Source organism: Ahaetulla prasina, chromosome 5, assembly GCF_028640845.1.
Source record: "Ahaetulla prasina isolate Xishuangbanna chromosome 5, ASM2864084v1, whole genome shotgun sequence".
Classification (NCBI taxonomy): domain Eukaryota; kingdom Metazoa; phylum Chordata; class Lepidosauria; order Squamata; family Colubridae; genus Ahaetulla; species Ahaetulla prasina.
The window spans coordinates 117079910-117368267 of record NC_080543.1 but is presented as its reverse complement, the minus strand read 5'-3'; the positions used below and the strand labels follow the sequence as shown (position 1 = coordinate 117368267).

The 288358-nt window shown below is 39.7% G+C and overlaps 1 protein-coding gene across 1 annotated transcript; it reads right to left on the bottom strand.

Annotated features, from left to right (window-relative positions):
* Positions 1-28862: 28862 nt before the first annotated feature.
* Positions 28863-41603, bottom strand: LOC131199976 (uncharacterized protein K02A2.6-like; the record flags this gene model as incomplete). The annotated part of the gene is made up of 3 exons (XM_058186263.1): positions 41433-41603; positions 29636-31308; positions 28863-29457 (listed from the first exon to the last, which is right to left on the bottom strand). Coding segments are annotated over exons 1-3 (2439 nt in total), but the record flags the coding sequence as incomplete, so codon positions are not given.
* Between the last annotated feature and the right edge of the window lie 246755 nt (positions 41604-288358).

Sequence of the window (288358 nt, the reverse complement as noted above, 5' to 3'; positions counted from 1 at the left end):
TGACAAATATATTGAACATTTTTTCTGAAATCAGTCAAGGCATAAATTTTATAGATATTTTCTTAACTTACAGTTTTGGTAGTCTTGGCCTATGTCAATAACATTACTTTTTTAAATCATGATACGTATTAAAAAGTAGAACATATTGTATACAAATAGAATGCTTCTCCTACACTAATGCCATGTTCAGCCAATTAATTATATGGATTAAGTAATACAGTAATAGGTAACATCACCTATTTATTCCTGCTGTGTCTCTGTTATGAATTTAACACCAATTTGTCTAGAAACTTTGGCATTGATAAAAATACTGAGAAAAATAGGAAGTAAAATGTTTCATGATATTATTATATAGTTATCCTCAGCAGTGGAAATAAGAAAAAGATTAAAGCCAATTTAGTGGTTACAATAATGTGACTGAAGCCCCAGCATTGGTAAGTGGGTACGATATCAACATAAAGCCCAGTGGTGGGTTGCTATTGGTTTGGTCTGGATCTTGCGAACTGGTAGTAGTGGCGACAGGAGGCTCTGCCCACTCGGCCGGACATCATCATGGACACTATAAAGGTAAAGGTTCCCCTCGCACATACATGCTAGTCGTTTCCGACTCTAGGGGGTGCGGTGCTCATCAGCTGAAGAGCCAGCGCTGTCCAAAAACATCTCCGTGGTCATGTGGCCGGCATGACTCAATGCCAAAGGCACACAGAACACTGTTACCTTCCCACCAAAGGTGGTCCCTATTTTTCTACTTTCATTTTTTACGTGCTTTTGAATGGCTAGGTTGGCAGAAGCTGGGACAAGTAATGGGAGCTCACTCTGCTACGTGGCACTAGGGATTCGAACCGCTGAACTGCCAACCTTTCGATCGACAAGCTCAGCATCTTACCCACTAAGCCACCACATCCCTTATGGACACTATGTGCATGTGCAAAAGCTTCTGTGCATGTGCAGACATTCCACACATGAGCGAAACAAACGTGCGTGCTCCTGTTAAGAACTGGTAGTGAAGGTAAATGGAACCCACCCCTGATACAGCTAAAAGTAGTAGGGCTCAGGATAGTCAATTGCCATTTTGACTTTTTAAAGCATTCTCCACTCTTGGACAACCTGACTATTTCTTTCTTTCTTTGTTGATTTACCTGGCCACCAACAGTCAAAATGTAGCTCTAGGAAACGTATAGCAATAGCACTTAAACTTATATACCGCTTCATAGTGCTTTACAGCCCCCTCTAAACAGTTTACAGAGTCAGCATCTTGCCCCCAACAATTTGGGTCCTCATTTTACCCACCTCGGAAGGATGGAAGGTTGAGTCAACCTTGAGCCTGGTGAGATTTGAACTGCCAAACTGCAGGCAGCCGGGAGGCAGCAGAAATAGCCTGCAGTACTGCACTCTAAGCACTGTGCCACCATGGCTCATATGGTAATAAAAGCAGAATCATAATGTTCCCATTGATGAAAATAGCCCCAAATTAGGAAGCACAACAAAACACAGAAGATAACAGATTATACGCATCTCTCAGGATAAGCTTATTTAAGATTCTGGCCCCACCTCTGGTGGGAACAGATGGGTCCTCAGTTATCCCTTTATTGAAGGTATATTTTTAATGTTTTGAGAAATGCAGAATACAGAGTAATAGAGTTGGAAGGGACTCAGGACAGGGGCAGGTTCCAAATCCCATCGCTACCAGTTTGCTCGTGCATACTCATGTACTCGCTCATGCTGTGCTTCTGTCAGTGGTAGGATTCAAATAATTTAACAACTGGTTCTCTGCCCTAATGACCAGCTGAGTAGGTGTGGCTCGGTGGTCATGTGATGATGTGGGCGTGGCCAACTCAATGTCACTCACACCGATGGGCACTTCGCCTTAGCTGTTACAATGTAATAGGGGCTAACCAGAGAGGCAGTTTCTGTAAGCAGGGCAATAAAGATTAGACTGAAAACACCACCAGAATGTTTCCTTCCTGCCTTCCTTACAGGATTAGCCCTGTAAAGTGGAAAATAAAATAAAATAAGATTTCTTCCAACAACCGGTTCTCCAAACTGCTTAGAAAGTTAACAACCAGTTCTCCCGAATAGGTGCGAACTGGCTGAATCCCACCACTGGCTTCTGTGAATGCACAGAAGCATCCAAATGGGTGTGCAGAACATCCCGCCACTGCTATTACTGGTTCGCCCAATCTGGTGTGAACCAGTAGCAACCCATCACTGACTTAAGAGGTCTTCTAGTCCAACCCACTGCTCAAGCAGGAGACTCTATATGATTCCAGACAAGTGGCTGTCCAGCCTCTTCTTAGAAGCCTCCAGTGATGAAGCACACACAACATCTGTCATTCCAAGTCATTCCACTGGTTAATTGTTCTCACAGTTAGGTAGTTTCTCCTTAATTCCAGGTTGCTTCTCTCCTTGAGTAGTTTCCATCTGGTCATCCAGGTTATCCAGGTCATGGTTCTCCCAAAGTTGTTTTTTTCAAAAAGCAGTTCTTTGTTTTTCCTTGAAGACCTTTCACTTCTCATCCAAGTTTCTTCAGTTCAGCTGAAGCTTCTTGGATAAGAAGCAAAACGTCTTCAAGGAAAAACGAAGGAAGTCCAGTTGCCTTTTAAAAAAGCACCTTTGGAATTTCAGTGACTAGCAATTTTATTTAATTATAGATCTAACCTACAATTCCAGGTAGTCACAAAATGCAGTGTTCATAAAAACAATGTCTCTACTGTTTAGGTTTCTATTTAAAATTAAAACAAAGCCTATACATCAGAGGTGGGATTCATTTACCTTCCCTACCGGTTCGCAAATGTGAGTATGCTTGCGTGCTCGCTTTGCTTACACATACCACCTCTGCGCATGCGCACAGCCTTCTGAGCATGCGCAGTAGCCACGCATTACATCAGGGCACAACAAAACACAGAAGAGCCTCCCTAAGTCGCTGCTACTGGTTTGTGTGATCAGGACAGAACCAGCTGAATCCCACCACTGCTATAAATGCGTATTTCAAGGAATTAAATGGTCACTAAACATTCTCAATAGGTACTGCCCTCCATTGCTTTAATAAATGTGGAAACTACCAATTTTCCACAGGAGGCATTTTAATGATATTTAAGATGCAGAAACATAAAAAGTTTAATCTTTAATACTACTTTCTGATCTTAAACTTGACAAGATATAGTATAGCTATTCTCAAAACAATATTTTCACATAACTAGACTCTACCAAGCCAATAGACAGTTTAGTCTAACAATAAATGCATCTATATGCATGTCATTTGCATCTATATGCCAAAAGCTTCATTTTCTTTATTTGAGAGACTATGAATAACCAGTTGCAATAAAAATGAACCAGTTGAAGGAATCTATTTAAACTGAAGAAGAAATTTCTAATTAAACTTAATATCTACCCTTTTTTAATTAATTGAACAAAAGGTTTGATATTAGATGTGTGGCATCACAATATTTTAGTTGCTCATTTTCTTCTCTTAGATAATAGTATATGTCTAAATATTTGCAAACACGATCAAAGAGGGAAAACAATACCAAAAAAGGCAGTGGTGAAATCCAAATTTTTTTACTACCATCTGTGGCCGTGGCTTGGTGGGTGTGATGTGGCTTGGTGGGCGTGGCAGGGAAAGGATACTGCAAAATCCCCATTCCACCCCACTCCATGGGAAGGATACTGCAAAATCCCCATTCCCACCCCCACTCTGGGGCCAGTCAGAGATGGCATTTGCCAGTTCGCCGAACAGCTCAAAATTTCCGCTACTGGTTCTTCAGAACCTGTTAGAACCTGCTGGATTTCACCCCTGCAAAAAGGCATGCAAAATGAAAACAAAAAATAAAAAAAATAGTATAAACCACGGGTGTCAAACTTGCCACATCTCGTTGCCATCACATGATGTTTCATGACATTTTTCCCATTCATGGAGCTGGGATAGGTGTGGCCTGCACATCACACATTTGGCCTTTGGGCCTCCAGTTTCATTCCCCTGCTATAAACTAAAGAAAAAAGAAGTTTACAAGCAGCATAAGACTGATTTTTCTTTTTTTTAAAAAAAATCTAAATTATATTATTGCTGCATATTAATGTGTCTTCTATCAAATCAAAAATTCAGTACATTATCAATATATAATCAATAGTTAATAGTATATGTATAGTATATATGCTATAGTTCATATAGTATATAGTTCATATACTATAACAATATAGTATATGAAACCTAGATAAAAATAAGAAAAAACTCCTGGGTTTAGAATATTGCCACCAAATGTGAAATAATGATCCAATCTGATTATTAAATTTCCAACGTTTGGGGGGAAATGAGTTAACTATTTTAACAATTAGCATTGGAATAATATTTCAATGTTACACATATCTTGTACCAGGTTTCTCTAAGAGTGATATTCCGTATAACTGTAATATTTGTCTTCTGCTGATATTCCCATTGTTTAAATTCTGCACCCAATTCACAATTATCAAATTATTAAATTGACATGGCCAGTTTTTGAATCATATTTCACTAACAGTTTCTAAATAAGCCCCACCAAATGTTTGAATTTTGTGTTATAAGTTTTCAAACTTAGTAAAATCTTAAATTTTTTTTTTTGTAATTCAAATACAATTATGCTTTTTATTGGGATATACCAAAGGTGCTTTAAAGTTGTGAATGTATGTAGTACGTCTGTTTCCAGTCTTTTAAAATTCAAATTCATTTCCATTTTGTCTATATTCAATCAATAATATTTTTTATTCTGTTCTTGCATCCATTTCTGAGTGAAATCTCTCATTTTTTTTGCATTAACTTTTTTTTTCTAATACAGCTTTTTGTATGTATTTTTCCTCTATGGATTTTTGTACATAGTATGCTCCGAGGATATCTATTTCGGTATGCAATTTTTGAGATAAATGATTATATATCAGAACTCCTCAAAATCGCAATTTGAATGATAACAGAAACATTCTGAATGGCATATTAATTTAGGAAGAGATAGATTGCTTGGTTCATTTGAAATGCTCAGCATTGTCTGAACCTTTCCAGGGGAAAAAAAATGCATTTGTTTTAAGAAGCTGCAAATAGTTGCAGCTATGCTTGAGTGCACTCTAAATCACATTTTTTTCCCGTTCAGCCCAAAATGTTGCATAGTCCTGGTAGATAAGAACAGATTGACTTCCCTCCTGCTGGCCTCATCATAAAGTCAAATCATGATGCCTTCATATTAACACTGGCCGTAAGAGGACTTTTGTGTATTCTTTAATACATGATGATATTTATCTCCGTGCTACAAAAGGACATCATTCATATTCATTAAAGCCATCTTCCTAGCAAATGCTTGCAGATATAGCTGCAGTAGTCAAATGGCTTCAGGATACTGACCTGTGCAACTGAGACTTTGAATTGCAGATTCATTCAATCAGATCATGGGAAGATCTCTGAAGAGCCAGAAAACAGGGAAGCAGAGGAATATCTGGAAGCAGAGAAAAGCATCTCATACACATACCATCTATTTCAAAGCAACCTGGAGCAAGAATGAAGAAATTATCAGCACTAGCCGAATTCATATGCAGGCCGAGAACTTTGTCTATTTCAAATTTTATCTGAGTTCAGTCTGTTTTTGTAATTTATGCTCCAACAACAGACCAACCATGTTCATGGTCTACTTTTTTTTAAGGTGTGCCAGTTTTAAGCAAACAATTCATGCTGTATCTGCTTGTTGACATTAGTATTATTTATTTATATTCCAGTCTAGATTTGTGATTAGAATAGAATAGAATAGAATAGAATAGAACAGACCAAAATTGGTCTAGACCAAAATTGCGACGATTCAGATGAGGCGTCTGAGGGTGGTCTTGGTGACATTTTCTGGGATGAGTTTGACCCTGTGGCTCCCGAGGACATGGACAGGTTGTTGGGTAGGCTGAATGCCACCACGTGTTTACTGGACCCGTGCCCCTCCTGGCTGGTGCTGGCCACTCAGGAGGTGACACGAGGCTGGCTCCAGGCGATTATGAGTGCCTCCTTGTTGGAGGGAGTCTTTCCGGCCGCCTTGAAAGAGGCGGTGGTGAGGCCCCTCCTCAAGAAGCCCTCCCTGGACCCGGCTGTCTTAGGTAATTATCGTCCGGTCTCCAACCTTCGCTTCGCGGCGAAGGTTGTAGAGAGTATGGTGGCATATCAGTTTCCCCTGCACCTGGATGAAACTGTCTATCTAGACCCGTTCCAGTCCGGTTTCCGGCCCGGCTACAGCACGGAGACGGCTTTGGTCGCGTTGGTGGATGATCTCTGGAGGGCCAGGGATAGGGGTTGTTCCTCTGTCCTGGTCCTATTAGACCTCTCAGCGGCTTTCGATACCATCGACCATGGTATCCTGCTGCGCCGGTTGGAGGGATTGGGAGTGGGAGGCACCGTTTATCGGTGGTTCTCCTCCTATCTCTCCGACCGGTCGCAGACGGTGTTGACAGGGGGGCAGAGGTCGGCCCGGGCGCCTCACTTGTGGGGTGCTGCAGGGTCGATTCTCGCCTTCTGTTCAACATCTATATGAAGCCGCTGGGTGAGATAATCAGTGGCTTCGGTGTGAGGTACCAGCTGTACGCTGATGACACCCAGCTGTACTTTTCCACACCGGGCCACCCCAATGAAGCTATCGAAGTGCTGTCCCGGTGTTTGGAAGCCGTACGGGTCTGGATGGGGAGAAACAGGCTCAAGCTCAATCCTTCCAAGACAGAGTGGCTGTGGATGCCGGCATCCCGGTACAGTCAGCTGAGTCCTCGGCTGACTGTTGGGGGCGAGTCACTGGCCCCGATGGAGAGGGTGCGCAATCTGGGCGTTCTCCTGGATGAACGGCTGTCTTTTGAAGACCATTTGACGGCCGTCTCCAGGAGAGCTTTCCACCAGGTTCGCCTGGTGCGCCAGTTGCGCCCCTTTCTAGACCGGGATGCCTTATGCACGGTCACTCACGCCCTCGTGACGTCTCGCCTGGATTACTGCAATGCTCTCTACATGGGGCTCCCCTTGAGGGGCATCCGGAGGCTTCAGTTAGTCCAGAATGCGGCTGCGCGGGTGATAGAGGGAGCCCCTCGTGGCTCCCGTGTTACACCTATCCTGCGCAGACTGCACTGGCTACCTGTGGCCTTCCGGGTGCGCTTCAAGGTGTTGGTGACAATCTTTAAAGCGCTCCATGGCATAGGGCCGGGCTATTTACGGGACCGCCTACTGCTGCAAATACCTCTCACCGACCCGTGCGCTCTCACAGAGGGACCCCTCAGGGTGCCGTCGGCTAGGCAGTGCCGTCTGGCGACACCCAGGGGAAGGGCCTTCTCTGTGGGGGCTCCCACCCTCTGGAACGAACTCCCTCCAGGACTTCGTCAACTTCCGGACCTCCGAACCTTTCGTCGCGAGCTTAAAACACACTTATTCATCTGCGCTGGACTGGATTAGATTTTAAAGTTATGGGTTTTAAGGGTTTTTTATTATTTATACTATTTTTAAATTTGGCAATAGAATAAGTTTTTTAATTGTCGTTTTTAATCTGTATTTATATGTATTTTAACTGCCTGTGAACCGCCCTGAGTCCTTAGGGAGATAGGGCGGTATATAAATTTGAAAAATAAATAAATAAATAAATAGAATAGAATAGAATTCTTTATCACATTGGCCAAGTGTGATTGACACACAAGGAATTTGTATTTGGTGCATATGCTCTCAGTGTACATAAGGAGAATAAAATACATTCATCAAGAATAAAAAAATTGTACTAGGAAACAAATAAAAACAATATAAATTGAAAGATAGAAGCGAAATGGTTATAGCAATAAGTGGGAAGAGATAAATGTTAGTAAGGAAGAGAAGAATAATAGTAAGTTATTAGTCTTAGTAAGTTATTTGACAGTGTTGTGGGAATTAGTTGTTAAGCAGAGTGATGGCATTCGGGAAAAAATTGTGTCTAGTTGTTCTGGTGTGCAGTGCTCTATAGCGTCGTTTTGAGGGTAGGAGTTGAAACAGTTTATGTCCAGGATGTGAGGGGTCTGTAGATATTTTCACAGCCCTCTTTTTGACTCATGCAGTATACAGGTCCTTGTTTTTTCTGCAGTTCATTATCCATTGAAGTCTGTGTTTTTCTTGTTGGGTTGCAGAGCCAAACCAGACAGTTATGGAGGTGCAGATGACAGACTCAATAATTTACAAACAAGTTACAAACTGTTGCATAGCAGAGTTAAAATCAGAAAATAATAATAACAATAAAATGGTACAGATGACTTAGTTTAGTTAGTTTAGTTTATTCGTATTTGTATACCGCCCAATCTCCCGAAGGACTCAGGGCGGTTCACAGGCAGATAAAAACATTTATGTACAAATTAAAATAACCATTAAAAAACTTATTCTAAAAGCCAAATTCTTAAAAAATAATATAAATATTAAAACCAATTTAAAACCCCTATAAATTTAAAATCTAGTCCAGTCCTGCACAGATAAAAAGATGTGTTTTAAGCTCGCGACGGAAGGTTCGGAGGTCCGGAAGTTGACGGAGTCCTGGGGGGAGTTCGTTCCAGAGGGTGGGAGCCCCCACAGAGAAGGCCCTTCCCCTGGGCGACTTCCACTTCAATCATCTCCAAATGCTCTCCTGAGGATCCACATATTCACATTTGTTCAAAATTATCCAGAATTGGACATCCCAAAGAAACCTTTGTTCTTTGTTCATTCAGATAATGAATGCTGCCTTTGCCTGGTGTATTTTGGTAGGAACTATTCTCTCTTTAAAGTTGTATGGGGCTTCTGACTATCTTTGCCTTGCAATTACCAATTAATTGGATCCAGCTTGCAAATGGAGGGACAGAGAATTGATACCTAATTTGAAAGTGTCTTGTCTAAAGTCATTTATACAAAATAATGAGAATCACAGTATGGAGAAATTATTTGCCTTGATCCAGAATTCATTCAGTGTCCATACATTCCTTAAAATTCTGACTTCTGAAACTAATATGTAGATCAGAAAGCATTTATTTCTGGAGTGTCATTTCGTTGTGATTTTTATATAACATCACATGAAATAAGGCGTTTTGAACCATTCACAGTAAAGTTGGGGACAAGTGATCTTTCAAAATTCAACACTAAATCTGTTAACAGATAATTGAATAACTTCTCTATTTAATTGTGCCTAAGAAAATATTTTGTAGACTTCTGATTGAAAGAGTACAAAATGTGATAATGAAGAAAATTTGAAAAGTGCATTGGGCAGACGGTGTGTGGATCAGATGTTCATTGACAACTGCTTATTGACAAGTGGATAAACACTTAAAAGAAAGTGTATTTCATATTTGTGGATTTAGAAAAAAAATATTTGAAACTGAAACAAACGGGTTGATATATGGAACATTTTCTATGAATGTGGTGTTGAGGATGGGTTGCTAATTGTAATCATTGTGTTACAAAGGTAAAGGTTTCCCTGACAGTTGTGTTCAACTCTAGGGCATGATGCTCATTTCTGTTTCTTGGCTGAGAGAGCCAGTGTTGTGACAATTTTTGTGGTCATGTGGCCAGCATGGCTATATGCCAAAGATGCATGGAATGCTTTTACCTTCCCAGTGAAGTGGTACCTATTAATCTACTAACATTTCCACATTTTTCAAACTACTAGGTTGGCAAGAGCTGCAGCAAGGGGCAGGAGCTCACCCCATTGTGCAGAGCTCGGATCTCAAACCTAGGCTGTCAGCAGTCCAGCTGAAAAGCTTAGTGCTTTTAACCACTGAGCCATTACGCCTCCACCCCCTTCATTATATGAATGGGGCAGGGGCGTATATGTATATATGACATATACCTATATACGTACAATACATGTGTGGGTGAGTATATACACAGACACACACAGACACATGTGCACACACACATATGTATAAATACAGTATATGCAATGTATATGTGTATACATATACACATTGTGCTATATCACAGCAATAAAACAGTGAAAAACTGAATGCTAGTTGAATGGTTCAACAATCAACAGGGCATTAGAGAAGGATATATCTATATCTTATTATTCTTTATGAATGTATTTCTTTATGTACACTGAGAGCTTATGCACCAAAGACAAATTCTTTGTGTGTTCAATCACACTTGGCCAATAAAAAATAATGAAAGAATATCATGCCCTCTTGAATGTCTATGTATTTTGAAATGGATAAATGAGCAATGAATTCTTGTAGTGACATATAAGAGCTGTTCTTAGTAATGGCATACCAGGACTGGAAAGTGCTACTACCATTACTAACTAGAACATTGTTAAATAACATCACAACCTTGAACTACTGCAAGTACTGCAATGGGGCTGCTTCCTGAAGAACTTTCAAAAACTTCAACTGGTGCAGAAGGCGGCTGCCTGGGTAGTAAAAATGGTACCCAGACATGTAGCAGAACTACTGTGAAAGCTGCATTGGTTACTAGCATGCATTCAAGTGCAATTCAAGTTGCTGGTTGTCACCTTCAAAGCCTTACATGACTTGGGATCTGGTTACATGAGAGACCTCTTTTTCTTCCAAGAATCTCTACCCCTCCAACTTGATCTAGCAGATTGGTCATATTGTAGATAGAGCAATATATAACGTCATTCCATTTGTATTAATATGGATGGGAAACTTTTTAAAAATGCATTGAAATGCTGGTAGTAAGATAGGAAGATAAAAGATAAAAGATAAAATGTTATTTTAATTTGTTGTTTTAATATTGTAGATTGTATATTTTAATTTGGCTGTACACCGCCCTGAGTCCTTCGGGAGAAGGGCGGTATAAAAGTCTAAATAATAAATAAATAAAATAATCTGCAATGAATGAATTATTGTCAAAAGAGGCAAAAAAAATTGTACTGGTGCTTTTATCTACTTAGTATATGCAAGTGGAAGTTGGGTATGTCAGAAAAAACTTAAGTATTAGTTGAATGATGCCTTTATGGGAGCAGGAAGAGATAAGGTCAAGAATGAAGGGGGGCTGAATAACAGTAGATTCAATACAAATGTGTATGACCATTATGAAAGAAATATATTAAGGTGGTTGGTCACAGGGAGAGAATGAACGACTAGATCACAAAACAAATGTAAAAAAAGGAAAAGTGAGCAGTTTGGGAAGAGTCACAACCTTAAACATGTATTTAGGTGAACTAATAATGCATTTTAACTTTCTTGTCTCAAAAAAGAGGGTGTTGTGACTCTAGCCATGAAACACATAAATAAATAACCATCTGTTACTTGAGAGAAATATGAAAAAGAAATCCAGATAAAATATTGATGTGCAGAAACATCCCAATGATAACAAGGTATGTAATCAGAGGTGGGTTTCAGCAGGTTCTGACCAGTTCTGGAGAACTGGTAGTGGAAATTTTGAGTAGTTTGGAGAACTGGTAGTAAAAATTCTCACTGGCCCCACCTCCATCTATTCTCCCAATTGATCGGGAGGAAATGGGGATTTTGCAGTATCCTTCCCCTGCCATGCCCACCAAGCCACGTCCACCAAGCCATGCCATGCCATGCCATGCCATGCCACGCCCACCAAGCCACACCCACAGAACCAGTAGTATAAATTTTCGAAACCCACCACTGTACGTAATTATAAGGCTAGACTTTTCCAAGCAAGTAGAAATGCCAGCATTACACAGAGAAGACCTAGCTCAGAAAATTTCAGGGACCCTAAAGAATACACAGTGTAATTTAGTATCCTGTCAGCAGATTCATTTTTATTGAATCGTAGACGCACATACTATAGAATTGAAAGAGACCCACAAGACAGCCATTGTTTATGTTTTCTACTAACGAACTGGAAGGTTTTTCCTTCTAGTTAATTCTATTTCCTCTCTCTTCGGATTCTTTTTCTCCCTGAAATGTGCTAGAAATGTTTCAAAACAAGTTGCTATCAATTAAAAACAAAACCACATTAAAAACAAAACAAAGGACACCAACTACAGTCAGTATCAGCGTAGAACAAAACCACATAGAATGAGAAGAATTACTTACTTATCGATGAAATATGTCTTGTCTTTATAATTATCTATGAAACTCATGTACGAATTACTTATCCATGAAATTGATGGCTTTTCAAGATTACAGTACCAATGAGCCAAAGCTAAGAATAAGAGAATGTAGGCGAGAAGAAAACAGGAGGTATATTTTAATTATTTCAATTTTAACTAGAAGTATGTTGACTCCAGACGTCAATTACATCCTTGGGTACCTGAAGTGTCTAGGATTTACAGGGTTTTTAGTTGTTTATTCTCTGTGGTTAGCATAAAAATTCCCTAGGTACTTCACGATTGGTAAACTATAATGAAATGCTGCCGAGCTACTAAACATCCATGTCGTGGAAACAAATTGACTTGCAAGATTAAACTCCAGGAGATAGCTCAGAGTAGCAAATGTGCCTGCTTAATATAAACAGAGCCCTAAACACAGCCTCGTGAGCTTATGTAATTTGTATATCGTCTCTTTTAAGGAAAAAAGTCTATCTGACAATAAGGGAAAATGGTTGTGTGTAGTAGTGTTACTTCTCTCCATAGGGCAGGGGTGTCAAACTCGATTTAACTGAGGGCCACATCAGGGTTAGGTTTCACCTTGGGGAGGCGGACATGGTGGGCGTAGCCAGCTCGATGTCACTCATGCCAGAGGCATCTGTGGAGGGCTGAGCACTTTGCCAGCAAAAAGATGCTCCTGAGCTCCATTTTCGGCTGCAATGGCCTCCTGCAACTCTCTGCCAGAGAAAACAGAGTTTGGGAGAGCTTCATGCAGCCCTCCTGAGCTCCATTTTCACTAGCAGAGGCACTGTGGGCTGGTCCTTCACTGTTTCCAGGGCAGATCCATGGGCCAGATCTAAGCATCCCATGGGTTAAATCCAGCACTCGGGCCTTGAGTTTGACACTCCTGCCATAGGGTATGTTAAGAAAGACATAAAATTTAAATGCAGTAGAAAGGGGGGGAAAAGATAGGGACAGAACTGTTATGGTTTTTTTCTAATATTTACTTCATGTTTTATTCCTTTTTATAGAATAGAATAGAATAGAATAGAATAGAATAGAATAGAATAGAATAGAATAGAATAGAATAGAATAGAATTTTTTTATTGGCCAATAAATTTTTTTATTGGCCAAGTGTGATTGGACACACAAGGACTTTGTCTTGGTGCATATGCTCTCAGTGCACATAAAAGAAAAGATACGTTCATCAAGAATCATAAGGTACAACACTTAATGATAATCACAGGGTACAAATAAGCAATCAGGAAACAATATCAGTATAAATCCTAAGGATACAAGCAACAAAGTTACAGCCATACAATGGAAGGAGATGGGTAATGGGAATGATGAGAAGATTAATAGTGGTGCAGATTTAGATTTTATGTTTCTATTATATGTTTACATTTTTTTATCTACACATTTTAGTTTTTAAAATGTTTTCTAACTTTGTATACTGTATATATTTTATAGCTTTAAAAAAGATTAGGGTTTTTTGTTGTTGTTGTTGTTGTTGTTTTGGTGGTGGTGTTGTTTCACCCTTCCCAGACTAGTCTATAGCTGTAATAAAGGTGGAATTTCTCTGAGGTGGGGACAGAAATGAATAGGTAATTGGTAAATGTTGACTGGATGTACTCTTCATAATTTGGTGAAATGTTATTATACTGGTTCAGCCAAAAAATATGTTTGCCTTTCTCCAGCCATGCTTAGTTCATATTCAATTTCTCCCAGGGGTGAAATTCAGCAGGCTCTGACAGGTTCTGGAGAATTGGTAGCAGAAATTTTGAGTAATTCAGAGAACCGGCATATACCACCTCTGTATGGCCCCAGAGTGGGGTGGGAATGGAGATTTTGCAATATCTTCCCCTAGAGTGGAGTGGGAATGGAGATTTTGCAGTATCCTTCCCCTGCCACGCCCACCAAGCCACACTACGCCCACCCAGCCACGCCCACAGAACTGGTAGTAAAAATATTTGGATTTCACCACTGAATTCTCCCCAATTGTATTCCTAAGAATCTTTTTCACACATTACTAGTGTCAAAACAGGTATTCCTCATCTGTGCATTATCTGTGCGTACAAGTATTCCTCATCTGTGCGTTATAATGAAAGAGTTTACGTTGGTTTGTATAACATTTTCTCTGCAAATGTATTTTTAGCCTAGGCAAGTTTGTTCAAAGTTCAAATGTGTGTCCTAGATATGTGTAGATTGGTAGTTAGCAATTCTGCTATACTTATCATATCTTTTCCGATGTTCATCTGATCCTTTGTTCCCCAGGCCTCAAAAATATTTCAGGGGGAAACGTTTTGCCAAAGGCAAAATTCTTTTGGTAATTCCCAATAATTCTGTTGTTGTTTCTTCTGCAGTAGCCGAATGCTTGTCTATTCAACCATTCTATACTTAGAACAAAGTACTTTGAGCAGCCCTTATGACTATCTAATGTACTTACATAATCAAAAGGAAACTTGTTGTTGCATACACAACAGATACTTTTTTTTTTCTAGAACTGTGCAAAGCTTCAAAGAGGTATTTCCGTTCAGTGACACTTTGATCAAATTGTCTCAGGGAAAAGCAGCTTTGCAAATCAAAGTGGGGACCTCACCTGTTTCAAAGCTGTGAGTTGGATCAAATGTCTTCAAAGTATTTTATGGTTGTTGCTGTTTTTTTCTTCAAAATGATTCATAGATCACAGTTTTGTGCTGCTTTTTGAATTGTAATATACAATTTAAAAGATATAACCCTGTGTCCATAGGTAGAGAACATTGAGCTCTCTGGGGCTCTCTGTTATTGACAGAACTAGACAACCAACGAGTTTTATCATCTCATTAAACCTTCTGCCTAACAGTGTTGTTTTTCTGAGTCAGGGATTTAATATTCCTGTTCTTTTCATCCTATTGTGACATCTCCTCCCTTTACCAAAAACCTCTGCAGATATTTTGGTGCAGTCTCATTACAATTATTGATGATTTTTAAAAATTACCAATTGAATTAAACTACTGAACCCCATTATCTCAGATCGTAGATATAGACTGAAACATGCTCAATTTTAGTCTCAGATCTTTAATTAAAAATGAATTAGGCATGAGTCACAAATATTTAATGTTTTTTTTTGAAGCAATTTATTGCCTTTTGTGATCCTCTTTCTTCTCTTAGCAATTTTATCAGCAGTCAGCTCTGAAAAGAAATTGTCTATTTAAAATTAATTATATTAAAACTATCCATATGTAACTGTAACAATTCATCATCACCAAGATTAATAACAATGTGAACATGATTCTTTTTACTTAACCCACTTTGAGAGTTCCAAAGTATTAGTATATTTCTACATTTATATTTTTTAAAAAATACAGATATTATTATTATCTGTTAATATTATGAGCCACAGTGGCGCAGTGGTTAGATTGCAGTACTGCAGGCTACTTCTGTTGACTGCCAGCTGCCTGCAATTTGGCAGTTCAAATCTCACCAGACTCAGCCTTCCATCCTTCCAAGGTGGATAAAATGAGGACCCAAATTGTTGAGAGGCAATATGCTGACTCTGTAAACCACTGAGAAAGCACTGTAAAGTGGTATGTAAGCTTAAGTGATATTGCTATTACTACTGCTACCTCAATGAGCAGAGAAGTAGGCAGAATCAGATACTACAATATTTTCTTTGAAAACCCATCATTTCAATTCAGGCTTTGGATCCAATGCTATAGCAACTGCTGACAAAAATCCACTTGAAAAGTATAGTTAAGAATAATACAGCCTTTGTTTTCACTTTGAGCACATTATCTGGTCTGAATATATGATGAACACATAGATTTTGCTTAATAATGCAGAGCTTGATCTGTTTAATAAAAAGAAACAAACATTGATCTACTTTAAGTTTTATTAGCTGATGTGCAATATGTTATCTGGGCTCTGTATCTACTTAAGACCTGATATAGATTTTAATAACAAAAAAGAACAGGCTGTGACTCAAATCTAGCCAAATGGAGTGGCTTTAGGTTTATTGGCTCTCTCAAGCCAGAGATTCTTTATCTTCAACACTTAACAGGGAAGCATAGCTCTGGAAAAACTTCATGCACAATATGGTAGTCATCCTGGACTCATAGGTCCTTAAAGAGCAACTGGAAAATGTAATCCGGGCATAGTTTTGCATTGATCTATCTTATGTGCCAGATATGACCATTCCTAGGCCAAGAGGCCATGCTGGCTGTCACTCATACTGTAGACGCTGAGAGAATTACTGCAATGTATTTTACAGGAGGTAATGTCAGGGTTCCAAGTAACATACCCATGGCAAACAAAATTCTGAGGCATGTAGATTCCTCAAAGAATAAGCTTATTGGATATGTCATATTGGCACGGGATGGTGAAAACCAACTCTGATTATTCCAGCAGTTTTCACCTAATCAAAAGTAAAAGTTTGTGACTTCCGGTGGTGCCACTTTCCTCGCTGGGCACCTAATTGAGGCGCTCCGCGCTGAATTTCGTAAAAACCAGCGAAACAGCGAAGAACAGCTGTTCGCCGGTTTCAATTTCTCTCCCTGGGAGAAAGGGAGAGGATAGAGCGGCAGGTGAGTGGGTAGATCTCCCCAGGGGCTTGGCTTTGTGAAGTCTGGGGGCGAGGGGGAAGGGAGGTGTGAAGGGAAGGGGGAGGGGGGAAGGGGGGAAAGGGGGAAAAAGTTTTGTAAAACTTTTTCAATAAATTTTTTTTTAAAAAGTAAAAGTTTGTCACTTTCTTAAAGCAGTCACATGGTCCAATCAGGATGCTGTCCAGTTGCTAGGTGACTCCAGTCCCCTCCTTCCGAGTGAAGCAGGACCCCAATGCTTTATAATACAAGTGCTTTATGTTTATTTGTTAGAGATAGAAGTCAACGTGTCACATAAAAGCGGAAGTATATTGCTTGGCAGAGGTATGGTGTTGCAAGCTTTCTGTAAAGCACAGGAATATTTCTACATGCTGTTCTTTGTAACCTGTTCCAGTAACTATATGTGGTAAGAAAGGGGCATCGATAGCAACATATGCATCAACATATGTATCTGGATGGTGTATGATAATGGTAGTCCATATATGGGCTTTTGTCTGTGACAACTAATTAGGATAACTTCTTCTTTTTCTTATGTGATATCTGTAACCAAAGGTATAAAAGATTATGCTTGAGCCTTGCTCGAGGCTCAGACCTTTGTTTTCCACTTGAGTGGGGGTCTGTGTCCTATTTGCGCAAATAATAAATAAATTCTTGTTTTTCAAATCCTTTGTGGTCTTGCCTCCTCACTTAAGACGAAATTTTTCTATTACATGAGCACCTGCAGGAATGTCCTTGGTTCCCAAGAGAAAGTATTTTGTTTTGACTACAAACCCCAACTATCTCTATTCCCCACTCCCTGTCCCTCTTCTGCCGTGTGTCAGCACTGAAGTCTCAAATGGCCTCAGTCAGGCCAGCTTCAGAGCTGACAGGTTGTTCTTTTTTTAAAAAAAAAGACATTTAGAGATTTCAGTTTATTCAGAAAGCTATGACACACATAGTTTTAAATGTACCAAGGTTTGCCAGGTTACACTGCTGTTGCACAATCTGCAGGGCATGAGGTGGATTCTAAGGGGTGACTATTACCTTCTCTTCTTGGTCACCCCAAAGAAAAAGAATAGCCCCCCCTTTATCTGTGAACTGTTGTCAGGTTTTACTTACACTCTTAGGAAACATGACTAACACAATCAGTTTACATGCTTGTAAAATAAGTTCATACTAATTACTTAGGTCAATGTGTTCTTTAGGTAACTGTTTTCTGCTAGTTTTCAATCCACTTTTCTCCTCTCCTTCTTCTCCTAGCGTCTCTCTTGTCTTCAAATAGCTTTCTGAGCTGCTTTTTTGCAGAGGAACCTCAAGCTCTTCACATCACATTGATTTAATATCAACCATTCTTCTGGTATTCAGGCACTGCAAATTCAAGCCTTCCTTTTCTCATTTATTGAGCATGAACAAGCCTTTCAGCTTGATGGATCTTTAGCAGAGGTGGTATTCAACAGGTTCAGACCGGTTCAGGCAAACCAGTAGCTCCGATGATCAGCTGGCCCTGCCCCCACCCTATCCTGTCCTTTATTTCCTGCTTTCTAGCTCATCTCAATCATGTGGTACAGCTGATTCCCCTCCCCCTCACTGTTCTACTTACCATTGCTGACTTGGAAGGTAAGCAGCTGAGTTTCTAAATGCTCCATTTTCAGCACTGCGTGCAAGCACTTTAGGCACGCATTCACCGAACCGGTTGTTCAACCAGCAGCATCCCACCACTGATCTTTAGGCTGGGGCCTCAGCATATTTCTCACGGAAATCTTCTTCTTTCTTCCCCAAATATGTTCTTTTGTTTACCTATCTTCCCATTTTAGAAGCTTCTGCTTCCCGTATCTTACAATCCCAGCTATTTACTCTACAGCTTTAGCATTTTCCATCTTCCTTGCAAAGCACCAGGTTGCGCCTGTTAACAATAAATTTACTAGGTAGGCTTAACTCTCATCTTTAGATCACACCTGAATAATAAAGATGACTTCCTTGATAAGGATCCTGTAAGGCTGATGATAAACCTGTAAATCTAAAAAGTCCTGCATCCAAACAGATAAGTCTGTCTTGTAGGAAAGCACCAACCATATAATCTTATCTGCCAAGCTTAATACAAATGATTTCTTGCCATATCCCTTTTTTTGTGAGCTCTAAAAAGGAATGTCAAAAAGCTGATTTAGGAAGCCACTAATAAGTTCTGCCTGACATTCAGTTTGATGGATCACAAACACATGTCTATATTAAAAATTTAACAGATGAAATAACATGTCCTCATTTTACATCTGCCCACCTCCCTTCTGGTGGAAAGGCAGCGGAAACCAAATGGTTGTACAAGACTTCTGAAACATTTCTGAAATCTGAGAGGTAGAAATTCCACTTCTGAAACAAAAGTAAACACTGGCTTTGCCAGAAAAGAAGCTGAACCCTGGTATGGAAGTACCACAGTGAGTTTAAGTTAGAAGAAGAACAAGGAAAGAAACAATGATAGCATCGGCAAAAAACTTTGGTTACAAAGATACAGTTAGATAAATGGCAGCAATTATGAGATAGAAATTATAAATTAACAATGTCAACTGCATACAAGGAAAATTTGTACAACAGGTTTTATATATTGCATTTGCCACCAGAAAGATTGGCAAAAGTGTTTAAAGAAAAATCAGCTAGATGTTGAGAATGCCATCAGATCCTGGGGTCATATGTGGTTGACGCAAAAAAACATATTGGGCAAAAATTCATATATGGTTGGAGAAGATGACACAACAACATATTGATCTCAAACCTGAATTATTCTTGTTGGGGATTCTACCAGAAACTTATAGTAAAGAAAATATATATTTGATTATTCATGTAATAATTGCAATTAGAATTGTATTTGCACAAAATTGGAAAAGTGAAGAGATCCCTATGGATGAAAATATAATTAAGAAAATATTAGAATGTGCAGAAATGAATAGATTAACACTTGCAATTAAAGGAAAGGAAGAATCGGACTATTATAGTATATGGGAGTTATTTTATCAATGGTTAGAGAATAAATATGAAAATTAGAAATAAAAGCAGAGGAGTGAAATATTGAAAATGTGTTACAAAGTCAAATAAGCTAAGAAGAGAAATATTACAATAATATCTTAATAATAATAATAATAATAATAATAATAATAATAATAATGATAATAATGATGATGATAATAATAATAATAATAATAATAATAATAATAATAATAATAATAATAATAATAATAATAATAATAATAATATCAGAGTTGGAAGGGACCTTGGAGGTCTTCTAGTACAACCCCCTGCCCAGGCAGGAAACCCTACACCATTTCAGACAAATGCTATCCAACATTTTCTTTAAAATTTCCAGTGTTGGAGCATTTACAACTTCTGCAGGCAAGTTGTTCCACTGATTAATTGTTCTAACTGTCAGGAAATTTCTCCTTAGTTCTAGGTTGCTTCTCTCCTTGATTAGTTTCTACCCATTGCTTCTTGTTCTACCCTCAGGTGCTTTGGAGAATAGTTTGACTCCCTCTTCTTTGTGGCAACCCCTGAGATATTGGAACACTGCTGTATTAGTATTATGTATTAGTATTAATCCAAGAATAGATATAAATAATGAACATGGTTGATTTTTAATGGTTAAATCAATGTTAATGGTTATGGCACAAAAAAATTGTACCCAGACGACATACTGTTTAATGAAAGATGAAATATTTGTATTAAAAGAAAATTGTGTGTGTGTGTGTGTATGTATATGTATATGCATATGCATATGCATATGCATATGTATATGTATATGTATATGTATATGTCCACCCCTAAAACAAAAGTAAACACTGGCTATGCCAAAAAAGAAGCTGTGAGAACTGAACCCTGGTATGGAAGTATCATAGTGAGTCTAAGAATGTACCATCTCAGAAGTGAGGGGGGAGTCAAGCAATATCTGGGGCGTGGCATATAATTTTGCTTGGCTTACTTCGAAGACTCTAATATGGGGGAAATAATTGAAACTAGATCAATTGCTTAATTGAAATACATGCTGTAGGATTTGTCTGTGTCTGGGAATGCAGCAAAGCTGAAAAAATGTTAATGCGTAGAGCAGTCCGGCTAGTTAATTTTGAGAAATCTAACAATTTATATAGTGTAAAGAGCTCGATCAAATTAATGATTAGCCAGGCATCCAATTTAGGAATAATGAAATGAAGTATTCACCCCACTTTAGAAAAATCTCAAGATTTTCTGGAACAAAGGTTGCATGAGATTCAGAAAATCAGGACATTGCAGAGTAAAAATCACTTTTGCAGCTTTGTCCTGCATTTTAGATCTCTACAAGATCTATAGAGATCAAAAATCCTTTATTTTTGATTACTTTAAAAATAATCTAGCCGAGGTTAAGCAGTGACAGGTGCTATTGATTATATCACCAAAGGATTAAACAATGATTAGAAAACTATTCATTCTAAGGCTTGACTTTTCTCCCAATATTGAAGCATCAAAATAATACTGAAAAGATTTTTTTTTAAAAAAAATACAATGTTAGTTTTTTATTTAAGTGCACTAAACATCTCATAGGCTAAATCACAGAGTTGGAGTGGTATCAAAATGTCGTTTTGAATGGCAGAAAGGGACTGCAGTGCAAGTTCAAATCCAACTTTAGCCAAAGGCGGTCAGTTGAGTCAGTCAATCTCATATTTCGTGTCGCCATGGTGGTCAGTGATCCCCTTGTATTCATAGAAGAAAGGCAGGATATTATAGTTGCTTGCATACTATTCAGCCAGAGATTCATTCTAGTTTGGCATTTTTATCTAGTTATTTAGTCTTTCCCAAAAAAGTGGGATAGGCAGATGCGGATGATTGATAGTGTTAAAGGTATTGTCACAAGATGTAACCCACAGGTGTCAAACTCACTGTGTCACATTGCCATCATGGGATGTTTCACGACATCTTTCCCCTTCACGGCGCTGGGGTGGGCGTGGTCAGTGTACGTGATGCATCCAGCCCTCAGGCCTCCAGGTTGACACCCCGATGTAACCCGTTTCAAGTAAAGCTGCCTTTTGAAAATGACTGATTGTGATTTTATCAATGCTGATGGTGTTCAAATCGTGCTCCAAAGGTTTCGGGATTGCCTCAAAGCACCTATTACTATTGGTACTATTCTTGCTATCCAATAATATAAGAAGGAGGAATTTCAGGGATGATAAATGTTTCGATCTACAGCAGTGGTATCAAATTGGATTTCTTTGAGGGTCAGATCAGCATTGTAGTTATCCTCCATGGGCCGGCTGGGGGAGGGGTGTAAGAGTTTTGGCCAGCAGGGTGCTGCAGGAAGCCATCCAGGCCAAAAATGGGGTGCACACCAGGGGTGAAATGCTCCCAGTTCAGACCGGATTGTGTGATCCGGTAATGATGGGTAGTTCGGAGAACTGGTAGCAAAAATCCCTGCCCCCCGCCACCGCCCATGCCCACCCAATCGCCCGGTCCCCACATGCCCACTTGGCAGCTTGCTTTGGCTGCTGCAATCAAATTCATCAGCTAGCAATCTGCCTGCCTGCAATCCATCTCTTCAATGAGCAACTCAATCTGCCTGCCTTGTGCCTGAAATTGGGTAAGTAACTGGGTTGTTTTGGGGGGAGAGATTTAAAAAAATAGTTAATTGGGGTTTTTTTTAGGAGTTTTATTTTTTTTAGACATAGCAATTTAAAGTTAAGGAAGTTTTAAATTTAGCTGCTTTTATCTAAAAATATAAATAAAATAAAATAATAAAATAAAATATTTGTGCAGCTTTCTGAGATTTGGTGTGTTTTTGTAGTGTTTCACTCTAACTACACACACAAAATCTCACAAAACTGTATGTGGCATTTTGTGTGTGTGTGTGTGAAGCAGTTGCGTGGTGTTGTATGTCTGTAAAGTGTGAAAGTTGGTTTTTGAGCTTTTTGTGGCTGTGTGAGGTTCCTGCTTGTTGCAGGGGTCATTTTGGGTGAAGTGCAGCTGTTTTTACATTGTGTGTGAGTCAGTTGTGTTGTGTTGTGTGTCTGTAAAGTGTGAATGTTGGTTTTTGGTACCTTATTGTTTTGTGTACTTTGTTTATTATTTTTATTTATTGTTATTGGCCAGGCCCACCCGGTCACCTGACCACCAAGCCATGCCCACCAATTAAGCCATGCCCACCAATTAAGCCACGCCCACAGAACTGGAAGAAAATTTTTTTAGATTTCACCCCTGGTGCACGCCCCCCCTCCCATGCCCCATTTTCACTACCAGAGGCATCATGGGCTGGTCCTTTGCTATTTTCTGGGTGGGCTGGATCCGGCCCATGGGCCTTGAATTTGAAACCCCTGAATTAGAGGATGTGGGACCAGAACATGCTATAAAATGCTTGGAGTGAAGATAGTTTATTTGCCTCTAATTGGAAGAAATGGAAGAATATTAAAAGCAAACTAACCCTCAAACACAAAGTTGTAAAGAGTAAAAAAAAATACATTTTCCCAAGCATAGTGATATTATGTCTAGTAGTATGAAATCGATAGACCTTGATCACAATTTCCTGTACACATGTGTGTGCACATATACTCATAAATTGACCTACCTTTTGTTTTTTAAATGCAATTGCAAGAAGGAAAGATTCTTGTGTGAGAATCTTGCAAACCACAGGATAGAAAAATGGGAAAGGAAAGGGAAAAAAATAATAATCTGGTCCTTGAAGGAATTGTCATCAGCAGCTCAGAGGGCTTACTAGGGAAAAAAAATGACTTTCCATTATAGTCATGCTATGTGATTTTATTCCCAATGCTGAATATCCTCTTTGGTAGAAAGTCAGGAGACACATTTAAGGAAAAATAGCTTTCTCTCTCCCTCCACACCCGCCTCTCTTCCTCCCTCTCCCTCTCCCTCTCTCTCTGTTTGTGTATCTATGAATATCTATAAAAAATTTTACACTTTTTTTTCTTTCCCCTCCTTCATATTTTGCCTGTCATCTTACTTCCCACCCCCTCCAGTTCCATCACACTACTATTGGGGGTGAATCATTGGCCCCAGTGGAAAGGGTGCGCAACTTGGGCGTCCTCCTGGATGGACGGTTGTCTTTCGAAGATCATTTGACGACCGTCGCCAGGAAGGCTTTTTACCAGGTTCGCCTGGTTCGCCAGTTGCGCCCCTTCCTCGACCAGAATGCCTTATGCACGGTCACTCATGCTCTGGTTACCTCTTGCTTGGACTACTGTAACGCTCTCTACATGGGGCTCCCCTTGAAGGAGGCTCCAGTTGGTTCAGAACGCAGCTGCGCGGGTGATAGTGGGAGCCACACGTTGCTCCCATGTAACACCTCTCCTGCGCAGTCTGCACTGGCTACCTGTGGTTTTTTGGGTGCACTTCAAGGTGTTGGTGACTACCTTTAAAGCGCTCCATGGCTTAGGGCCAGGGTACTTACGGGACCGCCTGCTGTTACCGAATGCCTCCCACTGACCTGTACGCTCGCACAGAGAGGGACTCCTTAGGGTGCCGTCCGCCAAGCAATGTCGGCTGGCGGCCCCCAGGGGGAGGGCCTTCTCTGTGGGGGCTCCCACCCTTTGGAACGAACTTCCCCCTGGACTTCGGCAACTGCCTGACCTTCGGACTTTCCGCTGAGAACTGAAGACCTATTTGTTTGTTCGCGCAGGACTGGCATAGGATTTTAATAGGATTTTAATTAGTCTCAATGTTTTAACATTTTAAAATTTGGGTTTTATTCTAAATGTTTTAATTCGGCCATTTGTAAAATAAGTTTTTTAAATTATGATTTTATGTGTATCCTGTTGTTGTTTTTATCATGGCTGTAAACCGCCCTGAGTCCTTCGGGAGAAGGGCGGTATAAAAATTTAATGAATAATAATAATAATAATAATAATAATAATACACTGGTGGCCTTTTAAATATTGCCAAACTTCAGGACTCAATTTACAGAGGCAGCTTTTAGTGGTGCTGGAAATGGTGTTTCAGAAGGCTCTGAAAGTTTTTAATTTCTCCACTCCAGCATTAGAGGAATTTAAATCAAAGATCATGAGATGGTGGGGAAATAGGGCCTTGAGAGTTGTAAAGGTTTCTAACCTTACATTTGCAAACTATTATTTTCTGGACCATAGTATTCACCTAGCAGTGTTTCCAGCTTCCTTATTAAGCTGAAGATGGAGAAAGATATTTCCACCAAAATGGCAATAAGAGAAATGACTCCATTATTCCCATCAGCAACAAGAGTTCTTGTAGTGAAGTGAAATGGATCTGCCACTGAATGCCGGTAACAGCTGGATTGCTGCTTTTAAATTAGAATCCAGCTGAGAGGGACACTTTTATTCCATTTAGGAGACCAGAAAATGCTCTATGCAGTGGATCAGTAGAAGCAAAAAAAAAAAAGAGTATTTTAATGCCAGGCCCAGCAAATGAGGTTGCACATGGATGCCTTAAAGCTATCACGTCAGCCAAGTGCTCAAATGGCTCACATACTATGGGATAATTTCATCAAAATCAGATCCTATTCTGAAATAATTGTCCTGTAATATTTTGGTTCCAAATAGGATAGTAACTAGAAAGCCAAACAGGCATAGCACTCTCTCTGTCTCTGTCTCTGCCTCTCTGTCTCTCTCTCTGTCTCCCTCTCTGTGTGTCTATCTGTCTCTCTGTCTCTGTCTCTCTCTCTCTCTCTCTCTCTCTCTCTCTCTGTGTGTATGTGTCTGTCTCTCTCTCTGTGTGTGTCTCTCTCTGTCTCGCTCTCTGTCTCTCTCTATGTGTCTGTCTCTCTCTCTCTCTCTCTCTCTTATGACCACACAACCACGCTGTCTCCCCTCCCTCCCTCTCTTTTTCTCTGTGTTTGTATTTATCTCTCTGTGTGTATATTATGGCCACATAACCACCCTCTCTAGCTCTCTTTCCCATGCACAATGGGAAAAGAACAACAAATGACCCTTATTGACAGAAGATTGATGAATGGCAATGTTAACTAGCTGTCAAAATTTGTGACCCATATAGTTAGGGCCAGCTGTGGAGTTGATGCACTCTTTGTAGTTTATTTCTTGTTTGAATCACATGCCAATAGCAAAAATCAGAGTGGTTTATCAACTCACTGAAAATCGACAGCATATGGCAAGTTGGCAGCTTTTAAGCAAATACCAAATAAAACAAGGTAGGCTTCAGAATCCATAATTGTCTAAGGGGCCAATAGAAAACACCTCTGAAACTAAAATTCTACCTGGATTCCATTGTTTCACTAATAATATTCAAAATGCATTACACAATGTTACAGATCAATCAGCCCCTTCCCCCCCAAAAACGACTCTCTGTTATAAAAAGTCTCTGCAAATTATGCTGATTATGTTGTTTGTACTTGAGAATGACGATTTCTGCAGCAACCATTAATTTGATAAATCAAGTAATAGAGATATGTTCATCAACTAGGCTGTGATTTATCTGGATTATTATACCTTATGTAATTGTCCAGAAACTATTCATCAGCCTTAATTACCTCAATAAGTTTTTTTAAAAAAAATAAACTAATACTACCTTGAGGTTTTGGAATTGCATAACACAAGACCATTGTCAAAAAACAAAGAAAACAAGATACAAATAGTTAAAAATTAATGGTAAACTATTAAACATACTAAAATAGCATGAAATAAAAAGTCAGCAAATCAGAGGGGTTTCTGAAATTTATTGCACAATATATCAAATATTTATCTATGTGCTTTGCACACCAATTACAGGTTTAGCTGTATGCAATAAACCCTTGATTCTCAGGAAATAAATCCATTTCTTTGAAACTACAATAATTACAGCATACTGGAAAATCTTATTCAGAGAGATACATAGACAAAACCTTCCAGGATGTGATACCTTCATTATATTTCTATGGTAACAGCTGCCAGATTTAGGGTCTTGGGGAAGGAATTCATCATTCAGAGGTTTCTTCAATCCTTGGATACTGAATCCACATATTTTTCATACTGAGCATACTTCTATGGGAAGGTGGAAAGTTTTGGTTGAGAGTAATTTGCTGTTGGAAAAAAGTAGGATCTGTATTGGGCATCCATCTATTATGCATCCCATGGACTGCAAAAAAAATTGCAAACAAATATGTTCTAGAGTGAACCTCACCAAAAATATCACTCGAAGCCAAGATCACCAAACAAAGGCTATCATACTTTGTCCGTGTCATGTGAGCTGACTCGCTCAAAAAGTCAATCATGCTGGGAATGATCAGCAGAAAAATGAGAAGGGCCTTCCCTAGTATCCATTGGCTGGACATTATAAAGTATGACACCAGGATGATCATGGCAGATCAGAAGGAGGTGGGACATGGAGAGTGCTGATTCATAGAATGGCCGATGGTCAGATACAACTGAATGACTAACAACAATTGGGCGTATAAATCCTGTGAGACTGTTGTGGCCTGTTGGCTGCTGGCCCCTCCTGCAGCTGAATCAGATGAAGAGGCAGCGTAGGAGTCAGGGTCAGCATCAAGGCAACCTGAGAGCTCTAAGGGAGAAGAGGGAATGGAGCTGTCAGAGATACAGAGGCAGAGCCTGGGCTGTCCATCAGCCCTCAGATGGAGAGTCAACAGCCCCCAGGTCTGGAGATGGTTGATGAGGAAGAGGAGGAACAGTTGGGTCCAGTGCCTGAAGCTCGGATGCACAGAAGGCAGAGGAGAGGAGAGCAGTGGAAATATATGGGCCAATCCTTGTGACGGAAGAGCCACCGCTGCTAGTGAAGCCCCACCTTAGCTCTGGGGATAAAAGGCAGGTGGTAGAGGTGAATAGGTGTGGCAGGCAACTATTCATCTCCCTGCAGGACAGACTTGTTAGTCTGTTGTGTGTGAGAGAGAGAGAGTTTTTGCCAGGGCTGCTGGTGCTCCTAATAAAGGGAACATTTGTTTAACTACAGAGGGTTTGTTGTGTTGGGGAGCTGAGTCAGAACAGAGAGATATTCTATGTGGTAAAAAGCTGGAAGCTGGCTGGTGGTTCATAACATGATCAAAAAGTGGCTGAACAATACTTGAACATTGATCTCTAAAGGAATGCTCAAAGATGCTGGCAGGAGTTGGTTTGGAAGTATGCAGAGCTTCCAAAAATACCATAAAAGACAAGGTCAACATTCTAAATGGATGAATGGGCAGACATAAAGGCAAGTCAAGATCTATGAAAAAGTTAGCACCAACATCTGAAAAATCATGTGGTCAGGAGGTGCCTCTATATCAGTGTTGGTGGCATTCTGGAGGCCATAAAGATTCCTCCTGGGCCTCAGATTAAGGTGACTAGAGCTGGGACAGTAAGGGGAAGAAAGTGATGAAACATGTCTTGTAACCTTGCAACACAAACTCTATATTTTACATACTTGGAGCAAGGTTACAGTGCAGGAATAAGAAGGTGGAACTCGTCCTCTCTGTTAGATTCGGGCAATAAAGAGGCAGGAGACCAGTGAGTGACAACAGCTCTTTAGTTTATAGTGAACCCAGCGAAAGACATCCGGCAAAACCCCTCTTTATATACAGTTTTGGCTGAGGCTTCAACCAATCAGCAACGTGCATGTTCCCGCCCAAATTTCCCTCCAAAAACTTTAAAGATACATTACACTCCTTCCCTCCCAGAACGCATTGTACCCATATTTACATAAAATTAGCATCTTATTTCTCTACATAGTCACGCAGGTAGACAGGGCGTCTCCTAACTCTTTCAGACCTGCGCAATTCATTTTCTGGGAGTGAGTCGAGCTGGCCGGAGGGACTGTTAGTTCCTCCCAGCTCCTCCTCTGGGCCATCCGGCCCTGGATTATTGTGAGAGTCATCCCTGCTGTCTTCAGGAGGAACCGGTTGGTGTCGCTGGACTTCATCGGACTCAGATAAGTCCCCCGTTCGCCCCGGGTTTGAGTCAGCTGTGAATTCAAACATTTGGTAGTCAGGGCCTGGCTGATTTGTTCCTGTTTTACTTGATATTCATTTTCTTATTTGGTCTATGTGGCGCCTCCAAACCCGGCCATCCTCCATATCTACTAGATATGATTTCGGCCCGGTTATTCCAATAATTGTCCCTTTTAACCATGTTGGGCCCTCGCTATAGTTGTGCGCCCACACTGGGTCGCCCACTGTCATTTCCCTAGTTTTACTGTGTGCCCCCTTGTACCCATCTGGGGTGTAGGTTGGGTTTAGTCAGTCTAACGGGCACCTGAGCTTCCTACCCATCAATAGTTCCGCCGGGCTGCGGCCAGTTGTCACACAGGGGGTTCTATGTTGGACTGCTAAGAAGGTATCGATTTTTGTTTGCCAATCGCCTGGCCTTATCCTAGATAGCGCTTCTTTGGCGCTCCGAACGAAACGCTCTGCAAGTCCGTTCGTCGCCGGGTGGAAAGGCGCCGAGAGGACATGTCTGATGCCCTCCTCCGCCAAGTACCCCTCAAACTGGGTTGCCGTGAATTGCGGGCCATTGTCGGAAACTAGGGTGTCGGGCAAACCATGGGTTACAAATAGGTGCCTCAAGACTGAGATAACTGCCTCTGCCGTCGTGGTTCTCATGAGGATGATTTCTAACCATTTTGAGTAGGCATCTACTACAATTAAAAAGGTTTGCCCATGGAATGGCCCGGCAAAATCTATGTGAATCCTAGACCATGGCCCCTGGGGTTTCTTCCATTCTCTAATTGGGGCCGTAGGGGGTAGTGGCCTTGATTCTTGGCAGGATTGGCATTTCCCTACCCTGTCGCTAATTTCCTTGTCCATCAAGGGCCACCACACATAACTCCTCGCTAAACTCTTCATTCTCACGATCCCCGGGTGGCCCACATGCAAAAGTTCCAATACATTTTTTCGTAATTTTTCCGGGACAACCACCCTATCCCCCCATAACAGACACCCCCCTTGAACCGATAGTTCCTCTCGTTTTTTTGCAAAGTCTTTGAAACGCTCGCCCGGCGCAGCGGGCCATCCCCTTTGTACCCAACCAATTACAGTCCTTATTGTAATGTCCTTGTAAGATGCCCTAGCCACTTCCTTGGATGTGACTGGGCCCGAGTCCAAAGAGTCAATTAGCAGGACGGGTGTCCCCGTCCGACGGGTGTCCGGTGTCCGTTGGGTCTTCGATAGTCTCTGGTAACGGGCATCTACTCAGAGCGTCCGCATGCCCCAGTTCTTTTCCAGGGCGGTGGAGCAATCTGTAAGAATATGCCGCCAGGAAGATAGTCCATCGGGTCAGCCTGGGTGACAGTGCAACGGGTGTTGGGCGGTCGCCCGGTAAGAGTCCCAGTAGGGGTCTATGGTCCGTTACTATCTCGAAATCTCGTCCGAATACGTATTCGTGAAATTTCTTTATCCCTGAGACTATAGCCAATGCCTCCCTATCCAGCTGGCTGTAATTCCTTTCGGCCGAGGACATTGTTCGGGAGTAATACGCTATAGGGGCTTCTGTTCCATTCGGTAACCTATGGCTGAGCACAGCCCCCACCCCGTAGGGAGATGCATCACAGACTAATACCAATGGCAACGTACCATTGTATTGAATAAGGAGGCTATCACTGGACAAAAGGTTTTTTACCCCTTCAAATGCCTTAGTTTCCACTTTCCCCCAGGACCACACAGTTTTCTTTGCTAGTAATTTGTGTAGCGGTTCGGCTATTGTTGCCTTGTTCTTTAAGAATACCGCATAGAAGTTGACAAGACCTAAGAACGCCTGTAACTCCGTTTTATTTTTGGGAGCAGGGGCCTTCCTGATGGCCCGTACCTTGCTCTCAGTGGGGTGAATCCCTTCCCTGTCTATTCGGTAGCCCAGGAATTCTACGGATCCTACCCCGATTTGGCATTTGTTCAGCTTAACTTTAAGCCCGGCAGACCTGAAAATGCCCAAAACCTTCCTTAGTCTTACCCCCAGTTCCTCTAAATTTTCAGCTGATACCAATACATCGTCAAAATATGGTACCACCCCGGGTAGACCCTGCAATAGCCGCTCCATTAGGTTCTGAAATAACCCCGGAGCCACACTAACTCCGAACTGTAGCCGGGTGCATTTAAAAGCACCCCGGTGTGTGACAATTGTCTGCGCCTCGGCTGTGCTGCTATCTACGGGCAACTGCTGATAGGCTTGAGCCAAATCGAGTTTGGCGAAAACCTGCCCTTGTCCTAACGAGCGCAGCAAGTGTTGCACTACTGGGACGGGGTATGCACTCTTCTGCAATGCTTTGTTGAGCGTTGCCTTGTAGTCAGCGCAAATCCGGACCGATCCGTCCGTTTTGACTGGGGTGACTATAGGTGTCTCCCATTTTGCATGGTCAACTGGCACTAGTATTCCCTGGCTTACTAGTTTGTCCAATTCCCGGTCAATCTTGGGCTTTAGGGCGAATGGAACCCTCCTAGCCTTTAACCTGATCGGGGCAACTTGTGGGTCTAGATTGAAAGAAATAGGGGTCCCCTCGTACTTGCCCAGGCAATCTTTGAAAACGTCCTCGAACTCCTTCAGTAGTTCACCCTTGAGGTCGACTTCATTTCTGAAGACCCCGGTCACTCCCATGCCCAAAGCTCGGAACCAGTCCAGTCCTAGCAAATTCGGTAAGGTTCCATCTACTATGGTGATTGGCAGGGTTTTCTTGAACTGTCCATATTTGACTTGGACTGACGTTACCCCTCGAACAGGGATTCGATTTCCTTGGTAGTCTTGCACTTGCAGCTTCTGGGTTTGTAGCTGGCGCTTCGCGATGGCTGGCAAGTCTCTCACGAGGGTGTCCCAGGACATAATTGTGATTGATGAGCCGGTATCCACTTCCATTTTGCATGGCACCCCTTCGATGTATGTCTTAGTAAAAATCTTTTTTTCTAGTCGCGTCGATGCGAGGCCCACTCTCACAGTGGTCTGGTTTAACTTCGCGCCCTTTTTGAATGGACCAATCCCGGGCCGCTTCACTGTTCCCACGCTCTGATTGGTCGGTTTGAATTTTTGGCGGGAAGGTTGGGGGGCTCGACAGGCCTGCGCTATGTGACCCTTCTTTTCGCACCGCCGACAAATTGCGTCCTTAAACTTGCAGTGTTGTCGTTGGTGTTGGCCCCCGCAACTCACGCATTCGCTCCGGTCCCCTCTCTCCGGCCTCCCGGTGTGGAAAACCTCTTCCTCTTCGTCACCTTCCGACTCGGCCTGGACTTTCTCATTGTGGACCGATGTTGTTTTCGCTCCGGCCCCTGGTGCGTTCGGCTTTTGCAAGGTTTCGGCCGCTTTGGTAGATATCTCGTGAGCCCTGGCCTCGTCCAAGGCTATTGCCAAAGTCAGGTTGCTTTTAGACAGCAGCCGCCTTTGCAATCGGATGTCCCTGACCCCACAAATGAGTTGTTCGAGTAAGGAGTCCTCCAAATCTCTGTACTCACAGTGGTTCGGCTTTAGCAAGGTTTCGGCCGCTTTGGTAGATATCTCGTGAGCCCTGGCCTCGTCCAAGGCTATTGCCAAAGTCAGGTTGCTTTTAGACAGCAGCCGCCTTTGCAATCGGATGTCCCTGACCCCACAAATGAGTTGTTCGAGTAAGGAGTCCTCCAAATCTCTGTACTCACAGTGGTTTGTGGCTTTTCTCAACGCCGCCATGTACACACTTATTGATTCGCCCTCACGCTGTACCCGCTGCCTCAACTCGAACCGTTGGACGAACTTTGAGGGTACCGGTGCATAGTGCGCTCGAAGTGCCGTTTGTAGTGTTTGCCACGGTACCGACTGTACCGGCGTTGGCTCTGAAAGTGACTCCGCGGTATCGAAAACCTCTGGACCGCAGTGGCTCAGGAAGTACGCTCGCTTCCTGTTATCCGAAACCCCTTGTAGTTCGTTTGCTTCGAGGAAACACTCAAAACGAGCCATGTACGACCCCCATTTCTCCTTGGCTGGGTCGAATGGCGCTGGCGGCGTGTAGCTGGACATCGCTGACTATCCGCCCTCGAGACTGGCTGGGTTCGCGCCTTCTTTTTCCGATCTCACTACCTCAATATCCCACCTTCGTCGCCAATGTTAGATTCGGGCAATAAAGAGGCAGGAGACCAGTGAGTGACAACAGCTCTTTAGTTTATAGTGAACCCAGCGAAAGACATACGGCAAAACCCCTCTTTATATACAGTTTTGGCTGAGGCTTCAACCAATCAGCAACGTGCATGTTCCCGCCTAAATTTCCCTCCAAAAACTTTAAAGATACATTACACTCTCTTTTTGTCTTTCTGCCAGCAATATCATTAGGAATGGATGTCTATGACTGGGCAAATGGTCAATCAGATGGAGAGTGCATTTCAATTTAAGTAAGCGTAAAGAGCACATTAATGGGCCAAAGAAACCTAACCTTATGCAGTATATATTCTGAAGCCTCTAAGTCAGGGATCACCAATCTTTCGAACCACAGGGACCACTAAATTCATAATTTTAAATCCCGCGGACCACTAATATGATCTGCCTAATGACCAGCTGGGTGGGCATGGCAAGGTGGCCATGTGACTGGGTGGGTGTGGCCAACTTGATGTCACTCATGAGATGAGGCCACTCCTCACCTCCCTGCCTGGGCTCCTTAGAGCCCCAACAGGAAGCAGTTGCTGGAGCTAAACAGCCACCATGAGAAAGTGTTGGCAAAACAGTTCAGTTCAAATTGGATCTGACCGAGATGGACACTCAGCAGAAGCACCTCACTAAGGACTATGAACATAGGCTTTCCAAGCAGAGGGAAGACCTGCAGGAGTGCAAGGCCAGTTATCGGCGCCTGGAGGCTCAGTGGGCTAAGATGGTCAGCCAGTTCCAGGACATGATGCAATCCCACTGGAACGAGGCCCTCTGGCTCCTTGCCACCAGCGGTGCTTCTCCCCAGCCTTCGCCCAAAGCCCCTCACCAGGAGGCTGAAGCAGACCCCAAGTTGGAATTTCTGCCCCACTCCAACCTGCACAAAAAGACCCCAAAGGGGGAAACTCTCTGCAGCAACACAAATGTCCATTGCACATATCCGGCCCAGGGGCTGTAGTTTGAGGACCCCTGATTTAGTGCAATATAAAAAATGCAAATAATTTTTCTGGGGACCACCAAAAATTTTTCATGGACCACCAGTGGTCCACGGACCACCAGTTGGTGATCGCTGCTCTAAGTTGCCTGTAATCAATCCGAGAAAAAAAGAGATGTTGGGGTCAATAGCTCAAGGAATATGTTGACTCTGTGTGTAATAGCTGTAAAAAGGTGATTCCATGCTATAAATGTGACTGAAGAGGAATCATGTGATGTGTATAAAATCATGCATGGCATGGGAAAATAGACCTTGAGAAGCTTTTCTCCATTATGTATGGGATTGGATGGGGGAGGTAAGATGTCATCCAATGAAACTGGAAGATATTTCAAACTGACCAAAAAAAAAAAAAGGAACAGTTTCCCCAGGGCATATTTATCTGGTGGCATTCCATATCACCTGTCACCAACTTAGGTGGCTTGAAAAGGGGATTAAATAAATTTGTCAAGATACTGTGGAAGGGTGACCTACCTGCCTTGAAACAACAAAGTGCTATATGCAACTGCCAAAGTCAATGCTATTTTCTCTGTGCTGTCTGACTGGCAGCTGCCCAGCTTAGTCACGTAGGCACTCACAGAGAGAGAGAGAGAGAGAGAGAGAGAGAGAGAGAGAGAGAGAGAAGAAAAGGTTGAAAACCTCTTAGAAGCACCTGCAAGCATTCAGAAGAGAGGAGTATAAAGGAAACCAGAGCAGACAGACAGCAGGAGGGAGTTTTCCTCCAGGTTTGGCAGTCAGTACTGCTGGAATGGACAAGGCATGGAGGAGTGGAGGCAATGCCTGAGAAAGCCAGAAATCAAAGGACATTCAGCCAGGGAAAGAGCTAGGAAGGTGCCTGAATCCTAGCTGAGTGAACTCCAATGGTTCAGGTACTAGAAAACTGGGCAAGATAATATTATGGAGAAGAGCTGTTAGTGTTTATACCTCAGCCCATGGACAAGTAAGCCAATGGTGGGTTTCAATTTTTTTTACTACTGGTTCTTTGGGTGTGGCTTGGTGGGTGTGGTGTGGATTGGCTTGGTGGGCGAAAGATACTGTAAAATCTCCATTCCCACCCCATTCCAGGGGAAGGTTACTGCAAAATCCCCATTTCCTCCAGATCAGCTGGGACTTGGGAGGCAGAGAATAGATGGGGGTGAGGTCAGTCAGAATTTTTACTACCAGTTCTCCGAACTGCTTAAAATTTCCACTACCGGTTCTCTAGAACTGGTCAGAACCTGCTGAAACCCACCTCTGAAGTAAGCATGGGAGGAAACGGTAGCAAAGCATTTTTGTGTTATACCCAAAGTAGTAAAATATTAATTCGTTTAGTTAAGTTCTATGCATTACATAGGTAATGGGTATTAGAATTTTGTTGTTGTTAGTTGCAAAGTCGTTTTTGACCCATTGCGACCCCATGGACTATGGATATATCATTTACCCATCTTAAAAAATAAAAACAGAGGACATATGGATATATCATTGGTTCAGGTTTTCTTAGGCCTCACAGCCGGGAGAACTTGATTTGACCTTTTTCAGTGCTACATGACAGACATGATTTATAGTACCCATAGCATTGCTCCTTAAGTTTCTAGTTTTGCTTTCCCTGAGTCAGGTCCCTATTCCGCTGAACTTTCCCTGAGTTAGTTTTGCTTTCCCTGAGTTAGGTTTCTATTCAGGTAAAATGTATGATTTCCTGAAAACCATGTGGTATTTTGCTAATACGTATACTCTAAACGCTCGCTGATTGGTATTGGTAACTTTCTATATGCTAATTCCCTCCTTGCTGTAGTTACCCCTCCCTGCTAAAACTGCATAATAAAAGAGACTGTTGCGATCTAAAGGGGATTCTTTTTTAACAACCCCTTTCTTCGTGCTCTCTCATCTTGAAAAACTTCTGGTGTGGTGTCTTTTATTCGGCTTCTTTCGTCCTTGCGAGGACCTCCTAAATTGTCTCAGCGAGGGCTGAGACTCGTTCCCGGTCAGGGAACCCAGGACAACATCAACAGGGAACCTAGGACAACAAATACGTGTTGCAGACCAACAGCAACAATGGACAATATTCCTCCAGGACTTCCTGTCCTCTACCATCCTCTGGAGTCCATTTAAGCTCACACTTACTGCTTCAGTGACTCCATCCAGCCACCTCATTCTCTGTCGTCCCCTTCTTCTTTTGCCTTCAATTGTTCCCAGCATTAGGCTCTTTTCCAGTGGGTCCTTCCTTCTCATTAGGTCGCCAAAGTATTTGAATTTCATCTTCGGGATCTGGCCTTCTAAAGAGCAGTCAGGGTTGGTCTCCTCTAGGACTGACCGGTTTGATTGCCTTGCAGTCCAAAGGACTTGCAGGAGTCTTTCATTTTATTTATTAAATTCATGCTTATACTTATATATATTATCTAATACATACTCAACAAATAAATAAATAATTTATGTAGTTTTAAATATTGTAAAATAAAATAAGTACAGTTAAATTGAAAACCACAGCCAGATCAAATCAATGAAATTAATATGTATTTATTTATTCAGCTTATCATAGTTTACAATTTGAATAAAATGAACTCTATCAACTCTTTTTCTCCTTTATCCTATTGATTGCTAACAGTATTAAGAATAGGAATGAGGATAGCGAACTAGGGACTCCCTATGTTTTTCTCTTTATCTCTACTCTCCTTTCTATTGTTTTGAAAACACTCGTGCCTTCTTTGTTTCATACATGAAGAACTGAATAATTTCTCATCCCTGCTATGAAAACAGAAAGTTAGCAGGCTTTCTTTTGGATCAGGAAAACATTTTCAAAAATGCCAATTATCTATTGGACTTTAAGCATTTGTTACCGTACATCAGAGTTTCTCAACTTTTCTGGTTTTGAAGTATGGTTATTCTTTCAATGAAAGCCATATACTGAACACTCCAAGATATCATATAATAAGGTAAAGGTAACATTGAATCTGTGGGCTGTAATAGAGGACCTTGGTGTTCTTCCAAAAAATAATGACATAAGGATGGAACATTTTATCACATGTGGTGGCAATGCGCCAAAGCAAAAAAATATTGGGAACAGATAAGGAGATGGCTGCAGGAGATAACAGGAGAACAAATTGAATTTAAAATTGAACTATTTTTATTAGAAATGATTAACCAAAAGATCAGGAAGCAACTCCAATACATTATTTTACACATAGTAACAGCAGCGAGAATTGTCTATGTTCAGTGCTGGAAACTAGAAAATACACCAGCCAATGAGATGATTATATACAAGATACTAGAATGTGCTGAGATGCATAGGCTCGCGTTAGAAATCAAAGGCAAGGAAGAAGCAGAATTTTATGAGGTGTGGGATAAGTGGTATAACTGATTAGAACAGAAGAAAATGTATAGGAATAAATGTAAATACCTGTAAGAGATACATGACACAGTACTGTTAAAAAATGTTTAATGTTATATAAAGTGAAAATTAAAAAAATTAAAATTAAAAAAATGAATTATTTGAAGGCAATAATAATAATAATAATAATAATAATAATAATAATAATAATAATAATAATAATAATAATAATAATAATAATAATAATAATAATAATAATGGCTCTAAGAGTATACAAGTGCATTATTGCCAAGTTTCTAAGTACCACTCAGTTCAGTAAATGAACCGAAGAAGCTTTGAGCTTGTGTTTATGAGCAAGCAGTGTATAATGGTACTTAAGAAGGTATTTTGGAGGAGATTAGCTTGAAGTAGCTTTTGGGTAGAAAGAAGAGGTTAGTGATCGATTAAAAAAGAACTCAGTGTTCATACCCAATTTTTTTTGGGGGGGATACTTCCAAGACTGCTAATTTTGATCATAGATGAAATTTTGATTATATATATTTTAAATGAAAAAAGTTGTTCAAACATTTCTTACATTTTACAAATATATAAGCATACTTCATTTATAAATAAACCCACAACCCCTGTGTGCAAACCACCTCTGAGTATATGGGGCCATTTCCCCCCTATTTCTATTCCCTACCGTTTCTGTTCAGTAAAACATTTAGTTGGCCTGTAAGGAGAAGAATGGGAGTTCTGTGTTCACAGAAAGGGAAATAAGAAGTTCAAGTCATCTTCTGAAGCCACAATCTGAAAATATGAGTGCTGGAATAATCTGCATAATATTTAGTCTTTTGATTTATACCCTGCCTTTTATTATATAGACACCATAAAACGCTGCTCTGATTTGATCTATTCAGTCAATCCAGTGACAAGTTAGAAAGGCCTCCTGGGGACAGCTAGTTAAGATTTCTTGTGATATATTTACTTATTCCCTTGATGCTGGGAAATCATACCTGTAAAATTATTCTTCCTGATAGGTATTTTAGAGTGCATGAAAAAAAAACCCTGAAATATATCAAGGACATCCTGAAATGTGCAAAATATATTCAGCATGGTCCATTTGTTTTGGTACCTTTAAAGCAATTCCTGGGGTTTCTGTCTTAATCCAAGGTCAAGGAGATAAAAGGGGTATTCACTGTGAGAACTTCCTGATTGCCCCTCGATATGAGAACAAAGAAGGAAGCAGGCAGGTGCTATTTATTAAAACATAAGTTGTTCAGATAGGGACGCGGTGACTCAGGGGCTAGGACGCTGAGCTTGTTGATCGAAAGGTCGGCAGTTCAGTGGTTCGAATCCCTAGTGCTGCCCTGTAATGGGGTGAGCTCCCGTTACTTGTCCCAGCTTCTGCCAACCTAGCAGTTCGAAAGCACATAAAAAATGCAAGTAGAAAAAATAGGGACCACCTTTGGTGGGAAGGTAACAGTGTTCTGTGCGCCTTTGGCGTTGAGTCATGCCGGCCACATGACCACGGAGACGTCTTCGGACAGCGCTGGCTCTTCGGCTTTGAAACGGAGATGAGCACTGCCCCCTAGAGTCGGGAACGACTAGTACGTATGTGCGAGGGGAACCTTTACCTTTACCTAAGTTGTTCAGTGCTAGCTTCTGCTCTTTCTAGAGAAACTGTTTTGCCCTTTTCAGAAAAGGCAGGAGAAAGAAAGAGTGAAAAGACATTTTCTTATCCAAAGTAATCATATCGATTTATCCATTTCTTCAGCCTCCATTATGGTTACTTTTCCTCTTCCAAACTGAGAACTCGGTATGAATTCTTCCCAATGGGTTTGCAGCTGCAGTGTTTGACTAAATTCAGGCTGTCACTGGTTATATGATGTCATTGATGTTGTTGTTGTTGTTAGTTGCGAAGTCGTGTCCGACCCATCGCGACCCCATGGACAACGTTCCTCCAGGCCTTCCTGTCCTCTACCATCCTCTGGAGTCCATTTAAACTCATGCCTACTGCTTCAGTGACTCCATCCAGCCACCTCGTTCTCTGTCGTCCCCTTCTTCTTTTGCCCTCAATCTTTCCCAGCATTAGGCTCTTCTCCAGTGAGTCCTTCTTTCTCATTAGGTGGCCGAAGGATTTCAGTTTCACCTTCAGGATCTGGCCTTCTAAAGAGCAGCCAGGATTGATCTTCTCTAGAACTGACTTGTTTGTTCGTCTTGCAGTCCAAGGGACTCGCAGGAGTCTTCTCCCACACCACAAGTCTTAAATCATGAAATAGATGCTGAATGCATGTCTTTTTTTTATTTATTTTTTACAAATGGGGAAGTCCATTGTCAAGCAACATTTGCTTACAAAAATGGGAGTGGTATGTAGCAGCTTTGTGTTGCACTGGATAGTCTGCATGGCCATTTGTGTGGAATCTTTGCTTCCCTATTTTCTAGTTCCTTGAAATCCATGTTTTTAAACATGGTTTATAAGTGTCATAAGTGTCATAAGTGACATTTTAGGGTTTATTTATTTATTTATTTATTTTGTCAATCGTATATAAGAACAGGTAAAACTATAAACATAATTTGGATACATGAAAAGAATAAGTAAAAAGGAATATTAGGACAGGGACGGTAGGCACGCAGGTGCACTTATGCACGCCCCTTAATAGCAAAAGGGGCAAAAGTTGACTAAGAGAAAGAAGGATCCTGTTTTCTGTCGGTTTTATGGACTCACACGGAAGCAAACCTGTTTATTCCTAAAGCATCCTAATTAACTACCGTATTTTTTTGAGTATAAGACGCACCTTAGTTTTTGGGGAGGAAAATAAGAAAAAAGCTGATTGGCAGGTAGATCGGCCTCCCAGAATACCCCCCAATCAGCTGTTTCCAGAGGTGAATTTTAGCAACAGGTTCCTTGGTTGTGAGCTCTGTGCCTTGCTTTTTTTTTTTTTCCCTGCCTCTGAAAGCGTTCGAAACAGAGCTTCAGGAAAAAAGCCTCTGAAGCTCTGTTTGGGGGCTTCTTTTCTGAAGCTTCGTTTTTGATGCTTTTTTCAGTCTCTGAAACCTCCATTTGAGAAACTGGGAGGGGCTACATTCGGAGTATAAGATGCACCCAGATTTTCACCCTCTTTTTGTGGGGAAAAAGATGTGTCTTATATTCCAAAAAATATGGTAATAGTCAGATCAACCTATGCAGTCCAGGTTCTTTTAAAATAATCCAATCCAAAGAAAAACTGGAAAGTCAGTCTGGAGAGTGTCCAGTAATCATTTATCCAGTAAAATAATAATCCTGTACTACTGCATAGCTGTCAATCTGACTCCCTATGAAGTAAGCAACACGATGGAGTCTTATGACTCAGACATATGAATTAAAAATTAATATCTCTGCACAAAACAGGCAAATGAGTGACATCTTAGGGTTTTTTTGCGTGAAACCATGCCAAAGAACATCCAAATTCCATATGACTTCAGACACCATCAGCTGACATGACAGGAGTTTCCAGCAGAGGTGGGATTTAGCCAGTTCTGTCTGGTTCGGGCGAAACGATAGTGGTGACTGTGGGAGGCTCCGCCCACCCGCCTGGATGTAATGCGCGAGCACTGCCTCTGGTGGCTCAACAGGCTAATGCAGTCTGTTATTAACACAGCTGCTTGCAGTTACTGCAGGTTCTAGTCTCACCAGGCCCAAGGTTGACTCAGCCTTCCATCCTTTATAAGGTAGGTAAAATGAGGACCCAGATTGTTGGGGGCAATAAGTTGACTTTGTATAAATATACAAATAGGATGAAGACTATTGCTAACATAGTGTAAGCCGCCCTGAGTCTTCGGAGAAGGGCGGGATATAAATGCAAATAAATAAAATAAATAAATAAATAAATGTTCAGAAGTCCGTGCCCATGTGCAGAGGAGGTGTGTGAGAGCAAAGCGAATGCGCATGTGTGCTCACATTTGCCAACTGGTAGGGAAGGTAAGTGAATCCCACCTCTGGTCTCCAGATAAAATAATCAACCAAATATCCACAAGGTTGTGAGAGGTAACAAGTAAATTGGGGAGATCCTTCTTTTTAACTGCCAGGTCTCTAACTTCGTAAACCAGCTCTGCATGACTGGAAATCTGGTGGATTAAAGTATGGAATCCCTCCTTCTGTCACCTCTCCTAGCCTTGACAGCTGAACCCAGGTTAAAGTATGGAGAACTAGTTCTTTGCTAGCTTTGTCAATCCCATTGATACAATTTATTTTTTTCTACTGCTGGTTTACCAATCGGTAAAATATGTAAAAAACTTGGCATGATGACTTTTGATGTGTGCTTTAACCTTCTAGTTTAGCCATTTGTCTAATCTCACTTCCTTCCTAGCAACAGCCTCATGTCCAAGAGGCTTTGTTTTCCAGAAACTGGTGGTATTTGGTGGGGTGGAAAGGCACAATGCCTTCCCTTAATCCTTAACCACAGACGTACTATTTTGGCTAGGCTATTACAGACATGAGGTCATAATGACCGCTCTAGCAGCTGGCCGTAGTCCAGGCAATTGCACTACATTATTGTGACTAGCGGTTCTGGATCTATTGCTTCCAAAAGGTGCAGAAGACCATTTGAATTTGTTCTTGCCATATAAATTATTGCATGACGTAGATTGTACCTGGTCATCAATTTCATCAGGAGCTTCATCATTGCTGATGTCAAAATTTTTGTTGCAATCTGATTCCACTTCACTCAGATCACTCTCTGCTTCTTCATACCATGTCTGAACCGTTTCTTCGAAGTTTGGATCATCAAATCGCACTCTTTTCGGCAGATGTGGCCCCAACATTATAAAAAATATATACGTTAACAAAGATCTGCGGTCAAAATGACTGCAATGCAAATTCAAATGCTGCTACAGAAAACACTTACTTACGTAAGCCCGATGCTGCATACTTATTGGTGGGAAAACAAAAGCTCTTCGCAATCAGAATGATCCATTTCTAAAAATAGGGGTGTTCCAAACATTTTGGAAAACTATTGCAGTCACTCTGACCGCAGATCTGTCGTTATGGGTTAACTTTCTCTAGAGCAGGGGTTTCCAACCTTGGCAACTTTAAGACTTGTGGACTTCAACTCCCAGAGTTCCTCAGCCAACTTTGCTTTGCTTTGCTGGCTGAGGAACTCTGGGAGTTGAAATCCACAAGTCTTAAAGTTGCAAAGATTGGAGACCCCTGCTCTAGACATCTGGTGGCTTACTTTATGTGGCAGGATAATGGATCTAGGAGGAAAGACAGCAAATGTTGTGCTATCATATGGTGTGTGGTTTTTTTCCTGAATTAAGGACTGGTGAGTGGTACACTGGCCTGTGAGAAAAACCTTGTAATGGATTATCAAAACTGATCTGGAAACAAAGAAATATTGGATCTTCTTTTCCCTCTGAGATCTAGCTCACAGAAACAAGTTCTGTGGAAAGAAGTAGCTATGACTGCAAGAATTAGTGAATCAGTCCCATGCATAATTTTTACTATGTAGTTGCAAATGAGTACAAACTGGTCTAAACGAAAGATAACACAACTTTTTAAAAAAAAAATTATTTTTTTTAAATTTGAATTTATATCCCGCCCTTCTCCGAAGACTCAGGGCGGCTTACATTGTGTTAAGCTATAGTCTCATCCATTTGTATATTATATACAAAGTCAACTTTTATTGCCCCCAACAATCTGGGTCCTCATTTTACCTACCTTATAAAGGATGGAAGGCTGAGTCAACCTTGGGCCTGGTGGGACTTGGACTTGCAGTAATTGCAAGCAGCTGTGTTAATAACAGACTGCATTAGTCTGTTGAGCCACCAGAGGCCCTTTAAATATTTTTCTTCATTCCACAATCTTTTTCCATTGCAAATCTGCATTTCTCATGATGAGCAGAAGCCTGCATGGTTTTCAGTCCTACCCCAGGAGAAGAAAACATATACCCATTATTACTGTGTAATGGGTATGTATTTTATTTATTTTTTACTATCGGTTCTGTGGCCGTGGCTTGGTGGGTGTGGTGTGGTGGGCATGGCAAGGCGTGGCTTGATGGGCATGGCAGAGGAAGGATACTGCAAAATCCCCATTCCCTCCCCACTCCTGGGGGAAGGATATTGCAAAATCTCCATTCCCACTCCAGTTTGGGACCAGCCAGAGGTGGTATTTGCTGGTTCTCTGAATTGCTCAAAATTTCCACTACCAGTTCTCCAGTACCTGTCAGAACCTGCTGGATTTCACCCCTGCCATTACGTATAAAAGTTGGAAAATGTACTTAGTTGCACTTGGCAAGGACAAATGAAAAGAAATGTATCTTTGCATTATAGATAAATGATCTGAATAGATACATCAGACATTGAAATCAGTAAAACAAGAACTGAAATATTCAGTACATTATTTATTTGATCGTTTCTATTTTATTTTTGTCTGGAAGGTAAAATGGAGTTCAGTGTGAGAAAGGTTAGAGAAATAGGAATCAAAAGCAGTGGTTTGATAGGCCATTATTCATAATATCACATAGCTTCTCTTACAGCCAGTAGAATCCATAAATGCTTTACTGAAGGAAATATAAATGCTTCATTTATATATAGATTTTGCCAATGTCACTGAACATGTTCTTTCCTACTGAAATTATATGCTTTATTTTATAGATTCCACTGGAGGAAATATAGTTTAGGACTACATTTCCATATATAGTACATTATTTACATGCATTATATGTACACACACACATACATACGCACATATGTAGTTTCACTTAGAAAATTAAAAAATATGATAAAAACTGATAAAAACAAAAAGAAAACAAGAAAAAGAAAGAAATCAAAGACAAAGCTAAAAGTGGAGGAAAGGAAACAAGTAAAGAAAAATATAAAAAAGAAAAAAATACTTCTGATTAGCATTAAAATTAATCAGTAGTAGATTATGTTCCATATTTGTATTTATATTTATATTTATTTATTTATTTATTTATTTTTTAAATTTATTATATATTTATATTTATATTTAAATATTTATAAATATTTATAGCTCAGGATTGAAATGAAGAGTCCTTGATGCTCTCTTGGTTGTTTTCTTGCAGACTTTTCATTACCCCAACTAGTAACATCATTGGTTCTTTGATGATGTTACCTAGTTTGGGTCCTGAAACATCTGCAAAAAAACAAAGCTCAAAGCGCACCAAAGACTCCTTAGGTCATGTCCTTCTAACTCCCACGAACAGGAAGTGGGTTGCAAAACCTGTTGCTACCGGTTTGCTCATGCGTGTGCACGCAATGCTTCTGCATATGCACAGAAGCGTCCGGCGTGGGTGGGTGGAGCCTTCCAGCACCGCCGCTACAAGTTCGTCGATCTGGGTAGAACCGGTAGCAACCCACTACTGCCAAGGACCTTCTATATGTCAGCTGTACTCTGTTGTGTCTTGCCCGCCCTCAGAGCAGCCGAGGCCTTCTTATCTGCTCCCGAACACGGAGGAATGTATGCCTCCCGGCCCCAGTCCTGGCTCCATGCCCAGACAAACTGCAGAAGAAGGAGCACCTCCCGGCCCCAGCCCTGACTCCATGCCCAGGCAAACGGAGCAGCTAGACCCCTCCCCCTCCTCCTGAGCCTGAGGAGGGTTTATTACCAACAGCTGATTGGAGTGACCAATCAGAAGATTGGATAGGCAGAGGCAACAGAAGGAAGGGAGGGGCAGGCCTTAATGAGTGCTGAGTCATGGAGCCACACCCCATGGCCTATATAAAGGATCTGCTTTCTGGCAGTCTCTGAGTCAGGCAAAGTCGAACTTATCTTGCTGAAGTCACTTACTGGTCTCCTGCCTGCTCTGAGGACTTTGCTAGGACTTTGGGCAGAGCTGCAGAGGCAAGCCTGATTCGGATTTCCCTGACCCGGCCGTCAGCGGAGGAGTGGGACACGACATACTCACTTTTTCATTCAACGCAAAAAGCAAGCTGGAAAAAAACAATTTCAAATCAGACAGACCCGGTCCTCTTTTTCCCTTTGCATCTTGTAACACCTTTTATTTAATTTGTGAGTTTTTTCCTCTTGCCATACAAATTTAGATACAGCCATCTGCCGCTGTTTAAGTGGTGCACCAGTTGTCAGAACCAGTATTGTTTGAAACAAAAAATATCATTCTAGGTGATACTTTCATTTTTAATCACAGACATTCTCCCCAGCAATGACAGTTGTAATTTCTGCCATCTTAACGTAACGTTTTAAAAATTTCATTCTATGTCTTAACATCACTATTTTGAAATAATATATGATTCATATTTATCCTAATGATACCCAGATATTTTATTTTCTTCTCAATCTTAAAAGCCACTTCATTTATTAAGTCTGTTTGATCCTTCTATTGATTTTGCGAAAATCTTTGTCTTCTGTTTATTTATCGTAAAACCTGCTAATGCAATCAAATTCTTTTAATTTACCCATTAATGTTTCAATTCTCTTTATGGGATCTTCAAAAACCAACATCAAATCATCTGCAAAAGCTATTTATTTATAAGTCTCTTCTAATTTTGACTACTGTAATCCTCTTGTCTTGTCTTATAACTCTGTTCAAAATAATCAAGAACCAAAAAAAATCAGAATAGGGGACCATGCACAGTCTTGTCTTGTTCCTGTTTGCATATTGCAAGATTTTATTAGATTTCTATTAACAATTATTTGTGCTTTCCTGTGAAATGTAAATTGATCTTCCCCATTTTATAATTTTCTCTCCAAAATTCATATCTTCCAAGATCTTGAACAAGAAAGCTCAGTTCAAATTAGATTCTCCGCATCTAAGAGAGTCAGCGTGGCTTGTTTTTCATTTGTTGTTGTTATTGTTAGTTGCGAAGTCATGTCCAACCCATCATGACCCCATGGACTGCGTTCCTCCAGGCCTTCCTGTTCTCTACCATCCTCTGGAGTCCATTTAAGCTCACACCTACTGCTTCAATGACTCCATCCAGCCACCTCATTCTCTGTTGTCCCTTTCTTCTTTTGCCCTCAGTCTTTCCCAGCATTAGGCTCTTCTCCAGTGAGTCCTGCCTTCTCACTAGGTGTCTTTCATTATATAGTTCCAAATATTCCAAAATGTTCAGCGAAGTTCTAAAATTGTCTTTTAATGTTTGTGTTTAGGTAAAAGCACACATTAGTCCTTACGAAGAAATAATTCTTAAAAATTATTTTCATTTTATCAGAAATTTTGCCAGACTAAATCACTTACTGCCATAACTGGCCAATTTGGCACTGTTCATTAATGATATTGGCTTATAGTTTCATATTAAAGTTTAGGACTGTAATTTCAAGTCCACTGTTATTGGCCAGCCATGCAGAGACCCATTGCAACCTAAAAATTTTGGAGGGCTCCAAGCTGAAAACACCTGCATTAATTTTTCCTTTGGATATTTTTATAGTGGTAATTGTTTTATTTAACTTGCATTGAATATTCTGTTTTCAGAAGATGGCATATGAATATTAATAATTAACATTTAGCCGCATATAAAATTCACAGAATTTAGTGAAAAAAACAAGCATAGTAAAGTGTTTCTTTCAAAGAAGTTTTGATTTATCACTATGGTACTGTCAACCTAAGGAAACAGGAACACAAGGAGTTGATTCAGAGTAGTTTCTTCATTGTTACTTATTGGTAGACAGAAATCTTGCCAGACTAAGTATTTATCTGCATAAGTACTAAATATACCCTATGAACTGCTGAAGCAGTCTGCCTTTGCTCTCTTTCTGCATACCAAATATTCTAAAGTAAATGCAATTAAAATAAGATGATTAATTGTTTAAAAGTCAGGAAGTCAAATCAATTCAATCAGCAGACAATTGAAAGTAATTGCTCAAAAATACAGGAATTCAAAGTTGTAGGAAATTCAGTGGTATGCTGAATTCATTTTGCCATGCCATCAACCTAGGACTCAATGAGTGGTGCCAGCAAGGAAGACCAAAGGACAAAACGTGAATCATAATACTGTAACCCAACCTGTTCCTTAAGTTGTAATGTGGAACTTAAAGAAAGGGTAGAACTTGTATCATAACATTACGGACACATTTTGACAAAATCTCAGCTGGCTTCCAGCGGCCTTATCTAGTTCAGACTTGAAGGCGAGATCAATATGTGAAAATAACAACCACAAAGCTAACACTTGTTTATTTGTAGTTTTATTGGGGAAAGCACCATTGCTGCTTAGATCTTCTAATAGTCTTTCTGCATCAAGATTCTCTTCTGAATACTCTCTGCACAGCACAGAGGATGCTGGGTGGGCAACCTTTATCACCAGCTCCCTGTAGCTATATACACTTTTGCTGTGTCCCCTAGAGTTTTCTTCACATGCTGTTGAAAATTGGTTATCAAATTTCAGAGACAAGCTGTTGGCTGCTGATAACCAGCAATGCCACTGCAGTTTGGCAGTAAAGCCAATTGGGAAGCAAAACAGCATTCTGTTAGACTACGGGGTCATCCATGCAGCAGTGGCAATACACTTTCTTCCCATCCTTGGGCTGGGTAAAATGTATGCCAATAGGAAAACTTCTGTCTCCACAGTCTATCTTTCACTTTGTTCACTTGCAGTAATAAAGCCAGAGGAGTTACTGCCCTTACATAATTCAAGGTAGATATGGTTCCAGGGCAGCGACTGGTTACACATACAGATTTCCATGTTTTTTCCTGCAGAAAGGAACTACACAAAGGAAAGAGGGGAATGAGGCTGAGACTGAAATACCAGCTGTCCACGTTTATTTATTTATCTCTTCTTCTGCTTCTCCAGGTTATGCCCTAAACAGTTAAAAGGTGCTGTGCATAAGTTATCTCTCCCCTTCCACCTCTTGGCTAAACAATACTTCTTCCTTTGGTTTTTTTCATGGTTCTTCAGTCTTTTCAAACTCAATTATTTTTGATACCAGGTCAAGTCTCTTACATATCCCTAGCCTGATCTGCATGCCTTCCATTGCATGATCAATGCCTTCCATTGAGGACCTGTATACTGCACAAGTCAAAAAGAGGGCTGTGAAAACATTTACAGACCCCTCACATCCTGGACATAAACTGTTTAAACTCCTACCCTCAAAACGACGCTGTAGAGCACTGCACACCAGAACAACTAGACACAAGGACAGTTTTTTCCCGAATGCTAACACTCTGCTAAACAAATAATTCTCTCAACATTGACAAACTATTACTAAGTCTGCACTAAACTCACTGGAGAAGAACCTAATGCTGGGAAATATTGAGGGCAAAAGAAGAAGGGGACAGAGAATGAGGTGGCTGGATGGAGTCACTGAGCAGTAGGTGTGAGCTTAAATGGACTCCAGAGGATGGTAGAGGATAGGAAGGCCTGGAGGAACGTTGTCCATGGGGTCGCGATATGTCAGACACAACTTCGCAACTAACAACAACAACTGTTAATCTTCTCATAGTTCCTATCACCCATCTCCTCCCACTTATGACTGTAACCTTGTTGCTTGTATCCTTACAATTTATATTGACTGTTTTCTAATATGATTTGATTGCTTATTGGTACCCTATGAGTATCATCAAGTGTTGTACCTTATGATTCTTGATGAATGTATCTTTTCTTTTATGTACACTGAGAGCATATGCACCAAAACAAATTCCTTGTGTGTCCAATCATACTTGGTCAATAAAGAATTCTATTCTATTCTATTCTATTCTATTCTATTCTATTCTATTCTATTCTATTCTATTCTATTCTATTCTATTCTGTTAATTCAAGACCATATTGCAAGGTTTCTAGCCAAGAGTTGGCCTCAGATTTGACTATTTTCTCCTTCGGGTCTAATTTAATTCTCATCAGCAATAGTTAGCCTGACCACAATATAGTGCAATGAAGAACATAGCTATGTGAAGTTGGAATGTAAGATAGTTGGCTGCTTGGGCAAAGAATGATGAAGAGGTGCTTAATATGCCAATGCCAAGAGCTGCTTTCTCTCTTTCTCTCCACCATTATAACATGTATGACTGCTTATCTTAAAGCACAACTCTGGGCAGCCTGCATCAACAATAAAACCATACACACACAAAAAAAGCATAAGAGCAAGGGTGAAATCTACTTACCTTCCTTACTAGTTCGGGAGTGCTTGTACAGGTGTGTCACATGCGCACAGAGACCTTCTGTGCATGCGCAAAAACTTCTGTGCATGCGCAGAAGGTAAAAAGCACATTACTTCCTGTTTAAAACCAGGAAGTAATGATATCCGGGCAGGTGGGCGGAGCTTTGCTTCGCCATCAGTACCGGATCTCCGAACCACTGGCCATGATTGCTACCGTATTGCAAGATCTGGTCAGAACCAGAAGCATATCATCCCTGCATAAGAGCCATAAAACAAAAACTAAGTCATTCTCCAGGGATACTCCAACAACCAATCATAGATGCCATCACTTGGTAAACAACCAGGTCTTGATGGGAGTCTTCCATAAGACTAAAAGGATGGGGGTTTGCCATAATGCAGGGGGAAGGCATTCTACAAGGTAGAGTCATTTATGGAAAAGGCACACAAAGTTCTGCTAAATAGCAACATTTTGTAAAAGAGACCTGGAGCATGTCTATCCTATCTTAGCTGACGTGAACTGCAGATATTTTCTGGCTTTATTAGTTTTGAGCCCCAGCTACTACCTCTACTTTGAAAAGATACTTTACGGCAGGGGTATTCAGCGATTCTGACAGGTTCTGGAGAATTGGTAGCGGAAATTTTGAGTAGTTCGGAGAACTGGCAAATACCATCTCTGGCTGCCCAAAGTGGGGTGGGAATGGAGATTTTTCAATATCCTTCCCCCAGGAGTGGGGAGGGAATGGGGATTTTGCACTATCCTTCCCCTCAAGTGGGATGAGAATAGAGATTTTGCAGCATCCTTCTCCTACCATGCCCACTAAGCCATGCCCACCAAGCCACACCATGTCCACCAAGCCACACCCACAGAACCAATAGTAAAAAAGTTGAATTCCACCACTGCCTTATAATATCTTCCTGAAAGGGAAATATTGGTCTATAACTGTTCCTCTCCGTTCCTCAAGTTGGGAGAAAAAAGATTTGCATTTTGTTTATCAATAGGAATAGCAATGTTCTGACCAAGCCACCTATCTACCCATCTACCCTGAAGACACAGAGAAAATAACTCTGTAAGGAACGTTCATCTTCTCTGGTAGCCACAGCACAAATAGACATGGAAGCAAAAGGAAAAACCACAGTGGGCAAACATAAGAAGGTGGCCCTATAGCAGGCCAATCAAAGCCCAGTAGATCTCCTACACCTTCCTCCATTCAACCCATATTGTTCATACCACATTTCCTTGAAAATAAGACCAGGTCTTATTTTCTTTTGACCTCCGAAATAAGCAACAGGGCTTATTTTCAGGGGATGTCTTTTCTCTTTCTTTCTTTCTTTCTTTCTTTCTTTCTTTCTTTCTTTCTTTCTTTCTTTCTTTCTTTCTTTCTTTTTTTGCCTTACCCTTTAGGGGCAGCTCAGTTTCTTAGAGAAGCCAAAAATGATGCTTCAGCTCTGGCTTCTGCCACCACAACAGGCATTGCTGGTACTCGCTGAATATGCTTGAGGTGCTTACCTCCAGCGAGCAGGCACAGTTGGAACCACAGCTGCAGCTTTTTCCTACTTTAGCTGTGCCCTCAAGTCGGGAGCAGGGTGGTTCATGGTGAAATCGTAGGTGAATTCACTTGCGAGGTATTCCTTAAGCCTCAGCAGGAGGGGAAGGCTGAGAAAGTGGGGTTAATACACAAGGTGTTGGTACGGGTTGAGCTTGGCATTTCACTTTCCTACCTTTTGCAAACTTTTGGCTGCACGCAAGGAAAGCAGATGCAGCCTGCAGATGCACCCTGGCTTGTTTCTCTCCCCCAAACTCCACCAGAAATGGATCTCCACGGCGCCTGTCATACTGGTGCAACCATTCATGGCAAGTTGACACAAGGGTTGTTGTACCGTTGAGCACGTGAGCAGCAGCAATGCTCAGGAGAAGTAACCAGCCTTTGAGCTGGAGAAAGGAGGCTGGGTAGATGAACCCTAAATATATCAACTTTAAGACTGTGCAGAGCTAATAAGACTGAGAGTACACTTTCAGAGAAGGGCATATTCTTAACATGTAGCTCTAAAACCAGTGCAACGGCATAGCAAAATATCACTGTTTTGGTGAATAAGCCAATTTTACTCAAAGCTTCCTTTTCTTGCTCTTATTGTAAATTGGGGTGGTTGCCCAATGGATTGGATCAAGTGCTAAGGGATAAGTACTGTAGACTTGCCAAGTGCAGTTAAGTGTAATAAAGCTTGCCTCTCCGTACGAACGTTTCCATGCCCTTATTTCTGCTATCACAGTTTTTATTTAGCAGTTGCATAAATATTGAGTTTGATTTTATGAAATAGCAATGTAATCCAGGTCATGGAACATTACCCTCAGATATGTGAAATCCACTGTCGAGTGTGTATCTTAATTGCATATGCTCTCCATGGCCGTTTGCTGCATGTTGAAATAAGGAAAACTCTTCCCATGCTAATTTTGTAGCTGAATTCCAAAAGACCAATTGTAATCTAATAGAATGGAAAAACAGTGTGCTTAGGCTAGGCTAAGGACTACACAAAGCATAAATGCCTTTAATAACAAACAGACAATAAGAAGGTTGCACAAGTAGCTTTCCTCATTGTATCCCAGTGCTATTGGAACCTGCCAAATGTCTTCTTGCCATCTTGCTGTTGAAGGTACAACAACTCCCCTAGCAGTGCTTGCCCTGTATTGGTAGCCCTTCCTCACAAATTCACAGCAGTTTCAGAAAATGATGCAACAACATATTGATTTCAAACCTGAATTACTCTTGTTGGGGATTTTACCAGAAACTTACAGTAAAGTAAATGTATATCTGATTATTCGTGTAATAACTACAGCTAGAATTGTATTTGCACAAAATTTGGAAAAGTGAAGAGATCCCTATGGATGACACTGTGATTAAGAAAATATTAGAATGTGCAGAAATGGATAGATTAACAATTGCAATTAAAGAAAAGGAAGATTCTGATTATTATAGTATAGGGGAGTTATTCTATCAATGGTTAGAGAACAAATATGAAAATTAGAAAGGAAAGCAGAGAAGTAAAATATGGAAAATGTTTTAATAAAGTTAAATAAGCTAAGCTAAGCAGGGGATTGTTATAACAAGTAGGTATGTTAGTATTAGTATTAAGTTGAGAATAGACAAAACATTAAATATGGCTGTAAATCTTGTTATTGCATGAAATATTTGTACCCAGACGACACACTGTGTAATGAAAGATGAAATGTTTGTATTAAAATAAAATTATACACACACACACACACACACACACACACACACACACACACACACACACTGTATATTCACAGCAGTTTCCTTTGGAAGACAGAATGTGTCTCAAGTGCTGGAAAATGTGTGGGGAAGAACATTTGAGGTCTTTGATGTTTGTGTGCATGCTTGTTTATTAATTTATTTAGCAGATTAACCCAGCTACCTTTCTTAAGTACATTTTGGTGGCTTGCTAATACCTGACATTACATGCTGCAAGTAGAGTTATTTATTGTAAGTTTTCAGAAACACACACACACAAAAGCTCACCTAAGTTAATGCCCACTAAAGGGAAACGAATATGATGCTATAATTAATTCCACCCTTATAATTGCTTGTTTGCAAATGCACACACATTCCTACTGTTTTAACATTAGCTATAACTTACTTTTCTATATAACTTTCGAAATAATGACATTGCATTCCATGTTTCTCTCAGCAATACTATTGCTGAGAGCAATATTATTCAGTGGTTGATTCTCACAAGATTAGACTGGAAAAAAGTTAGGTAGTTCAGTATGTTAATTGAGATCCTTCCCCTTTAGTTTATGCCTGAATGGGGCCACCAAGTTAAGTCATAATATTTGTATGTATGTATGTATGTATATATGTATGTATGTACAGCATGTGTGTATGTGTTCACCTGCAAACCTGGATTAGTAAAACACAGTTGCTGTGTGAACATGCAATGCTGTCTCTCTCCCACACACAACAACTGTTTTACTGTAATCCAGGTTTACAGGTGAACATGTATGTGGTTTCTCTATCAAAGGTAAGGACAGAGGGAGTAGAAAATACTCTTACAATCCCCATCATGTACAGATAAAGACACGGAGCGGTGGATGTTTTTTGTTGGCATGGTGGAAAATAACCAATCTTAGTGATGGGGAAATGAAGCAGAGAAGATGGTGATCCAGTAGAAGTGGTAATTATTATCCAGACTGGATATTGATCTAAGCTAGAATAGAATTTCAAAGCCTCTGAATTTCATCTTTCATTAGAGATGGGCTTTTATTAAGCTTCCAAAGTGAGTTTCTTATCTTGCCTTGGACATTTTTCATCAGCATCCCACGTCTCTAGTAAGAATTAATTGCTGATCGGGGAGCTTAACTGTTCTTTGTACTTCAGATCCTAAAGCCTCTGAAATCAGCTGTGCTTTCTAATCAAAACTATAATACAAATAATCAGCAATAATGAAGTCAAGAACTGCAAACAGCAACTTGGAGCAAGACTTGAAGGTTAGTTTTGTGACATTTCACTTTCTATTTAAAGCAGATGTGTGAAATGGTCAGGATTAAACAACAGATGGTCTAAAGAACACTGGTTACAAACACTTGTGTGCTTTTGTATACACTGTATAAATGACCTGTAAAATAGTGACAGTTTTAAAATGTAGAACTGGAATATAATTTTGGTAATAACGTGGGAACAAAATAGTGGGAAGATAAAAAAAATGCAAGGAAACATTGTGGGAAGAAATGACTTAATAACAATGGAAGCATACTTGTCCTTATTTACATTTCAGTATTTTTGTTTTTTTACTATTAGTGATAATTGCATAGTAGCATGCCATATTCTCTTTTTTTAACATGCGTCACTAGAACACATGCATTTACACCAGATTTGAGCATTTTACATACCTGGCCCACATTTAGCCCTTTGACTGTCCCTGTCCAGCCCTTATCAGATCAGCCAGAAATTAGAAATCAAATATAAATAAGTGCACACTGTACATGCAATATACTGCATTGTTTTTATTTTGAAGGCGACTGCTATTTTTTTTTTAAAAAATACATATATGTAAATCTTCACAACTCTATTGGTTTGGCCCTCTACAACAGACCCAGTTTCTCATGTGGACCCTTGGGAAAATTAATTGCCCTCCCCAGATTTACATGCATCTGATTGTCACATGCATATTGTAGTAATAATAACAAAATGATAGTTGTATTTTGCACTGCAACAAGATACTGAGAATAGAGAGAAAGCACTGAATCAAGAAAATCTAAAGGGCACACAGAGCTGCATAACCTTCTGGCCACTTGACTCAACAGTAACAAGCTTAAAAGGGCATCCCAACTGTAGCATTTCTATTGAAAATGGGAAAATGCAATGCTTCACTATTGGCTAAGTCAGAGAACTCTTCACAAGACAAGGTAAGCAGCCAATGTACCATGGACAGCTCCAGGAGAATTTGGCAGGGCAGGCATGGAGCCAGAACCAAAACTGACAGATCAAGGAAAATTAAGTATGGCCTCATGTTGACAGAAATATACCAGAAGCCAAAGTAGTTTGCTGAACCAGGCAACTGTCCCAGGGAAAGATGAGAGGGACGGCCTTAAAATGTGTTCAAGTATGTGTGAATCATCACAGAAATAACATTCCAGATAATTGCCTATCATCTGTTTTGCAACGGAGCCAGCTAATACATTCAGCTTCTAAATTGTTGAGTATAGAGCAATCAAGTGTAGAATTAAACTGATACCTATACTTATTTAAAGAAGCCTATGATAATTGGCTACTGAATATGCAAATTCATCAAGCTAAAGCATATGATATTTAAAGGCACTTTATGGGTTTCAAACACTTCCTTTTACTCATTCAAAGAATATATAGGAGAATAAAGGGATTAGAGAAGTTTAACTGCCACATAAAGTCATTCTTCCATTGAGAAGTGCCTATTTTATGGATATTTTCACTCATATAGACAACTAAGTGTGTGTGTGTGTGTGTGTGTGTGTGTGTGTGTGTGTGTGTGTGTGTGTATTCTTTAGGGATGGGGAAGCATGTTTCAGGGAGCATGACTCACTTGGCTGTCACTGGTACACATATCAGATATAAACTCTTTAAATGGAGACAGTTGTAAAGATTATTTACTTCCTGAAGTTAACATTTTTATTTTGTTATATATGAGTTTGGAATTGTTTTTAAAAAATGAAAAGCAGGATTGAAAAGTTGTGAATAAAATAATCTTAAACTGGAGCTGTTAGAAACAATGGGTGGAAGCAATGGGTGGAAACTAATCAAGGAGAGAAGCAACTTAGAACTAAGGAGAAATTTCCTGACAAAAAATATCAGTGGAGCAACTTGCCTCCAGAAGTTGTGAGTGCTCCAACACTGGAAATTTTTAAGATGTTGGATAACCATTTGTCTGAAGTGTTGTAGGGTTTCCTGCCTAAGCAGGGGTTGGACTAGAAGACCGCTAAGGTCCCTTCCAATTCTGTTATTTTATTCTATTCTATTCTATTCTATTCTAGTCTAGTCTAGTCTAGTCTAGTCTAGTCTAGTCTAGTCTAGTCTAGTCTAGTCTAGTCTATTTAAATACAGAAATGAGTTGCATACCATGATCATAATTGTAATGAACATGGGTAGATAAATATGATACAAAGAAGATATAAATTATAATAGGTTTTTCTGAAAGACCATGTTAAATACAGTATTAGTCAAGGAGGAGGAGGAGGATAGTCATTGCATATACAAAGATGTATTGAGTCTATAAAACATTATTGATACATGGACTACAAATATAGTGACATTTAGAAGTGAACTGCATTCTTTCAGCAGTGAAATTGATGATTTCCTTCATTTCCTATTTTGGTCTCATAAAGAAAGAATGAGAAGAGAAAAAAGACAATACAGTTATTTCTCTTGAAACAGCCTACAATCTGTGATCTTGGTGCTATTATACATTTGCCAGTACTATACTGAATCCAAAATTCTATTTCTGCATCTCCAACAAATAGGTTCTTCTACAATCCCTGGAAACTCTCTACTTCATTCTTTGCTTGCACAGTGTTTTTGCTTCAGGGAAAGAGAAAAGGTAATAATGGGCCAAGAATTTTTCCAAAACTTTTTTTTGCAATAAGCTATGAGTGAACAAAGGGCCTCTGGTGACTCAACAGATTAATGCAGTCTGTTATTAACAGCAGCTTGCTTGCAATTACTGCAGGTTCAAGTCCCACCAGGCCCAAGGTTGACTCAGCCTTCCATCCTTTATAAGGTAGGTAAAATGAGAACCCAGATTGTTGGGGGCAATAAGTTGACCTTGTATATAATATACAAATGGAAGAAGACTATTGCTTGACATAGTGTAAGCTGCCCTGAGTCTTCGGAGAAGGGCGGGATATAAATGCAAATTTAAAAAAAGGGTTATAATAGCAGGGAAAATTGCACATTTTTCTATATATGGGCAATGGTGAAACAAGAAATGTGACAGGCTGCTAGGGGGGTGGGAACGCCGCACCCACACGCCCCATTTTGGGCCTAGTAGGACTTCTTGGAGCCAAAATGGGCTGTGAGGGGACTCCTGGAAGGGGTATGGCTGAGAGGGGCAGGGCCAGCCAGCAATTTAACTACTGGCTCACCCAAACCGGCTGAATCCCACTACTGCAATGGAAGTATCTAAAATATCAGTAATTTCCTAGGAAGCAAAATAGAAAGCAAATTTGTAATGCCAGACAAATGTCTAGCAAGGCTGTTTTAGTGAGCAAGGATTGATTGAAGCCTCAGTGGCCTGAATGACCTTTATTCCACATTATGACATTCTAATTTTATGAGTCAGTGCAACTCAACAACTATTGGAGATGATCTACTCAATTTAATGGGTATGCATCTGATTTGTTTCTCAGCACCCACTTGCAGTATATAATGATAAACATAGGCATTTTTGTTCTCATCTAAATGTTTCGTTTTGGTCAATTGTGTTTTATTTTGAGTTTCTTTTTGCTCCACTGAAGGAAGCTGTTGTGATTTACAGTTAATTAATTTTGCATAGAATTGTGCTTGCGTTACATGGACATGAAAGCCAGATGTACTTCTTTGAGACAAGGAAAAAGTCAGCTTTCCTTCCTGTATTTTTATAATACTGGTTGCACCAGCGCAACCATGATTTTATCTTTTGTTTGTGTACAGGTGGTCCTCGCTTAGCAACCACTTGTTCAGTGACTGTTTGAAATTATGATGGTGCTGTACAAATAGTCCTCACTACCATCCACAAACTTCTTACTGTTGTGGCCTCCCCATGGTCAGAAGATAGCCACTTGAAACTTTCTTCTCCAGCCTTCTACAAGCAAAGTCAATGGAGAAGCTGGCAGAGGATTGCAAATGGCAACCACTTAATATCCTTACTTACAACATGTGGTGATTTGCTTAATGATGGCAATTGGAAATGCCAGAATCGCTGTCACTAAGTGGTCACCTAATGTTGTGCTTAATGATCGCATCCTTCGTGAAGGCAACTCTTGTCCCAGTTGCTATCATTACCCAAAGATCCTCTGTATGTCCTCATGAAAGTGGCTCAGCTTCTTAACTGAAGGGACTAAACAGTGATGGCTAACCTTTTTGCCATTGTGTGCCACAATATGGAGGGGGAGAATTTTGTGCGCACATGTACCCACACCCATAATTCTATGTGCCCTGCCTTGCGCATGCACGCACAACCCCCCTCCCCCTGCTCCTGGCACATGATGGCTTGGTAGGCCCGTTTTTCTTTCTCACCTGGCTCCAGATGCTCTCTATGCATTTGGGAGGGTGAAAACAGCCTTCCCCACCCCCTCAGAGGTCCTCGGGAGGCCCAAAATGGCCCATTTCCCAACTTCCAGTTGGACAGGAAGTGCCTTTTTTGCTGTCCCCAGCCTCCAGAGCCTCTCTATGAGTTTCTGGAGGCTGGGAACAGCAAAAAATGTCACTTCCTCTCCAACTGGAAGTTGGGAAATGGGCCATTTTGGGCCTCCACAGGGCCTGGGGAAGGCTTCTTTTCGTCCTCCCTAGATGCATAGAGAGGATCTAAAGCCAGATGAGAAAGAAAAACGGACCTTCCCTACCCACCACAGGCCCTCCGGAGGCAGGAAACAGTCTGTTTCTCTACTTCTGGTGGGCCCAGAAGGCCCAAATATCAGCTGGCTGACATGCGCATGCATGTTGGAGCTAAGCTGGTGTGCCCACTGATATGGCTACACGTGCCACCTGTGGCACTCGTGCCATAGGTTCACCATCACAGGACTAGAACATCTCACTCTCCAAAAATGGGAAAACAAATGAAAATTCAGAATAAATACTTCAAAGACCTATTCTTATGAATGGCTAATTCAATTACAACATCACTAAATATCCTTCTAAAGCAAATGTCCTCAAAAACAAGGCACTGATTTTTTTTGTTCTCTGTCTTTTGTACTGCAAGTAGCAGAACTCGTGTGTGTGTGTGTGTATGTACATACGTGCATGTGTGTGTGCATGTGTGTAAAACACAATTATCAGTATCTCATCATTCTCACCACTATTTTCATTCCTTGGTGAAGTATTTGTCTTTTTACTATTGGATGACAGTAGAGCAATATCAATAATAAATTACCTAACTGGGTCAACTCACAAAAAAGAAAAATTCTCCATAAGGACATTTCTTTTTTCCTAAATTGGGAGCAAAAGCTGCTAATAATGTAGAAAGGAAGGAAAATAAATTGTCGTGGGATGTATAATGGGTTCTCGAATCCAGCGCTATTGCACTGAACATTATGTGCATGTGTGCCTGTATGTGTGTATATGCACTGGTGTATGTTTTCATGTCTCAAAATTAGAATTGATAACATATATGCTGTCCTGAATAGAATATATTTCAGATATGTCATCTTTTTAATTATAACACTGTTGACATTCTGTTTTAACAGTCAGAAACTGGGATTGTTCCTGGCAGATTGGTCCCAGTTGTACACATATCAGGGTGCATCAGCTTCTTGCATCAGCTTCTTTCTCTTTTCTAGGACAAACTTATGCCTGAAGCAGAGTTCTTTGAATAGTCAATTAGAGTAGCTAGTTGTGCATAAATGAATGACATCTTTAAAGAATGGATGCCCTGAATTAATACAGAATTCTATTAAAGATAACATAGCTTCTATCGACTATAACCAACCCTTTTTCTCTCAGATGTTTATCTTGGCAAAGCCGTCATTTATTTCCCTATAAATTGACCATTTGGAATTGGCAGCAAAAATCTGCTCAAAACATGATTTAGAGCAAAACAGGAGACATTTTCTCACAATGCTACAAGAATTTTCAAAAGATTAGTGAAATTTCTGTGGCAAATTTGACATAGCTAAACCTCACAGTGTAGTTAAAAATGAATATCAGAGATTTGGAAGGTAGAAGATTTAAGTGAATTATGAGAGAAATCAAACCACTGTCAGCTCCAGCGCACCTGGCGGTCCGGGGTTGCCATTCAGGTGGGGAAGGCTGCGAACCACCACCCATCTGGGACTGCTGCCCAATGGGCTCATGGACATACCAGCCATCTGGGACTGACCTGCAGCCACCCACTGGGTCCATGTACACCACAACGAACATGCCGCAGCTGAGAAGTGCCTGCAGCAACAGCTGATGGGCAGCAATGGCGGCAACAGCTGAGAGGCGCGGCAGCAATAGTGGAAGGCGGCAATGGCAGCAAGCCATTATCTAAACTTTTATCTAAATAACAACCCTATTTTCATTATGACTTCTATATTGATCATGCATTACATACATCAACACATTGCTATTAAAAACTTCAAAAAAAATCTACAAAACATCCTAATAACCTAATAACCTTTTAAAGATATGGAATTGTAATGGTTGAACAATTCTACTGATAATTTATTCTTTTGTGCTAAAGGATTTAAATCTATACTCCTTGTCTGATTCCAGTTATATGAAATTTGAGGTTGAGCATAGACTGTAAACCCTGGGTTGAATATTTACCCAGCTCTCCAGATTTTCTTTAGATATGACCCAAGAAGACTTGTTGCACTATTTATGTCCTCTCCAGATTACTTCTTTTTTTGCAGAAACAACATGGTGCTACCCATTAGCTGATAAAGATTTCTAGAGTCATACTGTCAAGGTTCCAACCAATGCCCTAGTAAAATTAAGAGTCTCAAACCATTTATCAAGAAAAATCCAGTTGTTTATTAGGAGCACCATGTTGGCATGACCTAAGTGAAGCCAGCTTTGACTTCACCCAATTCGTGTCTTGCCTCTGACCCTGTTTCCCTCTCCCCCCAGAGTGTCTCACCAGTCACATTCCCCAACGAAGCAATTTCACAGGTCATAGAAGTCACTCCCTTCAGCTGTTGTGGGTCTCCATGGAGATGGCCTTGACTTCGGGGGGCTAGGCTATGTCTTGTTTTGACTGAAATGTGAATTCCTTAGTGCAGCTGCAAGGCATGCTTCTCATCCCCCTGCCTATGGCAACTCGGGAGCAGGTCAGGAAAGCTTTGCAAACTGACACATACATTAGGAGGTTGCTATGGACACCTCACAATACATCACTCCAGGGCTGTTTGGTGCAGTATCAGTTATGTGTCTTAATTACAATAAAGCAGTTCCAGGTCAACAAGCAGCTTATACTTGGAAGGTGGAGAATAGATGGAGGAGGGGCCAGTCAGAATTTTTACTACTGGTTCTCCGAACTACTCAAAATTTCCACTACCAGTTCTCCAGAACTGGTCAGAACCTGCTGAAACCACCTCTGCTATTATGTTTTACATGGGTATTTCTATTTTAACAACAATAACCTTATGAGGAAATCTGGACTGAATCTGGAAAATATATGACCTACACTTACTCAAGGATTCCCCAGTACTGAGAATGGGTTTTGGCCTGGGTCTCATAAGTCTTTTTCAACATCTTAACCATTACATGAGGGTTGGTTCATTTATCTACTCAATGGGTTAGTCATGATTTGGTTGATTTAGTCTTGAAAGAACCAGGCATAGCAGGTACATGTAAGGTAGGCAGGTAGATATTTGCAGTAGAACACCTGGATATGCGTCATTATTAAATAATATGACAGGTTTTTTTGTAAAGTTAGCTCTATAGCTACACCTTGGCCTATCGAAATGATATCATCAAACTGTTTTCCTAGTATTTGGTTATGGTTATTGGAAAGAGCATGAACAATTTTGCAGAACGGAGAGGACATGGATTTATGGCCTGCAAGGGTGGCACATTTGTGAAGGCAGTGTTGGAAACCAAACAAAGGAGACACAAAGAGTGGTGGATGATCTGTAGACTTGCTTCTGCCCACTCAGTCTTTGACAAAAAAAAGGCAATCTCTTCTGATGAATAGGTGAGCCAAACCGGTGCAAGAAAGAAAGAAAGAACTCATTATTTACTCATTACTTACTCATTAGCAAACATTATCATGAGGGTTGGTTCATTTATCTACTCAATGGGTTAGTCATGATTTGGTTGATTTAGTCTTGAAAGAACCAGGCATAGCAGGTACATGTAAGGTAGGCAGGTAGATATTTGCAGTAGAATACCTGGATATGCGTCATTATTAAATAATATGACAGGTTTTTTTGTAAAGTTAGCTCTATAGCTAATTGATAAGGAGAAGAATGAATTAACAGATATGATTAGAGTTTGCTAGCTTTTTAGTAGTTACAGGCTGATTAGTCATAGTGTCATTAAATTCCTAGGAATTTTTATCTGTGGGTAGATAAGGAAAAATTCTAAACAGATTCATCTATTCAAGTTCTCACTTGTAGAATACAGTACCACATATGTAGTTGTTGGACAAGAGATTTAATTTTCTTTCTTTACAATCCCAGGCAAAAAAAAAGTACAAATACATACAAGAAAATTAAATCTTGAAAATTTAGTAATGAAAGACAGGCACTTACTGATTCTGCAAGCCTTCATTGTTCCCAAAACTCAATGACTTTTTTGATTGGAAAGCAGGCAAATGGTTAGATTTTATTACAACTTAGATTAATAAAGTTATGTTCAGTTAACCCAGCCTTTATTTCTTGCCTTTATTCCAAGAATTGATTGTCTAATTCAATTATTAAATATCTTGTTCTGATATGCCTTATAATCTTATTGGAGTGTTTTATCTGAAAGGTGGATTGTCCAATGAAACATGTCAAGATATCAGTACTCACAGATGCTTTCTGAATATTTTGTATACTTTTTATTGGGTCTCCAAAAAAGGGACTGCTGTGTTGTTCCCAGATGATGAAAATCTGTGTTCTGTATTCTCTGCTTTTTGAATATAGTTAAAATATTTCAAAGATTTTAGTATCTATGTTTTAATTACTTTGACTTTAATTTGTGTTTGCTTGTTTGCTTTAGGATATAAGATGTCTTGACTCTCAATGTCAGTGGAATAGCAGAACAAAATCTGATACACAAATGCGTTATGATTAACCCATTAGACATATGTACAGAATCAGAATGCAAAGGACGGTGAATAAAAACAACATAACATCCAGATGTATAATTTCATCGTTCAGTTTGTTTTCCTTATGACTCAGGGCCATAGATAATACTGCAGCTTTATACTTTTGATGATTTTCAACTTTGCATCAGTGTCAAGAAGAAACAAAAAAATATGAGATGGTTAGAAATACACATTAGAGAAGTGATGGCGAACCTTTTCGGCACCAAGTGCTGAAAAGATTGCGTGGAAATGTCATGCACGCAAACACACGCTCATCAGGGCTGCACTCTGGAAAAGCCAAACTTCTGGATTCTAGCGCACATGCATGCTCAATGATCATCTGGCCCAGTGGTGGGTTTCAAAATTTGTTACTACCAGTTCTGTAGGTGTGGCTTGGTGAGCATGGCATGGCTTGGTGGGCATTGCTTGGTGGGCAGAGGAAGGATACTGTAAAAACTCCATTCCCTCCCCACTCCAGGGAAGGTTACTGCAAAATCCCCATTTCCTCCCAATCAGCTGGGACTCAGGAGGCAGAGATTAAGGACCAGTCAGAGGTGGTATTTACCAGTTCTCCGAACTACTTAAAATTTCCACTACCGGTTCTCCAGAATTGGTCAGAACCTGCTGAAACCCACCTCTGATCTGGCTGGCGTGCACGTGCACATTGGTTTTTGGCACTGCTGCTGCGCAAAGGACAGCTGATTGTCACACACGCATGCATGCCGGAAATCCAGAAGACAAACAGGCAAGGCTGCCCATGATGGGCAACATGGCCTGCATTCCACTTTGGGCATGCATGCCATAGGTTCGCCATCATGGCAACAGATGAAGCAACTGTTTGTATTAACAGAAAATGGTACTAATAACCTAAAAAACCTATTGGTAAACTAAGCATCGAAATGGAAAACCAAAGAAGATTCATGTTTACTGAAAGGCTCATCAGTGTACTTACGAAATGCTCAGCTGTGTTAAGTGGCTCGGTTAAATCTATTAAGATTCAATCTTTCTGCTTGACAAGACGTTGTGGTATATAGTCAACGTAGAAATCACATGCAAGGTTTTTGCATGTAAACACAGTGCTCGGAATATATCGGGACCTATGCATTTATCACTTCAGATTCCAAGCTCTTGTACTAGAACTGACTTAGAATAACAACAATGAATCTGACTGCTTCACTACAAGTATTGCTGTGCAAGTTCATATTTAATAGGAAAATCAGCCCAGGTACTCACAGGTGAAAGGCGTTTTTATTATTTTATTTTAAAATGAAAGGCACTTTGTCAAGGAAAATTCCCCTAAAAATATAAGACATACCATGGCAGAAGGATTCAGAGTCTTTAGTAACCATTTGAAATGCCAAAGAAGCTTTTTGGAAGTTGCTTTTTGGGATAAAGATTCATATTTCAACTTGTATGTTCAACTGAAACTTCTCCATAGTATCAGTAGAGGTCTGGAGAACCTAAAGAGTCTACAGAAATTGATGTACTAAAATTCCCAGCATACTCGATCATCGGGTTGGGTTTCACTTACCTTTACCACCAGTTTGCTGCATACATACACACGTTCACTTCATGCGCGTGCTGTCTGTGCATGCACCTGGCCTTTCATGCATGCGCTTTGCTCACTCGTTCACCTTCCACGCATGTGCCTGGCCTCGAAAACATACCTAAATAGCACAACTTGGAGCCTGGGTGGGTGGGCAGGTGGATCGCCACTACCGGTTCACCCAAATCAGTCCAAACCGGCTGAATGTCACCTCTGTCTACCAGAGTGGTGATGATAAAGATTGTTGGGTTCAGAAACATCTGGACACCACAGCTTCCTCACTCCATACTGTGCAGCTACCAACAATGTGGTAAATAGTCAATTTAATGGACCAGTAGATCCATTGAAATCAAATCTTTTTGAAATTGAAGGTTTGTTCTAAGCTTAGCAACAGCTGCGATATCCAAAAAGGCTATCAAGTGAAGAAAGTTTGGTTCATGTTACCTCCTCTCATCCTTCTCGACACAATATATCCCAACAATCTTTCCATTCCTTGATATTCCGGGCATATCTCTTTCTTCCTTTTCTCAACTTCTGTCACTTCCAAATGTCCCTTGTAAGTAGATTTTGTCTAGCAATCTCAGACGGCTAAACCAAGTTCAGTTAGTTTATTCTAGATCAGGGGGTGTCAAACTCAATTTCATTGAGGGCTGCATCAGGGTTGTGTTTGACCTCAGGATGGCCAGGTGGGCTACTCAAAGTCATTCTTGTTGGAGGCACCTGTGGTGGCCCGAGCACTCTGCCAATGAAAACCGAGCTCTGTTTCCACTGGCAGAGAGTTGCAGGAGGCCATCATAGCTAAAAACAGAGCTTAGGATGCCTGCACACAGCCCTCCCGAGCTCCATTTTTGCTGGCAGAAGCACTGCGGGCTTGTCCTTCTCTGTTTCCAGGGAGGCCCTGTGGGCCAGTTCTAAGCACTCCGTGGGCCAGATCTGGTCGCCAAGCAGGGGCGGTTCCGAATCCTGTTTTTACTGATTCACTCGTATGCACTTCTGCGCGTGTACAGAAGTGTCCTGGTGGGTGGGCGGTGCCTCCTGCCACCACCGCTACTAGTTCACCCAATCCAGTGCAAACCAGTAGCAACCCACCACTGCCCCCAATCCTTGAGTTTGACAACCCTGTTCTAGATCATCTATCCATCCTTTGTTTTATCAAGTACTTTGGCTTATGAGCTGTGTCATTTTCTCGAGTGGATTGCAAATTTTAAAAATTAAAACTCAACAACATAACAATACAGCAAGAAGACCCTGATGTGACACCATTCAAGTGGCAAGACCTTTGATTATCCCCAAATGTTCTTTTAAGATAAATGTTCAGTGACATGCCAGGTTCCAAATACTAAGTGTGCAGACTAATTAAAATAGCTGCCATAATTTATAATGGAAATATAATCATAGCTCTGGTAGACACTCTCCCTTTCCCAATTTTAGTTTCATAACTTTATTCTGGAAAATTACCAAAACACTATTACAGACTATCAAATAAACAGGGAGCCTCACTTTTAGATATTGAAAATTTTAATAACATACAAACGAAGCTCTTTAAATAGCTGCTCTATATTTAAACTACTTCAACAAAAACAAGAACAATAATATACTGTACTGTATATAATATATAATCTACTGAGATTGAAGTTAATAGACTAAATCTGTTTTGGTTGAGTATTTGCTATATAATGAACAATAATTTTCATTCTGCCAGGACCTTCTAAGAGAGAAAAGTGAATGCACAGTAATTGTGAAGTAAGTCTAACTTGCAGAATATTATTTTTAGCAACCTAGCAAATATTAAGATGTCTTATTTAGGCCTAGATTATACAACTAATCAGTTTATTGAATTTCTCTAGGTCTGAAAACTACTAAATAAGATTTAGAAGAAGGTTGGATTCTTTTCCCTGATCTTCTGCTGATCTCTCTACGCCCCCTCTCATCTCTCTCTGTCATCTCTCTCTCTCTCTTTCTCTTTCACCATCTGCTGATATATATTTTGCTCGTGTGCTCATGCACGCACATGCTGTTAAGGGTAATCTGTGCATGCACAGAAACTTTTGCACATGCGCAGATGCTCCATGATGATGTCCGGGTGGGTGGGTGGAGCCTCCCACTGCTCTTACTACCTTGCAAGAACCATACCGAACCGGGAGCAACCCACCACTGCCTTACTCCTGTATTCAATGCACGGATGGTAATAATTTATTAATAAATATTATTTGCATTTCCAAAATTAATACTGAACTGGAATACCATTTTCCTTCAATAATTGTTTTCAAATTTTGACATGCAATTCTCTAATTAAAAATGTCTGCAAAATGGACACATTTTGGGGAAAAGCATATACTTGGAATAAAAGGCTTGAAAAACATGTGCTGTATTAGAGAAAGAAAAGGCATCCAGATGTTCATGATTAACATGATCATTTGTATGAATGTCCACGTAAAAGAAAAAAAAATTACTTGAATGATGGAATGAATTGTAATGTTTAAAGGTCTTTTCTGAAGATGCCAATCATCTTTCAGGATCTAAACTGGAGGGGATCCTAATACCAGCCTTTGTAATCTGCCTTAGAATAAAATAAATTATTTCTTCATATTTCACTCCCTGCTCAGTACAATGGCTGCTGGATCATGTTATTACAGCACCTGAAAAAATCTAACACCTAAGTTCAAATAATTGCTTATTCTAGTTCCCATCATCCCATGACTGAAGAATATCATAAGCCTCTTTGCATGTGCCTAGAATATTAAGTAGACTACATTATGCCATCTTCAATCTATTCCAAAGGCTTGGAGCTGTAGGAATGGATTCATTTGACACTTAACTAAAACTTTTTCAAATGTTGCTAGAGGTTCACAACATTCTTAGAAGTGACCTTACTTGACCAGAATGTTCATGCTTCAGAATTGTCTGAATCTTTTACTATGGATAGCTCTAGTAAGTTAAAAACAAAATTGTGCAGATCCCGTTAGTGGAAAAAGCAAATAAGGGTAAGTGTCAGCGTTCCAGAAAACCCTTCCTGCAGAAAAGACTCCGAAGCAAACATCTTTCAAAGTTATTTTACTAGCATAGGTAAACTGGCACAGTGTTGTGGCTCCCACCCCCGAACCTGGCCCCATGCCTGAAAGTGCCTTGGAGCCAGGCCTGCTGTCAGAAAGTGATTTGGACAGTGAGGGCCATCAGGACTTACCTCGGAAGCACCGGCCTCCCTGGATCAGCTCCAGGAGCAGAAGCAGGCCAAGCGAAAGGGATAACGAGGCCTCCTTCTCCTGACTCTTTCCCCCCCAGGCCACGCCTGCAGACCCAGCTGACAGCAATCAGGCTTGGCTCAATCCCAGGTTTCGTAGGCAGGAGAGAAGAGAACAACAGAAACAGGGAAGGGGCAGGCCTAGGAAGTGCTGAGTCAGGGAGCCACACCTCACAGGCTATAAAAGGCAACAAGAGCTGGTGTGTCTCTTTGTATCAGGCAAATCCATGGATTGACTAGAGCTGAAGGTTGTGACTCACCAGCATCTTGGCAGCTATCGAGGGCTCTTGGCAGACGCTGATTCTTTTGCTGCCAGAGCTGATAAGAGCCGGCTAATTAAGCCATCGTTCGGATGGAGGCGAGGACACAACACACAGTTGGATAAAATCCGAATCTGGGGATCCGGGTTTCTCCCTTAGTAATACAAACTCCAAAATCCCCACCCTCATGACCCCTCTGCCGATCACATGCTCCAATCTCCAACCGTCCCATCTCAAGACATCATTCCAGCCACTCCTTCTCCAGATGTGGGCTCAGCCTGACCTTGACTGGCAGGAAAAATGTTATTATGTCTAATAGCCCCTTGTACCACTACCCCACTTCTCCTACTTTCCCACACAGGAGAAAATGGCAGCGTGTGGAAGCCTTCGGCCTAGTACGGCTTCCAAAGCTGACAATAAGTAAATTTCATCTACATATATAAAATGGAGAGGAAATATATATATATATTTCACACACTGGTGAAATATATATACATACACACACACACACACACACACAAACACACACACACACGTTTTATCCTCCAGGGACAATGTTTTCTTTTCTATTTCTGAAGCACCTCACAGATTGCTTAATGTTCCAATTTCACAGGAAGCAAACAAAAAAATGAGCATCTGTGAACAGTAAATAAACGAGAAAACCTTTTGACTTATAAGTCTAGAGTTATGATAGAACTTATATCAAATTGCTATAGTTTTAAAAATATCTGAAATATTATTCAGCTATTACCACCAACAGAGTTCAGAGCCAAGAGGAAGTGAAAATAACCAAAATAACCAGTATTCCTAAAAAAGTTCAATCAAAATTCAATCTGGAAACTGGGTTTTTTTTCCTGTGTGGAGAAATGATTCTGCAATTGCAGCCCAGAAAGCTGTTGTTTGTTTAAATTCAAAATTCAGTTTATGCCAAGTAGAAATAAGATAAAATATATGAAACAAATGCATTGCAACCCATTTTATATAACGTGTATTCTATGAGACACAATAACAAATTTGATTTATTCTATATTAGAAACTACCCTAGAACTAGGAAAGCCACTGGTCTATCTTGCATTCTGCTCTGATATATTTTGATGGGTAGGTTTAAAGCTGCTTGCCTAAAAACCAGGAGACAGTGAGTTCTAGTGCTACTTTAGGCATGAAAGCAAGTTGGATGATCTTGGGCCAGTCATTCTTTCTCAGCTCAACCCACCTCACAGGGTGGTTGTTGTGGGGAAAATAGGAAGAAGAAGGGATGTCAGGTACGTTCATCTCCTTAAGTTATTATTATTATTGTTATAATTAATAATGATGATGATGATGGCAGGGTAAAACTCTAATAAAGAAATATTAAATATTTGATTATACATAGAAAAGTACTATTGAATTTAGAAAAAGTTTAGAAACTCTTTGAAAAAGAAAGTCAAGAATCTGCAAATAGATGGATTTTTGTTTTTATATACTTCCAATTGCTTATAAAGCCAGACTTCCATGTTAAATAGCAAACAGTGTGTGTGGGGTAGTGGTAGTAATGCAGACACTTATAAATTCATAGAGCTGGAAGGGACCTTGGAGGTCTTCTAATCTGGTTTCCTGTTCAAGCAGGAATGCTGTGATGGCTAACCTTTTCTGGACTGAGTGCCCAAAGTGTGCTCCTGAATGCCCAAAATGCAATGTGTGCACACCCCACATGTGTCCCACCCCAAGCATGCATGTGTGCCCCCATGCATGCATGCCCTCCCATGCATGTACAAATGCCCCCCCACCACATGTCCAGCCCTCCACGCATGCGCAGCAGAGACCCAATGGCCAGCTTGCTGGTGGGAGATGTGTGCAAATGCCCGGTGGAGTTGAACTGAACTGGAGAGATGGCTCATGTGCCCACAGAGAGAGTACTACATGCCACCTGTGGCATGCATGCCATAGGTTCGCCATCACGGACCTATATCATTTCAGACAACTAACTGTCTAGTCTCTTCTTAAAAACCTTCAGTGAGAATATCTGACATACCTTGATGTAGAAATGGCTATGTGAAAACAGTTGCATTGATTTTGGCCATGCCTTTGAAGATGTAGAAGAGGTCATATGGTATAACAATGATTGGCTCATAGCTTAGAAAACTGCAACAGATTTGTCTTCATTTAGCACTGTGTTGCTGGAAGTGAACACAAATGAATTCTCAGACCTTCTTACCTTTTCAGTTCAAAGAACTGGGTTTCAAGAAAGAAAGACTGAATTTATTAAAAAAAACAACATCATAATGGGGAGATGCGACACTCATTAATGGTTCTATAACTTATATTCATTAGGATAAAATTATTGAGAATCTATAGTATGCTAGATTAACATTACATGTAAACTCCCTTTCTAGAAATTGTGAGTTTGCATGGTAAAAACGTCTATGAATCATTACAGTTATCATCTTCTTCACCATCATCACTTTAAATACAATTCAGTTCTTCATGGTTTTAACCAGACCAATCTCAAGTATAGCAACATGTATGCATACACACACACACATACACACACACACACACACAGAGAGAGAGAGAGAGAGAGAGAGAGAGAGAGAGAGAGAGAAAGAGATGTGTATTTGTGTGTATGGTTTTATATTTCTGTCTTACCACTCCAGATATAAAGATAGAACTTGCTACTCTTTCGATTTAATTTTTATTGACAATTTAGCATGATGCATGTGGTCTCTGTATTTGCTTTGAATATGATAGATTTACTGGTAGTTTGAAAGGTAAATAAAAAGAAGAGAAGACAATACTTATCCATATGACTATAAGGAAATTTTTTGGATAATTTGATTCTAATAACAAGGAGTACATAAATCTCTTAAAAACAAGGTAGTTGCCTAGCAAACTTGCATGGCAAATAGAAAGCTAATGACTAACTGAGACTGAAGCCTAATAAACTCTAACATGGCAAAAATAAAGAGTTTAAGAAAATTTATTAAAGAATATTTTTATCTTCTCCAAGTTATTAGTATATTATTCAGAGTTTCATATAATACAATTTACCCAGATAGACCAAGAACAATATTATGACCTAATCTCACAGGAGATAGATAGAATAGATAGAATTTTTATTGGCCAAGTGTGATTGGACACACAAGGAATTTGTCTTGGTGCATATGCTCTCAGTGTACATAAAAGAAAAGATACATTCATCAAGGTACTTAATATTAGGAGCTTAATATTACTGCTTTCATGACATATGCAATCTTGTGACCAGATATTTTGGACTGTAACTCAAATTATTACTTATTTGTGGCCATTCTGGTGGAGTCAATAGGAGCATATATACAAAATATGAATGGTTCTTGAGAACCATTTCCTGTTCACATTCCCTCTCCAATGGGTGCTAATGAGCAAGTCAATAGCTACAACAATACTGAATTTTCAAGCAGCTGCAAATAAACTGAACAAATGTTCAAAAACTGCTGGGCTCAGGCATAGGAGTGAGTATGTCACTGTCAGTTCAAGAAGCTCTTTTCTGTTTACAAAGGAAGGAGAACCCAGGTGCACTAGGATATTATAATGATTCAGAAGAAAAACATAGCAAAGGCTGCATATTTCAAAGGAGCAATTAGATGTCATTGCCTGCCTGACTGATTGATTGAGTGCCGTCAAGTTAGTTTCAAATCCTAATAGAGATGGATGGATGGATGGATAGATAGATAGATAGATAGATAGATAGATAGATAGATAGATAGATAGATAGATAGATAGATAGATAGATAGGGATGGACAGACAGATAGCTGTCCCAATATGCTAGCCAGCAAACTCCAGAGACTTAAAGACTATACGTTACTGAAAAGCCATGTGGGTACAGAAGTGGAAAAGCCAGTTCTAACATTTCATGCACAAAAAGCATAAGATAAATTCCCCTTCCCTCCCTGTCCATCCTCCCATTGTCCTTTGTCCATCGATCAGATGCACTTGGGTTGTTTTGAGAACAATCTGCTCCGGATTTTCTCAAAGTTGGTGACCTTGGGGTGGAACTGTCTCAGGTTTCCAGATGGCACACTTGCATTTCAGAGTTTCTCTCCCAAACCACCCTCACATTCCAATGCCTGCCTTCCTTCCTCTCCTCCCATTATTGTAGTCTGGTTGTGAGCAAGTTGCGTAGCAAGTCAGCCATGATAGGTAGATGATAGATAGATAGATAGATAGATAGATAGATAGATAGATAGATAGATAGATAGATAGATAGATAGATAGATAGATAGATAGACAGACAGACAGACAGACAGACAGACAGACAGACAGACAGACAGACAGATAGATAGGCAGGCACATAGGGAGATGCCAAAAAACTGCTAATCCAGCCACTTCCCAACTGTGATGAACACAGCCATGGAACAGCTTACAAAATAATGGATAGTGTAGAGATAAAGTAAGATGTCTCCCAGCTTCAGAATCCCAGCATGTATGGTTTTTCAGAAGACCGAACATGAGCTTCTGAACGTGTCACAGAATGGAGTATTCCTTGCATTCAGCCACGGCCTCTTCCAGGAAACCCCGTGCTGAACCTTTTAATTCTATAACAGCTTTCAGGAGCATATGGGCAGATGAATTTGGGTGAAGAGTATGAGGTGAACTGGAACTCAGTTAGACCTCTTGGCATTAATTAAACCTTCATGCAAATTATGTTCTACATACTGCTTGCCAGAGTAGCATGGTGATTGCATTTAACAGGCCTATTTAAAAAAAAAAAAGACCCATGGGAATGGTCTAGGAAGCATAGAGAAACAGTGAAGGACAGTTGTAATAATAATAATAATAATAAAACATAGTAAAACATTCCTGTTGGTTCTTTCAGAAGCACCCCAGAAAACTTTGGTTTGTGTGCTTGAGTGTGTATGCCTAATTTGCACATGGTGCCAGTGGTGGCAGATTTTCAAAGTGATCGTCAGCACTCAAGTTTGCTTGTGGTGGAAAAACGCTGAAAATGGCCAAGTTTCATTTGTACAACTTCCAGTATTTGAATTGCTCAGAAGCATGCAGAGAAGCTTGGAAATGTACCTGAGCCATCTGAGTCATGCTGTTTCTCCTATTAGCCTGTCATTTAGTAAAGCCCCTGCACTTTTTGAAGCAAAAAAAAAAATCACAAATGAAAAGATCCTTAGTGAACCAAATTGATCATCTGTGATCTGTAAATTAAATTATGTTCTTATTCATGCTAGCATATGGTAGGCTGTGAATAACTAGATAATAGCTAGGATGCTAGCAATAAGAGTTTTAACAGAATAACAGAGTCGGAAGGGATCTTAGAGGTGTTCTAATCCAAGCCCCCTGCTCAAGCAGGGGACCCTATACCATTTTAGACAAACGGCTATCCAGTCCCTTCTTAAAAGCCTCCAGTGTTAGAGCACCCACAAATCCTGAAGGCAAGTTGTTCCATTGGTTGATTGTTCTTACTGCCAATAAATTTCTCCTTAGTTCTATGTTGCTTTTCTCTTTGTTCAGATTTAACAGATTAACAGAGTTGGAAGGGACCCAATAGGTCAGCTAGTCCAATCCCCTGCTCAAGCAGGAGACCCTATACCATGTCTGACAAATGGCAGTCCAATCTTTTCTTGAAAGTCTCAAGTGATGAAGCTCCCACAACTTCCGAAGGCAAACTGTTCCATTGGTTGGTTGTTCCCACTGTCAGAAAGTTCTTCCTCATTTTTAGGTTGAATCTCTCCTTGGTTAGTTTCCATCCATGTCTGGCCTTCAGGTGCTTTGGAAAACAGCTTGACCCCCTCCTCAATGTGGCAGCCCCTCAAGTATTGGAAGATGGCTATCATGTCTCCCCTGGTCCTTCTCTTCATTAGACTAGCCATGCCCAGTTCTTGTAACTGTTCTTCATATGTTTTAGTCTCCAGTCCCCTAATCATCCTGGTTGCTTTCCTCTGCACTTTTTCTAGAGTCTAAACATCTTTTTTATAGAAAAGAATAGAATAGAATAGAATAGAATTTTATTGGCCGAGTGTGATTGGACACACAAGGAATTTGTCTTGGTGCATATGCTCTCAGTGTACATAAAATAAAAGATACCTTCATCAAGGTACAACATTTACAACACAATTGATGGTCAATATATCAATATAAATCATAAGGATTGCCAGCAACAAGTTATAGTCATACAGTCATAAGTGGAAAGAGATTGGTGATGGCAACTATGAGACGATTAATAGTAGTGCAGATTCAGTACATAGTTTGACAGTGTTGATGGAATTATTTGTTTAGCAGAGTGATGGCCTTCGGGAAAAAACTGTTCTTGTGTCTAGTTGTTCTGGTGTGCAGTGCTCTATAGCATCGTTTTGAGGGTAGGAGTTGAAACAGTTTATGTCCAGGATGTGAGGGGTCTGTAAATATTTTCACGGCCCTCTTCTTGATTCGTGCAGTATACAGGTCCTCAATGGAAGCAGGTTGGTAGCAATTATTTTTTCTGCAGTTCTAATTATCCTCTGAAGTCTGTGTTTTTCTTGTTGGGTTGCAGAACCGAACCAGACAGTTATAGAGGTGCAAATGACAGACTCAATAATTCCTCTGTAGAACTGAATCAGCAGCTCCTTGGGCAGTTTGAGCTTACTGAGTTGGCGCAGAAAGAACATTCTTTGTTGTCCTTTTTTAATGATGTTTTTGATGTTAGCTGTCCATTTTAGATCTTGCGATATGATAGAACCTAGACATTTGAAGGTTTATAGTGTGGTGACCAAAACTGGATGCAGTACTCTAGGTGTGGTCTTACTAGGGCTTTATAGAGTGATATTAGCACCTCACTTGATCTTGATTTTAATGCAATTTAGGATTGTGTTGGCTTTTTTGGCTGCCGCTGCACACTGCTGGTTCATATTTAGCTGATTGTCCACTAAGACTCCAAGGTCCCTCTCACAGTCACTGCTATTAAGCCTGGTTTCCCCCAGTTTATATGTGTGCTTTTGGTTTTTCTTACCTAAGTGTACCTTCAGTTTCCATCCATTGCTTCTTGTCTTGTCTTCTGGTGCTTTGGAAAATAAGCTGACTTCTTCTTTGTGGCAGTCCAACAGAGTCATTAACACTTGGAACACACTACCTGACTCTGTGGTCTCTTCTCAAAATCCCAAAATCTTTAACCAAAAACTATCTACTTTACCCCATTCCGAAGAGGACTGTAAGGGGTGTGCATAAGAGCACAAAAGTGCCTACCGTTCCTGTCCTATTGTTTCTTTTCATTATATCCAATTAATATAATTATTACATACTTATGCTCATATATATGCTTATATATTATATAGCTATTTCATTTCATGTTAATGCCTATATATACTGATATGACAAAATAAAAAAAAATATTGGAACACTGCTATCATGTCATTCCTAGTTCTTTTTTTCACTAGACTAGACAAATCCAATTCCTGAAAACGTTCTTAATTTGTTCTAGCATTTAGCCCCCACAATCATCTTTGTCACTGTTCTCTACACTCTTTCCAGAGTCTAAACATCTTTTTTTAAATTGTGGAGACCAGAATCAGATGCAATATTCTAAGTGTGGTTTTACTATAGTGGTAGTATCACTTCTCATGATCTTGATTCTATCCCTCTGTTAATGCCGCTTTTTTTGTGTCTTTGTGTTGTCACTTATTTATTATATTTCTCAACTTTATATATCTCCTTTTGTTTGGGGACTTAAGGAGCTATATAGTGCATATATCTTCCTATATCAGGGATACAAAATTGGTTTCCATAAGCTACTTGTAACAACCCCACTAGTGGGGCACTAATGAATTAGGGGAAACTTGTGATTGTATTGCACTTAAGATATCAGTGTACATGTTCACATTTTACATTGTTTTAATATGCAAAAGAAGAGAGAGGGAGGCAAGAAGAATCAGAAAAGGACAGAAACAGCAAAAGATATTATGTTATGAAAAGAACATTCAAGATAGTTTCGAAATTGATCATTAAGCTCTGACCACTCAGAAAACATTAATAAGTCTTTCTGTTATACTGACATAAAATTTGCAAAAAGAAAGCAGACATATAACTTAATACAGATATCTAATATTATAAATCTGGAGTCACACTAATTTACAACCCTGAAGAGTGATAAAAGGTAAAGATTCCCCTCGCACATATGTGCTAGTTGTTCCCAATTCTAGGGGACAGTGCTCATCTCCGTTTTAAAGCCAAAAGAGCCAGTGCTGTCCGAAGACGTCTCCATGGTCATGTGGCCGGCATGACTGAAGGCCAAAGGCGCATGGAACGCTGTTACCTTCCCACCAAAGGTGGTCCCTATTTTTCTACTTGCATTTTTAATGTGCTTTCGAACTGCTAGGTTGGCAGAAGCTGGGACAAGTAACAGGAGCTCACCCCATTACACGGCACTAGGGATTTGAACTGCTGAACTGCTGACCTTTCAATCGACAAGCTCAGCATTTTACCCACTGAGCCACCATGTCCCTAATTGAAGAGTGATAGAAAAAAGTAAATACGACAAATTTGCACTACATTCTAGCTTTTTTTTTTTTTTTTAGAAAAGGTACATCATAGGACAACATTTTTTTTGACCAAGGTATCTCAAATGAACTAACTGAAGCATATCTCCAGAATTTAGGACCTATGGCTCCCAAGAGAATAAAATTTGGAAATGTCATCTGTTCAGTGCGACTGATTGTTAATGCACTGTTGGACAGCTACTAGAGTTGTGCAGTCTTCATTTTCAATGTTCCATGACAATTTTTCAGCCAGTCTTGAATCCTTTGCTTTCCCCTCTATGCAACAATATTGCTAAATATCAGCATAGTTAACAACTGGAGCTTATTATTCCAGAAATATTAATTCTGCTGTTGTTCCATGATTCTTTAGCCTAATGTTTTGGTAAGCTCTAGCACCGTTTTTTTTAAATTTATTTATTACAATATGTTCTCCTGTGCACAAACACAGAGAATCTGATGTGATATAAAATGATAATGTCATCATAAAATAGGCAAAATGTTTAAGTAAGCTGATTAAAGCCAACACAAGTTATAAAGAACTTAATGTTTTAGAAGGAAATGATTTGTTTTGTTTTTGGAATCTTTAAATAAAGTATAGTGTTCATTCCACTTTCAGACAGAATGAAAGCAGGATATTGTATGAGTAAACTCAGCTTAAATTTATTTAGGGAAGCAGATAGTTATGCAGCAAGGCTTCAAATAGCCCTATGCCACAGTTAACCTGTCTTTATGTCACTAAGAATGTAAGGATAAATTGCTATTTTATTCCTGTGGATTCCCTGCCAATTATTATTTCCAGTGTGTTAGAATTAAAGTCCAGATTTACTTTAAATGATTAAGTGAAACAGAATAAATAAAACAAAACAAAATAAAATAAAAAATATAAAATACAGTTAGTCCTTAACTTACAACCTCACTTGAGCCCAACATTTCTGTTGCTAAGTGAGAAATTTGTTAAGTGATTTTTACCCCATTTTACGACTTTTCTCGCCACATTTTGACAAGAGAATTATTACAGTTGTTAAATAAATAACATGGTTGTTAAGTGAGTCTGATTTTTTTTTGTCCAAAGGTTACAATAGGTGATCACATTACCCCGAGACACTGCAACCATCCTAAATATGAAGCAGTTGCCAAGGGCCTGAATTTTGATCATGTGATCATGAGGATGCTGAATAGAATAGAATAGAATAGAATTTTTTATTGGCCAAGTGTGATTGGACACACAAGGAATTTGTCTTGGTGCATATGCTCCCAGGGTACATAAAAGAAAAGATACCTTCATCAAGTTACAACATTTACAACACAATTGATGATCAATATATCAATATAAATCATAAGGATTTCCAGCAACAAGTTATAGTCATACAGTCATAAGTGGAAAGAGATTGATGATGGGAACTATGAAACGATTAATAGTAGTGCAGATTCAATAAATAGTCTGACAGTGTTGAGGGAATTATTTGTTTAGCAGAGTGATGGCCTTCGGGAAAAAACTGTTCTTGTGTCTAGTTGTTCTGGTGTGCAGTGCTCTATAGCGTCGTTTTGAGGGTAGGAGTTGAAACAGTTTATGTCCAGGATGCGAGGGATCTGCAAATATTTTCACGGCCCTCTTCTTGATTCGTGCAGTATACAGGTCCTCAATGGAAGGCAAGTTGAAGTAGTCATAAGTATGAAAAATGGTCACAAGTCACTTTTTTCGGTGCTGTTATAATTTTGAACAGTCACTAAATGAACTGTTTTAAGTTAAGGACTACATAAAATGATAAAACAAAACAAAACCCTTTGACCCATCATCCATCATGGTATGCTAGCGGGTCTTCAGGTTTTATTTAGAACTACCGTATTTCCCCGAAAAAAAAAGACCTCTCCGGATAATAAGCCCAATCGGGCTTTTGAGTGCCCCCCAAAAATAAGCCCTCCCCAAAAATATTAAAACGCATGCGCAGCTGGTCCCTACCATTTCTTCTGGGTAGGGTTAGGGAGACAGAGCTGGAAATCAGGTAAGACAGCAAGAGGAGCCCCATCTTGCTCCATGCGCCCCAAAATAATAAGACCTCCCCGAAAATAAGACCAAGAGCTTATTTCAGGGTTAAAAAAAATATAAGACACGGTCTTATTTTTGGGGAAACACATTATTCAACATGTTTCTTTGCTAATTTCTCTTTTTTCTTTTTCATTGCTACAAGGGAACAAAATCCATATAAAATATTCATAATAGAACTGGATGCCTATAGTAGGGGTGAATGTAGTTATTCTCCATGTAATTTCCAGTGGCACAATACCAAATGAACAGTGTTAAATAGCTTTTTTTTAATGGCAAGATGAAGAGCAAATAGCTGTGCTAAGCTTTAGAAAAAGTGTGTTGCACGCCTTTGCAGAGGAGTTCAAAAACAGAAACGGCCAACAGCATTTCCCCCCCCCCCCGTTCATTCTGTGTTAGTGAAAAGCATTCCCACATGATTGAACAATGCTAGGGCTAATGTTGACTTAATTCATCTTGGCTTTATACTGAGGAAATTACTGTGGCTTTAATCCAAATGCCTGTGGGATTCTATAATTAACAACCAGTTCTGTTGAATGCATACATTCTTCATTCTTTACTGTTAGTTTGTTCAACCCACTGATCTTAAAGACTACACCACAATGATAGCTGCACGCAAGAGCAAGTTACGGAAGTTGCATGAGACAAAATCTCATTCAATGAGTCATCTCACATCTGAAAATAAGCAGATGCCAATGAGATTGATGTGTTTTGTCCTTTGGGTCCCTATCTGGAATAGCATAGCATAGAATAACTTTAAATAGACGCTAATCGGCATACATTGAAATGAAATTTTGTTGCATACAGCTCTCTGTCGTGAAAAAAATCCAATCAAAGAAACGGAAGACCGCAACACAAATCAATAATTCTTACTTTGAGATTTAGAAGTATATTTCACTAATAATTTGGAACATGAACAGCCATCAAAACATCAGAACATCAGAACATCACTTACATTAATAATCCATTGCAATGAGGTCCACTGACATAGCAGGTCCAGGAGGGAAAGCTACAGGCCAGTGGCCCCGAACTCATCTCAAACCACACTTTTTATACTTTTCTGCACACATTTCACAACTTATTACCTTGTTCTGTCTTACTGACAATCAGTTTCCACTTATAACCATGTATAAGTGTCTTTACACTTATATCTTTTATATATATATATATAAATTTATTATATTTATATTTATATATATAAATATATAAATGTAGGTCTTTGGTTGTTCGGGTTATCTCCCATGTAAAATTAGAAGTGTCTTGGCGACGTTTCGATGAAGTCTCATTCGTCATCTTCAGGCTTGAGCTTCAGCTTGAGCTTCAGCTTCAGGCTTCAGGCTTCAGCTTGAGCTCACCAGCTCAAATCCCCCTGCAACTCAGACTAATTTGAGCACAACCAAACTCCCACCCAAACAGGACACACCCCCAGCCAATCAGAGCACAAAAAAAACTCCATCCAATCAGAGCACAGCCAAGCTCCCACCCAATCAGTTCAAACCCCCACTAGCAGTTAAAAAGGAAGAAACAGCTGCAATCACACATTGCTCCCAGAAGCACGAAGCTGAAGCCTGAAGATGACGAATGAGACTTCGTCGAAACGTCGCCAAGACACTTCTAATTTTACACGGGAGATAACCCGAACAACCAAAGACCTACATACAAACACTCGTGAAAACCTCAGAAAACAAATATATAAATACTTATATTTACATCTGTCTTTACACAAAAGGAAAAAACAATCCAACCTATCAAAAACAGCACCACAAAAAACAGATTAGAAACACAAGTAAAAATAAGGAAGAAAATGGTAAGTGAACACTTGTCTACACTAGACAAGTTCAAATCACCAGGACCAGATGGATTACACCCCAGGGTTCTGAAGGAACTGGCAGACGAAATCTCAGAACCACTGAACTATATCTTTCAAAGATCCTGGAGCACAGGGGAGCTGCCAGAGGACTGGAAAAGAGCTGATGTAGTTCCCATCTTCAAAAAAGGGAAAAAAACAGATCCAGGAAACTACAGATCTATCAGCCTGACCTCAATACCGGGGAAGATTCTGGAAAAGATAATCAAGCAACGAATCACCGAACACCTAGAAGCAAAAAAAGTAATGACCAAAAGCCAACATGGGTTTGTCAGAAACAGATCATGCCAGACTAATCTTATTGCATTCTTTGACAAAGTGACAAAATTAGTAGACCAGAGGAATGCTGTCGATATAATTTACTTGGACTTCAGTAAAGCATTTGATAAAGTAGATCATAACCTACTACTAGATAAAGTAGAAAAATGTGGGTTAGACAGCACCACCACCAGATGGATCCATAACTGGCTGACCAACCGCACTCAACGTGTAGTCCTCAACGGAACTACATCCACATGGAGGGAAGTATGCAGTGGAGTACCCCAAGGCTCTGTTTTAGGCCCAGTACTCTTCAACATCTTCATCAATGACTTGGACGAGGGGATAGATGGGGAACTCATCAAATTTGCAGATGACACCAAGCTGGCAGGAATAGCCAACACTCCAGAAGATAGGCTCAAATTACAGAAAGATCTTGACAGACTTGAACATTGGGCGCTATCTAACAAAATGAAATTCAACAGTGAAAAAAGTAAGGTTCTACATTTAGACAAAAAAAACCAAAATGCACAGGTACCGTATATGTGGTACCTTGCTCAATAGTAGTACCTGTGAGAGGGATCTTGGAGTCCTAGTGGACTACCATTTAGATATGAGCCAGCAGTGTGCAGCTGCTGCTAAAAAAGCCAACACAGTTCTGGGCTGCATAAACAGAGGGATAGAATCAAGATCACATGAAGTATTAGTGCCACTTTATAATGCCTTGGTAAGGCCACATTTGGAATACTGCATTCAGTTTTGGTCGCCACGATGTAAAAAAGATGCTGAGACTCTAGAAAGAGTGCAGAGAAGAGCAACAAAGATGATTAGGGGACTGGAGGCTAAAACATATGAAGAACGATTGCAGGAACTGGGTATGTCTAGTTTAATGAAAAGAAGGACTAGGGGAGACATGATAGCAGTGTTCCAATATCTCGGGGCTGCCACAGAGAAGTGGGAGTTTGGCTGTTCTCCAAAGCACCTGAGGGTAGAACAAGAAGCAATGGGTGGAAACTGATCAAGGAAAGAAGCAACTTAGAACTAAGGAGAAATTTCCTGACAGTTAGAACAATTAATAAGTGGAACGACTTGCCTGCAGAAGTTGTGAATGCTCCAACACTGGAAATTTTTAAGAAAATGTTGAATAACCATCTGTCTGAGATGATGTAGGGTTTCCTGCCTGGGCAGGGGGTTGGACTAGAAGGCCTCCAAGGTCCCTTCCAACTCTGTTGTTGTTATTACATCTAAAACCTTCATCTATGTGCTACTTTCAGCTCCTTATTTCTCATGGTTTCATCCTTCTTATTCCAAATATACTCATGAAACTATATACTTTGCATAAATTGCAACTGTTCATTAGTTTACAAATATTTCTGGTACATTTTGAAATCATCCTAGCTAAAACTTTGGTTCACATCACTTTCCCGGGGCCTGCTATTTTCCACTTAGGCCCCATCAAATCCAATAGATAAATAGGCTATATTTTCATTTCCCACATCTCAAAGGTTCACCACCTCCAATATATACTACATAACCATGACAGAATACATAAATACAAAATTATGCATATAACCACATATATTATATGATGCAGAGGAACAGCCGAGTCTAGTTCAGATGTATACATGTACATGGTGAGAAAAACTGAAAATAGAGAAAAATCCATGTGCACATTGCAAAATCTGTGGCAATTAATATCAACTGAATATGAGAGGGATAGTGCTGGATGGTAATCTTGCTCCTATTACTTTCACAGTATCATAATTCTGTGCACACTTGGCATTATTCAGGCAGTCTCCATTGGTTAAGTCACCAAATGCTTGGGAAGGGTTGATGAATGTTACCATTCAGCTTGCTTTCAAATGTTTTAGGTTTTGTACTTTTGAGAGTCAGTGTTTGAACTTGGCAACTTTTCTTCATGAGAATTTGGAAGCAGTTTGCCATTCCCTGCTTTTTAGGGCAGAGAAAGAAGAACTGGCCCAAGGTCACCCCATATTGACTTTATGCATCAGAACAAATTTAGAATTCACATTCTCCTGGTCTCTAGCCCGATGCCTTAACCAGTTCACCAAACTGGTTCTTACCTCCAGTGGGTTACCTTTTATTTCCCATCGTCCCTTTCCTCCTTCCACGTGTCAACTTATTCTTATATTTATTTCTCAGTGCAAATAAATAAGGTTATATTACACCCAGTTGCCTCAAACGAATAAATAGATATTCTCATATTCTGATATTGTGATCTGAAGCTGCTGCCCAAGAGTAAGTGCCATGTTAGACAGCTAACAATTTGCTGGCCAGGGTTTTCCAGTATGTCATGCTCCCCTTGGAGGAGAGGCAGAAGGTTCCAGAGAGAAATACTGTCTGCCTATCAGCTTTCTTGGCTTTTGAGAAGATGCATCGGTGAATACAGAATACCAAGACAGCATAGCTGGGATGTATTTTTAAATGTTCAGTTCCTGGCAGGTAAAGATGCTCTTTTAGGAACTCTGATCACCTCTATGGTTACTACGTTCCCCCTGACTTCTGCAGCTTTGAAATAATTAGTTGCTCAAGAATTGAAACATGCACAAGCTGATCACAGCTGGCTGTGAGCGGATTTGTTCTTACCTGAATCCTTCTCATTAGCTGTCAAACATGATCTCTTATTAAGCAAATAGCACTGCTTCAATGTATCTTGAGATGAGGAAGTCAAATGCCTTGACCAATCTACAATCTAATTCTACAGTCTTCGGTTAAAAGGATTTGTCCCTATATACTGAAGAGAATGGCTATTGTAGTCCAACAGATATTGGAAATGCATATTAGGGGATGGAAGAAAGCTAACAGCATGCCAAATGGAAGTGTTTGTTATTGTTTTAAGATACTTTTCAGCTTTATCAAATGTAGTATTCTCTAGCAGATGGGCTAGCAATCCATTCTGGCCAGAAGCCAGATCTCAAATTTGCTTTATTATCTGACTCTCGAAAAAAAAAGATTCTTAGGGCTGACCCCATTTCAACAATTGCTGTGATTGATTCATGGTGGTTGAACTAGTTTTGAATACTAATACTAGATTTAAAAAAAATGTCATACAGTCCAGTTGGAGTGCTTGATGTGATATCAAGAAGATTCATTAAATATTTACTCTAGAAATTTTGAACTTACTGGCTTTGATATTGCTAAGACTGCTGTATTTGAAAGAACATACTTTTTTTTTCCCAGTAATATTTCCAAGATTTTTGGATCCTTGGTTAGGGATCATATTATTTAAGTCAACATCCATTCAATCAGTGATATCCATTGGGACAAATAGAATAATAAAGACATGTGTCACTGAAAAGGAAGGTCTGAAATTCCGCTTACATTTGTGGTGGTAAATTTGGAAAGCTACATTTGACAAGAAACTATCTTTAATCATTCTATGATCACTAAGAGTCTATACTGACTTGTTAGCTCATAATAAATCAATCATCATTAACCTTGATAGAAGAGACTTCATAAATTTCTCAGTTCTTGACATAGTTGTACTACTCAAGTTAGCACACATGTATATTTCCTTCCCTTTCATCATAAGTATTCTAACAAAAATATGAAAATTTTATGTGGTTGGATGGGTGAAAATGGAACAGATGTGATTTACAAATGCTTACATTAACCAATAACTAAGACAACCAAGAGTGGATTTTTATTTAAATTGTACATTTCTCCTGTCAAAAATCAACTTGATAGAATGTTAGCTTTTGTAGACAATTATGATCAATAAAGATGGTGGCAAGAAAAGTAGAGTTTACTCTAAAAAAGATGAACCAAGCTAAGATGTATGAACATTCTACTGTCTGTATGTAATGTCAAAAGCCAAAATGTATATGTATTATATATTAAAACTCTGGCCCAACAAATAATCTGAGCACAATTTTAATAAAATTTAATTTTAATTTAAGTAAGCAGACATGTCTGAGAAAACTTTGATTACACAAATTCAGTTAGTAAACACTTAAAATTGTTCCAAATATTAATTTTTGAAGTTAACAAAAATGCACACTTAGTCCTTGGAGTGATGACTAAGAAGGAGGACTGGGAATAAAAATGAATAAATATTAAGGGCCACCTGGGGGTTTAATTAAATGTGGGGTTTAATTAAATGTAGACCTATTATCTATGCCACTTTAATTTCAAGGCAAACGAGTATGTACAAGTTTCTCCTAAATGGATTTTACTTGTTCCCAATGGTGATTGTTTGCTTTGAAATGACCATAGTTCATATTCATTTTTTTTGCTCTTTTCTGAAATCATATGAAGCTACTCAATTAATAATTCAAAGCTTTCATCCTAGTTAAAAAAAACAACCTATAGTCAATTATTTTAGCACTTTCTCCTTCTTCATTTCTCTATTCCTTATTTACTGAGAGAACAATGCTTCGTTCACATGTTCTTTGAAAATGTAAACGGAAATATAGCAAACTGAAGGATGGATGAGTTACTTTGATGGTGCTTCAATGGATGCATCCATTGAAATGCTTCAATGATGTGCAGCATTCATGCTTCAAGGCATTGGAGCAGAACAGTCTCCAATGTCTCAAACAATTGTTTTACTTTAATGAACAGAATTCAGTGTAGAAGCCTAGTTTGGTGGAGGGAGGCAGCCAACTATGATGGAGCAGCCTTTCTTCAACATTTGTAATGAAACATTTTATGATAGAATGCTCTGCTCCTCCCTCTTGCAGGTCTGCATACAGTTTCATTCCTACTTCCCTTTGCATTGGTTAGACACAACGTAAGTTTAACAATTGCAAAATAACCAATCCAACCACAAGAATGTTAAGATAGATGCTGTTGCATCAAAACTGGTTTATTGACAACATGCCCCCACATAAACAAACAAACAAAAAAGTTAAATTTCTTATTGAATTAATGCCTGGCAATAAAAATCACTACAATCATTTTGAGTTGTGGACTTTGCCTTCTCCCCTTATTGCATCGATCGGTGTTTTGGGTTGATCAGGAAGGGAAGTAATTGACTAATTAAGGCAATTGTGGACAATTCAATAGGCCTAGCCTTTCATTTGAAGGGGCAACAAAAACCTCTTTTCCCAACCTTTTCAGAGATATTGGATTGCAATTCCCATCATTTTCAAGTAACCAACATACCTGGAAGATGCTAACACAACCATAGTCTCTATTTTTCATAAATAAACTTATTGTGGCAGTGTTTCTTTCCCACATTTTTTTCTCTTATTTTGCAGGCAGACCAGGTTTCTGTGAAAGAATATATTAGGCATTAGTGATGCACCCAATGGCCTCTCACTTGATGTACTTGTTTTGCTTCTAATGATGGAGCTGATCCACAACTGTCAGCTCTTTTGCAGGATGTGATGATGCTTGGTGGATCTACCCGCTGTGTCAAAACTCAAGTACAAACAGAAAGAAGACCACATTGAGAAGAGATGACAGAGGGCCTGAAAGAAGGGAAGGAGTTCTATTTGTTGTTTCATGTCTTTGTGTTGTCAGCTAATAATACAGGAGGAATGCCATAGAAACCTTCTTGGAAGAGAATTTTGAGGTCTTCTTCTTCAACATGATCAGAAAAATTAGCAGTGAGAAGTTTAACTGGCTTTGTCTCATTAATTATCTAATTTTCCCCAGCTGGTTTCTCCCCCACCCTTTCTTTCCGTTTCTTCCAAAATCAATGCATTCATGGAGTGCTGCTGATTAAAGTAGTTCTGGGAGTAACTTTCAATTCCTGAGTGAAATATCTGAGAACTGACCAAATTTGAAATGTATTTTTCATTAGCTGAAAAACACAGCTCTAAAACACACCATGTTTTTCAGAATGGACTGCCTTCTGAGTCTCTTGTTTGCTTCCCTAAAACCCCAGATCAGTAGTGGGTTTAAATTTCAGCCGCTACCGGTTTGGTCTTGGGCATTTGCACGCTAGCGTGGTGTTGCTGTGCATGCACAGAGACATCCGGGCAAGTGGGTGGAGCCTCCTGCCTCTGCTACCAGTTCGCCACTCCATGATGAACCGGTAGCAACCCACCACTGCCCCAGATGATAATACATGCATATACACCTACAGAAACATATCTATAGGAATTCCTAGTCTTCAAAATCTAGTCCTTTCCTTCTTCTCTTGCATATAACATGAACATTAAAAAAAAATTGACAGGCTTAAGAGGGCTCCTGAATTTCAGCATAAAGCCTCACCAAATGAGGTTGCAGTACTTATTCTCAATGTTTTCTATTATAGCCGAGCCATGGAAAAAAAATGAAGAAGTCCCATCTTATCCCCCTTTTTATACATATACATTACTTTAGACCAGGGGTCACCAACCTTTCAGTCCTCAGGGACCACTAAATTCATAATTTTAAATCCCGTGGACCATTAATATGATCTGCCTAATGACCGGCTGGGTAAGCGTGGCAAGGTGGTCATGTGACTGGGTGGGCGTGACCAACTCAATGTCACTCATGTCAAGGGGCACCTTGCCAACCTCTACTCGCTACTCCTTGCCTGCCCGCCTGGGCTCCTTAGGGCCCCAACGGGAAGCAGTTGCTGGAGCTAAGCAGCCACCACAAGAAAGAGTTGGCAAAACACCTGGATCAGACCGAGAAGGAGGCTCAGCAGAAGCACTTCACTGAGGACTAGGAGCATAGGCTTTCCAAGCAGAGCGAAGACCTGTGGGAGGGCAAGGCCAGGTACAGGCACCTGGAGGCTCAGCGGGCTGAGATGGTCAGCCAGTTCCAGGCCATGATGCAATCCCACTGGAATGAGGCTCTCCAACTCTTCGCTACCAGCGGCACTTCCCTCCAGCCTTTGCCCAAAGCCCCACACCAGGAGGCTGAAGCAGACCCCAAGTCAGAATTTTTGCCCCCCTCCGACCCACACAAAAGACCCTGAAGTGGGAGACTCTCTCAGCAACACAAACATTCATTGCACATATCTGTCCCAGGGGCCATAGTTTGAGGATCCCTGATTTAGTGCAATATAAAAAATGCAAATAATTTTTCTGTTGATCACCAAATTTTCTCATGGACCACCAGTGACAACATGGACAACCAGTTGGTGGCTGCTGCTTTAGACACATCCATCTATCCATCCTGACCTTTCAAACAAACATCCCTTTAAAACTGAGTTCTGAACACAGCTGCAGTAAATTGACCTATCTGAAGGTGGAAATGACAAAGAGAAGAACCTACCATGAGAGAAAAGAGTCTCAAACATTGCACTGTATATGAAAGCAGCAAAATAAAGTAAATGGCTGCCTTTGAACACATTTCCTGCCTGCATAGGGGCAGCTCTTTAAAAATTAAGTGAAGGTGAGCCCAAACAAGACTAGGAAAAGCAGTACATTTGATTTAATAAAATTGAAACTAAATAACGTGAAATTCAATTAATATAATCCTTCACATATTTAAATTCTTCTTTTGTGACATGACAAATTACAGTATGATGACAATTTCTGGAAGAGCTATGAGACTGTACCCAAGAAATGGCAACGCCACGGCCTCTGATGTGCCAGTTGCTATTGGATCACAGGCTACAAAGACAGTTTTTCCCTGAATGCCATCACTCTGCTAAACAACTAATTCCCATAACACTGTCAAATTATTTACTAAGACTGCATTACTATTATTTTTCTCATCCTTCCTAATACCGATCTCTTCCCACTTATGGCTATAACTATGTTGCTTGTATCTTTACAATTTATGTTGTTTTTATTGTTTCCTAGTATGATTTGATTGCTTATTAGTATCCTATGACTATCACTAAGTGTTGTATCTTATGATTCTTGATGAATATATTTTATTTTTTCTTTATGTACCCTGAGAGCCTATGCACCAAAGACAAATTCCTTGTGTATCCAATCACGCTTGGCCAATAAAGAATTATCTTCTCTTCTATTTTAATTTCTTTCTGATTTTCCACCGATTCAGTTATAATTTGACACAGAGTGGGAAAGATATAAACCACATTAAGGAGGATCACCAGAAATGTAACCAATCCATCTGCCGTAGAAGCACACAATCTCAAATGGTATTGTAATAATAAGACCCTTAGGTCTACCAATTCTTGATTACAGAAATCCAAGCATCAGTAAGAAGATAGAGAAAAATATAACTTTCTGCTGCTGTTTGATAGTGATATGGAGTTTGCAGTCATTTTAGAAATAAATAAATAAATAAATAAATAAATAAATAAATAAATAAATAAATCCATTCTCACCTCTGTAAAGCTACAAGATTTCCAGTGTTTTTAGGGGAAAATTCCATTTCAACACGTGTTAAATGATATACATCCAGTAAATTACCTCTGAGCTGAGAGAAAACAAATGTTATAGAAAAAAGGAAAATAAAGGAAGCTTAATGGTGATCTACTGAAGAATTTTAAAGGGATGTTTTATTTTGATAAAGTTATTTTTAAGAGCACAGTTTCCAAACTAATTCATGAAAGAGTTGCCATACCACAGTTATCCATTCAATTTTGGTCCACTTTACACTAACACGTCTTTTCATTTGAAGTAGGTATAAAAATTAGACGGAGAAAATCTCAGTTGGCAACATGAAAAACTGGAGAAAACCAAATTTGTTCCATTTCTCCACTTGTCATGTACTCAAAAACCTAATTAAATGATCTGCAAGAGGACTTTCCCTTCCAGGTTAAAGAACAAAATTTTCTCTTTGCTTGGATGGTTTATGATGATGTGTAATAATATGATGAGTGGTAAATGAAGATAGAATGGATGTTGGAATTTTATTTGAAAAACTCCAAAGTTAATTTCCTTCTTTGCTTAAATTAGAAAAAGGAGTAACTGCATCTTATTTATTTATTTATTTATTTATTTATTTATTTATTTATTCGATTTGTATACTGCCCTTCTCCCGAAGGACTCAGGGCGGTTCACAGCCAATAAAAATACAAAAAATACATATAACACAGGTTAAAAACGATATAAAAAACTAATTCAATATATGGCCTAAAAATTGGAATAAAATTAAAAACTCCATTTAAGAACCCCATTTAAAAACAACTTTTAAGCTAACCCTGCGCACTGAAACAAAAGCGTCTTCAGCTCGTGGCGAAAGGTCCGGAGGTCGGGGAGTTGACAAAGCCCCGGAGGCAGCTCATTCCAGAGGGCAGGAGCCCCCACAAAGAAGGCCCTCCCCCTGGGGGTCGCCAGCCGACATTGTTTGGCCTATGGTACCCGGAGGAGGCACTCTCTGTGGGAGCGCACAGGTCGATGGGAGGCTACTGGTGGCAGTAGGTGGTCCCATAAGTAACCCGGTCCTATGCCATGGAGCGCTTTAAAGGTGGTGACCAACACCTTGAATTGGACCTGGAAGACCACTGGGAGCCAGTGCAGGCTGCACATGGGAGCCGCAAGGTGGTCCCTCTATCACCCGTGCAGCCGCATTCTGGACCAGTTGGAGCTTCCGGGTGCCCTTCAGGGGGAGCCCATGTAGAGAGCATTGCAGTAGTCCAGGCGGGATGTAACAAGGGCATGAGTGACCATGCAAAAAGAAACCCGGTCCAGAAAGGGACGCAACTGCCGTATCAGGCGAACCTGATAAAAAGCTCCCCTGGCGACGGCCGTCATATGTTCTTCTAAAGACAGCCGTGCATCCAGGAGGACGCCCAGATTGTGAACCCTCTCCATGGGGACCAACGACTCACCCCCAACAGTCAGCGATGGAATCAGCTGACTATACCGGGCTGCCGGCATCCACAGCCACTCAGTCTTGGAGGGATTGAGTTGGAGCCTGTTTCTCCCCATCCAGACCCGTACAGCCTCCAGACACTGGGACATCACTTCGACAGCCTCGTTGAGGTGATTAGGGCTGGAGATGTACAGCTGAGTGTCATCAGTGTACAGATGACAACTCACCCCAAAACCACGGATGATCTCACCCAGCGGCTTCATATAGCTGTTGAACAGAAGAGGCGAGAGAACCGACCCTTGCGGCACCCCACACAAGAGGCACCTCGGGGCCGATCTCTGCCCTCCTGCCAACACCGTCTGCGACCGGTTGGAGAGGTAGGAGGAGAACCACCGATAAACGGTGCCCCCCACTCCAAGTCCCCCGAGCCACCGCAGCAGGATACCATGGTTGATGGTATCAAAAGCCTGGAAGTCATGGTCAGAAGTGGGTTTCACATAATTTTACCACCGGTTTGCCACGCCCCGAAAATGTCAGCCTGCGTGCATGCTCACTTAGCCTTCCGCACATGTGCGCAGCCTTCTATGAATGCGCTTTGCTCGCATGCGTGGCTTGCATGCATGCACATGGCTTAGAAAACATGGCTAAATAGGACAGCATAGCGCTGGGGCAGGTGACAGGGTGGGTGGGCCCACCCCACAGGTCACCACTACCAGTCAAAAGCAGCTGAATACAACCACTGGTCATGGTTACTTACGGGACCGCCTGCTGTTACCTTATGCCTCCCACCGACCCGTACGCTCACACAGAGAGGGTCTTCTCAGGGTGCCGTCCGCCAAACAATGTCGGCTGGCGGCCCGCAGGGGTAGGGCCTTCTCTGCTGGAGCTCCTTGGAACGAACTTCCCCCTGGTTTACGCCAATTGCCTGATCTTCGGACCTTTCGCCGTGAGCTGAAAACGCATTTATTTATTCAAGCGGGACTGGCTTAAAAGTTTTATTAAATTTTAATTGGGGCTATTTATGAATTTTAGGGTTTTAAATTGATTGTTTTAAATTTCGGCCATTTATGTAATATGCTTGGTTTTAAGTTTCTGTTTTAATGTGTATATTGTGTGGTTTTATTATTTGGCTGTACACCGCCCTGAGTCCTTCGGGAGAAGGGCAGTATAAAAATCTAATAAAATAAAATAAATAAATAAATAAATAAATGGTGCCTGTGGAGGAAGTAGTTGATGTGATGAACTACTGTAAAATGGCAGTGTCTTAGAAAAGTGGAATAACATTCAAGAAAGGCTGCACAGCTCAAGCTGGATAGAAAGAGACTGAGAGTTAGATTAATCATTCTTCCAGGGTATTATAGTGGAAGTAGCGAATGTTTAATCTGTCTATGGTGTGTAAGCAAATAAAGAACTGAGCTTTGGATGGATTGCTGGATATCATTCTTGGGCCTAGGTTGTCACAGACTAGTATTAAGTATGAGTGAAATACTTACCTGGCAGGGGAGATACATTGATCATGATTGATATCTATACTCAGGCTATAAATAAAAATGGCCTAGGTGAGCCGATTTTTGTTTGTTTGTTTATAAGTGCTAATTTTCAAAATACTGAAGTAAATTTATATTTTTTTTACACAGTACAGGTAGTCCTCAACTTACAACCGTTCATTTTAGTGACCGGTTAAAATTACAACGGCACCGAAAAAGTGACTTATGACCGTTTTTCACAGTTACCACCTTTGCAGCATCACGTGATCAAAATTCAGATGCTTGGCAACTGGTTCATACTTAAGGTCATTTCTGTGTCCCAAGGTCATGTGATCACTTTTTGTGACCTGACAAGCAAACTCAATGGGGAAGTCAGATTCACTTAACAACTGTGTTACTAACTTATTGTTGTGTCTCGTCTGCTTTCACCACAGCCGGGGCCTTCTTATCTGCTTCCGAACGCTGAGGAATGTCCTAGTATGCCTCCTGGCCCCAGCCCTGGCTCCATGCCCAGACAGGCTGAGGAGGAAGAAGTACCTCCAACCCCCAGCTCTGGCTCCATGCCCAGGCAAACGGAGCAACTAGACCCCTACCCCTACCCCACAGCATGTGAGCCTGAGGAAGGTCAATTACCAACAGCTGCAGACTGGAGTGACCCTCGCTTCAGAAGAATTGATAGACGGAGGCAACAGAAGGAAGGGAGGGGCAGGCCTGGATAAGTGCTGAGTCATGGAGCCACACCCCATGGCCTATATAAAAGATCTGCTTTCTGGCATTCTCTGAGTCAGGCAAAGTCTAACATATCTTGCTGAAGTCACTTTCTGGTCTCCTGCCTGCCTTGAGAACTTTGCTAGGACTTTGGCAGAGCTGCAGAGGCACGCCTGATTCGGATTTCCCTCACCCGGTCATCAGCGGAGGAGTGGGACACGACACTTATCAACTGCGGTGATTCCCTTAACAACAGTGGCAAGATAAGTCATAAAATGGGGCAAAACTCACTTAACAAATGTTTCACTTAACAACATAAATTTTGGGCTCAATTGTGATCATAAGCCTAGAACTACCTGTATTCTGTTTAATATACAGGTAAATCAGTGGTGGCTTGCTACCGGTTCACCCCGGATCGGATGAACCAGTAGTGGTGGCGGTGGAAGGCTCTGCCCACCTGCCCAGATGCTTCTGTGCATGTGCAGAAGTATTGCGTGTGTGTGCAAGTGTGCACACACACACAGCAGTGAACTAGTAGCAATGGGTTTTGAAACCCACTACTGAGGTAAATGTATTTATTAGAATATTCTTTGTATGTATAAAAGATAGAATGAGTTAAACACTTTGATCTAAAGCTTCTTTTGAAGTCCCACCTGTATCAAGAATCCTCAAATTCCATACCTTTGAGCAGATATAAATGAGCTACTCCAATGTAAGCAGTTGAAAGACTGCAGTAAGAAGCTTGCCTTCATTAGATGCATTTGCATATAAATAGTAGGCTGTGCAAATATGATTAGATATGATTTGAAGGCAATCCAGCTAAGTAATATATTTGAACATAGTTTTTGAATTAATCAATGTATCAAATTAAATATGATTCTACCATTCGGTATGCATTGCACCTCAACTTGTTTGTTCATACCCACCTTTTATAAAACCATTAAATTTGTTTTTACAATTGGGTTCAATGCAACGAATTGAATCAAAGTGATTTCCACACCCCTAAAAAACAGCAATTCTTAACTTTGACTTTCTATATAAAGATGATAATCCGTTAGATAACGATAAACTCAAATGTCTGATTTAAAGTACACTTATAATGTCAAGCATAGAGAGAACTTAAAGGAGTAACAGTAGCACAGATTTTATAAGCATGCCATGATAAGAATTGGCAAACTTCACATTACATGTCATTAGGGGCTATTAAGATTAATGATTATGACAGATAGCAATTTGACAGAAGGATTATATCATTAAATCCATGTTTTACTATGGAATTTCAACACTTTATCCCCAAAATCTAATAATGCATCCTAATAATGCAGTAAAAAAATAAATAAATCTGGTTTACATAACAGATTCTGGAAGATGGAGAATAATGTGTGTCTGTGCGTGTGTTGGTATTCTGTCAGTTCTAAAAGGTTCGGGCAAGCTGATAGCGGCGGAGGCAGGAGGCTCCACCTTTCATCGTGTCCCATTTTTGATGCTCTGCTCGTGCATAGAAGGTCTTGCATTTGCATGGAAGTGGCGTGTGCACTCACATTTGCGAACCAGTAGCGAAGGTAAGTGAATACCACCACTGAGATATATACATGTATTGTGTGTGTGTGTGTGTGTGTGTGTGTGTGTGTATTTGTTTTCGTAGGTTTTCATAGGTATGTAGGTCTTGGCATATTCTGGTCTTTTCCTGAGTAAGGTTGAAAGTATCTTGGTGACGTTTCGATGAGGTCTCACTCGTCATCTTCAGGGTTCACCTACCAATCAAGATGCAACCACACAGCCAACCAACCCACTTACAGCAACAAAGCCAACACTCCATACCTCCCCACCAGTATTTATAGAGAGACAGCAGCTCCGACCATGCTTTGCTCGCACAAGCACAAAGCCGTAAGCACCAGCCTGAAGATGACAAGTGAGACCTCGTCGAAACGTCGCCAAGATACTCTCAACCTTACACAGGAAAAGACCTGAATATGTCAAGACCTACACAGAAACACACACACACACACACACACACACACACATATATAAAATGGACATATTGTATGTGTATACACTAGCTGGATACACATGCTTCGCTATGAAACTATGTGATGGGGCTTGATAAATTGACATTTAAATCTTGAAAATTAATGAGTAGTTAAAAAAGTGACTGTATTATTTCATCAGACACGGTAAAGTAAGTTTCTGTTACAGATGAAGACAGTATTGTATGTGTAACAACAATGAAATAGATGGGTTTAAACCCTTTAATCCCAGCAGCAACTGTGGCTGTTTTGTCTTTGTACCCAGGCTAATAAGTTTCAATTATAATAATAATTGAAATAGACTTTCAATTCATCCCTCAGATGAATTGCTCAGGACCTCCCTGTAAACAACATTCCTGGTTTTGCTGTCTGGCTTGGGGAGACCAGGCTGTCAGGTGAACTGGCTCTGGAGCATGCCACATACAACTGGCCATGGGAGAAACAGTCACTTGTCAGATGCATACCAGCCACTTTCAAAGTCTGTCCTTGTGCCTTATTGATGTTGATGGGGTAGCAAACCTTAATGGGAAATTGTAGACGTTTAAACTCGAAGTGGTAGTCTGATAGGATCAGAGGAATTCAGAGTATGAAAATGGCTTCTCCCTGATTGATGCCTGTGAAAATTGTGGCTTTGATTACATGTTTGTACAGAGTCTTCACCTGAAGCCTGGTGCCATTGCACTATTTCGGAAGGGTTAGATTGTGTAACAGCATGATTGGAGCACCAACCTTGAGGTCGAGGACATGAGGAGGTAATCCTGGTGGGTCGAGAGTGTACAAGAACTCCACAGGGTAATGTACAGCATCGCTGATCTCCATTACTGAGTCCACAGATTCATACTTCATATGCTCAGTGGACAACTTTTCCAGCAGAAAATTGTTGATGCTGTTGGCTAAGTCATTTGTTGGAGTGAACAGCAATCCACTCCAGCCTGATGAATGTTGGGGTATATTCTGTCAGTCAAGCTGATCAGATCTGTCAAAACATTGCAAAGGTTACTCGGAATAGTTATTCCTCCCTCCTCTTCCAAAATCTTGCCATCACCAATATCAAGTAATAATTTAAAAAACTCTTCTGCCCTCAAATCGTGTTGAAGGTGGACACGCATGTTAACTTTCAAGGTCAGGACTTTGACTTTAGGCCATAAGATGGATGACTTAAGACAGGCCTTGACTTTATCTGCACATGTCCCTCATGGCACAACAGGCAAGTCTGTCTGAAGTCACCAGCCAAAAGCGTTGTAACAACCTTGTCCCTTGAGTAATTAATCTGAGGTTCATATTTAAAACCAGACAAATACTTATTAGTCCAAGGCACTGATCTCATTTGTGACTGATGAATGTAGGGGTTATTAGATGTATACATTTTTGCAGCCTGTCTGCTGACTTGGGGCTGAGTTTGATGATACTTGTGTACAGCTTCCCTTACTTGTCTTTTCCTAATCACCTGTGAGAAATAAACCTCTCATATACAGATGCAGAGACCATGAATAAAGAGCATATTTATTTAAAAGATATATCATAAGCTTTTTCAAAAGGGTTCTCCGAGCAAAGTTTTACAATATGAATACATGGCTTAAGTACATTTTCAAACAGGCAGCAAAATAATGAAATGCCCCCACCTATTTAACTCCACAATACTTTTCCCAAAGTAGAAATGCCCTATGGAGCTACTCTCATCATATGTCTTCATAACAATACAATTAATCTGAACATGACAGTTTCTTTCCTTCTGCTCTTAAAATAGCCACAGTCAGCCTGACCTGGCTTAGAATGTACTATTCAAGTATATTGTGTTAATTGTCACGAAAAGCTTCATACATAGATTCTTATCTTAATATCATATCCAGCTGGTCAGCTAAGGTTAGTTGAGATTATGAAAAGTGCAAATATGGAGTCACTAAGGCTCTTATTCTTTACAGGAATAATTCTATTTCTCTCAGCATCCGTAAATCTTTTTCTGCGTTTTCTGCCTTTTTTCTCTTTAACTGGTGTTACAGTAGAAGGAACAAATTCATCTGAACTGAGGAAGAACGTAAGGGAGAAGGGGAGGGAAATCTGCTTCTGCCTATCAGCATCCATCGGTATTCATCTGGCTAGCATCCTGTCTGTGTGTGAGAGAGTTGAGGGGTGTTTGGAAACTCAAACAGTATTGCTTCTAGGTGTTCGGTGATCAAGCAACTAGAAGCAAACAAAGTAATAACCAAAAGCCAACATGGGTTTGTCAGAAACAGATCATGCCAGACTAATCTTATCGCATTCTTTGACAAAGTGACAAAATTAGTAGACCAGAGGAATGCTGTCGATATAATTTACTTGGACTTCAGTAAAGCATTTGATAAAGTAGACCATAACCTAATACTAGATAAAGTAGAAAAATGTGGGTTAGACAGCACTACCACCAGATGGATTCGTAACTGGCTGACCAACCGCACTCAACATGTAGTCCTCAATGGAACTACATCCACATGGAGGGAAGTATGCAGTGGAGTACCCCAAGGCTCTGTTTTAGGCCCAGTACTCTTCAACATCTTCATCAATGACTTGGACGAGGGGATAGATGGGGAACTCATCAAATTTGCAGATGACACCAAGCTGGCAGGAATAGCCAACACTCCAGAAGATAGGCCCAAGTTACAGAAAGATCTTGACAGACTTGAACATTGGGCGCTATTTAACAAAATGAAATTCAACAGTGAAAAAAGTAAGGTTCTACATTTAGGCAAAAAAACCCAAAATACACAGGTACCGTATATGTGGTACCTTGATCAATAGTAGTACCTATGAGAGGGATCTTGAAGTTCTAGTGGACAACCATTTAGATATGAGCCAGCAGTGTGCAGCAGTTGCTAAAAAAGCCAACATGGTTCTGGGCTGCATAAACAGGAATAGAATCAAGATCACGTGAAGTGTTAGTGCCACTTTATAATGCCTTGGTAAGGCCACACTTGGAATATTGCATCCAGTTTTGGTCGCCACGATGTAAAAAAGATGTTGAGACTCTAGAAAGAGTGCAGAGAAGAGCAACAAAGATGATTAGGGGACTGGAGGCTAAAACATATGAAGAACGGTTGCAGGAACTGGGTATGTCTAGTTTAATAAAAAGAAGGACTAGGGGAGACATGATAGCAGTGTTCCAATATCTCAGGGGTTGCCACAAAGAAGAGGGAGTCGGGCTGTTCTCCAAAGCACCTGAGGGTAGAACAAGAAGCAATGGGTGGAAACTGATCAAAGAAAGAAGCAACTTAGAACTAAGGAGAAATTTCCTGACAGTTAGAACAATTAATAAGTGGAACGACTTGCCTGCAGAAGTTGTGAATGCTCCAACACTGGAAATTTTTAAGAAAATGTTGGATAACCATCTGACTGAGATGGTGTAGGGTTTCCTGCCTGGGCAGAGGGTTGGACTAGAAGGCCTCCAAGGTCCCTTCCAACTCTGTTGTTATATTATATTATATGTTATTTGCTGTATGAGCAAGAAGGAGACAGGAAGGAAAGGAGGTTGGGTGTGGCTTAGCTCAACTGTTATATATATATATATATATATATATATATATATATATATATATATATATATATATATATATATATATATATATATATATATATATATATATATATTTCTGAGGTTTTTGCGGGTGTTTGTATGTAAGTCTTTGGTTATTCGGGTTTCTCCCATGTAAAATTGGAAGTGTCTTGGCGACGTTTCGACGAAGTCTCATTCGTCATCTTCAAGCTTCAGCTTCTGCTTCTGGTCAGAAGCACGAAGCTGAAGCCTGAAGATAACGAATTTGTTATCTTGCCTGAAGATAACGAATGAGACTTCCAATTTTACGCGGGAGAAAACCCGAATAACCAAAGATCTACATACAAACACCCGCGAAAACCTCAGAAAACAAATATATATATATATATATATATACATACACACACATACACATACATATCCATTTTATATATTTATCCAAGTGTTTTGATGTATGCAGCTGAAGCAACATGAAATTACAGTCAAAGGAATGTCCTCATCCAGAGTAAAGTTTGCATGCTAAGAGTTCTATGGAGTTTTGCTTTCTCCACCAACTATTTTATATCCATTATAGCTGGACTGATACTCTGAAATCAAGTGCATTCTGCTAATTTATAAAATCTTACGCAACCTGAGTTCAATGTCTATAAAATTACCTAGTATCTTATATTTCAGATCAGCCATAAACATTCACATCATCTAAATTCTGTAGAAGTGTTTCAAGAAATCATTCACAAACAGTTCTGCAAATAGACTATTTTCCATAGGCTCCACTAAGTGAATCATTACATTCACCCTGCGTTTACTTTTTAGGCCACTAACTATGCCAATTCCACTTATCATTCTAACTGTCTTTTCCTAATGGCCACCATTAATTAGCTGGCTTGCAGTAACTGATCAGGGGCAAATGTCTATGGAGATTCTCAGTCATCCAGGTCATGGCTTTTCAGAGCTGAAGAAGCTTCTTCTTCTTCTTCTTCTTTTTTTTATTTGCATTTATATTCCGCCCTTCTCCGAAGACTCAGGGCGGCTTACACTATGTTAAGCAATAGTCTTCATCCATTTGTATATTATATACAAAGTCAACTTATTTCCCCCAACAATCTGGGCCCTCATTTTACCTACCTTATAAAGGATGGAAGGCTGAGTCAACCTTGGGCCTGGTGGGACTTGAACCTGCAGTAATTGCAAGCAGCTGCTGTTAATAACAGACTGTCTTAGCAGTCTGAGTCACCAGAGGCCCTTGGATGAGAAGCGAAACATCTTCAAAGAAAAACCAGAAAGCCCAGTTGCCTCTTGAAAGGGTGATTGAGGGAGCAGCTCGAAGCTCCCATATAACACCTATCCTGCGCAGGCTGCACTGGCTTCCGGTTACCTTCCGGGTGCAATTCAAGGTGTTGGTTCTCACCTTTAAAGCACTCCATGGCTTAGGACCGGGTTACTTACGGGACCGCCTGCTGCTACCGGTGGCCTCCCATCGACCAGTGCGCTCCCACAGAGAGGGTCTCCTCAGGGTGCCATCGGCCAGACAATGTCAACTGGTGACCCCCAGGGGGAGGGCCTTCTTTGCGGGGGCTCCAGCTCTCTGGAACGAGCTACCCCCAGGGATATACCAACTCCCTGACCTCCAGATCTTCCGGCGTGAGTTGAAGACTCTTTTATTTCATCGTGCAGGACTGGCCTAATAGTTTTTTAATGGGGTTTTTTAATAGTTTTTAGAATTTTCAGCCTATTTAAATTAATCTTTTAAATTTGTTTTTAATTTTTGTATTTGTTGTTCTTAGTTGGCTGTTAACCGCCCTGAATCCTTCGGGAGAAGGGCAATATAGAAATTGAAATAATAAAATAAATAAATAAATAAATAAAAAAGCACCTTTGGGATGATCAATGGTAAGAATTGATACACTAGAGCATTCAAGTCATAATACAAGGAGCAAGGTTCTGAATATGAGTCCATATGTCATCTTGCGATCCAGAGAGAAATATGAGAATAAGAAATATGAAGATGACTAAAAATTAGTTAGTTAGGTATAGTACAGTGATGGCAAGTCTTTTCGGCACCAAGTGCCCAAACCAGAACGTGTGTGCCGGAGCGCCGGAAACTGGAAGATCAGCTGGCGACCAGCTGCCCACAGAGAGGGCTCTGCATGCCATCTCTGGCATGCATGTCATAGATTTACCATCACGGGTATGGTGTATATAGCAGGGGTCTCCAACCTTGGCAACTTTAAGACTTGTGGACTTCAACTCCCAGAGTTCCTCAGCCAGCAGAGCTGGCTGAGGAATTCTGGGAGTTGAAGTCCACAAGCCTTAAAGTTGCCAAGGTTGGAGACCCCTGGTATATAGTATATGAAATACATCTAGTAGTGAATAAATACTTCCAATTTGGATTTTAAAATGCCATAATTTAAAAGGACTTTGAAATGAAATCTTTTTTTGAAATATGCAAATGTCAATGTATTTATTAAAATTATTAAATTCTGATCCCATCCATCTACTCTATAAGGTGACTCTGTGTGGCTTACAGATTATAAAAAGACAAATAGAAAAGTATTTAAATATTCAAATTAAACTACACAAAAAAACAATATAGTCATCTTCTCAGAAAAATGTGCAATCCATACTGTTGTAGGCAAAATCTGAAGAGAGTTACATTGATTATGCTGTGATATAAATATAATTAAAAATAAGTTTTTATAAGTTCTTCAGAGTTTTCTATTGTTATTGGGACCTTAGGCCATATATCCTTTAACAATGATTTGGGAGTATGCACAGTACTTCTTTGCTATTCATTAAAGCATCTCAGACACCTGACTTTTTAAAGCAGTTATTCATCCATCCATCCATTTCAGGAATGAGCAAAATCCTACAAAAAAGAATGTATGTTTGAATGAGCTGTAGAAAAGAGCTGCACTCATATAAATTCAAACTCCCCCCCCAAAAAAATCCTTTTCCAACTCATTTTTAAAACATGCACAGCCAACTAAGCCAAAAGAATTACATATTTATTTGTTTTGAATTCTGTACAGAACAGAATTGTTCACTTTCATTTTCTGCACATTGAATACTGTTGGCTCTTCTGAAAAAGGAGTCGCATGATAGGTATCCGCTGTTTCTAGCTGGTTTACACACACACACACACACACACACACACACACACACACACACACATATATACACATACATGCATATATATACACATACATACATATATACATATCTAAAGTATTTTGCTCATCTGGCCAATTAGTGGGACCCTTATCCTGAAAACTATGTCGTATCTCAAGGTTGGAGTCTGGTATTTTTAGGTAATCCAAATGTTGAAGTCAAAAAACCATTGCTTTGTGTAAAAGATGCAATATATTTTATTTGTCTATACAGCTGGGATTTGCTGATTGTTTTAACTGGGGAGTATCACTTAGCAAAAACAACTGAATAACCAAAAACCCTAAGTTTCTCAGCATTTTAAATGTGATGTTGTTTTGTATTTTCCTGGGGTTTTCCAAAGATGTATGTGTCTTTGAGTATAAGGGAAAGCAGCCCAGAAACCGGGGTGAAATCCAGCAGGTTCTGACAGGTTTTGCAGAACCGGTAGCGGAAATTTTGAGTAGTTCGGAGAACCAGCAAATATCACCTCTGACCGGCCCCAGAGTGGGGTCGGAATGAAGATTTTGCAATATCCTTTCCCCAGGAGGGGGGAGGGAATGGGGATTTTGCAGTATCCTTCCCCTGCCATGCTCACCAAGCCACTCCCACCAAGCCATGCCCACAGAACCTGTAGTAAAAAAATTTAGATTTCACTACTGCCTGAAACCATGAATAGCTGAGTCTTAATACTCCTTCAGTTTACGATTGGGTGCTCCATGGAAGCTTAAAGTTCAAACCCAAAAGCTAATTTAGCACCTTTCTAACAAACAGTAAACAAAAGAAAAAGAAAAAGGGTAGTTAGTGTAATTCTTTCACTATTCTTAACTGCAGAAATATTTTGAAGAAAATCTTCAGACATTCCCTAGATATTAGACTTAGTTCACTTAAATGGACATTCAGATATCCTCTGGCAGTTCTCAGAACATTTCATCAAGGGAGATGTTTACTTATGATAGAACCAAAAAGCTTTCTTGGTGTTAGATAAACGGCACTCCATTTCTACTTTCAAAAGAGCTTTTATGAAAGAGACTTTGGGATAGATGTGTCTGTAGCTTACGATGCACTTTAAAGTGACTTAGCTTCAGTGATAGATATTGATTTCAAAGAAGGGGAATCGTCTATATGTTTCAAACAAGGAAAGTATAACTGAAGCACAACTCGGAGCTATCGATGGAACAACATCCAAAAATGGATGACCTTGAGAAGAAAAAAATAATAGTACAAACACAAAGCTTTAAGAGTGGCCCTTTTCAGTTAGAAAAGTGGTAAGAATCAATGTGCAGGGTGGATCATCTAAGTTTCTCCAATTGCAGAATTACACAGATCTCGGAATTTGAGTGACTCATCAACCAAAGTGTTCCAAGTTTACCAAAGAAAAGACAGCAAATCCTGTTGGTTAAAATGTTGTGCTGACCATATACATCAGAACTGTTTTAATCAGCACCAATAACTTAACTCAGTTGTTATTTGTAGGAGTTTTTTTTCGACAGATGTGTATACTGGTACCTTGGTACTCAACTGCTTTGAAACACATCAAAATTGGTATTCCACACATTTTGATGCAAAAATTGTGTCCCAATACTCATTGTTTGTTTGGTACTCAATGCAGAAGTTAAAACTTGTTGGTTTTCGCTGTTTTACATTATTCCTTATGGGAAAAAATTGTCTGGTGCTCATCATTTTTGGTACCCATTGCGTCTCCTAGAACCAATTAACAATGAGTACCAAGGTATCACTGTATTATGATTTATAACATAAGCTTGATATTTAGCTTAAAGAAACTGATAAAAAATAACTAATTGATTTTTTTTTACTACTGAGGGAAAAACAAAAGAGCAAAGGTGCAATTTAATTTTGTTTCATATAATATCCTTGTTTATCCAGCAATGAGAAATGAATGAAAATGTTTGCTTAAGCTTTTACGTTAAAAGTAGGTGTATGCTCACAGCTTGCATGCTTATAAATTTATAGAGGTATAAGAAACATCTGGCAATCTTAATAAGAATTCTTTAAAATGCCATAATTTAAAATGCCATAATTCAAAAGCTCTGAAAATATTTCTAGGTTATTTTTCTTTCCTATAGCCTTATATCTTATATTATATTGATATCTTCCTGTGGATAATGATAATTGTGACCATTTTGGATTGGCATTATTATTGTTATTGTTGTTGTTTAGATTATAAAGTGGTCATCATCCAGATGCCCATGAATGAATGAAAATAGTGACTTTTGTCGAATATTGACCTAGAAAAAGTCTGTTTTGAATTCAAAGTCTATTCATACATATTTATTATAAACAAATGTCTATAACTCAGCAACATAATTTACTGTTGCTAGATTTGGAGAAGATGGAGAGATGTGTGAAGGAGAATCACATAGGTCTTGAAGTTCAACCCTCTACTCAGGCAGGAAACCTTATATAATTTCAGAAAAATGGTTGTCCAATCTCTTCTTAAAAACTTCTAGAGTTGCATTCACTCTAGAATTGCAAACTTCTGGAAGCAAGTTGTCCTACTGATTAATTGTTCTAACTGTCAGGAAATTTCTCCTTAGTTCTAAGTTGCTTCTCTCCTTGATTAGTTTCCACCCGTTGCTTCTTGTCCTGCCTTCAGGTGCTTTGGAGAATAGCTCGACCCTCTCTTCTTTGCAGCAACCCTGTGATAATAGTGATTCTGAAACACTATTATCATGTCATCTCCAGTCTTTCTTTTCACTAAACTAGACATACCCAGTTCCTGCAGCCATTCTTCATATGGTTTAGCCTCCAGTCCCCAAACATCTTTATTGCTCTTCTCTGCACTCTTTCTAGAGTCTCCATGTCTTTCTTACATCATGGCAACCAAAACTGGATGCAATATTCCAAGTGTGTTCTTACCAAGAACATTATAAAGTGGAATTAACTTCATATGATCTTGATTCTATCCCTCTGTTAATGCAGCCTAGAACTGTGTTGGCTTTTTGGCAGCTGCCGTACACTGCTGGCTCCTATTTAAGTGATTGTCCACTAGGACTCCAAGATTCCTCTCACAGTTGCTTTTTCGGCACTGAGTGCTGAAACCAGAGTGAGCGCATGCATGCCGGAGCACCAGAACCTGGAAGAGAGCAGCTGGCCGGTGCGCATGGGTGCAGTGGCCAGCTACTCTTCTGGGTTCCATTGCACACATGCCAGCTGGACAGTGCACATGCACTAGTGGTGAAATCCATTTTTTTTTTTTGCTACTGGTTCTGTGGGTGTGACTTGGTGGGCACGGTGTGACTTGGTGGGGATGGCTTGGTGGGTGTGGCAGGGGAAGGATACCACAAAATCTCCATTCCCTCTTCACTCTGCTGGTTCTCTGAACTACTCAAAATTTCTGCTACCGGTTCTCCAGAACCTGCTGGATTTCACCCCTGGTATGCACACGCCGGAACTTGGAAGAGAGCAGCTGGTCAGTGCATATGCATGCTGGACCAACTTTCCGGCATGCATATGCGTGACAGAACCTGGAAGAGCAGCTGGCAATGGCATGGGTGGCCACAGAGAGGGCTCTGCATGCCACCTCTGGCATGCATGCCGTAGGTTCGCCATCGTGGACCTATACTATACCTGTTGTTGTTGTTAGTTGCGAAGTCATGTCCGACACATTGTGATTCCATGGACAACGTTCCTCCAGGCCTTCCTATCTTCTACCATCCTCTGAAGTCTATTTAAACTCATGCTTACTGCTTCAGTGACTCCATCCAGCCACCTCGTTCTCTGTCGTCCTCTTCTTCTTTTGCCCTCAATTTTTCCAAGCATTAGGCTGTACCTGTGCATTTGCCTAAATGAAGAACCTTATTTTTTTCATGATTTTGTTAGATAGTACCCAAAATTCATGTCTGTCAAGATCCTTTTGTGTTTTAAGCCTATCTTCTGGAGTGTTGGCTATTCCTGCCAGCTTGGTGTCATCTGCAAATTTGATTAATTCCCCATCTTCGTACGTGTATATGTCTATGTATACATGCACATGCCCACATACAATGTCCGATTAATACATTTTGGAAAGCCGGTACACTTAAATTACCTGACAGACATCTCCCAGTTTTATTTTGGGTTGTTGATGCAATTCTTCTCTCCTTGACTTCATTAGGCATAAAGCAAGCACTAACTTAGTAAGGAACAATTAATAATCAATTATGATAAATCTAATATTTTAGGTTTTCTTCCAGTAAAAGACAAAAAACAGAGATAGATAATTTATTCTCATGAATTAGAGCACACCAAATGTTTTAAATACCTGGGCATAATATTTCAGCCCTCTGGGAAATTAGCAGCCCAGGTAAATTATGCTTCTTTTACTGCACAAAAGAACTCACAAGCAATAACTAGCTTTTATAGACAACAGCATTCCAGCAGCAATTAAACTCTTTATGGCTAAAACAATTGCCCGATTCCTATATGGAATACAACTTGGCCCATACATTAACCTAAGGGAGTATGAAACTATTCAATCAAGTTTCCTGAAGACTTTGTTTGGTACCCTAAATGCACCCATAATGCTGTTTTAAGGCTTAAAGCTAATATGCCAAATGTTAAGGACTAGTCTTGATCCAAGATTCTAATTTCAGGACTTGAATAATTTTTGACTCCCTGTGCCATTGTCAGTCAGTTACTAATCTCACTGCCACCCAGGGATGAAATCCAGCAGGTTCTGATAGGTTCTGGAGAACTGGTAGGGAAAATTTTGAGTAGGTCAGAGAACCGGTAGCAGACATTTTGAGTAGTTTGCAGAACCGGCCAATACCACCTCTGGCTGGCCCCAGAGTGGGATCGGAATGGAGATTGTGCAATATCCTTCTCCCAGGAGTGGGGAGGAAATGGGGATTTTGCAGCATCCTTCCCCTCGAGTAGGATGAGAATGGAGATTTTGCAGTATCCTTCCCCTGCCACACCCACCAAGCCACACCCATCAAGCCACGGCCAAAGAACCAGTAGTAAAAAAAAAATTGCATTTCACCGCTGCCTCCACCATATATGTAATCTTGGCCCCTCTCCTGAATATTTAGGCCTATTATTAACCCTTGAAAAGGCCGAAACAATAGTAAAAGAAATAATTAGAGACACTGATCATCAAAATGATATCACCATAGTTCCTGAATTCTATTGCCCATCATTAGGCAGATGGATGCCCCCTACTGCAGAGTATGTATAAATGTAACCATAAGGAAATATAGATGAGCCTTTTCCAGAGCCTGCTTTGGTGCCCTACCATCAGCTTTACTGGAAAAAAAATATTTCATGGGACTTTTTATTTGCAAAGAATTTGCCCTTGTAGATACAGGGAGATGGAACTGCTTATGTCCCCATACAGTGTCCTTTTTATGAAGCCCCAAGATGGGCTCTACTTTATCCCACCATATTTGAATTTGAGGGTCATAATGATGTCTATTACATGTCTATTACCCGGTCACATACCCACATATTAAATTACCTTGGGTAGATGGATGGATGGATGGATGGAGGGATGGATGCAGTGATGGGTTTCTACTGGTTTGCCCCTGTTCGGGCGAATCGGTAGTGGCAGTGGTGGGAGGCTCCGCCCACCCACCTGGACATTATCATGGATGTTCTGCGCGTGTGCAGAAGGTTCTGCACATGCACAGAAGTTCCACACGTGCTCACAGTTCCGAACCGTTAGCAAAGGGCCTCTGGTGCTCAGACTGCTAAGACAGTCTGTTATTAACACAGCTGCTTGCAATTATTGCAGGTTAAAGTCCCACCAGGCCCAAGGTTGACTCAGCCTTCCATCCTTTATAAGGTAGGTAAAATGAGGACCCAGATTGTTGGGGGCAATAAGTTGACTTTGTATATAATATACAAATGGATGAAGACTATTGCTTGACATAGTGTAAACAGCCCTGAGTCTTCGGAGAAGGGCGGGATATAAATGTAAATTAAAAAAATGTAAATGAAACCCATTACTGGATGGATGGATGGATGAAAAGGAGAGGGGAAGGATGGAGGAAGGATGGGAGAGAGCAAGACAGAGATGAGAGAGAGAGAGAGAGATTAGAACAAGGTAAATGATGATGAAAAATATCTACTATTTATTTCCGAATGGACCAAAACATAGAACTGAGGTATACTGTTTGAAGCACTTCCTTCAGATTTGTTTTGCTCTTTGTTTTTACACACAAGGTTAAGAAAAAAAAACATTCCCACCCACCTCATTACTTTTTAAAATGTCTGTTTCTAATTTCAAACAGAATTTTAAAATTTCTGTTATTCATTATAGCGAACTTAAGTTCCGCCCTGTGTGCTTCTGTTGCACTAAAAAAAAAAAAACCATTAAAAAGCGTACAATTTCTGCTTCTCTTGCTTTGTTAGTCTCTGCTGATTTTATTTATTTAGCTTAACTGCCTCATATTCAACAGAATTATTCAGCAAAAAGAGCTTTTTCATGGAAGAGAAGGCTGGAGGTTGGGATTCAATCTCTAGCAGAGGACGTTATATAACCCTTAAGGTTGTTGTCATATTAAACAGATAGGCATAGTCATTTTACTGTAATGCTGAAGATAAGATTTCTAGTAGTTGCCACATTATATGCTGGCATCCAGTCTATATTAGACAGTCATAGCCTAGGGCATTGGCTAGAACTGCTATCGTTACTGAAAACCAGCTATGGCAAGCTAGCTAAGATTAATGTAAAATAAACAAAATATAGTATATATTCACATTTTTTTTTAAAAAAAAAAAACCTCTTATCCATGCGATGTCCTTTGAGCAACTAGGATAAATTTTAGGAATAGAACTCTTGAGAGTTTCTGGAGAGTAGTAAGCATAAAAGGAATCATGGATCAGTACTGGAAAAATGAGGAAACACCTACAGAGGATGATATAATTTTTTTAAAAATCTAGATTTTGCAGAAATAGACAGATTGACACTAAACATAAAAGAAAAAGAAGATATAGAGTATTTTCGAACATGGGACATGTTTTATAAATGGTGGGCTCCTGGGGGTTCAGCAGGGTTCAGGCGATCCTCTAGCCAAGGATCGCTAGGGTTCGGCGAACCCTCAAATGCCACCCCTGGCTGGCCATGCCCACCCCATCCCTCCCAGGATTCTCCATGCAGCCCATTCAACATTCCAGGTAAGTTCAGGGGCCACGCGGAGGGTCCTGGGGGGCAAAAAAATGGGCCTTCCAGAGGTTCTGTAAGTCCAGAAATGGATCTGTTTCTGGCCTCTGGAGCCCAGGGGAAATTCTTTTTGCCCTCCCAGAGGCTCGAGGAAAGCCTCCGGAGCCTGGGGAGGGCAAAAAATACCTCCCCGACATGGTGCAGGCAGCTGACTAGGCCATGCCCACCATGGCCACGCCCACCCAGCAATAGGGCAGCGAACCCATGGCTAAAGGATCTGAAGACTACCTCTGGTTGGATAGTAGAGGTAGAAATTAGGAGTGGGAAAAGTATATACATTAATTGATCCAGACAATACGCTGTTCACTAAGCACTTATGTATATAATGTGAAAATATATAAATGAACTGTTGTTGTTGCTGTTAGCTCTGGCTTATGTCCAATAGAAGTAGCTCTGTCAGCTCTGGCTTATGTCCAATTGTGGGGCTGCAGATTGTTTTTCTGCGCATGCGCAAGATGGCGGCGCTCTGAGGATCGGCGTCGGCGGTGCTCTTGGCCTTGACGAGATGGCAGCGCCCCTGGCCGTCTGCTTAGCCGCCCATGCCCCTGATCGGAAGAACTGAAGTCTCCGGCAGCCGTGGGAGAGGTTTTCGGACCTTTTAAGCCCCACGGTTGCCAGGAACGGACTCGGGAAGGTGAGCGGCAGATGGCGGCGGCCATGTTTGTGGCGCCGGTAGGGTGGTGAGCCGGCCTGTTTTTTAACTCGGTCGGGTGTCGTTGGGCCCTTTTCCCTCGGCTGTGAATGCGAACTGCAGCGGAGGGGGAAGTGGTGAACTGGAACAGCAGCGGTTCTCTGGCGTTTTAACAGCTTTTGCCATTTTTCATCTTCCGCTTTTTGGCGTTTCCACTGTGTGGCTGTGGCCATGAAGGCTTTCTGGACTTATTCTCCTGCGGCCTTTCTTCATTCTGGCGGCCTTTTGCGGCCTATTGCGGCCTGCGATGGCCTGTTGCGGCCTCTATTTCCAGCTGGGCGTCCTGTTTCCTCCCGTCCTTCGGCCCCTCGGGGGAGGCCTTGCCTTTCCATGAGGCCTCTTGGAGGGTTTCTGGAGAGACCTGGAGAGACCTGGTCTCTGGAACGAGCCGGACCCGGACATTCCAGGGGTGTCGGTGGCGGAGATGGAGTGACCCCTGGTGAGTGTGGGCTGGACGAATTCTGGAGCCGGTTATTGGAGGACTGCCTGAGGCCGGCAGAGAGTAAGACAATGGAGGTACCTTGCTCTGTTTCCTGGCTTGTTCTTTTCCCCTGACACTGTGATACCATCAACAGTTTCCTGGCCTTTTGCGATCTTTATGGCCATTTATTATGACCCCGTGGGTCATCTGGAACCGAGAGGGGACTTGTCTGGGAATTCCATCGAGAGTGGACACGAAACACCAACCCCACCCTTTCTCTCATGTTTAGGACTTGGCTTTGGACTATTTATCCTGGACTTAAGACCTCATATTTATTGGACCAAACTAAGATCTGGTTCCGGATATTGAACAGGAGATACCATCATGATTGTCCATTGACCGGATCATTATACGTCCGTCCTTAACTGAGGACTAACCTTATATTATCATCTCAGCCAATTTCGAGATGGAGCCAATTTTTTCGCCGATTTTATTATGCGATATTCCTCAATTGAACTCTTGCGCCTGCGAGGTGCCCCCGCCTCGCAGGAATGGCCCCCTACACTACCGAGGGCCGGCCTCAATGACGGGTCTTGGGATCCACAGAGGTGGCATGCGCGTAGAAAAAACCTGTGGGGATTTTTAGATAGGGAATTTTTAAGGGGGGGGAGGGTAAGGGCGGGTATTGGGGGTAGCTCGCCGAGGGAGGGGCCAGTCACTGCGCGTGTTTGCGGCGGGGTTTTAAAAGGCCCGAAGGTTTTGGGGGAGAGTGATGTTCCTGAAGATGAGTGTGGTTCCATCTGTGTGGTTAGTGGGAGAGGCAGATATGGCGGAGGGGGGAGGCCGTATCGAGAGCTGGGAGCACGTGGTCGATGCCTGAATGCGATCATGTGCTCCGGCCCCCCAGTTCCTACCCGTTCCTCGGGCGGCCATGATCCTCAGAGCTTGGATCTTCGGTTGATGTTATGCAATGCCCGGTCCGTGGCTAACAAAGCTCCCCTGATTTGCGATCTTATTCAGGGGGAGTCCGCGGACCTTATGGGCATTACGGAAACCTGGTTGGGTCCAGAGGGGGGGGTTCCCCTTGTTGAGCTGTGCCCTCCAGGTTTCCGAGCATTTCATCAGCCGAGGGCCCAAGGTAGGGGTGGAGGGGTGGCGGTTGTCATTAAGGAAGATCTAGAGCCGAGGGAGGCCACTGTTCCTCAGATTGCCGGCTGTGAATCCCTCTATGTGAGGTGGGGCCATAGGAATCAGTTGGGCTTGTTGATCGCGTACCTGGCTCCTTGCTGCGTGACCACAGCCCTGCCCGAGCTGTTGGAGGTACTTGCCGCTGTGGCGGTTGAGACCCCCAGACTTATAGTCATGGGGGATTTCAACCTGCCATCAGCTGGCCTGTTATCGACTGCAGCTCGGGAGTTCCAGGCCTCCATGACGGCCTTGGACCTGATTCAAGTAAATGATGGCCCTACGCACATGGGGGGAGGCACGCTGGATTTGATTTATATCTCTGGACAGTGGTTAAATGATCTGGTATTAGATGATATAATAATAGAACCAATGTCGTAAGCCGATCATTTTCTACTTCACCTAGACTTCCGAACCGCCACCCACCATCGCAGGGAGACGGAACCTATTCGTTGGTTCCGTCCCAGGCGCCTGATGGACCCGAGAGGTTCCTGGCGGAGCTTGGGCCATTTCCTGAGGATCTGGCCCACGGCACGACTGAGGAACTAGTCGTGGCCTGGGAACAGGCGCGGCTGGGGCCTTGGACCGTGTCGTGCCTTTGCGACCTCTGACCCGGCGCAGATCTCGTCCGGCCCCTTGGTTCTCCGAGGGGCTGAGGAGATGAAACGCCGGAGAAGACGCCTAGAGAGCACCTGGAGGTCCAGCCGTTCGAAGCTGATCGGACACTAGTTAGGACCTATTCTAGGACCTACCTAGTGGCAATGAGGAGGCGAGGCGTTCTTCGCCTCCACCCTCATTGCGTCGGCAGATAACCGCCCGGCCGCCCTGTTTCGGGTGACCCACTCCCTCCTTCATCAGGAGGTGCGGGATGACCCGTTGCAGGGACGTGCCGAGGAGTTTAGTGGTTATCTATACGATAAAATCACTCAGCTCCAGGATGGTCTGGACCGAAATTGGGATGATCCAAGCGAGGGAGAGGAGGCACGTCTTGTTGAGTCTGTTTGGGATGAGTTTGACCCTGTGGCTCCCGAGGACGTGGACAGGTTGTTGGGGAGGCTTCACGCCACTACATGTTTACTGGACCCGTGCCCTTCCTGGCTGGTACTGGCCACTCAGGAGGTGACACGAGGCTGGCTCCAGAGGATTATCAATGCTTCCTTGTTGGAAGGGGTCTTCCCTGCCGCCTTGAAAGAGGCAGTGGTGAGACCCCTCCTCAAGAAGCCCTCTTTGGACCCAGCTATTTTGGGTAATTATCGTCCAGTCTCCAACCTTCGCTTTGTTGCGAAGGTTGTAGAGAGTGCTGTGGCGCAACAGCTACCCCAATACCTGGATGAATCCGTCTATCTAGACCCGTTCCAGTCCGGCTTCCGACCCGGATACAGCACGGAGACAGCTTTGGTCGCATTGGTGGATGATCTCTGGAGGGCCAGGGACAGGGGTTATTCCTCTGCCCTGGTCCTATTAGACCTCTCAGCGGCTTTTGATACCATCGACCATGGTATCTTGCTGCGCCGGTTGGGGGGATTGGGAGTGGGAGGCACCGTGTATCGGTGGTTCTCCTCCTATCTCTCTGACCGGTCGCAGACGGTGTTGATAGGGGGGCAGAGGTCGACCGCAAGGTGCCTCACTTGTGGGGTGCCGCAGGGGTCGATTCTCTCGCCCCTTCTGTTCAACATCTATATGAAGCCGTTGGGTGAGATCATCAGTGGCTTCGGGGTGAGATATCAGCAGTACGCTGATGACACCCAGCTGTACTTTTCCACCCCGGGCCACCCCAATGAAGTTGTTGAAGTGCTGTCCCGATGTTTGGAGGCCGTACGGGTCTGGATGGGGAGAAACAGGCTCAAGCTTAATCCCTCCAAGACGGAGTGGCTGTGGATGCGGCATCCCGATTCAGTCAGCTGCAGCCGCAGCTCACTGTTGGAGGCGAGTTATTGGCCCCAAAGGATAGGGTGCGCAACTTAGGTGTCCTCCTGGATGAACGGCTGTCGTTTGAAGATCATTTGACGGCCGTCTCCAGGAGGGCCTTCCACCAGGTCCGCCTGGTTCGGCAGTTGCGCCCCTTCCTTGATCGGGATGCCTTGTGCACAGTCACTCACGCTCGTTACCTCTCGCTTGGATTATTGTAATGCTCTCTACATGGGGCTCCTTGAGGTGCACTCGGAGGCTTCAGTTAGTCAGAATGCAGCTGCGCGGGTGATAGAGAGAGCTACTCGTAGCTCCCACGTAACACCGCTCCTGCGCAGACTGCACTGGCTACCTGTGGCCTTTCGAGTGCACTTTAAGGTTTTGGTTACGACCTTTAAAGCGCTCCATGGCTTAGGGCCTGGGTACTTACGGGACCGCCTGCTGTTACCTCATGCCTCCCACCGACCCGTACGCTCTCACAGAGAGGGACTTCTCAGGGTGCCGTCCGCCAAGCAATGCCGGCTGGCGGCCCCAGGAAGGTCCTTCTCTGTGGGGCTCCACACTCTGGAGCAGGCTTCCCCGGGTTTCGCCAAATACCTGACCTTGGACCTTCCGCCATGAACTGAAGACACATCTTTTCATTCGCGGGGCTGGCTTGAATTTTATTGGTCTTTTAAATTTTCTTAAATTTTAATATCAATTTTAAATGGGATTTTAGTTTTTTATATATTTTAAAGTTTCGGGCTAATTATAATAAGTTTTTTAATTTACATTTTAAACTGTACATTGTATTGTCTTTTTTACTTCTGCCTGTACACCGCCCTGAGTCCTTCGGGAGAAGGGCGGTATAAAAATAAAATAAAATAAAATAAAAATAAATATTATTATCTTTTTTTTGATAATCTACTCTTAAATAGTTTTTAAGTTTTTGTTTATACTTTCTAAATAAATAGCATTTCCAAAGTCCTTGAGGTATCTCTTTCCTGCCGCTTGTCTAGGTAGACATCATTGCCCAAGTCCATCATAACTTTTACAAAGTTATCTTTAAATGCCTTTGCATGCCTTGGCATTATCTATCCCACACAATTTTATACTGATATAGTAAATCCAAAATGTTTCCATTTCAATTTGAAACAGAACCATGTACAGCTAATTAATATATTGGTAAAAGGTATAAAGGTTGAAATGGAAGAAGGACAAGTAAAAGAATGTATGATAAAATGGGCTAAAATTGTGGTTATAATATAAAAATCAAAGAACAGGATCATATGTGCATGAAAGGATTGAAATTCACATTATGTTATCACTTTAAAGAGAACTTTTTATAAAATCATATATTGTTGGTATTTGTCACTGGAAAAAAATGGTCTAACATGTATAAAAAATACTTTGAATTTATGTTGAAAATGTGAACAACAAGGAACTTTTTATCATGCTTGGTGGATATGTAAAAAAAAAAACAACCAAAAAAATTTCGGTTCAAATACATTAATTCAGAAGAGTTTAAAGATGAATATACAACTGAAGCCGGAAATGTTTCTTTTGGGGCTGATCAAGCTAGACAAAAACCATGGAACTTTGTTTTTATCTATGATAACAGCAGCAAAACACAAGTGGAAGAATCAGATATTACACAGAATGGAAGAGTGGCTAGGGAAGTTAATGAAGCTGATTGAGATGGCAAAATTAACTGCTTTGATTAATGAAAACTCACTGATTAATTTAAATGCTGATTGGAAACCCCTTTTGAAATTTCTGTGAGAAACAGACAAAAATGAAATTATGTGTGTTTGATGATTGGTAAAACTAGTTTTTTAAAAAAAAAAAAAGAATAGAATTTATATTGTAACCTTAGACTAAGAGATCAATATAAATTTATACTTCTGACAGTTATAAAAGAAAATTGGAAGTTATTTCTTTGCATTTCTTTTTCCTATTATTATTGTTATTGTTGTTTTGATTATAAAGTGGTCATCATTCAGATGCCCATGGCATCTTGGCATTGTTTTAACTTTGTTTACTTCTTTTTTCATCTTTCACATTGTTGTTGTTAGTTGTGAAGTCATGTCCAACCCATCGCGACCCCATGGACAACGTTCCTCCAGGCCTTCCTGTCCTCTACCATCCTCTGGAGTCCATTTAAACTCACGCCTACTGCTTCAGTGACTCCATCCAGCCACCTCGTTCTCTGTCATCCCCTTCTTCTTTTGCCCTCAATCTTTCCCAGCATTAGACTCTTCTCCAGGAGTCCTTCCTTCTCATTAGGTGGCCAAAGTATTTCAGTTTCATCTTCAGAACTGGCCTTCTAAAGAACAGTCAGGGTTGATCTCCTCTAAGACTGACTGGTTTGATCATCTTGGAAGTCCAAGGGACTCGCAGGAGTCTTCTCCAGCACCTAAACTTAATACATTTATTTTAAAAAGTGAATGCAGCAGATGAAGAATTGTGTGGTTTTTTTGGCAGGTGGGGATCTACTTTTTGCTATTCTTTAAAAAAGTATATTAGAGCAATAATAAAGCATTTAGTAAGGCCAGGCTTATATAGAATCATCTATAGAATCATCTATTAAAATGTCCTTCCTGTCAAAGACTACTTCAGCTTCAATTGCAACAGTACACGAGCACACAATAGATTTAAGCTTAATGTTAACTGCTCCAATCTTGACTGTAGAAAATATGACTTCAGTAACAGAGTTGTTAATACTTGGAATACACTACCTGACTCTGTGGTCTCTTCCCAAAATCCCCAAAGCTTCAACCAAAAACTGTCTACTATTGACCTCACCCCATTCCTAAGAAGTCTGTAAGGGGCGTGCATAAGAGCACAAGCGTGCCTACTGTTCCTGTCCTATTGTTTTCTTTTGTTATATCCAATTAATATAGTTATTACATACTCATACTTATATATATATGCTTATATATTGTATAGTTATTTCATGTTTATGCTTATATATACTGTGTGACAAAATAAATAAATTAATTAATTAATTAATTAATTAATTATAAATAAATAAATATGCATCCCCTTCTGTATTTCAGCCTTTTGGGAATTTAAACCATGCATTACTCTGTGCATTTAAATCCTTTATGTGAATGAACAAAATCTATTCCTTTAAGAAATGATCTATGACAGTGGTGGGTTTCAATTTTTTTTACTACCGGTTCTGTGGGTGTGGCTTGGTGGGTGTGGCATGGTTTGGTGGGTGTGGCTTGGTGGAAGTGGCTTGGTGGGCATGGCAGGGGAAGGTTACTGCAAAATCCCCATTTCCTCCTGATCAGCTGGGACTCGGGAGGCAGAGAATAGATGGGGGCAGGGCCAGTCAGAATTTTTACTACCGGTAAAAATTATTCTCCAAATTATTCAAAATTTCCACTACCGGTTCTCCAGAACTGGTCAGAACCTGCTGAAACCCACCTCTGATCTATGACTTCAGAAGCACATGCACAGATCCTTTGCAAAATTGTATTATATTCTAATAACCATGCACCATGTCAGTTGTTTACGGGGTCTTGATTGCATCCTTTTCAAGATTTGGATTAATCTGTATTTTTCAAGACATTGGTCCTGTATATCAAAATCCCACTATTTCTGGATGCCTGAAGACTGACTTCCATGTGATTTAACTCTATTAGTATGAAGTTTTTCCCTCTCTTTTGTCAAACCTATTGAGACCTGCACACACTTCTACTGCTGTAGGGCTGGGAACATTGAGATATTGGACAATAAAAGTTGTGACACTTTTACTCTCAAAAAGCTATTTTAGGTCATGTTAGAAGCTTTACAGCTCCCTGTGGATCTATAGATTGGCTTCAAGTTAAAGCAAGAGGCTTTATCAAAGAAAAATCCCCAAATGGAGATTATTATTTTTTTTTGAAAGAAATAATCAGTCTATGAAACTTTTTACATTTTATTTCACCTCTTCACAATGAGTGCACGTAGATGGAGAGGTCTCACTGCAAATAGCCACAGAGTTGGGTAGAGGGAGAGAAAATTCTGTAAATGTTATTTCAGCCACAAAGTGCCATCTGAATACGATCAGAAATCAGGCAGAAAGGATCCACTCTAAGAGTCAGTTCTGCCCATTGGTTTGGTTCCACCATTCTAGGATGGTTGAATACCATGCTGATACCTTTTTGGATTCCAGCAAAAACAAGGTAAGTTTTAATATTAAATCTTGAATTGGAAGACAGGCAGTTTGCCCTATTTTCATCCCCCCTCCAATTAATTTACATACATTTTCTATACTATATTGTGTGCATTATAAATTACTGGATCACAAACAAATAAATATGGACCCTAATCTTTACATATATAGACATCATTGTGCAATTTTTATCTGCTCTCTAAAAAATGTGCTCCTGCATATTGTTATAACACCATACAGGATAAAATCTCCCTTTTTACAACCCCGTAGTACCTATTCATGGCAGAGTCAGGGTGACTGGATAGAACTGAGCATTTACTGGCCATGCCCTTCCTGATACCTACCCAAAGTTCACAGCAGATATTTTTTTTCTTTGTGCCCTAGGAGAAAAACTTCTGCTCAGTAGTGGGTTCCATCTACCTTCGCTGCTGGTTCAGAATCAGGAGCGCATGCGTTCAGAGCATCTGTGATGATGTCTGGGCAGGTGGGCGGAGCCTCCCGCTTCCACCGTTACCAGTTCCCCCGAACTGGGGCGAACCGCTAGAAACCCACCACTGCATCTGCTGCTATCTAGGATTGAACTCTCAAACTTCTGAGTGGGAGGCAAGTGTCTTCACTACTAGGCCACCATGCTTCTCATACAGAATGATGATGATACATATTTTTACCCTATTTATTTTATTTATTTAATCAAATTTAATCAAATTTAATCAAATCAAAGTCTTAAAAAGACACAAAGTCTTAAAAAATCTGATTTGGGGTCCTTTATAAAGGTCCAAAGTTATATTAATAACATTCCTCTCAAAGGATAACTTAGAACATTGACAACATAAATTGAATATTTTAAACATTTGAGATTGTACATGTATATATCTGTGTGCATATCTACCTATATATTTACACACACACACATGCATGTCTGTTTATTTTCTCCAGTTTAGTCTTTCCTTTACCTTTTATACTTTTCCTGCCTTCATTTTTCTTTATCTTTTTAATAGATTAATAACAAGGAATTTGAAACTTGCAGTAAAATATTCCTTTTCAGTTCCTGAGTAAAACATGCATTATCTCAAATCACTATAGGGCATCTAATGTTACCAGAACAGCATGGGAAGAACATGCTCTGCTCAACCCAGAGAATAGGAATGTGGAACCATCTAAATAAAGAATCTAGGGTCAGGAAACCCAGATTCAAGCTTAAACTAAACAAAATTGAAGACATCATTGGCTGGCTTTGAGCTATTCATTCTCTTTCAACCTGACTTACTTCCCAGGATTTCTGTCAGGATTCAATAAAGGGAGATGCCTTTCTTTGAGGTCCTAGAAAAAAAGTAAGATATAAATCTAATAGATAAAACACCCAAAGACAGGCCCATTGGGAAATTATTTTCCATTAATTCCATTGAAAAGCATTGAGTGAAACAAAACACCCTTGAAAGATTACCTTAATTTGCCTTCCAGTTTTTCTTCATATACTATTCATATACTGCACTACTATTAATCTTCTCATCTTCTCATTGTTCCCATTACCCATCTCTTTCCACTTATGACTGTATGACTGTAACTTTGTTGCTTGTATCCTTACAATTTATATTGATATTGTTTTCTAATTGCTTATTTGTACTCTATGACTATCATTAAGTGTTGTACCTTATGATTCTTGACAAATGTATCTTGTCTTTTATGTATACTGAAAGCATATGCACCAAAGACAAATTCCTTGTGTATCCAATCACACTTGGCCAATAAATAATTCTATTCTGTCCTGTCCTGTCCTGTCCTGTCCTATCCTATCCTATCCTATCCTATCCTATCCTATCCTATTTATTTATTTATTTATTTGATCATATTTATATACCGCCCTATCTCCCGAAGGACTCAGGGCGGTTTACAGGCACTTAAAAACACATAAATACAATATAAAAGCAATTAAAAAACTTATTCTAAAAGCCCAATAATTAAAAATATAGAAATAAAACCCAATTTAAAACCCATAAATTTAAAATCTAACTCAGTCCTGCGCAATTAAATAAGTATGTTTTAAGCCCGCGGCGGAAGGTCCGAAGGTCCGGAAGCTGACAAAGTCCGGGGGGTAGTTCGTTCCAGAGGGTGGGAGCCCCACAGAAGGCCCTTCCTGGGCGTCGCCAGGCGACATTGCCTCGCTGACGGCACCCTGAGGAGTCCCTCTCTATGAGGCGCACGGGTCGGTGAGAGGTATTCGGTAGCAGTAGGCGGTCCCGTAAATAACCCGGCCCTATGCCATGGAGCGCTTTGAAGGTGGTCACCAAAACCTTGGAGCGCACCCGGAAAGCCACAGGTAGCCAGTGCCGTCTGCGCAGGATGGGTGTTATCACGGGAGCCACGGGGCTCCATCTATCACCAGCGCAGCCGCATTCTGGACTAACTGTAGCCTCCGGATGCCCTTCAAGGGAGCCCCATGTAGAGAGCATTGCAGTAATCCAGGCGAGACGTCACGAGTGCGTGAGTGACCGTGCATAGGGCATCCCGGTCCAGAAAGGGGCGCAACTGGCGTACCAGGCGAACCTGGTAGAACGCTCTCCTGGAGGCGGCCGTCAAATGATCTTCTAGAGACAGCCGTTCATCCAGGAGGACGCCTAAGTTGCGGACCCTCTCCATCGGGGCCAATGACTCGCCACCGATGGTCAGCCGCGGATTTAGCTGACTGTACCGGGATGCCGGCATCCACAGCCACTCTGTCTTGGAGGGATTGAGCTTGAGCCTGTTTCTCCCCATCCAGACCCGTCGGCCTCCAGACACCGGGACAGCACTTGATAACCGTTGGGGTGGTCCGGTGTGGAAAAGTACAGCTGGGTGTCATCCGCATACAGCTGGTACTTCACACCGAAACCACTGATGATCTCACCCAGCGGCTTCATGTAGATGTTAAACAGAAGGGGCGAGAGGATCGACCCCTGCGGCACCCCACAAGTGAGGCGCCTCGGGGCCGACCTCTGCCCCCCTGTCAACACCGACTGCGACCGGTCAGAGATAGGAGGAGAACCACCGATAAGCGGTGCCTCCACTCCCAATCCCTCCAACCGGCGCAGCAGGATACCATGGTCGATGGTATCGAAAGCCGCTGAGAGGTCTAATAGGACCAGGGCAGAGGAACAACCCCTATCCCTGGCCCTCCAGAGATCATCCACCAACGCGACCAAAGCCGTCTCCGTGCTGTAACCGGGCGGAAACCGGACTGGAGCAGGTCTAGATAGACAGTTTCATCCAGGTGCAAGGGAAACTGATATGCCACCATACTCTCTACAACCTTCGCGCGAGCGGGTTGGAGACCGGACGATAATTACCTAAAACAGCGGGTCCAGGAAGGCTTCTTGAGGAGGGCCTCACCACCGCCTCTTTCAAGGCGGCCGGAAAGACCCCCTCCACCAAAGAAGCGGTCGTAATCGCCTGGAGCCAGCCTCGTGTCACCTCCTGGTGGCCAGCACCAGCCAGGAGGGCACAGGTCCAGTAAACACGTGGTGGCATTCAACCTACCCAACAACCTGTCCATGTCCTCGGAGCCACAGGGTCAAACTCATCCCAAACAATGTCACCAAGACCACCCTCAGCGTCTCACCTGAGTCACCGCAATTTTGGTCCAACCGTCCCGAAGCTGAGCGATTTTATCGTATAGATAACCGTTAAACTCCTCAGCACGTCCCTGCAGCGGGTCATCCCGCTCCCCTGGTGAAGGAGGGCAGAGTCACCCGAAACAGGGCGGCTGGGCGGTTATCTGCCGGCGCAATGAGGGAGGAGGCGAGCAACGCCTCGCTTCCCTCAATGCCACTAGGTAAGTCCTAGTATAGGACTTCACTAGTGTCGATCAGCCTCTGAGCGGCTAGACCTCCAGGAGCTCTCTAGGCGTCTTCTCCGGCGCTTCATCCCCTCAGCTCCTCGGAGAACCAAGGAGCCTGTTGGGACCTGCGCGGGTCAGAGGCCGCAGAGGCACGACACGATCTAAGGCCCCCGCTGCGGCCCGTTCCCAGGCCGCAACAAGTTCCTCAGACGTGCCGTGAGCCAGACCCTCAGGAAATGGCCCAAGCTCCGTCCGGAACCTCTCCGGGTCCATCAGGCGCCTGGGACGGAACCAACGCATCGGCTCCATCTCCCTGCGGTGTTGGATGGCGGTCAGAAAGTCCAGGCGAAGGAGAGAGTGATCTGACCATGACAAAGGTTCAATGACTATTTCCTTCAAGTCCAGATCTCTCAACCACTGACCAGAGACAAAAATCAGATCGAGTGTACCACCCCCAATGTGGGTAGGGCCATCAACTACTTGAGTCAGGTCCAAGGCCGTCATGGAGGCCGTGAACTCCCGAGCTGCTGTCGATGACGATTCCTATCCTATCCTATCCTATCCTATCCTATCCTATCCTATCCTATCCTATCCTATCCTATCCTATCCTATATTTGAGGTTCTTTTGTTTGTTCTTGTTATTTTTTTAAAGCAACCTTCTCTCTCCTTCTCCTTAATCTTTAAATTGATATTTATTCAGAACTGGCTCAATAGGATTTCCTAGAATTTTCTGAGAGCAATCATTTATCTTCATCAAACACCATTGTTGTCTCTATATGCATGTTCTAGGCTTTGTGAAACAGGAAAATGATTATTAAAACTGAGCACTGCGCTTAAATGGCTTACAAACATCAACTTTCGTGGAAATAAAGTAGTTAAATATAATGTCATTTAAGGGCATGCATGCATGGAGACTAGAGGAGGCATTAGGAATTAGCTTCAGTTGGCTGTTTAGATATCAATTACTCTTTTCAGAAACAATTTAAATAATCACTTAAAGACTTATTTTATTTAAGATAAAAGTCTTATCTTATTCCTTGAAGTTTTCCTTTGCTTTGCTTTGGACGAATGAGGCTTTGAACTTCATTTTCAAGGTTCAAAGCCTTAAGATTTTTCAGATCAGTATGTAGCCAGTCCAAGTTAAGGATTTATAACATTTTTCTGTTTCCTTGATTTTCTTTTGGGAAAAAAAATATAGAAAACATACGCTATGCCAATTTTCTCTGTGTACCCTTCGTTCTCGCTTCTATTTTGCTATTCATCTTCCTTCACTGTGCAAGCTACATGTCAAACCAAATAGCAAAGCTAATTAGGTTGTGTAGTTAATTCTTCCAACTGCAGGAGGGTTTCAATGGAATTGTCACTATATTGTTTACTGAACAATTTGGTGACAGTGAGGAAATTTCAGCATCTGTTTCCAGTGCCTGTCCAGATCACAATGTTCTAAAATAAATGAAACCTAATGATTTGCTAGGACACAATGAGCCATGGGCTTCACATCAGGCAGTTAATTTGGGATAACAACACGGGAATGCCCTTAGCAGAACTTTGATGACCATATGGCTTTAAGAAATCACTGCTAAAAAAATTCAATTATGAGATCTGGTGCTTAGATAAAATTTCAAAAGGTGACACATCATGAAAGCTGAAACTTTTTAGAGGGCAAGATAAAATTGTTATGGCTGGAGCATGAAACCAATTCTGCAGAGAATAAACATACTAATTGTAACCATCTTGCATCCCATAATCAAGAGACTGAACTCATAATGCCATATTGCCATTTAGTAATTAAAGCTGCAGTTCTAAACACATTTACAAGAGTGAACACAACTCATTTCTGACAGGACATTGGTGAACCTGTCGACTTCAATTTTGTTCCTAATTTTTTTTTAAAAAATGTTATCTTATCCTATTTCTATATCAACATTTTTTTAAAAAAAAATCTGATTAAACATATATAAAAAGTTGACTCGTTTGCATTTCTCTTAGACAATATTTAAAAGAGATCTATTTTTTCTTACTTAGCGTTTATTTTCTTAAAAATGTTTTTTTCTCATCCTTTCCTACAGCAAGAGGAAACGCTGTATAGTCGTTGTTTTTTACTGTAGCAAGAAATGTTAACATTATTACTTTATACTTCTGCCTTTTTTTTCTCTATAGCTGAACTCTGCCTTTTTCTCATTAAACTAAATTTATTGTTTAGTTTAAACAAGGGGGCATAGTGGCTCAGCAATTAAAGACACCAAGCTCATCAACTGGAAGATTGACAATGTGGGTTTGAGACCTGAGTGCTACATAATGGTATGAGTTCCATTCTTGTCCCAGCTTTTGCCCCAGTTCGAAAGTATGCAAATGCAAGTAGATAAATAGGTACCACTTTGATGGGAAGGTAACAATGTTCCATCACCTCAGCATATAATCATGCTGGCTACATAACCACAGAAGTGTCTTTGAACAACACTGGTTTCCTTAGTTAAGAAGTGGACATGAGCATTACCTCCTAGAGTCGGACACAACTAGACAGGGGAAACCTTTTACCTTTACCTTTATTGGATTCTCCATTGATGATTCATCGTGTGCCGATAAGTTGCTAAGTCATAGTTACCACATAGATTTTCTCCATATCCTTAACTTGCTTTTTCAGATGTTCTAACAATATACTCATCACCACTGTAACTAAATTTATCCAATCTGTTACTGGTCATCCTCTTCTTCTTCTAAGGATTATCAACTGCTTCTTATTTGGTTGCTTGATGTGCCATTATCCTGAAGTATTTTTTTCTGCCACATTCTTAATATTTCATTTTGAGGCATAAATAATAGAAAATAGTTCTAGTTTCATCTTTGGCCTTCTGGACCTCCTATAATTGTCTAATAACCTTCAGCATCAAAGTCCGAACTGGCATTCTAGAAGACTCTGGTTCATAACCAGTGGTGGGATTCAGCGGTCTGCACCTATTCAGGAGAACTGCTTGTTAACTTTCTAAGCAGTTCAGAGAACCGGTTGTTGGAAGAAATCTTATTTTGGTTTTTTCCACTTTACAGGGCTAATCCTGTAAGGAAGGCAGGAAGGAAACATTCTGGTGTTGTTTCTAGCTTAATCTTTATTGCTCTGCTTACAGAAACTGCCTCTCTGGTTAACCCTTATTACATTGTAACAGCTAAAGCGAAGCGCCCATCAACGTGAGTGATGTTGAGTTGGCCACACCCACACAGTCATATGATCACCGAGCCACACCTACCCAGCAGGTCATTAATGCAGAGAACCGGTTGTTAAATTATCTGAATCTCACCACTGTTCATAACACTCATGGGAACTCCACCACGATTTTTAAAAACATATTTTCTCAAATAAAATGTAAACATCTACATTCAAATTGTATTTTTTTGGGCGGGGGGAGAGAAGCGTTTGTAGTTTTAACTCACTTGAGACCACAGATATTTATCTTGATTTTTATATAATTCAGAAGAGAGGAAGGAACAATTGCTTACAGTTGTCTATAAGTGGTCTTAATCATTCTCTTTAAGTATCAAAGTGACACTCTTCTTGTAAATGAATTGTGACATGGAAAACTGCTTCTATTCTTTTCAATTTCATTCTCAGCTAATTCATTGTTATTTGAGCTTTCTCATTTAAATTTAAATATCTAATCTTCTATTTTTTTAAAAAAATGTTATTTTCCCCATTGATAGCATGACTCAATTCTTTCCAGTTTCTCAATTCAAGTGGATTGCATGATCATCTTCTCCAGCAAATGTTAAGTATGGCTGTTTCTGTAGCCTAAAATCTTAGAGTTCCAGCACATCCATATTATAGTGACTGCAGTCATTATTGTAGTTGTCTTCAATGTCTGGCTTTGTAAATTTTAAAGAGTTATTCACAATAAGCTTTTATTTATTGTTTTACCATGTTTTGCCATAGATGTTTTAATGCATGATTCAAGTTGTTTTTTTTTAAATTTACATTTATATCCCGCCCTTCTCCGAAGACTCAGGGCGGCTTACAGTGTATAAGGCAATAGTCTCATTCTATTTGTATATTTACAAAGTCAACTTATTGCCCCCCCCCAACAATCTAGGTCTTCATTTTACCTACCTTATAAAGGATGGAAGGCTGAGTCAACCTCGGGCCGGGCTTGAACCTGCAGTAATTGCAGGCTGCTGTGTTCTAATAACAGGCTTCTAACAGCCTGAGCTATTACGGCCCTTTTTAATGATATTTCATTCAGTGCCTTGCTGCTTTTATTTTTATTTTAGATTATTTGTTGTTGTTATTGTTTTTGCTATTAACTACTCTAAGCACTAAGAGCCCCTTTTATTGCAGTGGCTACAAAGTTTACAAACAAAAATAAATGAGGATGATGAAACGGCTGTATTCTACCTATCGCTGAGGTATCATTCCTAGCAACTACTGCGACATTAGGAATCCTGGGAATTGTAGTTTGCCAACATCGGGTTGAGCGAGAGAATCGTGGTTTTCTTACCTCCCTTGTAGAATATGGATGGTTACCACTCTGATTCTTCCGATTCATTGACTTGTGTAATTTGAACAATTTCTTAAGCTGTCAGGATTTTCCACTAGCTTAACTTGTTCTCTTAGCAAAGGCAGCCAGACCAAAGCTTGTGTGTATGCATCAAAACTCTAGAGCTCAACCCTAAAAATAATAGCAGTTTTACCGTCCCAAGGAGAAATAGGGCATAACATAAATTTTGACCTCTGTTAAAGTCCCCTACATTATTCAGCCAGTCCCCTGGTACAACTCTGTGACAGAAACTGTCTTCTAAGCATCAGCAAGTAGGGCCTTTGTGCATGTCATATCCTGACATTTATTTCCCCTGGTAATCTCTTATGTTTCCCAGAGGTTCTCGCTTTAATGTAAACAGTCCTTTTTGAGGGCTAGAAGTGTCAAGTGGCACTTCTGGGTACTTACACTTTTCTCTGCAGAGAGATGTTTTAAAGCATTTGTGGGTCTACCTCGATTTCACGTTGCTGAAGATAATCCAGTAGAAGACTGTATAGGAAAAGTGGAGTGACTTATTTCTAACCGGATTTCTTTGGCTCTGCGGGGGATTGGTATGAAATAATTTCTTTTGTGCTGTTTTCTGCCATGTTTCTTCTTAGCCTTCTCTAATCTCATCTACTTTGCAGCAAAGTCCTAAAGTGATGTCTTCTGTCAATATCTGTACTGAAGATTAAACTTATTCAGTCACTTATTCAGTCACAACGGTATGTATTTTGCCATGTGAGTCACTATTGCCATTTTTTTTTAAAAAAAGCTATGGCTGTAGCACAATTCCTCACTTTATAGAGTCCCATCTACGTATAGGACAAGGATAATTAAGTCACAGCTTTTTAAGCCACACTGATACCATTTTGGAGATTATGTGCACAAGGAGAACTTTTTAAATATTTGCCAGTGAAGCAAAAAATATTTTCTCCATGAAATGTTTGGAAACAAGAAAAATATCAGCAATTTCCTCCAATAGTTACCTGTGAATATATTAAAATACATATACATGCACACAGATGGTTAGTAAACCTTATTAGAAAAAGCCACTAATTGAAAAGTGACTTAAATCAAGGGTCACCAACCTTTCGGACCTCAGGGACCACTAAATTCATAATTTTAAATCCCGTGGACCACTAATATGATCTGCTTAATGACCAGGTGGGTGGGTGTGGCTAGTTGGTCATGTGACTGGGTGGGCATGACCAACTTGATGTCACTGACATCAAGGGGCACCTCTCCGGCCTCTACTCGCTCCTCCCCTCCCAGCCACTCCTTGCCTGCCTGTCGGGGCTTCTTAGGGCTGCAACAGGAAGCAGTTGTTAGACCTAAGCAGCCACCAGGAGAAAGAGTTGGCAAAACAGCTCAGTTCAAATTGGATCTGGCTCAGCAGAAGCACCTCACTGAGGACTAGGAGCATAGGCTTTCCAAGCAGAGGGAAGATCTGTGGGAGTGCAAGGCCAGGTACCGACACCTGGAGGTTCAGTGGGCTGAGATGGTCAGCCAATTCCATTCCAGGAATGATGCAGTCCCACTGGAACAAAGCCTTTTGGCTCTTCGCCACCAGTGGCACTTCCCTCCAGCCTTCACCCAAAGCCCCTCACCAGGAGGCTGAAACAGACCCCAAGTTGGAATTTCTGCCCCCCTCTGTCCCACCCCAAAAGACCCCAAAGTGGGAGACTGTGCAGCAACACAAACATTCATTGCACATATCTGGCCCAGGGGGCATAGTTTGAGGGCCCCTGATTTAGTGCAATATAAAAAAATGCAATTTAAAAAAATAATTTTTCTGCAGACCACCAAATTTTCTCACAGACCCCCCAGTGATCCGGAGACCAGCAGTTGGTGACCACTGACTGAAATTATTCTTAGAAGGTCCAAATATTTTTAATCAATGGAAATTTCTATATTAAAAATACTCCCTACTCTTAAGTTTTTTAAAAAAGTTCTTCTTTACAAATTAAGATACAGATACAGATTTTATTCTTATAATAGCACAAAAATCTTCCATGTGTTAAGCCGCTGCAGTAACTCAACAAACAAAAAGCCTAATATATGATTACAGATAATAATAATTATTTTATTTTATTTTTTGGCTTCTTCTCAAGGAAAATTCTTTTGCTTTCCCGTAGTCCAGAGTGAATAGTTTCTCAGGCTGAACAATTTATTTGGTCATTTCAGGCACAAACTTCTATAAAGATAAATTCCACTTCCAGAAAGTAATTTCCTTGTGAATAAAAATCCAATAATAATAAATTATACAGTTTATAATTCACTGTCTTTACATGATAGCCAATCAGTTGCCTTAGTCATTTGTCTTGCTCTGTCTCAGGATAAGCTGGGCCCTGCGTTATCTACTGCATTTTGCTTAGAATCTATTGACTACCTCTTGCTTGTCCTCCAAGGACATCATAATTATTTTTCTTCACTATCAGTGTAAGTTAATTTCTGTTTCAGAGTTGAACATGTCGCTGAACAATCAGTAAGATCCATTCGTTACATATAGGTTTCCGTCTCTTATATCACACATTGACGGCATTTTATTAATGGGTATTAATCATTATGCTTCTACTGAATAATGTGATAATTCATTGCAAAAAAGTAAAGAAGGATATGTTTATATGTGCAGTGTGTTGGGGAGTGTGGGTGTCGGTGTGGGTGTATGCATGCATATGTAGGAGACAGATCACTCCTATTTTTTAATAAAAATAGTAATTCAACGTTAGTGTTTTATATGTGAGCAAAATCCAATCAACTTTAACAGGACTGACAGTCCAAACTTTCATAATTCAGATTTTCAATTTGCAAATATGGTAGCATATCCTAGTCACATGTATCTATAAATACTTGAATCCACAAGCTGATAAGTTGGAGGATGGATAATTTTAGAAAGAAATAGTCTTTTTTGAGTTCACCTTTACTTGCAGTGAATTTATGGACCTCCATGTTTCCTTGGTAAACATACAGATTTCATTTGCCATTGCATTCTTCTGATTTTTTTTCATTTTCTTTCTTTCTTTCTTTCTTTCTTTCTTTCTTTCTTTCTTTCTTTCTTTCTTTCTTTCTTTCTCTCTCTCTCTCTCTCTCTCCCCCTTCCTTCCTTCCTTCCTTCTTCCTTCCTTCCTTCCTTCCTTCCTTCCTTCCTTCCTTCCTTCCTTCCTTCCTTCCTTCCTTCCTTCCTTTTTTCCAATCTTCCCTACTGCCCTGTAATTCCTGAAATTTTCTCATGAAATACCATGTTTTTCAAAAAATAAGACCCTGTCTTATATTTTTTGAACCCCGAAATAAACGCTTCGCCTTATTTTCAGGGAGGTCTTATTATTTTGGGGATCAAGGAGCAAGATGGGGCTCCTCTTGCTGTCTTACCTGATTTTCAGCTCTGTCTCCCGAACCCTAACCAGAGGAATTGGTAGAGGAAATGTATTTAAATATTTTTGGAGAGGGCTTATTTTCTGAGGAGGGCTTATTTTCGGAGGAGGGTTTATTTTAGTGGGAGGGTTTATTATCAGGGGATGTCTTATTTTGGGGAAAACATGGTACAAACCAGTCTGACCTTACTATTTTTTGTAGAATCAGCCACCTTCTGTAAGTTGGTCCTAAATAAGACCAAATGAAGATCTCCTAAAGATCAACTACATTGATATGGAAGTAACTTAATTCCAATTAATTTAAAAGTACTGTTAGTACTTTTAAACTCCTGGAGAAAATATACAGATTATCTTTTCCTTCATCTGCTTCTCTGTTTCAACTCTCCTTCAGTCATAGGAACTTAGTTTTCAAAAATCATTACCATGACATAATTTGTCTCTTAGACATTGAAAACATGGTCAAATTCAGCACTACTGTTGCTCGTTATTTTAATATTCAAAGCTGAATCTGAATATATCCAGTCATAATTTTGGATATCATCAGCCCACAAAATATTTATCTATGCGCTGAAATATTTTATAATTCACATAGTAATGCTGAAACATTTTGATTATTAAACCTTAACTTGCTAAGCACTTAAATAAAAAATATACTATTCACCTAAAGTTGTATCTTGTATATTCAGTTATAGTCACTAGGAATCCTTCCTAGAGATAGAAATGATAAACATTTTGTTTTATCATAAAGTCATTGAAAATTAAAGATGAAATATATTGTGGTGGAAAAGGGCCTCAATTTCTGCTATTTCCAAAAAGTAAGAAAAAATGATTAATGGTATAAAATCATAAAAGCCAACCTGATTTTTATATATAGTGACTCAGGACATCAACATTTAGAATGTCCCAAACACTTTTCCCTCTATGTATCACAAGCTGGAAAACACATTGAAATTCAATTCAACCATCCTCCATACCGATAATATCTAAATTCAACCTTTCACAATACATTTAATAATGTCATTTATTCAAACTGGACTACCTTAATTCCCAAGCAGGGGAATATTGGATACATTGGATATAAAATGCCAATCCTAATTTGAACATATTATAGCTCTAATAAAAAATAAATAAATAACAAGATTTAAATCAGATTATCTTCGGTTAGTTCAGTTCAACAGGGAGAAAGGACTGAAAAGTCACCTAAGCAAATGCTTGATCAAATATTGGTTTTCAGTTATAAACATATAATGCTGAACTAACTATGCACAGTTAGTTGTGCTATGCACAGTCATTCACGCCCTCGTCACTTCCCGCCTGGACTACTGCAACACTCTCTCCATGGAGCTCCCCTTGAAGAGTACCCGTAGGCTCCAACGGTTCAGAATGTGGCCGCGCGGGTGATAGAGGGAGCAACTCGAGGCTCCCATATAACACCTATCCTGCGCAGGCTGCACTGGCTTCCGGTGGTCTTCCGGGTGCAATTCAAGGTGTTACTTACCACCTTTAAAGCGCTCCATGGCATAGGACCGGGTTATTTACGGGACCGCCTGCTGCTACTGGTGGCCTCCCATCGACCAGTGCGCTCCCATAGGGAGGGCCTCCTCAGGGTGCCGTCGGCCAGACAATGTTGACTGGCGACCCCCAGGGGGAGGGCCTTCTCTGTGGGGGCCCCAGCCCTCTGGAATGAGCTACCTCCAGGGATCTGCCAACTCCCTGACCTCCGGATCTTCCGACGTGAGCTGAAGACTCTTTTATTCCACTGCGCAGGACTGGCCTAATAGTTTTTTAATGGGGTTTTTATTAGTTTTTAGAATTTTCAGCCAATTTTGAATCAGTCTTTTAAATTTGTTTTTTAATTTTTGTATCTGTTGTTTTATCAGGCTGTAAACCTCCCTGAATCCTTTGGAAGAAGGGCGGTATAGAAATTGAAATAATAAATAAAATAATAAATAAATAAATAAATAAATAAATAAATAAACTAAAATGAAATGAAATATTGTGTTGATAAGGTAGGTAAACAACATAAAGCATCCATAGCTCATATCAACATAAAATTAGTTCTAGCCATACGCAAATAGGTAGCATGTTTCTTCATGCCAGAGAAGGATGAAGATGGAACCTTCCAGATTTTTGTGTGGTGGTGGGAGAAAAATACTGACCCAGGATTTAGATTCATTCCATGTCCTTCAGCAGAACTAGAATTTAGTCATTTATAGCTCATGAAATATAACAGATGTTCAAGAGATGCCCCCCCCCCCCGCCATCATCCAGACAAACATAGTCTACCCTGCGGGTAACATTCATTGGACAGAAATAGAGAATTTGGAAGAGAAAGATAGGGTGGTGGTGGGAAGAGCAGCAGTGGGTTTCTCATTATGGTACTAACAGTTTGCTCTGCGCGCACACACTTGCTTCGTACCTGTGCGCGCCTGGTTTGTGCATGCGCCTGCCTTCCGCAAATGCGCCTGGCCTTCCATGTATGCACTTTGCTCGCATGCATGCCTTCCACACGTGTGCCCGTCCTCAAAAATGTGCCTAAATAGGATGGCATAGAGCCCACAATTTCTACTACCGGTTTGGGCAAACTGGTTCGGGAAAACTGGTCCGAACCGGCTGAATACCACCTCTGGGAAAGAGTTATAGGGGTATGTGTGTGCATATGCATTCCAGAATTGTGTAAACTTAATGGGCTATGCAAGGATGAGATATGAAATTGAGCAATAAAAATGAATGATTTTTTAAAAATTCTGGATCATTTAAAGTAACAAGTTAGAAAGCCAGCCTATGAGAATGACAAGAAAGAACCACTGAGTTTTGAAGTCTAAGCGCTCTTCAACACCTTCCTACAATTGAACAGGAAGCTTTATGAGCACTTCCACAGAGAGGATGGCAAAAATGTAGAAACAGCTGTGGGCCTGTGAAAGCCCATGAAGTTGACTCTGTTTCTTAGTGGAGTCATGCTATTGTGTAAGCCTTTGGTGTTTAGTCATGCTGGCCACATGACCATGGAGATGTCTTTGGACAGCATTGACTCTTTGGCTTTGAAACAGAGATGAGCACTGCCCCCTAGAGTCAGGAACAAAGCACATATGTGCGAGAGGAACCTTTACCTTTTGTGTGTGTGTGTGTGTGTGTGTGTGTGTGTGTGTGTGTGTGTGTGTGTGTGTGTGTGTTTGTAGGTGAGCAAGCACTAACTCTGCATTTCCTTCACATGTTGGATAGAGTATGGATGATGGAATCATTGTTCTTCTAGTGGGAGTTTAGGATGGGATAGTTTCTTTGTCCTCTTGAATAGCTTCTCAAGTTTGTAAGAAATGAATTGGGGTATGACAGTCAGAGCCCCCAAAGTTGTCATCCTGCACAGAATAACAGAACAGAATAACAGATTTGGAAAGGACCTTGGAGGTTTTCTACAGTAGTCCAACCCCCCTGCTCAACCAGGAAACCCTATAACATTTCAGACAAACGGTTGTCCAATCTCATCCATTGCTTCTTTTCCTGAATTCAGGTGCTTTGGAGAATAGGTTGATCCCCTCTTCTTTGTGGCCACCCCTTAGATATTAAAGGTAAAGGTAAAGGTTCCCCTCGCACATACATGCTAGTCGTTCCCGACTCTAGGGGGCGGTGCTCATCTCCGTTTCAAAGCCAAAGAGCCAGGGCTGTCCGAAGACGTCTCCGTGGTCATGTGGCCGGCATGACTCAAAGCCAAAGGCGCACAGAACACTGTTACCTTCCCACCAAAGGTGGTCCCTATTTTTTCTACTTGCATTTTTACGTGCTTTCGAAACTGCTAGGTTGGCAGAAGCTGGGACAAGTAACAGGAGCTCACCCCGTTACACGCCAGCACTAGGGATTCGAACCGCCGAGCTGCCGACCTTTCAATCAACAAGCTCAACATCCTAGCCCCTGAGCCACTGCGTCTTTAGATATTAGAACACTGCTAAAATGTAGGTGAAATGTAGAAGGTTGTTATTCCACCTTGGTCTCCTTCTCTCTTTACTTTTTAACTTTTCCTCCCTCCTTAGCTTGCTATCTCTCTACTTTGCCCTTCTCACCCTCTTATCTCTTTCCCTTTTCTACCTGGTTTCCTCTTCTCCCTTTATTGCTTCCCTTTTTATTATCCCAATATCCTCTCATCAGCCTTTGTTGATAATACACAAATTCTAGCTTCATATTTAAATAACGTAAATTAAAATAATGAGACATCAGGTGCACCTAAGAGACAACATGTTTGCTCTATCATAATTTATTCTTCTTACTCAAGGCCATTATTTATTCTATCATTGCATTACAATATTAAGGAAAGAATAAACTGAAAACAACTTCTCCAAGGTTGTTAGCAAGATATATTAATTGTATTTTAGAGGGTGTTCTTGTTTTCAAGGAATGAGCATTGCTGTAAGTAATACAAGAAGAATAAATAAGGTTTGGATTAAGATAAGGAATCCACCAGAAATAGAAAGAGGGAGAGACAAAATATAATACAGCATCAGAAAAGAGCTTAACCGAGCTTTTGTCCAATTCAATTTTCAATGCAAAAACGGGAGGGGAGGGAACAATCCCCTCCCCCCCAAAAAGTCAGTCCTTCATATTCTTTCAACAGTCCTGCGTTCTCTATTTGGAGCTCTTTGGTGTCATTTAAATAAAAATAAAATAAAATAAAAGCTTGCTTGTTAGACACAGTGGGGAAAATCACTGAGTTCTCTTAAAGAAAAAAAGAAAACAACTATTGGGTAGAAGAAGAAAAGAAGTAGCATATTAAATGTATTATTGTAAATTATCTGGAGTCCTATCAGGTAGGGGATGCATATTATACTGTATGTTATAATACAGATATACAGACATTCATTTTATCAAAAAAGAAGAACCTATTTATCTCTCACATTTGCATGCTTTCAAACTGTTAGGTGGGCAGGAGCTGAAGCAAATAATGAGACATTGCACTGCACAGAGCTTAGGTCTCGAACCTGGACTGTCAGTTCTGCAGCTGACAAGCTCAGCATCTTGAGCCACTGAGCAATTACACCCCTTATACCTTAACTACCGTGTTTCCCTGAAAATAAGACCCTGTCTTATATTTTTTGAACCCTGAAATAAGCACTTGGCCTTATTGCCATCCGCTCAAAAGCCTGATTGGGCTTATTATCAGGGGATGTCTTATTTTGGGGAAAACAGGGTATCTGTGAAAACTATTACCTAAGCTTTCTCTTTTTATGGTTGATATTATATTTATTGATTCTGTGATTCATGATAGGCAAATATCCAACAATTAGTTTTAAACTTTTGTTTACTGGATTTAGATCCTGGGTGACTTACAAAAATTTTAAAAAATACACAATTTAAGTAAACACGACCACCCTGGATGAACCAAACAAGTAACATTAAACAAAGGGGCGTGCATAAGAGCACCAGCGTGCCTACCATTCCTGTCCTAATGTTCCCTTTAGTTGTATTCATTTTATGTTTTCAATTTATCCATATATATATATATATATATATATATATATATATATATATATATATAAATTTAATATGTGTTTGACAACATAAATAAATAAATAAATAAATAAATAAATAAATAAATAAATAAAAAAAAAATTCAACACAGGCTATAAAAACGGGGACGTGCTGAGGAGTTTAACGGTTATCTATACGATAAAATCGTTCAGCTTAGGGACGGTTTGGACCAAAATTGTGGCGATTCAGACGGGGTATCTGAGGGCGGTCTTGGTGATGTTGTGTGGGATGAGTTTGACCCTGTGACTCCCGAGGACATGGACAGGTTGCTGGGTAGATTGAATGCCACCACGTGTTTACTGGACCCGTGCCCCTCCTGGCTGGTGCTGGCCACTCAGGAGGTGACACGAGGCTGGCTCCAGGGGATTACAAGTGCTTCCTTGTTGGAGGAGTCTTTCCGGCCGCCTTGAAAGAGGCGGTGGTGAAACCCCTCCTCAAGAAGCCTCCTGGACCCGGCTGTTTTAGGTAATTATCGTCGGTCTCCAACCCGCTCGCGAAGGTTGTAGAGAGTATGGTGGCATATCAGTTCCCCTGCACCTGGAGGAAACTGTCTATCTGGACCCGTTCCAGTCCGGCTTCCGGCCCGGTTACAGCACTGAGACGGCTTTGGTCGCGTTGGTGGATGATCTCTGGAGGGCCAGGGACAGGGGTTATTCCTCTGCCCTGGTCCTATTAGACCTCTCAGCGGCTTTTGATACCATCGACCATGGTATCTTGCTGCGCCGGTTGGGGGGATTGGGAGTGGGAGGCACCGTTTATCGGTGGTTCTCCTCCTATCTCTCCGACCGGCCGCAGACGGTGTTGACGGGGGGGCAGAGGTCGACCCCGCGGCGCCTCACTTGTGGGGTGCCGCAGGGGTCGATCCTCTCGCCCCTTCTGTTCAACATCTATATGAAGCCGCTGGGTGAGATCATCAGTGGTTACGGTGTGAGGTACCAGCTGTACGCTGATGACACCCAGCTGTACTTTTCCACGGGCCACCCCAATGAAGCTATCAGTGCTGTCCCGGTGTTTGGAAGCCGACGGGTCTGGATGGGGAGAAACAGGCTCAAGCTCAATCCTCCAAGACGGAGTGGCTGTGGATGCGGCATCCCGGTACAGTCAGCTGAGTCCGCGGCTGACTGTCGGGAGCGAGTCATTGGCCCCGATGGAGAGGTGCGCAATTTGGGCGTTCTCCTGGATGAACGGCTGTCTTTTGAAGATCACCTGACGGCCGTCTCCAGGAGAGCTTTCCACCAGGTTCGCCTGGTGCGCCAGTTGCGCCCCTTTCTAGACCGGGATGCCTTGTGCACAGTCACTCACGCCCTTGTGACGTCTCGTCTGGATTACTGCAATGCTCTCTACATGGGGCTCCCCTTGAGGGGCATCCGGAGGCTACAGTTAGTCCAGAATGCAGCTGCGCGGGTGATAGAGGGAGCCCCGCGTGGCTCCCGAGTGACACCTATCCTGCGCAGGCTGCACTGGCTGCCTGTGGCCTTCCGGGTGCGCTTCAAGGTGTTGGTGAACGTCTTTAAAGCGCTCCATGGCATAGGGCCGGGTTACTTACGGGACCGCCTGCTGCTACCGAATACCTCTCACCGACCCGTGCGCTCTCACAGGGAGGGACTCCTCAGGGTGCCGTCGGCGCGACAGTGTCGTCTGGCGACACCCAGGGGAAGGGCCTTCTCTGTGGGGGCTCCCGCCCTCTGGAACGAACTCCCCCCAGGACTTCGTCAACTTCCGGACCTCCGAACCTTTCGCCGCGAGCTTAAAACTTACTTATTTATCTGCGCTGGCCTGGGTTAGTTTTTAAGTTTATAGGTATTTTAATGGGTTTTAGTCTCAAATTTTAATTGTGGCCAATTTTAATAAGTTTTTTAATTGTATTTTAATTGTATTTATATTGTATTGTCTATTTTACTTGGCTGTGAACCGCCCTGAGTCCTTCGGGAGAAGGGCGGTATACAAATTTAATAAATAAATAAATAAATAAAAAAAAAATAGTTTGCTGAATAGAGTCAGTATGATTGTGCAGATGGTGACACAAACGATAGGTTTATTATTATTATTATTTTAAAAAAATGAAATCTAAGAACCCTATAAGAAGGCAAATAGTTAGAATAGAATAGAATAGAATTTTATTGGCGAAGTGTGATTGGACACACAAGGAATTTGTCTTGGTGCAAATGCTCTCAGTGTACATAAAAGAAACTTAGGAACTCCAGTGAAGCAGGAAGAGAAAAATCAACTGAAAAACCCTCATTTCCTTATTTTAAGTCCCTTATTCAGCACTGTCAAAGGCAGCATGAGGGTGATTTGTTGCCATTGTCTCCTGACACTAGATACTAAAAAAAAAAAAAGGTAATGATTCTTCAAAGACTCATAATATATTTCTTCAGAGGTTTAAGTGTCAAGTTTTAAATAGGCATTGCATAACAGTTATTTTAGAAAATGCAGTCATTTCTGACCAGCCTTTCAATCACAGAATAATTTACAGCTTGCCATCATTTGATCTGCCCTTTAAAAAGTCAACGACACTCAAGCTTAAAGTGTTAGAAATTAATCAATGAATGGTCAGTTCTCTCCTTGTCCTCTCATTGGTGATGTGTATAATCTTCCCTTTATTTATAGCTAATGTGTTTTACCAATTCAAGCTGTAGTCCTATACAATTGCTACCCAGAATTACATCTTCTTTGACCACTCTTTTCTCTTAAAGTGGATATGTTTTATTTATTTATTTATTATTTATTTATTTGTCAAACACAACCGTATATATAAGTATAAGCATGAAATAACCATATGAATTGGATACAGTCAAAGGGAACATTAGGACAGGAATGGTGGGCACACTGGTGCTTTTATGCACGCCCCTTAATCAGTATCAGTACGCCTGGATAAAAGAAATAGTTTTATCCAATGTTATTGAACAAGCAAACAACTAAAGCAAACCACAATGCTTACCAGCAAGGAAATCAAATCTCTGAAACTTGTGTAATTGTTCACTCTTCACATTAAAGTTATAATAAGAAAATAATGAGCAAATTTTTGTAATATTTCTGTTCAAGTATTAGCTAGTATGTCCTAAATAACTATATTGTCATTTAAACATCAAAGAAAAAAATTGGTTTCAACATCTAGCATGTTAGAGAACAACCAACTCTTCCTTTAGAAGAAACAATGCAAGAGAAAAAAAAATATTTAATTACTGGAGAACTGCAACTAATTTATCAAGCATATGATACAATCTTTTTTTTATTTTAAAGAAAACAATTAACAATTAAGACCTTAAAGTGAAACTTACTAACATTTCAAATTTGCATTTTTCCTAGTCTCTTATTTTGTAACTCATAGACTTGTTTCTATAACAGTTGCATGAGTCTATGGAGATTCTAAGTCATTCAGGTCCTGGTTGTCCCAAAGATGCTTTTTTAAAGAGGCAACTTTCTTCAGCTCTGACTGAATAGTGGGGAATGAAAGGATTTATATTACTTGCAGACAGCTGTTCATTTGCATTTTTTAGAGAGTCATTGAGGACACTTGGAGATTTATTCAACATCCTGAAATCAACAACGTTCCACACAACAAAGCTCCAAATGAACAGCAGAAAGCTGTTCATTTGCATTTTTTAGAGAGTCATTGAGGACACTTGGAGGTTTATTCAACATCCTGAAGTCAACAAAGCTCCACACCTATTTGCACTACTCAGGTGACTCTCAGGAATTATATAAACTTCCAAGTGGCCTCAATAACTCTCTAAAACATGCAAATGATCAGTTCTCTGCAAGGAAATCAAATCTCTGAAACTTGTGTAATTGTTCACTCTTCACATTAAAGTTATAATAAGAAAATAATGAGCAAATTTTTGTAATATTTCTGTTCAAGTATTAGCTAGTATGTCCTAAATAACTATATTGTCATTTAAACATCAAAGAAAAAAATTGGTTTCAACATCTAGCATGTTAGAGAACAACCAACTCTTCCTTTAGAAGAAACAATGCAAGAGAAAAAAAAATTTTAATTACTGGAGAACTGCAACTAATTTATCAAGCATATGATACAATCTTTTTTTTATTTTAAAGAAAACAATTAACAATTAAGACCTTAAAGTGAAACTTACTAACATTTCAAATTTGCATTTTTCCTAGTCTCTTATTTTGTAACTCATAGACTTGTTTCTATAACAGTTGCATGAGTCTATGGAGATTCTAAGTCATTCAGGTCCTGGTTGTCCCAAAGATGCTTTTTTAAAGAGGCAACTTTCTTCAGCTCTGACTGAATAGTGGGGAATGAAAGGATTTATATTACTTGCAGACAGCTGTTCATTTGCATTTTTTAGAGAATCATTGAGGACACTTGGAGATTTATTCAACATCCTGAAATCAACAACGCTCCACACAACAAAGCTCCAAATGAACAGCAGAAAGTTGTTCATTTGCATTTTTAGAGAGTCATTGAGGACACTTGGAGGTTTATTCAACATCCTGAAGTCAACAAAGCTCCACACCTATTTGCACTACTCAGGTGACTCTCAGGAATTATATAAACTTCCAAGTGGCCTCAATAACTCTCTAAAACATGCAAATGATCAGTTCTCTGCAAGGAATATAAACCATTCCATTCCCCACCATCTAGTCAGAGCTGAAGAAACTTCTTGGATGAGAAGTGAAATGTCTTCAAAGAAAAATCAGAAAGTCCAGTTACCTCCTGAAAAAACACCTTTGAGACAACCATGACCTGGATGACTGAAAATCTCCATAGACTCATGCAACTGTTATAGAAACAAGTCTATGAGTTACAAAATAAGAGACTAGGAAGAATGCAAATTTGAAATGTTGGTAAGTTTCACTTTAAGGTCTTAATTGTTCTCTTTAAAATAAAATAAAAGATTGTATCATAAGCTTGATAAATTAGTAATGGTTGCATATTTTAAAGAATTATTTCAACAATCTTCTATTGTTCTTTCCACTGGTTATTTCAATATAATAAAGATCTTTGTTTTCTTATTGGCCCTTATACTAGTAGAACTTGTTACAAAGCTCTTGAAATAACTGATAAGGTCATCTTTTCAAATTACCGTGATACAACTACCATGCTGTTAAAACTATATATATATGTATTTATAATATATATTTCCCTGTTGGTATTTATGTAGCTTAAGATTCCTTCTAGGAGTAAAATTGATTATGTGTCACATTCTATTTAATAATCACAAGTCTGCCATATTTAAAACATTTATTTAAAATGTTCTAAATTATTTAAAATATTTTTGAAGAACATTAATCCCTCCATTCTTTCCCCAACTATATTTATAAAGGTTAAGATTTCCCTGTCAATCATGTCATGTTTAATTCTAGGACATGGTTCTTGGCCAAGGAAGCCAGCATTGTCTGAAGACAATTTCCTTGATCATTTGGCCAGCATGGCTATATGTCAAAGGTGTATAGAATGCTGTTACCTTCCCAATGAAGTGGTACCTATTAATCAATTTGCATTTACATATTTTCAAACTGCTAGGTGGACAGGAGCTGGGGCAAGTAATGGAAGCACATCCCATTGCAATGGAGCTCAGGTCTCAAACCTGGGCCATCAGCTCTCCAGCTGACAAGCTCAGCATTTTTAATCATTGAGCCATTACACCAGTGGTGACAATCAATTTTTTTCCCCTACCAGTTAAGTGGGTGTGGCTTGGGGGGGCTGAGCTTGATGTCACTCGTGGCCACATCTACTCAGTCACATAACCCCCACCACCAGCAAGCCATGGCCACAGAACCCAGTAGGAAAAAATATGTGTATGAGCACAAGAAGGGCTCATAGTGAATTCTGTGGCAAAGAGAAGCTGAAGTTTTCTCCCTCCATTCACAACAGAGCTGCTGCTCCCTTTATGGTCCCTCCCTGGCCCCTTCCCTCCCAGGGGTTGAAGTTAAAGGGACAGGCTGCAGCAGCTCAGCTGTGAATGGAGGGAGAAAAATTCGGATTCTCTCTACTGCATTTAACATTGAATTCTGTGGAATATTGAGCAGCCGGAAGGGCCGAGCAAGTGGCCCAAAGAGGTGAGCGGCAACTGGGCGACCAGGTCTGCGGGAGCCAACCAGGGGTGATTTTTATCAGTTCGGTAAACTGATTCAAATTGTCCCTATCGGTTTGTCCGAGCCGGCCTGAGCCAGTCTGATCCAGTCGAATTTCACCCCTGCATTACACCCCGTAACTATATTTATAAAGAACATTATATCATATATTATCTATGCTCTGCTTACTGAAAAGAATCATTTTGTAACGCTTAATATTGGGCAGAGACTCAAATTAATGGCCTTCCAGATATTGCTGAATTATCAGTTTCAGAATTCTTTATCACTGGTGGGGCTACTGGGAGTTGTAGTTTAGCAACACTTGGAACTCTAAAGATTTCCAAAGGTGTTGGGTATTGCCTGCACATTTATACAATCAAACTGGTTGCAGCAGAGTTCAGAAACAAAGATGGAACTGGAGTTTGGTGTAAAAGCAGGAAGGTATGCATTAAGCTGGTGTACAATTTGGGGATCTCCCTGGATTCATGGCTCCTGATGGATGACAACCCTGATTTGCAGAGATCTGTCTCACCCTTTTCTGAACCAGGAGGTCTTGCTCATCGTCATTCACACCTTAATCACTTCCTGTTTGGAAAAGTGAAAATGCTTTATATGAGAGTGTAATGAAAATCATTCAGGAATTACAATTTCTCCAGAATGCAGTATCATGCAAAGTATTGGGTGGTGTAGATTTCTCCATGATACACCTCTGTTGTTTCAATGGATCCCAGTTTTCAGCCAGGTGCTATTCAAGGTGTCGGTTATGTTCTTTAAAGATTTACATGACACAGAACCTGTTTATATGCAGGACCGCCTCTGTCTAAGAATATCTACCATCCAACCAATTTGGCTACAGCATTCACACTCCAGATACCTTCACTGAAATCCTGCCACCTAGCGGAATCTCAGAAACATGCCATTTCGGACAACCATTTGTCTGAAATGGTACAGGGTTTCCTGCCAGAGCAGTGGGTTGGACTAGAAGACTTCCAAGGTCCCTTCCAACTCTGTTAATCTGTGGCTATAGAAGATAGCATAGAATGTGGATATTTGGAGCTGGCTATGGGGGCATCTCAAGAGACGCCAGTTTTTGTTTTATCATTTCATTGCTTCATGGTGATGTTTTATAGTTATTGGGTTTTATTGCTGCATTGTTACCCAGAGTTCTTTAAGCTGGGCAGCCATACAAATCTTTTATATAAATAAAATAGTCAAGCACCATGGATAATGCTTTGCAGAATGGTTTCCACATCCATGAACTAGTGTCACTTGAGACATTTTACAGTAAGGAAGGGACTGTCTTTTTCCTCCGTTGCCATCTAACACCGAGAATTAGAACTCCTTGGTGATGTAATAGTAGGTGAGCAACACTTGGAACTCTAAAGATTTCCAAAGGTGTTGGGTATTGCCTGCACATTTATACAATCAAACTGGTTGCAGCAGAGTTCAGAAACAAAGATGGAACTGGAGTTTGGTGTAAAAGCAGGAAGGTATGCATTAAGCTGGTGTACAATTTGGGGATCTCCCTGGATTCATGGCTCCTGATGGATGACAACCCTGATTTGCAGAGATCTGTCTCACCCTTTTCTGAACCAGGAGGTCTTGCTCATCGTCATTCACACCTTAATCACTTCCTGTTTGGAAAAGTGAAAATGCTTTATATGAGAGTGTAATGAAAATCATTCAGGAATTACAATTTCTCCAGAATGCAGTATCATGCAAAGTATTGGGTGGTGTAGATTTCTCCATGATACACCTCTGTTGTTTCAATGGATCCCAGTTTTCAGCCAGGTGCTATTCAAGGTGTCGGTTATGTTCTTTAAAGATTTACATGACGCAGAACCTGTTTATATGCAGGACCGCCTTTGTCTAAGAATATCTACCATCCAACCAATTTGGCTACAGCATTCACACTCCAGATACCTTCACTGAAATCCTGCCACCTAGCGGAATCTCAGAAACATGCCATTTCGGATAACCATTTGTCTGAAATGGTACAGGGTTTCCTGCCAGAGCATTGGGTTGGACTAGAAGACTTCCAAGGTCCCTTCCAACTCTGTTAATCTGTGGCTATAGAAGATAGAATAGAATGTGGATATTTGGAGCTGGCTATGGGGGCATCTCAAGAGACGCCAGTTTTTGTTTTATCATTTCATTGCTTCATGGTGATGTTTTATAGTTATTGGGTTTTATTGCTGCATTGTTACCCAGAGTTCTTTAAGCTGGGCAGCCATACAAATCTTTTATATAAATAAAATAGTCAAGCACCATGGATAATGCTTTGCAGAATGGTTTCCACATCCATGAACTAGTGTCACTTGAGACATTTTACAGTAAGGAAGGGACTGTCTTTTTCCTCCGTTGCCATCTAACACCGAGAATTAGAACTCCTTGGTGATGTAATAGTAGGTGATGCACATGGAATATTGTTGATTTTTCCAGGCATCAGTTGAATTTCTGCAGAAATTTATTGACATTCTCAGCAAGGCTTACTGAAGCATTCAGGGACAAGATTATGGCTTCAGTGGGCATCTTGTGTAGACTTTTCAAGCATATCCCAGGGATATGTTTTATAGATAGATTTGTTAAAAAATAAAGTTCAGTACCAACAGTTTTGTAGAAAGGAACTTGATTTGTGGAAATCAGCCTCACAAAAGAATTTAAAGTCAGGAGGAGACAAGGAGAAAAGTGGACATTGCATTTATTCATAGATGCTACAGTTGGTCAGGTATGACTAACTGTACTGCCTATTTTTAGTATTATTTAATAGCAGTATCAATATTACTTAGACTTATAGACTTATAGACTTACAGTGCTTTACAGCCTTCTCTAAGCGGTTTTACCACATATTGCCTTCAACAATTGGGTCCTCATTTTAGAATAGAATAGAATAGAATAGAATAGAATAGAATAGAATAGAATAGAATAGAATAGAATAGAATAGAATAGAATTTTATTGGCCAAGTGTGATTGGACACACAAGGAATTTGTCTTGGTGCATATGCTCTCAGTGTACATAAAAGTAAAGATACGTTCATCAAGGTACAACATTTACAATTTTACCCACCTTGGAAGGATGGAAGGCTGAGTCAACCTTGAGCCTGGTGAGATTTGAATTGCCAAATTGCAGTCAGCCCGGAGTCAGCAGAAGTAGCCTGCACCGTGGCTAATAAACTTCAACTTATATTTATAATTATAAATTTATTTTATAAATTATAAATGCTTATTTATTCATAATAGTTCTGTGCCAAGCATAATATTGCCTATGGGGCTGATCCTAACTCCTTGCTTATAGACTATGGAGCACTTTCCCAAAATATGGTCCCCTCAACCCAAAGATGGTGATAGTGACCATTTCCCAGAATATTTTGGCAAAAACTGTAACTATGTAAAGTGAAACTGGATATGATAAGTTGTATAAGATATGATACGGTCAATACTCTGTTGATAAAATATGTGTGTGTGTGTGTGTGTCAAAGAAAAAATCAATAAAACTTGATTAAAAAAATCTTTGGACATCTCTTTCTAATTCAAATCCATCTCTCAGCAATGCCTATTCTTTCATCCAAACTAAACAGAAAGCTGCAAAATATAATTTCCAACCCTCCTCATTCTTTTGCCTCTTGTAACATCTTATGTTTAACTCCTGTTTTGTTTTCCTCCTGCCATGCAAATTTAGACATATTCTTCTGCCACTGTTTAAATGGCACATTGGGTGTCAAAACAAGTATTGTCTGAAACAAAATATCATCCTGGGCACAAAACATTCATGTTTATTGCAGAAATTCTCATTAGAAATGACAGTCAGAGTATCTTCCATCTCAATATATGTTTTTTTTTAAACTTCAGTCTTAACATAATTATTTTGAAATAACAAACAATTCATATTTGTCATAGTGATATCCAGTGATAGCTTTTTCTCAGTCTTAAGCAATGTTGTAAAACTTGTGTGTGTGTATGTGTGTTTTTGTAGGTTTTCACAGGTATAGGTATGTAGGTCTTGGCGTATTCGGGTCTTTTCCCATGTAAGATTGAGAGTATCTTGGCGACGTTTAGATGAGGTCTCACTCGTCATCTTCAGGCTGGTGCTTACGGCTCATTGAAACGTCACCAAGATACTCTCAACCTTACATGGGAAAAGACCTGAATACGCCAAGACATACATATATACATACACACATACATACATATATACATACATACATACATTAGGATGAGCTGAAATTATTCGGAAGGAACAGACTGGCTAGGGATTAAGCAGCAAAGAATAAAGTAAAAGCAAAGATCCAAATGATTCAAAGTTTAATCATTTAATTTTTTAAAAAATCTAATTTAAATTTAAAAATCATTTAATTTAAAATTTTAATAGGCATTACAATATAAAAAAAGATGTTGAGATTCTGGAAAGAGTGCAGAGAAGGGCAACAAGAATGATTAGGGGGCTGAAGGCTAAAACATATGAAGAAATGGTTACAGGAATTGGGTATGTCTACTCTAATGAAAAGTAGGACTAGGGGTGACATGGTAGCAATGTTCCAATATTTGAAGGGCTCCTACAAAGACGAGGGGGTCAAACTATTTTCCAAAGCATCAGAAGGCAAGACAAGAAACAATGGATGGAAACTAATCAAAGAGAGAAGCAACCTAGAATTAAGGAGAAATTTCCTAACATTGAGCGCAATCAATCAATGGAATAGCTTGCCTTCAGAAGTTGTGGGTCGTCCTTCAGTGGAAGCTTTCAAAAAGAGATTGGACAACCATTTGTCTGAAATGTCACAAGGTCTCCTTCTCAAGCAGAGGGTTGGACTAGAAGACCTCCAAGGTCCCTTTCAGCTGTATTATTCTATGTTCTATTATGTCATTCTATGTTCTATTATGTCTATGTTTAGCGCTAATACTTGCCTCAAATGATGACAATTCAGATTTGAATAAATATTTGTTACCCAACAAAAACTGGCCTAAGAAATTTTTGACTGAACAGTTTTGTGTCTCCTGTCATTGTATAGATATCTGTATTTGGTAAATATCGTTTTTTTTAAAATGGTAAATGTGGCAGGGGGAAAAATGGATATTCCTAACTGCCCACAACATTAAATAGCTTGAGAAATTTCTGAAGCATTATATGCAAAGGTGCTTATCATCAGTTCCCCTCCATTACCAGTGGGAATATAATTCCTAAATAATGTATAGAAATTAAATATTTATTCCATCTTTCTTTTTTTATATTTCATTTTGTCACAACAGTATACACAAACATTGTTATAAAATATATATATATGAATATATATATATATATATATATATATATATATATATATATATATATATATAATATATATATATATATGTATAATATATATATATAATATATATATATACATATATATAATATATATATAATATATATATATATATAAGTAAAGAATATGCATCAGCTATATTAATTTGATATAATGAAGGGAACAATAGGACTTTTGTGCTCTTATGCACGCCCCTTATAGTCCTCTTAGGAATGGGGTGAGGTCAATAGTAGACCGTTTTTGGTTGAAGATTTTGGGATTTTGAGTAGAGACTATGGAGTCAGTAATGAGTTCCAAGCATTAACAACTCTGTTACAAAAGTCATATTTTCTGCAATCAAGTTTGAAGCGGTTGACATTAAGCTTGAATCTATTTTTTGCCCTTGTAATATTGCAATTGAAGCTGAAGTAGTCTTTTACAGGAAGGATATTGCAATAGATGATTTTGTGTGTTAAACACAGGTCATGTCTCATGTCATGTTTCACCCACAGGTCATGTTTCACCCATTTATACCTACTTAACTTGGGTCTCTTAAAAATATGTCTTATAATTTATATTTAGCCTTTCCTCCTTACTTCCTACATAGTTGCAATGTATGGCTATGAAAGTTGGACCATAAGGAAGGCTGAGCGCCAAAGAATTGAGGCCTTTGAACTCTGGTGCTGGAGAAGACTCCTGCGAGTCCCTTGGACTGATCAAACCAGTCAGTCCTAGAAGAGATCAACCCTGACTGCTCTTTAGAAGGCCAGATCCTGAAGATGAAACTGAAATACTTTGGCCACCTAATGAGAAAGAAGGACTCATTGGAGAAGAGCCTAATGCTGGGAAAGATTGAGGGCAAAATAAGAAGGGGACTACAGAGAATGAGGTGGCTGGAAGGAGTCATTGAAGCAGTAGGTGTGAGCTTAAATGGACTCTGGGGGATGGTAGAGGACAGGAAGTCCTGGAGGAATGTTGTCCATGGGGTTACGATGGGTCGGACACAACTTCACAACTAACAACAACCATACTTTCTCACACCAATCTGAGTAATAGATACAGCTGGAACATCATTTTCAAATAGTTATAATGCTAATAGTAGCTACAATGGGTAGTCCTTGACTTACAATTCATTTAATGACCATTCAAAGTTACTGAAAAAAGTGATTTATGGCCATTTTTCACACTTACAACCGTTGCAGCATCCCCATGGTCATATGATCAAAATTCAGATGCTTGGCAACTGACTCACATTTACCAACAGTTGCAGTGTCCCAGGGTCATGTGATCCTCTTTTTCAATCTTCTGACAAGCAAAGTCAATGGGGAAACCAGATTCAAATTAGTAACCATATTACTAATTTAACCACTGCAGTGATTCTGTTAACAAATGTGTCAAGAAAGTCGTAAGATGTGGCAAATGTTTCACTTAGCAACATAAATTTTGGGTCATATGTTGAGGACTATCTGTATATGTGATCTGTAGCGGTGGAAATGGTCTCTCCGGTGTGTTAGAGAAATATATGGTTGTTGCAGGTAATGGCTGTTAAACTTTGGGAGTTTGCAACCCAACAAGACAGAAACAGACTTCAGAGAATAATTAGAACTGCAGAAAAAACAATGGCTACCAAACTGCCTTCCATTGAAGACCTGTATACTGCACGAATCAAGAAGAGGGCTGTGAAAATATTTACAGATCCCTCACATCCAGGACATAAACTGTTTCAACTACTATCCTCAAAACGACGCTTTAGAGCACTGTACAACAGAACAACTAGACACAAGAACAGTTTTTTCCCAAATGCCATCACTCTGCTAAACAAATAATTCCCTCAACACTGTCAAACTATTTACTAAATCTGCACTACTATTAATCTTCTCATCGTTCCCATCACCAATCTCTTTCCACTTATGACTGTATGACTGTAACTTTGCTGCTGGTATCCTTATGATTTACATTGATATTGATTGTTTCCTGATTGCTTATTTGTAGCCTATGGCTATCATTAAGTGTTGTATCATTAAGTGTTAAATTTGTACCCTATGACTATCATTAAGTGTTGTAAGTGTTGTACCTTAATGAAGGTATCTTTTCTTTTATGTACACTGAGAGCATATGCACCAAGACAAATTCCTTGTGTGTCCAATCACATTTGGCCAGTAAAAAATTCTATTCTATTCTATTTCAACAGGGATGGGATTCTGCCAGTTTGGACTGGTTTGGGCATACTGGTAGCTCCGACGATCATCTGAGAGCGAACCGTTTCGCTTCAATTATCATCTGGGCCTGCCTGCCCCTGCGCTATACCTACCTTTATTTCTTTTGTTTGAAGCCCAGCTGATCAGCATAGCAGTGCGGATTGCTGCTCCTCAGCTGTTTTATTCACCGGAGCTGCAGTAGAAGGTGCTGTTTTCAAATGTACTGCACATGGATCGCCCATTTGTCACACATGCGAGAGAGGTGAGTATGTGCATGCAAAGCGAACCGGTTGTTACACCGGTTGAACCCCACCACTGAATTTCATGCTTTTCAATTCTGGTTACCATGTTTAGAACATGTAGTGACATGATGCTGGTAAGAAACAATCACCCACCCACCCACCCACCCACAAAAGGTGAATCATCAGGCAAGCTGAATGTTCTGAACTTGGTAATTTATTCAGCTTTTAGCCCACTACAAGCTGAAGGGTAATTATCTTATCACAATGTGTGTTTGCTAGCACTTCAATATTGTATGGGGAGATTGACAGATACCTCAAAACAATATAAAGTTGAGCGAATCTAGTTTCCAAAAAGCAGGCATATAATAGGGGATTATATGATTATATGTATCAACAGGCAAAGAAGGAATCTTGATTAGTTTAATCAAGCTGCATTCTCTCTGTGTGTCTCTTAGCCTAATCAGTACGTTCAGTATTTCTATCCAGACTTCAGGGTGTAATTAGAATGCTTAAAAACAGCTAAAGACTGGATTAGAGGCAGAGTAGTAAGTTCAAGTGATAGATAAGAAGTATTGACTTAGAGCGTAGTCTTCAAAAGATGGAGAGAACCAGGGTTAACTAGTGAAGCTGGAATAGCAATAGCAATAGGACTTAGATTTATATACCACTTCACAATGGTTTACAGCCATCTCCTAGCAGTTTACAGTGTCAGCATCTTTCCCCCAACAATTTGGGTCCTCATTTTCCAACCTTGGAAGGATGGAAGGCTGAGTCAAGCTTGAGCCTGGTGAGATTTGAACTACCAAATTGCAGGCAGTCAGCAGTTAGCAGAAGTAGTCTGCAGCACCGCAGTCTAACCACTGCACCACCATGGGTCATGCATAATAGCATTAGGTATGGTTCTATACTCTGAAGGGAAAAGTGATCTGGCTATCTATCCCTGACCAGCATGAAGAGCACTTCATTCTAAAGGAAATTCACAACTTTCTGAAATTATGCTGTATGTTCTGATTATGATGGTTTTCCCCCTTTCCACCCAAATAATAGATTTTAAATTTGGTGATATTTTGCTTGATATTCTCTTTGCATTTTGTTGTTGTTAGTTGTGAAGTCGTGTCCGACCCATCACAAGCCCATGGACAACACTCCTCCAGGCCTTCCTGTCCTCTACCATCCTCTGGAGTCCATTTAAACTCATGCCTACTGCTTCAGTGACTCCATCCAGCCACTTCGTTCTCTGTCGTCCCCTTCTTCTTTTGCCTTCAATCTTTCCCAGCATTAGGCTCTTCTCCAGTGAGTCCTTCCTTCTCATTAGGTGGCCAAAGTATTTCAGTTTCATCTTCAGGATCTGGCCTTCTAAAGAGCAGTCAGGGTTGATCTCCTCTAGAACTGACTTGTTTGTTCGCCTTGCAGTCCAAGGGACTCACAGGAGTCTTCTCCAGCACCAGAGTTCAAAGGCCTCAATTCTTTGGCGCTCAGCCTTTCTTATGGTCCAACCTTCACAGCCATACATTGCAACTGGGAAAACCATAGCTTTGACTATACGCACTTTGGTTGGCAGGGTGATGTCTCTGCTTTTTAGTACGCTGTCTAGATTTGCCATAGCTTTCCTCCCCAGGAGCAAGCGTCTTTTAATTTCTTGGCTGCAGTCCCCATCTGCGGTAATCTTGGAGCCCAGGAAAATAAAATCTGTCACTACCTCCATTTCTTCACCATCTATCTGCCAGGAATTGAAAGGGACGGATGCCATGATTTTAGTTTTCTTAATGTTGAGTTTCAAGCCAACTTTTGCACTCTCCTCCTTCACCCACATCAAGAGACTCTTTAGTTCCTCTTCGCTTTCTGCCATTAGAGTGGTATCATCTGCATATCTGAGGTTGTTGATATTTCTTCCGGCAATCTTAATTCCAATTTTTGATTCATCTAGCCCCGCCTTTTTCATGATGTGTTCTGCATATAAGTTAAATAGGCAGGGTGGTAGTATACAGCCTTGCCGGACTCCTTTCCCAATTTTGAATCAATCAGTGGTTCCGTGTCCAGTTCTCACTGTGGCTTCTTGACCCGCATACAGGTTTCTCAACAGACAAATATGATGGTCTGGTACTCCCATCTCTTTGCATTTACACTTTACATAACACAGAATAATTCATCCATTATATTTATATTCAGTGCTTTTAAGAAGAGATTGGATAGCCACTTGTCTGGTTAGTGATGGTGAACCTTCAGCATTCTCGCGTGCAGGCCTGCATGCTAGAATGGCACGTGAAACCATCCCATGCTGAATGTGCGGCCTTGCTGGCTCCCGTCATGTTCCTGTGCTCAAACACGCACCGGTCAGCTGGCCGTTGCACACGTGAGGTGCTGGGGACCCCAGAAGTGTGGCAGTCCATCGCACATGCACAAGCCACCAACCCGGAAGGCCGGGTGCTGGCTCGCACATGCGTGATGGACCGCCGCACTTCCGGGGTCCACCGGCACCTTGCATGCGATGGACAGCTGACTGGTGCACGTTTGAGCACAGGAACATGATAAGGAACTGGCGAGGCTGCGCATTCAACACCAGATGGTTTCTTATGCCACTTCCAGCACACGTGCCATAGGTTCTCCAACACAGATATAGGATCTCCTGTAGAGGGTTGGATTAGAAGACCACCAAGATCCCTTCCAACTCTTTTTTTCTATTCTATTCTGCTCTGTTTATTTATCCAATTTAGCAACTGCCCATCTCACTCTCAGCTTGATTTTAGTTTATTGAATAAGAATTCAATAATTATTCATTGACTTAGTTCTTTTTTTGTATATTTTTTATTTTGTTTTTAAATATTCATCAACATCGATAACATTAATAATATTGATTACATTAGTCAAACTTTTGTTACCTTAATACACATATTTGTACTAAAATATAATCCTTCATTATTTTGTTGTTCAGAATTTCAATGTGCCATTCTAATGCCAATCACAATATTATTTGAGCATATGTAGTAATACCATCTTTCAACCTCTAATCTTTCCATCTGGTTATTGCTTTTATTCTATTGTATAAAATGTGTATACTAATATTCCCCCTATTTCTTATTTCTTCCTCTATTCAAGTTTCTAGTTAGGCCACCATTACTAGTCCTAGTGTTGATACACACATTTTTATTGAAATATAGTCCTTCATTGTTTAGTTGTTTAGTGTTTCAATACACCATTCTAATGCCAGTCACCATATTATTTAAACATACATAATAATAACATCTTTCAACCTCTAAACTTTCCATCTAGCTATTGCTTTTGTTCTATTATTAAAAATGTGCATTCTTATTTCCACCTCTATTCTAGCTTTTAGTCAAGCCACCATTAAATTAAAATGCATTTCCTTTCTATCCATCATCTCTTGCCCATTTTAATACTTCAATGTTTATTCGTTTTTTGCTTGCCTCCCATATTCTTCTCTTGGATCTTTGTCTCTATCTGCATCTAACTCTTTACTATTTAGTCTAAATATTTCTCCCATTTCTACCGTCTTATGCTACCAAGCCTCCAGAGTGTCTTAACATAATAACAGAGTTGGAAGGGACCTTGGAGGTCTTCTAGTCCTGCCCAGGCAGGAAACCCTACACCATTTCAGACAAATGGCTATCCAACATTTTCTTAAAAATTTCCAGTGTTGGAGCATTCACAACTTCTGCAGGCAAGTTGTTCCACTTATTGATTGTTCTAACTGTCAGGAAATTTCTCCTTAGTTCTAAGTTGCTTCTCTCCTTGATTAGTTTCCAGCAGGGGTGAAATGCTCCCGGATCAGAGGGGATCCAGTAGCGATGGCGGCTGCTGGTTTGGAGGACCGGTAGCAAAAATCCCTGGCCCCGCCCCCCCTGCCTCTTCTGAGCTGCACCATCTGCAGAGGTGTTTTTTTTTACTTTTAAAAACCGGTTTTGCTTCAGCAGAAACAGGCCTTTAAAAGTAAAAAACAGCAGAACCTTACTTGTACTCTTACTTGTAGAAAACATGTTTTCTACAAGTAAAAGTAGAGATTCTAAGGTACTTACCTGATTACTGATGAACACATGGCCACAGCCCGAAAGCAATTTCAGTTTCAGCCAAGACAGAATCAGTCGCTCAGCTAATCTATTTCCTCGGTGATCAACTAGCTGGCTTTGCTGAGGAACTCTGGGATTTGAAGTCCACAATAAAATAAAATAAAATAAAATAAAATAAAATATTTGTGCAGCTTTCTGAGATTTGGTGTGTTTCTGTAGTGTTTCACTCTAAGTACACAAACACACAAATCTCAGAAAGCTGTATGTGGCATTGTGTGTGTGTGTGTGTGTTTTAGTTGTGTGTGTGTAAAGTGTGAAAGTTGGTTTTTGGTACCGCTTATTGTTTTTTTATACTTTGTTTATTATTTTTATTATTCATTGTTATTGGCCACGCCCACCAAGCCATCTGACCACCAAGCCATGCCCACCAATTAAGCCATGCCCACAGAACCGGTAGGGAAAATTTTTAGATTTCACCCCTGGTTTCCATCCATTGCTTCTTGTTCTACCCTCAGGTGCTTTGGAGAATAGTTTGACTCTCTCTTCTTTGTAGAAACCCCTGAGATATTGGAACACTGCTATCATGTCACCCCTAGTCCTTCTTTTCATTAAATTAGACATAACGAGTTCCTGCAACCGTTCTTCATATGTTTTAGCCTCCAGTCCCCTAATCATCTTTGTTGCTCTTCTCTGCACTCTTTCTAGAGTCTTCTCCTTGTCTTCTTGCTTTATTTGCTCTTTTGTCTGTTCTATCTTTTCCTCCATTCTTTCTGTTATCTCCTCCCTTTCCTGGACATTTTGATCTTTAGTCAAATGTAGAATATTTTCCATTTTCCAATCTACGCTATGCATTAAGTTCGTTATCTCCCTGTAGTTTTTTTGTCACAGTATCAATTCTTTGGAATATCAACACCATTTCTTTTAAAATTCCATTCATTTTCCCCTGGTAGAGCATCTTGTCTTATTTTAGTAAATCTCACTCTGCTCAATAGTCCAAAAACCATATATTCGACTTTGCTCCTCAGAGAGTATAATAATCATAGTTCTTTATATTATAGGATTATTCAATTATCCATTTAGATAGTCCAGGAAGTTTTCCAAATATCTCCTTACATCCACTCTATAGGTTTAGTCATATTCAAAAGTCACTTTACTTAGGTAACTTCCTTGTTCTCATAGTTGAACCTCCAATAGTCATAAAGTAGATAAATATAGAACAGTAGATATCACAACAGTCCTCCAGATAAATGTTGTTTATTTCTCTTATCAGAAGTTTTCACAGACTTGTAGGGGTAAGGTATATTTTCCACTCATCAGTAGGTGGTGCCCTCAGTTTAGATTTCAGCGTAGTCTCAGATCTCACAAGTATTTAATCCAATTTTAATTCTATTTATGGAAGCAAAGTCAGTTATTAAGTACCGGTAAATAATTCCAGCATTTTAAAATGCCTTTCCAAAAACAACACCTACCCAGTTTAAAAATCCAATTTTCTATATTTTAAAAGTTTTTTACTTTTCTCCCCTTAGTTCATTTCTTTTGGATCTGTGATTTTTCTCTAAGTAGTTATTTGCCACTTTAACAAATAGTTCTAAGAGTCTCTTTTCCTGACTTTTTATTTTCCTTTTAGGGTTAGGTTTTTAGGTAAAAAAGAAATAATCTCATCCCATTCCAATCACTGTTCATTTACACCATTCCTGCACTTTCTTTGTTGTCTCGGCTGTCCCAGCTTCATGGCAGCCATGATGGCTGCCTCTGCTCGTCGTGGATGAGAGGGAAAAGAGCTCTGGGTCTTTGTGCCCTTTGCCATGGTTTATTTTATTATTCGACTATTTTACATGTGTTCTGTTTACACTCTTTGTATTTTGTTTCTTTTTAATTATTGTAAGCCACCTAGAGTAACACTGTCGCAAGATAGGTGGCAAATAAATTTAACAAATAAATAAAATTTAGGAAAACTTTGTTTCTTAGTGAAATGGGCATGATATTTCACAATCTGGTTGATCACTGTATTTTTCATACCATCCCCAGATTTCATTGCTTGCTATTTTTTTGGATTCTAATTGACCATTGATTTTATCCTAGGGACTACAAATTAAAATCAATAATCTATCAATAAATTATTACAAAAAACAGAAAATTGAATATTTTATCCTTTACATCTAGAATTCATATCAATTAGAGGGTTGTACCAGGGGTGAAATGCTCTTGGTTCGCACCGGATTGCACGATGGCAGCAGGTGGTTCAGAGAACCGGTAGCAAAAATCCCTGCCCCTCCCCATGCCCAGCTGAACCACATGATCATCAGAGGTTTTATTTTTTATTTTTAAAAGCATTTTTCTTTGGCCCAAACAAATGCTTTTAAAAATAAAAAAAAAGCCTCTGATGATTGCGCGGCTCAGCTGGCATCATCAGAGGAACCTTTGAAAAGGATTTTTTCTACATCTTTAGCTGAAGAGGTTGTAGTAAAAATGCTTTTAAAAGTAAAAAAAAAAAAGTTGGCCACGCCCACCCAGTCACATTACCCCCACCACCAAGCCACCAGGTTACTACCTTTAAAGCGCTCCATGGCTTAGGACTGGGTTACTTACGGGACTGCCTACTGCTACCGATTGCCTCTCACCAACCCGTGCGCTCTCACAGAGAGGGACTCCTCAGGGTGTCATCCGCCAAACAATGTCGGCTGGCGGCCCCCAGGAGTAGGGCCTTCTCTGTGGGGGCTTCCACCCTCTGGAATGAATTTCCCCCAGGACTTCGTCAACTTCCGGACCTTCAAACCTTTCGCCGCGAGCTGAAGACATATTTAGTCATCCGCGCAGGACTGGCATAGGATTTTACATTTTATCTGGTTTGAATTTTAGTGGGTTTTATTATTTTAAAGATATTTTAATTTGGGCCAAATTGAATAAGTTTTTAAAATATTATTTTATCTGTATTTATTTGTTGTTCTGTTTTTATCTGGCTGTAAACCGCCCCGAATCCTTCGGGAGAAGGGCGGTATAAAAATTTGATTAAATAAAAAAATAAAAAATAAAAAATGTCCACAGAACCGGTAATAACAAATTTTATATTTTACCACTGGGTTGTACATTTTATTCTTGGCACACATACAAAAAACTCCTACCTGATTAGATTTACTAGAACATCTCAGGGTAAACCCAAAGCAATAACAACAAATTATATAACAACATGCAAATGAAGCTCATTGAAAGACAACTGCCCACTGTCATAAATTTCTCACTGCCAAAGCTAAACATAAATAATGCAAGCTTTCAACATTATTGCAGCCAGAATCAATTTTATCAACTCTCTATGGTTTATAAAAATAAAACAGAACCATACAAAATAATAATATCCTAACCATTATACAAGTGAACTGTTCTTACCTAAAAGCAATGTGATTTCTTTTTTACATTATATTTTTAGCTCTAATTTTTTAGGTTGCACTAAATCCTAACAAATTCTGCATCCTTCTGCAATGTAACTGGATGGGTATAATCAAATAAATGATTTTAATTGCTCATTTTAATTATAAATGTAAGTGTTTTCTCTAAACTTTTTAGTAATAACTGATAGAGTCTAATACCTCTTGGGATTTATTATTCCTCAGACTTACATGAACATGCCTATTTTTATATTTACAATTTTGCATATCTCAGTGAAATTGAGAAAAAGAATTCCAGTGTGACATTGGCTCCTTACATTAAAACTTACAAGTACATTTAAAGCAAACCTTTGTGCAAGCCATGTAAATTCAGACTTCACTTGATAGCAATAGCAGTAGCACTTAGGCTTATATACCACTTCACAGTTTACAGCCCTCTCTCAGCAGTTTACAGTCTCAGCATATTGCCCCCAACAATCTGGGTCCTCATTTTACCCACCTCAGAAGGATGGAAGGCTAAGTCAACCTTGAGCTTGGTGAGATTCAAACTGCCAAATTATAGGCAGTTGGGCCTCAGCAGAAGTAAACTGCACTACTGCTCTCTAACCACTGCACCACCGTGGCTCATGGATGGAAGTTTTCTCTTCTACTATGATAGATCTGATCCTTTATAGCAACAACACTTAGACTTATATGTCACCTCATATGCAGTGCTTTATAGCACTCTGGATATTTTACAATGTCAGCATATTGCCCCCAACAATGTGACCGGCTTAGGACTGGGTTATTTACGGGACCGCCTGCTGCCACCCATTGCCTCCCATCGACCAGTGCGCTCCCATAGGGAGGGTCTCCTCAGGGTGCTGTCAGTCAGACAATGTCAACTGGCGACCCCCAGGGGAAGGACCTTCTCTGTGGGGGCTCCTGCCCTCTGGAACGAGCTGCCTCCAGAAATACGTCGACTCCCTGATCTCCGGACCTTTCGATGTGAACTCAATACATTTTTATTCCATTGCGCAGGGCTGGCCTAACAGTTTTAATGGGGACTTTTATTAGAGTTTTATTAGAGTTTTAATTATTTCTAGCTATATTGAATCAGTTTTTTAATAATGTTTTAATTTTTGTATTCTTGTTTTTACCTTGCTGTAAACCGCCCTGAGTCCTTCGGGAGAAGGGCGGTATAGAAATCAAAATAATAAATAAATAATAATAAATAAATAATAATAAACAAACAAACAAACAAACAAACAAACAATCAAACAATCTAGGTCCTCATTTTACTGACCTCGGAAGGATAGAAAGCTGAGTGAACCTTGAGGCCTATTGGGACCAAACTCTAGACTAGGGCAGAGTTTACCTGCAACACTGCATTGTAACTACTGTGCCACCAGGGCTCTTAATGCCAAAAACATTGTTTGATTGAGGTGTCAGGCGTAGAAGCCATATTACCTTAGTGCCTTCAGAATCTAGGCCTGCCTCAATCCTGCCATGAGAAATTGGGAGTGGGGTTTGCATAAGTGAAGTAAAATTAGTCATAACAAAACTTTGCAGAGGAGTTCAAGGCCGTGGGGTCTGACAGCTGTGCTGAGAAGAAAGTGGAAGTTGTCTTCTGTAGATGAAGGAACTGATTGGAGCAGTGTTGGACATGTGGGAGAAGTGGGCAAGGTCTTGAGTTTTCTTTTGGGTGAGGAAAACCCAGAAGCTCTCAGATTCGGGTTTTCCCAGATGTGCCAATATGACATCTCTAGTAAAAGTTAGCTTTGAGGAATCGCAAGCCTTGGATTTTGACTTTGTTGCTGGTGTTATTTGTAACCCTGACATGAGTATTCATTCAGTGGAAATTATGGTTGTCTATGTTTCTTAGTCACCTCATCAAAATGACCCTATTAACTGTAGACAATGAATTATTTGAGAAAAAAGTCTGAAGTATAAAAAAGAAGATTATTTGGGCAAGTATTTGGTGAAACATAATACCCCATCTACAAAATAATGGCAGCATCAAAGTCAAAGTTTGTACATGAGTGAACAAAGCATGGTTACAGTGGAAGGTGACAACCAGTGTGCTCTCTGATCAATGCATGGCAATCTATCTAAAATCAAAGGTGCATAAAATAGTGGTTTGCCCAGCAGCTGTATACGGCGCTGAGTGTTGGCCTGTGTTGAGTGCATTTCACATGTGGTGGAGATTGCATGCTTCATTGGTCAATAGGCATTTCTCTCCTTGACCATGTCAGTAATGACACAGTTTGGAAGTAAATGGATATCGGGCCAATATCAAAGAAAATGTGAGAGAAACGCCTACATATTCTGTGAGCAGCACCCCGTACCATTGCCTTCATTACCTTCCACTTTAATATAGATGGTAAGTGCCCATGTGGAACGCCAAAGCAAAGATGGCAAGATACAATAAATGCAGACATGAAAAAATGCCAATTGGACTTGAATGCTGCAATTGATTGCTCAAAACAACATGCATTGACCTAAAAAGCATACCCTGAATCTTTAGGATAAATAACTAAGATGATGATTTAGTATAACATAACTTTTTGTTACTGTTCTGACCTAGGCTTCCTGAGTCAGTAAAACACACAAGTGGTCCCAAAAACCTCTTTTATTACAACAGCTATGAATTCTGTTCATTCACAGATGAGTCCCAATTAGTTGTAAATAGTCCTTCGGGATAAGTCCTTTGGGATAATCACCCACCTTTATCTCCCTTGACATGCTGCCAAAGACTTAATTGGCAAAGCCACACAGAGTCCAGCATCAAACAGAGCTCCTCCTCCTTCATTTTAATACCTGTAATGATTTTAATTGCAATCTATCTCCTTCAGCATACAAAAGTTCTTTATATGTAATCATTTCCTGTTTCTGTTCTATATTTATATTCTCTATTGCATGTCTAGGGCTCGCCCATATAGGAATCTTGTAATCTAATTTATAGGAATATTTATTCCAGACCATAAAGAGCACTTCTCAACACATGATTCTTAAAAGCCCTATCCACTTTTTTCCATAAAATAAGTCGCATGCCATCCATATAACAAGTCATAACCTTCTATATTCAATATTCTTTCCTCTGTTAAGTTAAACCAGTCACTTATTACTGAAAGGGTTACTGCTTCATAATATAGTTTAAAGTTAGGCATTCTTAAACCACCTCTTTCCCGTGAATCCTGTATTATTTTCATTTTAACCTCGCCTTTTACCCTGCCATATAAATTTATTAATCCCACTCTGCCAATCTTCCAAATTTTATCCTTTTTAATTATAGGTATCATCTGGAACAGAAACAAAATCTAGGTAACACATTCATTTTAATAGCCGCAATCCTTCCCAATAGGGATAACTGCAATTTCTTCCAGCCACTCATATCATTCTGAACTTTTTGCCATAGCAAGTCATAATTATTCTTATAAAGTTTCTTGTTCGATGAGCTAATATAGACCCTAAATATTTAACCTTTTTTACTACCTCAAATCCTGTCATTTCCTCTAGTTTTTGTTTCTGTTGTATAGACATATTTTTAATTATCACTTTTGTTTTATTCTGATTTATTTTAAATCCTGATACCTTTCCATATTTATCAATTACTTCCAACAAATATCTACTTGAATTTATAGGATTCGTTAACGTAACCACTACATCATCTGCAAAAGCTCTAACTTTGTACTCATATTGTCTAATCTTAATTCCCTCTATTTTCATTAATTCTCGTATTTTATCTAATAATGGTTCCAGAGTCAAAACAAACAATAATGGTGATAAGGGACATCCCTGTCTTGTTCCTTTCGCAATCTTAATAACTTCTGTCAAACTACCATTTACTATAATCTGTGCTGTTTGCTCTCCATAAATCGCTTTAATTATTCTAATAAAACAGTCTCCAAATTGCATTTTCTCTATTAATTTAAATAAAAAATCCCAATGCAATCGATCAAAGGCTTTCTCTGCATCCAAAAAAATAAGTGCCGCTGAAGTATTCTTCTTTTCCAAATATTCCAATATATTAATAATCTGTCTAACATTATTCCTCATCTGCCTCCCTTTTATAAAACCAGATTGATCAGTATGAATTCTTTGTTGTAAAACTAACATTAATCTATTTGCTATTATTTTTACAAAAATCTTATAATCATTATTTAAAAGTGAAATCGGCCTATAGTTACCAGGTTTAGAGCAGTCTTGCTCCTCTTTGGTATCAGTGAAATAAAAGATGTTTTCCATGACGGGGTATTCCCACTCCTAATTGTATCTGATTAAATAATTCTTTAAGTGGGCCTAATATTTCATCCTGTGTTTTTATAATAAGTTGCTGTAAGACCATCTGTACCAGGGTTTTCCCATTTTAATTGTTTAATTGCCTCCACTATTTCTCCAGTAGCTATCGGCGGTTCAGCTCCTCCTCTGTTCTAATGTTAGAATATTCACCTTATAATCTTTCAAATAATCATAAATGTCCCTATCAATATTTTGTCTTTTGCATATAGTGCAGTATAAAATTCTGAGAATGCCTTTTTAATTTTATCCTGTTGGTATATCTCTTTACCTTTATATTCTATTTTTTGTATGACACGTGCTTTCTGTTTCTTCCTTAAATTATATGCCAACCATCTCCCAGGTTTATTTGCATTACAAAAGGTATTATGTTTAGCATATTGTATATTCGTTGCCACCTGGTCTGCCATTAACATATTAAATTGACTCTGTAATATTTTTATAGCCTCTTTAAGTTTATGATCTTGTGGGTTTTGAATTAATAACTGTTGCTTCCTTTGAATTTCTTCTTCCAAATATCTACGCTGCCTTTGTTTATTATTCCTTTGCCTGTTGTCCAAATAAAATCAATATCCTCTAATAGACGCTTTGCTCGCTTCCCACACAGTTCCTATAGGTGTCCCTTTGTACATATTAAAATCAAAAAATTCTTTTAACTGTTTCTTACAATAAGTTACATTATCCTCATATCTAAACAGATTTTCATTCAACCTCCATGTTCTACCACCTTTTTTCCCTTGTAATAATTCCATCCATACTGGGCTATGGTCAGTTAAACACCTCGAAATATCTTCGTTTTCTTCACCCTAGAAAGCAAGTCATTAGAAATTAAAATAAAATCAATGCGTGAAAAGATTGATGCCTATCAGAAAAAAAAGTAAAATCTCTCTCATCTGGATTCCGTAACCTCCATATATCTCTAAACTCAAAGTCTTCCATCATTTCAAAAAAGGATTTTGGTAATTTTGCATGTATAGGTATCTTCTTGGAGGAGGTTCTCTTATCCCTTCTTGTATCAATTACTCCATTCCAGTCTCCTAATAAAATAAACGAACTATAATCCCAGAGGGTCAACCTCTCATGTAACATTTTGTAAAACTTTTCTTGTTGCTGATTAGGTGCATAAATACCTATCAACAAAGTCTTTTGCATCTATCACCAGTTCAATAGCAATAAATCTTCCTTGAATATCTGCCTCAATTAGCTTAGCTGGTATATCCTTCCTGATATATACAACAATTCCATGCTTCTTTTCCAAAGCTGATGCAACAAAATGGTTACCCAATTTTGAATTAATTAAATATTTTTGGTCTGATAATTTTATATGTGTCTCTTGCAAACAAATCACATCATTTTTAAATTGTTTCAAGTAGTGAAATATTTTCCTTCTTTTCTGAGCTGAATTCAAGCCATTAACATTCCATGACAAAATTAACATTCCATGACAAGATTCTATTTGCCATTACTGGCCTCCTGAAGCTTTGAAGCAGACAAAATCAATATCCTCTAATAAACGCTTTGCTCGCTTCCCACACAGTTCCTATAGGTGTCCCTTTATACATATTAAAATCAAAAAATTCTTTTAACTGTTTCTTACAATAAGTTACATTATCCTCATATCTAAACAGATTTTCATTCAACCTCCATGTTCTACCACCTTTTTTCCCTTGTAATAATTCCATCCATACTGGGCTATGGTCAGTTAAACACCTCGAAATATCTTCGTTTTCTTCAACCTAGAGAACAAGACATTAGAAATTTAATTAAAATCAATGCGTGAAATAGATTGATGCCTATCAGAAAAAAAAGTAAAATCTCTCTCATCTGGATTCCGTAACCTCCATATATCTCTAAACTCAAAGTCTTCCATCATTTCAAAAAAGGATTTTGGTAATTTTGCATGTATAGGTATCTTCTTGGAGGAGGTTCTCTTATCCCTTCTTGTATCAATTACTCCATTCCAGTCTCCTAATAAAATAAACGAACTATAATCCCAGAGGGTCAACCTCTCATGTAACATTTTGTAAAACTTTTCTTGTTGCTGATTAGGTGCATAAATACCTATCAACAAAGTCTTTTTTGCATCTATCACCAGTTCAATAGCAATAAATCTTCCTTGAATATCTGCCTCAATTAGCTTAGCTGGTATATCCTTCCTGATATATACAACAATTCCATGCTTCTTTTCCAAAGCTGATGCAACAAAATGGTTACCCAATTTTGAATTAATTAAATATTTTTGGTCTGATAATTTTATATGTGTCTCTTGCAAACAAATCACATCATTTTTAATTGTTTCAAGTAGTGAAATATTTTCCTTCTTTTCTGAGCTGAATTCAAGCCATTAACATTCCATGACAAGATTCTATTTGCCATTACTGGCCTCCTGAAGCTTTGAAGCAGACAACGGAAGCTCCTCCTCCGGTATCTTCCGTCTAGCTCCTCCCACAGCTTCCATAATGGGATCCTGACTTTTACTTTGAGACTGTTGCTCTTCTTACGCTTAAGGGCTCCTCTTGTCACCCTTTGCTCTTGTGGTTCCTCTAATACTGGCAGCAATAAAGGCTCTTGGGTCACCACGCCTTCTTGAGTCTCTTGAAGTTTTTCTATCACTTCTATTTCGACTTTCAAAACTGTAGAAAGAAAATCCTTTGCCTTTAAAACAGTGTCAATTCTATATCTCCTTCCTTGATAGAATAGTGTCAGTCCAACTGGCACCTCCCATCTGAATTGAATCTGATGTTTTTTAAGTTCTTGTGTAAAAAAAGCAAATTCCTTCCTGTCTCTTAACATCTTTGAAGGAATCTCTTTCAACACCTTCAACTCCTGTTCTCCAATTTTTAAAGTTGTCTGATATGAAACTTGCAGAATTTGATTTCTCATAGTCCTTTTCACAAAATAAACCACAATGTCCCGAGGAAGCTTTCTCTGTCTTGCAATCCAAGAATTAACTCTATATATTTTATCAATTTGGTAAGCTACCTCTTGGGGGTCCGCTTCAATAAATTCAGCCAATGCTTCTGATATAATTTTTCTTAAGTCTTCTCCACGCTCTTCTCGCATACCACGAATTCTAAGAGCTCCTTCCATAAGTTTATATTGTAATATCACAACCTGATCTTCATTTTGATCCACTTTTTTCTGAACACCTTTCATTTCATCTTCTAAATACTTATTTGACTGAGAGATCTGTTGCATTTCCACTTCCAATCCTTCAATTTTTTTACTCAGTCCTTGAACTGCCATAAGAATATCTTCTTATTTTTGCATTAAAATTCTCCATCATCTCTTTTTGCCTATCTTCAGAAAGTTTTAATTGTTCTTTCAATATTTCCTCAAGACTTGGTTCAGATCCCCTTCTTCCAGAAGGCTTTAAAGGTTTAGCTGCCATTCTGTCTTCAAAAGAATCAGGAATTCAAACTTAATAACTCTCCTTCCTCCTTTCAGTATAAAAACTCCGCTTGTAACAATCCACAAGTAACGCTGCTTCATCGTACTAAAAAATTTTTACTTTCACTTTTAGACGCCATTTTAAAAGTCAATTAATCAAAGACAAAGAAAGGTTTCAAATTTCAAAAAGGGAGTCGGTACTTGCCGTGCTGATTCTGCATCAAAGATTGAACGCTTGTGAAATTCCCGTCTGCTTGGAATATCAATCAATTTAATAAGTCCTCTAGAGCAGAAGCAACATTCCTCTCCTTTTCCCTGATAAAAACAGGGGCGTGCTGAAGTTGGAAGGAGTGGAATTCGGTGGGGTCATAAATCCAGGAAAATTCGCTCTTGAGAGCAAACCCCCTGTCAGACCTGCCACTCTTCCACAATTCTGATAACCTCTTTCACCCAGAGATTATGCTAAGCTCAGTGAACAGTGATTTATTTTCTGTTTCACTGACTTTTACAATCTTCTAACACGGAGTGCTCTGTTTGAGCACCCAGCAGGAGGGTGACGTCACTGGAGCCTAATAATATTTTAATTTTTGTATTCTTGTTTTTACCTTGCTGTAAACCGCCCTGAGTCCTTCGGGAGAAGGGCGGTATAGAAATCAAAATAATAAATAAATAATAAATAAATAAACAAACAAACGAACAAACAAACAAACAAACAATCTAGGTCCTCATTTTACTGACCTCGGAAGGATAGAAAGCTGAGTGAACCTTGAGGCCTATTGGGACCAAACTCTAGACTAGGGCAGAGTTTACCTGCAACACTGCATTGTAACTACTGTGCCACCAGGGCTCTTAATGCCAAAAACATTGTTTGATTGAGGTGTCAGGCGTAGAAGCCATATTACCTTAGTGCCTTCAGAATCCAGGCCTGCCTCAATCCTGCCATGAGAAATTGGGAGGGGGGTTTGCATAAGTGAAGTAGAATTAGTCATAACAAAACTTTGCAGAGGAGTTCAAGGCCGTGGGGTCTGACAGCTGTGCTGAGACGAAAGTGGAAGTTGTCTTCTGTAGATGAAGGAACTGATTGGAGCAGTGTTGGACATGTGGGAGAAGTGGGCAAGGTCTTGAGTTTTCTTTTGGGTGAGGAAAACCCAGAAGCTCTCAGATTCGGGTTTTCCCAGATGTGCCAATATGACATCTCTAGTAAAAGTTAGCTTTGAGGAATTGCAAGCCTTGGGTTTTGACTTTGTTGCTGATGTTATTTGTAACCCTGACATGAGTATTCATTCAGTGGAAATTATGGTTGTCTATGTTTCTTAGTCACCTCATCAAAATGACCCTATTAACTGTAGACAATGAATTCTTTGAGAAAAAAGTCTGAAGTATAAAAAAGAAGATTATTTGGGCAAGTATTTGGTGAAACATAATACCCCATCTACAAAATAATGGCAGCATCAAAGTCAAAGTTTGTACATGAGTGAACAAAGCATGGTTACAGTGGAAGGTGACAACCAGTGTGCTCTGTGATCAATGCATGGCAATCTATCTAAAATCAAAGGTGCATAAAACAGTGGTTTGCCCAGCAGCTGTATACAGCGCTGAGTGTTGGCCTGTGTTGAGTGCATTTCACATGTCATGGAGATTGCATGCTTCATTGGTCAATAGGCATTTCTCTCCTTGACCATGTCAGTAATGACACAGTTTGGAAGTAAATGGATATCGGGCCAATATCAAAGAAAATGTGAGAGAAACACCTACATATTCTGTGAGCAGCACCCCGTACCATTGCCTATATTACCTTCCACTTTAATATAGATGGTAAGTGCCCATGTGGAAGGCCAAAGCAAAGATGGCAAGATACAATAAATGCAGACATGAAAAAATGCCAATTGGACTTGAATGCTGCAATTGATTGCTCAAAACAACGTGCATTGACCTAAAAAGCATACCCTGAATCTTTAGGATAAATAACTAAGATGATGATTTAGTATAACATAACTTTTTGTTACTGTTCTGACCTAGGCTTCCTGAGTCAGTAAAACACACAAGTGGTCCCAAAAACCTCTTTTATTACAACAGCTGTGAATTCTGTTCATTCACAGATGAGTCCCAATTAGTTGTAAATAGTCCTTCGGGATAAGTCCTTTGGGATAATCACCCACCTTTATCTCCCTTGACATGCTGCCAAAGACTTAATTGGCAAAGCCACACAGAGTCCAGCATCAAACAGAGCTTCAGGCTTTAAACTGAACAGAATTAATAATGTTGCTTCCTGCAAAGCTATAGTGACCAGACGTCCCGCTTTTGGCGGGACAGTCCCGCTTTTTAATAATTTGTCCCGCGTCCCGCAGCATTTCAAAAAAGTCCTGATTTTTTCCCCCACTCCCATTCTGAAAATGGGAGGCGGCAACGCAAGAGGAGCAGGAGGAGGCGGAGAAGGGGGAGTGGCGGAGAAGGGGGCGCGAGATCGCCTGCTGCCTGGAAGGGCCGAGAGGAGAGCCGAGGAGAACCGAGCCTGCCTGGAAGAGCTGAGAGGAGAGCCGAGGAGAGCCGAGCCTGCCTGGAAGAGCCGAGAGGAGAGCCGAGCCTGCCTGGAAGAGCCGAGAGGAGAGCCGAGGAGAGCCGAGCCTGCCTGGAAGAGCCGAGAGGAGAGCCGAGCCTGCCTGGAAGAGCCGAGAAGTAGCAGCCGCTCCTCCTCCTTCAGCCAGGTGGCGAGACTCAGCACACATGCGCAGCCCCTGCCCCGTCAATGGTGTCCCGCTTTGCCATCGCTGAAATCTGGTCACTTTATGCAAAGCCCCATGTGCCTTTGCTCCTCTTTTAAGACTTATGGGAGGGCCCAATCATCTCCAAGCCCTACTCTCGAGTTGTCCCTTTTGTTTTAATTGTTCGTGCCTTCTGGAAGCTCTGTGCAGGTGTGCACTGGGAACAGGCTCCCCATGTTCCTCTGCCTCACTGAAGTCAGACTCTGGAGGCTCCGGAGGCAGCAGTACCTTCCAGATGGCCCTTTCTCTGCCTCCAACACAGAGCCCTTGTCCAAGCCTTCCTCAGACTCCAGGACTGGCCCATGCTCCTCCCCAATCTCCTCACTGTCTGACTCTGCTGCCAGCTTCGTGCAGGCAGCTGGCGGGCCACAACAGTTACTATCTGTACTTCTTTTGGCTAATAATGCATTACAGATTTCTGATTCATCTTCTGCAGGATTGTCACTATGTACATGATTTATATTAGCAAAATGCTAACTAGGGGGAAAAAAGCAGTCAATAAATTGCTAGCCAGAATGGTACCCCAACGATGGGGTGGGGAGATGAAAAGTTTTTAAAATAACAGAAATTCCAAAAAAAGATATTTGTGGAGGGGGAATCAGCTAATGAGACTAAAAGTAATCACTGAAGCACACATCAAGGAGAAAGGGAGACAAACTCAATTGTGTACAACTTCTAAGGATTTCTGAACTAAATGAGATGAAATTAAGCTAAGAAAAATATGTTTTGTGAAATTTCTCAAGGGAAGGGATGAGCTGCCCATCTTTAGACTGTCATTAAATTCCACCTAAAGGAACCTACAATTCTGAGTTTTGCTTATGAGTGAAGGTATTCTAAGAAAACAAAGTATTTCTAAAAGTATGTGTGCCACACTTCCTACTAATGGAAAACAGCTAAATTATATGAGTTCTGAACAACAGAGGACAAATAGTTTTGGTTTTTTTGTATCTAAACCACAGTGCTTAAATGTTAAAACATAAAAGAATCTGAAATTACTCAAAGTATTCTGTCTGTCTCATTATGCATCCTTCTGAGAAGCATAAGACTAAAAGAAAAGAGAACAGATGGAAAAATAGCATATTAACATATCTCAATGACCCATTAATGCTAACAACTGTCAGAAACTGCTGTTTTTGTCAACAAAGACCAAATGTGGAGCACATAAAGAATAGAAGATTGTAACACATCACATTGAAATTGTAGAGATGGTCTTCCATATGCAGATACACTTTTCATTCTTTCTTTCAGAACCACGGAGCAAGGTCTATAATTTTTCTTTCTTTCTATTTTTTCAAGAAGGTTGTTTTGAAGCACACTTTCCAAAACTATTTAATTCTATGACAAAGTCATTATAATTTATTATGCAAAAATCTACAATTGGTAGATTTTTGTAATTCTAAAATTACGACAGACGCAGATGTGCAATGCTGAATAGCCAATGCAACTCCTGTATTCCAACACATGTGCTCAGTATGGACTACATCCACCATAAACACAGCAATTGATATCAAATAATTTAATGCCATTGTCATACCAACTGCTGTCTATGCCAGCGAGACCTGTAAATCTACAACAAGAATTATTCAGAAGAATCTTCCAACAATGTTGCCTCAGAAGGATTCTTCATGTCTCATATGGGGCCATGTTACAAACAAGGACATTTTAAGGTAAAGGTAAAGATTCCCCTCGCACATATATGCTAGACGTTCCTGACTCTACGGTGTGGTGCTCATCTCCGTTTCAAAGCTGAAGAGCCAGCGCTGTCCGAAGACATCTCCGTGGTCATGTGACCGGCACAACTAAATACCAAAGGTGCATGGAATACTATTACCTTCCCACCAAAGGTGGCCCCTATTTTTCTACTTGGATTTATTATGTGCTTTCGAACTAGGTTGGCAGAAGCTGGGACAAGTAATGGGAGCTCACCCCATTACGTGGCACTAGGGATTCGAACCACTGAACTGATGACCTTTCAATCAACAAGCTCACCATCTTAGCCACTGAGCCATCCTGTCCCAATGAGGACATTCTGTAAAGAAGTAATTCCCAAAGACTCTTTGAGATAGTGACAGAATAAGGCATATGCTTTTGTTTGTTTATTTATTTATTTATTTATTTATTTATTTTGTCATAACAATATACATAGGCATCACACAAAAGATTATATAGTATATAAACATATGGGGTGAGGTCAATAGTAGAAAGTTTTTGGTTAAAGTTTTTGGGATTATGGGAAGAGATCACAGAGTCAGGTAAAGTGTTCCAAACACTGATGATTCTGTTATAGAAGTCATATTTTCTGCAATCTAGATTAAAGCAGTTAACATTGAGTTTAAATCTATTGGTTGCTCTTGTATTATTGGAATTAAAGCTGAAATAGTCTTCAACAGGAAGGACATTACAGTAGATGATTCTATGAGTTAAACTTAGGTCTTGTCGAAGGCGATGGAGTTCTAAGTTTTCTAAGCCTAGGATTTCAAGTCTGGTGGGATAAGGTATTTTGTTGTTTTCAGAGGAGTGGAGAACTCTTCTTGTAAAATATTTCTGGACACGTTCAATTGTATTGATGTCAGAAATGTGGTATGGGTTTCAGACAGGTGAGCTGTATTCAAGGATTGGCCTAGCAAATGTTTTATATGCTCTGGTTAGTAGTATAGAGTTTTTGGAAAAGAAGCTACGCAAGATTAAGTTTACAACTCTTAGAGCCTTTTTTGCTATGTAGTTGCAGTGGGCTTTGGCACTTAGATCATTTGATATGAAAACTCCAAAGTCTTTAACAGGGTGGGGGTCATCAGTAAGGTAATGTCCATCAAGCATGTACTTAGTGTTTGGGTTCTTTTTTCCAATATGTAAGATTGAGCATTTGCTGATTGAGATTTGGAGTTGTGTGCTCCTTGTGCGCTCCACATGAGTGAGCAATATCCAGCAAAGTTCACAATAATTTGGATGCCACCAGGTGGTCAGAGAAAAAGAGGAAGGCCAAAGAAAACTGGCAACAAACATTTCAGAAAGCACTGAAAAACATTAATCTTAAATGGAAGAATGTGGAGACTGAAGCTGCAGATTAGAACTGTGGAATATCCTTGTAGCCCAATATGCTTAATGCAATGAAAAAGAAATAACTAAAATATTTATGTAGTTAAATCCAATGACTTCAATGGAATTTACTGTTGGTGTTACCTACAATCTTAAACACGCTTATATGGAAATTCCGTTAATGGCAGAGAAGCCTAGTTTTGAGCACATATAAATGGGGTTGAATTGCTTTAATCATCATATTTCAGAGCATGAAAGCATCTTAAAGTTTTATTCAATCCAGTCTTTCCAGCCTAGGGAAATCTTCCCGAGTGTAAGATTCATGACATAAAAATCATGAGAAAGAGTTACAATTTGGGACTTTCAGCAGATATCTTACTTTGTCAGCCATGTACTGCAAAAGTTTAGGCCCTCCTGGTAAAATTTCAGTTAATGCAAAACTGAGCAGAAGTTGACAAAACCTCTAGGTTAAATATGGAATATTTCTGCAAATTGGAATGCAACTATATATACTTGCAATTGACAGTGCTCAGTTTTAACCTGTTTTCCTCACTTTCCAAAAGTGTTAGGACTAATCCTCAGAATTCCCCTGGAGATCAATTAAGGCCACTGGAAGGGGTGGATTTATTCCATTCAAATTCTACCCATTTAAAAGGGCATCTTGTTACTTTCAAAAACAAACAGTGGTGAAATCCACTTTTTTTTTTACTAGTGGTTCTGTGGACATGGCTTGGTGGGCATGGCATTGCTTGGTGGGCGTGGCTTGGTGGGCGTGGCAGGGGAAGGATACTGCAAAATCTCCATTCCCTCCCCACTCTGGGGCCAGCAGCCAGAGGTGGTATTTGCCGGTTCTCCGAACTACTCAAAATTTCCGCTACCGGTTCTCCAGAACCTGTCAGATTCAGCTGGATTTCACCCCTGAAAACAAGGAAATAAACCATCAAATATACATAGCCATGAAGATGGCTACAATTCACTAAATTTTAAAATGGGTAGATAACATTAGGAACACCAGAAATGGAAGATCTCCTGTATGCCTACAGAGATTCTCAATCATCCAGGTCATGGTTGCTTCAAAGATGCTTTTCCAAAAGGCAACTGGAAAGAAATTCTACGAAAGTCCAGTTGCCTTTTGGAAAAGCATTACTGGGGAAAGGTGTTCTGTCCCCTCCCAACCGCAACCAAAAAGACATGCGAGCTGACTATCGTTGCCAGCAATTTACTCCAACGACAGATAACAGTTCTGGCAACGAACCTGCGATTGCCTGCCAAGTTCTCCTCAGACCAGCATAATTGCAGTTCAGAAATAAACATAAGCCAAAGTCTTAATCACAAAATAGCATAGCCAAAGCTCCCAAAAGTCTGTTTTTGTCCATCACAAAGCCCAATGGCAGCTCCACCCCCTTTTATAACCTGTGGGGTGTGGCTCCGTGACTCAGCACTCCCTGGGCCCACCACTTCCTTCCTTTTGCTGTGCATGCTTCACTCGGCGTTGCTGCCTTGCATCTAGCCACGATTGATTCTCCTCAGCTGGCTCTTGGAGCTCTGCCAGGGAGGAGGAGGAGGGGTTGGGGGAAAGAAGCTGTGTCAGCTCCTCCTCCTCCACCTGGCCTGCCTCTGGGACCTGGAGTGGAGCCAGAGAGGAAGGTCCCGCAGAGGTAAGCCCTGTCGGCTCTTCCCCCTCACTCTCTCAGTCACTCTCAGCCAGGAGGCCCAGCTCGGGGGCTGCAGAAGATACAACAAAAGGTTTCCTAGATTATTTATCATAAATCTGTAGTTTAGGTTCATGCAATCAGTTTTCAGGTTCAATCTTTTGCATATAGCATAAGCTTTTTAAATAACTAGTTTCATGGTCTGATAAGACTGTACTGATCTCCTGATTATCAAAGAATATGGAAGAAAACTTTAGGTCTTTCTACTAGTTTCCATATCCCAACTCATATCTTAAATACTTTGTGGGCTATGCAATATTATTAATAGTCCCTTAATGCTATCTTTAGGAGTACTAGCATCTTTTCAGCAAGAGCCCTTTTTCCTACCTGCTGTGAAACATTTTTAGTAGATCTCAGCATTTACCTATTTACTGTACATATTAATTGCCTATTGCACTTCTGCAGGAAGAGACAAAAATGGCATCCCTCCCTATCTTTCAGTTTCTGTCTCAGGAAGGGAAGGTGCTCCCACCACCAAAAACAACGATGACAATGGAAGTATTAGATTATTGTGTAGTATATAATCATCATCATCATCATCATCATCTCCTTTTAACAACCCCATAATCCCTTGTGGGGTGGAATCTGGGCAACTGAATGGAGCTGAGTTTTTACTGGCCGGATGCCCTTCCTGTTACCAATGCGAAGTTAGATTCAGCAGATATATTCTCAATGTGCCTAGAGAGAAAAATATCTGCCTCTACTTAGGATCGAACTCACAGCCTCCTGATTGCAGGCGAGAGCTCTAGGCCACCACACCACTCAATGTGTAATATATAATACCCCTTACAAATCTGTTTTTTTTAAAAATAAAAACATAACAAAACACTAATTAAGCCTGAAATAATGAGGTCCATTGATCAACCTAATTTTTTAAATGTTCCCCATTTTTCTGCATTCCTCTAAGGAAATCCTCAATGGGTTTTAATGGACTGTTCAATTTCTTTTGGAATTTTATAGCATACAGTATGTATACAGTATGAAGTACCTGTATAGATATTGAAAGGACCTCACCTTGTCTCTGGAAAGGTATTGAAAGGATCTCATTCTTGTCATTGGAAAGACAACATGCTCCAAAGCTTTTGTCATTATGATGTTATCTATGGTCCCATTCATAGGTGTCTGCCTCCTATTCATTTTCTTTCCCTTCCCTTCCCTTCCCTTCCCTTCCCTTCCCTTCCCTTCTATTCTATTCAGAACGAAGTTCCTTGCCATCTTAAGATTGGCCCAGTTTTTGGTAAAGTTATTGTTCTATAGGCTGCATATTATGCTTTCATTCCTTAAGTAAAAATAGAATGAACACCTTCAAATCAAAGTTCAAAGAATTTTAATTGAAGTTCAAAGAGACTAATTAGGCCATCAAGACCACGCTTTTGCCAAGTGCAGGCCTGCAAAATAAAACACCTCTGACAGGTACCTGTCTAAATTCTGCCCGAACTCATCCAATGATTACCACCATTCATCGTAATTGGTTCCACTGCCAAATTGTACTTACTGCTACTTTTTTTTCTCCTTGTTCCATCAGAAGTTCCCCTCCTGTAATTAAAAACTTTTATTCCATGTCTTGCTTTCTATAATGACACATAACTCATCCTGACCATCTTTGGTGTGACACTTTTTCCAGGCATTTGAAAAAAAAAAAAAGGCTATCATATTCACTCTCAAATCTTCTCTTCTTAAAGGCAATTGCTGTTGTTTTTACTGTAAATGGCATTCTTTTAGAACATAACATAATATAATAACAGAGTTGGAAGGGACCTTGGAAGTCTTCTAGTCCAGCCCCCTTGCCGAGGCAGGAAACCCTACACCATTTCAGACAAATGGCTATCCAACATTTTCTTAAAAATTTCCAGTGTTGGAGCATTCACAACTTCTGCAGGCAAGTTGTTCCACTTATTGATTGTTCTAACTGTCAGGAAATTTCTCTTTAGTTCTAAGTTGCTTCTCTCCTTGATTAGTTTCCACCCATTGCTTCTTGTCCTGCCCTCAGGTGCTTTGGAGAATAGCTTGACTCCCTCTTCTTTGTGGCAGCCCCTGAGCTACTGGAACACTGCTATCATGTCTCCCCTAGTCCTTCTTTTCATTAAACTAGACATACCGAATTCCTGCAACCGTTCTTCGTATGTTTATCTATTTCTATTTGTCCATTATGGAGTCAGATGGTCTAGAAGACTAATGAACAAATAAAAAAAATCAGAACAAAATGAAACAAAAACAGCTTTGATTCCTATCCAGTGAAACTCGATGTCAGTGTTCCAGAAAACCCCCTCTTCAAGTAAAGACTCCAAAGAAAGCATCTTTCAAAGTTCTTTTACTTTGAAAGATAGGTAAACTGGCACAACTGGGAAACTCCAAATCTGAGAGATCCAGGTTTTCCCTCAGTAAGACAAACTCCAACTGCCCTCCCGACCCCTCTGCCGATCACATGCTCCAATCACCAACTCTCCCATCTCGAGACATCATTCCAACCACACCTTCTCTAGATGCAGGCTTGGCCTGACCTTGACTGGCAGGAAGAATGTTATTATGTCTAATGGCCCCTTCTATCCTTTTTCCACACATGAGAAAGTGGCAGCACGGCAGCTTCCGGCCTAGTATGGCTTCCAAAGCTGACACTCGAATTGCAGTTCATAATTGTGGATTTGTGACTGTATTTCCCCTGCCTTCCAGAACATTTTGAAAGAGTGACAATCCCCTTCTTCCTGGTATTTTGTTGTCTATATAATTCGTATTGTCATTTGGGGGAGGGGTGTTTCTATTTACAATTTGCTGGAATTGGAACTCAGTGGGAGTAACCCACCTCCATAGTTCAATTAGATTGGTCAGAATAAAATGAGCTATTTGTCACAAATTAAGCATAAAGAAGTAGCTTACTATATCCCACGCTAGTCCTAATTAATGAACAAAGAGAAAATTCAGGTGTTCTAAATGTTCACCGAGCTGAGCATTATGGCACCCCAAGGTTCAAATTACTAAGTCGAGAGTTATGTCAACTTTTGTAAAGCTTGCAGCTGACTTGGTAATTAATTTGTAATTATTTCCCATTCATTTCTATGTGGCTGCATTAGTCTTTAGTTTACTTTTTTTTTTTCAAGAGGAGTGTTTTTAAATTATTATTTGGGCTTTCGTTTATTTTAAGGGTTCTAAATAGCAGAGGTGGAAATATGATTTCCCCCCCATCCTTAAATGCTGTTGTGGCCGTACTGAGGTATACAGACTCTGTTTCTCTTGTGGTGATTAGCAAAGCCTTAACACATCGATTTTGGCACTTAGAAGAAAAGAAAATGGAATTTGAACCACTGAGACAGGGAACCATTACCAGGAAGTAATGACACCAGGGTGGGTGGGCAGAGCTTTGCCCTTCCATCGCTACCATATCGCCGAACTACCGTCCATGATCGCTACCGTATCGCGCGATCCGGTCCGATCAGGGAGCATTTCACCCCTGCACTGAGACCTATCATGGTGACTGAATTTCAGCAGGTTAAAAAGAAAGCCTAAATTTAGGGATTCAAAACTGTAAAAAGCAGGTGAGGATCCATGTAATCTACAAGTTTTGTTGACAGTAAAAATATTATAACACACATACATTGTGTAATAGTGTATATGGTTTTATCGGAAATAAAATCTGGTCCGGTTCTTATTCCAAAGTAGGGTAAAGATACAAAGTAGGGTAAAGATGCAAAAGAACTGAACTGAAGGCAGGCTGCATTTTGGAAAGGAGGTCTCTGTTTATTTGGTAGCCAGAAACTACAGTGATAGCAGCATGTTTCTGGGGTAGCCAACAAAGTAGGTGGTTTTTTTTTTAATTTGAATTTATATCCCGCCCTTCTCCGAAGACTCAGGGCAGTTTACATTGTGTAAGGCAATAGTCTCATCCATTTGTATATTATAAACAAAGTCAACTTGTATTGCCCCCCCAACAATCTGGGTCCTCATTTTACCTACCTTATAAAGGATGGAAGGCTGAGTCAACCTTGGGCCTCGTAGGACTCGAACCTGCAGTAATTGTAATTGCAGGCACCTGTGTTAATAACAGACTGCATTAGCCTGTTGAGCCACAAGAGGCCCTGGTCTGGAGAGTAGATGGGTTTTTATATGATTTTTGGGCTTTGTGATTTAAATGTCCAGGTTTGTTGAGAAATACACTTTAATCTGTATAAGGGCATGTCTTTTAATATTCTAATTATTGTTGTCTGTCACCTATTGTGGCTGGGAGGTCATACCCTGTCCTTGGAGCTGGGTAGGGAAATGTAGAGTTTAGGAGTCTTTGTCTCCCTACTTTTTAATCTACTCAATTCCAGTCTTCTGTGGAGGCTGTAGCTGAAGGCATTATGTGTAGGAATGGAATAGTTTGTCTTGGTGAATAGAAATTAAATATCTATTCACAGGGACCGGCTGCTTGAATGATTTTACTTCAGGAAAACCTTTTCTCTTTGGGGGTGGGGCATTTGTTTGCTAATATGGGGGCTTTCTTATATTGAAAAGGGGGTGGGGTTTCTCCCTACAGTTTCTTATTGAAAATGGGCAAATAGATATTATCCATTCACATTGCTGGAAACCTTGGATCCTACTAATAAAAACATACATTCCATTTGCCATCTGCTAATTTAATGTTTTTTCCAGTCTGTATGAATTGTTGGTGATTATTCTGGATTTTGTTTTTCACGTTTGTTTTATTGTGTATTTTAGTCATTGTGTTTATTGGCTTGTGTATGTATTGTTCAAAGAATTGCATTTAATGTGCATCAGCCACTCTGACAATGAGATGGAATAAAACAAACGAATAAAATAGCTTTTTTATTTTATTTTTTTCATTTTATTCCTGGTGATTGAAAATTGGTTACTCCTGCTGAGTCTTTGAATTCCTGTCACTGGTTTGCTTTTCCTGTATTTTGTTTCAGATTTGCGTAATTTAAATATTTATCAGGTCATTGACTAGATTTGACTATTAGCAGTGGGAATATTTTTCTTAAAACAGGGCGAAAGGTACATTGTTAAGGAGGAGATAGGCCATGTTCTGCCGTAATTCAGACTTTGTTCCATGGTTTCATAAATTTTTTTCCATGCTTCCTATCTCCCCAGAGAACTCTCTGCCGTGAAATGCTAATGAAATGTCTGCTGTAAACAATGTGCACTAAACTAATTCTCTTATTTCCAATTTTAATGGCAAGGCCAATGCAAGCATGCTGGCTGTGAATGCTTTTTTTAAAAAAAGTATTGTATGCAACTCTCTTGTACATCTTAATTTTTTACAGGTGCCCACCTGGACGAGGCGATTTTGCTAGTGCCTTGTTGAAGCCTGACACCACAGGCTTCCTTTAAGGCAGCTGCTTAGCTTCTTTTGGGCAAAACTTGTGCTTCAGGCTTTCAATGTAGGGAAAACACTGCAGTTCATCTAAAGTTTATATCTGACCATTCTTCATAAAACTTCTGATTCTTTGAGCCACACAGCAGTCTGTGGTTATGAAATTTTGTCTGCTCTCATTATATATAGTTTAAGTTAGCTCTGCTATATACGTGAACAACCCAGGAAATACTTTAACTTTTCCTTTCTTTCTTCCCCACCTCTCCCAGGAAGAAGCACATTACAGCTTCAATTCATTCCATGCATTTCACTGAGGTCTACCTCATAGTGATCTCTTGATGGAATCAGAAGCATACATTCTTAAGCATGGGAAGCTTGCTGCAGAATGAGAATAGTGAAACTTGCAAAAATGATGCTACTTAAACTGACCAGAGTCTCATCAGCCTGCAAAATTTTCATTTCCCTGAAGAATTGTGAACCATGACTTATGTCCGGTCCACTTATGAAGGAGCAATACAGCTTTTTTTTTTGTCTTGATACTTTTTCCCCCCTCCATGCTGTGATATCAGGATTATGGGGTGTGGTTTTTTTTAACAAGCTAGTTTCTTGATCTGTATTGTTTAGATTATTACTTTGACTATGTGTCAGATTGGTCAAACAAGTGGCAACTTCAAATCTCAACCAACAAATGTCAAGGACCTTGGAGTACTCATTTCTAAAGATCTAAGTGCCAGAACCCACTGTAACAACATTGCCAAAAAGGCACTAAGAGTTGTTAACCTAATCTTGTGTAGCTTCTTCTCTGGTAATATTGTATTACTAACTAGAGCATACAAAACATTTGCTAGACCAATTCTCGAATACAGCTCATCTGTCTGGAACCTGCACTGCATATCGGACATTAATACAATTGAGAGAGTCCAGAGATATTTCACGAGAAGAGTCCTCCACTCCTCTGCTCACAATAGCCACCAGGCTTGAAATTTTGGGTTTAGACAACTTAGAACAATGCTGCCTTTGGTTAGATCTAAGCATAGTACATAAAATTATCTGCTACAATGTCCTACATGTCAATGACTACTTCAGCTTCAATCACAACAATACACGAGCAAACTTAAGGTAAACTGCTCCTAACTTGATTGCAGAAAATATGACTTCAGCAACAGAGTTGTCAATGCCTGGAATTCACTACCTGACTGTAGTTTCTTCCCCAAACCCCATAACTTTAACCTTAGACTGTCTACTGTTGACCTCACCCCATTCCTAAGAGGTCTTTAAGGGGTCTGCATAAGCGTACCAGCGTGCCTACCGTTCCTGTCCTAATGTCCCTTTTTACTCGTATCCTTTTCATGTATTCAAAATCATATTTATACTTATATCTGTTATCTTATATATGCGTGACAAAATAAATAAATAAGGTATTATGGATGTACATACACAAAGGTCAGGTTCTTAAAAATTTGGAATGGGATGGGATGGGATGGGTGGGATGGAACACAATAGAATAGTTAGGAAGGAACTTAGAAGTCTTCTAATCCAACCCCCTGCTCAAGCAGGACACCCTACCATTCAGACAAATGGCTATGCAATTTATTTTTAAAAACCTAGTTAAACAAGCCAATTTAAAATTGGTTTGTTGGGACAGTCTATAGTTGAATGATAAATTAATAAGTCAAGAATGAAGATAGATGTTTCTGATTTCCTCTTTACAGTTTTAAAACAGAAGATGAGAAAAATATGTAGGAGAAAAAAAGAAGGCTAATTTCTATTTCAGCTACCCAGTTCTTTGGTCCAAGGACAAAAGAAAACTGAAGATAAAATAATTTCTATGTTGGCATTTTCTTCCTTAACTCTTCTATCTTCTTAAACATGACATTGTTTGCTCTTTTTTCTTTGCAGTCTACCAGAAGATACATTAAATAAGGGATTTCATTAAATCACCTGGAGAAAAGAATGAAGGAAATAGCTTCTGTCTTGATGGATTTGGAAAGTAATGCTGTCCATAAAGGACAGAGAGAGAGACTCAGATAATGCTATGATCTTGTCTTACTATTTGTCAGATTAAATAATGAGCAATTTAATGGTTGTACATCACATTCAGAAGCGTACACATGATCCAATGCTTTTACATTCAGAGACATGCACAGGAAGTCTTTGTTTTTGTCAAAAGGATGAAAGCAGAACTGTGCCAGTCATTTTGTATATGCATGCAACAACACAAAATTCCCTTTATCATCAGGTACAATTTTCACCAAGAAAAAGTAAGTAGGGGAGGGATGCTTTTCCTTCTCTATTTATGGAAAAATAAAGTGCTGTCCAGTTTCCAAGATTCAGTAATCTAACTTTTCTCATTTCAGTATATCTGTCAAATGAAACTGAGAATTTCATTTTTGTGGCACTGCTTCATTTATCACTATGGCCCATTATATATATATATATATATATATGTTTTCTGAGGTTTTCACGGGTGTTTGTATATAGGTCTTTGGTTGTTCGGGTTTTCTCCCGTGTAAAATTGGAAGTGTCTTGAGACTTCGTCGAAACGTCGCCAAGACACTTCCAATTTTACACGGGAGAAAACCCGAACAACCAAAGACATATATATATATATGTGTGTGTGTGTGTGTGTGTGTGTGTGTGTGTGTGTGTGTGTGTTTTCGCGGGTGTTTGTATGTAGGTCTTTGGTTATTCGCGTTTTCTCCCACGTAAAATTGGAAGTGTCTTGGCGACGTTTCGACGAAGTCTCATTCGTCATCTTCAGACTTCAGCTTCGTGCTTCTAGGAGCAATGTGTGATCGCAGCTGTTTCTTCCTTTTAACTGCTAGTGAGGGTTTAAACTGATTGGGTGGGAGCTTGGCTGTGTTCTGACTGGATGGGGTTTTTTTTGTGCTCTGATTGGCTGGGGGTGTGTCCTGTTTGGGTGGGGGCTTGGTTGTGCTCAGATTAGTCTGAGTACCTTGACAGCTATCCAAAAGAAATATAACCCCCCTCCCCAGCATATCCTAGATCTGACCAACCAGTGCCTATCCAACACATACTTCATATATAACGGACAAAAATACAAACAAATAGAAGGAGCACCCATGGGATCACCCCTCTCACCTGTCATTGCCAACCTCTACATGGAACACTTTGAAACCCAAGCACTAGAAAAAATCTGATCACAAACCCAAACTCTGGCTCAGATACGTAGATGACACCTTCATAATTTGGCCACATGGGAAAGAAAAACTTGACAACTTCCTCACACACCTCAATAGCCTACACCCCAAAATACAGTTCACCATGGAAACAGAAGCTAACAACCAACTTCCCTTCCTGGATGTCTTAGTCTACAGGAAACCCAATGGGTCCCTAGGACACACCATCTACCAGAAGAAAACACAAACAAACCGCTATCTGCATGCACTCTCACATCACCACCCAGCACAGATCAACTCCGTAGCCAAGCCACTCATCTCCAGAACAAAATGCTTAGCTGACGAACAACACCTAAAAACCGAACTACACACTCTCACTAACGTACTAACAGCCAATGGATTCCAAAAAAATAAGATTACCAACCTAATCCAAAAAGAAATCCCCACTAAAATCCAAGACAGAGAATAAGAAAATGGCACAGCTCTCCTCCCATATATAAAAGGCACCACAGACAGAATCAGCAAGATCCTCCACAAACACAACATCAAGACAGCATTCTGCACAAAAAGAAAAATATCCACCATCCTAAGAAACCTCAAAGACAAAATTGAGTTAGAAAATCAAGGAGTATATGAAATCCCATGCACTGCCTGCCCCACCACATACATCGGACAAACTAACAGAAGAATAAGTGCATGCATTGAAGAACACAAGAACTCATTCAAAAAATAGGAACCAACTTCTTCCCTGGTCCAACACCTTAAAGCCACAGGACATGATATTGACTTTAAAAAGACCAGAACTATCGCCAAAACTGAACACTTTAACAACAGAATAATCAGAGAAGCCATCGAGATAGAAAAACGCCCACACAGCATGAATAAATGAGATGGCCTACCAGCCATTTGGAAACCCGCCCTTATTGACAAACGTGTCCCTAACACAAAGAATGACACCAGACCCACACTCACGAGGGCCACACAGGATGTTACCACCGCACATCCACCCAGAAAGCAGACTTAAACCCACACCGATGATGAAGCACAACCAAGGACCAGAAGCCAGACTATAGCTGCAACATTAGCCATTTCAAACCCCTCCAATCCATACATGCAGCAGACTGACACCCACCATGAAGATGTAGCATGACCACGACCACGAAGTCAAACAACAGCAATGCAGCTCACCAGCTCAAATCTCCCCTGCAACTCAGACTAATCTGAGCACAACCAAGCCCCCACCCAAACAGGACACACCCCCAGCCAATCAGAGCACAAAAAAAACCCCATCCAGTCAGAACACAGCCAAGCTCCCACCCAATCAGTTTAAACCCCCACTAGCAGTTAAAAGGAAGAAACAGCTGCAATCACACATTGCTCCTAGAAGCACAAAGCTGAAGCCTGAAGATGACAAATGAGACTTCGTCGAAACGTCACCAAGACACTTCCAATTTTACGTGGGAGAAAACCCGAATAACCGGGGGCGTGGCCATGACCGTGGTGGGGTAAGGACCTTTCCTTCACTTCACAGGGCTTAATAATGAAGATTTATGAGGATTAATGCTGTTTGGAATGCACCGTTATGGATGAAAGTTAATAAATCATGAAGTGGAAGTGTTAATAGCCCAGCAGACTGAATTTAAAACTGGTAGGTCATCTGAAACTGCTTGAATTAAGGAGTTTTACCGCGTGGATGACCGAACTGGCAAACACGATGAGTTTGGAATAAACTGCTGTCTTTTGCTTTCCTTATTATAATTATCGTGTTCTGTGTTAAATGCTGAGGCTAAGGAGGCTAAGGAGGGAATATCAAAGACTGAATTTGCTAATGAGAAGAATTTTATTTGAAGAGATCGATCTTTTGTGCTGGACTGACTGGCTGAAGAAGAAGATTTTATTAGGTGGATAATTTCTTTTTTATTATTATTATTTTTCTTTTGAGAGGAAATTAATAGCTTGTTTATATTACAGAAAACAAAAAAAGGACTTTGTTTTGAAGTTCAAGCTGGTTTGTTTTTTTTTCTTCTCTGCCGACGTGGAGAAAAAATGGCGCTGATTAAGCTGTGAGGTAATTGTGTTTCTTTGTGGAGTGAATATGACTCATAAGTTACTGATAAGCTACTAACGAGTGCAAATAAGCCGTTTCGCTTCAATTAAAAGATTGTCGTCCCTTGATCTTCATTAAGACCCTCTGTAAAATTGGTTTGACTGCTGTCCTTTGATTTTCACTAAGACTCTTTGAAAAATTGGAATCCTAGTTTGAGAAATTTTTTGGTTTTTTTTTTAAAATGACTCAACAACTTTCAGAAACGCAGCAAATTGCTGCAGCTTTAAATAAAATTGGGGAAAAAATAGCAGGACTATCAGAGCGTATAGATAATTTGACATTTAAACTGACATCCGAAATGCAAAATCTGAAGGAAGAGATGAATGATAACTTTGCTAAACAAAAAGAGGAAATGATAATGATTAAAGATGAAATGGAGCAGCTGCATGTGCATGAGGCAAAAGTAGATCGGCAAATTGGCAAAATATTTTATAAAAATGAGCAGCAAGATAAGAGAATTTGTCTTTTGGAAGAAGAGATGAGGAAATATAATTTTGTTATCAGAGGAATCTCGGAAGAAAGGGAGGATAAATTGAAACAGCGGGTTTTGAAATGGATTAATGATTTGGATACGCAACTTACGTTCACAATAGCAGACCTGGCAAGTGTTTTTAGAATTGGATATAGAAGGCAAAATGGTTCTAACAGGAATGTGCTTGTCAGGTTCGCAAATCTTGGTGATAAGTTGGAAGTTATGGCCAAGTTAAGAGAGTTGGGAGATGCTTTGAGTTTGAAGGAAGACTATTCAAGTCTTCCCGGATATATCAAGAGAAGAAAGGGCATGGAGATTTTTTAAAACCAATTACAAAAGTTTTGAGAGATAATGGAATTAAATACAATTGAGGCCACCACAACAATTGAAATTTTTTATAAAGGAAGGATGCGTACAATCACCCCAGATATAGATGCATTATTATATTTACGGAGCTTGGACTGATTGAGATGGAGGATTTAATGGAGATAAAAGATCAAATGCTTCAGATGGGTGGAACATACGTGGAGACATCAATCTCAGAAGAAGAAAAAGGGCTATTGGAGGCAAGACTCTAAAGGGTTAAAGAGGAAAGAAATATCACCTGTGTTGGTTGAACAGAAGAAGAGTCGTGAGGATACAGTAGGAGAAGAAGCAGATAAGAGTCTTGGAAAATATGAAGCTGAATGCGGTCATCGCTATCTTTTTTTGAGTGATGAATTTAAATAGACAGCCGAAAGAAGTGGCCGGGCATTGGCACGTCCCTCTCCCCATTCTCTTTATAGAGGCGAAACCGATGAGGATGTGGGGAAGAAGATTGTTTGTACTTTATTGTTTGTTTTGTTTTGTTTTTTTCTGTTTTCTTATTGTTGTTTATATGGTAGTTTAATGTCGGGTGGTGGGGGCACAGAAAGGAAGATGCGGGATAGGATTAAAAATTTATATTTTAAATGGGAGTTATAAAATAATGTCATGGAATGTGAAGGGTACAGGAATCAGATTAAAAGAAGAAGATTGGAGTTTAAGATTAAAAGGATTTACCAGACATTTTATTTTTACAAGAAACCCATCAGAAATCTGAAGATTCAAATAGAATGTATATAAAAGGTATGCAAATATATGAAAAGCATTTGGAACTTCAAAAGCTAGAGGAGTTGCAACACTGATATCAGATAGGGTGTACTTTGAAAACATAAGGTAATTTTGGATGAAGATGGAAGATATGTAATAATTGTTGGAAATCTTAATGAGGAAAAAGTGACACTTGTTAATTTATATTTACCGAATGAAAACAAAGAGAATTTCTTGAAAAATAACAAAAATTTTGGAGAATGAAAGTGTAGGAAAGTAATTGTGGCTGGGGATTTTAATTAATCAGAGATAAAATAGACAGTACTAATCCCACCCGCTGTGGAGGAGCAAATAAAATGGGGATTTTAAATATGTGGATGCTTCAAACGGCGTGGTTGATGTGTGGAGAGAGGTTAAAGGAATTGAGAGAGTATACACTTTTTTCTAAGATATATAATACATATTCTAGAATTGATTATATTTTTCTTTCTAAAGATTTGTTGAATAATGTGGATAAGGTAGATGTGGGAATTTAAAGATTCTGATCATGCAGAAGTTATGGTGGACTTAGATTTTAATTTTGAGAAAAAGAAGCTATTGGAGATATGACGAGAAATTGTATAAAATGAAAAGGATAAAAATGGATACTTAAAAATTGGAGGAAAGTTGGAGATTAAATGATAACGGGAGGTTAAATTTGAAATTGTTTGGGATGCGATGAAAGCGGTGTTTAGAGGAGAGTATTAAATTATCAAGTAGGAAATATAAAAATTATAAAAATTAAAATGGAAAGAGATAAAATCAGATTAAAGAATTGGAAAATCAATTTTTGCTTACTAAAGAAAAAAAATTCTTCAGGAGCTTAATATGTTAAGAAATAAAATGATAGAAGAAGATACAGAGTTAGTAAAAAGAAATTTGAGATTTTTAAATAGGAATTTTTTTGAATTTAGTAATAGAAATTCTAAATTATTGGCAAAGATGGCGAAAGATAAAAGAGAGAAGAGAGAAATTGGAGTTTTGATAGATGATAGAGGTATAAGATGTTATAAAAAATTAGAGAAATGTGAAGTGGTTAGAAACTTTTTTCAGAATCTATATTCAAAGAAACCTATTAATCGGGGAAAATTGCAAAGCTATTTAGAAAAGTATGTGGTGAAAATTGATCAAACATATAAGGAATTGATGGAAGAAGATATAACACAAGATGAGATTAATGGAATAATACAAAAATTAAAATTAGGGAAAGCTCCAGGTGAGGATGGATTACCTGTTGAGTTTTATAAAGAATTTAAAGAATTAATAATACCAAGACTGCAAAAATTATTCAATGGAATATTACATGGTGGGAAGTACCTTCGTCATGGAATAGAACGGTGATATCCCTAATTCCTAAACCAGATAAAGATTTAGAAAGGATTGAGTCCTATCGCCCATTTCTTTAATTAATCAGGATGCAAAGATATTTACTGCTATTATAAGTAATAGATTAAATAGATTTATAGATAGATATATAAGTTATAATCAAGTAGGTTTTGTGAAGGGTAGATACATGAGTGATATTGTTAGAAGAGTATTAAATATTATAGATGTAGCTGAATATAATGGTGATAAAATTGGTATAGTATCATTGGATATTTTTAAAGCTTTTGATTCTGTACAATGGGAAACTATTAAAGTAATTGTGGAGGCTTTAGGCTTTGGTAATAAGTTTATACATGTTATTTCAAAATTGTACCAAAAGAGCAGTGCAAGAGTGAAGGTGAATGGAATATTAACTGAAGAGATAAAATTAGAAGCTGGTACGAGACAAGGATGTCCCCTGTCCCCAACATTATTTTTATTGGCTATGGAAATATTGACAAAAATGATAGAAAAAGATGAAGAATTAGAAGGATATAAGGGGTATAAGATAAATTTGTATGCGGATGATACTTTAATTATTTTGAAAATGTAGAGAAAGATCTGAAAAGATATATAAGCATTTGATAGAATTTGAGGAAATGACAGGATTGAAAGTAAATTGGTCAAAGTCAGAATTATTGATGGATAGTAATGGTAATGAGTCTGAGAATATGCAAGAGCAATTTGGGATAAGGATTAAAAACACATTGAAATATTTGGGTATAGTGCTTTCACTTAAGGTTAAAGAATTGAAAAAACTTAATTATGATGTGGTGATTAACGAAATTGAGAAGAAGATAGATAAATATAAAATTTTAAAGTTGTCTTGGTTTGGTAGAATTGCAATGTGTAAGATGATGTTGCTGCCCAAGTTCAACTTTTTATTCGAGATGCTACCACTAAATTTGACAGAGAAAGATATTGAAGGATATCAGAAAAAACTGGATAAATTTTGTAACGGTGGCAAAAGACCTAGATTAGTGAAGAAAATGTGGTATCAAAATCAAAAGGAAGGTGGATTAGGAATCCCCAAATTATTTAATTATTATTGTGCGTATGGTATCCGGATAGTGGTAAAAATATTAAAGGTGAAGATAACTATTGGAGAGACTTAGAGTTAAGGATATAGAGAAATTTGGATCAAGGTGGTTTTAGATAAAGCAAATTTAAAATGTGTAAGTAGAAGTTATTGGTTAAAGGGATTAAGTAAAAATGTGGAATAAATTTGTTAAAATTTTAATTCGGATATAATCTTTTGGGGAGACAATTGAATTTGGCCAATTAAAATAATATAAAACGTAATGAAGTGATTAAAGAGGAAAATATAGAAATTATTAGAGATTGGATAAAAGTTATGGAAATGAAAGGAGGAATAAAGAAATTATTGAAAAATTAGGGTTAAGTTGGTTTGAAAAATACAGATAGAAAATGGACAAAAAACTAAGGAAAATTATTCGATAAATAGATGTGAAACTGAATTTGAATATTTAGTATCTCGGATTATGAAAGATGAAATTGGGCTAAAGGGACTCGTTAGTAGGGTTTATAAGATTATAAATTCTGATGAAAAATTACAAAGAGTGATGAGGACAAATTGGGAAAAAGATCTTAATATTGAAATACCAGAGTCAGATTGGAATGTGAATTGGAAGAGTAGAATTATGAGAACTTTATCTATAAGGATTAAAGAGCACAATTATAAAGTTGTTTGAAATGGTATTTGACTCCAGTAAGATTGTCACAAATGGATAAAAAATTAGTAAAAATGTTGGAGATGTGAGATGGAATTGGGGACTTATGAACATATGTGGTATAATTGTGATAAGGTTAAAAGTTTTGGCAACAATTGGAGAAAATGATATTTGAAATGATGGGGAAAGTAATAACATTGAGAGTGGAAACTATATTATTGTTGGTAATTAAGGAAATAGAATTAACAAAATATGAAAAGAATTGATTAGAATTATGATTATAATAGGTAGAATTATAATAGCTAGATATTGGAAACTAGATGTGATTTTTAGAATAGAAGAGTGGAATTCTGAAATGTGGAAATTAGCTTTAAATGATAAAATGACATGTGATATTAAAATTAGAAGTGGTGTGTATAAAGAAGATATTTTCTGGAAGACTTGGAAACCATTTGTGGACTTTGCGCTTGGAACATTGGACGCTTCAGTACCTGTACCTCGAGAACGTGGATTTTGGCAATCATGAGGATATATCCGAAGACCCAAATCTTCCTTTTATGTATAGCACAAGGGTGTAATAATGTATTTTCTTTTTGTTTGTTTGTTGCAAAAAAAGTAATAAAAAATTTAAAAAAAAAAAAAGAAAAAAAAGAAAACCCGAATAACCAAAGACCTACTGTTGTGACCCAGGTTCCTGGACCCGGACTCCTGGACTCGGATGATTCAGAAAGTGAGGGAGAAGACCTGGCAAGCCCTGCTTCTCTTGGGCCCTCTCCCTCCCTGGCACCCACTCAAAGGGAAGAGGAGGGGCCGGCAAGGCCTGATTCTCTGGAGCCTTCTTCTGATTTGGCAACGCCCCAAGAACAGTTTTGGAGTGATGCAAGACTGTGCAGAAGCTGCGTTGGGATAAAGCCAAGGAATGATGGACATTTGCAGAGACTATAAATAGGAGGCGGGACTTCCTGGTTTTTTGCCTTGGACAAAGCAATGAATTTGCGCGGGCAAACTGTATCAATGGAGGGAAGAATATATTTGTGAGTAATTCTGGCCTTATCTATAATTTCCTCGTTATCTCCAGAAACTTGGCAGGCCCGTGGGTAGACGTGGCCAGGACATTTATCTATGTAAATAAAGTAGAAGAGGAGGCCTTTGACTGACTCTTTGTTGGGAGTATTGGGGGAGGGAAACAGAACACCTACATATATACATACATACATATATACTTACATACATACATACATACATACATATATATATATGTGTGTGTGTGTGTTTTCATAGGTTTTCATGGGTATAGGTATGTAGGTCTTGGCATATTTGGGTCTTTTCCCGTGTAAGGTTGAGAGTACTCTCAACCTTACAGGGGAAAAGACCCGAAAATGCCAAGACCTACGTATATATGTATGTATGTATGTAGGTCTTGGCATTTTTGGGTCTTTTCCCTTGTAATATTGTGAGTATCTTGGTGATGTTTCGACGAGGTCGCACTTGTCATCTTCAGGCTGGTGCTTTTGGCTTCATGCTTGTGTGAACAAAGCATGGTCGAAGCTGCTGTCTCTCTGTAAATACTGGTGGGGAGGTGGGGAGTATTGCTCTAAGTAGGTTGGTTGGCTGTGTGGCTGCATCTTGATTGGTAGGTGGCATGGGTGTTTGCAGATTAATCGGCTGTTTTGTAGCATTTTGTGTGGGTGTGGTTCTAATTGTCTCTCAACCTTACACAGGAAAAGACCTGAATACACCAAGACATACATACGTGTGTGTGTGTGTGTGTGTGTGTGTGTGTGTGTGTGTGTGTAGGTCTTTGGTTATTCGGGTTTTCTCCCGCATAAAATTGGAAGTGTCTTGGCGACATTTCTTCGAGACTTCATCGAAACAGCGCCAAGACACTTCCAATTTTACGCAGGAAAAAACCCGAATAACCAAAGACCTACATGCAAACACCCACAAAAACCTCAGAAAACATGTGTGTGTTTTCCCCAAAATAAGACCCTGTCTTATATATATTTTTTGAACCCTGAAATAAGCGCTTATTATTTTGGGACACATGGTGCAAGATGGGGCTTTAGATTTCTAGGTCTGTGTTTAAATATTTTTTGGGAGGGCTTATTTTCGGGGGGAGGCTTATTTTAGTGCATGCACTCAAAAGCCCAATATATATATGCAATTTCTGAGTTTCCAAAAGTGGCAGGATCGCAAAATTGAAAAAGCTATTGAAAATAATAATGATAATTTTAATGGAATTTTCGCATATAACCTGATCGCTCTCTAGACCACAACATGCCATGCAACAATAACGGCAAAGAAAAGAGTCTGTTTGTAGATGTGATAATTCCAGGGACAGTGCAATCAAGAAAAAAGAAACTTTAAAAATGAAACATATGTAAGAATGTGATAATTAAACTATGTAGATTTGGGAGATGATCTTGCAAAGGCTTCCCTATAATTATACAAATCTTATCATACATGTTATACATTATACAAAAATGCAAACCTATGAAACTTTTATTTTTTACAATAACTAAATACAAACCTATGGTTCCTTGCTAATACTTGAATTTTCAAAGAATTCTTTGGTTGTGACTTTTTTTTTTTTGGCTGTATTGTGTTATTGTTGAATCATCAAGGTCATCTGCTACTAAAGGAGACAAATCTGAAATTGTGTTGAGCATCTGTTCCCCATTATATATGAAGAACAACTCACCATAGAGAATAGAGGTATTCTGACAATTAAAGCACCAACACCATAGAAAATTAGGCATTGGCTAGCAGATTAATTGCTTGGTAGATGACCAGAAGTCTGGGGAGACATATAATGGAACCCATTCCCTCCTTTTAATAAATTATTGCTCCTGATCCTTTGGTTTCTTTAAATTATTAATAACTTAAATAATAAACTGGTTTTCCCCTTCTACTATTTTCCTTACTTTTTCTGCTTTTATAGATTCCACATTTTCAAGTATACATGTGGGCTTTGCAATAAAATGTTGTGCAGTCTTGTGTAAGCTGTTTTCAAAGTGTGCTTGCTCAGAGTAATTTACACCAAAACTATTTTGTGATTATGTGAGATTTTTTTTTTTCATAAAATAAAAAGAAAAAGCTTGAATTGCATTATTTTTTTGTAGAGTTTTACAATAAGGCAGGATACAGATTATTGTCCCTTGTTTAATTGTTAGCTCATGGTCTCTTGGCAAGAGGGACAGGGGAAAAATACATGCACTGTATGTATATGAATTAATATGTTGGGGGAGAGAAAATGGTTTATTCTTCATGTATGAGAAGGAATCAAGAATGAAGATCATTTTTTTAAAAAAAGGAGGCAGATTATTTGATGTAATGGGATAACCTTATACATCATTTGCTTTGGCCAAATATTAAATTATTTTAGGTCTGCTCAGTAGCATGAAGTGATCCCTGTAATATATTATTTATCTTTCAATCTTGATGTCAACTTGCAAAGCATCCCTGGCTTGCTCTCGAGTTGCCATATGCAGGGGGGATGGGAAAGCGATGAAGCAGCATGGCAGCCAAATACAGAAGCACATTCTAGACATATCTGTCTCAAGGCTGTCTCCCAGGGTTACTCACAGCAGTCGGAGGGGAGTGATCTCAACAACCCACAAAATTGCTCTGTTGGCGAATGTGATTGATGACCCTGGGGGGAGGGAGAAAACAGGGTCATGATCGGGACGTAAATAATGTGGCGTCAGTTGGCTTCACTTGGAATGTGCCGACATGAAGCTCCTAATAAATAAGTGGATTTCTTTTGAATCTTGGCTCAAGGTTCATGATTTAATTAGGGCATCCGTTGGAACCCTGACATTTGACATATTCCAAATGTAAGTACTTCAACTCCCAGAATTCTGAGCAATGTCCATGATGGATGGAGAATTTTAAATCCACAGATTCCAATCCACATTGGAAAATGCTGTTACATTTTTCATAAGCAAATGCAACTTTTTGGTATCACATGTTCAGCCTGGCATCCTAAACTTTATTACAAGAGGAACAGGAGATGTTTTCTGACTATTAGATAAAAAGTCATATTTTCCTGACCTTAAAACTCAGTGGCAAATTTGAAGTGTCTATGTTGCAGGCTGTTTATAGCATTACCCAGCTTAAACCTCATTATACCTGAGGTTTGTGACAGCAATATACTGTAGATAAACACATGGCAGAGGTTCACCTGAGGAGATACAGAAGGAAGAGTGGAGTGGAAGAGTCAATGAAATATAAAGACTACTGACAAATTGCTGCTCCTGGCTGTTTCCCAAGTCTTACTGATTTCCCATTGGGTGTGAAAACAGCATCGAACATTGATGACCTACTTGAGGCAACTTCAGTGGATATATAAGGAAGCCAGCTCCCAAGAGAATAGGCAAAGAAGTACTTGGCATGGGAAATTCAATTTCTCTTGTGGCTCTTGTTTGATGTTAAGAGGAATATAAAGGCAGAAATGGAACTATTCTTGTAACTTATAAAGAATGTGCCATCTTTGTTTTCTTCTCTGTAGTATTTCTTATTGGGTTCTTCTGAGAAATGGTACAAACCACCAAAAAACAGATTCCCCATGCTACCTGGAAAGCTTTTACTACACAAAACATATAACAAACTAAATTATTCCCCAACTTCTAACTACATTATCAAATATATCACATCTCTTTCTTTCTTTCTTTCTTTCTTTCTTTCTTTCTTTCTTTCTTTCTTTCTTTCTTTCTTTCTCTCTCTCTCCCTTCCTTCCTTCCTTCCTTCCTTCCTTCCTATCTATCATCTGTCTATCATTTCTCTCTCTCTCTCTCTCTCTCTCTCTCTCTCTCTCCAGCCTTCCTTACTTCCATCCATCCAACCATCCATCCATCCATCCATCTATCATCTATCATCTATCTATTCTATATGTACCAATGTTTATGTCTGCATCTAAGTTCTGAATAAACCCTTTTATTCTTAGGTCCCTGTGGTCCTAATAAATCCTTTGTTGCTGTGTCTTAACAAAGTCTTTAGCCCCCATTTAGCCACCTTCAAATTAGTCAGGTTTTGATGCTTTGAACTGCTGCTCTGAACAGCTGCCGAAGAGTTAGCTTTGTACTGTGTCTGGGTGGGCTGTAGGTTCTCAAAAGGAGTGGTGCAGCTGTTGGGCTTTACTTGTTCCTTTCATATTGTCTCTTCTTTGTCCTCCTCCATTATCAATAAACTGTGCTTTATGTTAATAGCAGCTCTATCCCTCAGCTACAAATTACCCCCATCACACAATCTTTGCCCATTATACCCTTAGTGTTGTGCCTCGCTCGCGCCCCCCCCCCTCGCTGCAGCCGGGCCCCTCTCATCTCCTGCTATCTCAGCCAGAGACTGATAGTGCAGAAGAATGTCCTGGCATGCCTCCAGCCTCAGCCCTGGCACCATGCCCGGACAAACCGAGCAAACAAACCTCCCTCCGATAGCATGTGTGCCTGAAGCCAGCCACGAGCTGGGATTACCGGCAGCTGGGGACAAAACGATGCAATGGATAGATCCACGCTTCCGGAGAATGGAGAAGCGACGTCAGCAAAAGGAAGGGAGGGGCAGGCCTGGATAAGTGCTGAGTCATGGAGCCATACCCCATGGCCTATATAAAGGATCTGCTTTCTGGCATTCTTTGAGTCAGGCAAAGTCTAACTTGGATTGCTGAAGTCACATCCTGGTCTCCTGCCTGCCCTGAGAACACTGACAGAACTTTGGCAAAGCTGCAGAGGCTTCGCAGCCTCGCTTGATACGGACTTCCCCGACCCGGCCGTCAGAGGAGGAGTGGGGCACGACACTTAGGTGCTAATAGGAAATGAACTGTGATCCATACTCTACAGCAGGGGTATCAAACTCGATTTCATTGCAGGACACATTAGGGTTGTATTTGACCTCTGGGGGGTTGGGGTGGGTGTGGCTAGTTCTACATCATTTGTGCTGGGGGTGCCGGTGCCTGTGCCTGTGGTGTCCTGAGTGCTCTGCCAGCTCTCCCGCACTCCATTTTTTGTGGCAGAGATACTGCGGGCCGGTCCTTCACATCTAAGCACCCCATGGGCCGAATCCAGCCTGCAGGTATTGAGTCTGACACTCCTGCTCTACAGGCTGCATTAATGTTCCAGGGTGGGGGGAAAAAGCAAGGAGATAGCTCATAGAATAGAATAGAATGGAATGGAATGGAATGGAAATGGAAATGGAATGGAATGGAATGGAAATGGATGGGGTGGGGTGGGGTGAGGTGAGGTGAGGTGAGGTGGGGTAGAGTAGAGCAGAGCAGAGTAGAGCAGAGCAGAGCAGAGTAGAGTAGAATAAAGTAGAGTAGAGTAGAGTAGAGTAGGGGAGGGGAGGGGAGGGAAGGGTTGGGTAGGGTAGGGTAGGGTAGGGTAGGGTAGGGTAGAGTAGAATAGAATAGAATAGAATAGAATAGAATAGAATAGAATAGAATAGAATAGAATAGAATAGAATAGAATAGAATAGAATTCTTTATTGGCCAAGTGTGATTGGACACACAATGAATTTGTCTTTGGTGCATATGCATATGGTCACTGGAAGGTTCTCCTTCCATACTGTACATACAACAAGTGCAGTCAATTGCTCTCTTCAAAGAGAAGTTGAAGTGTCTAGAGGCAAAACTCTCTGTTACCACCATGGCAATCATTACACACCAGCTTATTAGGGAAAATGGGAATCTCTTGAATTTGGCTCAGAAAGTTCTTGCATAGTTGCAACAGTACAAAAAGTATTCCAGAAGATGGAAGAAACCAACGCGGAAGGCATGGAGTGATGGAGGAATATGACACAAATGTCCAAGCTGATCATGACCATCTGCCAACTTCAGAATACATTTCTAGGCCCCACTGTTGATACTTTTTGAAACCTTGAAAGAAAAGCACCTGTCACAAGCCTGAAGGACTGAGATCTAGAGTGTCTGAAATGGGAAGATCTCTTGTCACTTCCCTTAAGAGAAGGAAACAACAAGGGATTATGATCAGAGACTCCATACTGAGAGAGACTGAATGTGTCAGCCAGAAAACCTATTAAAGAAAAGGACCTTTCTAGACATAATTTAAGATGCAAAGGAATAGAAATTCTCAAGTCTCTTTAAGTTGACTAAAAATATTCCTTCTTATTGATCCACATGGGGACAAGTGACGCAATCAAATATAACCTTGAAAATACTGCAGGAAATGTTTAAAATATTGGGCGAAAGAGTCGAGGAACTGAAGGCACTGGAAATGTTTTCCTTAATCTTTCCTGCTGAAAGATACAGTCTAGAAAGAAAGAGAATATTGAAAGTGAAGGATTTGTTTTGCAAATGGTGCCGATGGGAAAGCTTTGGATTCTTTGATAGTGTTTCCATGACGAGGAGCTTCTAATGAGAGATGGACCTCATAAAAATTTGGAAGAATGTATTTAAGAAGTGTTCTATTGATCCAAGGGGCTTTAAACTGAATCTTATGAGGTAGGGAGGAAAAAAAAATATAGAAAATAGTGTGATAACAAGAATGCATATGGTCCCAGCAATATACCTAATACTTCACATCCTAACAACAGCAAGAATGGTGTATCCATAGCAATGGAAAAGTGAAAGCACACCTTCAGAAAAGGATATAAGGAAGATATTAACATGCACAGAAATGGATAGACTAACGTTAGAATTAAAAAACAAAGGAGAGGCAGAATATCTTGACACATGGAATCGTTTTTATCAATGGCTGGAAACACGAGGTGGGAGTCGGAACACGGAAAAATTAGGCTAAGTAGACCTGAAATGTGATATTATATATCTAATAGAATGAATACATTGGTCAAAAATAATTGGATAAGACTAGCACTGTTATTTGTCTTTCACTTTTGTTTTTATGGTGGATTAAATGCCAGGATGGTTCCACTGTATTCAATATATGTACATAAAAAAAAAAAAAGAATGGGACACAGGACGCCTATTAATAAATTTTCCTATACAAGAAGGAATAAAATAAGTCTCTTGATTTGAGTATTCAGGAGTTTGTACACTAATGTATTTTCCCACATTATTATGTTGGGAACAAACAATAGAAAAAGAACAAAGATCTTAATAGCAATAGCATTTACACTTACTCTATGCACCATCCCATAGCACAGGGGTAATCAACCTTTTTATACCTTTTTATACACCACCCACTTTTGTATCTCTGTTAGTAGAAAAATTTTCTAACAGCCCACCAGTTACGCCATGTATCGTCGTCTGCGCATGCCTCTCGCGCATCATGGATTGGGTTTGGAGGGGGACACCAGCTACCAGCTCTGCTTGTCTGTTACAGCTGGGTGGTGTGGGGGGAGATGCACAAGCTATTCTGGGATGAGGCTCTTTTGTTTGCGGTCTCAATATAGCGCCATTTAGTTTCAATTACATAACATGAACAAAACTTATGCACGGGCGATACAAATAGTATATTTTCAGAAATTTAAATTGTCATGTGGCATTTTTTGAAAACCTAATGAAAATGTTTTTAAATAATGCTATGAATTTTTTTTTTAAGTCAATTAAATTAAAAAAAAGGGAAGTGCTTCAGTATCGGACAAAACCCCTACCGCCCACCATGAAAACTGGAACGCCCACTAGTGGGCGGTAGGGACCAGGTTGACTACCACTGCCTTAGCACTTTATAGCACTCTTTGGGCAGTTTACAACCTAAGCATTATTTGCATATTGCCCCAATAATCTGGGTGCTCATTTTACCAACCTTAGAAGGATGGAAGGTTGAATCAACCTTGAGGTCCATCAGGATCAAACTCCAAGCTATGGGCAGAGATTGCCTGATCCATGAAGATGAATATATGTCTCCCAGGATAATGTTGCCAGATTCAATCTGGGTCATCACTGGGACCAGAGGTTTTGTCTTCCGAGTGTTCGGATTTGTGCTGGAGCCCATCCTCAGGGAACTTCTCTGTATGGGACCATGTCTCAGTAATAACAGCCAGCCACTCAAACTATCAAGCAAGCTGAAAGCAGACCATGACTCAGAAGCACCCAGATAAGAATTCTAATCCTAATCTGCGTCACACAGCTGCTACTTAACTACAGCCCAGCAACAACAGCTAGGTAATCAAAGAGTCTGAAATCAGACCATGACTCAGAAATATCCAAACAAACAACCTTCAGACTAATTTGCATCTCATGAAAAGGTATTTAAAGACTTGTATTTTGATAGACAAGTACACTTCAGAACTCACTGATGATGTCTCCTCGAATGGTGATAAAACATTTGCAACCAAACTGCCAAACTAAGAGCTCAAACCAACAACCTAACTTCTCTGTGTGCTTTGGGCTGTTCTGTATGTGGTATTTATACCTAAGCATAGCACATAAAATTATCTACCAAATGTCCTACCTGTCAATGACTACTTCAGCTTCAACCACAACAACACACAAGCAAATAATAGATACAAACTCAAAGTAAACCACTCCAAACTCGATTGCAGAAAATATGACTTCAGCAACAGAGTGGTCAATGCCTGGAATGCACTACCTGACTCTGTAGTTTCTTCCCCAAACTCCAAAAACTTTAAGCTTAAACTGTCTACTGTTGACCTCACCCCATTCCTAAGAGGTCTGTAAGGGGGTATGCATAAGCGCATCAGCGTGCCTACCATCCCTGTCCTTTATTCGTACTCATTTCTTGTGTTTATACTTATACTGGTTTATACTTATCTGTTTAAATGTTATGTTTAGACTTATACTTGTTTTTGTCACGCTTGCTTGACAAACTAAATAAATAAAATAAAATAAATAAAGTCATTAGTCCTGGTCAGGAACTAGTACAAAAATTTGTAAACATCATTCAAGTGATGGTGGTGTTGTAACCCAGGCCCAAGTAGGTAGTAGTAGATGCAATCAGTTCAAAAACAGACAGACTTTATTAGAACATCTGAGAATTAACTCATTCTCAGTGTAGTCCAAACTAAATCAAAACAAATTCTTCATAACACAAGTCTTCAATCTATAAGGGGCGTGCATAAGTGCACCAGCGTGACTACCATCCCTGTCCTAATATTTCTTTTTACTTATTCTTTTCATGTATCCAAATTATGTTAATACTTTTAACTGTTATCTTATATATGATTGACAAATAAATAAATAAAAATAAAGTGTCTCGAGTGCAGCCTTTTAGAGTTTTCCTGCAATACCACACTTAACCACTGTGCCACCAGGGTTCATAGAGCAGGAGGATAAATATAATTTATGAGGCATTATTGAAACTAATAGGATGAAATTAATGAGCAGAATACAATGACTGAAGCATTCAACAATAATAATAGGCCAACAAAGTGGAGAAAAGGAGTGACATTATTTATTGAAAGAAGTAAAATATGCATTGAGAAATGTGAGTTGGGTGAGATGTTAACAAAATAATCCTCACATTTGCAGATGATACTGATGATGGCTTGGGCTGTAAATACCCTAAGGGACAGTATCACATGTCAGGAGATCTTGACAATCTGGAACAAATATAGGATGGCGGAAATACATGCAAACGGAATGTAGGTGTCTTGGTGCATTAGAAAATGAGCATGAGTAAAATGTAGCTCCAAAACAAAACAAAATTGCAGTTCGTACAAACCAGGGGTGAAATCTACTTACCTTCCTTACTGGTCCAGAAGTGCACCTGCCAGGAAAACCAGGAAGTAATGACAGCTGGGTGGGTAGACAGAGCTTTGGTCCACCATCTCTACCGGCTCACCGAACTACCGGTCATGATCCAGGAGCATTTCACCCCTGGTATAAGCACTGTAGTATACTTTTGTTTCAGCAGAAGTATGGTGCTTCTGTTCCTCTCTATTCTGAATTGGTCAGACCATATCTAGTATACTATTTAAAGTCATTTCAGAACAAGAAATAAAGGGTTTTAATTATGAGGAAGTTGATTTAGAATAGAATAGAATAGAATTTTTATTGGCCAAGTGTGATTGGACACACAAGGAATTTGTCTTGGTCCATATGCTCTCAGTGTACATAAAAGAAAAGATACTTTCATCAAGGTACAACATTTACAACACAATTGATGGTCAATATATCAATATAAATCATAAGGATTGCCAGCAACAAAGTTACAGTCATACAGTCATAAGTGGAAAGAGATTGGTGATGGGAACTATGAGAAGATTAATAGTAGTGCAGATTTAGTAAATAGTTTGACAGTGTTGAGGGAATTATTTGTTTAGCAGAGTGATGGTGTTCGGGAAAAAACTGTTCTTGTGTCTAGTTGTTCTATTGTGCAGTGCTCTATAGCGTCATTTTGAGGGTAGGAGTTGAAACAGTTTATGTCCTGGATGTGAGGGATCTGTAAATATTTTCATGGCCCTCTTCTTGATTCGTGCAGTATACAGGTCCTCAATGGAAGGCAGGTTGGTAGCAATTATTTGTTCTGCAGTTCTAATGATCTTCTGAAGTCTGTGTCTTTCTTGTTGGGTTGCAGAACCGAACCAGACAGTTATAGAGGTGCAAATGACAGACTCAATAATTCCTCTGTAGAACTGAATCAGCAGCTCCTTGGGCAGTTTGAGCTTACTGAGTTGGTGCAGAAAGAACATTCTTTGTTGTCCTTTTTTTGGTTCAACATCAGAATAAATTTATTTGATCATTTTTCTAGAAATAGTTGGTCAATGATAGAACAATCATTCCAGGAATTAGTTGACTCACCTTTGCCGGAAAGTCTATGCAAACACTGCATAGACATCTGTTGGGTTTGCTGTAATAATGCACTCCTACCTTGCATGGGAATGGTGGATGAGATGACTTCCAAGGTACCATCCAGTTATTTCACTCAATGATCTACCTATTATGTATCTAATTATCCACCATCATCTATCTTCATTAATTTTAAAATTTGTTTTAAATCCCATTTAAAGGAAAGAAAATGTTTGCCTATATTCTGGGATCTCCTAGCTGTTCACACTCAGTTAAACACAATAAAGAATCACTTTACTCACCATTCTCTAGTTATTCAACATTCATTCAATTGCAATATTTTCCCACAATTTCCCAGTTGACCAAGCAAACTTTCAAAATAATTGTTCAGCGTCTCATACCAATTATACTTGTCAACTGCTGCATTTTATGCATTACGAAGAAAGTTAGAGGGCCTCGTTCTGTTGTCTGTTGAAGACTGCAGTTTCCCCAAACAATAGTTAAGAATTAAATATCCTTAACAATGATTGTGTTTGTAATTTCATCTTCACAGGAGGGCCATTTTACTTATGCTTTTAAAGTATTATTTAAGCTTAAACATTTGAACCCTTAAGAACAGAATAACGTCTGTACAGATTGGCCCTGCAATTGCAGAAACGCTCCTGAAAAATGGTCTCTTAAGACATCCTACATAAGTATGATTTAGATAATAAGAATCTGCAGCTTCTAGCAAACAGCTCAAAGAACAATATTGAACCCTATCAGCATCATGTAGCAATTCAATGCCGTCGTGTTTATTCCACTATTATTCATATATTACCATGTATGCCGTCTCAATAATCAGAGTAATGTCGAGTTCCCAACAGTGCAGTCATAAACATCACAACAAATTATTATTTAAATGTGTTCTCCATAGAACGGTCCTCGAAAAATCCTGAAGTTGAAACGGGAATAAAGTGCATCAGCTAAACTGTTAATTGCTACAGTACAGGGTGCAAAGATGTGGAACTGAATGATCTGCACCTTTTGCCAATTGCTTTCTGGGTAAAAGTGTATTGATACTGACATTTAAAGCCTTAAATGATTGAAGGTCTGCCTATCCTGCATTCAGCAGAGAAGTCTCCTTTAAAGTAGCATTTCAGTCAGAGAAATCTCTCTCACACATGTATAACAGTCTCCTCCCACATTGCTCACAGATTATGTTGGTCTCTTACTCTTACCACCAAACACATCTGTAAAGAAACATCACTTTTATCCAAGTTTTAATCAGAGATTTACACCATTTAGGCATGGGCCTAGGAAGCCAAAGCATAGGGATTACCAGTTCTACCCCTCCTTTCAAATAATCTTCTTCTTCTTCTTCTTCTTCTTCTTCTTCTTCTTCTTCTTCTTCTTCTTCTTCTTCTTCTTCTTCTTCTTCTTCTTCTTCTTCTTCCTCCTCCTCTCCTCCTCCTCCTCCTCCTCCTCCCCCTCCCCCCCTCCTCCTCCTTCCCCCTAGCGTATTCCTGCATATGTAAAGTCTATTTTTTTTTTGGATCATTAAGTGCCACTTTGCACAGTCAGCTGCATCTCCAGGGCGCAGGCCTTTCACTTGCATATCTTTGTTGATGGTGGCCTGCCATCTCTGTTTTGGATGCCCATGAGGTCATTGGCCATTGACTTCTAGTTGGTAAGCACTCTTGGCAACTGTGGAAGGTGCTGCTCTCTGGACATGTCCATACCATCAGAGGTGGCCTTCTCTCATCTTCTCTATAATTGGTGCCACACCCAAATGCTGTCAAATGGTGTCATTTGTTATGTGGTCAAGAAGAGAGATACCCAATACCCAATGGAGCATTCACATTTCCATGGCATGGAGATAGCTTTCAGTCCCTGTTGTTGCTGCCCAGCATTCAATGTCATTACAATGCAACAGGGTGGATGGTTGTTTTGTAAATCTTTTGTAAAGCCCCTTCTTCCAATTCATTCTAAATAAATAAATCTTCACATCTGCAAGAGGTGGTGCAATCAATCAATGTGGCCAAGAGGAGTTGCTTTTAATTACCAATAGATTATCAATCCAATGCAGCATGGTGGCTCAGTGGTTCAGATGCTGGGCTTCTCAACTGGAAAGCCTAAGGCCCAGGCTCAAAACTCAAGTGCCATGTGATAGGGTGGCCGTCCCAATATCACCCAAGCTCCTGCCAGCCTAGCAGTTTGAAAGAATGCAAATGCAAGTAGATAAAGAGATACCACATTGTTGGGACAGTAACAGTACTTTATGATGTCATGCTGGCTATGTGACCGCAGAAATATCTTTGGATAGCACAGGCCCAAGGACCTTAAAATGGAGATGAGCACTGCCCCCCTATAGTTAGCCACAACTAGTGAAGTAAAATCTGCAGGGACTCCTTACATTACCTATCAATCAATCCAATAAATCAAATTAAATCACATACAGTTACATAAATAACTCATTGTCACCCCTTTGTACACCTGTAAGTACCATAGAAATCAGTAGAGCAACTATGAGTAAATGTGAATAAAATGTCATGCTGACATTTAAATATCTATAAAAGAAAGATGTTGAGACCCTAGAAAAAGTGCAGAGGAGAGCAACCAGGATGATTAAGGGACTGGCGACTAAAACATATGAAGAACGGTTACAGGAACTGGGCATGGCTAGTCTTGTGAAGAGAAGGACCAGGGTAGACATGATAGCAGTATTCCAATATTTGAGAGGCTGTCACAGGGAGGAAGGGGTCAAGCTATTTTCCAAAGCACCTGAAGGCCAGACAAGGAATAATGGATGGAAACTGACCAAGGAGAGATTCAACCTAGAAATGAGGAGGAACTTTCTGACAGTGAGAACAATCAACCAATGGAACAGCTTGCCTTCGGGAGTTGTGGGAGCTTCATCATTGGAGGCTTTCAAGAAGAGATTGGACTGCCATTTGTCAGAAATTGTGTAGGGTCTCCTGCTTGAGCAGGGGGTTAGACTAGATGACCTATAAGGTCCCTTCCAAATCTGTTAATCGGTTAATATATTTATTTGCATGTCAAACCCCAATTTTGTACCTGTTTAACTGAGAATAAACCTGCTAAACACAGCATCACTTTTCAAAAGGGATGTGTAGGGTTTTGTTTGTTTAATTATATTTCAGTGAAGAATTGCTCCCCACCCCCGCCCTGTCATCAATTTACTCACAGTTTTCAACCATTTCATATAGAAAAAGAATTATATTTATTCAACTTCGAGGCACGCATGCCTTTTTAAGAACATTTTTCAAATCACCGTGCTTCTAATTTTGGTGGCAATGTTATATTTGTTGTCTGACTTCAACTTCATTTCCCCTGTAGCTGATTATGAGTTACTTCGAGACATCTCTGTAGAAGTCTCAATGAGTGCATCTATATGATGATCAGAAATGGATTTCAGTATGGTCCAAATCAAGTTTCATTTCTAGGATCATCGGATTTTGGATCAACATACTACTGTCAACATGTGCCATGGTACTTATGTGCCACCATCTGCTCCGTTCTAGCAACCTTCCTGTTGATCCTCTTGGGATTCATAATGCAAACTGCTTGCTCTGAGCATAGCTGCAGCCATTTTGGACCTCACCATCTCACTTGGCATCACAGAAGAAAAAAGCTCCATGATTGATAGTGTGAGAACTGAAGGTCTATAGAGAATTCTCACATTCTGTCAGGAGCCTATGTTGTCAGAAGCAAAAGGTCTTATTCTAACTGCTACTGGCAGAAATGCATTTATTAAATATTGTAATCCTCTGAAAATAAACAGATGGCTCCTATTCACGCAGGGCGAAGGAGTGATTACACACATCTGCACAACACCAATAAACACTAATATACCCAGAAGCAGTTGGCTGCTCTTTCAGAGAAAAATCAAGCGTGTTCATTACATTTTTGCTTTGGTGTTTTTTTTTGTTTGTTTTTTTACATTTGATTAATTTTCCATAACGACTATAATGACAAACAGAAGGGATTTGGCTATCTATGGTGGTTGTAAATGCTGCTTAGGCATGAAAGTATCTATTGTAGTCCATCACTTAACCAGTATATTTTATTCTCCCTAGGTTTTGTGTCAACATTTATCTACTTCTTCATAAAACGGTTGTCATAGTAGCAGTGGCTGCTTCTCAAAAGAACACCTGCCACATGGGGTAAGATATAAATCCTCATCTGGCTACCCGGAAGTTCAAGTGACACACTGAAAATAGAATAGCATTTCATCTCATTTTCAGTCTTCATGCACTGGTATCTCGGTAAATTTCAAAGTATGGATTTCACGCCTCTTTGGCACCCAAACAAAAGCTTATCCAGATGGTCCACCGGCTTTGTAACTTTTAACAATCCGTTCCATCTCACCTATCTTTTCCAAACATAAGAAATCTTACCCAAACCTTTTATCTGCCACATTTTTACTCCAAGAAGGTACAATGAGGAAAGTGGTAGCAATCTGTCTAAAAGTCCAGTGACGTATTACTTTGTAGCTGCCAATCACCAGGTATGTAAAAGATTTCCTCTAGATCAAAATGTGACAGTCTGCCAAAAGAGGCTCCACAGAAATACAAAGAGCAGCAATAAATAAAATCAACTTCTTAGTTAGAAAAGTACATAAGACCTGGTGCATCTTTGGAAGAATTGTGTAAAATATTCAGAAGACAGTTGAATTTTATTATATTATAGTAAATGATTACTTGGAGGAGGAGGAGGAGGAGCAGGTGGAGGAGGAGCAGGAGGAAGAAGGAGGAGGAGGAGGAGGAGGAAGAGGAGGAGGAGGAGGAGGAGGAGGAGGAGAAAGTTTTCACATAACTTGTATAGAAAAGTACATTCAAAAGTCATTGAGTCTGAAAAAGCATGTGGCAGTTACAGTCTATGTATTACACATAAATTGATACAGACATTCCTTCTAGACATTGATGCATATGGGTACCAACTAAAGTACTAAAAGTCTTATTATCAAGGGATGCTGAGAAATGCACTGATGTGGGTATAAACTATGGAGATATAAGGAAAGGAAATGGTCTCCATGAAGAAACAATGAATCTGGGGACAGGGGAGGAGGGTTGAAACTTCCTTCAGCAATTGATTATTAATACAGGACACTCTTATAAATAATATAGAAAGCATAGTTTATTTATTTATTTATTTATTCACCTTTTTATACCGCCCTTCTCCGAAGACTCAGGGCGGTGTACAGCAAATAAAACGACAATAGTCCAAAACCATTTAAAATATCATAACAAAATTAAAAATCTAATTAGACTGCTGTATACTTAAAAGTATTAGGTAAAAATACAAAAGATAAAAACCCCTGTTAAGAAACCCGCTAAAATCCCCAAATATTAAAAATCAATCAATCAAGCCAGCCCCGCTTGGTGAAAAAAGAAAGCCTTGAGCTCACGTTTAAAGGTCCTAAGATCAGGGAGAAGACGGAGTCCCACCGGCAGCTCGTTCCATAGAGCTGGGGCCCCCACAGAGAACGCTCTTCCCCTGGGGGTCGCCAGCTGACATTGGTTGGCTGATGGCACCCTAAGGAGGCCCTCCCTGTGAGAGCGCACTGGACGCACCGGACAATGGGAGGTAACTGGCGGCAGCAGGCGGTCCCGTAAATATCCCAGTCCGATGCCATGGAGCGCTTTAAAGGTGATAACCAACACCTTGAAGCGCACCCGGAAGACCACCGGCAACCAATGCAGCCTGTGCAGGAGAGGTGTTACATGGGAGCTACGAGGAGCTCCCTCAATCCCCCGCGTGGCCGCATTCTGTACCAGTTGGAGCCTCCGGATAACCCAAACTTCACCAAGGATAAGAATGTATAACATGAAAATTTCCCCCCACAAATGTCATAGTAATACCAAAAAGAAGGAGGAGACCAAAAACTCCATCCTATCTTCTCAATATGATATAAATCTGTCTGTCTGTCTATCATTATCTATCTAAAATTATATCACATATAGACATACTACACATACAGACATTTACTCACATATAGATATATAATGATAGATGCAGGAACTAGGTACGTCTAGTCTAATAAAGGGTAGGACTGGAGTGATATGATAATAATCTTCCAATATTCTAATAGGTCAACCTATTGTCCAAAGCATCAGAGGGAAGGATAAGAAGCAATACGTGGAAGATCATTAAAAGGAAAACCAATCAAAAACTGAGGAGAAATTTCCTGATAGCGAGAACAATTAATCAGTGGAAAGCCATTTGCCCAGAATAGTATAGAGCAGGGGTGAAATGCTACCCGTTTGGGGTGGTTCACCCGAACCGGTAGTGTAAAAATGCTTTAAAAAGTAAAAAAAAAAAAAAAAGTTCTGACAAGTTGTGACAATCAGCTATGCTGCGCAATCGTCGGAACTTTTTTAAAAAAAATTTAAAGCATTTTTTACTACCTATTGCCTGAACCAGTATTTTTGTGTAAAGTGTGATAGTTTGTTTTGAGCACTACGTGACCCTGTGAGATTCCTGCTTGTGCAGGGGCCATTTTGTGTGGAGTCCAGCTGCTTTTGCATTGTGTGTTACTCAGTTGTGTAGCTTTTGTGTTATTTTGTATAAAGTGTGATAGTTGGTTTTCCCAGTCACATGACCACCAAGCAATGCCCACCAAGCCACACCCATAGAACCAGTAGGGAATTTTTTTTGAATTTCACTACTGGTATAGCGTCTCCTTCTTTAACTAGCATGGTTATAAGATCCTTTCCAATCATATTCTATATAGCCTGGTTTTTGCTGTTTAAAATGTTTGTGGTGGATAGGTTCTAATTCCAGACAATAAACAGTATGTTTTTAGATGAGCTTAAAATAAAGAAGTAGTTTAAAATCTGAGCTAGTTGATATCTTAAAAATGATTCCTTTGTCTAATATAATGTCTTTCATCATTAGCCCAAGGTTTCTTGGTGAAAATGTGTCTATAAATTCAGGATAGCGTGATGCAGGTCTTCTAACAATGTTCTTGAAAATGACCAATTTCAAGTGAGTAATTTGTATGTTACTATGTTTACTTGATGTTTATTTGTGACAGAAGCATCACATATTAAAATAAGGCATATTATACAGCATATTACCCAGCTTAACTGGGTTTTAATGCTTATTTATTATATTGTTTTAATATGCCTGTGAACCGCCCTGAGTCCTACGGGAGATGGTGCGGTATATAAGTATGATTAATAAATAAATAAATAAATAAAATATAAAATACAAGATTAAGATACTTAGAAGTTGAACAAATCTTGCCAGGAAACCAGAAGTATTAATTGTGTTACTTACATGATGGGGCATATATGTAATCATACTTCCATGAATAATTCAAGCCAAGACTCCATGCATCTGAGGAAATAGACTATGCCATTTCTATTTGGACACTGACAAGTTCTTGCTACCTCCATCAAAACAACGAAAAAAGCAAACAAACTCTAACCGATGTTGTTCCCTTTCCCGAGACAAAGATATACACAAATACATTATAGACTAAAATAATTGGAAACGTTATTTCCTATTTATGTTTACAACTGAAAACTGCAGTGGCAGATGGACTCAGCAGTTCTTCAATTATTCCAGCATCCCTGCTTATTTATTTAAAATGTTTTACGTTTGTACCACCTGAGATTTGTAACAATGAGAAGTGGCATACAAATGTTACACACACAAATGCAATCTTCTTGACTAGTACCCAAATCACAATATATCATATTGTTATATGTTTATTCTCCACTCCGCTGGATATTCTAAAACTAGCAATAATACCAGCATGACCTTTCCTCTCTCTCTTTTTTTTTTTGTTTCATAATTTGCCTAAAAAGCAAGTTTTAGTTTATCCAAAAAGCCAACCGTGTATTCTACTCGATGGACAATTAGCGTGTTCATTGATAATAATTAATGCTGGCATCCATGGAAATGTCAATTTTGATTTAAGCACCATCTGCCTTCATTAGCATTGCATTGTGCAATTTGAAGCAAATAGCTTTTATGCTGTTCTCTTCCACCTCCAACTCCAGGAATTAACTCAAATAGCTCTTCTACCAAAAGGATTTTCACCTGTACTTTGCACAAATACAGGCTGCTCATGAAGTCTCAATTCAAAATCAGTACTAATTCTGCATGCAATCCCATGCCAAAAGACGTTGAACAATGCCATTTTGCTTGAATTGATTGGTCTTTAATGAATAGAATAGAATAGAATAGAATAGAATTACATAGTTGGAAGGGACCTTGGATGTATCCTAGTCTAACCTCCTGCTGAAGCAAGAAACCCTATATCATTTCAGACAAACAGTTATCCAATCTCTTCATTCAGTGGAAGCAAATTGTTCCAGTTCTGGAGGCAAGTTGTTCCAATTTCTTGCATTCTGCAAGAAATTTGTAAGCTGCTGTACACATAAGGCAACCTATAAGGCAGTAGTGAAATTTAATTTTTTTACTTCTGGTTCTGTGGGTGTGGCTTGGTGGGCGTGGCTTGGTGAGCATGGCAGGGGAAGGATACTTTAAAATCTCCATTTCCACCCCACTCCAGGGGAACGATACTGCAAAATCCCCATTCCCTCCCCACTCCTGGGGGGAAGGATATTGCAAAATCTCTATTCCCACCCACTCTGGGGCCAGACAGAGGTGGTATTTGACAGTTCTCCAAACTACTCAAAATTTCCGCTACCGGTTCTCGAGAACCTGTCAAAACCTGCTGGATTTCACCCCTGCTATAAAGGTATCTTCAACCTTTCTGAACTTTAAAGAAGATTAGAACATTTACAGCAACATTGAAATTAAAATACTTGGTCTCAAATTCAGGAAACTGTAAGGAAATAGCTTACACTAACAATGAAAATATCTAACTCTCCATCAGTTTGCTGAGAGGCTCATAGAGACAATCTTAAAAATACCGATATTGTTATAGGACACCTTGGTTCCAAACAAGAAATAATTCACTTGCTGAAATTCTTGTATTCTGATTAATTTCACCTCAATAAATCTTGCCAAAGAAAATTCCCCAAGACTCTTGCCATATAACATTTGCGGAACAGTAATAAAGAACGCAACAAAAAAATAAAATGATTCAGCAAATTTGGGAAAGAATTTGATGAAAAGCAAATAAAAGAAATTGTGATAACAACAGAAATGATTCAAACATAAGTCAAAAAGATTAAAAAATTGAAGATGAATTGCATGGGTTTTTGTCTTAAACACCTGATAGGCAACAAAGTTGAGTGAGTTGCTTCAAAGAACAAAAGCAGAAAGTTGAGTGAGTTGGTTCAAAGAATAAAGAACAAAAGCAAAAAGTGATACCTGGAAGAATGTCTACAATACAGAAAAGCCAGGTGGAAAGGAATTGACTTGACAACTACAAATCTATAACTTACCTTCTGATAACATTCAACTTGTTTACAGGAATTATTACAAATATAATGCACACTTATTCAGGGGAGGGGAGAGAACAAAAGGAATGTGTAAAATTCACATGGCACAGAAGAGCAACTAATAGGTACAAATGCACTGAGTAGAAAGGCTTAATCTCTCATATCTGGCTGGAATGTGATGTGTGGATTACCTGCAAACTCTGCTAATGTAACCTTACAATAAAGTAGATTTTGCTCAATTGGTCATGTCTCCTTCCTGGCTTATCCAGGAGGGTTGACATCAATCTTCCAGGTATGAAGGTACTCACTTCCTACCACCACTTTTAATTGTCTGATCAATTAAGACAGGTCCTTCCTAAGTTTCTTTCTCTGACCGTTAACTGACTGTGGGCTCCTGATTCTCGTGTCTAATCATTCCCTAAGACAGGGGTCAGCAAAGTTAAACACTCAGAGAACCACAAAGGTCCTAACCGGAAGCCCTGATTCAATTCTGGAGCCGACCGGAAGTCCAGTTCCCCAACCAGAGAGTCTCCTCCTAGCATGGCATCCTTTTTTCTATGCTGAACGGAAGTATGGTTTCCCCCCACCATAGAGTCTCCTCCTGGCATGGCATCCTTTTTCCTCCACCTATGCTAACTGAAAGCCGTATCAATTGTGGAGCTGACCAGTGACAAGGAGCCGCAGCAGAGGATTGAAAGAGCCACATGTAGCTCCAGAGCCGTGGGTTGCTGACCCCTGCCCAAGAAACTTCTCTTTTCCTTATCCCCCAAGATCATCCATGAATTCCCTTATAGGGCTCTTGAAAATGCTTGATAATTTTTGGTAAAAGCAGAAATATTAGGTGATTTCTGGAAGTGCTATTGGGTTATTGCCATCATGGAAAATCTACCTTATGGTAAATGAGAAATCCTTGGAGGAAATAAAAAATAAATAAAATAAATGCATATTCCAAGGAGATTCATTATATCTATTATTATTTGGGTTGACAATGTTTTGACTCTAGAGTACCCTGAAAAAAAGCAGTTAATGGTAGCAAATCACAACACAAACCCACTCAAATAAATCACTTGCCTTATATGGATGACCAAAAACTAAGAGTAAATCAAAAGCTGAAATCAAGGCTGTATCCATATATTTAGATATTTAGACAATATCCATATATTTAGTGAATTACATAAGAATGAAATATGGCCTGGATAAATAGTAGTGTTCCAATTTTTTTTTTAATTTCTTTTTGTCACAACAATATACATAAACAATTGTCATAGATAAAACAACATATTTTGAAGAAAATATATACATATATGTAAAAAAAATATGCATCAACTATATCAATTTGATATGATAAAGGGAACAATAGGACAGGAACGGTAGGCACTTTTGTGCTCTTATGCATGCCCCTTATAGCCCTCTTAGGAATGGGGTGAGGTCAATAGTAGACAGTTTTTGGTTGAAGATTTTGGGATTTTGAGTAGAGACTATGGAGTCAGGTAATGAGTTCCAAGCGTTAACAACTCTGTTACAGAAGTCATATTTTCTGCAATCAAGTTTGAAGCGGTTGACATTTAGCTTGAATCTATTTTTTGCTCTTGTAATATTGCGATTGAAGCTGAAGTAGTCTTTTATAGGAAGGATATTGCTATAGATGATTTTGTGTGTTAAACATAGGTCATGTCGAAGTCGACGGAGTTGTAAATTTTCTAATCCCAGGATTTCAAGTCTGTCGGTATAAGGTATTTTGTTGTTTTCGGAGGAGTGAAGAACTCTTCTAGTAAAATATTTCTGGACTCTTTCTATTGTATTTATGTCAGAGATGTGGTATGGGTTCCAGACGGATGAGCTGTATTCAAGAATAGGTCTGGCAAATGTTTTGTATATTTAAGGGTCTGCCACAAAGAAGAGGGACTCAAGCTATTCATTTGCCTGGATGTTCTGATTTCCCTGGTAATTGACATGATTATGGGAGGGAGGGAGGGAGGGGGAGAGAGAGAGAGAGAGAGAGAGAGAGAGGGAGAGAGGGAGAGAGAGAGAGAGAGAGAGAGAGAACATACTATACTATAAATCAGAGATCTTCAAACTTGTCAACTTTAAGACTTGTGGACTTCAACTGCCAGAATGGGGACCCCTGCTATAAATATTCAAGAAAATCTATTTATGGAAATTTATAAGAATTTTTTAAAAAGACAATAAAAACTATGAGAACAGAAAGAAATAATTCAAACAGAAAGAAAGAAATAATTCAAAGTTGGACTAATAACTGGGAAAAGCTAAGTATTTTGTCTCCAACATGTGCATGATATTAAAGGAAAAGTAGATCGGAATCAGTCATGGATGCAACTGAAATCTAAAATACTTAAACAAGGAACTGAAGGACCAATCGTAGAAACTCAAGCTCTGCAAGCCAGTATCATGAAAGCTAAAATTGAATTATTCACAAAAACCCAAATGTCAATTATGTATAACTAAGAATAAAACTTATAAATATTTATAATCTCATAAATAAGCATAAAACAATGCCATGATAGGATTGCAAATATTATCGACTGGAAACAGTGTAGAAAACTAGCCTTTGCAAAAACATTTCTGGGATTAAGTATTTGAAAAGGGTTTGCAAAGCGAGATCAAAATTCTGTTGGATTTCAACATTCAAACAAATGAACATTTAGAACATCCAATTGAAGATACTATTATTGTAGAAAAGAAGACACGGCTCATTGTTTTTGACAATATCCGGAAACATTCAAAATAATTCAAACAATGGGGAAAACAAAGGAAAAACATGGAATCAGAGATCTTGGTGCAATATCAAACATTTAGAAATTTTAAACTTACTGAACTTAATGCTACTAACTTTGCAGGAAAGTATTTTACTTGGAAAAGCATACATTTTTGGACAGATTCCTCCATTACTTTTAGGTCCTCAGCTAGACTTGAATAATTGGAATTGATACTTTGTCAATTAGACTGTGATACTCTTTTAGACAAATAGAAATAGAAGAGGTGGTTTTTCACTACTCCGTTTGATGTACTGTACAAGAAATATTCCAAGTCATTCAAAGATTACTGCTATGGAACAATCTAGCTATTATGCAAAATTGATATTTGTATCCTTACTTAATGTTTCAAAACAACATTGGGGAGTAGGTGGGCGGTGATTTTCACTTTACAACTTTATAAGAAAAATATCCTGTATCTCTCACTACCTAGTTACCAGCTGGTCAATTTATTTCTATAAGTGTAAGTGGAAATAGACTTACACAACAACAACATTTAGGCAATGAATGAGAAAAGAAAAATGAAAAGAATCAACATAACAGACTGGCTCACCATGCTTAATCATAGAATATTATAGCCTTCATAATATTGTGTTATAGGAAAAGTATTACTAATGCAGTCTCTGATTCTTACCTATTATCTTTTATCTTTAATAAAAGGAAATGTTATTTGGAAATGTTCTCTGTACCTTAAATGGCTATCCTTATCACAACAAAGTGTCCTGAATTACTTTTCCCTGCCACCATTAATTTTGCCAATCTTTCTCCACCTCCATCTCCACCTCCACCTCCTCCTCCTCTTTTTCTTTTCCTCCTCCTCCTCCTCCTCTTCCTCCTCCTCCTCCTCCTCCTCCTCCTCCTCCTCCTCCTCCTCCTCCTCCTCCTCCTCCTCCTCCATCCTACTAAACAGATTTACTCAGAAATGTTTATTTCTGAGCAAGGTGAATACAGCATCATTTTATTGATGACAAAGGTTTATGAATTTTTGTTCTCAATTAGCTTTTATGTATCATTGTACTAAGGCTTTAATCTGTATTTCTTTGCTACTCCCAAGCACATATTCTGTGTTCTGTGAATTTTCAGTTATCTGTGAAGTATTTCCATTTTCTGCATGTCTTTTCCAAAGCACAGGTTTGTTAATAAATTATCAGAAAGGACAGTTCAGATCGTATTTTAATATTACATATACAAACTCCTATATTACCTTACACACACACACACACACACACACACACACACACACATATATATATATATATATTTGTTTTCTGAGGTTTTCGCGGGTGTTTGTATGTAGGTCTTTGGTTATTCAGATTTTCTCCCGCGTAAAATTGGAAGTGTCTTGGCGACGTTTCGACGAAGTCTCACTCGTCATCCTCAGGCTTCAGCTTCGTGCTCCCAAAAGCATGAAGCTGAAGCCTGAGGATGACGAGTGAGACTTCGTCGAAACGTCGCCAAGACACTTCCAATTTTACGCGGGAGAAAACCCGAATAACCAAAGACCTACATATATATATATATACATACATATACATAGTCCTATATTACCTTACAGGTGACCCCCACCCTGTTAAAGACTTTGGAGTGTTCATATCCAATGATCTAAGTTCCAAAGCCCACTGCAACTACATCGCAAAAAAGGCTTTAAGAGTTGTAAACCTAATCTTACGTAGCTTCTGCTCCAGAAACACTACACTACTAACCAGAGCTTATAAAACATTTGCTAGACCAATTCTTGAATACAGCTCACCTGTCTGGAACCCATACCACATTTCAGACATCAATACAACTGAACGTGTCCAGAAATATTTTACAAGAAGAGTTCTCCACTCCTCTGAATACAATAAAATACCTTATGCCACCAGACTTGAAATCTTGGGTTTAGAAAACTTAGAACTCCATCACCTTCGATAGGATCTATGTTTAACTCATAGAATCATCTATTGCAATGTCCTTCCTGTTGAAGACTACTTCAGCTTCAATCACAACAATACAAGAACAAACAATAGATTTAAACTTAATGTTAACCGCTTCAATCTTGATTGCAGAAAATATGACTTTTGTAACAGAGTTGTTAATGCTTGGAACCCACTACCTGACTCTGTGGTCTCTTCTCAAAATCCCCAAAGCTTTAACCAAAAACTATCTATTATTGACCTCACCCCATTCCTAAGAGGTCTGTAAAAGGCGTGCACAAGAGCACAAACGTGCCTACTGTTCCTGTCCTATTGTTTCTTTTCATTATATCCAATTAATATAGTTATTACATACTTATGCTTATATATATGCTTATTATATTATATAGTTACTTTTTTTGGTTTTTTTTTGTTTACATTTATACCCCGCCCTTCTCCGAAGACTCACAATGTATAAGGAAATAGTCTCATTCTATTTGTATGTTTTTTACAAAGTCAACTTATTGCCCCCCCAACAATCTGGGTCCTCATTTTACCTACCTTATAAAGGGTGGAAGGCTGAGTCAACCTTGGGCCGGGCTCGAACCTGCAGTAATTGCAGGCTTTGTGTTCTAATAACAGGCTTCTCTATTGCCTGAGCTATCCCGGCCCTAGTTACTTTCATGCTTATGCTTATATATACTGTTGTGACAAAATAAATAAATAAATAAATAAATATTCTTTCTCCCTCATAGAGTGAAATATAAGCATATACAGCCACATATAGTAAATGCATAAAAAACAGAGTGATGATTTTATCATATAAGTTAGGAGTTAGAAATATCATTCATGGATAGTTAAGATTCATAAAACAAAGCCTAATATTTGTTGTAAACTAAAAACAAAAGTCTGGTTTGGGGAACTTTCTCTGCATCCATGATAGTTCCAGAAAATAAGAGTAAATTCACGTACTTTCTTTTTTTTTTTTTTTATTCAAAAAGTTTTTATTAGTCAAAAAAGGTTTATACAAATACATATCAGGTATGGTAAATTTTCAGTTTTCTTATCTAAAATAAGAATTTTACTCAAATTTTTTAACACATACAACAGCCATATGGCAAGCAGGTGACACGAAGTAGCTAAATTTACAAATTTTAAAAACGTAATAAAGAAGAGTCAAGAATAAACAGAATATCGTACAAAAGAGAATAAGGAAAACCAACACAATCCCAAATATCTTTATCACTTCCTAGTTTTGGATCTCAGAACTCTGGGTTCAGCCTGACCCAACTCCAGGGCATAACAGCGGCAGCCGCTCCGCCCATGATCTATAACCTCCCTTCTTCAATTCCTGGGTCATCTGATTCCAGGAGGCTTTGTGTTCCTCCACATAGGCCGTAGCCTCCATAATTGTACTGATTTTTTCGTAATGCCCTCCCGGAAAATCATCAATCCCTCTGGCATCAGCCATCTGAAGCCCACTCCTTCTGGTACAATTTGCTTGACAAAAATAATATTCTTTCTTTTTCACGTACCTGTCTGGGAATCTGCCTCAGAATGGCTATCTCCCTGCCCCTGTAAATCAGTGCCCCACTCCTATGTTTTCTAAAATTTCATCTCTCGTCTCTCTTCTCACAAATTTGACATGAACCTCTCTGGGAACTGCATGCGTGCGTGCATATTGCGAATTAACTCTATAAACTCGATCCACATCCCAATTCATGAAATCAACACCTCTCCCAAGAAATTCTCCCAACAATTTAGTCACAACATCTCTCAAGTCTTCTTGGTCCACTTCTTCCAAATTTTGAAACCTAAGGAAATAAGACATTTTATCCATCTGTAGTCCAAGCACAGCATTGCCTGTCGTCTCCTCTCTTTTCTGCACTGCCGCATCTCACCCTCAAACCTTCCACTTTCTGCTTGTTTTCTGCTGAAACTTGTTGAGTATCCTTTAAATCCTTTTGGATAGTCACAATTTCTGCTCTTATTTCATCAATTTCTTGTCCATATTAGATAACTTTTCCAAAATTCTCTCCATCTCTCCAGCAGTTGGTCTCTGACCTTTTGCCATTAAGGAAAAAAAATACAAAATCCTCAGGCAGGCACAGTATCCTTGTAATTTCCTCCGGATCCACCAGGGGCACTCACAGGAGCAACGAGTCCAGAGTACAGTTAGTCAACCAGGAAGCCGAAGGAAGTGATGTCATCAAAATTCTCATAGTGAAGGCGGAAGCTGGGCGCCACCACTGTTCCCCAGAAGGAGGGGCCTCAAACCTTCCCTCCTAAATTTCTCCATCACCTCTTCTCTCCAGAGCTCCACAAAACCGGTAATCTTCTTATTTTAAGTTCTCCTCTCTCCAGAATAACTCGTGCTCCTTCCAACCGCAGGGGAGAAAAACCCCCGCACTCGGAGCACTCCACTCACGTTACCGATATTCCCTTCCTTCTCCTCCTCAATTCTTCTCCGTTCCTGCTCACCACCAGGCTGCTGCAGTTATAAATCAATGCCCGGTGTCACGGGCACAGCGGCCCAGGCGACGACCAAAATAATGGCCGCGGCCTGTGGCCTCCGAACCCCGCCAAGCCTAGGACGCGCCAGCATCGGTCCCCACAGTCCTGTATGTCGGCTGGGAGACCCCTGGCGAGCCGTCCGTGCGGCAGGTGTCCTTTTCGGAACACCTGGCCCCTGAGGGCCTCGGCGGCGGCCGGATTCGGGCGCTGGAGGCAGGAGAAGCCTTCCAGACGTCCGTTGCCGCTGGACACCGGAAGTCGTCTCAATTCACGTACTTTCCATAGCACAATGACTTGAATTTATAATTTATCCTAACTGGATGGTTCATTTCAAATGTTCTAGTTGTAATTAAAGTACCGTATGTTTTAACATGGAAAGAAGCACGTGGACAAAGAACTGACTTTGGGCAGTGCACCAGTTTCTCGACTTGAAGAGCTTGTTATTGTTCCCCATGCCCTTGTAAACTCTCATATAGAATACTGTAATACATTTTACATGGGTTTGCCCCTGAGAGTATTTGGAAACTTCAGTTGGTGCAGAATGCATCTGTGCAGGTAGCCAATGGTGCCAGATACACAGCACACGTAACACAGGGATGGGCTCCTGGGGGTTCAGCAGGGTTTGGACAATCTTCTACCCAATCTTCACCGGGGTTTGGCGAACCCCCAAATGCCACCCCTGGCTGGCTACGCCCACCCTGCCCCTCCCACCCTGCCCCACCCCTCCAGGAGTCTCCATGCTGCCTGTTTATCATTCCAGATAAGTGGAGGAGCTGCACGGAGGGTCTGGGAGGGGAAAAAATGGGCCTACTGGAGGTTCCAGAAGTCCAGAAATAAGCCTATTTCTGGCCTGCAGAGGGCCTCCGGACCCTGGGGTAAGCTGTTTTCGCCCTCCCAGAGGCGCGATGAAATCATCCAGAGCCTGAGGAGATGAAAAATGGGCCTCCCAGAAGTTCCGGAAGTCTGGAAACAGGCCTATTTCTGGCCTCTGGAGGGCCTCCGGACCCTGGGGGAAGCAGTTTTTGCCTTCCTGGAGGCTTGAGGAAAGCCTCCGGAGCCTGGAGAGGGAAAAAATGCTGCCACCCCCCCGCCGTGGTGCAGGTGGCTGACTAAGCGATGCCCACCATGGCCACACCCACCCAGCAATGGGGTAGTGAACTCATTGCTAAAGGATCTGAAGCCCACCCCTGATGTAACACTACTAATACATGAGTTTATACATTGGCTGCCAGTTTGTTTCCAGCTGCTGTGTGTCACCTTTAAAGCCTTGTATGAGTTGAGATCAGGTCAACTGTTGGATCATTTTTCTTCCAAGAATCCCTACCCATCCTATTCAATCCAGCAGATTGGGCATGCTGCAGATCCCATCAACCAGAGTGCCAGCAGAGTGGGATTAGAAGATGGGCCTTTTTTGCAGTAGCCCTTGTCCTGTGGAATATTCTCCCCTCAGAGATCAGAATGGTCCCAACCCTGTTGGCCTTCCATAAGGCTTTAAAAACGTAGGTTTGTACCTGAGCCACAATGTGTTAAGGGTCTTGGTCTTTGTTTAGCTATTAATTGGCTAATTATCTTGGCTGGTGTGTGTATTTATTTTTAGATATTTATATTCAGTGGTGGGATCCTCCTGGTTTAACAACCAGTTCTGTGATTGCGCAATTTGCGTTCGCAGTTTGACGAAATCTTCACTTCCTGGTTTCTTCGGAGGAGTAACATAGCAGATTTGTGCGGCAATCTGCTCTGCCATGTGAATCAGCTGAGAAGATAAAGGTAGGAAAATAGCATGGGTAGGCGAGTGGGCCTGTCTGATTGTTGGGTCGAACCGGTTTGCTCTCAGTTGATCGTTGGAACTATTGGTTTTCCCGAACCGGTCTGAACCGGTAGAATCCCACCCTTGTTTATATTGATTTAAATGTTTTTTTTAAATTTTCTCAAATATTTTTATAGTTTTAGAACTGTACACCACCCAGAGTTATTGGTTGGGATGGGTAGCTATAGACACTGAATACATAAATGATATAATAAACATGAATACCTTTGCTTTTTTTCCGTAACAGATATAATATGTTTAGCAAGTATAAGATCTATTGCCTGAGCAAAAGGTTGGACTAGAAGATCTCTGAGGTCCGTTTCAATTATATTACTCTATGTTTTATTCTGCAGCAGTTCCATTGAAGACCTCTTTTCTCTGGCCTCAAGGATGATATATGATCCTTTGCTTTGTAATATTTTAGCTATTTCTTCTCCCGCATTTATCTTTTGTTTACGGCAGACTTCCTATCATTTTTAATGGTTTCCAGTTAAACAGAAAATGAGACAATGCAAACAAACTGCTTGCTGGATGAGATTTTGAGAAACTCTTGAGATGGTGTAAATAAATAGACATGAGGAAGATTGCATTTTTTAAGGCAAGGCAAGGATAAACTGTATAAATTTTGTAGCATTAATTTAATACACACTTGAGTTTGGAGAATATGCACAATAAAACTTCATCTCTTCAAACTTTCTTAAGAGTTGAACAAAGGAACTAGCGTCTTCCCATGTGTAACACAAATACCATTGCAAATACTATTGTTAAGGCTGTAACTGCTTTATAGGATCATATTTCACTATTTCTAGTGACAAGTAAAATCTTCAGGTGACTGACAATCTTTCAGAATTGCATATTTTCCCCTTTGGCAATGAATCTGAGCTTTCATTACAAAGATTTGAAACTTATATGTCAACTGTGCTAATAGGCATGGATCCTACTATCAACTATATTTGATAGTTATCAGTTTTAGTGACTGGACAGTGAACCAGCCATAATTCTAGGCTTCATAAACAGAGGAATAGAATCAAGACCACGTGAACTGTTAATACCACTTTATAATGTCTTGGTAAGGCCATACTTGGAATACTGCATTCAGTTTTGGTCACCACGATATAAAAAAGATGTTGAGACTCTGAAAGAGTGTAAAGAAGAGCAACAAAGATGATTAGGGGACTGGAGGCTAAAACATATGAAGAAGAACAGTTGCAGGAACTGGGTATGTCTAGCTTAATGAAAAGAAGGACATGATAGCAGTGGTCCAATATCTCAGGGGTTGCCACAAAGAAGAGAGAATCAAGCTATTTTCCAAAGCACCTGAGGGCAAAACAAGAAGCAATGGGAGAACCAATCAAGGAGAGAATTAACTTAGAACTAAGGAGAAATTTCCTGACAGTTAGAACAATTAATCAGTGGAACAACTTGCCTCCAGAAGTTGTGAATGCTCCAACACTGGAAGTTTTTAAGAAGATGTTGGATAACCATTTGTCTAAAGTGGTGTAAGGTTTCCTGCCTAAACAGTGGGTTGGACTAGAAGACCTCCAAGGTCCCTTCCAAATATTCTATTCTATTCTATTCTATTCTATTCTATTCTATTCTATTCTATTCTATTCTATTCTATTCATTAACTATATTCATTTCAAAGTTTTCAGGCAAATGCTACTTTTCTTGGTAAAATATGTTACCAAATAATTACAGTTACATTAACATAATAGTTAATGTTTTTATTCATAAGACTAAATTTTTTAAAAAATAGTGTAAATATTTTTTTTTCTAGATAGAAATAGAAGATTAAGAGTTTGTAAATTGTCCTTTAAGATTAGGAAGTAATCTTCTCAATTCCCCTTCTGGAAAACTTTTGCACTGACTAAGGCAAAATTACTGAATATTTGTAACTTCCTTGTTATTCTAGTCCATCTTATTTTTTTTATTTTTTATTTTATTCAAAAAGTTTTACAAAAAAAATTCCCCCCCCTTTCCCCCCCAACCCCTCTCCCTTCACAAACCCCCTCCCCCCTCCCCCCCTGGCTTCCCGGAACAAACACAAGGTATAGTTAAATATAAAACAACCATATGGTAAAAAAAATTTTTTTCCCAAAACTATTATACCAATTCTCCCTCTCTAGCTCTGACTTCCTCCTTACATAACCAAAATCCTTCAAAAAATTAACAATAAACAATAATAAAATATATAGATCAGTAGAACAAATTAATCCTAAAATATTTAAAACCAGCTAAAGCATAAAAATCCAATCCAATTCAGAGAATATCTCTCTTATAACTTCTATAACCATATAATTTCCCCCCCAAATCTTTCTTACATAAGATCTTTCGAGAATATTTTATTTAAAATTCAATACAACAGATTATAGAATTTCAATACAGGGAAATTACAATATCTGTTCAACTTTAGTCCTTCCTCGTCAAAATCCAGTATAAATCCAAATATCTAGTCTTTTATGATGGTTATAAAACATATAATCAACCCATTTCTTCCAAATCTTCCTTACGTATTGTCTTTCAGAAAGGCTAAAATCTTTTTCTGTTAATATTTCAAAAAAAAAAATACTTTTGTCTCTTGCCATTTTTGATGCATTAGTCTCTGTCTTTCTTTCATTACTCCTTTTGAAAAGTCAGTCACAATATTTCCTAATAGTTCCTTATGTCCAAGAATCCACGAGTTACTGCCGTATATTCCCTCAATCCGAAAAGAGAACTCTTGCAAAGCATTAACCCTGTGAATTTTTCCATTTCGGGAGACAGCCTCCTGTAGCACAACTTCAGGCTTTTCATCCAAACTTTTTAAAAAAGTCTTCTTTACATCCATTCCATATTCCAAGTCCTGATTACTTTGGTTAATTTCCTCCAAACTCTCATCCAAAATGCCTCCATTTTTTTCCAATTCGTATTGTTGAATAATTAAATACATTCTTTCTGTATAATCCTGTATAAAGTCACGAATCCATTCTTCTGAAAAAACCTTCATGGCAAAGTTCTTGCTGAAAATCCCCTTATGGAATACTTAAACAAACTAAAATAATCCAACAATCCACAGTCCAGTACAATAAGATAAAATCTCCATTCAGTTTCACTTTCTCAACAAGTAAACGCCATTTTATTTCATTGTGTTGATTGTAGATGAGAGGAAAAAAAATTATTATTTTTTTAAAAGAAAAAATAGAAGTCAGATTTAATACTTGCAATTTAAATGACTGATCTCCTGTGTTTTATTCCGTCTGCTTATAAATATCCATAACAATCAATTGAAGCAGAAGTGGTCGCTCTCTTCTCTGTCTGCTTAAAGCAGAAACACACTGGGGCTGGAGCTTTGCAGAAGGAATTCAGGGAACTTTCCCTTTCGAGTTCCCCAAACGGGGCCTCTAGAGAGAGCTCTACCCTTCCCTCTTCTGCTCTTTCCCTTCTCCTTACCGGGGAAGGTACTTTCAGCCGTTGATTTCGCCGGCTTTTACAGAATCCCAGCGCGGGCGCCCTTAGGGCGTCCTTCGGAGAGAGTGGAGCCACCAGAAGCCTCTAGTCCATCTTATTTTTATTCCTTTTCATTATCCTTTGATTTCCCCGCCCCCCAAATATGTTTTTAAGAAATCCATATTATTCAGTTTATTAGGTCTATTTTCTTCTCCCTCGTCCTTCTGAAATTATATTTCCTGCACTTCAATCCATTGTTTTTCTCTGAAAACATTTTAAATAAATCATATTTATTTAAAGGAAAGGATATGCTTGTGTGGAGAGAGATAATTGGCATTTTTATATATCCCAAAGATGCTTTTCCAAAAGGCACAACTGGACTTTCTTGTTTGCTTTTTCTTGAAAATGTTTTGTTTCTCAAAGAAAGTACAGTTGCATTTTGGAAAAGGACCTTTAGAACAATCATGACCTGGATGATTGAAAATTTCCATAGACACCTGGCATTTAAAAAAATAATTCTAACAGTATTCCGTCAATAGTAACCAAATGTAAGCAATACCAAGATTTGCAGAAGTGTAGTATAAATTTGGAGAGGAATTCTAAGGAGAAGAGAAACTGCCCAGTGATGAAGATCATGCTCAGAAACCACCCACAGTTTGTGGGAGAAATGAATATGTTAAACTAATCAAGGAGATTAATGGAGATGTTAAACCAATCAAATTTAATGAGGAAAGAAGCAACCTAGAACTATGGAGAAATTTTCTAACAGTGAGAACAACAGTGGAATGGGTTGCCTTTAGTAGCTGTGGGTGCCTCATCATTAGAGACTGGACAGCCACATGTCTGAAACCATATAGATCTCTCCTGCCCAAGCAGGGGGTTGGACTAGATGACCTCCAAACTCCCTCCCAACTCTATTATTCTATGATATGCTAGATAAAGAAATGGAATCATGCCCAGATTTAAAGATGGCGAGCCCTATGCTGTGAGAAGCAGAAGAGGCTCTATTTGTCAATTCCAAACAGCTTATGTAGCAAATGAATGCAGCAAAAATGCTGCCAAAATGCATGACAAATCTGAGATCAAATGAGGTGGCAAAGGAGAAGAGGATGTGAACACAGGCAGCAATAAAAAAGAACTTAGTTAAAGATCCTGGAGAGCTAAATTTATGGATGCTTTCTTGTATAACTTAATAAATTGTAACTAATAATAATAATAAAAAAATGGAACCTGAAATTTTTAAAAGCCTCTTCTATCTATGCCCAGTGTTGTAACCTGTTTAACTTACCATATTTTTCAGAGTATAAGACGCACTGGAGTATAAGATGCAGCTTAGTTTTTGGGGTGGAAAATAGGGGGAAAAAATCTGCCTACCAAGTATTTATCTGGCTAGCGTCCTTAGTTTGGTCAGCTTCAGCACATTAGTTTGCTGGTTTATATCCCCTGCCTGGGGATAAAAAAACAGCTTCTAAAGCACAACTGATCTTTGGAGAGAGAAGCAATGAGAAAAGCAGACAAAGCATGGAGATCGCTTCACTCGCTAGCGCCTCATTAGGGCTGAAAAAAAGCTTCACAGCTGAGAGTTGGAGGGAGCAGACAAAGCACGGAAGATCACTTCACTGAAAATAAGCTTCTAAAACACAGCTGAGAGTCAGCGGGAAAAGCAGGGAAAAGCGCCTTGTTAGGGCTGGAAAAAAACTTTGAAAAAGCTACATTCGGAGTATAAGATGCACCCAAATTTCCAGCCTCTTTTAGAAGGGAAAAAAGTGCATCTTATATTCCGAAAAATACAGTATGCCAAACCTGGCACTGAATAGAGCATGCAAAGTTATGACTAGTTGCCCTTATTTCCTGTTGTGGCACATTTATTTGTTTATTTAATTACCAAGAAAATCCAAAACATGGCAAGCCCTCAAAAATAAATACATACATATAGATTGTAAGCCAGAATTATTTTTGTTAGTCATAATACCAGAAAAAAAATATGATAAATGGTATGTTTATTCGATATTACATGTTTTAACAGCAGCAAGAATTGTATTTGCACAACATTGGAAAAGTAAGGAAACACCTACAGAAGAAGACATAATTAAAAAAAAAAATTGGACTGTGCAGAAACGGACAGATTAACACTGAAGATAAAAGAAAAAGAAGACACAGAATATTTTTGAACTTGGGACTTGTTTTATCAATGGTTGGACAACAGGGGTAGAAATTAGGATCTAAAGAAGTATCACTATGTAAACGAATTGATATGTTGTTCATTAAGCACATATTGTATGTAAAGAGAAAACAAATAAAAATATATTAAAAAAAATACATGTATCTTTAGGCCACACAAGTTAAAGTTAGTTATTTAATAAAAGTTAAAATAACTGACAAATACTGACACGTTCACATACACAAATCTTTCTGTAAAACTTTAAAAAAACATTCTATCCCAATTATCTAAATTGCTTAAAGACTTCCATTTATCAACAGTTCTGCTAAGTTTCAGCCTTGTATTAATCTATTTAAGTCATGTAAAATACAAAAAAATAAAAATAAAAATGGTTAGTTTCAAGTGGACATTTTTATGGCACCATTTAACAGGAACAGAAGTACTGAAATCATGTTCCAGAATGGATGTTTGGCAAATTATAAAATAAAACATTTCTGCTAAAGTGTTTTAGAATGAACTCTTTTTTTCCCCCCAGTTCATTTGCAATTTTGAAAGGAAAATGAATATTAATAAATGCCCAAACATAACAGACATTAGCATTATACATTTATACAAACAGAATTAGAGCTTGATTTATTTTTCTACAAAATTAATAAAATATGCAGTTCTACTGTGTGTTTGGATAATTTGTATATTCTGATTTCTTGGTGCCACTCTAAGGTGTCTTCCCTCCATTTTTGTTCTGATAAGGAGAATATAGGTTTCACCAGGTAATTATTGCAGAAGAAAATACATGGCACCATCTCCTTGGGTTGTTCAGGGGCAAAATGTTAATGAAAAACTAGTTTTTATAAAGGAAGTTGCCTAAGGTAGACAATGTTAAAAGGTCGTGAGAAGGGTTGTAATGATAAACTATGGTATAATGATATGAGGCTCAAGTAAAGGTAAATATTCAACTCAAGGTTGAAATGTGGGTTCTTGATGCTATCTGAGGTTGCTTGTTCTCTTGCAGACATTTCATTATCAGCCTGACCTCAATATCAGAGAAGATTCTGGAAAAGATAATCAAGCAACAAATCAGTGAACACCTAGAAGCAAACAAAGTAATAACCAAAGCCAACATGGGATTGTAAAAAACAGATCATACCAGACTAATCTTATTGCATTCTTTGACAAAGTGACAAAATTGGTAGACCAGAGGAATGCTGTCGATATAATTTACTTGGACTTCAATAAGGCATTTGATAAAGTAGACCATAACCTACTACTAGATAAAATAGAAAAATGTGGGTTAGACAGCATCATCACCAGATGGATTCATAACGTGTAGTCCTCAATGGAACTGCATCTACATGGAGGGAACTATATAGTGGGGTACCCCAAGGCTCTGTTTGAGGCCCAGTACTCTTCAACATCTTCATCAATGATTTGGAAGAGGGGATAGATGGGGAACTCATCAAATTTGCAGATGACACCAAGCTAGCAAGAATAACCAACACTCTGGGAGATAGGCTTAAGATACAGAAGGATCTTGACAGACTTGAACATTAAGTGCTATCTAACAAAATGAAATTCAATGGTGAAAAAAGTAAGGTTCTACATTTAGGCAAGAAAAACAAAATGCAAAGGTACAGTATATGTGGTACCTCACTCCATAGTAGTAATTGTGAGAGGGATCTTGGAGTCCTAGTGGACAACCATTTAAATATGAGCCAGCAGTGTGCAGCAGCTGCCAAAAAAGCCAACACAGTTCTAGGCTGCATAAACAGAGGGAGTCAAGATCACATGAAGTGTTAATACCACTTTATAATGCCTTGGTAAGGCAACCCTTGGAATACTGCATCCAGTTTTGGTCACCACGATGTAAAAAGATGTGGAGACTTTAGAAAGAGTGCAAAGAAGAGTAACAAAGATGATTAAAGGAGTGGAGGGTAAAACCTATGAAGAACGGTTGCAGGAACTGGGTATGTCTAGTTTAATGAAAAGAAGGACCAGGGGTGACATGATAGCAGTGTTCCAATATCTCAGGGGCTGCCACAAAGAAGAGGGAGTCGGGCTGTTCTCCAAAGCACCTGAGGGTAGAACAAGAAGCAATGGGTGGAAACTAACCAAGGAGAGAAGCAACTTAGAACTAAGGAGAAATTTCCTGACAGTTAGAAGTATTAATCAGTGGAACAACTTGCCTCCAGAAGTTGTAAATGCTCCAACACTGGAAGTTATTAAGAAGATGTTGGATAATTATTTGACTGAAATGGTATAGGGTTTCCTGCCTAGGCAGGGAGTTGGACTAGAAGACCTCCAAGGTCCCTTCCAACTCTGTTATTCTGTTATTACCCAAACTAGGTAACATCATCATATTGTTGGCTTCTTTGGCAGTTTCTTGATTGGGGTATTGTTTACTTGATTTGTCTATGGGGATTATCAGTCATTCAGGTCACGGTTGTTCCAAAGGTACTTTTTCAAGAGGCAACTGGATTTTCTGGTTTTTTTTCTTTGAAGATGTTTCAGTTCTCATCCAAGAAGCTTCTTCAGCTCTGATTTATTTGATTGTTCGTCTGATGTTAACCTTGGAATTATTCTATGCTGATCTGGGTGATTGCTGGTGGAAAGGTGCTTGGATCTTTTTGTTCCCTTTTTGGCGGCTTGATTGTCTCTTTTGCATAGTCTACAGATGTTGTTAATGTCTATGTATCTATTGATGGCTAATTTGTCAAGAGTGTCAGATTTCTAGAAATTCCCTGGTGTTTTCGGACTTGGCTTCATCTAGGATGGTCAAAGTTTCCCAATTGAAACTATGGATATGAAGCTCAATTTGCTAGAAGCATGTAGATGACCTTGGTTGATCTCAAAAAGTTAAATAGGGTTAAATCCGGTTCATATAAGGAACAAGAAAGTTCTAGTTTATAAAATAGGTTGGGAAGTTAATAATGATTCTAGTAAAGGATGATGGAAATAACTTTTGCAACTCTACCAAGAAAATTGCATGCATGTGTCCAAGTAAGCCATTCGAAGATAACTTTAACCTGAACATTTTCTTTCTTTCTTTCTTTCTTTCTTTCTTTCTTTCTTTCTTTCTTTCTTTCTTTCTTTCTTCCTTCCTTCCTTCCTTCTTTCCTTCCTTCCTTCCTTCCTTCCTTCCTCTCTCCCTCCCTCCCTCCCTCCCTTTCCTTCCTTCCTTCCTTCCTTCCTTCCTTCCTTCCTTCCTTCCTTCCTTCCTTCCTTCCTCTCTCTCTGTCTCTCTCTGTCTCTCTCTGTCACTGTCTCTCTCTCATTGTGTCATGGATAATCACTTACCCACACTAAAATCTTTCATGTTACTTGCTAGCTGACCTGCATGGATTGATCAGATATTACTTAGAGAATAAATTGTACAACAAAGTAGAAGGATGGCTGAGGATAACTGGATTAGCTAAAGTGGGTGTATATGTGTATGTCTGCAAAGAAGTTTAACCCTGAAAAGAAAAAGGGGAAAGACAGATATGCCCAGGGGTGAAATCCAGCAGGTTCTGACAGGTTCTGGAGAATTGGTAGCTGAATTTTTGAGTAGTTTGGAGAACTGTCAAATACCACTTCTGGCTGGCCCCAGAGTCAGGTGGGAATGGAGATTTTGCAATATTCTTCCCCCAGGAGTGGGGAGGGAATAGGGATTTTGCAGTATCATTCCCCTGGAGTGGGGTGGAATGGAGATTTTACAGTAGCCTTCCCCTGCCACACCCACCAAGTCACACCTACCAAGCCACGCAATGCCCACCAAGCCACGTCCACAGAACCAGTAGTAAAAAAAATTGGATTTCACCACTGGATATGCCCCATAGGAAGGCCTGGTTTGTAGGACAATATGCTGACATTTAAACCACTCAAAGAGTGCTGTAAAGCAATATGGGGCATTATATAAGTCTGCTATTGCTATTGCTACTATATGCTCAGATTTTATTTTCTTGGGCTCCAAGATCACTGCAGATAGGGACTGCAGCCAAGAAATTAAAAAATGCTTGCTCCTGGGAAGGAAAGCTATGGAAAATCTAGAAAGCTTACTAAAAAGTCGAGACATCATGCTGCCAACAAAAGTGTGCATAGTCAAGGCTATGGTTTTCCCAGTTGTAATGTATGGCTGTGAAAGCTGAACTATAAGAAAGGCTGAGTGCCAAAGAATTGTGGCCTTTGAACTATGGTGCTGGAGAAGACTCCAGCGAGTCCCTTGGACTGCAAGGCGATCAAACTGATCAGTTCTAGAGGAGATCAACCTTGACTGCTCTTTAGGCCAGATCCTGAAGATGAATCTCTAATACTTTGGCCACCTAATGAGAAGGAAGGACTTACTGGAGAAGAGCCTAATGCTGGGAAAGTTGGAGGGCAAAAGAAGAAGGGGAAGACAGAGAATGAGGTGGCTGGATGGAATCACTGAAACAGTAGGCGTGAGGTTAAATGGACTTCAAAGGATGGTGGAAGACAGGAAGGCCTGGAGGAACGTTGTCCATGAGTCAGACATGACTTCGCAACTAACAACAACAACATTGTATTCTCACCCCAAAATTTGAGTAGATTCAAAAGAGCAAACAAAGAGAAAAGGCAGTGGAGACAGCCCTCACATATTCATTGATAATTTTATTGAGTACAGTTAAGAAGGGGTTTTCTGCAAATACTACCCAAATAAATAGAGTTCTCTAGAATACACCCAAATTATTTTTACAGCAGGAGCAACAATGAAGATGCAAAGTAAACAAAAGGCTGTCGTTTAAGCTGTTTATGTAGTAGAAGTCATGGATTGCTGGTTGAGTGCCTTTGAAGCAGAAAGGGAACACTTACAATCTTCCCTTTTCACAGACATCTTGAAATTAGGATAGCAATCAATTCCAAAGCAAGAAAGAACCCACCCACAGACCCCTTGGAAAAATCTCAGAATTAGCAGTTCAGTATTATGCAATTTATTCTGGAATAAACCCAATTGTGCGCAATGGGTTTATTGGCAGAGATTACTAGATTAGCCTGAAAGCGTGTTATCAAAAGCTAGACATAAACCAACATTTCAATTATAAATGAAAATCAATCCCCAGCTAGTCTTTAATTAATGACAGCACACTTGCTGATAAATTCACGGAGCCCCTTAAATCGTTTTCACGCTGACAATGCAAATTGAGTGACAAATTGGACAAGTGTTTTTTGCTTAAGGCAAAATTTGAAGGATTTTTTCCCCCCTAGTGCATACACATACCCACAAATGTATATATACACACAGACACACAAACGAACACAACAAAACTCCAATAGCTTTAAATTCCACATATTAATTGTCTGTTAAATATTTAAGTCCACAAAAAATCTCACAGGTTAACTGAAATATGCAATTGGCTCTATTCAGTTCAGTTTCTGTTTTTCAGATCACTTCCTTCCAGATGCAATATCAATAAATGGGTAATGTCCAAGGCTAACATTTAATTATAAGAGGAGAAAGTGATCAATCACTTTGCTCAATCAAGCCACTCGGGCAGAATAGTCAGTTTCATTCATAACCAAGTCCTAGAATTCAAATCTCAAACTTGAACGTGCTCTGTCATAGGCCCTTTTATTACTAATGAATCCTTTAGCATAAATGTTTGGAGATTTTATTGTTTCATTAGTAAAAGTGAGACAGTAGAAGAGCTGCCATACTTTCAAATATTTAGTAAAATAATGTATCAACTCTGAAGCGAAGCTGGATGAGGCCATCTTTATGGCTTCAGGGTTGCCAGAAGACAGGGAGGGGGAAAATAGTTAACTGGGGTTTTTTAGTCAAAACAAAAAGTTTTCTTGTGGGAACCAAGGACATTTCAACAGGTAGTGGGGAAGAGGAGGAGTAGAGTAACCAAGCAACCAGCCTGCATTTCTATTGGACAATGTGACGGGGGGGGGGAAGGGTAACTTTCACTTTTTAATTAGGTGAAAACTGACTCTGAAAGTGCCAAAGTTGTGCCAATATGATGTATCCAATAAATTGTTCTTTGAGGAATCTACGTGCCTTGGAATTCTGCTTTCAATAGGTGCCTTACTTGTAAAGCTGACATAATGGAGACAATAATAAGAAAAATAGATATATGAATAAATGGCTATTGATATATTTCCTTTGTTTTGCTTCCTTGATTTTTTTTAAAAAAATAATATATTGTTGAATGAAAGAAAGAAAAAATGTATTCAGTATAAATTGATTGTACTTTGCATAGTACTAATGACGCGACAGACCTAAATTTAAGGAGGTCAATAATGCAACTTTAAGAATGTGTTCAATGGTAATGAGGTGTCACTTTCAATCCTATGAAAATGTTAGTGGCAAACTATTTTATTTTAAAAGGTGTCAATAAATATTAGTATGGTGCTGGAGCAGAAGTGGAAAGACAGATTTTATAGACCTCCTACTGATACAAAAACTGGTTTAATTTTTTTTCCCCCTCACTCCAAGACTAGGAAGACAAAAAACATCTAACTACCAATCCACACAGAAACAGCATACTACTTTATGATTCAACACTTTCCTGCCCCATCCCCTTCCTCTGCCCTTTGGAATATTCTTCCATCAGAAGTGAAGTCTATTCCCACACTTCTGACTTTCCAGAATAATTTTCAAAAAAAACAAAACATGACTCTGTGGTTTGGCCTGAGACTCTGACAGAGGCCTGCAGGTGCCTGATCAGATAGAGACACTTCTCACCTCAAGGCTGCCAATCATCTTGGTTTTTAAGTTTTAATTTTTCCAGTCATTTTTTTCCTGATTTTAACTTTTTTTTAGTACTTTCTAACTTTTTATTATATTGTCAGCTGACCAGAGTCACTGTAAGCGAGATGGGTGGTATATTAATTAATTAAACAAATAAATGAGAGCGAGAGAGTGAGAGAGAGGGAGGGAGGGAGGGAGGAAGGGAGGGAGAGGGAGGGAAGTGGAGATTCCCCCTTTATTTTTATTCTTCGGAATCCAAGGTAGGTGTTCTACTTTCTGACTCTGACATACATTTGTGAGATCAGAGAGCAAAACGTATCTTCAGATCTGTAACTGGTACAAAAAGCTTAAAAGATATGGGCATCTAATTTAAATATTCATTTTTTGCCCTTGTTAAGTGCTTCAAATAAAATCTTTGTCTCCGGCAATGTCTCAAGTAGAAGCATTCAGATAGCTCTTTAGGAAAATAAGGCACTTGTGGCCCTAAGAAGAGAACTTCAATCAGAAATAATAACAGCTGCAGTGCTAAATGTTCTCCTGCACATGTAGGACAGCCAAGTTCGGAATGCTAAAATGGGCAGCTGGCTTTTTCTTACCCTACTGAAATATTTTGTACTGGCTGCTTTTTCATTTTTATGACATTTATTTCCAAAGCAAGATAAATGCCTTCTTTGTTAAGGCATGGTACATTTTTCTTACATGGCAATTAGAACAATGAGTAATATATTTCATTTTAACTTGCACACGAAAGAGAAGCTGTTTTGTATTCCAATAGGGGGGAAAAAGCAGTTCTTCATTAAATGGATAACTGATCCAAAATTCACATAAAATTACTAGGTATCATCATGGACGGGATGATGATGGTTTCAAACTTGATCATTTCAGGCAAACAGCCAAGCAGAACCAAAGCAAAACATTAATTAAGTGCACTGATTCAATAAATATGTGAGGAAACTCAAAATACTGATATTTATATTATAGCTGATAAGTTTTAGGGACTTGAATTAAAAACTTTTGACTTTTTCATCATTCCAAATAGTAAACCGTGCTTTGTATAGCCACATTCCTTCATAAGTGAGGCAGTGGGGGGTTCTAACCGGTGTTACCACCGGTTCGCTTCACGCATGCGCTTTGCATGCCATCAGCACGAACGTGCTCGCTGAGCTCGCAAGTACGCCAAATTTGAGCTTTGTGCAAGCGTATTGAATTCCAAAACAGCTGAGGCATGGCAATCCGCTCTGCCGTGCCTTTCAGCTGGGCTAAAAACGAAGGAATAAAGGTAGGTATAGTGCAGGGGCAGGCGGGAGGACCCAGCTGATGGTCGGAGCAAACCGGTTCACTCCCACATCAACTTTTCTGCTACCGGATCTCCCGAACTGGGGAGAACTGGTATCAACCGACCTGTTCTGTCTCCGTCTTCACTCTGGAGTAATGAGCTGGCCTACAGCCAGTGGGTTCACGGCTCCTATCAGTCCTTGTCGAGAAAACACAGCTGCCTGCCAAAAAGTTCAAACAGATTAAGACTTCAGCTCACTTTGACACGGTTCAGCTAATTTGCTTCCCGTGGAACTGAGAGCAGTCCCAAAGCTCTTATATATCCTGTGGGGTGGGACTCCTGCCCCACCCTTCCCTCTGATGACGCCGCCTATCTAATCTTCTGAAGCGCGGGTCGATCCAGGCTTGATTAGTATGATTATCAGCTGTGTCTGAAGGCGTAGCCTGAGGAAGGGAGGAATCAGGGGATGTCAGCCTCATTACGTCCTCTGACTGGCCTGGTTCTGGCTCCTGGAGCTAGAACCAAAGGAATTGGTGCTTCTGAGGTAAGCCTTACCGGCCCTTCCCCCTCACTCTCGGAGTCACTTTCAGGAATGGGGCCAGGTTCGGGGGCTGGAGCCACAACACAACCACTGAAGTGAGGCCTGTGACTGTTGCCTTCTTTTGTTTCTTTTCCTTCCTACACAAACTAGGTGTGTATGACCAGGCGCTCTGGGAACAGCACACCCATACCTCGTTATCTGCACACTTCAATATGTTTATACTGGAATATATTAGCCTTCTTGATGCTGAGTTTCTCCAGGTGTTCTGGATCTATAGCTTCCAGAACTCATGACAAACTGCAAGCTTTCTAACATATCTAAGGTTGTACCAACTAAGGAAAGCCTGATACAAGGAACACATCCTATTTGAAAATGTTGTAGAACTCACTTGGAATAATTCAGTTTGAATAGTGTTGTGTAATTATTATGTTAAAATTCCACCTTTTTTCTACATTTGCATCAGTACAAACATGTCCCAGCAATATACTGTTATGGGATTTCTAAGAATTGGGATGACACTACATAGTTTGGTCACTTTAGACTGGTGTGAACCAGCTACAGGTTCTCCCCAGTTCGGGAGAGCCAGTAGCGGAAATGTTGATGTGAGAGCGAACCGGTTCGCTCTGACCATCAGCTGGGCCCTCCCGCCCACCCCTGCCCTATATTTACCTTTATTCCTTCATTTTTAGCCCAGCTGTAAGGCGCAGCAGTGCAGATTGCCATGCCTCAGCTGTTTTGGAATTCAATGCACTTGTGTGAAGCGCAAGTTTGGCATGCTCGAAAGCTCAGCGAGCACACATGCGCGGATCGCATGCAAAGCATGTGTGTGAAGCAAACCGGTGGTAACACCAGTTAAAACCTACCACTGGTGTGAACATGTCCTTTTCATCTAGTCTCTAGGTTCTGTCTCCAGAAACTACTGCTTTGGTGATAGGACAGTCTTGATTGGTATTCTAACCAAATCTCCTGATATTCAGATAAACTTTTAAAATTATGCTATGCCAGAATATCGCTGAACTCATGTCCAAAATAAACTAGAATATTAGCTGGCATCAGATGATAGTCAGCCTATCATTGAAGACACCTGTACAAAATCAGAATACGTTCTGCTCATACAGCCATTTATGAAGGAGTGGTGCAGTGGCCTAGAGGTGGAGCTCTTGCCTGACAATCAGGAGGCTGTGAGTTCAATTCTAGGTAGAGGCAGATGTTTCTTTCTCTGGGCACACTGGGAATATATCTGCTGAACAAAACTCCGCATTGGCGACAGGAAGGGCATCTGGCCATTAAAACACTCTGCTAGCTCCATTCTATTGCCCAGACTCCATCCCGCAAGGGATTATGGGTGTTCTGTCTCCTTCCCCCACCTCAGAGTAACGAGCTGGCCTTCAGCCAGTAGATTCACGGCTCTTATCAGTTCTGGGAGAGAAATCGCAGCTGCTTGCCAAAATTCAAGCAAATGACTCGCAGAGTAAGACTTCAGCTCTCTTTGACATGGTACAGCTAATCTTTTGCTCCCCATGGAGTGCGAGCAGTCCCAAAGCTCTTTATATATCCTGTGGGGTGGGGCTCCTGCCCCACCCTTCCCTTTGATGATGCCGCCTCTCTAATCTTCTGAAGCGCGGGTCAATCCAAGCTTGATTATTATTATTATTGGCTGGGTTCTGAAGGCGTAGCCTGGGGAAGGGAGGAATCAGGGGATGACGGCCGCATTACGTCCTCTGACTGGTCTGGTTCTGGCTCCTGGAGCCAGGCCAAAGGCATCGGTGCTCCCAAGATAAGCCTTACCGGCCCTTCTCCCTCACTCTCGGAGTCACTTTTAGGCATGGGGCCAGGTTCGGGGGCTGGAGTCAAACAATGGGGTTGTTAAATGAAGACAATATAGCCATCTGTGAAAGCTCATCTTAGTCCCAGTTATGTTATGAAAAGTAACTAGTGGATGATTTCCTGTCTACTGATGACATTTTATCTGCCTTATGGGGGGAAAAGCATGGCATAGTATATTTAAATTGTCAAAATCTATGCCACTTTAGCACTGCTTTGTGATTTTCTTTAACAGGAATCATCTACGTTAATCTCAGTGGTAATAACTTTCATTGCCTTCCCTCAGAGATTATCATTGCATTTATTAATTTACTGCAGGAAAGGATGATCATGATGATCATCATCACCTGTCTGTAAGAGATCAGTATCCCAGCAAAATCTTCATCAACTGTAAAAACAGGGCATTCTCAAGGACATTTTAGGAATAGCATTATTTAGATAGTATATAAACCGTATTTCCAGTTATACTAAATAATGACAAATGTGTTGCTCATTTACTATTACTATCACCACATTTATCCATCTGAATGAGAAAACATAACCTTCCAGAAACCAATATTTCTATCTATAAGACAAAACGTGCCCCGTTTTTGTACTATTTCCTCCAAATTCCTGCTCTATTATTTGGTTCAGCAAATGTGGCAGCAATTCTGTCAATTGTGTCTGAGGTAAATCTTCCTCCAATTTTACAGAAACATGTCATTGTGATAAAGAGCTCAGAGTGCTCCATCCAAACAGATATTCAAGGCCGCCTGCATTGCACATCATGCTGTGTATGTGTGTGTGTGTGTGTGTGTTTGTGTGTGTGTGTTTGCTGCAATAATGTACTTTTACTTTTCAGAATTCAGCATTTCTTCTATATTTATTTATTTATTTTATTTGTTTGTCAAACATGTACAAAATAACAAGTGTTGGTATGAACATAAACGTGAACAAAGGAAGTAAATACAGATAAATGGGGATGGTAAGACAGAGACAGTAGGCACGCGGGTGCGCTTATGCATGCCCCCTTTACGGACCTCTTAAGAACGGGGTGAGGTCCATAGTAGACAGTTTGAGATTGAAGCTGTGGGGGTTTGAATCTGTAACAATGGAGTCAGGCAGGGCATTCCAGGTATTGACCACTCTGTTGCTGAAGTCGAATTTTCTGCAATCGAGTTTGAAGTGTTTTACCTTGAGTTTGTATTGATTGTTTGCCCTTGTATTATTATGGTTGAAGCTGAAGAAGTCATTGACAGGAAAGACACTGTAGCAGAAAATTTTGTGTAATATGCTTAGATCGGACCACTGTTCCAGATTGTCCAAGCCCAGAATTTCAAGTCTGCTGGCATAGGAAATTCTATTGTGAGTAGAGTACTCTTCTCGAGAAATACCTCTGAACCCGCTCAATTGTGTTACTGTCCGATATACAGTGTGAGTTCCAGGCGGACAAGCTGTATTCAAGTATTGGTCTGGCAAAGGTTTTGTATGCCCTAGTTAGCAATATGTTACTTGAGACAAAAGGTAATCATCAAGGCATTTTTATTAATACATGAAATGCAAGCAGCCGACCAGCTGTGACTACCCAACATCCCAAGGCCACCCTGTTGAAATTTAGGGAGAAAAATGGTTGAGTTTTGGCAGTATTATTTTTGTGATACATCTTTGGGGATGGTTTTAAGGGTATGAATGAGAGTAGTTTGGCCCTAGGTTAAACCTCATTCAGGATCAAAGTCTGGTCTGAAACATGTAACCATCCCACTTCTGTTCATGTCACATATTGTATTTTGGAGTGCTTACCTTTCATATGAAGGGATGCGGTGGCTCAGTGACTAAGATGCTGAGCTTGTCGATCGAAAGGTCAGCAGTTCAGTGGTTTGAATCCCTAGCACCGTGTAATGGGGTGAGCTCCCATTACTTGTCCCAGCTTCTCTAGCCTAGCACATAAAAAATGCAAGTAGAAAAATAGAGACCGCCTTTGGTGGGAAGGTAACAGTGTTCAGTGTACCTTTGGTGTTTAGTCATGCTGACTACATGACCATAGAGACGTCTTCGGACAGTGCTGGCTCTTCGGCTTTGAAATGGAGATGAGCACCATCCCCTACAGTCGGGAACAACTAGCACAAATGTGCTAGGGGAACCTTTATCTGTACTTAAAGCTTTGATTTGCTATGTGCCCAGCAGTTTGGTTCCTTTCTCCCATGACTCTGGAGGAACCTCAACCATTGTCCATTACTGCCTTAATGAAGAGAAATTTTATAGAAACATTTCTACTTATTTAATATTTTGACAGAGATTTCCTTTGAAGAGGCTTTTAAAGAAGAGTGCTTAGAGAAAATTTCTGATTAAAAACATTGACACTAAATTATTTGAAAGCATCCCTGTTCTGTTATGATTGACATAATGTTCTCTCTATTTTCACACAGCAGAGGTCTTTACTAATTATCCTATGTTTAGGACTTGTTAGATTGGTGGGTGTTAGAGATTGGGACTTTTCAATAGCAGCTCTTGTTTTATGCAAATCCCTCTCTAGAAGTGAAAACTCTTCTCCTCAATGGCAATTAAAAATGCTTTAAAAATCCATTAACAATATTTTTAATGTTGGTGTGCCTTACCATGATTTTTTGTAATTTTTGTCTGACATTTTATTGGTGCGTTCCTAGTTGTTTCATATGCTGGCCATTGAAATAAATTAGGCTTCTCCGTTTAAACGTTTAAGGATAATGTGGTACTAGAGTGTGAAGCTTATTTTATTTGGTGTTATTTGGTGTTACACTTCACTTTGCAACTTCACAATTTATTTTTTCATGCTCCTTTCTGAAAACAACAACAAAAACTGGCATACTATTTTTAGGCATACTCACTTGAGTAAGCATATGTGCAAGTCGTGTGGACTGGAAATAATCTGATTCATTCATTTCTTCTTACCTTGAATGACTATAGGAGAGAAGGGAGGGTGAAGCAGGATAATGTTCTGACCTAGGCTTCCCCAGCAGCACGAAGCCAAATCCTCATCCCGATAAACCCCTTTTATTTAATTTACAGTGAATTCTTTTCCAGCAAAGTCTTTCCTCTCCCATAGTCTTTCAAGATAGTTCACAATTACTGACCTTGGAGAGTAGCCAGGCCAATATCGTTTAGACGCCACAATACTTGGCAAGAATGCAGGAATGAAGTGATTGTCTCCTGCAAACACCCCTCCCCTTAACTCCTGTTTTATTCCCTATGGGAGGGGCCCTTTATCGTCCACCCATGGCCTTACTCCCAAGTCGACCCATGTTCCTTAGCTGTTCCCTTCATCTGGCAACTCTGCGCATGTGCACACTGGGAACAGGCTCCAGCTGTTCGTCTGCCTCACTGATGTCTGACTCCAAAGGCAGCTGATAATTGGCATATGGCCCTGCTTCCCTTTCTGCCTCCAATGCAGAGCCCTCATCAGAGCCTTCCACAGACTCCAGGACTGGCCCATGTTCCTCCCCAACCTCCTCACTGTCTGAATCTGCTGCCAGCTCTGGTGGATGCTGGTGGGCCACAACAGATAAACAATGATAAGTGCAGAATGAAGTTATCAGAGAAAAGTTACTTCTTATGTTCTTGTACCAAACATTATGAGTGTTCAAGTGTTCAATTGCAATGTATATACTCTATGACAGGGATCTCCAACCTTGGCAACTTTAAGACCTGTGGACTTCAACTCCCAGAGTTCCTCAGCCAGCTTTACTAGCTGAGGAACTCTGGGAGTTGAAGTCCACAAGTCTTAAAGTTGCCAAAGTTGGAGACCCCTGCTCACCTTTTCCCTGAGACAAAAGGTGTGATCTTGGTCACCTGGTTACACTTGCCATTTGGATATTGTTGACCTCTGATGCAGACAGGGGTCTAAGGACACTGTGGATTGTTTTATAAGGTTTTGTTTCTTATTCCTGGAAAATAAGGACAAGGAAATATATGTAGATATCTCATGAACTATAGCTATATCCCATTCTGGAATCACAAACAGCTCAATTTAATAATTATGGTCATCTTTCCCATTGTCCAGGTGATAAAGTATTTAGGGATAATGCTAGCATTTTTCCTACTTGGGTAATGCAGAAAAAAAAATGGGATCAAATGAACTCTTACAGTAGCAGCATATTTACTAATTCATCCTGGATAAATGAATAAACAGACAACATTTGTCTGAAATGGTATAGGACCATGATGGTGGCAGGCAGCACCCTTTCTGTGGGCACGTGAGCCGACCTCCCAGTTCAGCTCTGCCATGCTTGAGCACGCCTCCCGCCAGCTAGCTGGTCTTTTGGTCTCTGCTGCGCATATGCAGGGGGTGGGGGGAAATGCCATGGGCTGCTCACACATGTATGGGCGGCCAGGTTCATGCACAGGGGCCATGTGCTCATTGCATTTTGCATTTGAGTGCACGCACGCATTTTGGGCACTTGGTCCAGAATAGATTAGGTATAGGGTTTCCCTGGTATAGGATTTCCTGCTTGAGCAGGGGGTTGAACTAGAAGATCTCCAAGGTTCGTTCAGACTATGTTATTCTGTTATCCTGCTTCAGACTCTGAAGAATAACCCTGCAATCCACACTTTACAACTTCATTGCAAAACTCTGTGACCAAATTCAGATTTTCAGTAGCCTTCTGCCTTCAATATCAGTGATAAACTCTTCTTGTGTCCTTCTTAGTAGCTGAAGGATATCTTTATTCAAACAGGAGAAGAGAAAGATTTGCAGGCCTTCAAGAGCTTTCATTTTGGTCAGACACTGATAAACCGCAGTTGCTGGGTGTGAAGATCCCCATTGATACTGATTAAGACAGCTAAATGCGTAACAATACTTTGAATATGAGAAAGGTTGAAAATTATTCAAGTGTCTTGCATATATCATTTATCCTTTGAGACAAGCCAGCAATGAAAGGCATTAACTTCTCTAATATCTCTTGGCTGTTTCTAATTCATAGTCCACTGCCCCACTTATTCAGCTCATTATACTATTCACATAAGGAATATTACACCTTCTAAATTTATGTCCCTTGGGAAGAAGAAAATATGCTCTTCTCTTGATAAGCCTTTCCAAAATCCCACTGGGAAATACATACACCCACCCTCACATTCATCCCTCTGTGTATACACAGCCTGATGAATAACCCATTGATTCCAGGAAGTTTGCTTTAGAGCAGAAGGAGAAATGATTGCAAAAATCTACAGTGATAAATGAAACCCATAAGAATTCAACAGTGGTAAAAAAAAAAAATGACTTTCCTCTGCACTGCTTCAAGTTATGATTAACAGTGCTGTGCTGAACATTACATCGGAGTGCTTCGTTTTATGAACTTCTTACTAGTGGGGAGTCAGTTCATTATGAGCAGCAGAGAAAGGTGGGTCTTGTGACAATATTGAAACACATAATTTGGAACAGTATTCGGTTGGTGGGATCTAGGAGAACGACCTGTTCCGCTGTGACCCTCATCCTTTGGGACATCCTTTCATTGCAGGTGAGTTCTTCGTCCTTCAGAAAGAGGCTAAAGAACTGGCTCTGTCAGTTGGCATGGGGCTGTGTTTGAGACTCTTCAGGTGGGAAGTGGATAGTGATATGACAGAAGAAGACATCGTCCTTCCTCCATGTGAGTTCTCGGGTTTTAGCACTTTTTTTCTGTTTACTAGCTATAATTTTAACTGTTTTTCTATTTAAAACTACAATTTATATTCCTATTTTACTGCATTGTAGACTGGCCAGAGTCATTCTCCATAGCGAGATGGACAGCAGATGAATTTGATGAGTAAAATAATTAGCAAACCCCACACACCTAAGTTAGTGGAATTCCTAGTGTTGATATTACTGTTCTACTACAGTAATATTGTAATACTACTGTAATACAGTAATATTGGATGCGGTGGTTCAGTGGCTAAGACAATTGATAGGTCGACAGTTCAGCAGTTCGAATCCCTAGTGCCGCGTAACAAGGTGAACTCCCGTTACTTGTCCCAGCTTCTGCCAACCTAGCAGTTCGAAAGCACATAAAAAATGCAAGTAGAAAAATAGGGACCACCTTTGGTGGGAAAGTAACAGTGTTCCGGGTGCCTTTGGTGTTTAGTCATGACCACGGAGACATCTTCAGACAGCGCTGGCTCTTCGGCTTTGAAACAGAGATGAGCACTGCCCCCTAGAGTCGAGAATGACTAGCACATATGTGCAAGGGGAACCTTTACCTTTACCTTACAGTAATGCAAACTGAATAATTTTGAAATTGTTTCTCTGTTCTCATTTCCATTCTTATTATGCTGCCTGGAGTTTAAAATCATACATATTATAAAATATTCTCCAGAATCTTACCTATTTGGCTGCTTAATACAGAGAGAGGGCACAAAAGAAAAAAAAAGGTAAAAAATATTACAAAGGAGGTAGTTAAAATAAAAGAGAATTATTAATGTACACTTCAAAAGCAATCGTGAAATCAGATAAAAATTTTTTTTTTAAAAATCAACAATTTTACATTGCTGAAGTGCTGGTTTAAAAGATAAATCTAGTAATAAGCAGCCAATATTTACTACTCCCAGTCATATGTTCAGTAGTATGTATGTATAACTACCAGATTATACTGCCTTATATAACACCATTTTGAAACAGGACTACATATAAGATAAGAAGTACATATATGGCAGGGATGAAATCCAAAATTTTTCCCTACTGGTTCTGTGGGCATGACTTGGCGGGCATGGCAGGGGAAGGATGTTGCAAAATCTCCATTCCCACCCCACTCTGGGGCCAGCCAGAGGTGGTATTTGCCGGTTCTCTGAACTACTCAAAATTTCCGATACCAGTACTCCAGAACCTGTTAGAACCTGCTGGATTTCACCCCTGATATATGGGCATAGTTTTCCTGAACTTTGTAATTAAGCTCAGGACATTTATTCTTGTTATATTAATGAGTCTTCTTTTGTGGAAACTGAGAGGCCAAGAAACTGGTGCATCTGAAGCTATCTCTGATCTGTTTCTGCCTTATTCCAGTATCCCAGTGAGAATTGTTGGAATCAATTTAGCATACTACTGCATACTACTGCAGATGTACAGTTGGTTTACAGAATGGAAAGTCTCCTTCTGTCTGTGAAGGTCTTCACCTCTTTGAAGGTGTCTCCACCACTTCCTGGAGGAATTTCTGAAACTTCAGTATTTCCATGATAATGAAAGGTCAATATGGAACATCCAGAATGTGGCAAAACATGTAGGTCACGATAACATCCTAGAATGGACAGGCACTGAAAATAAATACAAACCAAATAAAATTATCATGAATACATACTATGAATTAAACTTTACGTGGCTACTCTTTAGCAAGCAGGGGAACAGTTAGAAATATACACTTAAGAAATTATCCAGGGGCAAAACGATCAATTCTTTCAATTCATTGGGGAATTGCAAGCCGCAGGACTTCCAATTCTCACTCTTTTCATTATCTCTAATTTGACATAATATAATTAAAGGAGCAATCAGGGAAAAGCACATATTTACACAGTTTAACGCATGCTTACCAAGAGAATGTTAAAAAGCCTATATAGTGATCTTCTCTTCTTGAATTGATATCAGCATAAGGAGACCCCGGAAAGTATGCAGAGAAGAGAAACAAAGATAATAAGGGGTCTGGAGAATAAATCGTACGATAAATGGTTGAGGGATGTAGCCTATCAAATAGAAGGATTGTGGGGGATCATAATAACTGTCTTCCAGTACTTGAAGGCTGTCACAAAGAAGAGGGGATTGAGTTATTCTCTAGGGCATCTTAAGGCAGGACAAGATGTAATGGAAGGAACCTTGTCGAAGAGGGGTACAAATTAGAAGTAAGGATAAATTTTATGATTGTGAGAACAATTACTCAATGGAGTAGTTTGCCTCCTGAGCAGAGGTGGTATTCTGCAGGTTCTGACCAGTTCTGGAGAACCAGCAGTGGAAATTTTGAGCAGTTTGGAGAACTGGTAAATACCACCTCTAACCTTCCCCTGGAGTGGGGAGGGAATGGAGATTTTATAGTATCCTTCCCCTGCCATGCACATCAAGCCATACCCACCAAGCCACGCCCACAGAACCGGTAGTAAAAAAAAATGAATCTCACCACTGCTCCTGAGGTTGTATGTGCTCCATCACTGGAAGGTTTCAAGGATGGTATAAGGCTCCTGCCTTGAGAAGGGAGTTGGACTAGAAGACCTCAAGGGTAACCTTCCTGGCCTATGATTCTATGACAGCAAACAATCTTGTTCATTTCTCTCTTCTGTATTTATATGTGTGCCTGTGTTTTTTCTCATGGTTCCAACCATGACTCTGTTTAATTTAATTTTTACATTCAACTTATCCGTTCACTGAAGAGAACAAAATCTGAAAATGTCCATATATATCAGGGGTGAAATCCAGCAGGTTATGACAAGTTCTGGAGAACCAGTAGCGGAAATTTTGAGTAATTCAGAGAACCAGAAAATACCATCTCTGGCTGGCCCCAGAGTGGGGAGGGAATGTGGATTTTGCAGTATCCTTCCCCCAGGAGTGGAGTGGGAATGGAAATTTTGCAGTATCCTTCCCCTGCCAAGTTCACCAAGCCATGCCCACCAAGCTACGCCCACAGAACCGGTAGTAAAAAAAAATTGAATTTCACCACTGCTCCTGAGGTTGTATGTGCTCCATCACTGGAAGGTTTCAAGGATGGTATAAGGCTCCTGCCTTGAGAAGGGAGTTGGACTAGAAGACCTCAAGGGTAACCTTCCTGGCCTATGATTCTATGACAGCAAACAATCTTGTTCATTTCTCTCTTCTGTATTTATATGTGTGCCTGTGTTTTTTCTCATGGTTCCAACCATGACTCTGTTTAATTTAATTTTTACATTCAACTCATCCGTTCACTGAAGGGAACAAAATCTGAAAATGTCCATATATATCAGGGGTGAAATCCAGCAGGTTATGACAGGTTCTGGAGAACCAGTAGCGGAAATTTTGAGTAATTCAGAGAACCAGAAAATACCATCTCTGGCTGGCCCCAGAGTGGGGAGGGAATGTGGATTTTGCAGTATTCTGCCCCCAGGAATGGGGAGGGAATGTGGATTTTGCAGTATCCTTCCCCCAGGAGTGGAGTGGGAATGGAAATTTTGCAGTATCCTTCCCCTGCCAAGTTCACCAAGCCATGCCCACCAAGCTACGCCCACAGAACCGGTAGTAAAAAAAATTGAATTTCACCACTGATATGTATGCATGTATGCATACACACACACACACACACAATACACGCACACACACAATTTGTGTATAACATTTATCAGGAGGTTGGGAAAATGTATCAAAGCAAGTGGCATCACTTACAAGCCTGGAAGAGAATTAGTTTGGTTGATCCAGATCTTGCTACTATTTTTGAATAGAAAACCCGACTGAAGTTAGGAATCACCCTAGGAAAATGATGTTCCAAACAATTACCAAGAATGTTAAGATCAATGTTTTGTGCTGCTAAACTGTATGTGAAATTTGAAAATGGAGAGCTGTCCATTGCTATTTAATTTGGTGTAAATTTAGTGATCTAAGTATAAAAATTAACCATTTTTTGTTGTTTCATGATGCCTAAAACCAACTGCCCTGTTCTGCTAAATGACCTATTATGCTTCATCCTTGCTTTAATCTTCCACTAAATGTTGATTTTTTTTTTACACTTGTAATTTCCCTGCTGCCTTGATTAGATGGGTAGAAGATGGCCGAAGCATTTCTATAAAAAAGGCTTTTTTCAGCCCGCAGAATTTTGGCAGGGAGATACTTTTAGACATGCTAAAAACAACCTTAATCTGAATGCTAAATTTGGAAATGGATTCTATTTGTTCCTATCGGTATGAGGCCAAATTCTTATCACCGGAATGTCCCATTTTATTTACAAGATGGGAAGGTGGTGAGATTTTTCTATACTTTTTTTTTTCCTTTTCAGGTTGATTCAGGTATCAATTTATGCACAATGTGTGCACCGAACCATCTGTTCAGGAGCAAATTAACACCTTAGACAATAGGGTTTATATCTTGGGAAACTATGTTGTTACAGCAACAACAATTCCCCCAAACAGAAAGTACACTTCAGTTCAGTTTCTCTTGCCAACATCAGCTGCTCTACATTTTCTATTCACCTTATTAAAAAAAAAAAAAAGTGAATTTGCTATGTAAACAGCACTACAAATGTTACAAGTTGGGTTATGGCAGAGTTTCTCAATTGTGACAACTTGAAGAGGTGTGGACTTCAACTCCCAGAATTCCCCAGCCAGCTGTGCTGGCTGGGGAATTCTGGGAATTGAAGTCCATACCTCTTCAAGTTGTCACAATTGAGAAACACTGGGTTATGGTCATGTAATATATTGTCCCCAAAGGATCTTTGTGTGTTAACACTCTATCTTCCTTGGTTGATTAAAAATAATAATCAGCTGAAATGTGGCTTTAATTTTATTGGTAACTCTTGGCAACCGGCACAATGCCACCTGCTGCAAATTTACTTCTGTGACATTTTTAGCTTAAAGAAGGTATGTTTTCTCTTCTCCTGTATATTCCTAAAGAATGGCAAGCTTGCAAATATTTTAAAAGACCAGGTGGTTGTACTACTACTGCTCATTATTTACTATAAAAATATTTATAATGATTATTATGGTTCAGGGCACCGTCAGCCAGAGGTTCGGACTGGATTTGGCATTTTTGACCACTTATCAAGTCATTCCCAAGGACCTGGAATAGGCAGATGTGGATGTTTGATGGTGTTATAGATATCATTGCAGGATGGAAGCTGTTCCAAGTAACCGCCTGCTTACGGGACCGCCTGCTGTTACCTTATGCCTCCCACCGACCTGTACGCTCACACAGAGAGGGACTTCTCAGGGTGCCGTCCGCCAAACAATGTCGGCTGGCGGCCCCCAGGGGAAGATCCTTCTCTGTGGGGGATTCTACTCTCTGGAATGAACTTCCCCTGGGTTTACGCCAAATATTTGACCTTCGGACCTTTCGCCGCAAACTGAAAACATATTTGTTTGTTCGCGCGGGGCTTTCTTAAATTGTCTAGATTTTAAATTTAAATGTTATTTAAGTTTTTTAATTGGGGTTTTTTAGATTTTTTATATATTTTAATCTATCGACCAAAATGTATAATAAGTTTTTAAATTTGTTTTTAATTGTACATTTTTTATTTTTATCTTGATTGTACACCGCCCTGAGTCCTTCGGGAGAAGGGCGGTCTAGAAATCTAAATCTAAATAAATAATAAAGCTGCCTTTCACAATTGACTGGGTGTGAATTTGTTAATACCGAAGGCGTTCAAGGGGTGCTCCAATTGTTTTGCACCCAAGGCACCTATTACTTTTGATACTACCTTTGCTTTCTTTTGCCACAAGTCTTCTATTTCTATTTGAAGGTCTTTGTATTTTGTTATTTTCTCCAGTTCTTTCTCTTCTATGCTGCTGTCTCTGGACACTGCTACATCCCCTAGCCAGACTTTTTTTGTTTTATGTTTTACTGACAATTGTTAATTTTTTTATTTATTTTTTTTATAGAATTTATTGGCCAAGTGTGATTGGACACACAAGGAATTTGTCTTGGTGCATATGCTCTCAGTGTACATAAAAGAAAAGATACGTTCATCAAGGTAGAATATTTACAACACAATTGATGCTCAATATATCAATATAAATTATAAGGATTGCCAGCAACAAGTTACAGTCATACAGTCATAAGTGGAAAGAGATTGGTGATGGGAACTATGAGAAGATTAATAGTAGTGCAGATTCAGTAAATAGTCTGACAGTGTTGAGGGAATTATTTGTTTAGCAGAGTGATGGCCTTCGGGAAAAAACTGTTCTTGTGTCTAGTTGTTCTGGTGTGCAGTGCTCTATAGCGTCGTTTTGAGGGTAGGAGTTGAAACAGTTTATGTCCAGGATGTGAGGGATCTGCAAATATTTTCACGGCCCTCTTCTTGATTCGTGCAGTATACAGGTCCTCAATGGAAGGCAGGTTGGTAGCAATTATTTTTTCTGCAGTTCTAATTATCCTCTGAAGTCTGTGTTTTTCTTGTTGGGTTGCAGAACCGAACCAGACAGTTATAGAGGTGCAAATGACAGACTCAATAATTCCTCTGTAGAATGGGTCTGGGATGCTATGTGTCTGTTTGATTTCTAAACCCCCAGAGCAATTTAACTTCTTCATTTTCTATGATTTTCTCTATTTTATGGTCCCACCAGTTCTTGCTTGCAGACAAATGATCATTCTTGCATATCTTCCAATGCGCTACTTTGTCAAAGATGATGATGATGATGATGATGATGATGATTAATGCATCCCTTTTAAACGTAATAAAAAATTACCAAATTCAAGACTATGTTAATTTTACTCAACTGAATTGGCACATTGGAAGTGTGAAATAGTTGGCCAGGAAATATTGGCCACAACTGAACTGCAACTAGTCAGAATTAATTGTTAAACTTCTAACTGCAGCTTCTTCAGAATCCAAAGAATTGGCATTTTCATTCATTTAATTCATGAACAATTTTGTGCTACTTAATAATGTCTGGAATATCCACAGAAGGAACCAATTTTGAGATAAGTTTCCAGGCAAAATTTGTCATAGTAGCATAGAAAAAGTTCATCTTGTCATACTGTATATTAATAATATTTGGAAATTTCACTACACCGGAATGTTAGAGATAGATTGTATGCCGATTTCATTGGAAGTATTTTTGGGGGGGAAATGACCTTTATTCACTAACTAACTAAATAACTAAGAATACACACAAACATTTTCTCTTTTTACTGCAGTGTTCAGTCAACACCCATTCTTAGAGAAAGAAGCTTGCACCTGTCATTTTGAAACAAGGAAATTAACTGTTGCCCCAAGGTAAATATCTGAATTTGACAATAGAGTGAATACATTACCCTGGGAATGAAATCCTTGAATTGACAAATGTGTGTATCTATATCTGTATAAACCCTGCAATTCAAATAAATTACAAGAAAGGATTTGAGTGAGGTACATCTAAATTTAAATAACAGAATCACAGAGTTGGAAGGGACCTTGAAGATCTTCTAGTGAAACCTCCTGCCCAAGCAGGAGACCCTATATAATTTCATTCCAGAGGTTGTTAAATCTTTTTTTTTAATAACCTCCAGTGATGGAGCACCCACAACTTCTGAAGGCAAACAGTTCCACTGATTAATTGTTCTCACTGTCAGGACCTTTCTCTTCAGGGATGGCATTCTGAAAATTAGTCCTTGTTGGGGTGGGAGCGGGAAGGGTGCAGAACTTGTTACTGAAGTTGCAGTCCCAGGAATAAATGTATTGTTCTGAATAGGCAAGCACATGAAATATAGAACACAGGTTTGGAAGGCAAAGTAAGATTTTAGTGCCTGGATTCTACTGAGCAGCCCATTATTTTAGGCAGCAGCATGTAGTATTAGACTTTCAAAATGTATAACAGAATTTGAAGTGCTATGTAGCATCAAGAATTTATGGTTTCAATGGAGACTGAAATGAAAAGATCCAAGAAGAAATCTAAGATAGGTGTGTGTGTGTGTGTGTGTATTCCTATCCATATCATCTGCCACCTATATATCTATTTCTTAAGGTCTCTAGCTCTCTATCATCTATCTATCCATCCATCCATCCATCCATCCATTATTCAAGCATCCATATATACACAGAGTTTATTACTCCTTTACCCTTTTCAGTGAATGGATGAGAGGAGAGGAGAGGAGAGGAGAGGAGAGGAGAGGAAAAGAAGGGAAGGGAAGGGATGGGAAGGAGAAAGAAAGAAAGAAAGAAAGAAAGAAGGAAGGAAGGAAGAAAGGAAGGAAGAAAGGAAGGAAGGTTGGTGAAGAGAGGGAGGGAGCAAAGAAGATAAATCTGAGTTAGTTTCAAATTTGGAATGCTAAAACATTCTATTGCAGATCAACTATGCTAAGATGAATGAAAAACAAATATCCTTTAAACAATATGACATGCTTATAAGCTGCTGGGAACAATTGCCCCAATCTAAAATGTTTACACAAGATTATTATCATCAAAATAGTGCAATATAAAGCGTGTACCCTCTGGCTCTTCCATCTGGCCTTTTACCAAAAGGCTATAAAAGAGAATAGTTGAATAAAGTGAATTATTACACAATAGAGAGAACATGCATTCTTGAGAAATTGGTAGAATATAGTATATAATTGAGAATCTGTTTTTTTGTTGCGATTATTATTATCGCCCACAGTGCCATTATATTTGCCCTCACAGTGGAGGAGAAAGTTGATGAGGATCCCACTATCCTGAAAATTACTTTTTTCTACTGTGTTTATTTTGTGTATAATAACCCTGTTTGGGTATTACTGAAAAGGAATAATCCTTATCTTCCAAAATTGCATCTAGTCTCCGAAGTACATAAATGAAGAAGGCTGTTTATAAATGAGTTGATTTTGATGCAGGTTTATGTTCATTTTCACAGCTGGGTTCTTTTTAACTTCTTCCATTCACAGATAGGATCGTGTGTGTGTGTGTGTGTGTGTGTGTGTGTGTGTGTGTGTTTATTCATTGTGATAACATGATCATCTTCCTATTAATTCTTGGAAACCTTGACATTTTGGGAAGGCAAAATAGTAGGTAGTTGTAGATTGTATTGGGAACATGACATAAAGTGCCTGTGAACCACTGTGTTCAAATCTAGTTTAAAACTACAATAGTTCTTCAAAGTTTGGTTGTATTGCAAGTCCCCCATAAAAATCTCCATTTAGTACTAACTGGACAGTATCCTGCCATTTTGATTAGACTGTGAAAGAGACTGTGGTATGCTTTAACAGGGATAAATATAATTGATTCCTCCAACAAGGAGCCCGTTCTCACATCTTTGCACAATTTGTTTCCAACAGGGCAACAACTATATTGTTTCAATCAACAATAGATGGACCATGTAGCTATGACTGATATCATTTGCTATGCCTCCTATATTTCTGACTTTGTTCTGTGTTACAAAAACAATTGGTCAAATCACTGAGATTTACTTGAAATGTACGCCGAACTTTCAATGCATTCAACAACCACCTTTTGCTGAATTATTTATATGCCACCCAGAATTTCTGGGAATCAGGTAGCATATACATTTCATTTATTAATGTTGCCCATAACAGCATAAGAGAATCAAAACAGATCTTGCACACCATGATACCTGTCTGTTATTTCATTCCAAGGTTTACAGCATGAAGAACATTCATTCAGGTTCTATTTTTTATTTTAGCCAGAGAAGATCAGCTTTGAAACACCTCCTGCCTGCTCAAAGATAATGGAAGGTATGCATATAAATTATATGCAAGGCATAAAAAGCCACACTGAGCTCATCTGTCCCTATATTTTGGTCAGAAGTCTTTTGAAAAGGCTTTAATGTACTGTCCAGAATGCGGCTGCGCGGGTGATAGAGGGAGCACCGCATTGCTCCCATATAACACCTATCCTGCGTGGCCTGCAATGGCTGCCGGTAGCCTTCCGGGTGCAATTCAAGGTGTTAGTGACCACCTTTAAAGCGCTCCATGGTTTAGGACCGGGATATCTATGAGACCGCCTTCTGCCACCGATAGCCTCCCAACGACCTGTGCGCTTTCACAGAGTGGGCCTTCTCAGGGTGCTGTCGACCAAACAATGTCGGTTGGCGGCCCCCAGGGGGAGAGCCTTCTCTGTGGCAGCATCGGCCCTTTGGAATGAGCTGCCTCCGGGGTTACGCCAACTCCCCGACCTCCGGACCTTCAAACGTGAACTGAAGACTTTATTATTTCATCGAGCAGGACTAGCCTAAGTGTATTTTAACTGTAAATTTTAAGGGGTTTTATGTCGGTCTATGACTGTTTTAGTCGATTGGCCTACTAAATATTTGTTTTTAAATTCTTTTTAAATTTGCTATTTATTCTTTGTATTTTAATATGGCTGTAAACCGCCCTGAGTCCTTTGGGAGATGGGCGGTATAGAAATTAAATTATAAATAAAATAAATAAAATAAAATGTAGGTGTAATTTTACTTGCAGTGATTCCTCACTGAATTGCAAAGCAATAGTGAGGCTGGAAGAATCTCATAACAAGATTTTATTGACAATATCTGTGTTAAACTACACGCATGTCATTCTGTCAGTGTTTGTTGCAAAATTAAATCCAGAAAACACACACAGGCAAGACCGATGCAGCAGGATTCATTAACTTCTTTATATAGATAATAATACATGAAGTAAATGTACAATACCAATATAGATTCTTCTTCAATGTAATAGCAGTTACAAGCAAAACACAAGGCAGGAGAGAACAGTTAGTTTCATTTCAAGAGAGCAGACTAGTCCAGACTTCTTTCACTTCAGAGCTGAGCACAGAGCTTAATACAAAGAGAGCCTCCTCTATACAGGACAGTTAAGCTTCTGCACAGACTCAGTTGCCTAAACCATACCCAGACTTCTAGCTTAAGTTTCTATTTCTAAACAGCCTTCATTGGCTGAGCCTGTTATCATGCCTTTTAATTGGTTGACCTTGTTACTATGTCTCCATTCAGTCTTCATTGGCTGATCTATTCCAGTCCATGAATATTCATACTCAGACACATTCTAACTTTGTCTTTTCTTGTAACAAACTGTTTCATTTATCCAGTATGGTGTGCTCAGTCTTAATGCATTTTTTTTTCTTTCCACTGGCAAGAATCATGTGAACAAACCACACATGTACAATAGGCAAAGGTAAGTGGATTGAAAATATTGGTCTAGCAGTCTACCGTGATTTTAATTCCTGTCAACTATGATGCTTAGCTATCACAACACAATAGGAACTTTGATTTTCAGGTTTCTATGCACTGGTTTTTTTAAAAAAAATCGTTTTTGTTTTTTTGCATTAGTTATTTTACGTTTTTCTAAATGTCAAATTAAGGTTTCATAGGGTGTAGCAGATGATCCTATAAGCCTTGCTCAGCTCGGTCATCCATAAAGAACTTGGGTTTGTAGAATATGAACTTGAGAGAAATGAGAGGCTGCTCATTTTGTGAGCTATTTAAAATACGTGCAGGCACATTGTGAATCAGTTTTATCTGACTTGAAATGCCTGTCAATAAAACTAAACCCCTTCTGAAAACATGGATTAATAAACAGGGGTTAAAAAATGTTCCCTTGAGCTGAGTTCCACTCCTTATTCAAGAACAAGGAAGTCAGTTGTCATTCTGCGATATTGCTTCAGCTTCCCTGTCTTCTTTATAGATGTGAAATTTACTTCCAAAGAAGAATTAAGAGATTTGGGGCTGGGGTGAAATGCTACCGGTTTGCACCGGGTCAAATGAACCGGTAGTAATAAAAGCTACCAGTTCAGGCAAACCAGTAGTAAAAAAAAAAAAAAGCTACCAGTTCATCTGAACTGGTATTTCCAATGAGCAGCTGTGCTGCTAGAAATCCTGCTTTCTAGCAAATCTAAATCATATGGCACAGCTATTCCCCCCCCCGTCACTGTTCTACTTACCTTCAAACAGCTCCTTTTTCCACGCAAAGTGCATGTTTCATGTGAACTACACATGTGCATGCAGCATGTGTTTGGCACGCATGGACATGGGCAATGCTCGTTTGGTGCACATAATGCAGTTGCAGGCAGAGAACTGGTGGCAACTCACAGAGGATTTCACCACTTATTTGGGGTATTAAGGCTGGTAAGCTACCACTTGCTGTAAGAATATTAAAGAAAGTGGTCTTCAAAACATACTTTTCTTCTGGAAATGCTATGTCTAAGAAGGGGGAAAAAACCCTCAAAATTAAACTTTGGAAATGGAAATACAGTGATGTTTTGCAGAATTTTTGCATTTTTAATGAAAAGACCGAAAGGTCTCTTAAATTTTTTAGTAATTAGAAATGCTCAGTTAAGTGTAGGTCTACAAGAAGAGTTGATTTAAAAGCCAGCTTGACATTCAGATCTCATCAAGAGTTATCATGAAAAGGAACACTAAAAAATACCAGTTGAAAGGAATATATTAAAACCAAGAAATGATTAACCATTTTTTTTTATTATTATTCATCAACCAACAACCAGAAATGGACTGAATGGATTACTTTGGCTCCATAGAATTAACTCCTAAGGTAGTGTTGCCAAATGAATGAAAGAATGGATTTTGAAAAAAATATTTTAACATATCTTTCAAAATATCTCAAATAAGTGTAAATGTTTGGCATTTAGAATTAATGTAACTAGCATGTTCTCTCAAGCAGGTGACCCAGCATGCAAATCTAATACATGTAAGCAGGAAACAATGCATATTAGTTATCATGCTTCTGCCGTGTTTCCTTGAAAATAAGACCAGGTCTTATATTAATTTTTGCTCCAAAAGACATTAGGGCTTATTTTCTGGTTAGGTCTTATTTGGGGGAAAATATGGTACTAAATGCACCCATTTGGCTGACATCTTAACTGGGGCTTATTTTGGGGATAGGGCTTATATTACGAGCAACTTGAAAAATCATGCTAGAACTTATTTTCCGGTTGGGTCTTATTTTCGGGGAAACAGGTTATGTAACATGAAAATGCATTATCCTCTTTCAGTATTCCAGGATCCCCTATTTTCATAGAAATTCTGCTTTCATAACTCCGCCTCTTCACTTCAGAATTCAATCTTGAGCATCTCTAAGTGCCTAAATGGAGGCTGCTCTGTAATCCTCCATTGCTACATTCCCCTAATACATTGTCACTTTGATCAGAAGCAACCATTTCATCCAGCAGAGCTGTCAGTAATTGAAATTTATACTTGGAGGCCCTTAAGTTGGAAACGTCAATACAATAATGACCTCCCGTATGTATTTAGCCTTGAGTATATTATGGCCTCGAGTCATTTGACTTCCTTTTGTTTTTGTTTCTGTTTTAAAGGAAGGATCATATGAATGAAAATGATACCATTCTTTATATACTGGCTGATATATAACACCATTAATCAGTTCTAAATGTTGAAGGCTAACCAATAGAGAGCAGTCAAAACACACATCATCGATTTAATTATGAATGACCATAGTATTAATGCAGATTGCTTATGGTGATATAAAAAACTGGTTATTTATACACCTAGTCTTTCTACCTCTTCTCTGCATCTGCCTCTTTGATTCCCACATTCCATCCAGTTATTCTATTTCATATCTCATATTTCTCAGTTAGTCAGTTGTGAATGTGAGGCAACACTCTCAAAAAAGCTAATGTAATCCTAGGCTGTATTAATAGAGATCAAGATCAAGATCAAGATCAAGATCACATATTAATAGAGATCAAGATCAACTGAAGTGTTAATACTGCTTTATAAAACCTTAGTATGACCTCACTTGGAATACTACATCCAGCTTTGGTCATATATAGATATAGATATAGGTATATCTATAGAGATATAGGTACAGATATAGATATGGATTTGGATATGGATATGGATATGGATATAGATATATAGATATAGATATAGATAGATATTGAGATACAGAGAAGAGCAACAAAGATGATTAGGGGGCTGGATGCTAGAACATATGAAGAGGAACTGGATATGTCTAGTCTAATGAAAAAAATATATGATAGCAATGTTCCAGTATTTGAGGGTCAGCACAAAGATGAGGTGGGCAAACCAGGGGTGAAATCCAGCAGGTTCTGACAGGTTCTGGAGAACCAGTAGTGGAAATTTTGAGCAGTTCAGAGAACTGGTAGCAGAAATTTTGAGTAGTTTGGAGAACCGGCAGATATCACCTCTGGCTGGCCCCAGAGTGGGGTGGGAATGGAGGTTTTGCAATATCCTCCTCCTGGAGTGGGATGGGAATAGAGATTTTGCAGTATCCTTCCCCTGCCATGCCCACCAAGCCATGCCCACAGAACCGGTAGTAAAAATTTTGAATTTCACCACTGCCTCATATTATATTATACTGGAGTTTCAAAAAATCAAACAGGCTGATTTTTAACCCAGAAGATCTGAATACTAATAAATTCATGCTTCCCACCTACCCATTTTATTGTGCAGTTTCATGATATGCATTTGTGAGTGAAAGAGCCAGTTTGATGTAATAGTCAAACTGACTAGTCGCCAAACCTAAGGCATACCAGCAACTGGGTTCCACAAAGCCCCATCTGTGGGATGCAGGTAGCATGCAAAACCACACACTCTCTGGTCCATGGAAAAACCTCTCCCCATGAAACCAGTCCCTGGTATCCAAAAGGTTGGGGGCCACCATGCTAAGAAATGGCACCATGCTAGAAACTGGGATGTTGTGTATTGTAGTCTTACACCTTAGACACGAAGCCAGCTGTGTGACTTTGGGCCTGTCACTGTCTCTTAGTCCCAGGGAAAAGTTAAGTTAATGATAAATCACTTCTGAAAATCTTACCGAGAAAAAAGCAGGGACTACTCAAGGCAGTTCCCAGGAATCATGTCTGATTTAGAGGTAGGGGGCGGAAAAAGTGAGATTGTATTTCTATATGAACCCAAAGATACAACAGAGACATAGTTCCATTAGAATTTGCACACAGCATGATGGCAATTGCAGATGGAGCTGTTTTTATAGTGGTGCTTTAGAGATAGAATCCTCCCTCTAGAAATTCGTTCTCTCATCCAATTGTTCACTTCTTGGCAACTAGATTCTTTTTTTAAAAAAATAAATAAATCTCAACCCCTTAAGCCCCCTGATTTTATTAGCATGCTTTCTTCTCTGGTTTCATTTTCAGTGTTAGTTTTGCCTCTCATCTTTAACACCTATCCAGTCAAGGGCACAGGTATTGTATGCAACAATGAGGTACACATTGAATTGTGTATCAACAGGAGGCTGAAGATTCTCATAGCTGGCATTGCATAAGGAATGGAGGAAGCTGTTTCAGAACTCATCCTTTCAAAGTTCATCTTTTATGATCCTTTGGGCTGTCAGCATGATAAGCTGTGCCCGTCTACTAACTTCAGAAGAAACACAAGCGTTCTATTTTAGCTAGGCGTGAAAGCAGTACCTTTGTATGTGACAGTATGGTTCAGATTACTGTGCCTGTTTTTAAGCCTTTCCCACAGAGAACTGAAATGTTGAGCGGTGGGAGTTCTAGGTCCAGAAAATTAAGAGAATTGAGATAGTAAGTATTGGCAATCTATTAAAGGGATAGGCTTCTCTCTATAGTGTTTCCCTTCTCTGAACTCTGGGTAAATTTTGCTGTGGTTCAGTAAGTAAATAAGTTGTTCTGTCCCTTTGTCACTGTGAGTGCATGCTTATTTCCTTCAACTGCTTATTTTAGTGGCAAGATAATTCTCCCACTTCTTAAACTGAACAGTCCTCAACATTTCTCCTAAAAGCTCCTAATTTCCAAAAGCACCCCATATTTGCTACTTCATTAATTTTTCTGACAAATTAGAGACAAGTTCCCATTAATACACAATTCAGTTTTTATATTTAGATACACACAGAGACAGAGCAACACACAAACAAACACACACACACACAGAGACAGACAGACAGAGATAAAATAGTACCTTGGTACTCAGGAGGTACAATGAATACCAAAACGACAAGTACCAAGTAATTTTTTTTGCATAAGGAAAAATAGTCAGGAGGCAACTGACACTGATAAGTTCTAGTTTGAACATCAAGCACCAAACAAACAATGAATACCAGGACAAAATTTTCACATCAAAATGTGTTGAATACCAAAGTTGACAGGTTACAAAGCAGCCGAGTTCTCAGATACCACTCTATGTGTGTTCATGGGAATATTAATGGGAATATGAATGTGTGTTTGTGTGTGTGTATAAAACAGAGAAATGTTAAATCTGTCCAACTGCCACATCCATAAAAATACATTGTGTGTGTGTGTGTATGAAATGTGTATGTGAATACACACATACATATGTATGCATATATATATATATATATATATATATATATATATATATATATATGTATGTATGTATGTATGTATGTATGTATGTATGTATATAAAAGAGATGCGGTGGCTCAGTGACTAAAATGCTGAGCTTGTCAATTGAAAAGGGTGCGCTCCTGTTACTTGTCCCAGCTTCTGCCAACCTAGTAGTTTGAAAGGACATAAAAAATGCAAGTAGAAAAATAGGGACCACCTTTGGTGGGAAGGTAACAGCGTTCCATGCGCCTTTGACATTGAGTCATGCCGGCCACATGACCTCAGAGATGTCTTTGGATAGCCCTGGCTCTTCGGCTTTGAAACAGAGATGAGCACCACCCCCTAGAGTTGGGAACGACTAGCATATATGTGCGAGGGGAACCTTTACCTTTACCTTATATACATGTGTGTGTATATATGTATGTATGTATACATACACACATATACATGTGTGTGTATGTATGTATGTGTGTATATGTATGTGTATATATATATATATGTGTGTGTGTGTGTGTATATGTATATGTATGTGTATACATATGTATGTGTGTGTCTGTATATATGTATACGTGTGTGTGTGTGTGTGTGTGTGTGTGTGTGTGTATGGCTAGTTAATGAAAGCTAAAAAGCTTGAAATAGATCTATGCTAGTCTCCCTTTATTTCTTTAACAGCAAATATATATTTGGTATAAAATGGTTTGTCGTGAATGAGACTGCTTGAGGGCTCCTGGATTGGAGCTGAAACGTTGCCCCACATTGGGGCAGACCAGGTGATTCGACAGAAAAACACTTAATAGATATATAACTATTTAGGATAGATAGATAGATAGATAGATAGATAGATAGATAGATAGATAGATAGATAGATAGATAGATAGATAGATGAGAGAGAGACAGAGACAAAGAGAGAGACAGAGACAGAGAGTTGGATACTAAGAATGGCTGATTGAACAAGCATTGATGTCTTTGAATGATGGTTCAATTATTGTGTATACCACAGATAGATACCATAGATAGATTTAACAGAGAGGTGTTAAATCATATAAATCAGACACATCACTAGGCATTAAAATCATAAGACTATGTCTGATTTTCCTTGGCCAAGTCTCATGTGCAAATTCATTGGAGAAGGCAATGACACTAGGAATGGTTAGTGGAACAAAAAGGGCAAAGTAAAGAACATGCTGGCTTGATAACATCAAAACTGATATACAATGGAAGAAGCTGTGCTTGACAGGTTAGCATGGAGAACATTGCCCATAAAGTCATCAAGCCTAAATGGTTAAACAACAACAAATTTAGAGAGAGAGAGAGAGAGAGAGAGATAGATAGATAGATAGATAGATAGATAGATAGATAGATAGATAGATAGGCAGGCAGGCAGGCAGGCAGGCAGGCAGACAAACAGAGATAGATAGATGATAGATAGATAGATAGATAGATAGATAGATAGATAGATAGATAGATAGATAGATAGATAGATAGATAATTTATTATATTATAATAAATTATATTCATTATATTATGTGTAAATATTTGAAAGAGAGTATATATCTAAATCTTTGAAGTAGGAAGTACAGTACAAAAAGAACTTTCTGTGTCTGTAACTGAATCTTTTTGTTTTTGTATTAAATTTTCAAGTGCTTTCTATTTTGCTTTAAAAAAAATAAATGAAGAACAAGTGAACACAAATCCATTGTCACTTTCATCTTTTTTCAACATTATCTCATAGAATATACTGTTTCTGCTGCCAAGTAAGGTTCCAGCATCTACTGAGATTGCTATTGTTTTTCAAACTTAAAATAGACACTAAACTTTGCAAAGGAATGCTAATATAATGAAAAGCAAAGTCGTTCATATTTTTTTTTTTTTACATTTATACCCCGCCCTTCTCCGAAGACTCAGGGCGGCTTACAGTGTATAAGGCAATAGTCTCATTCTATTTGTATATTTTTACAAAGTCAACTTATTGCCCCCCCAACAATCTGGGTCCTCATTTTACCTACCTTATAAAGGATGGAAGGCTGAGTCAACCTTGGGCCGGGCTTGAACCTGCAGTAATTGCAGGCTACTGTGTTCTTAATAACAGGCTTTACCAGCGTGAGCTAAACCGGCCCTTATTTAAATGTGACAAGAAAGATATCTTATTAAAACGATAATATACTTTTTTAAAGGTTTGATTGTGGAATGTGATCTTTGGGGACAATGTTTGTTTAGTGCAATAAGACATGTAGCAAACAATTCAAGAAGTAAATTTGATGCATTTGTCAATTAGATTCAGGGAAGCAGGAAGGAATTATATAAAATATTTTAGAGAAGTTGCCACTAATCTCTGATCAAGAAAGTCTCCTAAATTCTGAATAATCACAATATTATAAAATTTAAGGAGGAAGATGAACAGGAGGAGAGGAGGAAGGGAGGAAGGAAGGAAATTTCAGGGATTCTATGTTTTAGGAAAAGAAGTAAATAGTGGGGAAAATTTTTGTTAAAGGGTTAGCAAGAAATCCTTAATGTTCATGGGAGCAATGAACATCTAATCATGGAGGCAGTCATACTTTTTTGGACCAAGTCCTCAAACCCTTAACATTCTTAACCATTTTGATAGTGATGTTGAGTTGTCAACGCCTGGAATGCACTACCTGACTGTGGTTTCTTCCCCAAATCCCCAAAACTTTAACTTTAGACTGTCTATTGTTGACCTCACCCCATTCCTAAGAGATCTGTAAGGGGCATGCATAAGCGCACCAGCGTGCTTACCATCCCTGTCCTAATGTTTTCTTTTATTCGTATCCTTTACATGTATTTATAATTACGTTTACACTTGTATCTGTCATAAAATACAAGCTTGATGAAATAAAAATAATAATAATCAGACTTTGGGGTTTTTTTTCTAAAGAAAAAGAAATGGGATTCTTATAACTAAAGGAACAACATACCTTCCTGTATTTTAATGATAAAATAAGCTCCAAAATATCACTTTCCAAAATGATACAGACTTATAATAATAATAGTAGTAGTAATAATAATAATAATAATAATAATAATAATAATAATAATAATAATAATGATAATAATAATGATAATAATAATAATAATAATTTTTATACCGCCCTTCTCCCGAAGGACTCAGGGCGGTGAACAGGCAAATAAAATAATACGATACATTTCAATAAAAACACTATTTAAAAAATAAATTTAGGCTTATTCCAATAGCCTAAATTTAAAATACAATACAAAATATAAAATAAACCCCAATAAAATCCATATTTAAAAAACCCTATTAAGCCAGTCCTGCTCGAAAGAATAGATATGTTTTAAGCTCGCGGCAAAAGGTCCGGAGGTCTGGAAGTTGTCGAAGTCCTGGGGGAAGCTCATTCCAGAGGGTAGGTGCCCCCACAGAGTTGGAAGGGACCTTGGAGATCTTCTAGTCCAACCCCCTGCCCAGGCAGGAAATCCTATACCATTTCAGATAATTGGTTATCCAACATTTTCTTAAAAATTTCCAGTGTTGGAGCATTTACAACTTCTGCAGGCAAGTTGTTCCACTGATTAATTGTTCTGCCAGGAAATTTCTCCTTTCTAAATACTTTCTAAAGTATCCTGCCAATGCCAACCCCATGACCAATGCAAGAATCTTCATACTATCCTGGATCAATTATTGTCAACTATTTTTGTTGAGAACTTTTGTTGAGAACTTTAAGTGATGGAGCATCCACAGCTTCAGGAGACAGGCCGTTTTACTGTTTCATAGCTCTCAGTCATAAAATTATTTTGAGTTTGCAATTCTCTTGTTCAACTTTTAGTACTGGTTCTTATCTTACACTTTTCTATTTTTAAAAAACAACAACAACATTGGAATAACTACAGCTCTTTTCTAGTTTTCTACCATCTCCTGTGCTTAAGGATTTCTCAAAGATTTAAATCAGTAGCTATGTCATAATAGAATAATAGAGTTGGAAGGGACCTTGGAGGTCTTCTGGTCCAACCCCCTGTTCAGGCAGGAAAACTTATACCATTTCAGACAAATGGTTGTCCAATCTCTTCTTTAAAAGCTTCCAGTGTTGGAGCATTCACAACTTCTGGTGGCAAGTTGTTTCACTGGTGAATTGTTCTAGCTGTCAGGAAATTTCTTCCTAGTTCTAGTTTGGTTCTCTCCTTGATTAGTTTCCATCCACTGCTTCCTGTTCTGCCTTCAAGTCAGTGGTGAAATCTGAACCAGTTTGCTACTGGTTCGCTGGCTGCGCATGCACCAAATGCGAGGTGCGCACGCATGTGCAGTGCATGCCAAAAGGAAGCATGGGGTACGTAGAACAGCATGTGGGGGGTGATCAGCTTTGGCGCACGATTAAAATTTTACTTTTAAAGTAAATAGGTTTTTTAAAAAATGTAATTTTTTTACAACCTATTTGGGTGAATATCTCAAAGCTAATGAATATCTGTTGATTTCAAGGTACTGTATTTTTCGAAGTATAAGACGCACATTAACTGTAGAGGAGAAAAACAAGAAAAAAAAATCTACCTGTTTGCCGTGGCCCATTCACCGCTGCGGCCCATTTGCTGCAGCCCATTTGTTTTTGCCTGTTTGCTGCCACTGCCTGTGTGCCACTACTGTGGCTTGTTTGCTGCTGCCCGTTTGCCGCTGCAGCCCGTTCACCACCACCCCAGCCCATTCGCTGTGGCCCATTCATCACAACTGCAGCCCGTTCACCGCCACCCCAGCCCATTTGCTGTGGCCCATTCATCACCACCCATTTGCGATGGCCTGTTCGCTGCCACCCATTTGCCACAGCCATTTCGCCGCAGCCCATTTGCCACCACCCCAGCCCATTCGCTGTGGCCCATTCATCAGAACTGCAGCCCGTTCACCGCCACCCCAGCCCATTCACTGTGGCCCATTCATCACCACACATTTGCCATGGCCCATTTGCCACTGATCACTACAAACAGGCGGCGGTGGCGATAGGCGGAAATAGGCTGCGATAGGTGGCAATAGGCGACAATAGGCGGCAATCATTGCCACCTAGAACAGCTGATGTGTTCTCCCCCCATACACTGCAATATTCGCTCTATCAGATGCACAGACATTTCCATCCACTTTTTTTGGGGTGGGTGGGGGAGAAGTGTGTCTTCTAGTCCAAAAAATACAATAGTTTAATTATCCAATTTCTACAGTGTTTTTTCCCCTTTTCCTGAATACCTTGACATATGGTTAGTCTATATTTTCTGCTTACTTGTGTGCTCAGTTTTACAAACCCATGACAATGTTATTTTTATTTCTTTTCTCCCTTAATATACACCAAGACACTTTCACAAGGCTTTCATTCTTGGTGTAATGAATTTCTATCTGTGATGCCAATTCACCTTCCATTGGGTCTGTTTCTTTTTAATACATCTTCCAATTATATTTAAGTTGTTATATCTGCCCTAGCAAATTCCAGTAATACCCACACTATCATATTTCCTTCCTTTAACAAGACTTCATGTTCTGACTGTTTGTTCCCCATATTCTGTGAGTTGAATTAGAGGGATCTTTTTAGTGTCATTCTTCTTAAGTTTATCGAATATATTTCCTGGTGCATTTTTAGTATCCCCTCCTTTTTACCTCTTTCTTCTGCACTGTAAGGTTTATTACTTTAATATTTTGGATGTGGTTCTAGTTAATACCCCCCATGAAATAATAGTTTAATATAATCTTAGCAAGATATCTTTCAAAAACATTCTTCCCAGCATCCCATTGCTCACCAGAAACATTGGCACTAATGACCGGGTCCAGTATTTTTACATCATCCTTTGAGCCAGTGATTCATTTCCAAAATCCTTCTACCCTCATTCAGGTAAAAGGAATTAGTGAAGTATTTCATTATTTTGCAAAACAATACTATGGTTGAGTATTCACCATCTTCAGGAGCTACAAAAATGTGGTTCAACCAGAGGACGCAGATTCTCTAGCTTTGCTTTTGAGAAACAGTGGACTGTGCAGTCATTGTTCTTCTATTGAGACAGGGTTGTCAAACCTGATTTCATTGAGGGCCACATCAGGGTTGTGTTTGACCTTGAAGGTCTGGGGTGGGTGTGGCCAGAGTGGGTGTGGCCAGCTCGACATCACTTGTTGTGGGGGTGCTTCTGCTGGCCCAAGCATTGTGCCAGTGAAAACAGGCTCCCAAGCTCCATTTCAGCTGCAACAGCCTCCTGCAACCCACTGCCAGCAAAAATGGAGCTTGGGAGTGCCGCCTGCGGTCCTCATGAGCTCCGTTTTTGGCTGCGAAGGCCTGCTGCAACCCTCTGTCAGTGAAAATGGAGTTGGGAGTGCCACCTGCAGCCCTCCCAAGTTCCGTTTCTGCTGGCAGAGGCATTGTGGGCCAGTCCTTCACTGTTTCCAAGGGTAGCCCCACAGGCCAGATCTAAGCAACCTGAAGTCCGGATCTGGGCCCCAGGCCTTGAGTTTGACACCCCTGTATTAAGAGAACAGCAGGGATATGAGGACCTGAGCCTTTGAAACTTGCAGATAGTATCAAGCTTTTGAATTGACTGCTCTGAGAATACGATTCTTCTTTGATGAAATGAAGTGATAATACACAGCGTCAAATTTTAATTCTTCAGTTCTCAGGGTGACAAGCACTAAATATGCAGGTAGCTGCCAATACTCCCATCCTAGTAACAAGAAGCAAGCAACTTAAACATTTTGCATGAGTGAAGACACATAACAGACTAAATGGGGAAACTGATGCCAATGGAGAACACTACAAAGACATTTGCAAAGTCATAAGCATTGAATCATGGAATCAAGAGACAAAAATTACCTGATCCTTTGAATCCTGATTAGTTTTCAGTCTGAACCCAACTTAAAACCATAAAATATAATAATAGTGCATTTTTAATAGAAATTTTCTTCTGTATTTTTTTCAAACATTCTTATTCACTTTGATGACTTCATTTTTTCCCTAAAGGAAAAAAAAAATGTTGAACAGGGGGTGGAGAGGGGAGAAGCTGCACCCCTTCTCACATTTCAACAATGAAGCAAGTTTGAAAACAGAACATGAGCAATAAATTCTAAAGAATAAAGTACTGGCTGAAAACTTTTCTCTCCCAATTTCCTCTTATTCCTATTTTTCTTTTCCATTGCTGCTGAAGAGAGAATAGCATCGCACAAATCTATTATATGTAGACACCAATGACCCACTCCAGGATCCTCTTTAAATCAAACAAATCAGGCTGCATTTGCCAGCATCTCATGATGAACTTAAAGCAGGGAAGGAACACACAGATGGATGTTTCATCTCTCTCAAGTCTGTTATGTGAAATATTTCAACATTCTTTAAAACATGTGCAGGCAAGGGAATGCAAGCAAGCCCATCACTAAGATGTTATAGGTCAAATCCAGAAATCCTCCGTCAACTCCTGCTGTGCTACCTCATTGCGGTGATGTTGAAGATGTTCCTGGGCAAAATAATGAAGAACATCAGGGTCATATATCCCACCTGAATGTACTCCTGTCAGAGCCATTCAAGGATGAAGATCATACCAGCTAAAATGAACAGATATTGTGCCTCTACTGGGCAGCAAAGAGATAGGAAGATCATTTTAGTGACAATGAATGACATAGGCATCAATTCATACTGTGCCAGGAAAAGGCTACGGTAAATCATTCTATTTATTGTGTTTCAGGAAAATCACAGGGACAGATATTGCAAAATAATGAACCAGGGCCTCTGGTGGCTCAGACTGCTAAGACAGTCTGTTATTAACACAGCTGCCTGCAATTACTGCAGGTTCTAGTCCCACCAGGCCCAAGGTTGACTCAGCCTTCCATCCTTTATAAGGTAGGTAAAATGAGTACCCAGATTGTTGGGGGCAATAAGTTGACTTTGTATATAAATATACAAATAGGATGAAGACTATTGCTTAACATAGTGTAAGCCGCCCTGAGTCTTCAGAGAAGGGCGGGATATAAATGTAAATAATAATAAAAAAAAGAAAGAAAGATAAACCTCTCAGTCCAACTGGCATTCTGTTGCCATGTAGGAAGGGAAAATCTGGAACTGGGAAAGACAACAGGAAGAAGAAGCATAAGACATGAAAGCATAAGACATGAAAATGAGAAAACTCAGGACAGTAAAAGATACAATAAATACATCACTTATTTATTTATTTATTTATTTATTTATTTATTTATTTATTTATTTATTTATTTATTTATTTATTTATTTATTTATTTATTTAAATTTATGTGCTGCCCATCTCAGTGTCATGCAACTCTATATATCAACATTTTAGACATCAGCATATTGAAATGGACTCCAACTGGAAACTTTCAGTCAATATTCAGTAATATTGTTTACTACCTAGGACATGAAAAACAAGGAAGGAATTTAATTGTTTTAAAAGCCGCGTGGGTGATAGAGGGAGCCACTCGTGGCTCCCATATAACACCGATCCTGCGCAGGCTGCACTGGCTACCTGTGGTTTTCCGAGTGCACTTCAAGGTGTTGGTTACCACCTTTAAAGCGCTCCATGGCATAGGACCGGGATATCTTCAGGACCGCCTTCTGCTACCACATGCCTCCCACTGGCCAGTACGCTCCCATAGAGAGGGTCTTCTCAGGGTGCCGTCAGCCAAATAGTGTAGGCTGGCGACCCCCAGGGGGAGAGCCTTCTCTGTGGGGACACCTACCCTCTGGAATGAGTTTCCCCCAGGACTTCGACAACTTCCTGACCTCCGGACCTTTCGCCGCGAGCTGAAGATGTATCTATTCTTCCGAGCAGGACTGGCTTAAATAGGGTTTTTAAATATGGATTTTATTGGGGTTTATTTTATATTTTGTATTGTATTTTAAATTTTAGGCCATATTGAATAAGTTTTTTAAAGAGTGTTTTTATTGTAATATATGGTATTATTTTATCTGCCTATTCACCGCCCTGAGTCCTTCGGGAGAAGGGCGGTATAAAAATTAAATTGCTTATTATTATTATTATTATTATTATTATTATTATTATTATTATTATTATTATTATTATTATTATTATTAATTGTATAACTGATGAACTGTCTTTTGGAGTGGGTTGCTGTAATAAATCAGATAGGTAGATATGTAGGTACATAGATGAGAGAAAGAAAGAGAGAAGGAGGGAGGGAGGGAGAGAGAGAACCGGTACTATGCTGAAGATACTAATCAAATATTGAAAATGCAAATGATCTGCAAGATGTAGTATTGGAACTCAAGAAGTGCAGTGAGGAAAAAAAAATGGGACTACAACCAAAAGAAGAAGAAGACCAAACTAAGGACAACAGGCCCAGTAATCAGTCTTAGTTTTGACAATGAAGACATTGAAATGGTGAATAGTTTCTACCTTTTGGGGCTGAATAACCTGACTACCAACATGAAAGAAAACAGTGGTCAAGAAATACTGTACACCACAAGCTAGCCCTCGGTAGAGTAATAAAAGTCTTGGGAAATGTATTCAGATGCTATAATTTGTCTGTACTTACAATAATCAGAATTCTGCAGGCAATGATTTTCCTTGTGGCATTCTATGGATATGAAAGATGGGTTTTGAAGAAGCAAGATTTAAAAAAAAAAGAGCACTGATGTTTTAAAACTTTAATGTTATACAAGGCTTTTGTGAATACCACGGATAACAAAGAAACCAACAAAGAACTGGATCGTGAAATTAATCAATTCAAGTTGTCCCTTGCATCACAAATGACCAGTTGTTACTTGAGGCATAAATAATCAGTTGTCACTTGAGGCACAAATGATCAAATTATCATTTTTGGACTACTATGCAAAGATTTAGCTTTTTAAAGAAAAGTTAGTCATATATAAACCGCTCCAAACTCGATTGCAGAAAATATGACTGTAGCAACAGAGTTGGTCAATGCCTGGAATGTACTACCTGACTCTGTGGTTTTATCTCAAACCCCCCCCAAATTTTAACCTAAGACTGTCTAATGTTGACCTCACCCCATTCCTAAGAGGTCTGTAAGGGGCATGCATAAGCGCACCAACGTGCCTACAGTCCCTGTCCTACTGTCCCCATTTATTCATATCCATTTCCTGTATTCATAATCATGTTTATACTTATATCTGTTATCTTATACATGCTTGACAAATAAAATAAATGAATAAAAATAAATACTGGGAAAGGAAAAAGGAAAGAGAAGAAGGGAAAAACCACCAGCAAAGTAAATTGATTCAATTACACTATTGGCACCCTCTGTATGATGGGGGAGATTGAGGGAGGTCCATCTAAGAAGTGCTAAGAGTCAACATTGACTTGATGACATAATCAGAATGACAGATTAATAGAATTGGAAGGAACCTTGTCCAACTGCCTGCTCAGGCAGGAAACCCTATACCAGTGATGGCTAACCTTTTTGCCATCGTGTACCAGGAGGGGGAGTGGGGGGTGCCCATGCCCATAATTCTATGTGCCCTGCCCCACACATGCATACGTGCCCCACCCACTCCCCCCGCTCCTGGCACGTGATTGCCCAGTAGGCCCGTTTTTCTCTCACACCTGGCTCCAAACCCTTTCTAGGAGTCTGGGGAGGGAAAAAACGGCCTTCCCCAAACCCCCAGAGTCCCTCCAGAGGCCGGTTTGTTAACTTCCAGTGAGACCAGAAGGCCGGTTTTTTTGCTGTCTCCAGCCTCCAAGGCGTCTCTAGGAATCTGGGGAGGGCAAAAACGGCCTCCTCCCCTCCGGCCCTCCAGAGGCTGAAAATGGCCCATTTCTCAATTTCTGGTCCCACCAGAAGTTGGCAAATGGGCCATTTCTGGCATCCATCTGGGGGGGTGGGGAAGGCCGTTTTTGCCCTCCCCAGACTCCTAGAGAGGCTCTGGAGTCAGGTGAGAGAGAAAAATGGACCTTCCCCACCACACCCCGAGGCCCTCTGGAGGCAGGAAACAGCCTGTTTCCCTACTTCTGATGGGCCCAGAAGGCCCAGAAATCAGCTGGCTGGAGTGCAGATTTGCGCTGGAGCTGAGCTCGCGTGCCTACTGATAAGGCTATGCATGCCACCTGTGGCATGTGTGCCATAGGTTCGCCATCACTGCCCTATACCATTTCAGACAAATGATTGTCTAAACACTTCTTGAAATCTCCAGTACTGGAGTATCCACGACTTCTGGAGTCATTCCACTTGTTAATTGTTTTCACTGTCAGGATTTTTTTCCCTTAGTTCTAGGTTGGTTGTCACTTTGATTAGCTCCCACTCATTGCTTTTTGTCTTGTTTTCAGGTATGTTGGAGAATAAGGCTGCCCCCCCCCCCATTTTTTAAAATGGCAGCCCCTTAGATATTGGAATCCTGCTATCATGTTCCCCCCCCAATCACCTCTAATCAATTTATTCTTTAAATACTGACTTTATTATCATGGATATAAAACACAATTCCCTCTAATCTTACAATGAAGATTCAGCTTCTGTGCATGGATAGAAAAGTTAATGCTCAATGTATTATCTTGCTGGCAAAATTGTTCTGATCAGATATCGCTGAAAAGGCCAAAATCATTCCTGTTGAATAAAATAAACAAGGGTAGACTTTAAATGACATTTAAAGTCAGTAAGGGATAGCTGTCCTTACTAATGTCCTTTTGTAAGGACTACACTGAACATTTACAACTAGATCTAGCATATATGTATGGTCGCTTGGTATATGATTGCATATATATATATATATATATATATATATGGATGGGACCATCCATATATATATATATATATATATATATATATATATATATATATATATTTGTTTTCTGAGGTTTTCACGGTGTTTGTATATAGGTCTTTGGTTGTTCGGTTTTCTCCCGTGTAAAATTGGAAGTGTCTTGGCGACGTTTGAAGTCTCATTCGTCATCTTCAGGCTTCAACCGTGCTTCTGGGAGCAATGTGTGATCGCAGCTGTTTCTTCCTTTTAACTGCTAGTGGGGTTTGAACTGATTGGGTGGGAGCTTGGCTGTGCTCTGATTGGATGGGGTTTTCTGTGCTCTGATTGGCTGGGGGTGTGTCCTGTGTTGGTGGGGGCTTGGTTGTGCTCAGTCTAGTCTGTGCTGCAGGGGGATTTGGGCTGTTGAACTGCATAGCTGTTGTTTGGCTTTGTGGTCGTGCTACATCTTCATAGTGGGTGTCAGTCTGCTGCATGAATGGATTGGAGGGGTTTGAAATGGCTAATGTTGCAGCTGCGGTCTGGCTTCTGGTCCTTGGTTGTGCTTCATGATCAGTGTGGGTTTGGGTCTGCTTTCTGGGTGGATGTGCAGTGGTGACATCCTGTGTGGACCTTGTGAGTGTGGGTCTGGTGTCATTCCTCGTGTTAGGGACTCGTTTGTCAATAAGGGCGGGTTTCCAAATGGCTGGTAGGCGGGAGGTGTCATCTCGTTTGTTCATGCTGTGTGGGTGTTTTTCTATCTCAATGGCTTCTCTGATTATTCTGTTGTTAAAGTGTTCAGTTTTGGCGATAGTTCTGGTCTTTTTAAAGTCAATATCGTGTCCTGTGACTTTAAAGTGTTGGACCAGGGAAGAAGTTGGTTCCTCTTTTTTGAAACCCCCCACTAAAATCCAAGACAGAGAACAAGAAAACGGCACAGCCCTCCTCCCATATATAAAAGGCACCACAGACAGAATCAGCAAGATCCTCCACAAACACAACATCAAGACAGCATTCTGCACAAACCGAAAAATATCCACCATCCTAAGAAACCCCAAAGACAAAATTGAGTTAGAAAATCAAGGAGTATATGAAATCCCATGCACCGCCTGCCCCACCACATACATTGGACAAACCAACAGAAGAATAAGTGCACGCATTGAAGAACACAAGAACTCATTCAAAAAGAGGAACCAACTTCTTCCCTGGTCCAACACTTTAAAGTCACAGGACATGATATTGACTTTAAAAGACCAGAACTATCGCCAAAACTGAACACTTTAACAACAGAATAATCAGAGAAGCCATTGAGATAGAAAACACCCACACAGCATGAACAAACGAGATGACACCTCCGCCTACCAGCCATTTGAAACCGCCCTTATTGACAAACGAGTCCCTAACACGAGGAATGACACCAGACCCACACTCACAAGGTCCACACAGGATGTCACCACCACATCCACCCAGAAAGCAGACCCAAACCCACACTGATCATGAAGCACGACCAAGGACCAGAAGCCAGACCGCAGCTGCAACATTTGCCATTTCAAACCCCTCCAATCCATTCATGCAGCAGACTGACACCCACTATGAAGATGTAGCACGACCACAAAGCCAAACAACAGCTATGCAGCTCACCAGCTCAAATCCCCTGCAGCACAGACTAGACTGAGCACAACCAAGCCCCCTCCAACACAGGACACACCCCCAGCCAATCAGAGCACAGAAAAACCCCCATCCAATCAGAGCACAGCCAAGCTCCCACCCAATCAGTTCAAACCCCCACTAGCAGTTAAAAGGAAGAAACAGCTGCGATCACACATTGCTCCCAGAAGCACGAAGCTGAAGCCTGAAGATGACGAATGAGACTTCGTCGACACATCGCCAAGACACTTCCAATTTTATGCGGGAGAAAACCCGAATAACCAAAGACCTATATATATATATATATGGAAGGGACCTTGTCCTGCCCCTCAGGTGTTTTGGAGAATAGCTTGACTCCAGAAGGCACTGGACATTTTGCTTTAAAGTAGTTATTGGCTTTAATCTTTGGGTGAACATTTTTTTTTTCTATTTTTTTTTTTTTTGGATAGAAGTGTGTAATAGATTTCAAATTCCAAATGCTGCACAGCCCTATTAGACAATGGCATGTGCTTATTACAATTCTTTTTTTTTTTTTGTCTTAAAAAGTTTTATTTTGACATTCTTATCCAATAACATATCCAATAACATATTTAATGTACCCTCATATACAATTAATCGGATCTGCCTGGTCACCACCCCCTTCCTTTTCCTTTTACTCTCCTTCTTTACCTTCTTCTACTTTCCATAACCATCCTCCCCCTCTCTTATCTACATCCTCTCCTCTTTCCTCCCTATTCCTTTCTTCTCCCTCTTCCCCTCTTCCTTCCTTCCTTTCCTCCTCCTCCTCTTCTCTTTCCTCCTTCTCTCTTCTACTCCTTCTTTCCCTTCATTCTAAAGTAGTAACCAGGCAGGTCCGATCTTACATTAATTATACATCTTCAATCATCTTTGTACATTAACTATCAATCCATTTTCTACCCCTCCCCTCCCTTCCCTTCCTCCCCACCCCCAGGACTTCCGAGAACCGAGTACAGGGTATAAAACTAACAACAAAATTAAAATCTAGCACAAATCATAATCCATAGTCGTTCCTTAAAACCTCCACTCCCCTTCCAAAGACAAAGAAGATACTTTTCTTCCACTCCATTATATATCAGACCATTCCACTCCTAGAATTCTCAAAAGTTTCCAATTGAGTTAGTGTTTATTCTTGAATAAAGTACGTATCCAACCTTCATCAATCAATATCAAAACAACGTTCCATCTTCCAATATTCACCAAGGTTTCTTCTAAAATGTCTTTCTTCCCTTAGCAATCTCTCAAAAATAGTTCATATTTCCAACTTAGTTTCTTTAATTTTTCTGTCCAACCTTCAGGGGTAAGCAATAGTCCATCTTTTCACATCTTTAACATTTATATATACAACAAATAATATTACAAATATCCAAAGTGTCAATTGTAATAATTAAAATCTTCACTTTACCTTACTTATGTCAAATAACATTGTTAAAATTACACCTATATCATCCACAATATATCTATTATAACAATTACATTCTAATTAACATTACATCCATCTCTTAAATATAATATTTAATCCAAGTTCCTAAATTTTACTATCTATCCTCCAAAATTAAACAATATTCCATCTTCCTATTCCTTTATACCTTTAATATATCATATAGTACCCCTAAAATTACACATTTATATCCACAATAAGTCATTTACAAAAATTAACCATAATCATATTTAATAAAATTAAACATTCTCCTCCTTCTTCTATCTTACACATTTTCAACCATCTATTCACCATTCAACTTAACATCTGTTAACAAAGAATTCCCAATCTTTAATACATTAGTATAAAAATCTCGTGCTTTACAAATTGTATTGAGAAAATACTTTTCTTCCTTTATAATTCAGTGTTAAACCTGCTGGAACCTCCCATCTAAAATATATCTGATGTTTCTTAAGCTCATCCACCAGAAAGGCAAATTCTTTTCTCTTTCTTAACATTTTAGGAGGAATTTCCTTCATCATTATTATATCTTGTCCTAATATTTGAAATTTATTTTTATAAAATGCTTGCAAAATTCCATACCTAATCCTCTTATTTGTAAAATAAATAACCACATCTCTCGGTAAACACTTCTGCCTTGCCCACCAGGAATTAACACGATAAATTTTTCAATATTAACTTCAAAATCTTCTGGTTCCATTCCCTCTATCTGGGCAAAGGCCTGAATAAAAATCTCTTTCAAATTTTCCTCTTTAAATTCTCTTAAACCCTTACCCTTATAGCATATTCCATTAATTTATATTGTAATATAACCCTTTCTTCCTCTGCCTTATCAGCCTTAACCTGAATATCATCTATTTTATTTTCTAAATTCAAATTAATTTGAACTTCATCTATTTTCCTTTGCAAATCTAAATTAATTTGGTTAAATTCATTCAGTCTTTCTTCTGTCTGTGTACTAGATAACAATAATGGAGTAATTGCATCCTTTAATTTTTCATCTCCTTACTCTGCTCTTCCACCAAATCTTTAAAATCCAGTATTTCTTTCTCCATTTCATTAAATTTTGATCTATTTCTGAAAGATGAGCCTCCATAAGCTCCTGTAAAAAATTCCTTAGACTGTCTTTAATATCTTCTTTCAATTTCCGTACCTGAAGTGAAGATATTTCCAATAATTTAGAAGTGGTTAAATCTCTTTGCTTAAAAGCCATTTTAAACTAAGTAATATCAAGAAGAAGAAGAAAAAAAAAGGGGAGGAATAAAAGAAAAAAACCAATAAATTTTTCTTCTTAAACACTGTAAAAAAGATAATAAAAGAAATAGATTTTTTTAAAAAAGAATTCCATTTAGAAAAAAAAAATCTTGTTATTTTCTTCTTAGAGGTTCCACACCAGCAATTGTAATCAGCATTTCCTTAGCTTTCACTTTCAAAAAACAAAACGCCATCTTTCTTCATCTCCACTCTTCAAATAACTTCTCTGTCAGGGAGTTAAAATCATCTTACAAACGAATGCCAGCCCTCCTGCTTTCGATTCTTTCCGTGTTGACAATTTATCAGTAATCCTCTTCAGTCACGGAGATGGACGCTGCGTTTTGCTCTGCTTTTGCAGAGGCATTCTGGACTCTGGAGCTTTTTTTGAACTATCGAAGGAGCGTTTCCCATCAAACCACCAGAAATCATTCTGGGGCTTTTCTTGGGGGCTCAAACTTCAGTTCAAATGCTCATCTCCCCCTCTTTGCCCGAGGGCAGAGATTTACGAGCTGTTGACAGAAGATTAGCACTGTCTAAACAGCTCTCACAGAATCACAAAGAACGGGCGGACTGAAATCGCCGCCATTAACACAGCGGAGCCAAACCGGAAGCCCTTTGGGTGAACATTTTTAATTCTTTTTTTTTTTTTTAGTTTTAGCTATGTTTTAATGTTTTAACTATGAGGCATTGTTATTTGCTTTTAATGCTGATGTTTTAATGTCAGGACCTGGCAGTTGGTAGAATAAACAATTAAGCAAGCAAGACATCAAGCAACATGTTAATTAGAGGCAGAACATACATGTTTAGGGAATTCTCCACTGCATGTATTGGAGCACACACTGTCTCATTTGTAATAACTTGTTCTGTTCTATTCAGCATGGGAGTGGAGAATTTAAATTGGAAATCTAGTCTATCAATATGGGATCTGAGCGTTTGTAAAATATTTTTTGGGGTCAAAATCCTTGTAGAGCTAATTAATAAAGTTGATATATATCATTCCTGTAATAAATATAAACAGATAAGCATAGCCAAGAAAAAGTTGAATGCCATGCAAAGAGGAGAGGAAAGGATGTTGAATGAAACTCCTGATCATTCTTTGCTGTCAGTCTAATTGACTTTTTTTCCCCCACTCTAAAGCTAATTTGGATTATTGGCATATTTCTGTAATATTGATTTGAGTAAATCAGTAAGCTTCCAATTTCTACCAGTTTCTTAGAGAAGGATGTTGACAAACGCCGGGGAAATCAAGGGATTCATGCAGTTCAAATGAGAATAAAGCTTAAGCTCTCTACAAAATCTGAACTACTAACGGTCGAGGGAATTAAGAGGCATTCAAGATGGGCTGGACTTAGATCTCTTGTGGGTGTGCAGGGACTCACGGCTTATGGCACATTTGACCCTTCCTGCGGGCACAGTCTGGTCATGTCTTACAGCTGTAAAAACTAATTTGAATTTCATAATGAAGACTGTTAAAGACAATGATTGATTAAGGCGCTGGCCATCTGTAATACTTGGGAGCATTTTTTTTAATGTTATTTCAAAATTAATTCCATTTTTTACTTTGTGGATTATTTTTTTTACCTTTTAAAATACAATCTCAAAAATTATATTTATGTTTGAATGCCCAGCTTGGGTTTTATTTAACAGGAACATTGACTTTCCCAGGATAAATAATTGGGTCAACATATAATGAGATGGATAAATTGATAAATTGATTAGTTTTATGGATTGATCAATAGACAGATTCATGCTCCTGAATATCTTTCTGTAGATTCATAAAAATTCTATTAAAATGGGTGTAAAATGCTACTGTAAAGTATATTTTATAGCTAGGAATTGACTATGTCTGTTCATTTCTAAAGAGGAGGTGAGGGAGGGACAAAACAATTTGGTTGGATTTTAATTATATTCAGTAGTTTAATTTTCCTTTAAATGAAAGTGTAAGTGGAACCATGCACACGCTATTGCTGGAATCAATACGATAGTAATTCACACAATCATTTTGAGAATGGAAGATTACGACCTATTAGATAGTCATAGTAATAAAAGATAGAAAAAAAAGAAAATCCATAAAGTCCAGTTGCCTCTTGAAAAAAGCACCTTTGGGACAACCACGACCTGGATGACTGAAAATCTCCATAGACATCTATGATGAAGCAAAAAAATAAAAATAAAACTTGAAACAGTGCTGCCTAACAGTGATGTAAGAAACAAAAATAAAATAAATCCATGCTTCAGACAGGCCAAACCAATCTCTCTACCTTCAAAATTTTTCTGTTTCCATTCAGAAATGACACCAGTGTGATCTCTGCAAGTAGACTGTTCCAGATAATTGCTGTAGTTACTGAAAACCAATGCCTTTTTACTTCAGCATCCTATATTTATAATGACAGAATATGTCGTGTCCCACTCCTCCTCTGACGGTTGGGTCAGGGAAGTCTGTATCAAGTGTGGCTACAAAGCCTCTGCAGCTTTGCCAAAGTTCTGTCAGAGTTCTCAGGGCAGGCAAGAGTCCAAGATGTGACTTCAGCAATCCAAATTAGACTTTGCCTGACTCAAAGAATGCCAGAAAGCAGATCCTTTATATAGGCCATGGGGTGTGGCTCCATGACTCAGCACTTATTCAGGCCTGCCCCTCCCTTCCTTTTGCTGACGTCGCCTCTCCATTCTCTGGAAGCGTGGATCCCTCCACCCTCCGGCTGCTGGCAATCCCAGCTCGTGACTGGCCTCATATTCCTCATGTTCACATGCTGTGGGGGAGGGGTTTATCTGCTCGGTTTGTCCGGGCATGGTGCCAGGACTGGGGGCTGAAGGCATGCCAAGCCATTCGTCTTGCTTGGTCTGTCCGGGCATGGTGCCAGGACTGGGGGCTGGAGGCATGCCAGGCTGTTTGTCTTCATTATCTGTTTCTGGCTGAGGTAACAGGAGATGAGAGGGGCCCGGCTGCGGAGAGGGGGGCGAGCGAGGCACAACAGAATACTAAGAATACATATTTTTTCTGTAGATGATCAACTTCCTAGCTCAGGGGTCTCCAACCTTGGCAACTTTAAGACTTGTGGACTTCAACTCCCAGAGTTCCTCAGCCAGCCAAGCTGGCTGAGGAACTCTGGGAGTTGAAGTCCACAAGTCTTAAAGTTGCCAAGGTTGGAGATCCCTGTCCTAGATGATTAATTTCAAATTGGAATAATTCAGGTTGGAATATGCAATCTACAGGTATCCAGACGCCAAGTCAAAAGGATTTTATTGGTCAAAACCAGCAAATTAAAATTGCATCTGAAAGCCAATTAGTAGCCAAGGTAGGGCCTGTTGTAAAGATGAAATACGTTTCTCCTGAATTTCTTCTGAAGAAAACTACTTAGCACATGGCCCTTTTGCATTAACTGTCACTTTTGAGTGGATTTTAAAGGCAGCCCCACATAGATTGCATTATTGTAGTCAAACCATATCAGTGATCAAGACAATGATATGACACATCACTCCTTTCTATAGGAATTTGTAGTCAAGCAGAATGAAGCTTTTCAATGATGGACAACATAGCTCCATGATGGCAAACCTATGGCACAGGTGGCACGCGAGCCATCTCTGCAGCCATCTCTTTTCTGCAGGCACGCGAGCCATCAGCTCCACCATGCATGTGCACACGCCTCCCACAGGCCAGATGATTATGAGGTCTCTGCCGCACATGCAGGAGACACATACGCATGCCCATGCTACCCCGCCCCTCCCAGGAGTCTCCACTTGGTCCGTTTTGGATGCCAGTTTTTTTTTAAAATTTGAATTTATATCCCGCCCTTCTCCGAAGACTCAGGGCGGCTTACATTGTGTTAAGCAATAGTCTTCATCCATTTGTATATTATATACAAAGTCAACTTTTATTGCCCCCAACAATCTGGGTCCTCATTTTACTTACCTTATAAAGGATGGAAGGCTGAGTCAACCTTGGGCCTGGTGGGACTTGAACTTGCAGTAATTGCAAGCAGCTGTGTTAATAACAGACTGCGTTAGTCTGTTGAGCCACCAGAGGCCCAGTTAAGTACAGGGTTCACGCGGAGGCTTTGGAAGGGCGAAAATTGGGTCTACCATAAGTCCAGGGCCTCCGGAGGGCCGGGGAAGGCCATTTTCTCCTTCCTGGAGGCTACAGGAAAGCCTCTGGAGCCTCTGGAGGGCAAAAAAATGGGTCTACTGGAAGCCTGGAAATAGACCGTTTCAGCCTCTGGAGGCTTCAGGGAGGCCTCCTAGGCCCAAAAGGGGTCTTGGGGGTGTCCATGAGTGCATGTGCAGTGGGATGCGGGAGCACGGAGGGTCACACACACACCTGTGCAGAGGGTCACACACACCTGCGCAGCGTGGGGGGAATTGCGTGTGCATGGGCAGGGGAGCAGGACGTGCATGGAGGGCATTGCATTATGGGTGTGGTCACATGCATGCTTGTGTCTGTGCCCCCCGAGCTGGGGCCCGTGCCAGAAAGTGACTCGGAAAGTGAGGGGGAAGGGCCATCAGGACTTACCTCTGGAGCACCGGCTTCCCTGGCTCAGCTCCAGGAGCCAGAGGCAGGCCAGGTGGAGGAGATAACGAGGCCTCTGTCCCCTGACTCTGCCCCCCCCAGCCACGCCTCCAGACCCAGCTGATGGCAATCAGGCCTGGCTGGACCCTAGGTTTCGTAGGCAGGAGTGGTGGGAACAACAGAAGCAGGGGTGGGGTAGGCCTAGGAAGTGCTGAGTCATGGAGCCACACCCCACAGGATATAAAAGCAGCAAGGGCTGCTATACCACTTCGTGGCAAGCAAATCAACTGCTTAACTAGAGCTGAAGTACCGTTTGTTCCTGGTTGACTCATCGACATCAAGCGAGATAACAGAGACACTTGGCAGACGCTCGCTAGTTTGCTGCCAGAAGCTGATAGTTGCCGACTAATTAAGTCATCGCTTGGACTGAGGTGGGGGGGACAGGACACAGGCGCACCCTTTTGGCACTTGAGGAAAAAACGTTACCCATCACTGTCATAGCTCATTATTATCTTTTTACTATTTTTAAAAGAGTTTCAGATGACTATTTTTCTTATATTCCAGTATTCTAAGGTGGGTTTTTTTGGGGGGGGGAATGAAAATCACTTGGTTTTCTTCTTTGGGAAATCACAGAATGTCCTTTGGCCTCTACCTCACTGTTGAGGAAAAAGGTGTTCCTATCTACAGTGCCTATTCCTGCATCCTGTAGCCATGACACCAGCTAAGATGTATTCTCTATATCATTTTGACAGTTGTCAATATGTCCCATCCTGAGTGCCCCACTTCGAAGCAAGATTCAAAGCAACTGGAACAATCTTTGTGAAGGGTATTTCTTAAGAAATTTGTATGATGGAATTAAGATTGGAAACGTTTAGCCTTGAGAACAGAAGGCTTTGGATATTTTCAGATATCTGAAAAAGATTATTGTAAAAGGTCAAAGTCGGGTCTTTATCAGTCAAGGCAGTGTACAAAAAGGCAGATTCCTTAATAGTTAGTAAAACTTTCTAATAGACCACTTTGACAATAAATCAAGTATCCAGAGTGATGGCAGGTTTCTTTTCACTGGAGATGTTCAAGGGTCGATTTTCTTGCTATCCTTCAGGAATACTTTAACTTGCTTTCCTGTCTATACTTAAACATGGGATTGGATTTGGGATAGGATAGATATTGATATATTGATATATTGATCATCAATTGTGTTGTAAATGTTGTACCTTGATGAACGTATCTTTTCTTTTGTGTACACTGAGAGCATATGCACCAAGACAAGTTCCTTGTGTGTCCAGTCACACTTGGCCAATAAAAAATTCTATTCTATTCTAGATAGATGATAGATAGATAGATAGATAGATAGATAGATAGATAGATAGATAGATAGATAGATAGATAGACAGACAGACAGACAGACAGACAGACAGACAGACAATAGATAGATATTGTTAACTCTATGGTTCCATTCTCTACTCTTCAAAGTTAAAAATTGTTACTCTGTGTTTCTCTATTTACTTAATTCCAAGGGCCAGCATGTAGCAGAGATGCAGGAAGTGATATTGAACATTCTACTTCAGATCCAGACACAGAAGGAGAAGGAGAAGGAGAAGGAGAAGAAGAAGGGGAAGGGGAAGGGGAAGGGGAAGGAGAAGAAGGTAGTGGCAATGGGAGGAGGAGGAGGAGGAGGTGGAGGAGGAAGGAGAACATATGTGTATAATACAACAATAGCACTTCCTGTGAGTTGACTGACTAAACTAGAGAAGCATTATATTTCCATTACTTGTAATATCTTCAGGAATGTTTCTCTGAAATGATTTGAGTAGTTGCACCTATTCAGTCTCTCCCTAAACATATTTGTCTTGAATTCAATATCTAGAGAAAGCGTAAGTGCTATACCCATAATAACCTACAAGATTCAGCAAGGTCTTTATAGTTTTTGTTGCACAAATCTTAAGCACTTAATTTTCAAACTATTGGCTTTTTGAAGTGTGAGTTGAAATTGGAATGGCCTCAATACTATCATCTTGAATGATGTAACCGTTCAGAAATAAACTTTATTCACTTGGAATGTAGTCCTTGATTGCAGTCTAAATTCTACAGTAAGAAATGATGCTATCCTATGATATTTTTTTCCTGGTCTGCTCTATTTGGCTTATTAAAAAACTTAATAGAAACATTGCTTATTTATAATTATTTATTTATTCTTTCTTTCTTTCTTTCATCTTCCTTCCTTCTTTCCTTCCTTCCTTCCTTCCTTCTTTCTTTCAGTTGAGAACAAGTAGATAAAAAAAGAGGGGAGAGACATTTATGTGAATTTCAGTGCTGATAGTTTTTTCATGTTCTTGACTTGTATTTTACTGTTCTGAAATTAAAATTCTGGCTGCTTGCATTGGTTATCTGAATTACAAATAATAAGTACTCTTCAGCCTATTAAAGTACATTAAATTATGCCTTAGAAATAAAAAATTACTTTAAGATGCTTTCTTAAAATGTTATCTTTGGACCAATTTTCAGAATGCATATTTATCATATTATACTGCAAAAGAATGTGACTATTCTGCAGCATACATTCATCAGATTTCTCATTAAAACATAATGTTAAAGAAAGGAAAGCAATAAAAGGTCATGGTTCATAATCTTAGGAATCTCTTCAAGGGATATTTTAAAAAGTCAAGATAATAGCCGTGACTGTTTGATCAAAACTGTACCTGTTTTATATAAGTTCTTTGTAGGGCATATGTTAAAAAAGGACGAGTTTTAATCATATGGTCACAGCCATCATATTGACAAATTTACCCTCTCTGTGAATGCCACTGAATAATATCATATATTTTAGATATTACAGTGTCACACTATATTTTATATATACACATCATTTCCCCCCCCCCTTTTTTTAGAGTAATATAGTCCATCTTAAGCCTCTGGAGCTAAGGCACTGCTTACGGCTGCTGAAAGCTTGTCAGAAAATAAAATTTAAAGTGACATAAAGGGGAAAATATTTGGAGAATCCCAGTTAATGTTATTCAGGGTAATTTAATTTAAATGCAAGTTAACACAAATTAATCAAGTTTAATTTTGCCCTGGTCATTTCTACTTTTTGGGTACACTTCTCAAAATGTTGTATGGCCCTTCAGCACAAAGAAATTGTAGGTTTCTTGGCTAATGCTATGCATTTTGTGGCCCAGTTCCAAAACAGCATATTTAGGAACTAGAGTTGATTCATAAATTCATGAAGAATAACAGAAATAGCCCTTAGAATAGTGCAATGGCAATGCAGAAAGCCATTGTTAATTCAAGTTATTTTAGTTTTTTTTATTTTATTTTAGCCACCCACACGCGATTTCCGCTACGGGTTCAGGCGAACTGGTTGAAACCGGCTGAATACCACTTCTGTTCCCATCCCAAAGTCATGTGCTATCTAGTCAAGTTCATGTTGTGACCACAGCAGTGGGGTCATGAAGTAATGGTGCCAGGTTTTAATAAAAACCCTAATATTGGTCTTTAAGAAGTGATGTTCTGTGCAGAACCTGACACTGGTTACTGTGGAAATTGGCTACCCTTGGGATACCTCTGCTGCCATTGGTCTTGATCAGTGGTGGGTTTCAATATTTTTTTACTACTGGTTCTGTGGGCTTGGCTTAGTGGGCATGGTATGGCTTGGTGGGTGTGGCTTGATGGGCGTGGCAGGAAAAGGATACTGTAAAAGCTCCATTCTCTCCCCACTTCAGGGAAAGGTTACTGCAAAATCCCCATTTCCTCCCAATCAGCTGGGACTTGAGAGACAGAGAATAGATGAGGGCAGGGCCAGTCAGAATTTTTACTACTGGTTCTCTGAACTACTCAAAATTTATCGCCATTCAGTTTACCTTTCAGAAGTTTCCTGACCACATTTGCATGTATCCTTTGCTGACCACATTTTTCACTTGCCCATGCTTGATATTGTCCAGCTGCAGTATGCCCAGGTATTTGTAGGTTTCGGGTTGGTTGCACTTGATGGTTTGTCCATTGGGCATTTCAATTCCATCACTTTCTTTGATCTTCCCTTTCTTCAGTGCCACTGTGGCACATTTGTCCAGGCCGAACTCCATGCTGATGTCAGTGCTGAAAGCTTGAACTGTATTGGTCAGTGACTGGATTTCAATTTCTGATTTTCCGTATAGCTTCAGGTCATCCATGTACAGCAGGTGAGAGATTTTCTGTGAATTTTTATCCGTTTGATAACCCAGGTTAGTTTTCTGTAAAATTGTTGACAGGGGGATCATAGCAATGATGAACAGCAGGGGTGACAAAGAATCACCCTGGAAAAATCCCTCTTTTGATGTTGACCATCCGTAGTTTTCACTTCCAATAAACAGTTCCGTTTTCCAGTGCTTCATCGCATTTGCAATGAAATTATCAATTCACTTGCATATTCTGATGATCTCCAGGCACTTGATTATCCAACTGTGTGGTAGTGAATCAAATGCTTTCTTGTAGTCAATCCAAGTTGTATGCAGATTTGTTTTTCGGCTTTTGCAGTTCTCTAGAATCATTTTGTCAATCAGGAGCCGATCTTTTGTTCCTCTGCTTCCTCGTTTGTTTCCTTTCTGCTCTACTGGCAAGATGTTATTTGCTTCTAGGTAGTCCTAGATCCTATCAGCTATGATGCTGGTCAACAGCTTGAACATGGTTGGCAGACACGTTATTGGCCTGTAATTTGCAGGTGTTGCCCCTTTTGCTGGATCCTTCTGTATCAAATAAGTTTTCCCAGCTGTTAACCATTCACTGATGTTTCCTGTCTGCAGCATCTCATTGAATTGTTCGGCCATTTTTCTGTGTAGGCTGGTTAGCCAAAAGCCATGCAACTGATCTTTGCCAGGAGATGTCCAGTTCTTGATTTTCTTCAGTCTGTTGCTTATCATTTTAGTAATTATTTTCAGTTGATCCATTTTGTTCTTGGAGAATTTTGTCTCAAAGTCTCTGATCCACCCAGCATTTTTGATATAACCTTTCTCAGTCTCCCACAGAGCTTTCCAAAACTGGGTAGTTGCCATTTTTTTCAGGTTTTTCAATTTTCATATCCCCCATCTGCTTCAGACTCTGATAGAACCGACTTTGGTCTGATTGGAACAATTGATTTTGTTTGTACTGGATGGCTCTGGCTTTGTATCTTTCGATTTTTCTTGCTGTTGCTGTTATCTGCTGCTTCACAATTTCCAATGCTTCATCAGTTTTTCTTATGCTGAGCCCATATTTTTTTATCAGATGTTTCTTGATCTTACTATTCTTCAGCTTTTTCTCCTGCCAATTCTTCAAGTTGCTTGCATCTGTTCGCAGGCTCTTGATTTTCAACTCCAACCTGATTTCCACTGCGGTTTCCCAGTCAATTTTCTAGGGGGCTGCGGCTGTTGAATCCCCAGTTCTTCCATTACTATAGCTGCTGCATTGTAGGAAAGCTGATTTGTTTCAATTGATGTTATCTGGACTGCTGCAAGTGCATAGTTCGCATCTATTGCCAATGGTGCCCAATGTTTTCTAGGCACAGTCTTCAGTGCTGGAAGCCTTCTTCTTTCTACATTTGTTGCAGCATGTGCCAAGATTTTAAGTTTCAGTTCTTGCTGCCTGGCATTGAGTACTCCTGGTGTTTCAATGATGGCTTCAGGCCCTTGCTGATCCTGTTCTTGCAAAATATCTGCATTTTCTTCGAATTCAGGCTGTTCAGTTGCTCCAGATGTTATTGGAGTATTTTCTGCTGCTACTTCAACAGTCTGCTGTTCAGTCTGTGTTCCTGTTTCACAATTTTTCCGTATTCTTCCAGTTCAACTTCACTGAGCACTTTGTTCCAAGTGATGAATCTTCACTGATTGGCTAATCGTAATTCAGTTATCCTTGAATCTGGGTATTCTTGCTTCCATAATTTGTACATCCTTTTTTGATAGCCTCGTTTTTCTGGTTCTGATTTGTAGTAGCATTTCATTACATTACGGTTCTCTGACATCGTGTATCTTAGAAGTGTATCCGCTTCTGAGGTTGTTCTGTTTCCAGTAGCTCTACAGGCCCATGCCCTGGTTGCTCAGCTATGGGACCCACGAGGTGCTCCCTCTATCACCTGCGCAGCTGCATTCTGGACCAGTTGAAGCCTCCGGGTACCCTTCAAGGGGAGCCCCATGTAGAGAGCATTACAGTAGTCCAGGCGGGATGTAACAAGGGCATGAGTGACCGTGCACAAGGAAGCCCAATCCAGAAAGGGGCGCAACTGGTGTATCAGGTGGACTTGATAAAAAGCCCCCCTGGCGACGGCTGTCATATGTTCTTCTAAAGACAGCCATACATCCAGGAGGACACCCAGATTGCGAGCCCTCTCCGTGGGGTTGTTCTGTTTCCAGTAGCTCTACAGGCCCATGCCTTGGTTGCTCAGCTATGGGACCCATGGCCTGTAGCCCACTTGTAGATGGATGCCCAGGTTCCCCAACATCCAACACAGTCCTTCTTAACCCGGGCGACGACCGAGCCGGTATAGGCTTCATTCGGCTGTGTTTCACCATGAATCATTGCATGGGTTGTTGGGTGCACTCAGTTCTTCTCCTTGGCCTAGACCTCTCTGGCATGGTTGGAACCAGCACAGCTCTCAGCTTCATTGGAGCAGTTAAGCCTCCCATCACGTCAAGGCGGCACCCAGTGGGGGGCTTAATTATTATTATTGTTGTTATTATGATTATGATTATGATTATGATTTTGATTATTGTTATTGTTATTGTTATTGTTATTGTTATTGTTATTGTTGTTGTTGTTGTTGTTGTTGTTATTGTTATTGTTATTGTTATTGTTATTATTATTATATTTAAAAGCCAATTGCTTTTAAGTGCTTGCCTAGGTCTTTAGGCACAGCTTCAGTGTGCCGAGTACCACTGGAACCACCTGCACTGGTTTATGCCAGATGATGATGATTATGATGATGATGATGATGATGGTGATGGTGGTGATTTTATTTACACAAAATGACAGTATACACAGCAAACGAGATAACTATGCTGGATTTCGTATCACAGATCACTAGTCGAACACTTCCCAAGCATTTAGGACTGCGTGATGTATCGGTGAATTATGTGAGCAGATCCCAGTAAGGTGGCCTTCTACAGCTGACCAATGGTGATCTTGTCAGCGCCAATTGCTTTTAAGTGCTTGCCTAGGTCTTTAGGCACAGCTCCCAGTGTACTGAGTACCACTGGAACCACCTGCACTGGTTTATGCCAGAGTCTCTGCAATTCGATTCTCAAATCTTGATATCTGGTGACATCATCATCATCATCATCATCATCATCATCATCATCATCATTATTATTATTATTATTATTATTATTTACTTTATTCTTTAAAATTGAAACTCAGTCAACTGAACATTCAAAAATACTTCACAAATAGCATTGACTGGTGCTAATGGTTGATACAGATTGTTGCCAGCATCCTAGGTATCAACCAAGTACCTTCTTAAGATGTACGATGTTCCAAGCAGCGCAGTTTTTTGCAGTTCTGCTGGTGTTATTGCAGGAAGCTGCAATTTGTTGATGTAGCTTATAAAATTCTACATCATCATCATCATTATTATTATTCACTGGTGTGCTTATTGTATTTTGATCGAAAAGAATTAATTGCCTGGGCAGCTCATTGTTGCCCTGACACTTGGCAAAACATATGAGAAAGTAGAGGAGATAGTGAGGTTTGGACGAGAGTGGCTGGTTTCACATATTGTTCCAGACTGTTACATAGTTAGCTCACCTTGGGTTTTAGGGTGTTTTATGAACACATAAAATAAATTATTATGATTTAACAAAATAGGATCCAGTGCAGTATATGAGTCCAGACAAAGTGAATGATGGTATACTTTTCAGAGTTAAGGCCCCTTAGTTCAGGATCTATGAGTTGTGGTAGCACAGTGGTTAGAATGTAGTACTGCAGACTACTTCTGCTGACTGCCGCTGACTGCAATTTGGGAGTTTAAATCTCACCAGGCTCAAGGTTGACTCAGCCTTCCAACTTTCTTGAAGTTAGTAAAATGAGGATCCAGATTATTGAGGGCAATATGCTTAAGCCGCTTAGAGAGGGCTGTAAAGCACTGTGAAGCGGTATATAAGTCTAAGCGCTCTTGCTATTGCTATCTCGTTGTGAATTTATACCTCTTTTCTCTAATGGAAACACAGCCAACTTTAGAAGGTTATATAGATCAAGGGATTTTTTCTTTTTTAAAAAATCTACAAATGATTATCACCTATGCAGTAAGTAAAGATTAGATATTCTAGCCGGCAGTAAATTATATGTATAGGGTTTTAATTTTATTTTTAAATATAAAAAGCCTTAAGATTAAAATTCTAGACTATGCCATTTAATGGATTAAGGAGTTTCCAGGGTTTGTACTGACAAAAAGGATACAGTGAACTCAAAAGGAGAAAATGCTAGCTCAAAGCTGCAATTAGGAGCAATCAAAGCTAATGTATTATTTTATTGTGTGTGTATGCGCAAAGCCAAATTGTTTCCGACAGCCCTGTTTGCATATATTAAAATAGGATGTTCCATTTCACAGTTTAGTATTTCCACCATGGGTGCCTTACAGACATACTTATAACTCGTGTAGAAATATTTAGACAGAATTAGCCATTGCAATAAAAATCAGATTAATTAATGAGTATGTATCCATTTTATTACGTTTGTGATAAAATGCAATGATTTTTATTATTCCTAGCAAATGTGCAAATAAATAATTAAGAAAATACTGAAATGTAAGATTTATTGTAGCCTTATTCTAAAAAAAAACATAAAGATCTGTCAGACCTAAACACTTTGCCTTTCTAATGTTCTTTTAAAGATTAAAACCAGCTTTAAAAAATCATTTCTGAATGTTTCCATGTTAATTATTGGTGTCCCAAATCTCAAATACTGTATTTTTAGGGGGGGGGAAGATAAAAAAGAATTACTATGTAGTTAGTCACCAAGGGAATATCTCCACCAGCAAATAGTTTATGTAGAGGTAGTCCTCGACTTACAACATTTCATTTAGTGGCAGTTCAAAGTTACAGCGACACTGAAAAAAGGGACTTATGACTATTTTTCATACTTACAACTTTTATAGCAGCCCCATGATCACACGATCAAAATTCAGATGCTTGGCAACTGGTTCACACTTACAACTGTTGCTGTATCCCAAAGTCGTGTGATTACCTTTTGACAAGCTTTTGACAAGCAAAACCGATGAGGAAGCCAGATTCACTTAATAACCATGTTACTAACATGTCAACTGCAGTGATTCACTTAACAACTGTGACAAGAAAGGTCATAAAATGGGACAAAACTAACTTAAGTGTCTCACTTAACAACCGAAATCTGGGGCTCAGCTGTGGTCCTACATTGAGGATTACCAGTCGTTAGTTTCTGTCACTTTATCTTCTTTCCTCCTTAATAACGTTGTTTGAAGAATGTGGTTATTTCAAACTTTTATGCAAGGAGTCCCTGCAGATTTTACTCCACTATTGTTGCTGGCTATAGGAGGCAGTGCTCATCTCCATTTCAAGATCATTGAGCCTGTGCTGTCTGAAGGCCAGCCTGACATCATGGAGCACTGCTACCTTCCCACCACAGTGGTTCCTACTTGCATTTGCATGCTTCCGAACTACTAGGTTGGCAGGAGCTAGGGCGAGGACGGGTGCTCACCCCATCATATGGTGCCTGGGTCTCAAACCTGAGCTGCTGGCTTTTCAATCTCTTAACTACTGAGCCACCATACTCCCCCTCCCAGAATGTAATATAAGACAAAAAAAAATCTTAGTTTTCTCACATTTCAAATGTTCACAATTTCTGAGAAAGTTTCCTTATTGGTCCTTATCCTTAATACCTCAATTTTATTTAAAAGAAGAGGATATCGTCTCTTAGAGCTGAGGTGACATAGTGGTTAGAGTGCAGTACTGCAGGCTACTTCAGCTGACTGCTAGCTGCAGTTCAGCAGATCGAATCTCACCGGCTCAGCCCTCCATCTTTCTGAGATGGGTAAAATGAGGACCCAGATTGTTGGGGGCAATATGCTGACTCTGTAAACCACTTAGAGAGGGCTATAAAAGTACTGTAAAGTGGTATATAAGCCTAAGTGCTACTGCTATATCTGTTATCTCAAAGGTTCATTAAAAAAAAACCAAAAAAAACAAAACACCTGTGTGATTCTCACAGATTTGTCCTTTACATAATGACCTCATTCTAAAAAGGTTAAAAAATAGATCATTTGTGTTGGTTTTTTTAAATTATTATTTTCATGAAACCTATTATTAAAAGGCAGTCTTGTAGCACAATAATGCATTCCACCTCATAAGCCAAGTTCCTTTACATTTCCTTTAAAGGGAAGCAAAGGGATCCACAGGAGGAAGCAAATGACAAATGTTCTTTATGATAGGATGCAAACCATCCTGATGTTTTAGATACTTACATCTGACATTAGGATTCTAATTTTAAAAAAATCCATACTTTGCATCGAGATATCACAATATACATTTCATCATTAATTTTTTCCATCATTGCAGTTTGTAGCAGATGAGCAAATATTTGCCACCCATTTTCTTCTTTTCAATCCAATCATTTCAGTTCAATCTTTTCAATAGGATAAAATGGTGAGAAGCAGTAGTGGGTTTTATTTACCTTCGCGACCGGTTCGGAACTGTGAGTGTGAGCATGTGCATGCGTGCGCTCACTTTGCTCACGTACGTCACTTCTGTGCATGCGCAGAACCTTCTGCACATGCGCAAAGCGTCCGTGATGACATCCTGGCAGGTGGGCGGAGCCTCCCGCCGCCACTACAGGTTCGCCCGAACTGGGGCAAACCTGTAAATACCCAACACTGGTGAGAAGAGTCAAAAAAGGTAAAATGGGTGGAGAGAAATAATGAAACACCATTTCTTTCTCTTTTTCAGACAAAAGGCTTTAAATGGGATAAAATCTGTTTATAGTCTCTTCCTCGCACAAGTTGGATGCAGCATGATTAAGTGTTCCATTAATCTCCACAAGTTCAAGTCCATTTAAATGAAATCAAAGTATTTCAGGGTTGTAGGAATCAATGTTAATCAAAGCCATATTTATTAACTGCTTCCTAATAGAACCCTGCAAGATTATTTGAAATAATTGCTTTATGTTTCTAATATTCATTCCCTAATTTGAACATTGATTGTAACCTGAATGTAAGCCACACAATGCCTACTAACATTAATGCATTAAAGGACCTCTCCAGTGATATCCAGCAGCTTACATCCAGTGATGATATCTTGAATATTATTAAACAAGAACATTTGCCTTTCCCAAGTTCTCTGGAAGGATTTGTTTTGACAAAAATGCCAAATGCAGCCTAAATATCTGGCTAACTCTGTGACCAATTATAATGAAGATAACAATAACCCCCATACTAATCATTGTCTGTTAATAACTACTGTATAACATGAGGTCAAAGTTTTAGGTGCTTCTTGGCTAAAGAGATCATCTATTCTGTTGCTATGTAATTCTGATCCAGAATTACCCAGAAATTCTGATACAGATAGCACTGCTATTTACTGTCTTACATATTGTTTAAATCATTGCTTGTTAAACATGACATGTTTCTGCTCAAAATAATGCAGAATTTTGCATTCTTACCTTAAACTTTTTTTTCATTTTTCCCTGCCACATTTATTGAGACTTTCTCCCAATGGTTAGCAAAAGGTATAGTTTATATGAGTTTTGAATCAAACTATAATAAGGGTCTCTTATAAGGGGTCTCCTTATTAGCAATCAAGGTTTCTCTTGGTTCAGATGACAGAATGACGGAAATGTCTGTAATGAATTAACTTATTCTTCTGTAAATCCATCTGTTTTTTTAAATAGCCAGAGCACTAATAATTTCACATAGAGTTCATTTATTATTCTTTTAATTTATTATTACTATTCTTCTTCTCATCCTTACTAATAAACTGTCTCAACTCCTACCCTCAAAATGACACTATAGAGCACTGCATACAACTAGACACAAGAACAGTTTTTCCCATAATGCCATCGCTCTCTAAACAAATAATTCCCTCAACATTGTCAAACTATCTGCACTACTATTAATCTTCTCATCGTTCCCACCACCCATCTCCTTTCACTTATGACTGTAACTTTGTTGCTTGTATCCTTACGATTTATATTGATATTGTTTCCTGATTGCTTATTTGTAGCCTATGACTATCATTAAGTGTTGTACCTTATGATTCTTGATGAAGGTATCTTTTCTTTTATGTACACTGAGAGAGTATGCACCAAGACAAATTCCTTGCATGTCCAATCACACTTGGCCAATAAATATATATCTATTCTATTCTATTCCCTATCTCTTCCCACTTATGGCTATATCCATGTTGCTTGTTTCTTTACAACTTATATTTTTTTTATTGATTCCTAATATGATTTGATTGCTTATTTGTACCCTATGACTATCATTAAGTGTTGTACCTTATGATTTTTGATGACCTTGATGACCTTATGATTCTTGATTCTTTTCTTTTTATGTACACTGAGAGCATATGCACCAAAGACAAATTCCTTGTGTGTCCAATCACACTTGTCCAATAAAGAATTCTATCTATCTATCCATCCATCCATCCATCCATCCATCCATCCATCCATCCATCCATCCCACTTGATTGGTGTGAAAATGTTTACAAAATGATTATTCATACCAGAGCTTCTTTTGAATTATTGATAATGATAATGATAATTAGATAAAAGTAGTGTGTTCTCTTTTGTTCAGTGGGTAATATTCTATTACCATATTTTTTGGAGTATAAGATGCACTGGAGGATAAGACGCACCTTAGTTTTTGGGGAGGAAAATAAGAAAAAAGCAGATTGGGAATACCCCCAATCAGCTGTTCCCAGAGGTGAATTTTAACAACTGGTTCCTTGGTTGTGAGCTCTGTGCCTTGCTTTTTTTTTTTTTGCTTTTTTTTCTGCCTCTGAAACTCGTTTAAAAAAAAACTTTTTTCTGCCTCTGAAAGCCTCTGAAGCTCCGTTTGAGGCTCCTTTTCTGAAGCTCTGTTTGGGTTTTTTTTTCTGAAGTTCTGTTTGGGGGCTTCTTTTCTGAAACTTCATTTCTGATGCTTTTTTCAGCCTCTGAAACCTCCATTTGAGAAGCTGGCGGGGCTACATTCAGAGTATAAAACACCCTCTTTTTTTGGGAAAAAAGGTGTGTCTTACGCTCTAAAAATTACAGTGCTTTTATTCTGTTTTATTCTATTACTCATTTTTATTTATTTTATTTATTTATTTATTTATTTGTTTGTTTTGTCACAACAGTATATATAAGCATAAGCATGAAAATAACTATATAATATATAAGCATAAATATGAGCATAAGTATGTAATAACTATATTAATTGGATGTTTATTTATTTATTTATTTATTTAATTTTGTCATAACAATATACACAAGTATCACACAAAAAGATTATATAATATATAAACATATATATGAGGAGAAACAAGGAAGTATAAGCATATATATATATATATATATATATATATATATATATATATATATATATATATATATATATATATATATATATATATATATATATATGCTTATATTTATGCTTATGCTTATTATATATATATGAATGAAAAGAGACAATAGGACAGGAATGGTAGGCACTTTTGTGCTCTTATGCATGCCCCTTACAGACCTCTTAAGAATAGGGTGAGGTCAATAGTAGACAGTTTTTGGTTAAAGCTTTGGGGATTTTGAGAAGAGACCACAGAGTCAAGTAATGTGTTCCAAGTATTAATAACTGTTACAGAAGTCATATTTTCTGCAATCAAGATTGAAGCGGTTAACATTGAGTTTAAATCTATTATGTGCTCTTGTATTGTTATGATTGAAGCTGAAGTAGTCTTCAACAGGAAGGACAATGCAATAGATGATTCTATGAGTTAAACACAGGTCCTGTCGAAGGCAGTGGAGTTCTAAGTTTTCTAAATTCAAGATTTCAAGTCTTTTAAAGCATTAAAATTTTTCTTTCTGGATATGTGGGATTCTTGCAAAAGAAAAGAGGGAGGGGACCCAACAAAAGGAAAAGACAATCCCTTTTGAATCCATATTTCATGAGAATAAAGGGACCTCTTATCATAAATGAAAAGCCGTCTTTTTTCTAGGTGAAAAAGAGATCCTGTGGGACTAATGGTAGTGATGATTGCATGTTAACCATACAGATTTTAATGATTATGCTTTTTAACAACTCTGCATAATATTAACCTTAGCATAAATCCCATCGCATATAAAAATTTCTCATTAAAACTGGTGATTATTTACAACTAGCTTAGACTGGAGCAGGGCTAGGTCCGATATTTGAACAATTTTCCTATAGGATAAACCCTTGAAGAATAGAAGAAGGAATTTAAAAAGATAGGTACAAAAATTAAAAGAATCTAATTCCATATTTTGTTTTCCCAAGAAAATACCATCTAAAGAATGGTGTATCTTGTCTACAAAAAACAGGTTAATATTGATGCAGTTAAGACATGGGACATCGATTTTTCATTGCATGGCTCTGGAAATAATTTCTATCCATACAAACAAACAAGCCATTATATCCTCTTGAAACATGGGTGAAAATAATCCATACACTGATCTTTTGTCTGGTTAAGTCCTAGTGGAACTCTAGTGTGCAATCATTTAAATATGAGCCAGCAGTGTGCTGCAGCTGCCAAAAAAGCCAACACAGTTCTAGGCTGCATAAGCAGAGGCATACAATCAAAATCACGTGGAGTGTTAATACCACTTTATAATGCCTTGATAAGGCCACACTTCGAATAATGCATCCAGTTTTGGTCACCACAATGTAAAAAAGATGTTGAGACTCTAGAAAGAGTGCAGAGAAGAGCAACAAAGATGATTAGGGGACTAGAGGCTAAAACATATAAAGAACAGTTGCTGGAACTGAGTATGTCTAGTTTGATGAAAAGAAGGACTAGGGGTGACATGATAGCAGTGTTCCAATATCTCAGGGGCTGCCACAAAGAAGAAGGAGTCAAGCTATTCTCCAAAGCACCTGAGGGCAAAACAAAAAGCAATGGGTGGAAACTAATCAAGGAGAGAAGCAACTTAGAACTAAGGAGACATTTCCTGACAGTTAGAACAATTAATCAGTGGAATAACTTGCCTCCAGAAGTTGTGAATGCTCCAACACTGGAAGTTTTTAAAAAGATGTTAGATAACCATTTGTCTGAAGTGGTGTAGGTTTTCCTACCTAAGCAGGGGGTTGGACTAGAAGACCT